Source organism: Anolis sagrei, chromosome 1 (genome assembly GCF_037176765.1).
Source record: "Anolis sagrei isolate rAnoSag1 chromosome 1, rAnoSag1.mat, whole genome shotgun sequence".
NCBI lineage: Eukaryota > Metazoa > Chordata > Lepidosauria > Squamata > Dactyloidae > Anolis > Anolis sagrei.
In genome coordinates, this window is record NC_090021.1 from 239351899 (window position 1) to 239640256 (window position 288358).

The window sequence follows — 288358 nt, forward strand, 5'->3', positions numbered from 1 at the left end:
AATGATGCAGTGTCTGATTATACAGGGTGTCTGTAAGGTCTCTTTACTATTTAAAAATGGTAAATGTTATAAATGGTAAAGAAACTTTATGGACATCCTGTACATCTGCCTCGTTCGTTGTAGGTTTTTGATTCTGTGCGCACTTCTGAAATGACCAGTATACCTCCAAGAGTTCAATGGCCTTCCTTCTGTATCGATAATATCCTCTTCATCCTCATCCACTTCCTTTATATTTGTTGGATGCTTCATTTCTAAAACTGAATCCTCAAGACATCTTAGTAAATAAAAATGTAAAAACTGAAATTAATAAAAGTAGCCTAGAATATAAAGGACCACAAGGAAGGCTGAGTGAAGGAACTCTTTTGAGCTGTGGTGCTGGAGGAAAATTCTGAGTGTGCCTCGGTCCACAAGAAGATCCAACCAGTCCAGGAAATAAAGCCCAATTGCTAATTGAAGGGAAGGATATTAGAGGTAAAGATGAAGTACTTTGGCCACATAATGAGTAGATAGGAAAACTTGGAGAAGATAATGATGCTGGGGAAAATGGAAGGAAAAAGGAAGAGGGCCGACCAAAGGCAAGATGGATGGATGTTATCCTTGAAGTGACTGGCTTGATCTTGAAGGGGCTGGGGGTGGCCACGGCTGACAGGGAGCTCTGGCATGGGCTGGTCCATGAGGTCACAAAGAGTCGGAAACGACTGAACGAATAAACAACAACAGAATGTAAAAAGTCCATCTCAAGAATAAATTAGAGCTCAAGCCACTATTTCAAATTAACTGCCCCCCAGCAAATGTGTGGGAATGGGGGAGGAATGGTGCCAAAAGGATGACAGTGCTACAGTAATGACAAAACAATTTACTGATCAAGGATGGGAGTCGCACTCTCAAAAAGTCACTCTCCTTTTTTTTTTTTCATCATCCATGTCCCCCTTGGAAGATGGTATGATTATGCCAAGATTTTATGAAACTACCAAAAAAGCCTCTTCCAGATGTAACAGGACAGTAGCATGAACCTGAACATAGTATTATAATTGCTCATGCAAAATGCATGGACCAAGTTTAATGGAAAAGAGGTGAGCCTTTTTTTTAAAAAAATAAGTCTCCAGCAGTGGTCTTCAACCTGTGGGTCCCCTGGTGTTTTGGTCTACAACACCCAGAAAATCCAGCCAGTTTACCAGCTGTTAGGATTTCCGGGAGTTGAAGGCCAAAACCTCTGGGGACCCACAAGTTGAAAACCCCTGCTCTGCAGTGCCATAGCATAAGCCAGAATTCATTTCATAGCATTAGGCAGCCAGCTTTTTGTTTGTACCCTTTTATTTGAAAAAATTTTCCCCAGGGAGAAAAACACACTCTCAACAATACTTGATTTTTAAAAAATCATTTATGCCGGGCAGTGTCAAACATTTTTTCCAAGGTTTTAATTACAAAACAAAATTGACAAAATCTATAAATACAAAATGCAAAGAGTTAACTTTACAAGTATTTTATACACAAAGCCAGTAACGTCAAACAGAAATCTAGCAGTGTTATGGAACGATCTATAGGTTGCAATGTCAAGAGCTTATTGTGTACAATTCATTAAAAAAGTTACAATCCTAGCCAAAGACAGGCACTTTCATGTCTAATGGAATCACGTGAGGAAAGATAAGCATATTTTTCTCTGGTTAGAACCAACAGGATCTATAGGTGCTTATGCCTGAGTTGGCCATGTTTTGTTTGCTGTCAAACGGCTTGTATAAAAGTTTGCAGTGTGTATTTGTAGGGTAAAGGGTATTTCCACCAGTTCTTTCTATATGTTGAATGGCATCCTTTAAATCAGGAGTGGGAATGGCACAGCTTCTAAATATAGTTGTAATGCAAGCTGCAGTAGCTCTAGTCAGCATAGCCAACGCAGACCAATGCTTGGAGTAGCTTTCTGGCATCTAAAGGGCTGCATTCTCCCCACTCCTGCTCTAAAGAGTAACTGTAATAACTCCTCTGCTCGTGATACATCACCTGGAATTTCATGGTTTAAATTTTCAATAGTTTTGTGCATACCAAACCTTGAAACAATGTTACTCTAATGGTGCATTTTATAAAAGTATTGTTACCACTATTTTACACTGATAATGTAACATGTAAAATATGAAATAAGACGAAAGAAGGTATGTTGTTTGGTTGGAAGCTCCCTTTTGAATATCGTCATTTCTGAGCAGGATACTTGGAAATATTTGCTCAAAAATCACATCAACTCTCTAAGTCAATATTTAGAGATGTCTGCATTAAGGATGTATAAATAAGCTTTGTTCCACCATCCCATGAATGCCTTTGTTTGGAATGAATTGAGCACATTAATACATTTTAGCAACACAATGTTTGGTGAGAAATTAACCAGCGGAGTACATTGAAGAAAAGGCTATTTGCTTTTTAAGGCTTTGTTATCATCTGCCCAAGTCAATATGATAGGGTGTTTAAAAATACCAAAGGCACTTTTTTCTGTGTTATGACAAATAGAGTCTACAAAAAGGATAAGAGTATAAAGCTAGAATATTTAGGGTGTTTGCAGAATACATTTCACAATATAAATACAAAACAGATCGGTGTGAGTTTATTATAACAATTCTCGGCAATATTGGTATATGTTCATATAAATTTACATTAGCAGCAATTGCAAAATATTTTGATACAACACAGAAAGCAGCCTGGTTTTAGGATGCTGTTGTTTAGAATGCCCTCTTAATTTCATATGTAACAGCAAAGCACTTCCCCACCTTTAGGTATTTTTTTCAGTTGCCAAGTGCCAACCAAGACATCCATCTTTGTACGTTGAAAGGTCTCATTGAAATTGGGTGATGTGGCAGCTGCTCCACTTCCCCTTGGTTTTGCCATCTACATGTCTCACCTGTCCAGCTCAAACTGCTATAACAAGAAGTGTACTGTACAGCAAGCAGGACAAATGCTAGGCAACAAGTCCAATGGGAAGCAAGACAGGAGAAGTGGCTGGCTGCTCTGCCTCATAACATAGCAGGCAGGGTCAAGACCAAAGGAAGAATCTTGAGATTGGAAACTGGCAATTCTAATTTTGCTTCTTTTTGTTCCAAGCAAATAGGTGCTTTTTTTAAAATCAACCAACTATTCTGTTTCTAATTGCCAATATTTCAATTACATTGCATACAATGAATTTTCCACAAATACTATTTTACAATTTCAGCCTGACATTACACCTTTCTGTCCACAACACCCATGCAAACACACATACACTCCCACACACATACACACACACACGCTGAAAAGGAAAAGATAACCACAGGGGACTGCTTTATTTTTTAAAGATTTTCAAATGAGCTTTTTGTAAACTTTATTATTTGTTTAAATCCACCATGGCTCTCCAAAACAGTATTCTGGCATCTGTTGTTGCTATTTGTCACTAAGGGTGATTTTATGAATGAGAGAAAAGCGCCAGCGCTGCTCAGATCATGCAAATTCAGAGCTGTGGAATCCTTTATTACACAGCTGGTTTGATGATCAAATTCGATTTCTGATCTCCCTTGGTGCTTCCTTGGGGCTACTGATGGCATTTGATGGTAAACATCATGCCAGATGGGGGTGCAGCAGTCCAATGTTCCTTGGGCACAATATAGCCCCCAATCCCTGATAGATACTCATGGCTGCTCTAATCGGATCCAGATCAACAAGAGCTACAGAGGACCCGGCAAAAGATTTGAGACTTTTTAAACACTCAATATCTATTTGGTTAGAAAAAAGGTCTTCAAAATGAGCTTCCACCAATCTGATCCAAAGAGGTAAAAAATTCAAGCAAGTCATGTGCTGGCCAATTATAAGGAAATATTACAAGAAAGTGAAAATAAGCAAACCGGATTACAAGTTTTGAAAATGACCTGATGCATCTTACTTTCTAATAGATACATTTGTCAGCTTACTGTGAAATCCAGGTGCATGGATGACTTAACCTGCTAACACAATGGAAGTATTAAAAATGAGGGCTTGAACTCAAAGTACCATTTCTATGAGCCAATTATTTTGCCATCACCAAAGTCGTGTTTCAGTGGTTGACCTTCCAATCTACTTAAAATACTTTCAGTCTGTATCCTTTAATTGACAAGCCACATCTTCCCATTACTACAAGTTGACAAAAAAAGGGAATGAATTGTACCACAGCTATAGTGCTGCCTGGGATCACACATAATACTGAAAATCCAGGGCAGCCACAATTTCTCTGCAATTTCGCTTTCTGGAAATGTACTTCCTGGCAATCAATAAAGCAGGGATGTTTTATCCTGGGTTAACTACTCTAAGTTATTCAAAGACAGGGATTCTCACTAGGCACAAAATAAAATGTTCTTCATTCAAGACATATTATGTGGAATTCAGTGATAAAGGTTGTAAAAACTAGTTTAGTCAAAAAGATTTAGTTGTAACACGTTATTTGGGAACTGGAACCAGAAGAGATAATACTTTTATGGTTATTTGTTTAGCCACGAGGCCTTGCAGAATTGATGCCCTCATAATCTGTAGCATTTTAATTCTCTGCATGGGTTTATGCTGCTTTGTAGAAAACGCTCCTGCATTTCAACAAAATTCAGAAACTACAATTCAGTAAGTGTTCAATGATTTCCTGGAAATCAGTGGAACTTCCTTCAATTAAATGCAACTTTTGTCAAGAAAAAAAAGCGTATGAGGAATGCTGGCAGCTTCTGTCTAACTGCATCTAGAGATTCCCAGCTCCATTTTAAAAGCTATGGATTGCATAAAAAGTGATTTATGCCTTGCATTGCTAAAATGCTGTAGGGGAAAAATGAAATGAAATGTGAAGGTTCAATTTTGTTCCTTCAAAAGCATATGAAAATGTTTGCACAAGCTAACACATGAGAAATGCAACCTGACTACTATAACCTTAAATTCATTCTGCAGAACAACAGTAGCTCATTATGGAAGAGGGCTCTCAACCAGAAAAGAAGGTAAGCACCGCTAATAATGTGAATTTATTATTTTGTTTTGCTTTAGAGAACTCAATAGCTCAGAGAAATCTGTCTTTTAATGTTCGGTGTCACTTGTAAGACAACTGGAAATTGCCATGCATATGTAATCAAGATCTGTAATGTTAAGAGCTAAATAGCGCAGCTGCTTTACAAATGCCACACAAAATACTGAACACCGTTATGCCAAAGCCAAACAACTGACTGACAATATGTCCATTGTAAAATGTATGTGCATGCTGTATTTATCAGTAAGATATGAGACCATAGGATAGAACCAGACTCTCATGCCTTATAACACTATCATTATGTATAAGAAATCTGTCGAGAATAGATAGCAACTAGAAACATTATTAAGATTGCATTGCATTGCGAAGAGCAGTGCCACCATATCACGGCATTCTAAAATTTAAATAATGAAAGGAATTTTTTGCAGTATCCATGGGCACAGACGTGACTAAATTTACAGATCTTTCCCCTTAATATTGAAGCTTGTTAGAGGAGTGAAAGATGTGTCTTTGCAATATGCTGACTTTGAAGAAATTGATACTTATTCTGACACCCCACCCAGGGTCTCAGTAACTTTTCTGAAATTAAGCAGCGAGTTCGAAAGGCTAAGGGAAAACAGATAGATGTAAAGAATGGCACGGCAAAAGAAATTAGAAGTCAAAGCTTCACTCTAAAAAGATAAGAAATATCTGACAAGGATAGTTGTATATCAAATTGTAATGTTTCATTTGTTAAAAGTCCACCTATGAGTTTTAAAAGAAACATTTCCCATCTTTTCACTGGCTAAAATTGTCAAAAGCCCACGGCAGCTGTGAAAACAGACTGCTTTTGGTTCTTTCCCCCTCCTTTTGCACTGTAGCTTTTAGAGATCTTGGCTTCCAACCATTCTGCAGAAAGCAATAAGAGCATGCAAAAAATGCAAATATACAGGTAAGGTAGAGCAAATAGTACTGCTGTTTCTCTCAAGAAACTCCCCTGAAAAGGAGTATCACCAAGCAAAAGGCCTGAGCTTTGACCAGCACTCTCTTCTTGCCTGTCTTGCTGCTCTACACAAGTAGTCCCCGAGTTACAAACAATTGATTTACAAATGACTCATAGTTAAGAATAGGGGTGAGACAACAGGAAGTGAGAGGAAATCTATCCCTCAGAAGGGAAATTGACTCATGAAAGAGTTATCGGGGGAAAGGTGTCTCAACTGAAGCTCTCGCATCAATCCTTGTGTCCACAGCAAACCACATTTTTTTAAATTCCAATTTGTCAGATGGACAGAAAATGAGGTGAAATCTGAACAGGAGCACACGCAGCAAAACAAACACCACAGCTATATACACTTAAAAATGTATCTGTTTTGACTTTAAACAAATTAAACTTTAGAATAAACCTACAGAACCTATCCTGTTTGTAACTTGGGGACTGCCTGTATGCTGGTTCCCCATGGTATGAAGAGGGAGATCATCCCATAGTCATAAAATAGGGAATAATCCCATCCTCAGGCCACACGCTGCTGGAGAGTATATATGAACAGGACTTCATTGCTCAGTTCCAAGGTGAAAATGGCTCTGCATATAACAAAAATAGACCCCCACAAGCTGAACGGTTCATATGTGCATCAAGAAGTATCAGCTGGGAGTCACTGTGCCCTGATAAGCAGAAGCCAGGTGTTGGAGAGTGAAACTCATTAATAGACTGACCTTTAAACCTGATGTATCACTATTAGGACGGGAGACGCCTACAGTTGTGCCTGCAACACAAACCATAGAACCAGTACCAAAACAGTATTGCTGGAATGTTACACTAGTACCACAAGCTGCTATTGAGGCCCCAGGGTCATGCATAACTTTGACAGGCTGCTCCTAAGCTACAGATGTCTTAGTTAATGGTATAACTGTTATCTGAGAAGAGATTTCATATTACAGTCTACAAAAGACAGGGATGACACTCGGAAAAAGGGCAAATACTTGTTTCAATGGTGTATGTTCCAGGAATATGAGGGAAAAAATCTACTGAAAAATAGAAGTAATTTCAGAACATTTACTTTCAGTTTCCATCACAACCAATGAAATAGCCAGGGATAGGCATTCTGGATATTCATATCTAATATGCTTTAGCCATAAGCTCTGGATTTGGTGCATCTAGCACAGAGGTGCTTTCCTCTACCTCTGTGATTATGAGGCAATTTCATCCCTTCTAGGTGGAGTTAATGCAAATATTCTTTTCATCAATTTCATGAAAAATAAGCCAAATCTGTCAAACCTTCGGAGTTTTAAATCCAATTTGAAGTTTGTCAACTTTCAGTCAGCAGTAGGAGCCACGGTGGTGCAATGGGTTAAACCCTTGTGCCAGCTAAACTGCTGATCTGAAGGTCAGTGGTTTGTATCTGCGAGATGGAGTGAGCTCCCACCTGTCAATCCCAGCTTCCCATATGGGCACATGACAGAATCCTCCCACAAGGATGACAAAACATCAAAAAACATCCAGGCGTTCCCTGAGCACCGTCCTTGCAGACGGCTATTTCTCTCATTCCAAAAGCGACTTGCAGTTTCTCAACATAGGAAAAAAGTCAGCAGAAATCCTAAAAGAAGCATTCCTTCCTGAAAGAGAAGGAAGAATGATTCTTCTAAGCAGGTACCTGCTATATCCAATTTGTAAACAATTATATAAATGTCCTTCTCAATGAACTAGGGACACAATTTTAGCCAAAACATTTTTATTCAGCTGTCCCATTTTTTGTAAATAAAATTATAAACTCTGAATTTTCACACAATGGTTCCTGGGGCTAGAAATGAGGGACGGAGTGCCGTGAGCAACTGGCACTCACAGATCAGGGGGACTAATTCGTCTCAGGGCGAGAGTGACTTTTCAGAAAAGCACAACAATGAATAGTGGTACCTTTTCCCAATTTCTCTATTTCTATTTGAATCACGAGTCCCATGACTGCATACCTCTTGACAACTGCTAAACTGAATGTATGGGCTTCCGCAAAAAGTTGAAGCTTCATCGGCTTTTCCAATTAAATATTACATTGAGATTGTCAGAATCCTAAAGGGAGTTTTTGTGTAAAGATTGCCCAGTGGAGTTGCATGCTCATTTCGTCCTATTAAGAGTGGTTTGTATTAAATGATAAAGTGAGTGCAAGCTTTCTTAGGCACTGATTCTTTTGGAAAGCAAAATGGCGATGGAATAAATACAACAGGAGGGGCCTCTTTTTGCATTCAGCGTTCCAAAAGAAAGTGCATATTTGTGGTTAACTACCTATGATCAAGTATCCCTTAAAGCAAACATTTTGAATTTCCTGTGCGTGTATTTAAACACCACTCCCTTTCATTCACACAGTATTACTTACTCCTCTTTTTGATATTTAAACAAAACAAAACAAAAGCCAAAAAATCAACCACCCCACATTCCCCTTTACTGAATCAAAATGGTGATTTCAAAAAGCTCTCAGTATATATTCCCCACTTACTGCCTCCTTTGGAGGTCAATTTAAATTGTGTGACTTCAATGCAAAGGCAAAATATGGCACAAAAGAATGAATATTAAGTTAAAAAACACATCTTATAAATATTCTTTTGCTGTACAATTTTCACAGCCCTGGCCCACCCATTTTTATTCACATTATTAAAAGTTCCCACCCCATTTTAGATCATAAAATATATATTTAAAAATCTTTGTTCATATTTAAAATATATTTACAGGAGAAATAAAAGAAAAGTTCCTTCTGCTGAAATCATGAAGAGTCTGTACAAGGGGATGGGGGAGGAGGGTAGAGGTGGAAGTAACTTCGCTCCGTGGCCGGAGACGGCGGGCAGCTCTCTTCTGCTGACATGTACTGGCTGCGGGGAGTAGGAGGCGGGGGGTAGGGGTCTGAGTCTGAATTGAGATCAATATAGTATTTATTGGCTTTCCACCGGCTTGTTGTGTAGTCACTGTCACATACATCGGTGCTGCAGGGAGTGGTTGGTGGAGCTATCCCTCGGATCAGGTACGGCCTGAAAAATGATTTAAAAATAAATGTTAAAAGGCATTCTTCTTAACAGAGAAAGGTGAGGTGTACAAACACGACCATTTCTTTTTATCTGTCTCAAGGATGACAATGATTAAGAGGAAGCTAGGACACCAAGGTTGCCTATTGGGGATTCATGCTAGCACATCCTTTATCCTCTATCAGCCTGCCTATGTTCTGAGGCCAACATTAATACCTTCTTGGCAAAGATGTTTTTGCCCTCTTAAGACTTTAACAGTTAAGTAGGTTTTTGCTGCTGATGATTTTTGTTTTAATTGTATTTTAGGGACAATATCTATCTTTTACATTGTTTTTGTTTTCCAGTGCCAGACCATTCTGGGAGCATAGCCAATGGGTGGTTTGCGATTTCCTAAAACAACACATTCTTGAATTTTAAAATAAATCTTAAAATACATACATGGCATGTGTACTTATATTGGCTATTTGTAGTGGAGGTGCTAAAGTCAAGTCCACTGGCACCAGTGCTATGTCAGCTACATTTTACTCTGCATCAGGAGTGAGGAATCTTTGACCTTCCAGATATTTTGGACTGAAATTCATACAGCCCCTTTGCAACTGAGCATACTGGATGGGACATCTTTGAATTCAAGTCCAAAAACAGTTTATATTAAACAGGTTCTCTATCTTTCCTCTAGACCAGGGGCCCTCAAACTGTTGGGAGGGCCAGATTATAATTTGAAAAAAGCATGAATGAATTCCTATGCACACTGCACATATCTTATTCGTAGTGCAAAAAAACAATTTTAACAAATATAAACTTACTAGTATTTCAATGGGAAGTGTGGGCCTACTTTTGGCTAATGAGATAGGCTTGTTGTTGTTGTTGTTGTTGTGTGCTTTCAAGTAATTTGAAACTTAGGTTGACCCTGAGCAAGGGCTGGGTAAATGACCTTGGAGGGCTGTATTTGGCCCTCGGGCCTTAGTTTGAGGACCCCTGCTCTAGACTGGTATGTTAAAAACAGAGAGAATCAAAATAGAACAAAAGGTGGTTTTTTAAAGTTTAATTTAATTTTTTACACCATTGGTATCAACATTATATGATAAACGCTTACCTGTAAGATCTTGTTGTTGATGGAATGTTTGAGGAATAGAACATTTCTGTGTTATAAAGGGAACGGTCGGTGGCTGGTGAAGGTGGTGGATTCAGGATCTGTGGAGGCATAAAGTAGGAATCATGGGTTCATAGCTAATATCTCTGGGTGGAGCAAAAGCCCTGAAAATCATTCTGGCTTTTGTATGGAGGAGTTCGTAAACAAAATTTCAAGAAGAGACTTTTTGCATGTCCTTGGGATGACCAGATAACAAGAGGAACCAATTATGAATTTGACAAAAAGACAAAGCATGGTAGAAATTCCATCAGAAGTGTTCAATATTTGTTGTTGTTCTTGTTGTGCACTTTCAAGTCATTTCTGATCTATGGAGATTCTATCACAAGATTTTCTTGGCAAAATTTGCTTAGAAGATTTTGCCATTGACTTGGAAGCTGAGAGAGTATGACTCAACCAAAGTATTCCCCCTCCTTTTCTTCTTCTTTCCTTTTGGGTTGTTGTAGGTTTTTCGGGCTATATGGCCATGTTCTAGAAGCATTCTCTCCTGATGTTTCACCTGCATCTATGCCTGCCATAGATGCAGGCGAAATGTCAGGATAGAATGCTTATAGAACATGGCCATATAGCTCAAAAAACCTACAACAATCCAGTGATTCCGGCCATGAAAGCCTTTGACAATACCTTTCCTTTTGTTTTTGTTAATAAATTTACCAGGATCCTATTGGAAACAGCAACCTTCTACAAGCTTCCTGTACTAGTTATTTGTTGTGTATATGGTTGAGACTGCTTACTATATAGTATGTATATATTGGCATGCAGTTTTTCCTTAACTCTATAATGTTATTTGAAGTTGTGGTCGGGGCTACAGACAGTGTGGCCCAGATTTGAGAATATTCAGAGTGAGACTGCATTTTAGAATCCATTTGAATCAGAAGTCAGCTGGAACTCGGTTAAGTCCGTTGATGTCAGTTATAGTCTGAGACTGTTTGCATGAGAAGTATAGTTGATGTTTGCATCAGAAGTATAGTACAGTATGCTCCAATGAGTAGTCAGTTTATATTAAGTCTGTATGAGTCAGTTAAGATGAAACCAATGTGCCTGTACGCTAATACATGAAGTTTGTAAGTAAATCAACTATGTTAACTTTTAACAAAGACTACTTGTTATTGGTCTCTTGAGAGCATGATTTGAAAGCAATATATTTTATGGGAGAATAGATATCTTGGGGTAATTGAAATAACACTTCTGAAGATCTGCTACATATATATTTTATGCATTGGCATATTTTTGTTCCTCACAGTTCAAAGAGATAACCAGAGATATCAGTCTAACCGTTGAGAAACCTAAATTGCCCGGCATGAATACTAGTGGATATTATTTACCACTAAGGAGAAGACTGACTAAAGCAAGTTTTTAACTCTTCTCAGGAAGATTGTACTTTCCAAAAGGTTATGATTTCTAACAAGGTCATGCCTTTCCAAAAGGTTATGATTATTCCAGATAGTGTGAATGCCAATTAATCTCCAAAAGAATCACACTTCCAAAAGGCTATGGAGATTCCTGGTTTTCCAAAAGATCCTAAATACTCATCTTTTTGAACAGTGGCATCTCTAAAAAATATTATCATTTTAATAACTGATATCTTTAAAAACAGGCATTTAATCACTTCTTATATTTAAAGGGGACTGTTGTGAAATAATGAATAGTTGTAATCACATATTTTCTACTGCTTTTGCTATGTAGGTTTTTTTTAAAAAAAAATCTACCATAACTTTGACATAAATGGCTTGGATTTACTTGCTTAACACAGCTCAGAATAATGTGTCCTAATTGTTTTCCCACCTTCTGCTTTTCTTTACTGCTTTGTTTTTGTTTATGGGAAAACAGTTCAGGGAATTTCGATTGGCTCATGCTGATCCAAGACAAAATCAATGTAAATAAACAACTGATGGAATGTTTAGCTTTTGAGGCCCTCCACCATCTCTGACGGAGCATCTCCCTTTGTTTTCTCACTCTGGCTTACGCTTCTGGGACTGCCTAGTACCAAGTGTCTGAATAGGTCAGCAACATCAAAAAGTGTGGCAAACACAGAATGATTACACATTGCGAGGGGGAGAAAGATATAGGAATGCAAACACTCAGGAATGTTCTCAAAGGTTTTAACAAAAGCATGCACTACTAAACTGATCACTGTTTACTCATTAGTAGCCTCCCTGGTTGGACTAAACGCTTTGGGATTGTTCTCAAGGGAGCTGTTTCATTACTGTTTAGCAAAGTGAATGAGGCAACACCTTCAACAACTTAAAGGCTGAAAGAAGACCCGTGAAAAGTTACTTTTTGTAACTACAACTTCTGGAATCCTAGTAGTACTCATGCTGCTTGGGGGATTCTAGGAACTGTAGTCCTGAACTGTAGCTTTTCCAAGTTCTGTCTACATCTTTTGAGTATAACCTTCACTGACTGACATTTTATTTCATGTTTACTGCACAATTATAAATAGAGGAAGGGTGACTTTTCATATTTTCCAAACTTACCTGTGGATAGAAAGTGGCTTTAGTACTAGATGAACTACTAGATGAGGCCCCGGTTACATGGTTTCTATCATAAAGAGGTGCACCACTACTTCCTCCCATAAGGCTCATGGAGCTAATCATAGATTTTCCACAGGAGATGCCTACATGGATATAAGAGATGAAAATGGACTGAAGTTTAGCCAAGAACTGGCACACATACATAATGACGCACACTATGAAATCAATCCAGGCAATGATTATGGTTGCATACATTTCTGTATTCTGAAAATATCTTTTATCAAAAAGCTACTTTACCACCTTTACACAGTGGACCTCAATCCAATTGTTACTCCCACCTGAAAAAATGGACTGATCCAATGGTAAGTTCATCAATATGCACTTACATAAATTCAATTGATTCAGTTGGACTACACCAGTGGTTCTCAACCTGTGGGTCCCCAGGTGTTTTGGCCTAGAACTCCCAGAAATCTCATCAGGTTTACCAGTTGTTAGGATTTCTGGAAGTTGAAGGCCAAAACATCCGGTGACCCACAGGTTGAGAACCACTGGTCTACATTGTCCGAGACAAAACTCTAGACTGAGGCCAATGGCTCTTAAGCTACCAAATAAAACAATTTCTTGTTCCAGGGATTTCTGTCCATTCTTAATTACTAGAACTTGATGGGAACCGGTACACAAGGCAAACAGATTGACAAACATTATAGAGAGAGATAAAAATAAAGTACTGATTTGAATCTAGATCTCTAAAATCTCCTCTTTTGAACATGTTACAATATTAAATTGCCATGACAGCAGAAATGCAGTGACAATCATATTTTTAACCAAGATGCTATTTGAGAGATTTTGAAGGCTTAAAAATATACAAGGAATATATCATTAAAATTGTATCATATTCTTCTATTCTTACCTGTAAAAGTGCCATGCTGAGAACTCCCTGGAGCAATAAAATTTAAAGGAACATGAGGTGTACCACTGACATATTCATGTGGGAAAGGTCCGTTGGGCCCAGCATAACGTTGACATACTACTCGCTGGCAAACAAAGTACATCCCTCCCAAGATAAAAATGGAAAGGATGATACCAATAACAGGCCAAATAGCACTACTGTGAGGCTGAGATTCATCTAAGGATGGTTTAATTTTTGCTATAAAAACAAAACAAAATAAATTAGAATTATTTTGATACCCTGTCCAAGAGACACTGTTCTGACGATTAGCTTCAGCAAACAGCTTCTAGAATATAGTCAAATTTCCATTAGCAATTTCTACTTTTGTTAAAGGCACATAGCAAGCCAAGTATTGATGAATAACACTCTATAGCAAACTACTGATTACATATCAAGCATGAAGTAACAATATGATAAAACAGCGCGAATATACCCAGCATGAGTAATGGCCAAGGGGAGCACTTCTGTTTGCTTACCAATGAGTAACCTCCCTTACTCTGAGCAGCCCAGAGGGAAAAGCACAACTCAGAGATTTTGATATTCGAGGATGTTTTTGGGGGTGACACTATATTATTGCACTTTTTCATGGCAGGAGCAACTTGAGAAACTAAAAGTCACTTCTGGTGTGAGAGAATTGGCCATCTGCATGGACGTTGTCCAGGGGATGCTCAGATGTTTGATGTTTTACCATCCTTGGGGGAGGGAGGCTTCTCTCATGTACCTGCAATGGGAGCTGGAGCTGACAGAGGGAGCTCAACCTGCTCTCCCCGGATGCTGACCGAAAAGGGTTTAACCCATTGCACCACCGGGGGCTCCACTGGGATCATTATTATTGCACTGGGATGACACCATCCCTAATGACACCAATGCCTGGGTAGAAAAATGGCAGTGATAGCTCTTTTGCTCATCTCCTCATAGAAGTGTGGAGATGGGGTCGGGAGTGTTTCTTTTAGGTTTCCCCAGATTAGACTCTCACCACTCGACTCATAAAAGAGGATGGTTCCCTTTTTGATATGTGTTAATACTGTAATAACCTTTATCAAAAATGAAAGCTCCTTTTTAGAATGTCTGGGCACAAAAATGGTAGTATTTACAGTGCCCAACATAGCTAATGCTGAAGGATTATTGCAGCTCTAGGCCAAATACAACTAAACCATTAACCATCCCTGCTTTTAACATGAATTGCTCCTTCCCTAACCTGTGCTTTTCAGATGTGTAGGGGTAGAGATCTACCGTTCCCAAACAGCATGTGGACAATGGTGTGAACTGCAATCCAAAATCTAGACGGTGTCACGTTGGGAAAGGTTCTGTAGTATTTCCTCATATGGACCCAATTTTACTTTATATAGATTGCTTCTACTGCAGTTTAATGTTATTGCTTATAGGTACAGAATTGAGTTTTTAGTTGTGTGCTTTCAAAGAGTTCCCAACTTACGGTGACCCTAAGGCAAACCTATCATGGGGTTTTCTTGGCAAGATTTGCTCAGAGTGGGTTTGTCTTTTCCTTCCTCTAAGGCTGAGAAAGTGGGTTTCCATGGCTGAGTGGGAATCCAAACACTGGTCTACAGATTCATAGTACAAACATTCAAACCAATGCACCACCTTTTACTCTCCCTATTTAATTCCTACTCCAAGCTTTCTGAGATTATCTCAGAGCTTTCTTCTCTAGGTTTCCCCCCATGTATAGGTCCTAGCGCTGAGAGAATAGTACTACTACTATTATCCAAAACTCTTCTCTAAGTATTTATGGTTAATACAAACCACACAGGACTGAAGCCAATTTTAGCCACCACCAAAGGCTCAGACAAAAATAATTGCATCCGCTTTGGCCTTTTGAAAATTGCTGTTGGGCTACTTCTTGTTGGGGGCCTGATTGCAGCACAGCAATTCCTCGACAGGATGTGGACTGGGTTAGGTTTTTATAAACCACTGATTTCTTTAACACTACAGAACAGTATTAAAGGACGTTGCATTTTACATGCACACAGAAAGAAAGAAAGAAAGAAAGAAAGAAAGAAAGAAAGAAAGAGAGGGAGAAACAGACAAGACAGATCGACAGCCAAATGTGAAAAGTATCTTTTTGGATCTCCACAGTCCTTTAAAAAAGAGATCCCCCTCTTTCAACCCATGTTTAATTTCTCACAGAAACATTCAGAAATAAACAATATCATCCAGAATCTAGAAATAAAGCAGCAAAATGAATTTCCTTACCACATGCAAGTTCATTAGAGCCATCAATGCAGTCTGAAAAAGAGTCGCATTGCTGTTTCATAAGAACACACTGGCCACTGGCACATCGAAACTCATTTGGGTGACAAATTGCTGAAAAGGAAAGGACAAAAGAACAAGCTGTTATCATTCTCAGCCAAATCAAATGATAAATAGATTGTTATGCTAAAATTAAATAATATTTGTAAAAGCCTCCAGAGTGTACAAACACTTCACTTTTATCTACGTGCAAATTAAATATATGCTTCACTGTTTAATTAGGAGACCCCAGTGGAGCAATAAGTTAAACCCTTGTGCCAGCAGGACTGCTGACCGATAGGTCAGTGGTTCAAATCTGGGGAGAGAGGGTTGAGCTCCCTCTGTCAGCTCCAGCTTCCCACGCAGGGATATGGGAGAAGCCTCCCACAAGAATGGTAAAACATCAAATATCCGGGTGTCCCTTGGGCAACGTCCTTGCAGACAGCCAATTCTCCCACACCAGAAGTGACTTGCAGTTTCTCAAGTCGCTCCTGACAATGCCAAATCCTGCAGAGAAAAAGCAATTAACACCGCCTAAAGAGTTCCTAGTCTATATGGCAATATATGAGTGATATGGGTTATAACAGCCATTCAGCTTAGCAGCCACAGCCCTTCTAGTAATCCAACAGAGGAAGACAAGGAAGGGGGAAACTGCTACTGTGACAAACATAGATGGCATCTGTAAGGAGTCAAGGATTGCTTTTATGTTGCCTTAATTTGTACTTGTTTGGCACAATATCATGGCTAACCTGAGAAATGGCCTACTTTGGATAAGAACTTGGGGAGAAAAAAGCTCATGGTGGCTAGAGGACCGTGGACACTGTAATCTAAAATAACTTTTCTATGCCTTATCTCTGAAAAAAATTAGCAGATCAATAAAGAGGACATGTCTTACTTTCGCAGTCAGTTTCATCGGATTTATCTTGGCAATCAATTTCTCCATTACACCTCAAACGTCTGTCGATACATTGCCCTTTCTGACACTGAAACTGGTCTGCTGAGCAGACTGGACAGTTAGCTTCATCACTCTTATCATCACATTCAGAGAATCCATCACAGCGCCACGCCATTGGGATGCAGTCTATTTCCCCTGTTGCACACGTGAACTGATCTGGAGAACATGTTGGAGGCTCTGGGGAAGAAATGTACACTTACTTTAAAGTCTTTTAAAGCATTAAACTATTTTGGATGAAAAAGAAAACCAGAAAAATTAAACATAAATGAAAAAAGAGAATATCTTCATACTATAGTCCGTAATAATATCAATTCCTGTAGAAGGACAAAAAGTTAGTGCCCAGGACAGAGTGATTCTTTCTCCATCAAGGGTCAGAAAGGTGCACTTCTCCAAACTTCATGAGCCCTTATTACTGGGAATGGCCGATATATCTGATAGAGGCTGCAGTCTAACAACAAATGACTAAACATTTCCCATTCCTATCCACAGGATGTGTATGTCCACCATGGATAAATTGCCATGAAAATGCAAATGATAAAAAAAAAAACAAAAAACAAAACAAAACATATATTTTTTTAAAAAATGTTGGTTGATATTGTGATTACTGTGAAGTACTTGGCTTTCATTTCATATTACTATAGTCAAGACACACAAAAGTAGGAGGCTAAAAGAATGGGAGAGCTGGCATGGAGGACAGGACATTATTTTGGAGCTACAGCAGAATGCAACAAAGCAGTAGGATGAACGAGTCTAACACTGGAGATCTTTTACTAACTGAGAAACACGAGCCAATAAACTCTTTTTCATTTTCTCCAGAACAGATATGAAAATGCCAAGACCACGAAGCATGTTGTGGTCTTGAGGCAGAAACTGTTTATAAGGGAAATTACTCTCTCTGGGGAGCTCATAGTCCAGCAAACAAACCATTTAAGAGAAACAAGTATTTCCAAAGTAAACCCGAGAAGAGAAACAGTAAGATGAACTGTTGGAGAATGCTTCTTCCTTACAAGATGAAATATTTTGGATTCTCCAGAAAATATATCTGCAAATATTTGATTAAATGTTTTTAGCCATAACAGAGAAGTAATATATATGCTGAAATAAGACACTCCCCCCCCCCCCCCACATAAATAGACACTAGAGCTGGATGATTTTTTTAAAAGCCCGAAGTATCTTGTAAGTTTGTGGGAACAAGAGTCTCAGTCCTAAAGCAGAAAGGTCCCTTTGCTCCTCAAAAGGCAGACTATAAATTTAATTCTGAAAATTAAAAAACCCAACTCATATGAACAGTTCAGGCAACTGCACTGTGGTTTTGCATGAGGGGAAACTCTTTCGACCAGAGCTTGGAATCTGACTTTTAAAAAGTAATTAGTTATAACCACAATTTCAAGGACATATTCCAAAGGGCATTTTTGGTACCATTTTAGTACAATGTGAAAGTAAACTTTGACTTTTACATTCTACAAAAGTAACAGAATGATTATTTTGTGTAATATTACAAACCACTGGCTCATGGCGCCTTTCATACGTAAGTGGTTAGGCCACACCTTTGTAATTATATAAGTGACTAAAATAGTTGTACCTGAAAAGGACTGAGGTACTCCCTTATTATGTCAGGATCCTAAATAAATTTAAATATCTTGCAATTATGGGCAGGGAAAAGACTTAATTCCAGATCACTTGTTATTTGTTACTAGTTATTTCTGGGTTATGATGACTCCTCCTTGTCTTATTCCCAGCAAGAAAAGGACTTGGAAGCAAAATCAAAACCATCCAACACCCAAGCCAGTATGATTTGGACAGAGAGTAAGTATGCCAGCAAAACTAAGTCAAAAGCAAATTCAAAAGCTAAGCGGATGCCAAACTACCAGGATCCTTTCAGATGAGAGTGATCCAATAAGTCAGTCAGAGAAAAATATATGGTGACTGCAATCTTCCAGTGTCAACTGCCCAATGTCTTTGGAGGGGAGGTTGAGGTGTACTCCAATTTATAATCTGATTAATGGCCCACCGATTCCTAGATACAATCCACAGTTGATTTACATCACAAGGGTGATCAGAAAATAGAGAGTACTGTGACCAGCTTCAACTGGCAGAAGATCTCAATAGACATAACTCTTACAAAGTGAAGGGAAAGCAGATGTGTATTTTTTCCCATGCTAGTTTCCTACTATATCTTGTGGAGACATGGTGTTTAAAAAACTAATTTATCAGGAGACAGTTTTGTGATGATATTTCCTTCCTTTGTCCTCATATTGATGGACAAAGAACCGGAAAAGTATCCAAGTGTAAATGTTTACAATCTGCCACACAATCCTCACTACCTCTGAGGAAGCTTGCCATAGATGCAGGCGAAACGTCAGGAGAAATGCCTCTAGAACATGGCTCTATAGCCCGAAAAAACCCCCAAGAACCTAGTGATTCCAGCCATGAAAGCCTTCGACAATACATTGCCACACAATTGTTGACCTGTAATGCACAATACATTCTGATAATCATTTCCTCCATAAGGTATTAAAAGTATCTGAGATTTAATATCATAGGTCAAATGAGATGAATGTTTGTGCAAACTCTGCTTCATCTTTTTTTTAGTTTGCAACAGAATCGTGTTTGTAATGTAAGTATTGATTGTCAATCACAAGAAAACCAACATAAGATTGCCCCCAGGAGCATAAAAACTTGTAAGATCTACTAAAACCAAACACTGATTTTTTTCTTTTGGATCACCTACCTCCACATGTTAACAGGTTCTGTAGAAGCACCAAGTGAACTGGGCACGAGCAACGAGGAGTTCCATCTCCTTTGGCTATACAGATGTGCGAACATCCACCGTTGTCCCGGGAGCAAGGATGGGCAGCTTAATAAATAAAGAAAAAATGAAAAAGCTATTGGTTTATTTGTAGCTGTTGGAGAAGTTGTATGAAGAACAACTAAAGCAATACATGGGAAACTATGTTCTCCAAGCTAAATGCAGACTTCAACCCCTTATCTGAAGTTTGCATGGAACCCCTCAAAGCTTATGCAATGGACAACATAGTCAAAAACACTTGGCCAAAATTATCCTGAAAGAGTACAAATCTTTTTTCTATAGAATTACAAAAGTGGCAGAGTTCATCCTTCCCCTTAGATTCTCTAGCACATTTCTCTTACTCACCCACCCAAAAATAGAAACTCAAATGACAAAACTTTCCCCCTGTTTCCACTGCAATTATCCATCATTAGCATTAGAGACTGGAGCCATTTCATAAAGGTGTGTGTGAGAACGCACGTGTTATGGGATGGAACAAAGATGTGTGTTTGTTTTTGTAAATAATAGGGGTTGGTGCTCATCTCAATTTCTAAGCCAAAGAGCCAGTGCTGTTCGTAGACACCTCCAAGGTCATGTGGCCAGCATGACTGCGGAGCGATACCTATTGATCTACTCACATTTGCAATTTTTTCAAACTGCTAGGTTGGCAGAAGCTGGGCCTAACCGTGGGAGCTCACCCTGCTCCCCGGATTCAAACTACCAACCTTCCGGCCAGCAATTTCAGCAGGTCAGCAGTTTAACCCACTGCGCCACTGGGGGCTCCAAATTCATGGGAGCTAATTTCAAGTCAATATGCACTGGATTTAAGCACAAAAGCTGAAGGTTCCTAAATAACTAGTGCTATTGACTGATATTTTTTCTTGGACTTGGGTGTTACTCATGATCAAAAGGCAGATAAATTAATGGATATATGGAGCAGGGGTGGGGGGATTTTACTGAAGGAGGAAACTCACTAATAAAAAATAGGTATGTTTTTGATGTCCACCGGCTGATTCAGGTATGAAACCTAGGACACTCTACTATTGGTTTGGTCTTTGCTTCTAAATAGTCCCAATTCAACTCATAGGTTCATAATACTATTACATACAGTGATATATGAGCTCTATGAAAAAGAAATGGCAATGATGATGTGAAATCTACAGGCATACAGAGGGGTGGGAAATTAGCCAGGCTGGTTGGAGAGTTAAACTATCTGATTAAACTACTATCTTATTGAAGTTAGATGCCTGATGCTTGGAAAAGTTGCTCATAATGCTTGTAGTCGGTCAGCAAGAACCAGAAAAGTATCTCCCTATTTCTATATCCACCACTGAATCTATTGCAAGAAAAACCTTTCCTAAATTGAATAATCTGCTGAAAACAAGTTGTTGGGTAACTTGCATGTCTTTCCCCCCACATTTTATTAGTACTTCCAGGAGACATCCCAATCTGATGAGCAAGAGAAGCTGTGTGAATTCCATGTGGTTTGTACTGTGACTACACAGAACCAAAAAGTGAGTGATGATGGTAAAGATTAGTTTGGTGATGACCCGAACTTAGCTCCCAATTGGATTTAAAGGATGTAACCTGACTCTTGAATAAATAAGGAGCTGCTCAACATGTCCAGTCTTGTTTATTTTTTTAAATTTTAAAATAAAAAACAGCCAAAAATACACTTAAAACTAACATTTGTGGAATAACAAGTACACACTGTTATGTAATCCTGTTAACACATTCGTTTTAAGCAAAGGACACCAAAGAATCATAGACTGGCACCCAGAACAAATATTGTGCTGTTTCTCTACAGTGAATAATGGAAATACTCTAATACAGGATTCCAGATGGCCTTTTCCAGGAGCCCTCTAGCATTCAGCACCAAGGGAGACGGATCTCCCCAAAATGTTATGTTTTAAAATACTAAGGGGGCCAGGCACACATGGGAAGAAGGCTTATGGAATATGGGAATAAGGCAGCAGCATTTTTAGTTTTTCCAGTGTTGAAAACTTTACTTCTCTTTGAAATTCCCTATCTAGTACATCAAGGTTGTGGAGAGTTTTTTTTAAAAAAGCCTGTGACTACTTTGGAAAAAGGCAGAAGAAATCTGAGGCACTCTTGTTTACTTGACGGATTTGGAACGATTCTGGAACAAGATGATAATGGTACAAAGCATATGAAATGAAATGGGCTTGATGCATTCTCTTTTGCTTCATTTGAAACATTTTAAAAACATCTCTAAAATTCTCTATACATGTTAGGCGGGGTATAGTTTTGTGATACACAGCTCCAGTTTTTTACCAGCAAAATACTTTCCTAGGACTTTTCAACTGAAGAATTTTGGGAAAGAGCAATAATGAAGAAATGTAAAAGAAGTTGTTTAATGTTCAGAATGTAATAATGTGTGAATGTAAACAGTGTGTATTTCATCCATAATCATCATCATCATCATCATCATCATCATCATCTTTATTTGTATACCACCCTATCTCCTGAAAGGGTCTCAGGGCGGTTTCCAACATGTAAGGCAAAATATTCAGTTGCCAGAAAGATACCATACAGACAATTACATCAAAATAAACACATTCGGTAGGACTTTTAAATTAAACTTAACTCATGAAGAAAGAACACCTGAACATCATCAATACAAAATATTCTGCTAAAACACATTAAAGACAAAAATATTAAAAACCCATTTAATTGTAGCTTCATCAGAAGAGGTTCAACAAAACTAATGGCCAGAGTTACTCTTAGGAGCAGCAGAACTGAAAGAGCTTGTAGTGTGCCATTGATGGTGATGCATTTTGTTTCATGACCTCTTTTTACTCTAAAAGAGAGCATACAAACTAAATTAAACAGCTTTTGAAATGTGACTTATTAAATATAGCCTGGAAATTGAGGTATGCTTAATGTTTCAAGCAGCACTGTCTTCCTTCGTTTCTGGCACTTTATCAAATTCTAAGAAATTGTCAAGGACTCACTGGTGAAATCCACCTAGGTTCTGCATAATATGTCTCTTCTAAATCTGTCAAATGCTGGCTCTAATCTACTAATTTATGCCCCCAAAATAATTGAGCAGCAGCCATTTTTTTCTGGGTAGAACTAGGTCATTTTTGACTAACAATAGTTTTTTGTGACCTATAGGAAAACATCTTTAAAATAGTGAAAGTATCACATATTAGCACCCATTAAACTTGAATGAAACAAAACACCAGAGAAAAGTATGTAATTAATAATAAACTTACAGAATTCTGCCATATCGATCTCTTCAACTGCATGAATGCCTGAAAGATGAGCAATTCGACCTTGTATTCTGGCCCGCTTGTACCCATTCGTTTTCTCAATTCTTTCTATCATCTGCTGCTGGCGGTCAATCCAATATAGATGATTTCCTAACACTGTCAGACCCATTGGTTGAAGAATGTTGGAATCTTGTAATGTCACACGGTTAGCTCCTGAAAGCAAAATGTAACTTTGATGATTACATAAATACTTCTTTAAAACTATTTTACACAGGCACACTTATATAATATAACAATAAAACTTTATTTCTATTCTACACTCTCTCCCCACATGGGGATTCAGGTAAGAAAGTTTCTATCAAAGAAACTCCTCTCTACGGAGTATTTTTGTGCTCATCGATCCTCTCCTTTTTTTTCTTTTTGTCTTTGGTCTAACTGGAAGGTCTTCTAAACAGCCCTGGAAATGAATGGTGGTGGTGAAGACCTGGAGAAACACATAATTTCAATTGCCAGGTTGCAGTAAAATGTGTACAGTAAGTAAACAGTTCAATAAAACTTGAGCTGGAAAGGAATGAGATCCTCCTCATTTGCTCCTATACTCGTTATGTTACCTGCCTACAATAGTTGCCTCTAGAATCCCTCACTGAGCATGTGTGAAGAGCAAAACAAAAGGAAATGGGGAAATGAATTAACCTGATTCACCAGCTATTTTTAGCATGCTAAAAAGCATGGATTTACAAGTCTGGGCACCAAAATGGAAATCATAAGAAAAGTGGAGGCTTGTGAAATATTCACTTTGAAGAAGTTTTCAAGTGACCTGTAGAAGGTTCAAATTATTTTTTCTCATTTTTATGTTTTAACTGACCTGGTTGTTTCATTGTTTCCATTAGTTCTGAATGAATACATATTAAACCAATCTTTTTTGTCTGAGATTTGAAACCTATCCCTGCTTGTTCCATATTAGTTTTATCTCTTTTTGTTAAAGAAATAATTTCCAGGTAGACATCTACTTTGCTGAGAAAGCATTGTTGCTGAGTCAATGCTGAAAACACCTGGATGAACTATATATATAAAACAGTAAATCTTGTACACTCCATCTGTGGACAGCAAGTAGTGTATTTTCAATAAATTTAAACCACATTTAATTTTAGTTAGTTGCAGAATTACATTATAGTGAGCTTTTGGTATCTGCAGAGATCTGGTGCCAGGACCCCCAGTAGATACCAAAAGTGTCCATTCTCCAGTCTCAATTTAAAATGGCAATGGGCAGGAGCTGAGGCCTCAAAATGTAGAATGTGTATTTTTGTCCAGCTTTTGATTTTGTCGGTACAGCGTTTCTGTCCTTTACATATAATATTAAAGGTTACACCCTACCGATACCATTCCTGACTCAATGTACGACAGAATTAAGTCAAAGGAGTCATCTCAGGGAGGTTTGATATGTAGAGGTGGGAGAAAGATCACTTCTGAAGTTGAAAGAGCCTTGAGATTGTGAAAAACCTAACACTATTTCTGACAGTCATTAATTAATGTTTTAATCTTAATGAAATAATGCAGAATATGGTTTGACCCCCTACTTATTTTATATAGTTGGATCAAAAAACACCACTTTGGAATGGCTTCATTACATGGTATTTTCTCCATTGGGCCATTCTTTAGGAAGAGGAATGATATCACCAGGAGGCTTTGACTGAAGCATCGCTGCTGAATGAAGGAAGCAGCAACAGCTTTTTTTGGTTGAAGAAAAGGGGTATAAAAAGAGTGTAGTTGACCCACTATAATCTCCTATTAAATAAAAGTATGCCCCCTATCCCCCAAGAAAATTAGCAATCCCCCCTCCCCAAAAGCGTCCTTTGGGGACAGAAGTATTGGGAAGGGAGGGCTAATTTGACCTGCCCCACATCTATGTTTTTCTCGTTTTCTCCACAGTGCATTTTTTTAATTAGTACCACATGTCAATACTTCCATGTGGATTATCTCTGATACCTCTGTGAAAACATTGTATATCAAATCTATTTCTTCTACTCTGATTTTTAATGGTCACAGAATAAAATTACGCTGTAGATACACAGCGCACAAAATGCTAATAAGTAAGCAACTCGGCTAATTTACTGACTAAAATTAGTTGAGCTCAGCCAGGCATGCAAACGTAGCTTTTTATTCTCGCTGCTGCTATTAAATTGATTCAGAAGAATACAGTATACAAAGGCTTGTATTTTACAGCCCACCACAAAAGGAGAATTGCATGGCATACAAATTAAATTCAAAGGTGGAAAATGTATTAGGCAAGACATTTTCAACAATGCTTCTTGCTATTTTCTCTGGAATTTCCAAACGCATTACTCATCTAGAGCTTGGAGACAAGACATTTAAATTACAATAACTAGGAAGAATTACTTTCGGTATGCTTAAGCACTAGGCATAACTTCTTAGGATTTATAGCAATATAGTTATTTTAAAATTCCAAAAGCAATTTGCCCTATGACAAGTGCATCTACTATTGAAGCAGCTTATGTTCATAACATATAAAAGCAATACAAATATATCACTGGTCACAACACATGAGGCAGAATTAGGGCAGAAAGAGACAGGATAAAACTTTCCTAATTGTGGGCAGGGTTGATATTTATCAGATACTGAGCCAAGGTGGAATCTGGTGAGTCAAAGTGGAACCACAGTAGTAGCTGAAATATTAGCAGGATGTGGCATAATCTAGGACTTACTAAATGTTTTCCCCCCAAGGTTATAATACATATTTTTCCTGTTCAGGTCAGATCAGTATTCTGACTGTCTGGCAATTCCTCCATAAATGCCAAGAACGGAAATACTAGAACAAAGCAAGGTGGTTTGTAGAATGAATCTATTCCTTTGTAGAATTACTTAAAAACATGTGCTTCAAAATCATTAGTTTCTCATGGTTCAAAGTATGCATATTTGTGTTGATCAACATGGTTTAACTTAGAACTTCAGACAACTAATCAACATATAAAACAAAAAATTAGTGTAAAAACAATCTACAATTTTGTCTTCTGTGTTCACAACATGAAACATCCTATTTAAGTGCAATATTTTTAATTTTTGCACAGAAGGGTAGGTGCATTAAAGGTGCATTAAAAATGAGGTGCATTAAAATGGACTCAGTGAAATCAAAGAATCACAATATGTGATGCATGTTGCCTAGCTGATAAGCATTAGAGTTCCCTTTTATCCTAATACCTTTCTTCTTCTCATTATATCAACAAGGCTTTGTTTTCTGTTCTCATCAAACACATTTTTGTAATAAATCAGGACTTTTAAGTACTTCCAAGCAAGATCATGTTTACAGGTGAATCAATAACCATATCATGTTAGCTTTCACTTCATTTTTACATTATACTAATAAATTGCATTTCATTTCTGTTGTGCACAGAAAGTCAGTTCTTGGCTAAAAGTGGAAGTCTCTTTGAACCCTTTCAGAGTATAGTCTAGTAATTTTTAAATTAGGAATGGAAAAATGAGAAAATACAGGCAATAAAAAGGAACACTACTGTCTAACAATTGAACTAATTAAGTGTGAGTTAATTGTGTAAAGGGGAAAGTACATATAGTTTAGTATTTTGTCATGTGTAAGAGCGTGATCTCTTTCGTGTTGATTTTCATTATGCTTAATACACAGAGAAGTCCAATTTTAAATATTCTCTGTTCAAAGTTGCTGCCAACAAATATGCCAGATTCTACTTTCCAGGTGATGATAGGAAGCAAACTAATATATTTGGGAACATAGGTAAAGGTTTCCCTTTGATATTAAGTCTAGTTGTGTCCGACTCTGGGAGGTGGTGATCATCTCCATTTCTAAGCCAAAGAGCCAGCGTTGTCTGTAGACGCCTCTAAGATCATGTGGCCAGCATGACTGCATGGAGCACCGTTAACTTCCAGCTGAAGCAGTACCTATTGATCTACTCACATTTGTAGGTTTTCGAACTGCTAGGTTGTCATTAGCTAGGCCTAACAGCGGGAGATCACCCTACACCTGGATTCGAACTGCCAACTTTCCAGTCAGCAGCTCAGTGATTTAACCCGCTGTGCCACCAGGGGCTCCTTTACCTTTTTTTTTTTTTTCAAAGGAGTCATGTGTAACCCACTGGGTGACTCTGGGCAAGTCACATTATTTCAGCTTCAGAGGGACACAAAAGACCCCTTCTGAATGAATCTAGCCATAACAGTTTCACCCTAAGGTTGCTATAAGTCTTGAACAACAACAAAAAACCCCTTGATATTCTGCAGTATTACTCACTCTAAGCTATCCAAAACCATGTGACCTCCACACTTTCCTCCAGCAACTAAATTCAAATATGGAGAAGACCGAAATGTAGATAATTGTCAAGAAAAATGAGACTGGGCCAGTAGTGGCTTATTTTGGGAGAATGCACATTATCATTTTTGTTGGCATGAATACAGCACTACATTATGATAACATCGTATCCTAGAAAATACACCTGTCACTTGCCAATTTTTTTGCAGTACCCTAAAAAATACAACAGAGAAGGAAAGAAAAATCTCAGGACATTTTGCAAAAAGGAAGACAGCGACTTTCTTTAAATTATAAGTGATTTCAATGGAGCAGAACCCACCTGATAAATCACAGCTTTCGATTCGTTTGAGATCTGCATCCACCCAAAAAAGCTTCCCAAGTTTGTTGTCAATCACTAGTGCAACAGGCCGGAGCAAGCCAGTAGTGAAAAGCACTTCTCGTTCTGTGCCATCCAAGGCTGCACGTTCAATCTTTGGGGCTCGTTCTTGCATATTGGTGAAATACATGTATCTGATAAAAAGTACATACACAAATATTACTGGTCACAACACAAGAGGCAGAATGAGACAGGATAAAACTTTGCTAATTGTGTGCAGCCACCCATATAGTGGGTGGCTAAGTGAACAAGCCACCCACTATATGGCTATCAGCCTCCTGCCAGTAGACTTAAATCGAGGAAAAGTTTCATGAGAACCACCACTCCTCTAAATGTTCCTCCACCAACAGCAAAAACATATCTGTGGACAGCAAAATTGGGCAATTCCAGCTGGATGCCCCCTGCAAGGGTCTTCCTCCAGGGGCAAACCAAGACTGGGCAACTTGGAAGTCCCTGAACAGACTCAGAAACGGAGTAGGCAGATCAAAAGATAACCTGGCAAAATGGCACTACCTCGAAGAATCCTCCACCTTCTGTGACTGGAGCAGAACAAACAACTCTGCATCTGTATGTTTGCCTACAATACCCTGCCTCACGTATAGAGGAAGAATTACTTAAAGCTACAGACAATGTGGTCACTGTTGTCTGGTTTTGATCTAAAACTATCTAGCAGCTTGTGATCCCTTTATTTTATTAGCTTAGATAAACTATTTTATCAGTTTTTAACACGAAATAAATAAATACATAAAGTGAACAAGCATTGTGGGATGAATGTATCTATCACCATATTCCCATTCTGGATTCTTACATCGATATATCCAAGTATCACTTTGGTGTTCAGGTTTAGCTAATTAGCTAATACTTTGTACTTTCAAGAGCTCTCTGGGGAATGGAATTCTCACAAACAGCAAAAAGAACCTTGCCTACTAATTAAAATAAACAGCTGGCTAAGAACAGTTCGGATGCTTTCCTTCATTTCTTTTAGAATCACAGATATTCTGTGGACGATAGTGTGTGCTTATAAAATAAGACCTTTAATTTATATAAGATGTTTTTAAAACAAGAAACACATCTTTTTAGGGAGTAGGATTTCATATATCCCAGCAAATGGTCTGTAGGCTGATACGTTCTACACCAGTGGTTCCCAGCCTTTGATCGTGCAGATGTTTTAGATGACAACTCCCAGAATTCCTGACCAATGGCCAAGTTGGCTAGGGCTTCTGGGAGCTCAATTACAAAACACGTGGCGGATCAAAACCTGGGAAACATTTAGTAGCTTACATAGGTAGTCCAAGGCTGAAAACACATTTGGCTTTAGGCTAAATGTCAACAGGCCAGAGATGGAAGAGTGTCCATGCAAACTACTTTGAGGTTCCCAAGGTAAAAAAGCATGATAAAATACAAACTGCATACAATTTTCTATGCATTCCACGTGCTCCCGCCAATCATCAATGTTTAAAAAATGAAATATGCTCACCCTCGCTCAGCATTTACTACTATGGCCCTTGGCTTGTCATGATCTCCTCGCAACACAATTCCAATTTGATCTCCATTAAGTCTATGGACATTGACAGTATTTGTGGCTTCACAGGTCCAGTACAAAGTGTGGCTGAAAATATCAATGCTGAGGTCATGTGGCTGCTTTTCTGGATTTTGGCTTTGGTTGGGGGTTCCCATGACTGTGAATGGCTGCAAAGAGAAAGGGGAGGGGTGACAAAATAAAACATTAATCAGAAAGTGTGACATAGAAAACAACAAGATCAAACCAAGACAAAACAAATGAGGATTAGTTATATTTTGTGAACAATCTAACAATTAAAGTCTGAACATGTCTGGTAGTCCAAAACAGAGTAAATCCACTGATTCAATTGCAGAAGAGAAGTTACATAAATTCCATTGATTCAATGGGTTTTACTCCAATTGGGACTATTAGTTGGATCTAGATGTAGAGGCATCACATGATAAAAGCCACATGAAGCATACTCTAGAGCAGTGATTCCCAACCTGTTGGTTCCCAAGTGTTTTGGGCTACAACTCCCAGAAATTCCAGCCAGTTTGCCAACTGTTAGGATTTTTGGGAGTTGAAGGCCAAAACATCTGGGGATCCACAGGTCAAGAACCACTGCTCTAGAAAGTTTGATCAGACTTACTCTCAAGTAAGTGGACATAGGGTGGCATACTTTAATGACTAATTTAGCCAAAAGTATAGTTCTGAAGAAAGAGAACACTCTCGTCCACATTTATATGCTGGAGCAGTCAATGTCTCAGGCAAGGAATTCCCAGCTATGACAGATAGAAAAGACAGTACCACTTTTAAAAGATTGTATTTATTTATTTATCTATCATGTCAGAAGTGAGTTGAGGGTACAGTTAAAATGCATTTAAAAACACAAAGTTTTAAAAAAACTTGGCATTATGCTCAATGTCCTTTGACCAGAAGCTGGCCATTTGGAGTGCCTCTGGTGTCGTTGTGAGAAGGTCCTCCATTGTGAACGTGGCAGGGCTCAGGTTGCATTGTAGTAGGTGGTTTGTGGTTTGTTCTTCTCTGCACTCACATGTCATAGACTCCAATTTGTAGCCCCATTTCTTAAGGTTATCTCTGCACCTTGTGATGCCAGAGTGCAGCCTGTTCGGTGCCTTCCAGCTCATCCACTCTTCTGTGTGCCCAGGAGGGAGTTTCTCATCCGGTCTCAGCCACTGATTGAGGTTTATGGATTTTTAGCCTGCCACTTTTGGACTCTTGATTGCTGAGGTATTCTTGCAAGTATTTCTGTAGATCTTAGGAAGCTGTTTCTTGATTTAAGGAGTTGGCATGCTCGTTGATATGCGAACAGAGGATGGGGCGAAGATGTCAATGCCTTGGTCTTTTCATTGCTGGCTGTTACTTCCCTGCGGATGTCAGGTGGTGCGATACCAGCTAAACAGTGTAATTTCTCCACATGAAGTCCACTATCGGCTGTTTTTGTAATTTCATTGGGGAAAAAACACCTTGTTATCTAATAAAGAAGCAAAGCATAGCAAATTGTAACCAGTGGAAATATCTAATGTGTGTACATAAATATTCCGAGCACACATGTTGTTAATTTCTTGATCAGCAGATTGTTTAGATTTTCTGATCTGTTCAAAGATCGAAATGTTTTGGTGCAAGCAAAGAAGAAGTATACAGCAGCATTTTTAAAAGAGGCTTTTTCCTCTTCCCTTCATTTTGGGAAAAGAACAGAAGCAGCAAAAAATTAATGCTTGTTGATTAATACAAATGTTCAAAAAACCACTAATTAACACGTGGAATCTGTAGTCCCAATAATCACCATACAACTAAACCTGCAAATTTGGGTACTGAAATGGCCCAAAGGGGTACTTCTTTAAACTGCTTGGCCTAGACAACAATCTAGTCATAGCAAGCCGTCCTCGATGTAATTTACACCCAGAAAAGGCTTCTAATGGGAAGTCATTTGGCAATTAACGCCTATCAGGCATCGCTCAAAGAATAGGCCAGACACTACAAGGCACTCCCTTACTACAAACAATAATTCATTATCTAGCAAGAAAATACTACAGACAATTAATCACATCAGTCCAGATGGCATTTGTTAAAAAAACACACACATTTTTTCTGTTTATAAGATATAGAGCTCTTTGCAATATATTCCTGGATATACTGAGGGGGGGACGGGGACGGACAGGAAACATGCTTGTGTCTGTGTGTGTGTCACTTTCCAAATAAGAAGAGATATGGTAGTGCAAGGTTATTTAGCCCAAGGCAACCTGGGAGAAAGTAAGGAGAACTACTTCACTGAAACATCAAACGGCTGCTACTTTGATACCGCAAAAATAATGACAGGGTTGTAATAACTACAATTATAACCCTCACAGGGCAGAACACAAGATTGTGTGCTGTATTTCTTAGACCTTCCCAAGAGCTTGGATACAAGGGTGGCCTCAAGTGCGACACACACACACCCCCAAACAAGGTGCTCTCATCCTCCCATTGCTCCCTGCTCATTTCTGGATTTGTGCCATTACTTTAAGAAAGAGTACTTTTCACATAGACAAATGGATCAACATATTATTATCTGGCTACGGTTCTGGTTTTGTGGCTTCCCCATTAAAAATGGCACTACATTTTGCTACCAATGCTGAGCCTGACCACTTGGAATTATAAATTGCTTTGCAACAAGAAGCAGTTCCTCATTTTGTCCAATACAGAAAACCGTCTTGGTTCCCATATTGCTTTATTTGGACAAAATGTGGAAACTTAATTTTGTTGCAAACTGCAAGCAGGAGCAAACAAGGGTGATTGAAAGTTGCTCTCTAGCTCCAGACCGTAACAATGGTGGTCATACAGGCTAAAAATGATGGAGACCTTATGAGTGTCCAAACTTACAGAATATAGGTGGCAGTTATAAAGAAGGTAAGTTCAGTAGGTTTGTGCTTAAGTTGAATTTGTTTGTAAGTCAGAATAGATTATGAAAGTGTAACTCCATTCAAATTATTTATATCTATATCTATATCTATTTATCTATAGAGAGAGAGTGAGAGAGCGCTTTGGATAGCATGGGGAATTGTTTACACCCCTGTTGTATTTGTTTTGCTGTCTGTGCCTTTGTTCAGAAAATTTCATGTCACTTTCTGCTGCTATAATAATTGGATCTTGAAAAAATTGGCTCATTGTGGAAACAAGGATTGGTGATAAAGATTCAGTGGAGACCCCTTTTCCCCATGATAAGGTTTTCAGGATTGAATTTCCCTTCCGAGAGGTAGGTTTCTCTCACTTCCTATTGTCTCAGCCCCATTCTTAACTATGAATCATTTGTAAGTCAGGTGTTTGCAACTTGGGGAGTAACTGTACTTCTATCTTCCGGGAAAAAAGCCAAGGATGGAAGAGAGAGAAAAAAATATTTGCTTCTTTTTCTCTCAAACTCATAACCACCCAAGATACCTGATCAGCACTATGGATATTGGTTTCAAATTATGAATATGAACACTCCTCTTGGAGTCAGAGATCAACCACTGTCATGTTTAGCAGGTCTTATTTGTGTACCATGTATTTAACAAAATACATACTATTTATATAATAAGTTTTATAGAGTAATTTTTCAAAATAAAACCTTACCTGAGTGCCATCATCTTTGGCTCTTTTAATAATATTTTGACGTCCATCAACCCAGTATATCAATTTATCCAAGGGATCATAATCTATAGCCTTGACATTTCTTAGACCATGAATGGGAAGGATAATGTCTGGACTCTGCTGGTCGTCTGGTATCATCCGACTTATTGCAGACTTCTGACTGAATAGTAGAAAGCTGCTGGGTGCTAGAAGAACACAAAGAGCATGACACATCAAAAAACGACAAATACAAGGATCCGGGAAAAATGAATTTATCATGCAAACTTATACAGGTATTTTAATCTAGAGCAGGCATGGGCAAACTATGGCCCTCCAAATATTTTGGACTTCAACCCCCACAATTCCTAACAGCTGTTAGGAATCGTGGCAGTAGAAATCCAAAATACCTAGAGGGCTGAAGTTTGCCCATGCATGATCTAGAAGCCTATGAATATCAATTAGTCTACAGCAGAAAGGGCAAAAATATTCAGAAATATGACTATTTGTTTTAAAAACTCTTCTTCTAATTCCCCTCAACTGTGCATCTAAGGAATACATACACATAGCATAAAGCTATTTTAAATTGCAGATATTTATTAATTTATTTCAATATTATTTTTCAAACAAAATCCTAGTGTAATTAAAACAACTTATGTCAAACATATCATGTTTTCAGGTAAAAACCTGAAACACAGTGGCATTATTCAATATCTTAAAAAAATCAGTGGAGACATATCCCCAGTTTTGACAGAAAGCAGTAGACAGAGATTGGATTGTTTATGGTCTGAACAGTGAGGATCCATACAGTTCTAGAACTCAGCAGTTGATAAATTATGCCAACCACTAGTAACAGTCCAATGTACCAAACAGCTGTGTAGATTTATTTTTAAAAGCATTTCCTATGCTTTCCAGAGCATTTTAAGGTTTTTTGCTATGTCAAAATGTAGAAGGAATTGTTCTCTGTCGATAAATATTCCATTAATAAAAACAGTATTAAAACTTGCCACTTTTACTTTCATCAGAGAAGTCCCTAAAATATAATATCTGTGTTCAAATTCTGGTAAATTAAAATCAATACAACTTTATTTTCTCTTTTTTCTGTGGTTTAACACCTTCTTATTGTTAAAAAAAGAAGTTACAATTATTACATATTTAAAATCAGGTTTTCAAAATAGTTGTGACAAATTTATTTATTTATTTATTTCATTCACTTATACCCCGCCCTTCTCACCCCTAGGGGGACTCAGGGCGGCTTACAGGGAGGGCACAATTAGATGCCCAACAGCTTCTTTACCACAGACTTGTTTAATGTTACAACACAATTGATTCTTGGTGGTCTTTCAGATGTTGTTGGATTGCAACTCTTTCACCATTTGTGTCTTGTGTTGAAGTTATAGTATAACATCTGGAGGACTCCTCTCTTTCCCCCCTAAATAATACAACTATAACAAAACCCTGCATGTAGAACTTTATATCCTTTGTTCCCTACTTTTGGTAGATGCATATATAGTCTTATTCCTATGCAAATTGTTTTGCTCTGTATGTACTGGACCAGATGGAAGGGGCTGAAATGAAAATAGGAAATAGAGCACACTCCCAAGGTACTTTGCTTGTGATAGCAATAGCTATGGACCATTTTCAAATTTCTATCATTCTCTCCAATGTGCACAAACAGATACTGTATACTAATCTAGCCATGAAACAAGCAAAGAAAAAAAACTTTAAGTAAAGATGAAGACATACAACTGCAGTTCCGGCTGTTGGGCTCCAAGGTGTAGTGAGATGCACAGCCACATGTGTAACCATTTGGTATAGCTAGGCACAACTGTCCACAGTGGCCATTGCTTTGCACACATTCATTGAAGCCGTCTTGTCGTGATGAATGAAAAACCAATATATCCATCACAAAATCCAGACGCCCCTGGATTAGTGTCCGGTTCCTCCCGCTTATCTTGTCAGCTCTTTCAATGCTGTGAAGGTTCCAATCTGTCCAGTATATGAAGTCGCTGTACTGAGTTAGTCCAAAAGGGTGAGGTAGATCATCAGCTATTATTTCCCTCTCTTGCCCTGAAACACACATGGCCATAAGTTCTTAATAAAGACAGTGAGTGACTAAATAGTAAACACAGCTATTTAATAAAACATTAATTGCAGATGACAAAATAACATTCTTTGCTTTCAAAACACAGCAAGTTTAATTTGTTCACACAAGAATTCAGAATTGTTACTAAAAAAATTAATTGGTATGGATGCTTGTTACCCATTACTGCTATTTTGCAGTCCTGTCTCACCCTCTGTTTTTGGAGGAAGGTTCCAATTCTTGTTGGATCTCCCTGCTAATTAGAGCATTGGAATAAGCTGGAAGCACATAGCATATACTCATCAAATATAACAACGATTATTTCTTGAGTATATTTCCTTGACTGAAAAAAAGAAGATTACCTCCACCTGGAACACAAGGCCTAATTCCCAGGTGTCTACAGTTTCAACAAAAATGAGAGCCAAAGCTTGGAATTCTTGGGAGAAAATATACACCATCTTACTGCGCTGTATTCAGACAGAATGAATTTATATACCACATCTGATAAATTCTCAGGCACGTTACCTAGCATATTAGATGATACAATCATGCTTGTGTCCAGATCAGTCCAATAAAGTCTTTGATCTTCATAATCTATTGTAAGATCGTTAGCACGTCCCACTTTATCTACGAGGGTGATGCTGTTTGAACCATCCATGTATGCCCGAATAATTTTTGGTTTGCCTCCCCATTCTGTCCAATACATGTACCTGCAATTCAAAATAAAACAAAACGGAGAATAAATAGTGATTTTCTGCTTAACCCACACCAATCCAATATGATTGACTCTTTATTTACATGAACCCAGTTGAACAAAACCATGTTGGCATAGTGGATTATTTTTCTTTTCTTTTGTTTATTCCCCCTCCCCCTGCCCTTTTTGGCATTTTCTGTAGCCCTGAGAGAGAATCCCAGATCCACCAAAATTGCCCACTTCTGCTCTAGAGCTAGGTTAGAAGAACCGTCTAATCACTGTGACACAAAACAGCAGACATTCTATTCCATTCCATTTCTATTCAAGTCATCATACTATGTCATTTCATTTCATATCCTTTCATGTGTCTAGAACAGTGTTTCTCAACCTGTGGGTCCACGTTTGGCCTACAACTCCCAGAAATCCCAGCCAGCTTACCAGCTGTTGGGATTTCTGAGAGTTGAAGACCAAAGCATCTGGCAACCCGCAGGCTGAGAACCACTTGTCTAGAACCTACCCCACTTAAGGATTTTTTACCCCATTATTTGTGTTTATTATTACATACAAGTTTAAAATCTCATCTAGACAAAAAGTTATACAGAAAACATACATTACCCAATCTTTTGAAGCTGATATACATAAAAATTATATGCAACTGAAAATCTAAGGACAAATTTCTTCCCTATGCCCCTCCCTGAAATGTTAAGATATTTCTCCAAGGCCTTTTCTGTAAACAATAGAAGTGAAGAAAAGCAGGGAGGGAACCTTTTCATTGGTGGTGCCCACTGGTGGAATTCCCTCTTCAGGGAAGCCTTTTAATGCCATGTGAAAACTTTCTCCATTTGCCCTGCCTTTTAAGATGTTCTTTAATTATGATTTTATATTGTAGATACTCACGTATAAGTCTAGAAATGTTAGTTTAAAATGATCCAATAAAACTGGGTTGACTTTCCATTGTCAGTGTAAGTATTGTATCATAATTCTTATTTTAAAAAGCAACCATTTCTGACTATAGCAGTGAAAAAAGAGAGTTTAGTGCAACTTGGAAGAACCTAAAAGAAGCACTGACTCCCTCTTCTCTCTCTGCCATGATGTCACTTGTGCTCTTTGAGTATTTGGTGGGGAAATGATGGTGCCGGCCAGGATCCGCTGGTCCCTAAGCTCTTTCCCCTCTCTGTGGAGTGATCCATAGTTACCGCCGCCCACATCCCAAAGTTGCCCTTGACATTCTTGTAACATCAACTTATATACTAGTATCAATGGTATTTTCAACTTGACATTCTTGACATCAACTTATACACTAGTATCAATGGTATTTTCATTTTACTGTACAATTTACCTGATTTTAAATTGTGTTCTAAGCTATTGTAAAAATACTTTTTGGGTTGATGAGAAGCTACAGAAATAAATGAGCATATATAGGGAATGTTAATTCAGCATCATTGGATTCTGTCGTAAGTAAATAAAAACAAACAAGGAAGCTATTATACTACAGTGGCAGGGAAGAAAAACTCTATTTATACTGAAGGATAGCAACAAGTCAAATGAAACATAGAATAGGTTTTACACAAATTAAATGTATGAATTGACGCACAAAATATGGGTTGGATATTAGCCGCAGGGCTAGACATTACTACTGGTAAAAGGATCTGGAAGTGTTTCTCCTTCTCCTTTTTTCACATATACAACACACACAGAGACATGCGGATTATCTGTCAAACAGTCAAACAAAGAGCTCATTCAAAAAGCGCATTCAAAAGCTCATTCTAAAAGTCTAGGATGTATGAGAGTGTAATATTTATAAACCACTTCCATATTCCCTGATGAGATTACGCTAGGAAGTTACATAGTTTAACTAAATAAGGAATGTAAACAGTTTGGAATGATGCATCTACTAAGATATACAGAATTGCTGACAGGAAGGCTAGCTTTCAGCAGACGCTTGGCGTGTTTTGGCTCCAGTGAAGTTGAAAGAGGAAACTTGCATTACTAACTTTGCACATTTTGGTGGGGATTGAACACAGGGAGTTTTACACAACTTTGGGGAAAGCCTTGCCCTGCCAAAAACAGATATTGGGTCTAATACTTTATTTCTTATAAAAATTATTGCTTCTCAACCCACCAGGGCTCCCAAGACAATACATAATAGATAAAAACATTTAAATTAAAGAATACATAACGGATATGCTTCTGGTGCCAATCCAAGGTGCAAACCCTAAATGGGTAGAGACCTCAATACTTGACACACCCCACCACCACTGCCATTCCCCTTCCTTGTGTGTTGTGCCTTTTTAGTTTGTAAGCCTGAGGACAAGGAACTGTCATATTAAACAATTATAAACTTCAGTGGGTCCAAAATGCTATGGCTAGGCTATTGACCAGGGCTGGTTACCAGTATCATGGTGAAGCAGAGTCATTGGCCTATTTCCACACACAATTCAAGGTGCTGGTTTGTACTCTTAAAGTCCCACACAACCTGGGTCCAGATTGTCTGAAAAGCTATCTCCTCATACAAGCCAGTGCAAGCTTTACAATCTGGAGGAGAATGCTTTGCCTCAGTCCTATCACCTTCACAGGTGGGATTGGAGGGCAGATGGCAGATGGTAAGGAGTTGAACTGGAAGACATTGATTACTTTAGTTTTAATTGGTTTATATTGATTTTTATTATATGATTTTGAATGTTTTTAATTGATATGTTATGTATGTTGTGGCATCTAATTGTTGCCAATCCGTACGCTGCCCAGAGTCGCCTTCGGGCTAAAAAGAGCGGGATAAAAATGCTGTAAATAAATAAATAAAAATCTTCACAAACAAAGATATAAAACCAAACATCATGTTTTTAAAGTCAATTTCATGCCTCCAGAGATTCAATCATTTTGGGCATGACATCAAGCAATTGGTTATTCCTAGTGGCGTGACAACTCATATCTGCTATATAACATTTGCCTGGAACGGGTAAACTCAATCATTGCCAGATGAGTAAAAATAAATGGAATTGGCACATTTAACCCTTAACTTCAAATTGTGTTGTTAATAGACATTGAAAAGTTGTGTTTTGGTAGTGTTATCTGGGTGGGGGTTCTGGGAGTTGTAATTCAGGAAGTACTGTGTTTGAAATCTGATTTCCAGCATATCCTTTGTACTGAACCCGCTGTGTGTCATTCATATAATGAAACTTTGCTGTAATGAGAAAAATAATCTTCCTTACCCTTTAGATGGATCAAGAGCTAAAGACCTTGGGTTGTCCAAATCTTTCCACACAAGAACTTGCCGATATAAACCATCTAGGCGTGCCACTTCAATTCTATTGGTTCCAGTATCTGCCCAATAAAGGTTTTTCCCCATCCAGTCTACAGCCATTCCTTCAGGGTAATCCAACCCAAATTCAATCACGTGCTCTACTGTACTTCCATTCATGAAAGCTCGGCTTATGGTCTACAAAACAGTTTTGTTGAAATGTTATAGCATTTCAGGAATACAGACAGTTTATAAGATTTAAAGAATATTATAAGACTTCAGGACAAAACTTCCATGTTTTTTCCCTGTGGGGTATGAATGAGTAAACCACTCATGACTTAATTTTAACAGTGATTCACTCATTATTATGCATCCCCGAAAGCAGGCATTTAAAGGATAAAATCTGTAGGACTACTAAACATATGCACACTTACTATTCAAACAGACATTGTCAGAAGAAACCATACAAACAAATAGTATTTATACTTATCTGCATTTATCCCTTTTGATTTCAGTATATTAATGAAGCAAATTTATTCTGTTACCAAATACAATTCATTTTAGGCAGCAAATCCATCACCAAACTAATGCCTAGAAAGGAGTACATCACAACTAAATGAGTATAGCAGCTCAGGAGAACAGTTAATGTGCAATGAGTACCTTTAGACTAATATCTGTCCAATAAATTCTGTTGTCAGATACGTCAAAATCTAGTGCAGAGGCTTCCTTGACGCCAGTAAGAGGAATAGCTACATCATTATTATTTGTTTCCAGAGAAATCCTATGAATGGCAGCTCTGCTAGTAAAAACAAGAAAGGCTTCTGGAATGATACAGGTCTTCATATCGCTAAGTAACTCCAGGCCGATAGGACAGGCACATCTGCACTCTTGTGGTGTGAAGAAACAGAGGTGGCTGCAACCTCCATTATTCTCAGCACATGGATTTGTTCCTGGAAAGCAAAGAGATCATGTGAAGGAGAGAGAAACATGGCTGGGGTGTAACTGCATCTGACATGGTTATAAACACCAGTGCCATGGGAACGGTTATATTTGAAAGATCCTATCCAAGTGTACAAGTCTGCCTTCTATAATCATTCTAATTAGGGAAAAACTGGCTCCACCCTCCCTGTTTATTTCATTCATGAAAAAGAGTTGAATGCCACATCGCTCAAAAGTTTACCTCAACCATGAAACACAAGTCACTACTTTCAGGTTCAGCTCTTTATGTGAATTACTGAATCTACACCTTACACGTTTGCCACATATATTGCTAAAATAATGTATGTAAATGCCTATGACAGAACTCGACAGAACAATGGCCACCAGACCGGCTTTCTTTTTTAGTAGATTTTATTGTATTAACCTAATGTTTTTAACTATTTATAATTATTGTTTTGATGTGTGTTTTGTTGTATTGCTTGTAGGCATTGAATATGTGCCGACTGGAAGCTGCCCTAAGGGCCCCCCATCCCGGGGTTGAGAAGGGTGGGGTACAAATACTCTAAATAAATAAATAAATAAATAAATATGATTGTGATTTGTGTAATCCAATAAAACTCTTACCTGAAACTTAACCAACAGCATAAAGAAGGGGCAAGATATGCACTACTTCATACATGATTATTTTCCCCTTCCACAAAGATGGTTCGTGACTGTATGTAGAAGGCACATGTGCTCTAAATCTACCACATTTTAAATCATAGTCTTCACTTAATTCTTACACTGCAGCATTTAGCATTTGTTGAACTTAATGCTCAGCCATCCCCCTTTCCTTATGTTCTTTGTCCTTTTGAACTCAGGAGTATTATTTATTTATTTATTTGCCGCATTTTTATCCCGTCCTTTTTAGCCCGAAGGTGACTCAGGGTGGCGTACAAATTGGCAAAATTACATGCCACAACGTATGTATAAGTCAGTGAGCAGGGAATTTTCATGTTAATTTTTTTAAGTTGCCCTGGAAGCCTTTTTGGCTGAATGGTGGGATATAATTGCTCTAAATAAATAAGAAAACAAAATAATTCCAGGTATATGTTCAGCAACAAAACTGCACTTGCAGGTTAGATCATCTAAAACTAATCCATCTGTTGAAGGGCAACTGATTCCAGGATCCAAAAAAAGATGAACCTGTCTTTAGAGAAAGACAGGTTATTAATATGAATCTACTTGACCTTTCTACACTTAGCAAATACAGTACAGTACATTGTGTCTAGCAACTGAGAAATAGAAGGCCAGGACCCCGAAGAAATTATAATATAGGCAGAATCAAATAGTAAGGTGGCAGGAACAGTGTAAAAAACTCTGAAGGGGACCTTGGAAAAAGGGGGATGGAATATCTCCTTGGAAGCTAACATAAGTTAATGAAATTGATTGAAAAGGTCTTTACAGAGGACAAAAATCTGACCATATAATGATAAACAATGTCTCTGTTGCCATTTCCAAGCTGTTAAAAGTGATGCTAAAAATCAAACTAAACATGCATGATTTTATAGAACATTGGCATGTATCACTAAATAAAAAAGAAAGAGAAAATTCTAAAACAATTATAGTCTCGATTTTGAGTTGCATAGTATGAATTTAAATTGTTCCATGGTGGTAAGATAGTGTAATTGATATACATTTTTCGTATTTAACAATAATATCTTATTCTTTGTACTCATTTTGCTTATCTATCGCTGCCCCCTCCCAATGTGCTTTGCTCCTCCCCATCTGCTTACTGCCCAGAGACAGACAGATTGAGTCACCATGGATAAAGGAAGAGTGACAGTGACCCATAAGGAAAAGGTTGGTGTAGCATGCAGGTTAAAAACAGGGTTAGTTTCTATAGAGGAGATGCAAAGTGAATAGAGAGGAAACTGTGCGAACTGCTTAAAACCTCACTTAGAGGGAAGGGTTGTGCTTTTACAGGTGCAGGAACTGGGAAACATATGCTCAGTCATGTCAAATCAGAGGGCAAGCTTTCATCTATGTTAAACATGGCTCTTTCAATAGACATGAAGGACATGAATGGTTGCTCTTTTCAGATATCATAATTAAATTGAAAGCCTCACTAGACACAAAATAGGTCAAAAGAACATAATGAGATCTGCAGCTAATAATGCTTTTCTTTTACATTAAGGGTTTTCAAGGTACTACAAGTGAAGAGAGTATGTACTGTAGCTTTTTCAATGCATCTCTAAAAATCACACTTGTTTCTCATTTGCAAAAACGCAACACAAATTACTAAAAATTACAAAAAAATTCTACAGCACAAAAAAGATAAAATAGGGATGCATCAACACTATTTTGACTGTCTGCAAGAAAACCAGGGGAGTAATATTCTATTAAAACTACCACTTTGTGTGATTATTTGGAAACATTGCACCAGATGGCTCTTTCCTCTCTGGTTATCTATAAATAGCTTACTTTTAGAATTTTTATAGAATTTTTGGAAAATGGGAATTGAGTTGTGTAGACAGATATTTAAAAAAAACTTTTGGAGAATGTATTTCACAGAATCCCCCAGCTAGCATGGTTGCTAGCCGGCTTGGCTTGGGAATTCCAGGAGCAATAGTCCAAAACAGTAACATTTCAAATATTCCACTTTGCAGCTCCTTAAACAATCCAGACATGGCTACTGTCATTATAGGAGACTGATGGAAAAAATATCATTCTGGAGCACAACATGGTAACTTCATATTGTTTTCACTTACCAACAGCTTTGGTGACACTTGCTGCTTTAAGGCCCATCAGATCTGGCAACTGATCAATAATGATGTCCCTACTTGCCCTTATCTTGTGAACTCTTTCAATGCTTCGTCTCTGCCAATCGGTCCAGTAGATATAATCTCCCAGCAATGTAAATCCAAATATATGGGGAAGCTTATCTTCGATGAGAGTTTTTCTCATGGTTCCATCCAGGTTTATTACCTGAAAAAAGTGATAAGAAAATACAAAATAGTTCAGTAACAATAAATAGTTTGGTCAATTTATATTTTAAAAATTACTTGTAGGATCTGACCAAATCTGGTTCAGTTTCTGGCTTCCAATTACCGCCAGCCAAATTTCATTTTGAAGCATAAAAACAGGACATGAAGAGATTTCTTCACAACATGTGATATTGAAAGAAATAGTGCCTTTGTTCATTAATGTACTATTTAACTAAGAATGGATGATACACATGCAATCCCTAAAATGTTTAAGAATTGTATAAACTTCTGTCCTGCTTATCTTTTGGCAGGGGAATGGCTAAGAAGGTTATCCAATACAATGAAAACATTAGTCCAATAGCTGATTAGTACTATTGCTTTGAGGCATTTCATCCAACTATTGTTTCATCTCCTCTTAGGCTTTTTGTGCTCACAATTTCTAGAAACTGCACATCTCTATGTTTATGACTAGTACATAAATGTCTCAGCAGCTGAGCTGTTTCCATAGAGCAAAGGCCAGTCTCTTCAATAACGTGAAGGCCACCATTTTAAAAAAATGCAGACTGTGTTTATTTCAAGCTCCAACTCCTTGTCTACTTTAGAATAAATTCACAACAATTTTTCTCCTTCAAATTTACTTTCCTGTTCTTCAGTCTGATACTTCTTTTGATGCTCTGGACCATGTCTATAATTATATCCGTAAAAGACTATCCAATGGTGGCTTTGCCTTGGAAAATAATTTATATATCTATTACCAATAAGGAGGTATTTGTAAGATAATTCCTAACTATACCATCAGCTGCTGTCAGCGCTACATAATATGCATGTGTTGGATTACTTGTAAAACTGCATGTTAAAACAGGATCAAGGATCAAGTAGCCAGCAGTAGAGCTTTCAGCAAATAAGATATATTGAATTTGTAAATGGCACCTGCAAACCCATGTGTCACAGCAGTGATATATGAGAAGAGTTGGATCTTATCAGCAATTCCTATGTATCAATATTGTATTTCATTCTCACATGGGGCACTTATTTAAGGTGCATCAAATTAAAGCAGTATGAAAAAAATGCTGCTAAAATGTTCTAACCCAAAGCATGGATAAGGAATGTATGGCTATGCAAATGTGGTTGAACTAGAAATCCTGTCATCCTTTGTTACTTACTATGCTGGCTAGGGCTGATGCCACCCATAGTCCAGCAACATTTGAAGGTTACACTACTGACACAAATTAATCACTGTCCCTAAAGTAGGAGTACACCTTGGGTTGATGAACTTAAGGTAAAGTCCATCTATCAAGTAATACTGTCATCCGACTGTCCTGGATGAGTAACAATTCCCTTTGTGTGAAAGAGTTTGACAGTCCCATCACTTAAATTGCCCTGTGGTACATTATGTGCTGTAGATACACAAACACTGTGGTCTGGCAAATGTCTCAAGCTCATCATCCAAGCAAACCATTGCATTTATTTTCATATGAGGAAAAATATAGTGTTTTTAAAAAGTCATCTGGAAATTTATTTTGCAAAGGATGTTTCATGTGTCACTGGAAAATACTGAAGGACTACTGCTGGTGAGATGTTCTTTCCCATGGTAGTTACGTTATGCTGTTGCATGAGGATTTTTTGGTTCTCCACGCTGTTCCAATTTCACTCGAATCTACATGAAGGCAAGTAACTTGTAGCCTTCAAGTTATTGTTGAACTAGCTCTGCCAGCACTTCCAATGATGGTGGGAGTTGCACCCACAACATCTGGAGGACCACAAGTTGCCCAATTGCTAAGAGAGATAATTGGAGCATGTCAGCCTGCACTTTCCATCCACCATTACTATTGACTGACTTGAACATCTAGAAGACCCTTTCTCAACCCGGGGATCACAAGGGGGTGTCAGAGGGGTTGCCAACATCCACAAAACGCTTCCAGTATTTTCTGTTGGTCATGGGAGTTCTATGTGCCAAGTCTGATTCAGTTCCATCACTGGTGGAGTTCAGAATGCTCTTTGATTGTAGGTTAATTATAAATCCCAGCAACTACAACTCCCAAATGACAAACTCAAACCCCTCCTCCAACCCCACTAGTATTCAAATTTGGGTATATTGGGTATTTGTGCCAAATGTGGTCCAGTGAATGAAAATATATCCTGCATATCAGATATTTACATTACAATTCATAACAGTAGCAAAATTACAGTTATGAAGTAGCAATGAAAATAATTTTATGGTTGGAGTACACAACAACATGAGAAACTGTAGTAAGGGGTCACGGCATGAGGAAAGTTGAGAACCTCTGATCTAGAAGATCAGTACAAACAATATAAAAGGGATGTGGTTGAGTGGTTCATCTGGACTCAGAGGGGAGGGTCAAGCTATTCTACATAGTTCTACAATTACTCTAAAAACTAGTCTCAATCTGGAAGCGCTAGCAGAACTAAGCACATGGCTCTGTTTCACAACCTTTCTACAATTAAGTATGGCTAATGTGTCATTTAATACGACTCCAGCAAAGAGATTACCTATGCAGTGGTAAAATCTTGTTTGGACTATTAGGTTTTACTGACCATTTTCAAATATATTTAGCCTCTCTAAAACAATCTACTGATTACATCTACCCCACCTTTCCAGGAAACTCAAAATCAAGTGCTCCAGTTGACCTACCAAGTCAATCATCAACAATAATACAAACATATACGGTGAACACATTTTTAAAAAGCATCACAAGGCTAGCCTTGCTATCTAGTTTAGAATTCTGTATTACAAGTGGGCCAACCAGATGCCTTCTGGAATCAAAACATCTGGAAGACACAAGGCTACTTACCCTTTATCCAGTGCCACCTTTATTTTATTTTCAGCACCAGATGAACCCACCCCTCCACTTGATGAAGACTTAATCTGTTTTAAGTTTCTACTCAGCCTGTCCTCAGACCCCTTTCCACCCATGGACTCGGCTTCCAACTGTACTGGTTAGATATGCTTGCCAATGATAAGGACTAAATCCATCAACCAATGAAACACTGTAAAACCAGAACAGCTAACTGGATAAGCTTGTGGTGAGATTATTAACAGACTATTTTTGTTGTTCTTTCATTCTATTAACTTATAAATTCTTTGAACAACACAGTAAGTGTATACTCATGAAGTTCAACAGCACAGCGTTCACAACTGGATGGCAATCTGAATGGTTATACAATTTTAATGCCTCATCTTTGCAACACCATCACAGCATACTCTAAGGCAGGCATCCGCAAACTACAGCCCTCCAACTGTTTGGGCCTCCAACTCCCAGAAGCCCTAACAATCTTGTTCAATTGTCAAGACTTCTGGGAGTTGAAGACCCAAACAGCTGGAGGGCCACAGTTTGAGGATGCCCGATCTAAGAACTATCAGCACAAATGCAGTTTTATTTATACATAGACTCCTCATACATTACAGGCCTTCTATAAAATGTGATACATGTGATCTCTGCAGTTCAGCCAACTTCTCCTGCCAATGCCATGGTCCTTCAGCCAAAATTAAATTGTCTCTGAATGTTCATTTGAAGTTCACATGCAAAGTATGGCCCCTGCTGTTCTATCAGTCCTTTTATGTATGAATTTTCAGGGGAAAGAAAAAAAGAAGCAGAGCAGCATTTTCACTGCCAGTATTTACGCTCCCCTCTTGTGCCCTGTAAATTCCTGCACAATCTGGTCTTCAGCACATATGGATCACATTGTGAACAGACATTTCACATCACTGTGATGGCAATGAGAGCCACAACATTATTACAGAACAAGAAACTTCAAATCCTCTTTTGGAATAATTATGCTAATAAGATACAAGCACAAACATAATTAACATCTACTATGCATATTTATTTTTATGTGAAAGAATTAGTTGAAGAGAAATCTTAGCAGAACCTTCACTAAAACTATGATAAGGGAGACACACTTGGTCTGTTGCAACTTATAACAAATCCTGAAATTAAGCAACAATTGTTCTAGGAGTAGCTTCCCAACTATTCTAAATAGATTTCAATTCTAGAGACCTCTTCTAATCATGCTTCAATGTATAGAAAAAGGTTTTTTTTCCTGTTGGATTATTATAATACAGTATGTTTAGGAATGTGATGCTTGACATTTCTCTGTGTCACTCAAGGCTCTGGTTTGCAAACATGAGGCAGTTTTAGAACTGGCTACACAGCAGTTGTGCATTACCCCTTTTTTTTGGCTAGAGATTTTTTAAATTAAAAAACCCCATGACAGATCATAGACAAAAAAAGTTTCATCTAAAGATGGATATCCCAGCAAATATCAAAATGTGATAAACAGCAAAGAACCTTCTTGGGAACATGTAATGAATTCAATATGCAGAGCTTATCTGTATGTTTTATTTACACATAAATGTGATTTTGATTTTAGTTTCTTTGCCTTACTCTGCGTGTGGAGTCCGCTCATCAGATTATATTGAAGAGTCAAAAGTGGAAAGATTCCCCAAGAAAGAGGATAGGGAGGATGTCTGTCCCAATTCTTGTAGTTTCTATATCTAAAAAGATGTTCCTTCACATATGTCAATACTGTAGATTGCACTCTTCTGAATCTATGTGATGTACTGGTAAATATCTGGGGAAGATGCCGAATTTTTACATATAACAACCATGGGCCACAGTTCTGTTAAACCAGCGGTTCTCAACCTGTGGGTCCCCAAGTGTTCTGACCTACAACTCCCAGAAATCCCAGCCAGTTTACCAGTTGTTATGATTTCTAGGAATTGAAGACCCACAGGTTGAGAACCACGATTTTAAACCTATGTAGAATCAGTAGAGACAGAGATTTGAAAATAGGTAATACTTTTTTGGATGCCTTTTTGCTTTGTAATTACCGACATATTTAGCACATGTGGGGCTCCCAGTGGCGCAGCGGGTTAAACCACTGAGCTGCTGAACTTGCTGACCAAAAGGTCATTGGTTTGAATTCAGGGAAGCTCCTGCTGTTAGCCCCAGCTCCTGCCAACCCAGAAGTTCGAAAACATGCAAATGTGAGTAGATTGATAGATACCGCTCCAATGGGAAGACAATGGCGCTCCATGCAGTCGTGCCAGCCACATGACCTTGGAGGAATCTATGAACAACATCGGCTCCTTGGCTTAGAAATGGAGATGAACACCAACCCCCAGAGTCTGACACGACTGGACTTAATGTCAGGGGAAGACCTTTACCTTACCTTTAGCATATGGCAATGTGAAAATGTGTCCTGAATTATTAATGCAATATCAAGAACCTGTAAATTCTAGTTATTGAAGATTTTATTTAAGACAGATTTACAGGTTTACTTGCCTTATCCATCTCCCCTTGTTATTGAAGTCATGATTGAGCAATCTGTGGTCCTTCAGGTGTTATTGGATGATGAGGAACGACAGGGCATGAAGTCCAACGACACATGAGGGACCACAAGTTACCATATGGGGCAGAAAGTATAACCCATGGGCCAAATGCATCCTCACAACACCAGAATCCCCTTTCCTGAATGTGAAGAGTCAGCAAATATTTGATTTTCACTCCCAAAATGTCCAATAGCTAGGGTGGCCATATTCGACTCCCTCAAATCCAGGTATTATACACATTGTTTCATTTCTCCATACAACGCTTCAGATATTGTACCATGTTTCACAACTGCAAGTGGTCCGAGCAAATCCATATAGAGTAATGTTTAAAATGAAAATATTGAAACAGGAAGAGCCAAAATTCAAATCTCTGCTTGGTCACAGAATTAATCATGTGATGATGGGCCACTATCTCTCAATAAACATGCATTACAGGATTGCTGTGCAGATTGATCATATGAAGTACACACAAAAGAGTAACAATAATAGTAATCTTTTGTCATGCACTAACACTTCCAGTAGTATTCTCATCTCTCTCTCTCTCTCTCTCTCTCTCGTTCTCTCTCTCTCTCTCTCTTTCATTATCATTTTTTCACTGATGACAAAAAACAAGCTCCATGAAAATACAACACGAATCGCCTAAGAATGACTGTCACCTGATTCCAAGGGAAAAGGTGGTGGAAAGTAGGAACAAATAGCAGAAACTGAATGGGAAATGAGGTAATTTGATATCTTTCAGATCTATAGATCTATTTCATTGTGTTTAGGAAGCTGTTTTAACATATTTAACTTTTCTTCATAATGTATTGTACATAAGCAGGTCATCCAGACTAGTATACCTATGTTCCCATGCAATTATTGTTTGATAATGCCAGTTGACATAATAATGCTTATACTTGTCTTAATTTATGTTCCCTCTTGCTTTACTGATTGCATCCTCACATGAAACTGAGGGAAATGTGCAAAAGTCTGCAAAAGTTTATGCCAAATAAACCTTTGTTAGTCTTTAGTTGCACTGTTGGGAAGATAAGGGTAAATAAATATTAGGATTAGTTGGCTTATGGACCCTCTTCCCTGATTTTGGAATATCTGTATTTGCATATATGTGAATTGCGAGATGTCTTAGAGACCCAAGGCTAAGCACAAAAATAATTTATGCTTCACACACTCCTTATACACATAGCCTGAAGGTTATGTGTTAACTGTAGATTTTTCAATATAATTAATGGGTTTGGTTAAATTGAAGAAGTGTGTGAATAGTAATTATAGTTGGATAAGGTATTTTACATAGTAAGATATAACCATTATCAGGAAAGTCAGGGGTGAAATGTACGTTTCTTTATTTCTGATCTTTGTTGTGGTGTCTTTCTTTCTATTAGTCTTTCTTTTTTCTTTCTTTATATATTGCTACTGTTTCTTACTGTATTTTACTGTATTGAAAATTATCTAATAATAATATATTTTTTAAAAAATCAACATTTCTGAAATTTTTCTGAGAATGTATCCTTTTTGGAGGCTACTTCCTGACAGTTCTCATACCAAAATAGTAGTAGTGCTGGCAGAACTGCCAACCAAAAGGTCGCAAGTTCGAATCTGGGGAGCAGGGTGAGTCAGCTCCAGCTTCCCATGTGGAGACATGAGAGAAGCCTCCCACAGGATGGTAAAACATCTGGGCGTCCCCTGGGCAACATCCTTGCAGATGGCCAATTCCTCTCATACCAGAAGCGACTTGCAGTTTCTCAAGTCACTCCTGGCACGAAAAAAAAGTAGTAGTAGTAAAGGATATGACTAAGATTTTTTTTTAAATGAACAGCTCATTTTCTTTTTTTAACTATGGGTAACCCCCATGATTTTTAAAGCTACAGTAAAGAAACACATTAATAAATTCTTTCCAATGTATTTTACAAGTGTTAAAGAGAAAATTCACAAAGAAAAATTCATGTTAGAGAACAGTCTTCGAAATAAACTTCAAAGGTTTACTCTTAAGCAACTTCACCACTGATATTCCTATTCACATCAGAACAAGAGTGAATTCAGGACTGTGGGGAAAACGATACAAAAAGTCCTTGCTTATTTTCATTTCTAAAAATCATGAAGCGTCGTGCTTAAGAACACTGTGAGAACATTCCTTCTGATGTGTCTGCATTTTACAAATAGGGCACAATAACCCCTATTGTTGAACAGCACTTTTAAAAAGACATGCTTCACCTGGTACGTGTACAATTCCTTTCATGTGTTCAAAGACACTCAAATGTTTACTTGGTTTAAAACCATGGCACAAAGAATCCGGTTTATTTTAGCAGAATTGGATTTCGGACTTTTAAAGTTTCCACTGCTGCAATAATTCATTGTACCGTAGATGTATTCTGCTTCTGGAATAACCTTGCAGGTGTGCAGCTTTTATTGATTTCTTCTACATATTCTTCAAGGAATGAATCCAGAGTGTAGCTTTGTACTGAAGTATGAAAATCTGCCAAACACGTGTGGCTTTTACTCTCAAAGTTTACCTGAAGACAAGCCGCTGCCAAATCAACAGGCAGCAGAGATGAGTTCCAATGGTTTCATAGATATAGGTCAAATGTATCGCAACCACACTTTTCTATCTTCCATCATTGTAGTTGAAGACTACAATTGAAGACTATAGTTTTCTGAAAGCAAAAACCTTTCCTTAAGTATCAAAATGGCACTTTAATAACAAGTAGCTCTTTTTTTTACATCTTTACCACCGCAAGACCATAGGAAAATAAAACAAATGCTACTGTAATACACACAGTACAAAATTCCCACTAACAAAACCAAAGCAAGACACACTGAGATTTAATGGCATATAACTGACTGAAATTTAATGACATAGTAAATTATTAGTAGGAGGATGAATTACGCATCCCACTCTCTCCCCCTCCCACCCTCCCCTCAGGCAACACACACTTCCATCAATACCTAAAAAGATTCTGTAAACTATGTTTCATTGACGAATTAAAGATCAATGCATGTTGCTCTCCCCTCTTTTAATTAATATGTTTTAGGGAATTTCATTGCCTATAGCTACAAAAGTACAATTATGTTTGCCAAATATTTGGGAAATATATTAAGCAATGGCCTTCTTTAAACTCAAGACCTATAGCTCATAAACATGGAAATACCAATATTTGTTTAAATCCATCTAATAAGTATCATTAGATCAGACCAATGTGGTTTTTGGTTTCCAATGAAAAGAAGAGTTTATCTTTTTTATTGACTTGGATTCATTTGGATCTGGTTGGTTTGTTATTTGTACTTATATTTATGAATTTACTATGGCATCGAATGTTTGACATTTTTTGTTGAAATCTGCCCTGAGTCCCATTGGGGAGATAGCGAAGAATACAAATAAAGTTTATTTATGTGTTTATTATTTATTTGATGATCGATTCAAGGTAATAAGCATTTTGTGGCCACGTAAGATGGTGAGTCACCCTTTTCCCCCTTCCCAACCCCAATCGCTCTGGAAATCCATCCCAAACATCCTCTTTTTTGTGGTGGAGGGAACTACAGCTGAAAGACCTTGTTCTGCAAGCAAAAAATTAAAATATAACAGGTTGGCTATTAAGGGGGCAAAAAAACCAGTATGTGTAATTTAAATAGTGAATCCTGAATACACCATTAACCTTCCCACTAAAATCTAGCTTTCTAAATGAGGCTGTCATCTAGCATTTCCCTTTATACATTCCATAGCTGGTCAGGGGTATTTATCAGTCTTGTTTATTTGCAACTACAGTGAGTCATGGGAATTGGTTGCAGGACTTCCCATGGATACTAACATTTGTGGATGTTCATGTCCTATTATATACCGTACAATGGCATAGTAAGGATTGCATTGAGTAGACACATGAAGGGTTATTAAATGTGCATAGCATAAGGGAGCCAAAGAATAGATATTCAAATGGCTTTTGCAGATCCAGTGAAACCTCGACTTACAAGCAACTCAACTTACGATTTTTTCAGCTTCGAGTTACAAGTTAGCTCCAAGTTATGAACTAGCTCCCAAGAGGGAAGCTGCGGGAGGCCCATGGTAGCAGCAGTGCCACCACCTTATCCTTCGCCTGCAAAGCAACATGGCAGCCAACCCAGGGCTTCTCAAGGGGTGGGGGGCAGGGCTTCCTCTCCCCTCAACTTTCCCGATGCGAGGAGGTCTTTGTGTGGGCCTTAAAAGAATGTGCGCACATCACCCTCCTTTTTTCATCAGCCTTTGCAACCATATATGGCATATTGACTTCATGATAGCATTTAAATTGTGATGACCAAGTTTCAAAACAGAAATCATAGTCAAAGGCTATCAAAGTGGCAAGATTTAGATCCAGAGAAAGAAACTGGCACTGAAGGGAAATAATGGCATATTTAGGTTAACGTGGGGTAAGAAAATTTGCATATCTATTCTTGTGCAGTCAGTCTTTCCTTGTAAATATCCACCTCTTGCTTTAATCTAGTGATAATTACTAAAGAGGAACTGGTAATCCAAACAATTCTAATTGTAGAAGTCACCAGAAACAATCCTGTTAGTAATTTTGCAAGAGGTTTGTCATTTCAGAAATATTTAAAGCAGTTGGTGTGTAACACTGCGGACAAACAGACTATTAACATTTAAAAACTCTACCTTGCTATAACTTGGTAAACAAAACTAGAAGTAACAATTCTGATCAAAATGTATAATAATTGTTGAATGACGTTACAATGCTTATTAATGTCATTCATACAGATGGTTTTATTGTTATATGTTTGTTGCTTGTACTGTTTTAAAATGTTGTGAGTTGCTTTGGATCCCATTCAAGGAGAAATATGGGATATAAATAATAATAATAATTATTATTATTATTTTTATTATGCAAAATCATGTTGCCAGTATTCTATCTTAGCACATACAGCCAGGACGTAAAATCTTTAATAGATTATTGTAAATTTAATACATTTATATAGTAGAATGTGCTGGATAAATAAACATATTAATAACAGTAATGTATGTTTAAAGAATTCAGACATTTTAGATCTTGAAAGTTTTCTAATTATTCCTATGCTCTCAAACAATAATTTATGGTATGTTAAGGTATTTTAAATGAAGACAATTATTTTCATACATAGAAGATTCACAAAAACAAAATTTGCAAATATAACTGCAGTAAAGGGGAAATTAAATCAGGATATAGGTATGGATAGGATTATATATTTGAATAAAACATCTATTAGATATATAGGTTAATCTTTCTATATAAGATATATACATTTATGGAGATATCTGATTATAGCAACGCTATCAACAAAATGAAGCTATGAGCAACTGGGGAGAACTTTTTCATCTATCAACAGCAGACAGAAAGCATTTACAAAACCCTTGTAAAACTGGAGTAAATCTTAGCCAAAGTCACCAGAGACAAAGCAAGATGAAAACTGACAAAGAATTCAATGTCTTCAATGGTGCACAACAGGGTCCCAAGGGAAAGTTAGAAAGGGGAAAGGCAGCAGGAGAACCTAGAGGAATTGCCAATGCAAAGGGCAGAGGGGGGCGCCTTACGCCGAAGGAAGTCTTACAAAAGGTGACAAGAAAAACATATGGGGCATCACACCAAACTCAGCATGTAAACATAACGCTGTCTACAATCATAAAAACTGAGAGACAGCCAAGATTACAGTGAAAAAATAATTCAAAAACAAGCATAGCACTTCATATTGTCTGCCTATGCCAATTTTCCAGAAACAGGGAGGAAGAATTTGAAGTTAAAAATAACTCAAATCCAACAGGGAACCTCTCATAGTTTAATTTGGGAGCCATCATTTTATTTTTTTTCCATTGTCTTCTCCAGCAGCTGAAGTACTATTGTTTTTCTATTCTAAATCAACTCCTTCTAGAAAATTATGGCAGACCTTGAGCATTGTTTATTTACTTTTTAAAAATATACCCTTAAGAGTGTAGAAAGAATAAACTAGTTTTCAATGGAATTCACTTGTCAGTTTTCATAGTAACAAAACCAAGGAATGCTGAAATACTAGAAGGCAAATTCAAAAAAAATATCATACAGCAAGACCAGTAAAAGATAAGAATAAATTAAACCAACAATTTTAACCATAAAGTACTACAGTTTTCAATGTGAATATTGCAGAAAACTTCAAAGTTACGTAGGAATTTGCACTCTCACGATTCCTAAACAATTGTGCTGTGAGACAGTTTTAAAAATTGCCTGCCCAGGCAGATAATTTATTAACCACCCTCACCCATGTATTCCTATCAAAGCGAATGGAAGTGTACCAGTCAAAAGCAACCCCTCATTCCATCCCTTCATCATCTCCTGGTTTCTTTTTAGAAACCTAAAAGGGGAGGAGAAAGGAGTCTGACACTGCATTTGCATAAGTGCACAACACCAGGGATTTCTCAGCATTCATAACGGCCAAATCAACCAAACAAATTGCCCGAAGACTTGCAACAGTAAGCTATTGGGGTTCTTATGTCGGCAACTTCAGAAGTTCAATGGGAGAATACAATCTTTTATAAAATAAAATAAGAAAACTCTCCCAATCACAATTCTTGTTCTGTCTTTCAAAACCTGAAGAAGAAAAAAACCTGTGCAGGGCTAATTTAGCCTCCTGACTAAAGAATGAATGCAAGATAAAAAGGAGCCGACCGCTGGAAGAGCGCCAATAGCGAGCTTTGGGGAACAAAGTGCAAAGAGAACCGTGTTTGTTCTGCATTCAGAATTGTGCAGGGGACTCCGCAGATGAGATGGCATATCTGGCTACAGGTCCAAGCACACACATTTATTACGCACAATGCGGCTGTTAAAAATAAATTGGAGATTAATGCCTTCTAACCAAAAGTGCAAGAAGAAGAATTCCTGACCAATTCAATTCCCACAAGGAAGGAACAAAGTTTTCTTTCAAAAGTCACCCTTTGCTGGGAAGGGTGCTTCAATGCCGGGAGCCCCAGTGGAGGAGGAATAAGACAGCTCCTGGCTTTCTATTTATAATCATTCAGGCAGTGAATAGTTTCATTCCAAATGCCACAAGGCATACATGCAACCTTTCATTCCAAGGGCCTGGTTTGTGCTTCATTTCATAAAGTCCAGGGCTAAGAAGACAAAAAGAAATTTTTAACAAGTGTGCAACAGAAACTGGGGGAGTGGGGCACTGGTTTAGCTTCTTTATCAAACTAGACTTTCAGACATTGACATGAAGGGTGGGATGGGGGCTCTAAAAAAAGCCCTTTCCTTTAGAGTGTTGCTTTTTAAAAGAAATGCAAGCCCAAAACTGCGTAAGTTTTTGTGTGCATTTTCCCCCTTGCTCATTAACAGTGAATACTAGTGTCCTGCTATTCAGGCAAATCTTGGGGTGGGGTGGGGGGTAGAAGACAAGGAAATGGAATGGAGGGGTGCAAGCATTTCAATTAGTTGGCTTTGAAGGGCCCTTCTGAATGAGAAAGACAGAACACACTTGTCAAATGCAAGTTCAAGTGAAAGCCACTTCTGCCAATGAAGTGTGCAGATGGCTGTGGGGGTTCTGCTAAACCTTAGCTGGGCCCCCATTATGTCTTTATTGCTCACAAAAAAGGCAAGGGTCACCTACAGTTTAGAGCAAGTTAGCTTCCTTTCCCACAGGATGACTCTAGTCAATCAAAGTGGCGAGGAAAGCCTTCCCTTTTGAGTGACTGCTGTCTCGTCAGGGCACTGAACACTTGCACAAAAAAAAATACGAGGGGGAGGGCATAAAAATATTCCCACAATTTCAGACAACGGTTGCATAGAAGTGGCTTAAGTATTCCTATAAAGCAAACTATACTTTTTCTTCAACAGATTTCCCAACTGGACAATATAGCATGGAGCTGAAATGACAGATGCCCTCCATAATTCAGGCTGCAGAGTAATTCAAGCTCAACTATGAATTTGCCAAAATGAAATGGAAAAATCACAGAAGGACAGACAAATATGCCTGTATTGAGTTAATAGATGAGAAAGAAGAAAGAATCTCCCTGTACTGAAAAATTAAAAGAAGATGGTTATAAAACATGAACAAAACTACTGCATGCATACACATTGCAGATTGGATTTCTTTGCAACTTATACCAATGTAGAAATGAATTGTAAATTCTTATATGAGCAAATACAACACAATATAATTACTTTTGGACATCACTTGAATTAATTTACACAATATCCAGAAGTGCAGTATCTGATGTGCACATATGCACATGTGGATTGGAAGGAGGTAGGTGGAGATTTTCAACTATGGAAGGCATGAATGGACCTACAAATAGGCCAACCTTTCCTGTGCTATTCAGCGGTGTGCAACAAGAACATTTCTTACAAAAGAAAATATGGATGGGGATAAAAAAAATGCTCAATGATCTGAATATTCTCAGGAATATGGTAACTATGGTGAAGAAAATGATATTTTCTGCTTTTTGATTGCAAACCAAACTCAAACTACAAAGCAATATAGCACCATATTCTCTATGGCATTTTATTTAACTGCCTACATAAAAGAGATTTATCAGTATTACTTCATCTCAGAGCAGAGAATGCAATACCCAGATTGTATGAAAAACTCAATGAAAGATGTCTGAAAATGTACTTAGTCCAGAAGTAGACAGACTTCAGCCTTGCTAACTTAAAACAAGAAAACAAACAAAAATCCTTAGGGTCTACCAACCAAAACTGAGCAATAAACAGGAGGAAGATTTAATTACTGCCAATCTGGTTGAGCCCAGTGTATGCCGATTGTTTCCAGAGCTGTTTTTACCTTTCACACACCACAGTTCCACCTGCCAAGACTAAAGTCCTAAACCTACAAGCAACGTAGACTGAGTCACCTCATGGGACTTCTGTTACGTGTTATTTGATAAGTTCTGAATTCACAGTAGTTCTCACTGTTCTTTTTCCTCTTGGCAGCCACCTAAAATTTCCAGAAGCTTCTTTGGAGGGTCAGGGGACCCTTTCCTGAACAATATCAGATAGATTGGATTGGAGTTGTAAGGAAAATAATGGAATCAGCAACCTTCCTTTGTTTTTGTTTTTGTTCATGTGGCTTAGAGTCCAAGTGAGTCTCCTTGACGGGTGGCCAGGGCTGCTGGGTGAAGTCACCAAAGACTGAAGTGCTGCTGATGGTGGCTTCTGTCCCATCACCATTACTAGAATGTAATTGCCTGGGGATAGTATACATGATCAACAGTTTCAATCATGAGTTCATCTGTGTCATCCCCTTTCTCTGAAAAATTATGAGAGTTGAGTTTCTCTTTTCTCTGACATTAAAACAAAGAGTATGGTCAAAAGTGGATTTTCAGTGCTTTTGCCATGACCAGTGAAGAACTAATGTATAGCAATTGGAAGTTCAATCCATTCACAAGCTATTAATCTCCTGACCAACTACTTATTCACAAGTAGGATCTCCTCTATGTGCTGTGAACTTTTGTCAATCTGTGATCCCAATTTTAATATACATGTGGAAAACGTCTGTGCACACAGAAGCTACTCCTTTATGAATGAAGATGCATGCATCAGTTATTTCCTCTTCTGCATCAAATTAACATCTGAAGAAAGCAAGTGAGTTAAATAAAGGCAAGGATTTCCTCACTGCAAAATAGTTCACCTCCTTGTTTAAAACTGATTACTAGAAAATAAATTTACTTGATCATCACCAGCATCTGGAACATAAATATGACCCATAGTCATATGAATGTTGTAATATGTAGATCCTTCAAAAAATTCTGCCCTCTTTAATTCAGTATTTCTCTTATTATATGAACAGAACAAGGCAAGGCTGTTAATTGATCAGTTTGTCCAACCTGAATAAGATTTAAACCAGGAACTTTTTGCTCAACAACCCAAAAGTTGCTACTACAGAACCATCCAACATTATTAAACTTGGAGGTCAAATCTCAGTAGGTACAGAATCTTTTCTGAACTCTGTATTTGTCGCCTTGTGCACCATTTACACTTTTTACCTTATTTCTTTCTTTAGGAGGCACTCTTATCTGATCCAGCATACCAAAGTACACATTTTCTGGACATGAATCAATCAGCATTGCATTGTGACATTGCATGTATGTCTCCTGGGACATACATCGGAGAGATTTATAGCAAGGCTGATGCTGATGTCATTCTTCCACTTCCTAAATGAAATTCTGAAAACCACTGTAATTCTAAATGTACAAAACAGTTCCTCCAGGAAAGCAGCAATGCTTGGTTTTCTTTCTAAACCTGCAGGAAAACACATGCTGATGCTACATGGGTAAAAATAACCTTTAACCGGAAGCAGTATTTAAGCATTGCAGAACTTGTATTAGCTCTTTAGCTTTTTAATTTAGTGACTTCTCGGGATTTCCTTTTGATAAGGTTACTATATTTAACAGGGCAGACACAATTCAAATAAAAAACTTGGCAAGAATCCAACACCCCTACCCCCATGTACCAGAAAAAGCATGAACACGCAGACACTTCCACTCACATGAGGCAAGGAGAACAGTCCCACCCACTCACATATGTAGTCCTTTGGATTTTCTACAAAACCATAGTAAAAGATCAAGGGACCCTTCACAGCAGCACATTTTGCAGCACTGATCTGCAGCTAGGGGACAGAGTGGAAGTGGATGACACTGGAAACATACATAGCCAGAGTTTTTGCTCACAGAGTAAAGTTTGCATGCAATGCCTGTGCTTGAGGGTTCCCATTTAAAAGCACAAACCACGCACCAAATGCATAGGAAGTGATTGAAAGTCAGCATTCTGTTTCAATCAAAGGACCTAAACGATTCATTATCTGGGTTTCAGACATGGGTAGAAACTATACTGTTGCTGTGCACAGTGGCCTTTAGTTGTTCCCTGGAGGTCAGTCAACTCAGTAGTGCTCATGATGATCAATGCCCGTTTCTCCTTTGAGTGTGGGAAGGCAATTGCTTTACTTCTGACACAGCCTCCTCACAGTTCAAAAGGTCAGATTCCTCCTATTCAGGGGTTCCAATGGGCTCCTCCGCCCAGTCCCATTTTTTGAAATAAAAGTTCATTTTGACATAGGTTAAAGAACACACAATTAATTGTAAGTCTTAAAAAAATACAGCTTGTCTAATAACTTTTAAAAACTTGGCTAACTATGATCAGCTTGTATAAGTACAAATGAGGTAACCTTCCATTCCAAAGATGAATTGAAAAAGTTTCAATAAGTAAAAAAGAAAAATCGCAGACTAGAAACTTTAGAATTTGGAGACAAAGGGAAGTCTTACTCAAATTCTTTGTTCCTTCTCATACTATGGGTCCCCTGTAACAAGGACATTTTAGTTTGGGTGTTGGGTGGGAAAGGTTATGCCAATTTGCCCTGCAACGAATATGTTGAATCAGACTTTGATTGCATTCTGATTTTATTTATTTATTAGTTCTTCCCATTTTTAGAGTTTTGCCACAAAACTATGCACAAAGCAAATATATATGCATTTTTATGAACAGATGTTAGGATGAATTCCAAGACAGTGGGTTCATTTGCACTCTTTTAAAGTAACACCCAGTAAAAATAATAGTTCTGCTTTCTTTTATCTTCATGTACACCAGTAATTCTCAACCATCCTAATGCCGCGACCCCTTTATTACAATTCCTCATGTTGTGGGTGACCCCAACCATAACATTATTGCAGTTGCTACTTCATAACTGTAATTTTGCTACTGTTATTAATCGTAAGGTAAATATATACATGATGTATTTTCATTCACTGAACCAAATTTGGCACAAATACTCAATACGCCCAAATTTGAATACTGGTGGGGTTTGCGGGGGGGGGGGGGATTGATTTTGTTATTTGGGAGTTATAATTGCTGGGATTTATAGTTCACCTACCATCAAAGAGCATTCTGAACCCCATCAACAATGGAACTGAAACAACTTGGCCCACAGAACTCCCATGACCAACAGAAAATACTGGAAGGGTTTGGTGGGCACTGACCTTGAGTTTCGGAGTTGAAGTTCACCTACATCCAGAAAGCACTATGGACTCAAACAATGATGGATCTGGACCAAACTTAGTACAAATACTCAATATGTCCGATATGCTACTGGTGTATTTTGAGGGGAAAGACCCTCAAATAGCATTCTGAACACCAATAAGGGAATCGGGCCAAATTTCCCATACAGAACCCCCATGGCTAACAGAAAATACTGTTTTATGATGGTCTTTGGCAACCCCCCTGATATCCCCTCGTGATCCCCCCCCGGGGGCCCCTACCTCAGGTTGAGAAACATTGATGTACACTAAGCCGTACTAAAACTATTATTTAAAGTATTAGCTTTAATATATTTTAAATTGCCGAAAAAAATGATTGCTAGATAGAATTCAACAATATGACAAACTTTCATTATCACAAAAAATACCACCACCACCTCACCAAAAACCATTCTTTGTTCTAAGCTTACATAAATATTTTCACAATATTTTCACATTTTTTGAGCGTGACAAAAGGGAGCAAGCTAGGGAAAATCAAGCCTGAAGCCATATCAGCTGAACTTATGTGAGTCTGCAGATGGAAGCTTATGCAGATGGAAGCAACAGACTTGTACCTCACACTAATGACCTCTGTCACGCTTCACAGACACTTTTCAGCTGGCCACAATACTTCACATAATGTCTTGATTCAAAGTCTGCATCCTTCATGAAAATAGCTACACCGTTTTTTGAAATTCTGAATTTTAAAATTAGGAGGTACTCAAATTTAAGAATCCTCTATGTGACATTTTACCCCTAATTTCAGCCTCAAAGTGGTTTAAATTAGAAACATGTCTAATAATAGCTGAATACTTCAACAATGTTTAATTAAGCCCCAGGATCATTCAAGCCAAGGCTGAAGAAGATAATAGCAAATGACAAAACTGATTTTTAGAAAGAATTAGGGACTTCTACACGTGGGTGCCATGGCTCTTTGCTTCATTCTCCGCTGGAACCTTGTAATCCGTATTAATCTGTTTGTCCCTAAAAAAATACCATTTTCTGACAAGGTCCTAAATTTAGTTTCAATTCATTTATGCCGTTTACTTTGTGGCAGCACAGTCTGTTGACACAGATATATTATTTCCACATCTACTATGTGAAATCTCCTACAGTCCTTGTCTCTTTCCCTGCTCGGCTCCCACCCTTCTGCACATACTGCCAAACTAACTTAGCAAAAAGTTTAAAAAGCTGGGAACAATGTTACCACAGGGTGCCAAATTTGCAGTGAAAGCCCCAAAGGCTGTTGTCACGCAAGGTTTGACAAGGCTTGCCAAATGGTTTCTTCAGGATATAAACTGCTTGTGAAGTGACTGAGTCCTTTGTATTTACAGCTGAATGCTGCAGATGGGAAGGTCTCTGCCAAGAAAGAATAACTGCTGTTCCTGCCATGTGAAGTTTTACACACATAAATAAGGGCACGCCCCCTCCTACGTCCATGGCGGTATTTTCCTGCTTTGGAGGACGATGGGGGCTTTCATCTCAAGAAACAGGGTAGGAAGGGAGCAAGAAGACATGAGAGCACATAAATATAAATATCAATTCAAATAAAAAGCCATGTTGTTTGCCTTTAAAACATTTATGGCAGAGACGTAGTGAAGCATCCAATAAGTTTTGTGAAATTGCAAAGAACGGGCAGAAGTGTTCATTAAATATCACTGGCCACGGATCTTGCCAAACAGCCACAAACTTTTATTCTTACTAAAAAGAAGAGCATGGAAATTATATTTTTAAGCAATTGCTTCTAGACTCCTCTAGCAAGAGTCTAAGAACAAAAAGCATAACCATCCTAAGTCTTTGAGTGCACAGCCTTCTGACTATCCTAAATATTTTATAGGGTACAACCCAAATATTCAGAGATGTAAAGGAATTTTAATGAAAGAATGAGAAATCAAAATAACTCATGGATTTATTTACTTCAGGAAAAGGAAAAGCGTATGAATGGGAAACAGATATCAAAAACACCTCCTTACACCTCTCTATATTTCTTTCACCTTTCAAGAAAGTGAACAAGATATCAAAAACACCTCTTTACATCTTCCAAGAAAGTGAACAAATGGCACACCAACTTTATTCATAGCACAGAAATGCATATTTGATACTTTATTGCTCAGTTAGCAATACAAGAATCTCAGATACCAGGAATCCATTTCTTAAGGGAAATGCCCATAAGGTCAGTTGTAGGACATGTGCTTTTCCAGTCAGAATAGGGCCAGATGGACCAATGAACTGATTTATTTATTTATTTATTTATTTACCATGTTTGTATCCCACCCTTCTCAACCTCAAAGGGGACTCAGGTCTGCCTTACAGAGCCAACAATTTGATGTCACATGTACTCATATATCAATTAATAAACGAAAACATTAAAAAGCAACCAATTAAAACATAACATTAAAGCAACAATTAAAATCACACAATCCAGGTCATATTCCAGGGCCAGTCTGAGTTGTCCTTATGTTAATTTATAGTCTCTTATTGCAGTGCTCCTATTATTGACCAAAAACCTGATCCCAGAGTTACTGCTACTGCTCTGGAAGAGAGAGAAGAAGAGGAGGCGCAGCTCTGCCTTGTCTTGCCCCAAAAGCAGGTGAAAGCCCCTCTTCATTCAACTGCCACTGCCTTGGCCTCAGGGGGATCTGCAGTATCTGCTGGACTTAATCCCTTCTCCCCTCCATCCCCTTTTCCTTTTGTGTCATGTCTTAATTAGGGTTGTAAGCCTGAGAGTAGGGAATTGTTCTATTGTTCTTTTACTTGTAAAGAATCATGTACAGTGATGGCACTGTATGAGATCTTAGCTATAAGATCTTAAATCATTTAATTTGACCTTAATATCCAAAGTAGTATTTTAAAAAAATTAGGCAAATAGAGAGATAATTAAAATCATACACTTTTTAATCCAGCTATATAAGCATGAGCACACTTTTTCCTGTTGTAAAGTAACTTCTTAATGGTTTTATTTTCCCTTTATAGTCTAAAAGGCATTTTATCGTAAGTGCTTTAGAAAGAGATGTGTCATTCGAACATCTTATATTTAAGCATTATTACTTCCAGTCTAAGAATTACAAATAGCAGCAGACTTTCCCAACCTGCCACCATCCAAATGTATAACTTCTGTCACCTTGGACTTTGATGGCTAGGTGTCAGGGAAAGCATAAATCCAACACCTCTAGAGAGCATCAAGGTTGGGCTGGATTATAAAGTAATTTTTACCAGAAGGATTGATATATACTATTTGTTTGTTGTTCATTCGTTCAGTCGTTTCCGACTCTTCGTGACCTCATGGACCAGCCCACGCCAGAGCTCCCTGTCGGCTGTCACCATTCCCAGCTCCTTCAAGGTCAATCCAGTCACTTCAAGAATGCCACCCATCCATCTTGCCCTTGGTTGGCCCCTCTTCCTTTTTCCTTCCACTTTCCCCAGCATCATTGTCTTCTCTAAGCTTTCCTTTCTTATCATGATGTGGCCAAAGTACTTCATCTAATATCCTTCCCTACAGTGAGTAGTCAGGCTTTAATTCCTGAAGTATGGACTGGTTGGAGCTTCTGGCGGTCCAAGGCACTCTCAGAACTTTCCTCTAACGCCACAGTTCAAAAGCATCTATCTTCCTTTGCTCAGCCTTCCCTAGGGTCCAGCTCTCACATCTGTAGGTCACTATGGGGAATACCATAGCTTTAACTATGCAGATCTTCATTGCCAGTGTGATGTCTCTACTCTTCACTATTTTGTCAAGATTGGACATTGCTCTCCTCCCAAGAAGTAAGCGTCTCCTGATTTCCTACTAGTATTTGGCATATATTGAAATCACAAAATACTTTATTTAGAATGAATGAGAAATACCAAATAAACTACATGTTAGAATACAATTTTCTTATGAGAAAACTTAGAACAATATTGGTTTTAGAAAACATCTCTAAAGTTTCTGACTATCTGATAATTAATTCCAGATTAAGTCAGAACTTAAATTCATTCTAATAGTACAGTTCCAGCACTTCATGCTTCTGACAGTACCATCCAAAGCATGTCTACAAAGAATAAGTCCTACTGAATTCAATGGGATTTATTCTCAGAGTAGAAATAGGACTGCAAAAAAACCCATAAGTGAATTTGGAGGCTATAAAACAACTACAGAACCCTCATTTCCACCCCACCTCTTATTTACAAACCCATGTTGTGCTTGAAAAAAAGTATTCATCATAAAATCATTTCAAGAAAACAATTGTACAAATCCTAATATTCAGAATAGCTCAGTTATTATCACATCAATCTGAAAAACACATGCTTTTCTACTTACCTCAATTTTGTCAATCTTTGCATCTCCCCAATAAAGTTTGCTTTCTTCAAGATCCAAAGCCAAACCATTAGGCCATCCTAAAGAAGTGTTCACAAGGACTTTCCTCTCAGAGCCATCCAAATAAGCACACTCAATTTTTGGATTTTCACCCCAGTCTGTCCAGTACATATACCTGTTGAGAATCAGAAAAGGGCATGTTTCACATCTGCATTTGTGATATCACTGCAACTTCAAGTTGTGATGCTCGCAATTAATTGATATAGGGATAAATTCTTCTATATTCGTCCATCATTTGAAAAAAAAAAGTGTATCCTTATGCTACAAAGTGTATCCTTATGCTGCACTGTTCTATATTTGCAGTTTCTAATAAGGGGGAAGGAGAAATGAAATGCATTTCCATAAATCATTGAAGACTTTGGTACCTGGAAGGCTTTGAGGGCTAACAATACCACATTCATTTGAAAACTAAGCATTGGGATATATAAACAGGCTGCACCAAGAAAATGTAATACATGTGAGGTTACAAATTATCTGTTTGCTTCATCTGTTTGTTGTTATTCCATCTGCACTATGATTTTAAACACATTCCTGTTTATGCAAATGCAAATTCTTGATCGTAAAGCTACCTATTTAGTTATATTATCTAACAGGAACCAAACCAAGACCCTAATTAAGATTTTCAAACTGATCCATCTAGTAATTTGTGTCCCTTATGAAAAAACCTTATTTTTATTTTCTTGTTTATGCTATAAAATATACATTTCTTATGATGAAACTTGATATTTGCACTTAGGTTGACATTCCCCTTGACAAATAGATGTGATTTGACATTTCTGTGCAAATTCCAGTGATAGGCAACTTTCATTTTTCAGGGGGGGAAAAACTATTGTTTTTGATTAATTTTGTATTGGATTTGACGTGAAACAAAATTTAAGTTTGTTGTTTATTCGTTCAGTCGCTTCCGACTCTTCATGACCTCATGGACCAGCCCATGCCAGAGCTTCCTGTCAGCCATCACCATCCCCATCTCCTTCAAGGTCAATAATATCAATCTAATCAATGCCAAGAAAATTTCCCAGTACTCTATAAAACAAAGACAAAGCTAAAATTTCATTTTTAAAAAACTGATTAAAACCCTATAACACTCACCCCATCACAGGATTGAGCACTATTGCTCTGGGTTCATCTAGGTTTTCTGAAATGAGGATTTTTCTTGATGTCCCATTCAACCGTGTGACTTCAATGCGATCTGTACCAGTGTCTGTCCAGTATAAGTTCCTGGCCACCCAGTCCACTGCTATACCATCCGGATGGTCTATTTCTGTTGATACAATTGTCTGAGCTCCTGTTCCATCGAGGAAGGCCCGACGAATGGCTCTGACGTCATCGTCGGTCCAATATATGTAACCATCAACCGGATCGTAGTCTATGGCAATAGCATGCCTGATATTGTCTATCTGCAGGATAATGTCAGTGAAATCTGGCATGTCCAATGAAATTCTTCGTAAATCTGTTCTTCTGGCAAGCAAGAGTACTTCCTCAGCACCTGGGGGGGGGGGGGGGGGAAGGATCACCAGTAATCAACAACTGCCACTGTGCATTTATTATTCAGAAGGCAATGACTTGATAAGCCTGTTCAAATTTGTTCACTTAGGGTCACGGAAGAATGAACCTGGCTGCTAAGAGCTTCAGCTGATTTGCAGCATGAAGACAAAATATTCACTTCTGAACCTCAATGCTTTTATTTTCTGCCAAATCTTTAACATTTCTATGTAAGGAAGAGGAAAAATCAATCCAAACTATTGCACTCAAAAGTGAAAGGATTTCATCAAGAATATAGCTGCTTTGCTGACAACTATTTAGAGATGTAAGGAGACAACAGAACATTTGGGTGATATCCACAAAGCTAGAATGCTATTTTCTCCATGAAACAGCTTGCTGTATGAAACTATTCTGTTTTTTATTTTGTTTTAAAAAATATAAATGTTGAGCAAAATAAAAAAAATACCTAAATGCAAAATGTTAGTTATCGAGACTGACCAACAATAATAAAAAATGAAAGTGAAGAGTTGTACCTAAATTTAATTTTCTTTCACTGAAAAAAGGCCACACATTTTATAATAAGCTTTATATACCATATTCACAAAGTAAAAAAAAAATCAAAACAGAATTATACAAGCAAAGGATGTGATTTCAGTTTGCTAATACAATGAAATCACATCCTTTGCTTGTGTAATTTTGTTTTGGAGGAAGAGGGAAAAATGTCTAGACTCCAAATCCCACGAAGCTGTCAACTCAGCCAACAGTTGTTTCCTGAAGGCACAGCATTAAATTCAGTTTCCATATTCAGCACTCTTTAATATGCAATATGATTTGAAGAGAGGCCAAAGTTATATGAAGCACACTGTGGAACGAAGATCACTTGCAGCCTGCTTCCTTTCAGGTAACTAAGGATTGCAGAAATAATAATTAATATTTAAGATTTGAAAAAGTCTATTAACTGAACACATTTCAATGAGGAATGTGCTTAATAAAATTCTACAAATTAGATAGTATTTAAATTTGCTGTATTATATTTTTAAAAAATCTCCCAACATCTTAATATATGAGCAAAATCATAGTAAGGAAGATATAAATATGCGATAAATATTGATCTCAGAGCAACTTGCCATTAAACTACTGTAGCACAGTATCAAAAGCTACAACACATACAATGAAAAACAATCATAGTCTCCTACAAAGCAAAATGAACATGATGGGGGAACCTTCCACCAACATACTTTTACATAATAAAGGAAGAACTATACTCCTAAAAGCCATCATTTAATTTCAGACCATACCATATATCTCCACAGGTACTGTTTGCAGATGAAGAAAAAGGAGAATCAGAAGTGCACTTTTAGCCACCTCTGGTTTCACTTACAGTGGTTAAGAATTCATCTCCAGACCATTCATAGTTGCTGTAAACTGAGGCTACTGAATGAAACTATACAACATACATAGGTAGCAAGTGTTATGTTCTTCATCTGCATTTTCTCCTCCTATACTACATGTGGGCCTAATTTTCTCTATCAAATGAAGCTGATTCCACAAAAAGAAAGAGAAGTAATAGCTAATAAGTCATATGATTAGGATAGAAAGGGGTATCCAAGACAGAACAATCCAAACAATCCAGATGTGAAGGACCACCAATGTCCCGGTATCCATTGGGGGGACGGGGACTCTTCTACCTCTTTGGGTCTCTCTCTACATCTTGAGACCCTATCTCTATCTCTCCCTTCATTATAGAAAAAGATCTAACCTCGAATATCACCCAAACTTTGCAGTTTTAGGATGTTAGTGACAGAAGTTTTGATTAAGAAGACAGAATAGAAATACATGCCAAAGCCATTCACAAGGGAGCAATGTCATGATAGAGCCCCTGGGTCCCAAATGACTTTAGCAAATCTTTATTTTCATTTTTTTCAACATAATTTCCCAAGCTCTGTTGTTGAATCTCTTGTTAAAGATCCAAGATCTCCTGGTCACTGAGTGTTGTAGCAGTGGCCAGAGTTGCTTTCCTCCTCACTCACGTGTCCATAGGCACCAGAACAATGGTAGCACATAGCTGAGCTGTTCACTCTGAAAGCTACACCCTTTCTATCAAGTGGAGAACAAATTTGGCCTGATTTATATGACTGTGCTTCCCACATAGTTAGTAAGCAAGTAATGTATGACCCCCCCCCCCCCTGCTTATTCATGGAACTGATATATTCATTTTTCACATATTCATGTAAAACCTCCTAAACAAACTGCACTCTCTCTCTCTAGGTACGTTTATCAATCATTCCCCCTGAAAATAATAGGATGGCTACTATCCATGGATCTGTGTATATATGGCTTCTTCCACACAGCTGTATAAAATCTACACTGAACTGGATTATATGGCAGTGTGGACAGATAATCCAGTTCAAAGAAGATGTGGATTATCTGCCTTGATATTGTGGGTTATATGGCTGTGTGGAAGGGCCCTCAGTAGATATGGGAGTCACACTATAAGCATTTTCTTGCTCACTGTCAACTCATGATAACCACAAAGAAAGAAAAATGGATGAGTGCAAGGTAGTTAGGATTAGAAGGAGAGGGGCCGTGTGGACACAGCTTATTCTTTCAGTGACAAGGAATAAGCTGTGCCACAAATAGAAGCCCCTTCCCCATGGCTGCTCATATCTTGCCTCAGTGTCCCCTGATGGGTACTATACTAAGGAAACATTGCAAAGAATAGAAGTCCCAGTTACTGGCCAAGAAATGTATACAGCAATCTGCTATAATGCAATGCAGGGATGAGTAATTTATAGCCCACATACCAGATGCAGGCCGCCAAGTCCCTTTTACAGACCCAGGGCTTGACGGGAGCCATCACTCTGTGTGCTGCCTGAAATATTCCCTGCAGGGCATGGCAGCTGACTGTGGCATTGCCACCTAAGCTCTGCAAAGTTGCGCATAATCTCATAACTTTGAGAAAAGTACAGGTGGCTCAACCAAATTGACAACAGGCACCGCTGTTGCCATGACAGAGAGACATCAAGGCCTCAGAATGGGAAACAAAACTGCCTTGAGCAGCCTAATGGAATATTGAAAAATAGCTTCTCTATAAAACAAGTTATATAATGCCATGCCTCATGCGGTAAGCTTCAAAGAATGTGCAAGCCCCACTCCCCTCCAAAACCAATCTAGTATGGGGAGAATATTTATTCAAATGCAAGCACTAAATGCAAGAATGTATGGGTATCTGTTTACGTTCACTGTGGACTAGACAGGTGGTGCTTAATTTAATGGATGAGAGTAAGCAGAGTCACTGCTGCCAGACTGGCTCAACTGGAGAACTAGACGGGTAAACACATGGCGATGCATTAAGGCATACCTATGCAAAGAAGCAGGGAACTGCTATCAACTGCTGATGGGCTTAAATGGCAGAACAGGAAAGCCACAGAGAAAGACCACAGACAGAAAGATTTTGATGTTAGCCATCCAAGGGGCTTTGTATTAGGCAAGACCTTTATCCTGTTCATTCACATAATTTTGCATGTGTGTTTCCAAGTCTATGTCCAAACATTGCACTCCTGCTTTTATAAACTTCTTAGGCTTTTGCACCACTTTCCCCCTTCTTTTTTTCTTACCAAGAAGTTTCTATGAAAAAGGGAAAGAGAGACCAGGTACACAATGGCTTTTCATTGGTGATGTTCTTCACCAAGGAGCATATACAGTTTCAAGATTGCACGTAAGGGATATTTTCAAATACATTTTCACGTGTCCATGGACACCAGAACAGTAGTAGCACACATCTGAGCTGTTCACTCTGAAGGCTATACTCTTTGTACCAAATGGAGACCAAAGCTGGCCTGATTTATATGACTGTGCTTTCCACATAGCTAGTGTATTGTTAAAACCTGGTCACCATGACCCATATATGCAGCATTAGTAGGTCTGGGTTCAGTGATCATGCTTGCTCAGTTTTTCTATGTGTGCTTAAAATTAGCCCTTTTGAGGATCCAAGGCTTGCAAGTAATAAAATGGTAAGACATCAAGTCACTTGGCAAAATGCTGCTAGAAAACATGTGTTTCTGGGGAATTACTTAAAATAGGATTGCACTGATGTTTTTATTTTATGTTATGTTATTTTGTGGTTGTAAAATCAGATTAGTTTTTCCCATATCTTAAATTCTTCTTGGGAAATATATTTTTCTTTAAATTAGGTCATCTTTAAGTTATATAGAACATATTCATCCTTGAAAATAAATGAATCTATTTACAAAATGGACAGATTGTTATAGAGACTTGTCCACTTGCATCTATAATGGCTCTATTCTACGCCTTGCCCAACCTTGTCATAAAATTGAAATAAATAACAACTCTTTTGTAGTAGGCAAGTGTGCCATGACTGATCTCAATATGGAAATCCTCTTCTCTCATGTGGCACCAAGGGTTCTGAACCCAAGCACTGTGTGATCCAAGCCCACTCAATTTATACTTGTTCAACTCTCTCCCAAAACAGCAACATAATCTATCAGGGTGTGTCGATATAGTAGTGCAAGAGTGAGAATTATAATGACTAATGGGGTCCTTTTGTGCAGTCCTCAGGGTCCCCACCAATCACTAATAAAAAACCAACGAAGAGAACAATTGTGCCTCTAGAAGCCTCCAGGGGGCACAATTGTCCATTTAAATTCTATGTCTCAATTCCAGCAACTCATTTATCCAATAAATAAAACCTGGGGTGGGGGATTCTTAAAATATTAACTTGCTGTTTCATAGACATGGGTAACGATAAAATTGTGGAGATCTAAAAGTACAGGCAGAAATGGGAGGATGTTCTCCTTGGATACTCTTGGTTCCACATCCCTGTACTAAAACCAGGGAACAGTAACATAATTTTAGCCATTGCTCAGCTTTTTCTTTCTTTCCTTTCTTTCCTAGAAACCCAGTGTGACCAATGGCTCACAGACCATGGACTCTGAGTGGTCGTAGATGGCTGACAAAGCCAGAATGGAAAAAAAGAGAAAGATGGTATTTCTTATTGTAATGAAACATACATACACACAGATTTCTACAAAATTTCCAGCTTCCTTCCCACTATGGAGATAGTTGGAAAGAAGCATATAATTAATTTATTCTTTGAAAGTTTTAAGCAAGGAAAGCAGCTTCAGATCCTACTTTTTTAACGTCAATATCCACAACGGCATATAAATTAAAGACACGTGGACATACCCTTTTCATATTGTTCCTCGCTTCTGCCTCACCCTCAGAATGCTCTCTCTCTCTCTCTCTCTCTCTATATATATATATATATATACATATATATATATATATATATAGAGAGAGAGAGAGAGAGAGAGAGAGTCCCTACTTCACGGATTTTCACTTTTTGCGGGTGGTCCTGGAACTTAACACCAGCAATAAGCAAGGAAACACTGTACACACAAAAATATTAGAAGTTTCAGAAAACCCAAAGTAATGCAAAAACCCTCCTGAAAGGAGTAATTTCTGCTGTAGAGACAGTTCAATGCACACAATCAAGGAGGCTTTCTCAGCATACAGAGTTAGCATGCAGTGAAGCACATTTTAGCTGAAGTTTCCCAGTGTTGTTTAAAAGACTATAAAAGGCTAAGAAACTGAAGAATGAAGCTGGACAGCTGCTTTCATGTGTATGTTTTTCAAATTAATGACCTAATAACTTCTGTTTGAGATGAGACATATAGAGATAGGACACTTACAAGAATACATTTGTCAACTACAGCTCCAATTAGCACTGTGACCTGGGGAAAATGAATGTCTCCAAAGGTCTTAGTAAAGCAGAGCTTGAATATGAAAGCAATCAAGATTCGCTACCATGAACACTGTCTGTGCTAGCACTGGTGTTGGGGGCAGGTCTCCATATCCCATTGCTGCCCAAGAGAGACTTTGTGATTCAGACATTTAGAAGTTATAAAACGTTTATGGGGTGCAGAAAGAGCACCATAACATTTCAGACCAACTCCTTCTGCTCCACTTTCAGACTTAATTTGGACAAAGTATGTTATGGACAAATAATTCAAATACAGAGCAAAACCCACTCCAAATAGAGACATATTTCTGACACACAGAGTGTGTCCAGGCCAGAATGCAAACACAGAAGGATGGGGGATTTGTTATCACAGAAGAACTCATCCCAGAAGTACACATCTGCAGCTCATTGAATTCCAAAGCCAGACAGCTGGGCCTAGCTGTTACTGCTCTGAACTATGTCCTCTAGGGCAGTCAACACTGAACCCATGCTGTCTCCAGCAATGTTCGTACAAGGAGCATAACATGCTTGGGGCAAGTGATACTGCAAAAAGTGGATATTGTTTTCTTCCTCAAGAATGTATTGACATTGCTTTCTCTGGAAAACAAAACATCGTCTATATAGACTTCAAGTCTCAGTTACTTGTCATCCTACTATCCAAACCACCATTTATACCCATTAGTGAATCCCAAACTATCACCTGGCACAAATATTCCTAGTCCTGAAGCTCTTCTCATTTTCAAATTTGAGATCAACCCAATTAAACATGTTGCAAAGTGATTTTTATTTAATCAAAAAAGTGTTTATCCATTAGCCAGGAGTGTAGTTCACTGTGAAAATTTGCAGTAGCAATCACACCAATTCTTAGTGATGCTGTGTAAGGTGGAGGTTGGAATCAAAAGTTGAGGCACCTGAGACCTTTCCATGTCTGGTAGTAGAGTTTATCTAGGTAAAATCCCCCACATATAAAATAGGACATAAAATATTAGCTTGAGCTTTTTCCAGATGCTTACTTCAAGTAAAGAATACAACCTCACATGCTATACAGGAATAAGAAAAAATCCCCTAAAGTCTAAGTCTATCACCCTGATGCTGGAAAGTTCATTCCTTAGCCAAAATGGGAATCCAAGGTATTATTTAATGCAATACACATGCCCTCAATGTTTTTAAAAGTCTGTGTCTACATCAATCAACAACTATCTGCCAGAAAAAACAGGAGGAAAGAATGTGCATATAGCACCGTATGATTCACTTAATTAAGAAGAAAAACTGCACAAATTCCTTATGTCTAAAAGAGGAAAGCAAGTAACCTGGGCTTTCTTTAGATTTCTCACACTGAAGTAGTTAGATTGCTATTTTATTTTTCAATTCTTCTCCTCTGGTACCAATACTCCACCATTATATCATGTAATGTATTTTATATTACCACAAGCGTCACAGATATATAGCTAGCCAATCAGTACTGTACAATCCATTCTAATAAGATGCCTTAGGAAAACATAGTAATGTTTGTTGAAACTGAAACCTCGCAAAACAGAAATATTTATCCAATCCCTAAACACCATAGTCTCAGTTTGTAGCTACCAAAAGGCAGTCAGAAAACAGACACAACAGCCTAGAGGTTATGTGATTGTTTCTGCAGCCATGGCAAAGCAGTGGGTCCTCAGTATCCACTGGGGTTTGGTTCCCGACTCTTCTGTGGATATCAAAATCCATGGATGCTCAAGACCCAATGTATACAATGGTGTAGTAAAATGGTATTGCTTATGTAAAATGGCAAACAACTCAGATGAGTGCTGGGCAGATCCTGAAGATCTGTGAAATGGAGGATATAGCAGGATATATTTACACATCAACAAGGCAAGATCCAGGTTTGATTTTGGATTTTTGTTGTTAATATTTTCATTTTGTAGTGGCTTGAATGTGTGAGTACAGAACTGTGGATATGGAGGGCCGTCTGCATTTAATCATTAGTTTTAAATTCAAAACATGAACACTAGTGTAACACTTTTGGAGACTGTTGCGTTGTGCTGCAGTTTTGTTTTTTTAAAATTTACGTTTCAGTTCTGGAAATGGCAGCTGTATTCTATTTACAGAATTAACTCCAATCAGAGCTGACAGCAGCAAAGCAGCCCATCTCCCCAGCTAAACAAGAGCTGTTTGCCAGTCTCCTCTTGGCCCACTTCACATCTGACAAGTGACAAGGCATCTACAATACAGTAACAAATGCTCCAATTTATCCACCCAAGCTAAACAAATGTAGACAGCACTGGTTGCCTTTGCTAATCCACACCATAGAATGTCATGCTATTTCTTTCCCATTTGTCTGTCTACTAATCAGACAAGAACAATGCTCCATTGTAGGTCATTCTTTAGCCCCTTTTCCCTTCCCCACAAGCCTTCTCCCCACAACTACTACGACAAAAGTTGCTAAATTTTTGCAGTCACCATTTTGCTGGGAATGACTTAGGGAAAAGACGAGGATTTGCAAATTCCAAAACATTGGCTGGTCAACCATACATCTTTGGAAAACAGCAACAATATAGTTTGACTGTAAACTATATTGTGCCAGATCCTTAAATACAGAATACACCCTTTCAATTAAATCCAAATGAATTCTTTGTAAAGCCATATATACATAGATGAGATAAATACAGATCTATTAAGTTACTATACAAGATTAAACTATTCGGAATGTTTTTTTTTTCCTGCACAAAATAAGAGAGGACATTGTTGTAGCAGTTCGTGAGAGTATTTGGGGTGTGTGTGTGTGGGGAAGGGGTGGTGGTGGTGAGAAAACATTATCATTCTAGTTAATGCTCTTGCCAGCTTTCAAAACAATTCAGGGAAGGATGTTTCACAGTTTTACACAGCAAAATAACGGGGCTACTGCAGGGTGTTTTATTTTACTTAAGTGAACTATTTTGATATATGGACTATTGTATATATAAGAAGGGCATTAAATATTTGAGAACTGTTTTATATTTACTCTGAAACAATTACTTTGCATTGTCCCACTGCAGAACGCTGTGTTGTTAACAAGACTCTTTGAGGGGGAAACTGCATTTACAATCCAATGAACAGCTAAGCAGCTGCTATAAATATGGACCTTCTTTAAAGGAGGAAAACTGTAGCAATTTTCTAAAGAGATGGTTTCAGTAAGATTATGAAACTCAAAGAAATATGAGCTTCCATGTCTTTCTGCAAAACAATTCCTTCTAGTTTGAAAAATAGACATATGTTGCATGAACTAATTGCTCCGCATTCATCAATGAAAGACTCTCCCTGAACGAAAAACCATGTGCTGGGTGTGTGCAAGCCGCTACTCCTGTGCAGAGGGGCGACCAATAAACGCTTCAAGCTTGAAGCAAGTTTCAATTTGTTGGATTTTTGTGTGGAGAACTATAACCCACCTGATCAAGCTGGTTAGTTCACGTCTCATAGCACTATGTTCAAAAAAGTGATGTAAAGGAAAAAAAATGTACATAACAGCAATGAAGGACAAGAACTGGGACTATATCTATGATGGGACTTGACAGCAGTTAACTACAAAAAACCTGTGCTATGGTTTCTTCCATAGGGTTGTAATTTTAAATTAGAGAAATAGGCAGTAAGAAAGGATTAACACTCTTTATGGCCCAGTCTAACCAGTTGATCAGTTACTCTTCATTAAAAAGACACGCACATCCAGTAAGTGCTGATTGCCAATCTCCTGCATTACAAGTAGCTGCATCCTAAATCAAGGTGAGTAAAAGCACTCTCAGGAACTAGACAAACCGATCTATGGAGGTTGTAAAACTATGAACTTAAATCAGAAAGTCAAAAATATCCTTTCATTTTGGCGAATGGTTTAATGCTGCCTATAGACACCAAGGAGTTAATTAATAAGACCAGGAATCAATTCATGTGGATGTTGGCATAAGAGAGAGAACCACAAAAGATCCAGAGCTTGGGAAAGAAATAATCCATAAAACTGAACCAAAAAGCTACATTCTTATGCAAAACCAGACTTCCTGTTCCCATCCCACTTTCTCCCCTTTTGACAGAAAGCCCTTTAAAGAATGTCTGGCCCAACAATAGAAAGGTGCTAACGCCATATAAACAGTCACTCATTCCTGTGCCCTTCGCCAAAGAGCTAGATGCCCAGTGGGCTGTTTCCCATTGCCAGAAACACAAAGTCAATATGAATGTTTTGAAAGGATTGTTCTGACCATTCAGCTAAGTTTTCTAAAGCTGTGAAAGAAGGTGTTTTTCAAGGGGAAACAAAAACCTTCGTTCAGTACCTTAGAAAGCATGTCAATAACACAGCTAAAGCAGGAGGAGTAAATAAAAGTGGGGCCTGCTTTCCAGTAGACAGAAGTTCCATTTGAAGCACACAAGGCCACACAAAGCCTCTGCAAAAAGTGGAGGGAGAGGAAGGGGCTGCAGGAAAATGCAGTGGGTAGCCACCCCATTCTCATGATTTTTGGACAACAACTACCAAAATCCCCCAGTCAGCATGACCATGTTTCTAGGCCCCAGTATGCGAGTACCCAGGCAACTACATTGGCTACGTTGTTATTAATCCTATTCCACAGAATCTGAACACGCAAAGTCCTGCAGTCAACATTCTTAAAACCCTAAAAGAAATATACTGGCTTGTAATTGTAATACTTCCCTAAACTATCTTTTCATAGTGTGAGTTCCTAAGTCATAGAACATACTACAAATAAGTCTTGAAATTACATTATTGAAATTGCCTCCCTTAGGTAAAGGCTTTCCCCTGACATTAAGTCCAGTCATGTCCGACACTGGGGGTTGGTGCTCATCTCAATTTCTCAGCCAAAGAGCCGGCACTGTCCACAGACACCTCCAAGGACATGTGGCCAGCATGACTGCATGGAGCACCGTTATCTTCCCGCCGGAGCAGTTCCCTACCAGTGGCGCAGTGGGTTAAACCCCTGTGCCAGCAGAACTGAAGACCAACAGGTCGCAGGTTCGAATCCGGGGAAAGGCGGATGAGCTCCCTCTATCAGCTCCAGCTCCTTGTGCAGGGACATGAGAAGCACCTCCCACAAGGATGATAAAAAAAATCAAATCATCCGGGCATTTCCTGGACAACGTCCTTGCAGACGGCCAATTCTCTCATACCAGAAGCGACTTGCAGTTTCCCAAGTCGCTCCTGACACGATAAAAAAAAGTACCTATTTGCATGTTTTCAAACTGCTAAGTTGGCAGAAGGTGGGGCTGACAGCAGAAGCTCACACCGCTCCCTGGATTCAAACCTGCGACCTTTCGGTCAACACGTTTAGCAGCTCAGCGGTTTAACCCACTGTGCCACCAGGGGTTCCTTGGCTCCCCTTAGAATCGTAGAAAAATAGAGTTGGAAGAGACCACATGGGCTATCTAGTCCAACCCCCCCCCCCCCTTGAAGTCTGCCTTTGAGTTTTCAGTATTAGCAGCTGGTGGGACTAGCTATTTTTGAAGTCCCTTACAGCTCTATGGTTCTGGAAGATGGTGTAAGAAACTAATCAACACAAAGGTCTTTGTTGAAAGGAACGAGGATGCATATTATAGCTCCTCTACTTCTAGCTGCTGCCTTATTACTGGAAAAATCTTAAAGGAAAATATGAGTACAGGTGAATGAATGTAGTGACAGAGTCCGGTATTATGGAGGGCAGGATTTCCAGTCTTTGAAAACTTTGTAACTGCATTTGGATGTGATATAACCCAATCCAAATGCTCAGTTTGACAAAGTTACATTTCTCTGGCTAGAGGGCAGGATATATACATTTTGTGATTAATAAATGATAAATCAAAGTATTTTCTAGTATTCCTAATAAACATGAGAACTCTATGGGTTGAGCCAAGGTTGCATATCCCCGTTCCTAAAGTTTTTTTTCCATTATTTGGAAATACAACCTGAATTAAAACAAACAAACAAATGAATCATTAATTTCAGCAATAACAATTAACTGGCCTCTGTTGCTGAACTGATCCCCCATCCTCAAGTTTGCGTTTTCCAGGGTGAGGTTAATAACTATATTACCAGGATAATTATACAAACATTAGCATTTCAGTAAGAAGGCAATCATGAAAGTACAGTGATATGCAACAGGGGTTCCTACAAAGAAGTGCTTGTCACTTCATTCAAATACTAATTGGTTATATACATTTGTGTTTCTTAGTACATTTTTTTTCTTTTCACAGTTTAAGAAGTCCTCTGAAGAAAAATGTATTGCCTTTACTAGTATGCTGTAGTATACTAATGAAACTTTAGTGAAGATGTTTTTGTGTTATGCAATTTTCCCAATACAGTAAATACAAATCTGCATTTCTTCCAGTTTTTACAATGTTTTTGCTATGTACAAGACCTTTTACTGATTGTTGCATAAAGAAACAGGTAGACAACAGTCTCATGCCAGATCCAGGAGAGCCAGATTAGCAAGTCTCCTGGATTTAATTTAGTCTTCCTTTTAAAATGTGATGGCAATGCAAACCAGGCCTTTGAGAAGTTCCCTACTCTTATGTATACATTTCCTAGCACCTTCTCACCTACAAACACAAAGAGAGGCTCGATTAAATTTGTTAAAATCCAGGTTTGATATATCTATATATGGACTATTCTCTTTTTACCTGACTGAATCCTGGAACTTCATTAAACATGAAATGTAAGACATTGTGCACTACAAGATTCAGCAAATATTCCTGGCAAATATCTCTCTCATGCAATATTAAATGTCATTATGATTTTTAAAAGAGCCGGATCTTTGCTGAAAAGGTTTATAAGGTCCTGACTGACCTGTGAATGCTATCACTACATTCAAGACTGCACTCTAACATAGGCTTTAAGATTATTCTAAAAATTCAAAGTAAACAGTCACAAAATGGACAAAGAAGCACACATCTTTGTAATGCATGAATAGTTAAATGAGGCACAGGTCAAGCTCATAAATCTACACTCCCAAGTTGTGCATCTGCCTCCAGTTTCTGTCCCCTGCATATGAGAGGGAACTGATGCAATAGAAGCAGAATGTGCTGTTCCTGAACACATCAATTTCTCTCTTTCACATCAGTTGGCTGGGCTGTTTGAGCTAACTCTGAACCATAAATGTGTAGGCATTTTATATGTAGGCTTGGGGTCCTGAGCTCCTGTCAAGCGAATTTAACTGCAACAGATTTCATATGGACAAAAGACCCTGTAATTTGAGGGGCAGTGGGGTGGAGAGTGATTAGGCAGAAAAGGTTGAAAGAGCAAAACCAACAGATCATTTCTCCTGGCCGTAGAGAGTGCACACAAATGCTCAACTTGCACAATGTTCTCTTTCAACACATAGGGCATTCCTGTGCGTTCTTGAGCAACACTTTATCTGGTCCAGGGGCATCACAGATCAAAGTTCCTTACCTGCTTTGCATGTCTTGCCATCTTCCTGAAGCTGGACTCCAGTGGGACAGTTACAGCTGTAAAAGGGATCTCTTGGAGACAACAGGCACAAATGGGAGCAGCCACCATTATTATCTTCACAGGGTGTATGAACTTCAGAAAACAAAGGAGACAGAAAAGCAAGTAATTTTTAGAATAAAATCCAAAACAAACTCAATTATCTGTAGAAAATGGAAAAGTCTTATCCAACCACAACCACTACTACTACCACCCCAATTCAGGCAGAAAACCTGTTCCACATATCCCTGAAAATAATTTAAATAATTATATGTTATATCCTCTTAGTTATTATATTTTGTAGAATAACTTGTATCTCCCAAAAGGCATTTTTAAAATAAAAGAGTGAACAGGACATACCAAGATTGTTCATTAATGCAACATACCAAGACTGACAGCATTCTTCATGTGCACAAACTGTTTTTATCCCCCCAACAACATTCCTATGATTCCCATCCCTTATATTTTAATAAAAGTGAAATATTTAAAAAGTAGTGTGGAGACTTGCTACAAAAACATTTAGGGGGAAATTCTTGCTTGGCTTGACAGCTTTGTTTTACAGACCCCACACAGCAGATTTTCAAGTCTGAATCAGCACCCAAACATTTTCAAGCAGCTTGAACTGCAACAGGATATTTAAGATAACATGAACATGGGTCAAAATTCTGGAAAACTAATTTGAGGTGGCGCCACTCAAGATTTTGACCAACATATTCTTTTAAAAGGTTCTCAGGGGTTCTCAAACTTTTTAAACAGAGGGTCAGATCAGTCCCTCAAACTGTTGGAGGGCCGGATTATAATTTGGGGGAAAAAAACATGAATGAATTCCTATGGACACTGCACATATATTATTTGCAGTGCAAAAAAACTTAAAAACAATACACTAATTAAAATGAAGAACAATTTTAACAAATATAAACTTATTGACATTTCAATGGGAAGTGTGGGCCTGTTTTTGGCTGATGAGATAGGATTGTTGTTGTTGTGTGCTTAAGTCATTTCAGACTTAGGTTGATCCTGAGTGAGGGCCGGGTAAGTGACCTTTGAGGGCTGCATTCAGCCCACAGGCCTTAGTTTGAGGACCCCTGTCTTAGATGGAAAAGACCTTGAGCCATGAATTGAGGCGAGTAATAAATAATAATTGGTTGTTGTTGCTATTGTTGTATTTTGTGTGACTCAAGATACAATGACAACTTAGTGCAAGATGCTAGGGATGTGAGGAATACCCTTGTCTCCAGCCCAAATATTATTTTTTGCTGTCAGGCTATTGGAAACTAATAGTGGTGGATTTTTAATGTTCCGTAGTGCTGTTTTTAAGGGGTGTATGTTGTATTTTAAAGAACTTTAACATTTTTATTGTTTAATATTTTTAACCTTATTGATTGCTTGTTCTTAAATTATTACATTTATATTTTTATTGAAACTTTTGAAAAGTCTTAATTTGTACTGTTCTTAAATATATCTTTAGCCACTTTGAACCTCAATATTGCGAGAAAGGCAGACTATAAGTGACTAAAATAATAATAGTACTATATGCACACCCCTATTGTGGCTATGGACACAAATAGCAACTCTCACACTCTTGAATGAACAGTTTAAGTAGCATTTTGGCTGGGTTTAAGGTCCCTGGAAAGGGTCTGGCCAGATTATGGCTTGTAAAAGAAACTGCATTCAACGACACAGAAAAGGATATTAATTCAGGAATGCCCGGCAAACTAGAAGTTAATATTCTATGCTCTCCTTGGCTGTCATCTTATACAAGGGCCATAATCAGCCCACCAATATACAAAAACATCTTGGGGAGAGACGGAATCCAAATCCAATCCTAGTCGGGAGACAGTGGTATCTGAGCTATTTCCAGCAGATTGTATTTCCCTGTGCACCAGGTTTTCCTCGCTACTGTCCAGAAATACTGTGACCCAAGGGTGGGACATTCCCTCAGCTGAGAGAAATGCCAGGAATTCAGAGAGCACCACACAACTCCATCTGGAACGCAAGGGCAAACTGTAGCAGTGCAGAGCCAGTGCCTTCGACTGAAGGACTGCACCTGTTTCTCGGCTAGAGCGGATCCTAAATTCCTTTGTTTACTGTTTACTGTCAACTATTTTCCCCTTTCCAAGTACAACCTGCCACATGCAGAGACCAAATCTTTTGGGTTGGTTAAATTATAATGTCTTCTAAATGAAGCAAATTTTTAAATTTGGATTATTAGCTTTCCAACATTTAGCACCCAAAAGAGACATCTTCTTAAACAATTCAAAGGCTGCAAATGAGATCAGGCTGTATTCTTTGCTCTAGCTTTTTCCACAAAATTTCCACCTGTTGATAAAGATGGACATTCAAATACATATGAAATAAGAGCAGAAAATAATTTCTTAGTAATTAAATGTGCAAATATACTCTTTTTGTTGTTATTTTGAGAAATTATAGTAAGAGAAAAAAACAAAATAGGATGAAAAAATGATCCCATCGAATTATTCATTTAAAGCTACTTTTAGTTTGAAGGGGCTGCAGATATTCAATATGTACCTACACCCTTAATTCTTGATGGTGCCTGTTTAAATGAAGACCTCTGATTGAAGGAACTTCATTGTCTCTGTAGGACTCGTTCAGCTTACACTTGGAATCACATTCATCAATAGTAACTGACAATCTAAGCTAAAGTTTTGGAAATGAGTACAGTGCATCTACACTGTACAATTAATGTAGAGTGACCCCACTTTAACTGCCATGGCTCAGTTTTATTGGATTCTGAGAAGTGTAGTTTGACAATGCACTGGCACTCTCTGACAGAGGTTAAAGACTTGGTAAAAGTACCACTTCTGTGATGCCGTATTATTGAACCATAGCAAGATGGTATTAAATTCCATTAATTCTACAGTATAAATGAGCCCAAAGTTCTGTTCCAATACTTTTTAAAGAGTTCATGGTATCCAAACAATACTGCATGATTGTATTTAAGAAAAGGTAATTTAAAGGTTTATAGAATTTAGAATATATGATTCCCACCATTACCCAATTATTATGCAGGTAGTCCCCAAGTTATGAACAAGGTTCTGTAGGCTTGTTCTTAAGTTGAATTTGTATGCAAGTTGGAACAGGTACATTTTAAGTGAATCTCCAGCTTACATGCGGGGGGGGGGGGGGGGGGGGGCTTTGGATAGCATAGGAAAGAGCTAACACCTCTGTTGTGTTTGTTTGGCTGTCTGTGTCCCTGCTCAGAAGATTTTACCTCACTTTCTGTCCCTGTGATAACTGGATTGTTGTGGAAACAAAGATTGGGGCTAAAACTTCAACGGAGACACCTTTTCCCCATTATAACTTTTTCAGAAATGAATTGTCCTTCAGAGGAACAGATTTCTCTCACTTACTGTTGTTTCAGCCCCATTCTTAACTATGAGTCATTTGGAAGTTGGATGTTTGTAACTTGGGGACTGCCTGTACTGCTCTAGCACATCTGAAGTCTATGATATCAAGGAAAGCAAGCCAATAATAGAAACACTGTAGGTCTTCCACCTGCACAACTCCACCAAATAATTCCAGATCCACCAATCACTTTAAGAGGAAGAGCGTAGACTAAGGAAAACATTACTATACAAGTGAACAAATCAAATGAAGAGCTTTCAACTGCAGGAATTATTCTACTTATTCCCCAACGGTCTGAACATGTGGGTTGTGAAAATTGTAGTACTGTGTGATCATGAGAGCAGCAAAACCATTACAGCATCATTTTAAAAAAGGACTGCCAAGTCCAGAACACAAGGGCATAGTATTTTAAGCTGACATAGGCGCATACATTTCAGTCTAACCTGACATGCATATTAACTAGTGCAATAATAGGAACAAATTGTTGTCATTTTGTTATATCTATATGCTTTATTCCAAGAGCCCATAATCCCATGCGCACATAAAAATTGAGAAGGAACAAATCAATATATAAAACGTACAATATGGTTGCCTTTCAGGGCTCAAAACCTGGATGTCCATCGGTGAGTAGAGCGAACTTAGTATTTCTCTCCTTTTCTCTCCTGTCCTTTTGTTACAGGCATGAATGGAGCGGGTTTGCCAGTCTGTCCAGTAAAGGGTATCTCCGGCCAGCGTCAAAGCAAATGGATGAGTGAGACTACCTTCCACGACTTTTTCCCTAAAAGGCAGGAGAAGTGTTTTGAAAAATTATTGCACTGCAAGTTTTTGTGAGGTAAGACATTAATCCAAGAAATGAGGTCATTTAAAAATTAATAAAAGAATGCTAATTTCTATAAATAGTGGAATTCCAGTCTATCCAGAACCATCATTCCCATTTCATTCTTTTCTGTTTTATTTTCCAACATGTAACCATTTGCCTCTTCCTACATCTTCAACTTCCATGTGCTAAATTTTATTTTATTTATTTAATTTTATGCTATTGACTGCCATTTTTGGGTGATGTGCAGAATTTGCAAAGGACAGTAGTCTACAACAGGTCATCGGCATGTTTAACTCCCTTGTGCAGCAAACAATTGTGTTGTGCTATTTATGTCCTTATGTCCTTATATCCCTGACTACTTCCATGATTTAAAAAAATCTTATACTTTTGACACTGCAACTTATTCTGATAGGAATGGCTGCATGCTATAAAACTGATTTAACCACTGTATTGTTGAAGGCTTTCATGGCCAGAATCACTGGTTTGCTGTGAGTTTTCCGGGGCTGTATGGCCATGTTCCAAAAGCATTCTTTCCTGATGTTTCACCCTCATGCATGGCAGGCATCCTCAGAGGTTGTGAGGTCTGATAGAAATTGGGCAAGCGGAGTTAATATATCTGTGGAATAACCAGCGTGGGAGAAAGAACTCTTGTCTGTTTAAAGCAGGTGTGAATGTTTCAACTGGCCACCTTGATTAGCATTTAATGGCCTTGTAGCTTCAAGGTCTGACTGCTTACTGCCTGGGGAATCCTTTCTTGGTATGCGATTAACTGGCCCTGATTGTTTCTTGTCTGGAAATAATCTTTTTTTCTTTGTTTCTTTTCCAGACAAGAAACAAGTTGCAACATTCACAACTACCCCCAACACACAAGAGTTCTTTCTCCCACTCTGGACATTCCACAGATATATAAACTCCACTTGCCTAGTTTCATAACCTCTGAGGATGCCTGTTATAGATGTGGGCAAAATATCAAGAGAGAATGCTTCTGAAACATGGTCATACAGCCCGGAAAACTCACAACAACCCAGTGATTCAACCCCCTTTTCTTTCTATCTTTCACCCTGTAGTATGGGTAAGTATCGTGCTATGGGAAGAAAGTAGGCAGTATTTATTTATTTATTTATTTATTTATTTATTTATTTATTTATTTATCATATTTATATACCACCTTTCTCAGCCCTAAGGCAACTCAAGGCAGTAACACACTCAAGGCAGTTTACAAGGTTAGCTCTATTTTTAATATAAAAATATTTAAATTATATGCCGGCATTACTACTAAAGGATAATCAGACATGAAAAGAGTCTCTTTACAATTTCCATTTTTTTCTCCAAAATAACTTAAAATCATTGGTATGAGATATTAAACACACTTTCCAAATGGAAACAATTTTAGCTATTGGAATTTGTGTACAAAATAGGGAAATGCCTAGCACAATTTTGAATGATCAAGTCTAGGGCTTTCCTTACAGAGTTGACAGTCAAGATAAGCTAGCCTGACTATTTTATCCTAACTGAAAGTAACAAGAAGCTGACTGGAATTCTGGTCCTAACGTTTTTACATACCATACAGCAAATACCTTGCACTCCTTCTGGGAGTGGAGAAAGGTCTCTCAACATTAATTCTGCAACTTTCATTTTTTCACAAAACGACATTGCTATTTTGGACTATAGATTTCAGAATCCTAAGAAATACTGAGTGTTTCAGTCCAAACTAGCGACTTTTCTAAGCTCTGCAATTTCCCCATTGCCAGACCCTCCCCAACAACTACAATGTTTGCACTGGAGTGGGCAATACAGATATCTTCCCTCTCTCCCATGCCTCTGAGCCCTGCCTGAATGTGCATGTCAGAAGCAGTTTCCAGAAGTAATGGAGACGGGCAAGACAGACGTGATTTGCAGCTTCCCTAGTGACTGTAGCAGTAAACAGAAGCAGACACTAAAGCAGCCACTACACTCCTCCCAGTCTGCAAATGTCTGGCCACATTTTCAACATGCAAAGACCCTCACAAGCAAGGCAGCAATTCTCCATGGGGACTTTGTTGTTGTTAACTGCCGTCAAGAAGACTCTGATTTATGGCAACCCTATGAATGAGAGACCGGCAAGTCACCCTGTCATCAATACCCTGCTCAGGGCTTGCAAACTGAGCTTGGGGAAGCTCTTTGCTACAGTGTTCCCATTTGGCACTGTCCATGCAGCAAATCTGAGTGCCAGAGTTCCCAAAAGAGAGGTGTCACTTTTCTGGCCAGGTTCATTGCAGAGTGGTCACTACATATGGTTTTTTTGCATCAAAAATTTGGGTAATTTCCCAAAGTGGCCAAGTTCAAGGACAAAACAGTCCCTTTAGCCTCAATATAAAGTGTGGGGTTAGAGCGGAACATACACTACCTTATAAAGGGCACATCTACATAAAGGGCAGATTGTGGGATTGGTTGGGAATGGCCCCATGGAGCTATGTTGTGTGGGTGGCAGGATGGAGTCCAAGCTGTCCAGTGGGTCCAAAACTGGTTTAGCCTTGCTGGACTGCCACCCGTAACTATGCATGTCATTTTTTCCTTTGCTGTAGTGGCAGCCATGAAGCTCCACAGTGATCACGTGACTCAGGAAAGGAGGAAAGAGGAGTGCCATTCCTTTTCCCTCTCCAAATTTCACAGACACCTTTGCAAACATTAGCAAAGGTGCCGAGTAACAGTCAGGAGCCCTTTGGAGCTCTGTGGTTGCCTTCACAGTGATGAAAAAATGACATAGGTAAATGCTATACTGTTTTCCCCCTACCATAGAACAGGTGAAGCATGGGCTGGTGGCACTGGCCCACGTGAAGTGTGGGGCTGGTTAGCACCACTCAAAAGAGTGAGGTTGCTCTGAAGCTTCAGGAAAGTTTCAAAGCATTCCCTAACTTGACTGAACAAAGGGCAGAATTGTGTTAACTGGAAGTGCCCTGCGTTGGGAGTGAGATGATTTTGTGTCACGTAAATGACACAGAGTAATTTTTTTTTTGGTGGTGCAATGGGTTAAACCCTTTTGCCGGCAGGATTGCTGACCGACAGGTTGCAAGCTGAATCCGGGAAACGGGGTGAGCTCCAGTCTCAGCTCTAGCTTTCCATGTGGGGACATGAGAGAAGACTCCCACAGGATGGTAAAACATCAAACATCCCGGCGTCCCTCGGGCAACGTACTTGCAGATGGCCTATTCTCTAACATCACTAGTGACTTGCAATTTTTCAAGTAGCTCCTGACACGAAAAAAAAAGGTTTGGCTCAGAGTTCATGAGTTTGATAGAATTTAGGAAATAGTTGAAAGTACATGAAGCATGGAAGTGCTTTCCAAAAACAAACAGGAAAAATTAAGAAGATGATTTCTCATAACACATTTCAAAGATGTTCCTTATTTCTCTTTTAAAAACCTATGTCCCTACTCAATTAATTTAATTTAATTGACAAAAGAGCCAAAACAGATTTTTAAAGAGATCAACACTTTTTTTCGTAATGCAATTCTTTCTGAAAGTTTGTTCAGAACGAAGTCTTCTGGAACACCATCTGATTTCCACAATGAATGTAATATTTGGAAACAGCACAAAATTGGTGCTGTTTTAAAAAGGCACAAAAGGATCAAGGATAATTAGGTGAAATGTAAGAGCTTTTAGCAAGAGAAAGGGAGGAAATGCAGTGGGGAGAGTCGCTTGAGATCTGAGTGGTAGGAAATAGAAGGCACAAGGATGAATGACAAAGAAAGAAACCACGATGTTATATTACAGGATCATCTAACTGAAGCTGTGTTAATATTCCATTTCAGACACCAATACAGATTAGTTCATTAATATATATTGAGCAAGATCTATTGTTTTATTTATGAATTTAAAACTCAATCATGCTGGCAAAAGATACACTCAAGGTAGCCATTTCTGATAAAACAAACATAAAAAAACCTTAATTGAAACATCACATGAAAACAAATAAGGAACATGAACTCAACAATAATAAAAGGCAGGGCCAAAATCTTTTCAGCCAGAGACCATGTGCCAAAACCCTGCCTGAACAAAGGCAATCAATATGGCTGTGAGAGAGTTCATGAGTACAAAAAAATAAATAAAAATGAAATCTAGCACTTCAGCAATTTAGCATTTATTTGACATACAAACATACCTGAAAGAGCCATCCAGATTTGCTCTGTGAATGAAACTCAGCTTTGCATCTGCCCAATAAAGCTTTTGTTCTTCCAAATCGATGGTGAGTCCATTAGGCCAATAAATGTCAGCATCCACAATTATTTTCCGAACGCTACTGTCCATTCCAGCCCGCTCTATTCTAGGTGTCTCACCCCAGTCTGTCCAATACATGTATCTGGAAATTGAAAATACAAGTGTTATGGCAAGGGAATAGAAACCACTCTGAAGATACTCCCCCCTTCCCATCATTCAAAGGTAAAAGGAAAAAAATTAGGACATCAAAGAATTTTTTGTCTTCAAAATTGAGGAAGAGTTTCCTTTTTTTCCCCTCTAAATGCAATATGCTACATTTGGAAGGACCCCCAGTGGCATAGTGGGTTAAACCACTGAGCTGCAGAACTTGTTTACCAAAAGGTTGCAGGTTCAAATCCGGGGAGCGCCATGAGCTCCCACTGTTAGCCCCAGCTTCTGCCAACCTAGCAGTTCCAAAACCTGCAAAATGTGAGATCAAATGGTACTGCTCTAGTGGGATGGTAAAGGCATTCCATGCAGTCATGCTGGCCACATGACCTTAGAGGTGTCTACGGACAACGCTGGCTCTTCGGCTTAGAAATAGAGATGAGCACCAACCCCTAGAGTCGGACATGACTGGACTTAATGTCAGGGGAAAACCTTTACCTTTACATTCACATTCAGAAATCAGGTCTAACGCTAAACACCAATAAACAACAGCTTCTCTGAAACCACTAAGATCTGAAACCCAAGCAAATTTCTCTGTGAAGTATGTTTCACAGAATAGCTATTACCACCAATGAAAAGGTCTTATTCATTTTTAGTCTCCTACCCTGTCTCATTTGGTATCTGGAGGAGTATTTTGGGCACTAAGTCCAGGGTCCAGGTAGGTAGTTAAATGTGGAAGGAGACAACTGTCAACACAACCTGACCCAAGTCATTTAGGATTTTAAAAGTTACAAGAAGACTTTTGAACTGGGCCAAGAAAGTACATTGCAGCCAGCACTTTAATATTATTTTCAGTTTGGTGATTCATGGCAACCAAATTAATGACTGATATAATCATATTATGGTAGTGCTACCAAAGCACTACCATAATATGATTATATCAGTCATTAATTTGGTTGCCATGAATCACCAAACTGAAAATAATATTAAAGTACTGACTGAACAGCCTTATATGTGTAGAAGAATACAGACACAAGACATTTATGAGTTACAGGCACTATTACTTACATATCATATCTGGTTTCAGTAACTGCAAATTACCTGTTAGTAGGCAGCCTGCTCGCATTACTGCCACGAAGACAGCTGTCTGATACTGTATATTAACGATAAATGCACTACTATAAAAGCAGCAATCGCACACCAAGAACGATTTCACACCCTCTCCCCTAAATTTAAGACTTCACAACAATCCAGCAGGTGACAACATAAAACCCCTTTCATAATCTTCTCTATATATAAAAGTCAGAATATGTATGTATGTTGGTTGGTTTGTCCATTTGTACCACAAAGGCTCCTACATGGCTTGATGGATTTGGACCAAACTTGGCACCTTTCATTATCCAACGTTAAATAATTGAGGGATTTGAACTAAAAGGACCATGCTTTTCAGGTCCAGAGCTGTAGAAGTGGGGAGGGGGGATGAAGTGGATTGCCCGTGGCTAGGTGAAGTGGCCATCTGTGATGTCATTGGGAAAGAAAGGGAGTAAAGTGGTTTGGCTGCTTCTAGGTAACGTATGTATGAAGGGGAGGGGAGACGGAAGGAAAGAAAGAGAAGGAAAAAGAGAAAAAGAAATGAGGAAAGGAAAGGAGAAGGAAGGGGAGAGAAAGAAAAGCAGGGAGGGAGGGAAGAGAAAAGAAAGAAGGAAAGATGGGGGGAAGGCAAGGAAGGAAGGAAAGAAATGAACGTACGAAGGAAGGACTGAACCACAAAGAGACACTGCCCAAAGAGAGATGCCAGAGTGTTCAATGGAGACATTATGAGACAGGCCTTCTCAAAGCTGAAGAAAGGAGAAAGTGGTGGGGGGCAGCGGCCCACTTGACACCCAGGCAACACTGGGTAGACAGTCCTCCATTTTTATCTACATAATATATTTCTAAATGAAATGTCTTAACACACAAACACAACTGATGAAAGGGTCTTTATTCCAATGTGGACTTCCAGTCAAAGTAATTTGGGGGGAGTTCCTCTTCTCTAAAGTCCACATGACCAGTTGTGTAATGGTAAATTTTGAAGTACAGGGTTTCACCAGGACATCCTTCATAACTGGGGGGAAGAGGCAAGATGCAGACCCCCAAAAACAATGTATGTCCCCAAGTCCCACCAGAGAACAAAAAAAAAATCACTCTAGAATCCTTCCAAATGCACTCAAGGGGGGCATGGAGGGCATTTCCACCATGTTTGGAGGACCTCTACCTCCCTCGGGTAAAAAACATTTTGTACAAAATGTTTCAAATCAAAAATATTTCCCTGGAATGTTTCAAGATGTCCAATAGGTGCTGTGGGTGCATTTCCAATTTAGGCCCAGAAGAGGACTTTTCTAAAATCAAATACATGGCTAATGAGGATAATAATGTCCCCAAGCCATTCACGCCCCGCTCTATAATAACAACCCAAATTGCAGTTATAAAACTATTTCCAGCAGTTTTTATTTTTGTTAGGATTCCATCCTTTGTAAAACCATACACAAGCAGTTTGGTTTATGATGGGCACATACAAAAAATACAGAATTGCTCAGAAAATCCTTTTCCTATCCAATAACTACAGGGATTACAGATAAATGCAGGGGAGACAATATAATCCTAAGTGGGAGGATGGGACGAGATGATGCTATAGCCTCTGTGATAACCAAATCCTGAGACTTCAACCCTGTGAATCCTGCCTTCACTACACCACTGCCCATGGCACCCCACATTGTTCCAAAGGTTATCCAAACTTCCCACTGAACATGGTTTAGAGCAAGGGTCCTCAAACTAAGGCCTGGGGGCCAGATATGGCCCTCCAAGGTCATATACCCGGCCCTCCTTCAGGGTCAACCTAAGTCTGAAATGGCTTGAAAGCACACAATAACAATAACTATCCTATCTCATCAGCCAAAAGCAGGCCCACACTTCCCATTGAAGTACTAATAAGCTTATATTCATTAAAATTGTTCTTCATTTTAATTATTGTATTGTTTTAAAGTGCTTTTTGCACTACAAATAAGGTATGTGCAGTGTTCATAGGAATTCATTCATTTTTTTCAAATTATAATCCGGCTCTCCAGCAGTTTGAGGGACTGTGACCTATTTAAAAAGTTTGAGGATCCCTGGTTTAGAGGGAAAGGTGGGGCCCTGCTCCCTCCCTATGTTCTGTTGGTGAAAGACTCTACTGCTGGAATAGGGATCATGCAACCTAGAATCTAGAGGTTCTTGAACTGCAACTCTCGGCAGCCCTATGGTAAAGTAACAGAAGCTTACCAACATCTGGAAGGCCATATAATTCCCACCCTTCCTCCACCAGATCAGACAGCCATCCTTCAGAGAAGGATGCTGACTGGATTCACGACATTGCATATTGAATATTGCAAAGAGCAATCTCCAGAAAAACCCAATGATTATGTCAGTTTTCCTGATGAAACCAGCTAAAGAAGGTAGTGTTTTAAAGTGACCTACAATGGGATGCTTGAAAACATACCAGGGTGTTCCTAATGAAGGTCAAACATTCCCAGCATGTGTGTGAACAGCAAAATAAAGTACTCTATCCATGTAACAATCTTCCCCACTCCAGTGTCCTGTATGTACAACCCCTACTCTTTCTTGTTAGTATGCATCCTACTATGTTTCAAATTCATTGATTCCAAGTGCACTAATTTAAAATGCTCTGAATCCTGCTATTCCCAGTCATCATGAACACACTGCCAGGGAGTTACAGTTCAAAACCTCTAGGGTACAAGGTTTAGCAAAGGCTGCCCTATGCAATTTATGCAGCTATTATAGTCCAACTTATAGAAAATTCAAGCTAAATTGAAAAACTCAAACGTGTGTTGGGATGATAATTTATTATGGAAACACTGACATAATAAATGCACTGAGAGGAAGTAATTGCAAATGTCATTGTGCCAACAATGCTTTTTTTAAAAAAAAATTATCAGAGGAGCCTACATATTATGATCAGAACAGGTCTGTGAAACAATATCAGAAAACAAGGTTATCCTACAAGACTGACATGCTCACAAATTTAGTTAAGCAGTATGGAAGAAACACTGAGAGGGCCCTTTATAAGCAAAGCTGCTGTTAGCTAATGAATTGTGCCACAGAAAGGGGGAGGAGGGCTGAAGAAGAAAGGAAGATAAAGGAGTGCAGAGTTTTATGTAAATGCTTGAAATCCATGACGTCTCAGCACAAACAACCTTTCCATCAACCCAAAATGCAAGAGGCAGACAAACACAACAAGAGGAGCATGAACAATTTATAATCCAATTAACTCTTGTCATAAACTGGGCCTGAAAATACTCAAAATGGCCAAAGTGTCAGAAGAACATTCAAACAGCAGTACTTTGAAACTCAAAAGAGGAGTTAAGTAAAGATACATTTGCAGAGTTGAAGTAATCAGAAAGAACTAACTAGCTTTTATGCAGGCAATTGCCATTTCCAAAACTACAGGTCACCACAGCAACTATCTATATAGCTGTAGCCCCTTTCCCTACAACTCAGCAAATACAAGCCAGGCTAATAGGAATGGCCAACAGAGGTGTTTTGAATGGGTGTTTAAAAGGAGGATTTTGGGGGAGACACCCAGTGTTCTGTTCCAGAGCCTACCTAAGACTGCTGAATATGGATGCACCAGCTGTGCTTTGTTTTGTTGTGTTCTTGTTGGAGAACAAGAAAGAAACTATACTTGCTGCAAGTATAAGTTGGTGAACCTGTTGGAAGAAAAAGTCCACCAATTTGAGGCCCATGTGTCTACTTTTCACCATATTAGAGAGCACGAAGCTTTCTTGGGGAGAGCAGAGACATGAATGAGAACCATGTCTCTGATGATGTCAATTCTCCAAAACAGGACGCAGACATTTGGAGAAATGTTACACATGCAAGTAGAAGGAACAAGAATCATTCTCCGTGTTTGGAGCTACAGAATTAATTCATTTTTCTCTCGCATTTAGTGATGATGAGGAAAAGGAACAAGAGCAACAGTGTCAGTCCTCAGAAGACTGCAGGTGAATTTGTAAGACCCAGCACTGAATGGCCCCTGCCAATCCCCAGGGGAGATGGATGGAGTAGGTGGGAGAGGATTCCTTGCTGTGAAAAACAGAAATTTGAGGGTGTGATAGGATGATTTGACAGCTATGCTGTCTCCATGGAGCAAAAACCTGTGATGTAATAGAAAGGCTGACAAAACTCGCCAAACCCACTGATCATTCCTGCTTCCTTTTGGGATCGTGTGGAAACTAATGACATTGTAAGGTACAGCCTTCAGGATAATTTAAGGAATTATGAGACTCTGGGTAGGAAACTGAAAGACCTTACTGCACAGGTTCACATTGTGTCTCTCTTCTCGGTTGAAGGACAAGGCCCACAAAGGTAGAGAGGGATGGCGGAGGTGAACAACACACTCCACAAATTGTGCTACTAAGAACAATTTGATGTTCTGGACCATTGTCTGCGGTTTCATGAAAACAGGACTTCTGGCAAGTGACAGTTGCCTCTCAGCAGTTAGCATGAATGTTTTTGTTAAAACCACTTTTAAACAGTTGTATGGGGGAGAATAACATTATTCTTGAGAGCTAGAGTTCAACAAGTGCTGGAGATACTATCCCTACAATTATCGAGAGAACTGAGCGAATACACAAATGTGGGAGGGAAAAAACTTCAGATAAGCAGCTTGATGGAATTGTCCATCATCTACACTAATGCACAGAGTATGGGAATAAACAAAATTCACTTGAGCTCTTGACAGAGCAAAGTAAATATGATATTTGCACCACTGAAGCCTGTAATGTAGTAAAAGAGAGGTATCCTCTACTTCAGAAAAATAGACCAAATGAAAAAGGAGGATTGCGCATTCCTGTATTGTGGGGGTTGGACTGAATAGACATTGTGGTATCTTCCAATTCTATTATTCATTAATCTATGTTCAGTCTCATGAAACAGCCTGGCACATTGGAAAAGTGCAGCAGGGATACTATTCTGCTTCATACTAGTTCCATCAACTACCAGAACTGTGGAACAGAAACCAAGGATAGTTCTGATTGAATTTGGTACTCGAGGAAAAACAGCTGGGTGTGTGAAAAACCATATTACTGTTTACCAAAACATAGATATTTTCTTGCACAGCTCCATAAAAAGTGTGTGAGTTCCATGCAGAAGATATCTGTAGGTCTAGATTCTTTTGTTGTCCAACACCGCCAAAGCCTTCTCCACCAGTAAAATCACAATCACAATTTCTATAGAATGGATAATGTGCAAAGAAAGCAGCAAATGTAATATAAAGTGATCCTCTGGAATTTATTACACTTTTTACTGATCTCTAGGTTTTAAAGTTTGGAAACAACTATGTTGCCTTAGGGAGGTTATTTTGTATTAATCCTGATGTTGTTTGTTACTTTGTAAGGCATTGAATGTTTGCCTGTTTTTCTGCTGTAAACCACTCTCTTTCGGGAGAGAGGTGCAGCCTTGAAATAAAGTTTTGTTTTTTTAATTGTTTGTTTGTATGTTTATTATTATTATTATTATTATTTTACTGACAGAAAAACACAGTATGACACAGCAAATGAGATCTATATGCTGGATTTCGTATCACAAAATCACGTTGAACACTTCCCAAGCATTTAGGACGGTGTGACATATTTTCAAATGATAAGCGCAGATCCAAGTAAGGTGGCCTTTTGCAGTTGAAAATTGTGATTTTGTCAATGTTTATTGTTTTCAAATGCCGGCTGAGATCTTTTGGCACGGTACCCAGTGTGCTGATTACCACTGGGACCACCTGTACTGGTTTATGCCACAGCCTTTGCAGTTCGATTTTGAGGTCCTGATAATGGCTGAGTTTTTCCTGGGTTTTTTTCAATTCGACTGTCACCTGGTATGGCGACATCAATAATTTTTTTTCTTTTCCACAATCGTGATGTCTGGTGTATTGTGTTCCAAAACTTTGTCAGTCTGGATTCAGAAGTTGTTGTTGTTGCTTCTGCTGCTGCTATTATTATTATTATTATTATTATTAGTAGTAGTAGTAGTAGTAGGGATTCTAGAAATTGGACAACAACCTACCATAGTATACATTTTCCAATAGCAAATTATACCAACTATATCTGAAGAACAGCAATTATCTAAAGACCCTACATATTTTCTTCTTGTGTAGCTTCAAGTTATTTTTGATTTATGGTGACCATAAGGCCTTTTCTTGGCAAGATTTCTCCATAACAAATTTTATATTACCTTCTTCTGGGCTGAGAGGGCATGGCTTGGCTGAGATCACTCAGTGGGTTCTATGGCTGAGCGGGCTTTGAACCCAAACACTACTCTGTCTTCATATCCTCTAACAGGACTCATAGAATAGGGATGTATGCAAGGAGTTGTGCTTGTTTCTTTACAGACCCCTGACAAGGTCTGATGAATTTAAAATTCTATAATATTGATTGAGAAAGAATGGAGTGAGACAAAATGTAGTGAGAGGGAATGTGCAGCTTGGTGGGAGACGTTTTGTCTCAGAACAAAAGAGTTCCTCATAGTTGGTACCTATCAAAACTACCTGAAGGACCAATGCACTTTGAATGTTAGAAATGTTTCAAAGAGGGCAAAACACTTTTGAAACAAATAACCAACAATAATAATAGCTTAAGAATTGTTGAATACATGTCACTCACAGAAGTGATCCTACAAGTTTGAATGTTATTCTCCCCTCTATCGGAGAACCTTTTTGCAGAGGCAGCTCTGGGGGACCAATTGCTAAATGATTCTTCAATTTAACTGGAGAGTTGCAGCAAATGGAAACATGCTTCATGCATCATAGAATCGCAACTTAATGTCTGAGACATGCTTCAATGTTCAGTCTTAAAGCTGTGTCTAAACACCAATTCTGCCAATACATATTTCCCCCTCCTTCCCTCTATGTGTATTTGTGATTTCTATCCAAAATGAAGAATTCTAGATAGCTTAGAAGCTTGCATGCTATTTTGTATCATTTCAGCTATACTAATCAAGATAATGACCTAAAACAGGTGTCATTTTCAATAAGGTTTTCTCTCCCCCATCGCAACTGATTATTAGGCATTTTAGAAAGAAATATTTACTTCAAATTGTGGATGAAATGAAAAAATAGTTGATTGTAAAATGTAAATTACAATTGAGAAATCTTAGTAACCAACCACTATGCTATGCCTGCACAGACAGTATCTATTTACAAATGGATGATTTTTAGAGTAAATAATTTCAGTTGAGACATAGTCATATTTATCTTTCATGTTTATAATTAATATCTTCACATATGTGTATGCACAAACATAGGTTCTACAGTAACTACTAGAGATAACCATGAAAAACTCATTTTTCCTGGAGGAATTCTAATTATTCCATTTCATATTAAACTTAGTATTTAAAATTTAAGATGAGCAATAGAGGTGGAAATCAGGCATAGAATGAAACCACACCAATATGTTTGGGGTATCAAAGTAAAAGAAATGGATCCTCAAAAGGTTCCACCAAGATCTTAGTGCATTCTGTCCCCACTATCATCCTGAATCTAGGCTAGTTCATAAAAGGCTCTCTCTCAGCGCAACAACATCACAGAGATACATGAACTACTTTAAACTGGAAACCTATAGACAGTTGCATGTTACATGATTCTAGTTTCTGACCAGAATACTGTATGAAATCTACCATCTGCACCAAGTCTTGTGATGCAACTGCATCTTTTCAGCACCATCACAGAGAAATTCACAATTCAAAGACTTAAATAAAGTATTTTCCCCACAAAATCGCCAAATAAAGTGGGGAGGAAAACAACTCACAGGCTCATGGATTCTAGCTTATCACAAGACAAATCCAGAAGAGAAAACAGAACACCATTTGTTGCTCACCCATCGTCCCCAGAGAAAGGATTCAAAATTATCATCAGTAACCAACACTGTGTCTGGAACAATGACAACCCATTCATGTGTATTACAGGTATGAGGTGATGGGTCTGCACTTGCTTGTTCTTTTTTAGTGCTTAAATGGTATACTACATAATTTAATTGCATTTGGATGATAATCTGTTACATTTTTAAACAGTATGTAGGTTAATTTGTATGTCAACTATTGTACTGGTTTGCGGTGGAAGCAAAAGATAAAAAATTGAATGGGATGACATTGGTGGTGGTCTTAATCCTCTCCAGCATCAGCAGACATAATAAAAAGATACAGATACATCACAGCAAATCCTGTGACAGACCAATGTCAACCCTGACCACATCATCACAGAACTTAATACTGTCCTCCACAATATCAGGGACTGATCTCATGTACTTGCTTATTCTCTAACGTTGCACCTGACATTATCAGCCAGCAGTGCCTTGGTCCATTTCACATAGGACAGAATAATAAATGGACAGAATTCTGGCTTCAGAAATATGTTTTAGATGGGGAGAGAGAGCACGTGTACTTCTCAAGCCACTCTCTCTGACCACAAGGTCTGCCTCTTTCCAGGCTTTTTGCTCTAGGCATTTGTCAACTAGGCATTTTCTAGGTCCTCCAGTGCAGTTCTGGAGAGACTGCATTTCAGTAACATTTCATGTGCCAGGCACAGCTTTTGCCTTAAATATTTAACATCCTGCTACCTTAGCCAATGTCATTATCTTCTGGTGGAGGGAGCCCAAAGTGTCCTGATTCAAAGCAGTTAGAGGGCAGATGCCATATTTACACTGCGATGTATAATGCAGTTCAATGCAGGAAAACTGCATTGTATGAGTCCACACTTATTTCAAACTGCATAATATGGTAGTATAGGTGGGCCTGAAACAGCATACATCACAGCCTTATATGATCTATCTGATCAAATGGCACTAAACTAACATATAATAAAGTTCCCCTATAAATCAGGGTCAAATCTTCAACAGGCTTAGAGATTCATGAAACTTCAGTAGATTAAACCAAGTCAATGGGTATACAGTCAGCCCTACACATTGTAGTGATTTGATTTCATGGGGCAGAGGACCTTCATGAAACTGAAAAACCACAAATTGCTATTTTTTAAACTGAGAGAACACCTCTCTGGGAATTTCTAGGTCCATCAGCATGACTCTGTGGTTGATCCTTACTGGCAGCTGAACACAGAATCACATTGGAAGATGCAGAGATTCCTCTCTAGAAATCTGTAGGTTCCCCAGAGGAAACTGATCAAAGAGTCACACTGGAGAACGTAGAGATTTCTAAACATTTTGTAAAACAAAATTCATTAATAATCAAATGTAAAAAAACTCAAACCTCTTTAAAAAATCACAGCATTCAATATACAGTATACATAAAGTGGATAAATATTGGAATAGAATTTGTAAAAAGTATTCAGGATCATACAATTTCAATCCAAATCCCATATTTTCTTTATTTTAAAATGGTATTTGTTGTTGCTGTATCCCTTCATGCTGTCTCTGACTTACAGCAATCCCAAGCTCAACCAGTAAATTTCCCTGGACAAGCAGAAAAATGCAAACCCTGGTCCTAGTTCAACACTCAAACCATCACACCACACTGGCTCTTTTCAATGAAACAACTGGTTTTAACACATTTGTTTCAACACCACACACATGCAGAATCTTGCCTTGTTGGGAAAAACAGTCTCTCCACAATACTATTAGGGAAATCCAGATGCTGAAAATATGTACAAGGAAGAGATTAAGAACGGTTTTCACATCTGGAACTAATTACTTTTTTTTACCAAGGTTCTAGGTCACTGGTTCCCAGCCTCTGGATCACGAGTAATTTTAGACTTCAGCTTAACAGCTGTTAGGAATTGTGGGAGCTGAAGTTCGAAACATCTGGGGGACCAAAAGTTGGGAACCACTGTCTACGTCCTTCTTGCTCATGTCCTGCACCATTTCTTTACTGAATATTTATGAAGTAAATATGCTTTATGAAGGAAGGTGTGTGATGACAAAGCTTTAGATGGAGAAGCAAAATTGTTGGCCCTCATTCAGCACATGAATGGCCCAAGTTCACCTTAAGAAGATCTAGGGCAGTGGCTTTTAACTTGTGTGTCCCCAGGTGTTTTGGCCTACAACTACCAGAAATCCCAGCCAGTTTACCAGCTGATAGGATTTCTGGAAGTTGAAGGCCAAAACATCTGGGGACTCACAGGTTGAGAACCACTGGTCCAGGGGATTTCCTCCCCAGCACCTGTTCCTCCCTAACTCTCTCTTGTAAAGATTCATCTCCCTTCCAACTGGGAACAAAACAGGGAGGGGGAAACAGCTTATCTCTAACTAGAAATCAAAGATAACAGCAGGGATTCCCCCTAACTGTACATGTTGCTCTCTCTTCCAACTGGAAAAGCCTGTTGTGTACAATGTAATCCCTACCAATTTGAGACAACAGCAAAGAGTACTTCCTGTTCCACGCAAAACCCTCATGGGGAAATGGTTAAGATGGGCGATGTGTTTCTCCATTGAAACACAAACAACAGTTTCAGGAATAATCCTCAGCCAGAACTGGCTTTGACTGTCTTATGTTCTTCCCAGTTAGGAAGGCTAAATACACGCAGCCTCTGAACAGGGTCTCTTACATTTTGTACAAATTCCAGAAATTCTAGTAAAACGTTATTAATATATTTCCTTCACTGCTTGGCAAAATCATTACATTTGACAGCAAGGTTCATGTTACAAGTGTCCTGCGTTCAGTCATTTCCGTGCATCTCAAACCTTGCTGGAGAAACAGTGTGGTGCAGTGGTTTGAGTGCTGGACTAGGACTCTGTGAGACCAGGATTCAGATCACTGCTCAGCCATGGAAACCTACTAGATGACTTTGGGCAAATCCACACTCTCAATCTCTGAGATTGGCAAAAGCAAACACTCTCTAAACAAATTGTGCCTACCAAATCCCAAGATAGCTTGCTTTAGGATCATCATAAGTCAGAAATGACTTAAAAGCACATAGTTACAACTAACTATGGGGTTCCGCAATAGTGCATCTGCCTCCTTTCTGACATCTTTTGTCACTGTTCTAAATAAATACAGTTCATGTCTGAAGCACTCGCCTACATTCAAATTCCACAATTCCAACTCTATCTGATATAAATTTTATCAGTACTTAAAATGAGATTCCCAGAAAGAAAAAGCATATTAAAAACAAGATTCAGATATAATCGCCTCAGCCCCTTATTGCTTATAAAGCATTTTGCTATGTCTCTGACAGATGGCCAGTCCTTCCCTGCAGTCCTATAATCTTTACAAACCTCACAGACAATAAGGAAAGAAGTGTCATCAGAAAAGCAACAATTTTGCTTGGGGAAAAAAGCTCAAAAATATAACATTGAAAATCTAGTAATATGAAAGGAAATTTTTAAAATGTCAAGTACTATAGCAAAATGAAAAAAAATGATGGGTTTTGAATAATTTCTTACAGCGATACTGAGTAGATGCCAACCAAACATCCAAGGAAAATCAATTCCTCACTATAAGTGCAGAGCCGCAGTGGCGCAATGGGTTAAACCTTTTTGCCAGCTGAACTGTTGATCTGAAAGTCAGTGGTTCGAATTCAGGGAGTGGGGTGAGCTCCTGTCAGCTCCAGCTTCTCATGCAGGGACATGAGAGAAGCCTCCCACAGGATGGTAAAACATCTGGGCGTCCCCTGGGCAATGTCCTTGCAGATAGCCAATTGTCCCACACAGAAGCAACTTGCAGTTTCTCAAGTTGCTTCTGACATTATTTTAAAAAAAAAACCTATAAGTGACCATTAGAAAAAAAACAGTGGGCCAATAATACAATGTATGTAGAAGTTTATGAGCAAGACTAATGCTTATTAATTATGAACAAAAAGACCAGCAGAGAAAGCAACCAAGACAGATCAAACTTTATTTGAAACAAGAAGGGAAACCACAGAACAGAGACAGCATGAACATTTAAAATATAAAATGAAACATCTGTGTCAGAAGGGCTGATGAACAAAACACAACAGTAATCAACGTGAAATAGAATAAATATTTGAAGAACCTCTATATCCTCTTCACTAGAAACCTAGAATTCAGATAGTAGGAAATCAGACATATCAGTGAGGACTAGCAGCTAAAGGTAAAGGTTTCCCCTGACATTAAGTCTAGTCCTGTCCGACTCTGGAGAGTGGTGCTAATCTCCATTTCTCAACCAAAGAACCAGCGTTGTCCATAGACACCTCTAAGTTCATGTGGCCAGCATCACTACATGGAGTGCCGTTACCTTCCCACAGAAGTGATACCTATTGATCTACTCATATTTGCATATTTTTGAACTGCTAGGTTGGCAGAAGCTGAGCCTAACAGCTGGAGTTCACCCTGCTCCCTGGATTCAAACCACCGACCTTTCGGTCAGCAAGTTCAGCAGCTCAGCAGTTTAACTCGCTGCACCACCAGGGGGCCAAGCACCTATGTAGGCTTCCCAAACTGAGTTTGCAAACATTATTTATACTCAAAATCATCACAATTAACATTCCCATTTATTAACTGAAGGGAGAAGTTTGAAAGCCTTCTTCTCTCAGGCCCACTTCCATCTCAAGCTCGGTTGATGGGAACCAGAAAGCGGGCCTTCGTTCTCGGTGGCTGTGCCCCTTCCCTGCTGTCCTTCCAGGGACAGGCTAAAACATTTTTATTCACACAGACTTTTAAAGCTGCAGGTGTTTAAGATCAATTCTCGGGTGGTGCTGTGGTTTATCTACTTGGGATTTGTTTTAATAGTTAACTGGCAATTTTTAAAATCCTGTTTACATTTAATCCTGTGCTAATGTTCGTATGTTTGTATATTTCAAACGGTTATGCTAATGCTTTTATGTGAAGCCACTTCGAGTCCCCTTCGGGGGAGATAAAGCGGGGTAAGAATATAATGATAATAATAATAAAGTAGTGGAAAATGAGCACGCAAAAATACTCATAGAATCATAGAATCAAAGAGTTGGAAGAGACCTCATGGGCCATCCAGTCCAACCCCCTGCCAAGAAGCAGGAATATTGCATTCAAATCACCCCTGACAGATGGCCATCCAGCCTCTGTCTAAAAGCTTCCAAAGAAGGAGCCTCCACCACACTCTGGGGCAGAGAGTTCCACTGCTGAACGGCTCTCACAGTCAGGAAGTCCTTCCTCATGTTCAGATGGAATCTCCTCTCTTGTAGTTTGAAGCCATTGTTCCGCGTCCTAGTCTCCAAAGAAGCAGAAAACAAGCTTGCTCCCTCCTCCCTGTGGCTTCCTCTCACATATTTATACTGTGGGACTTTCGAATCCAGACTGACCAAGTTTTAGAACACAATACACCAGACATCATGATTGTGGAAAAGAAAAAAGTTCGGATTATTGATGTCGCTATACCAAGTGACAGTTGCATTGAGGAAAAACAACAGGAAAAACTCAGCTGTTATCAGGACCTCAAAATCGAATTGCAAAGACTCTGCCAAACACCAGTACAGGTGGTCCCAGTGGTAATCGACACACTGGGTGTCGTGCCAAAAGATCTCAGCCAGCATTTGGAAACAATAAACATAAACAAAATCACAATCTGTCAATTGCAAAAGACCACCTTACTTGGATCTGCACGCATCATTCGAAAATACATCACACAGTCCTATACGCTTGGGAAGTGTTCGACTTTGTGATACGAAATAAAATAATAATAATAATAATAATAATAATAATGTAAATATAATAATAATAATAAGGTACACAAAGATTACTCTTTCAGAAGTGTGACAATTATTTCTGTCCCACACTTACAAAAATCATTTTTGAAACTAGTTGTTGGTGTAACAAAATCCTATACTCTACACAGATATCTATAAGTACAAAGTAAATACACAAATGTCCTGTTGCTATAAACTGCAGCAAAAGTATTGATACAATTAATCATGAGAATACTTAATTAATTCGTATAGTACACAAGCATAGGGCACAAATGCGATGGGATTATTTACAATGATGTAACAAACATAATACTCATGTTTGTAGTGTTCCCAGGACTTTTTATCTCATCTTGAACTCACATGGGACTATTTTGGATATGTTAAAGTTTGTCTGCATGACTTTTGGAAGATCGGACTAATTATGTGGAAAACATAATTATTATGTTTGTTACACCATTGCAAATAGTCCCATCGCATTTGTGCCCTATGCTTGTGTACTATACGAATTAATTAAGCATTCTCATGATTAATTGTATTGACACTTTTGCTGAAGTTTATAGCAACAGGACATTTGTGTATTTACTTTGTAACAAAATCCTACTCAGTATTATGGTTTTTCTGAAAAGTGTTAACTGACTTGGGTTTTTTTAAAAAGGAACAAAATGCCGTAAAATCACTTGGTGCCATTAAAAAAATGTTCTAGAAGCATTCTCCCCTGATGTTTCGCCTGCATCAATGGCAGCTATCCTCACAACCTCTGAGGATGCCTGCCATAGATGCAGGCAAAATGTCAGGAGAGAATGCTTCTAGAACATGGCCATACAGCCCGAAAAACCTACAACAACCCAAATATAAGTAACCCTGGGATGGGGGGGAGAGGATCTAGGAAGAATATTCTACCAAGGGAAGGGAGAGTGAAGGGAGACACTGACAATCAATGTCCAAGAACTGGGGCTGGGGAGGAGAAGACCACCTGCTCTGGACTTGGCTAAGCAGAAGGACAATGCATTGGCAGAACAAATCTTACATTCATCGTCCAGGATGTCAGGCCAAAGTTTGATTAAAACCAGACGTTTGAAATAGATGGTACTGCAGATTTTGAAAGCATAATAATAACAAAAAAGTACAGGGAAGGAAAAGGATTTTTTTTCCTTTTGTAAGTGGGTGGTAGAATGTTGCATGGTACTGATCCAACTCCAAATTACTAGCAAACATTATGCCAACAGAGGATTTCTGCATGTTCTGCATTTGCACTTGGAAAAGAATCAGCTTTCATGGAAAGATTTCCCTCCAATAAGCAACAGCATTTTGTTTATGCTGAAAACAATGTTCTTTTCTGCAATAAAAGCAACATTTTAAAATGCCACCAATATATTATAGTTATAATTCATCAATATGAATATCTAGAAATGGGGAAGTGAACTTAGCAAATTCATATATTTTGTGGGTGTTTCCTCCTGAGTTCAGAATAACTCTAGTGCTTTTGTAAGGTAAAAAATATCTTGCCTGTCCCAATATTGAAGCCATCTATCAAAAAGAACGCTGAACCACAATAATTAAATCTCTTGCACTAAATAGTCAATAAAAGTGTCAGATATTAACTCTCAGAGGCATCTAGCTGGAAGATAAAACAGTGTCATAACAGAGCTTTTCCAAGGGAGCATTTGTAAACATGCCTTTTGTAATACAAAAGTTCTCTCCTGTAAATTAGAATTTATGTCTGGAGGGGACGGTGATGGAACTATTTTGGAAAGTTCACGCTTCTGAAGCCCATCTCCTTCTCCTGACCCCTCACTGCTTGGCCAAGACATCTGTGTTTCAGCAGGCTTTTGGCCTACTTAACTGAGGTTTTTTATTTACTTGCTGTGTTTAAAATGATTTTATTTGCTATGGTCTGTGTCACTGGTTCTATTGCTGGTTTTTATTATCTGTTTTGTGAACTGCTTTAATATGATGCAAACTGCCCTCAGCATCATTGTTACAACAGAAGGCCAGGACAGAAATGTTTTACATAGAAACAAACAAAATGTGTCATTCCACCGAGACTTCTAGAACTGGGATTGTGAAGATCCCTCAAGCAAAAGATCCCAGATTTTTACAATCTTATCTATAAACGCTACTGGTTCTGCTGCCTAGCTGCTGAAAGATTCTCATACACTCCAGGTTTGGGTGTAGATCTGAAAAAGAGATTAATCCAGAGATTAACCCAAAAGAAGAACTCTGTACATATTTTCTGCTTCAGTTATGAGGGAACCTGTCCATCAAAAACAGTGGTTCTTAACCTGTGGGCCGCAGACCACCAATGGGCTGAAAGGATGAAAATCTGGTCTGTGGGCCTCCTTCCTCTTTATTTATTTATTTTAATTTATTTTGTTTCCACTCCTTTTGTGCCACCTGCCACACCTTCCCTGTCGCTGACCATGGCATATCTCCTGTATCAGAAACTAGAGCTGATGTGGTATATCCAATGCAATTTTCTGAATCAGCATCCCAAACCGAATCTAAATTTGACCAAAAACTGATTCGTAACCCTTTTGGTACTAATGTTGGACAGAGTTCCCTGGTCAAAATAAGGTTGGAAAGCACTGATCTAAACTAAAAGAACCCACGTTCCACAACAAGATATTATATATATTACAGGCCTTGAAGAAATTTTTGTAAAAATTATCTTTAATTCCTGACATTATGTCCTATATTGATGAGATTTAAAAAGTGGCAAAATAATTGTGAGAGGAGCATGTGCGCTAAAATTATGGCACAAAGGACAAATTGTTTTCAAATTACATCAGATTAAGAGGATCACATAAGGGGGCATTTTGTTGCTATCCCCCCTGAAAGTTAAGTCTAAAATATTTTCCACTGGTAAAGGCAACAGAGGAAAAAAAGATGGGGGGTTATTTAGGAATTTATACTCCTAGATGGCAGTACAGCTACATTTATTAAGAGTGGTCAACTAGAATACAGAAACTCTGACAACCATCAGCATATTTCCATAAACAGGATCTGTAATACATATTAGATATGTATAAGACATGTCCCTTTAAAGATTATTCAAATAGAATAATCAAATAGATCTCTGGAAAATCAATTAATGTTCCATCATTGCTGTCTAAAGAAAGGTAAGACAAGAAAAAAAAAACTTCTCAGAACATCTTTTTTATCACAGTCACCATACTTCAAAAATCTGCACAAGATAAATATTTATGATGGACGCCAAACTATAGGAATTACACTACAAAACTATGGCAGGAATTCTTCTAAAACCGTGTGCTGGCGGTGGCGCAATGAGTGAAACCTTTGTGCCAGCAGGACTGCTGACCAAAAGGTTCAAATCAGGGAGCGAGGTGAACTGTCAGCTCCAGCTTCTCATGAAGGGACATGAGAGAAGCCTCCCACCGGATGGTAAAACATCCATGTGTCCCCTGGGCAATGTCCTTGCAGATGGGCAATTATTGCACACCAGAAGTGGCTTACAGTTTCTCAAGTTGCTCCTGGCATGAAAAAAATGTATAATATTTATTTTAACCTGTTTCTAAACAAGTCAGTGTATGAATCATAATATTAGGGTAAAATACAAAGGGAAAAATTAAGTAAATTCAACTTTGTTACAGTTCAATCTGCCTCATGCCTGTTCCAGGGCCCTCTTTACTTATCATACATCTTATAATATTTTTTTTCTTCTTACAAACTACATTGCACTTGACACAACAATGTTTGCTAGTGCAATGATCTGTAACAGGTTTTCCAAGTACACATTTGACACAAAACAAAAAGTCTATTCCAGGTCAGTCAAAACTCCATGTCTCTGAGCAAATTCCTAGTCTGCATATTCTCTTTTTCTCTCCACTGTAATGATTGTTTAGACTGGAAACATCTCAAAGGTACAATAACTGCAGAGTGTTTTCTTACCTGTCAGTATTTATAATGCAGTGTACATCTCCAGACACGTATCCTTCTTTCCACAGCACAAAATATGAAAACTTGTTATGAGTAAGATTTATGCAACTGAACCTATTACTCATGAAAACACAAAACTTCCTTAAACTGCTTTAACTGGCCATGTTAATTGCTGATTAATAACACTATCTAACACGATTCTTGTTCCTGGGTTATAAATGTCATTTCCTAATTGGTTCCATCATTAAAATATGGGGCAAGTTTACTGAACTGCACAAACGTTGGTTTTGTGGGACAACTTGCAGAACATTTTGCTATAGTTTTCAATGAATATCTTATAAAGACTCTACCAATTCAACATAGTTTGTGGCAGGAACAAAAATGACGTTTCTGGAGTATAACAACTACTTTCAAAGTAAGTACCACACAATTAAACAGGAATAACACTTTCAAACATGGAACAGAATTTTTTTCAAATGTTGTTAAATAGTGCAATTTATAAAGTTAGATTTCTGACAAACCTAAGCTGGAAAAACAAGATGGATGAAATGTTTTCTTTGGCAGTCTAAATCAGGGTGCTCTTACATAGCTTGTCATCTCTTCCCATGTTTTCTTTAAACATATCTTCAGAGAAAAAAATACTCAAGAAAACAGATTTTGAAATAAGCAATTATATTTTGCGTAGCAGGGCAAAAAATCCTAACTAAACAACTAAGATCCTTCAAGCCAATGCAAACAAATTAAAAGAAAGGCATTTACCCGTGAGCTGGATCCAGGGCTATTGCTCTTGGCTGGTCAAGGTCTTGCCAAAAGAGAACCTTCCTAGATGTTCCGTTGAGATTAGCAACTTCTATCCTGTTCGTTTCAGAGTCTGTCCAATACAATTTTTTACCAATCCAGTCACATGCCAGACCATCTGGGGAAACCAGACCTGAAACGATGACATTCTGCACCAGATTCCCAGTTTGGTTAAAGTAAGTCTGTTTGATGGCTTCTTCGCTCACATCTGTCCAGTAAATAACACTTTGAGAGTACAGGAAGTCAACTGCAGCAGCATCTTCCAAGCCACTGACAACGATTGTTGACTCCGCCTTCACTCCTCCGGCATCCACCAGTCTAACATCTCGTCGGTTAGCAAAAAGCAAGAGCGGAGATGCTGTAGAAGGGGGAAAATATAAAATATTATAAGAATATATTAAAATCTTCACTATTCCATTAATTCTCAATAAAATCAAGCAGTGATGTCCAACCACCGTAAACCATCCAGGATTTGCCATGTAAGCAAGGAATGTGATGTTTGATATTCTAAAGATTTTAAACACAACTAAAATATGTCTTCGACTTTTTCAAGCACTCGACAAAAGAAGTTCTAGCCCTTGCACTTTACTACAGTTCTCTGCCTACAGATATGGTGTTCTACTTCATATTGCCCGTCTACTCCTAATCCGTCATTTGGCTTTTGCACTTTATCCATCAGCCCTGTCCTTGTAAGTGATTTGTACCAGCCCACCACCTGAGCTCAGAAATTGTTTACTATGTCAGGCCATTTTTTGTTCAATGGTTGTTTTATACTGTTTTCTGATACTGTTTTATGATTTTTATTGTGTTATATTTTAAACTATGTTGATCGGGCTTGTCCCCATGTAAGTCGCCCCAAGTCCCTCCAGGGAGATGGTGGCAAGATGCAAAAATAAAGTTATTATTATTATTATTATTATTATTATTATTATCAGTAGTAGTAGTAGTAGTAGTAGTATTCATGTTTTGACAATTCTTCTTTAATGATATCAGCTAAATTCTACAATAAACCTGAAAGCTTATTACATTAATGTATTGAAAATCCATAAGATCATTGGTTCTCCTCTAAATTCATTCCTACATAAAGATATACTTCATCCTTCAATTGTAGAGAAATACTTTTCTTTATATGATCTCACTCAAAAAAGGCCTTCATTTTTTATTTGCCCTCCTGATGATACTAATACATATCTAGTATAGGGACTTCTCTATTACATTCCTAAAGATGGGATGTATCAGAGACCCTATAATTTTTTTCTCAACTCCCAAAAGAGACCTATCAATTTTTCAGTCCTTGAAAGCATTAGAAGGCAGTTATTAGAGAGCTTTACTTTTCTAGTCACTACTTTTAAGTATGGACATGATTCACTGCTAGGACCAGGGCTACCAGGAATCATGGTAAGTTTTGTGGTTGAAGTAGTGAATCAGAAAATAGGGTTCCAGTGTCCACTCAAAAATATGCCCATCACCACTGCTGCATAAGAAAAATGCACCAGGTTTATTGTCCTCACCAAATATAACTTGAGAAGATAGAAGAAAATGAGCCAAATGGGAAGAAAATGTACACATCTGAAATGTAGTGCTGGAGAAGTCTATTGATCCCAGTAAATGAGTCTTGGAGAAAATCTGACTCTTTCTAGAAGTGAGTCTGTTGCATGTTGGACATATCATGAGATGATGTAACTTGTCAGAAAACTTAATACTTGATAAAGTAGAAGACTGTAGGAAAGGAGGGTGGGTGATGGCAACAACTGCTGGAAGTCTCTCATCCATACAATTACTGTAAATTGATGGGAAAGAACAACAACAAATGCACCCCAAAAGACTGAGCTGCAAATAGCCAAATTTCACTTGGGATTTGCCCAGCCAAACAGCTTTTCAGCCTAAACTAACACAGAAATTACTCTGCCAAATTATTTGTCACTTCAAGCCCTCTGTAGCAGTTACACAAGTTCCAGCAACAACTGTTTGAAGCTTTTACTAATCAATTGTTGGCTTCCCTACAAGAAATGTTTAGCTCCAGCTGATATTTTAGACTCCTAAATGCACAGAGACCCAAACACTTGTCAGTCAGTTCCAAGAAGAACATGTAGACTAGGCCAGCACTGACAGATATATTAGTACAGAGTCTTCAATCCAGAATTTCCAGTTCACATACAACAGTAAAAATACCGCAACATCTAAAACAGGTTTCCTTGCAATACCACATTTCAAATTTCTCTTGTCTAGGTTCTGCCACACAGGTTTTATTCCATTCTATATTGCTATAAAAATTTATATGTGTGATTCATTAAAACATGTGACAGCAATGTTCCGGATTTGAGCAAGAACTATCCGCTTGCCTCACTTTCAGCCCAATATATTTACTGTATCGGTCACTGTTGGGTGTGTTATATGTACTTTCAAGTCACCTGTTGACTTATGGTGACCCCATGAATTTCACAGGGCTTTCTTAAGCAAGGCATGCTTAGCCAGATGTGGTTTCCCAATTCCATCCTCTGAAATATAATCTAGAGCACCTGGCATCAGTTAGTGTTCTCTCATCCAAAATCTAACCAGGATGAGTCTGCTTAGTTTCCAAGATCAGATAATCTGGTGACTTTATAGTATTTCGGCCTCTATTTGTCACTGTTAGTTTTCTATTTCTTAACTACAACTTCATCCCCATTTGTAAAACTTACTACTTCATCACCCTAGAGCAGTGGTTCTCAACCTGTGGGTCCCCAGGTGTTTTGGCCTACAACTCCCAGAAATCCCAGCCATTTTACTAGCTGCTTGGATTTCTGGGAGTTGAATACCAAAACATCTGAGGACCCACAGGTTGAGAACCACTGCCATAGAGAATGAATCCACATTAAATCTGTTTTGTGCCTCCTGCAGAATTCTGGGGTTTGTAGTTTAGTGAGGCCTTAAAGGCTCCTCCCTAAACTACAAACCCCAGAATTCTGCAGGAGGCAGCAACTGGATTTAACGTGGATTCATTCCCTAGTGTGATGAGGCCCTTGGTCTGGAATGATGCCCATGTTCTATGCCAGCATGGGCGATGGCAGGAAAAGGAGCAGCAGTCGTGAGCTACTAGATGTGAGCCACTGGAGATACAGCCAACAGATTATGTCTATCATTCCTCACTTTGCCTTCTTGGAAAAAGTCCATCTGCTAGCATAGTGCACCAACTCAATTCTGTCATGATTTCCTTAATTCATGTTATGCACTGAATATTCTTACTCCTGCCTCAAAGAACCTATTCACAAAATACAAGAAATATGAGAGTTCACAAAAAAGCCACAAAAAGTTGAGGATTGGGGGATATTTCTTTTAGAATGATTAATAAAATATTACCTTACGTACACTGATTCCTCCTACCACATTATTTCTAAAAAGCTATGTAGCAGGTAAATGTTTATGTAAGACTATGCAGAGCATACTACATAATTGAAATTCCTGGTCTTGTTTTTCTCTTCTCAATTCCTTTTATGGGAAGGAAGCCTTTATGTTTGCCTTACACTATGAAGACTAGAGAAGACAAAATATGTTTTGTCTTAGTAATGCTGATGCTTTCTTCTGTTTTTATTGTGGGTTTTCCCCTGCTTCTCATAAACTGCCACAACCCAAGTAAGTCCCTTATCGTTCAGGTGTTTGTTATGCATTTGAAAGAAAAAAATTAAATGTAGATTAATTTTCTATTTATTATCTGAATAAACCACAGTTTTATAGTTTATAAAGTAGGATAAAAGGAGGAGGAGGAAGTAGCAGAAGTGCTGAGTAGTGTTTATGTATTTTAATAGGTTTTTAATTATTTTAATTGCTACAATTATTTCTTTTAATAGTCCTTTGGTTTAATTCAATTTTGATATTTATATGTTTTAGGTCTTAAATGGGACATTTTTTTAGCACTGTTAGCTGCTCTGAGTTTCTTTTAAGAGAAAAAGCGAGATAACAACCACCATGTTAGACTACACAGAGAAGTCACTGAAACCCACAAGCATGTGGATAATTTCAATAGAAAGGATGAAACCATGAAAATGAACAAAATCTGGCTACCAGTATTTTTTTTAAATACTCCAGAATCAAGACAGTAAATAAAGAACACCACTCAAAAAACAGGGGAATTCCAGAGGAGTAACTATCAGGGCCAGTTAACGTCTTCCAACAAAGGATGCCTCCAGGCAGAAAGCAGCCAGGCTTTGAAGCTGCAAGACTATTCAATGCTAATCAAGGTGGCCAATTGCAACATTCACATTTACCTCCAACAAACAAGAGTTCTTTCTCCCACCTGGACATTCCACAGATATATAAACCTCACTTGCCTAGTTCCCAACAGACCTCACAACCTCTGAGGGTGTCTGCCATAGATGTGGGCAAAATGTCAGGAGAAAATGCTTCTGGAACATGGTCATACAGCCCGGAAAACTCACATCAACCCAACAACAACAACGTTTAAGATATCAAACATGATAATTTTATTCCAGACCAAGTTACACATTCTGCATTTTATATTCCCTAACTAACAAAGTGACTCTGGAAAAAGTGCTAATATTGTATTTTCCCATTTTTTCCAATTTTCTATTTTTTTCCTGAAAAAAACTGACAAAATGTTCTTCCCCTCCATAGTTTCAAAATTCCTGGAAGTTTTGTATCTCTAAATGTAACTAATTTGTCTTTCACAAGAGGGGTGCCGACCACCTCACACAGAATTCCCATCACTCTACAGCTCTCTTCACCTGGTACATGTTTACTCAAAAGTTCAATGAAGTATGCAGAGATTTTCTTAAGAAAATAAACACAACTGTTTTACTGCTTTACCATACATATTTTGCCATACCAGAAAAATATATTTTGCTGACATTCCATACCTGTCCTTGTTCAACATGCTCACTAAGACTGAAAAAACACTGCCCACATGTTCTTTTCTGCAAGAGAAATGTTTTGGTAGCAAACAAAACCTACAAAGAAAACATCTGAGCTTTTTCAGAGAAAGGTTTCCCTTGCAGCAAAAGCCCAGCCTTGAGGAACAACATCTAACTTAATGGCCACTGCCTAATCAGTGGTTAACACCTCTCAAATGTCTTTGACAGACAGATGTCTGGCTGGAGAGAAGGGACACGGGGCTATGGCAGGAATGTACTTCAAGGAGGAGAGAAATCTCCAGTCAAAATGAATCCACACTCACTCTCTTTGGAAAATGAAGCTGAGACCTAGAATAGCATGGAAACCTGTGTGTTGCCCAAAGAAAAATAGCAATACTAAATTGCATACTATTATACCTTGGGAGTAATCATGACAGCATGCTAAAACCTATTACTTGACGATTCAGATCATATCTACATTTGCAAAGAGATCCAAACCCACATTTCTACTTAAAGCTGCCATCAAGGGGTTGGGAAGAGAACTGGCGACTGGGCATTAAAACAGTGTAATATGATGGCTAAATAAGCCAATTCTGCATTGATAGTATAGTGTCTTGATCGAGGGAAGTAATACAGGTTGAGCATCCCTTATAAGGAAAATGCTCCAAAACAGTGGTTCTCAACCTGTGGGTCCCCAGATGTTTCAGCCTTCAACTCCCAGATATCCCAACAGCTAGTAAACTGGCTGGGATGTCTGGGAGTTGTAGGCCAAAACACCTGGGGACCCACAGGTCGAGAACCACTGCTCCAAAATCATCCACATGGGTGGCTGAGACAGTCACACCTTTGATTTCTGATGGATCAATTTACATAAACTTTGCTTGTGCATACAATTTATAAAAATATTATACAAAATTACCTCCAGGCTATCAGTATAGGTTGTATATCTGACATAAATGAATGTCATGTTCAGACTTGTGTCCCGATATCTCAAAGATATCTCATTATGCACACATATGCAAATAGAGGTATTCCAAATTCCAAAAAAGAACAAAGTCCAAGAGGCTTCCAGCCCCAAGAAATTGGTCAGGTCTCACCTGTGGCCAATTCTGGGTACCACAGTTCACAAAAGGTATTTGCAAGTTGGAGCATGTTCAGAGGTGGGTGACCAAAATAAATATGGTTTAGAAACTAAATGTTATGAAGAGTGGCTTAGGGAGTGAAGTAAGTTTAGTGTTAAGAGGGAGCATGATAGCCATGTTTAAATAGATGGAAAGATGTCTTACTGAAGATGGATCCAGTTTGCTTTCTGCTGCTCAAGAGACTAGGAAACAGAGTAATGAATTCAAACTACAAGAAAAGAGATTCAACCTAAATAGTAGGAAGAAATTATTATTGACAGTAAGCACTGTCGACAGAGGAATAGGTGGCCTTGGAGTGCAGTTGGAGTCTCCTTATTTGGAGATTTTAAAACAGAAGTTGGATGGCCATCTGTCAGGAGTGCTTTGATTGGGTATTTCTGCACGGCGGAATGGGGGAAGAACCTTGTGGTCTCTTTCAATTCTATGATTATATGATAAGCTTAACCTCTAGTAAAAGTCACATGCAAGTGAAATATGCCTGGATTTGGAGAGGAGTCCAGGAGTGAAGTTTTAAAACTGGAACAGCCATGCATTTCTCAAACGACATTAAATCACGAATGTCATTTGAAGGATAAGGAAAGAATTGTGCCTGAGGATGAGGACAGAAATTTATGACAGGATTTGGGAACAGTAGGGAAGATATTCTGACAACACATGGGGAAGGGAAAGAAGAAGTCAACAAAGATGCACAAGTAGATACTCTCCACTAACATAGGAACAGAGCGATATGGTATATTGGACAAGCATCTCATTGATTTCAGTGGGGTTTGCTTCCAGGAAAGCATGCAGAGGATTGCAGCTGTAGCCGGCTACAGAACAAGAAGGGAGAAAAGAAATGTCTTTTACTATTTAGAATGATTATCTGACACAAACATCTTTTAACTGCTCTGCCTTTTTCACCCAGCCCATTTCATTGGCAACTACTACAGTAGAACACCTGAAATCCATTGATCACCAACTTCAAAAGATAAGATTAAATGTTAATTTTCATGCAATGTTCCTTCGTATTCAACCCGAGTTTAAACATGTTGAATGTAGCCCTGTAAAGAATGGAAGACTTTTCCTTTCATCTTAGAATAGTGTATATACTTGTGTGTACAATAAAGAGGGCTCACTTTATACAAGTACAATAATAGCATAGTAAAGTGTTTTCTTTAACAACAAAACGTAAGTGGAAAATCAACCCACACACCAAGCTAGGAGACCTCTAGTCCTTGGTGGATGGATTACAACTGCAACCTGTGTAAATAGGAATCACATTCGTAGAAATAAACAAACCCACAAAGCCTCAACTTGAGCAAAAGAGTTCAGGAACCCTTACTACAAGTTAAGAGAATGTTGGAAATTTAAAATGTTATCACAAAGTCTAAAGATGATGCCTCTTGAAAGATTCCCTCAACTCCACCACTATCTGTTATGTGCCATCTCTTCTGCATCTGCAAAGCCCATTATTACAGCTTTGGCAAGGAACACACTATATAAATCATAAATGGTGTAATTATAATACCTACTTCAATGGTGCCATTAACGTTTAATAGCCTGCGAAATTCATAACTCACCTTTAAATGGCCAAAGAGAAGTATGTCTGTTGCTAAAGGAGGACATTTCATTTGCCTTTTTTAAAAATTCTGTATGTAAGCAATGTTTGTAATTTGGGGGAGTAGAAATAAAAATCTATTTTTAACTTTGTAAGAATAATTTATGCATAAAATATGCCACAGATGGCAGAGTATGGTTTTTCACCCCTATTTAAACTTTAACAGCCTATACTTTAAGCTGGTCACTATGCACAACCAACTCCTGTTGAGCAATCTCATCCAAACCTAAATCTCAAAATATGAATTATTTTTAGTGTCAACTTCATGTGTACTAAACGTTGTAGTGGATTATCGTACTTGCAAAGAGAAAATGCAGTCTGAGCCTTCAATGTTTCAAAAGAACATAGCTCAAGAAAGAAAGATATTGCTAGGAGCATAAGCAGACTATCTCCACTGACAATTTCCATGCAACTCACTCTAGATATGCATATAAATCTGCCAATGAGGTTAAAACTTCATGCATCTGTTTTTTGGTTTTATTTTTTCAGGAGCAACTTGAAAAACTGCAAGTTGTTTCTGGTGTGAGAGAATTGGCCGTCTGCAAGGACATCACCCAGGGGACGCCTGGATGTTTTGATGTTTTACCATCCTTGTGGGAGGCTTCTCTCATGTCCCTGCATGGGGAGCTGGAGCTGACAGAGGGAGCTCATCTGCGCTCTCCCCAGATTCAAACCTCTGGCCTGTTGGTCTCCAGTCCTGCCTGCACAAGGGTTTAACTCATTGTGCCACGGGGGCTCCATGAATCTGTTGAAATGGGCAGTTTAGAAAACCTCATGCCATAATAAACCCACTAATCTCTTAAGACACCACTCATAGACATCAAACTTAAGAACTGTTTCCAATACTTGATTCTAGTGCTCCTTTGCATAGAATGTTTAATGCTTCCTAATTTGTAAAGTATATCACTTGCAACCTAAGCTAAAAAGAAATCTAACTCATAGTATAGTTTGCAGACATTTCTTGCAAATTAAACATTTTAGCAACATTGTGAGATGGGTAATTTTAATTTCTTATTAGAAAGTTGTTCAAGAGCGCCACAGTAAGTCTACGGCTGAAGCAATGTTTCAACTCATAACCTCCCATACCCCCACTTTAAAAACCTCAACAAATTCTCAGGGCATGCAGGGTGGGAGAGAGAAACCATTCCTTCTCCTAATTCTTCTGGTGAAAGTAGTCCTAATTCACTAGATTTCACCCTAAGTTCTTTGTACTCTTAGGTGTGCCTCACATTTTCCAAGAATGTAAACATCAAGGGTCCCAAATGAAACATGATGTCCTATAAAAAAAAAGAGAATTTGCTTGAGAAAGGGAAGCTGAATAACTGGATTTTGGGAGGGTTTTTTGGTTCCTGTTCCAGGGATTTTCCATGATATAAAGTGCCCCAACGTGTTAGTTATCATGTGCCAGAAAACCCCAGAACTGTACTTATCTACCCTGCCTGCATCCTTGATTCACAAACAAGCATCACCCTGTCCTACATTAGACAATTTGGCCAGCTCGCCTTGGGTATTTGTTTCGCACAAGCAAGCACTGCACATTTTCAGGATCTTGTAAAAGATACATTTTTGGTACAGTGTAGGTTAAGTTTTTGCACTAATTATAGGGTTTCAGAAACCAGAGAGATTTATTTCAGAATCCTGGTTTTACTTGGCAGCCTACAGTTTGTTACTACTAACATTATTATTTACAACGAAATATAGCCCTCTGATTATATACTATTTCGTTTCATTTGGACATAGTTACTTTATTTCCCTGGAGAGACTAATGTCAAAAAAACATCATCCAAAACAATAACAAACAAAAAAAAAGCCCTTATATTGGGGCAAAATAGACAAAAGTACATTTGTAAAAGTACCAAAACCAATAAGAAAAGAGTCTCAGCTTTACTATATTCCTGGAACACGCAAAAGAGTGTAAAAATGTCACCCACAATATCAACAGGACCTCCATGACTGTGACTTACAGAACTTAAACAAACCTCTTCCAGCCAATGTGCCTTAGCACCTTCTCTTCCTAACCATACACATAAAAATATGCACATGCTCCCCTCTTCTCCCAAGTCATTAATTTTATTTCCATATCCACTCTGCATTCTGTCTCTATGTTTGTACTCCTTTAGCTACATTTACGAGATAACACGATTTGTTCTTCTTGTCCCTGACTGCCCAACATCCTTTTCTGCTCCTCTTTCCCCACCCACATCATTGGGAAATCATCATGCATACAATAGCCACTATACACCTACCCAAATTCCAACTTTTATAAATTTATAAAAGTGGTGGGAGCTCAACTGGATCTACTACTCATATTTTTTTTGAATCTTCCAAAATGAGAAATTGGAGAAAACTGTCCAGACCAGACCAAACCAAACAAAGCATCTGCAAGCTTTGGTCCAAAACTGAGACAGCATTTTGGGGAGTTAAGGCAGAGAGCCAGCTTCGTGCAGTTCTTGAAGCTTTTGTGTACAACTCTGGAGACATCTTGGCCATGGAAGCCCACTGAGTGACCTCAGGCAAGTCCCACTCTCTCAGCCTCAGGGAAAGGCAAACATGCTCTGAACAAATCTTGCCAAGAAAATTCTGTGCTGGATTCACTTTAGGGTTTCAGTAAGTCAGAACTCACTTGCAAGCACATGACAAAAACATTGAGGTGGGTTAGAGAGTGAATGTTGTGAGTGGCAATGCCTTTTTTAATTTCTAGCTCATCTTTATCCAGGCACAGATCCCAAAGTGACTTATATGCTCATCTGCCCACCTTATGCACCACATGCTTGCACCTATATACCTGCAACATCCAAGCAATTTTTTCCAGACCTGAAAACAATTGTGTCTAAAATCATAATCAAGAAAACAATTAGCGCAATTCTGTTTCTTTCTATTTCCATCTACTGATTGGGTTAAAAGCAAAAAATGCAAACAAAAAGTAAGACTAAAAAGCAGGAACCTATTTTGAAGAATATAATTTTCAAAAGAAAATTATACAGTTTACATAAAAAATATTTTCATGGAAACCTATTGTTTCCGGCCCTTCTACTGTGTTGTATACTCATATACTGAAGAAAAATGTTTTGCTTGCTAACTCTGCTGCCTTTCACTGCCAGTTGTGATGCACTGAAGACTTTCCATCACATTGGACTCTTTATATTAAAGCACTAGTATTAAGTATTACTATAATTGTAAATTTAACCTACTTCCCAAGCATATGGTGGGAGCTCAACTAGAGTAGAATGCTTGATTGCCGTATACAGTATGCTTTGCTTTTTACTGCCTAGAGGGGTTTGGCATGCCTGTGCATTTAAAATTACCATGGCGCAAAAATTGAGCAGACATCTTACAAACCACTTTCTGAAGACTTTTTTTTAATCCTAGATTTTTACTTCCTTTTCGATAATGGTGAAACAACAATTCCTTTTTAAGAAGTTGTAGATATGCCCAGAGGCTCCAGTTTGCTAAGCACTTTTCAGAAAGGAATTATATAGAAAAATATACTTGAGATGGGACATGGCTTTCCAGCCTTCCCCTGCACTGGTATAATTAGTTATTCCCAAAGAAGTAAGTACAGGAGGAATTCAGTAAGCACACAAAAACAGGGCCATCCTTTCCTTAACAGCAACTCTGCGAGTTTATTTAACACATTTGATGGTACTGTAGGACAAGGATTGTTGTAGGTTTTTTGGGCTATATGGCTATGTTCTAGAACAGTGGTTCTCGACCTGTGGGTCCCCAGATGTTTTGGCCTTCAACTCCCAGAAATCCTAACAGCTGGTAAAGTGGCTAGGGTTTCTGGGAGTTGTAGGCCAAAAGCCCTAGGTTGGGAACCACTGTTCTAGAACGTGGTCATATAGCCTGAAAAACCTACAACAACCCAGTGATTCCAGCCATGAAAGCCTTCGACAATACATTGAACAATTAGATTTTTGTTCATTTTTTTAAAAAAATCATTATTATTACAGTAGGCCCTTGATATCTGTAGGCTCAGGATCTGCAGACTTAACAAATCACCAACTGAAAATGCAGAGACGTGCACAAAATCTAGTGCAACGAGGCCAAAGAGCAGGATATGGAGTGTTTTTCCCCAAATATTGTTGAATCAGTGAATGCTAAAGTCTTGGATACATGGGGCTGATTTTTTTTTTGTCATGTCAGGAGCAACCGCTCCTGTTGTGATGGTACTGTAGGACAAGGATTGGGAAAGAGAAGAAATTCAAAACAGCAGATAGGCTATAGCCCAGGCGTGGGCAAACTTTGGCTCTCCATGTGTATTGGACTTCAATTTCCACAATTCCTAACAGCCTCAGGCCTTTCCTTTTCCCTTTCCCTTTTTCCTTTCTGCTTAAGCAGCTGAGGGAAGAAAAGCAAAGGGGCTGAGGCTGTTAGGAATTGTGGAAGTCCAAAACACCTGGACGGCTGAAATTTACCCATGCCTACTATAGCCACTAATGAGTTCAAGGCAAAGAAGATTTGAAATCCAGACACTATGTATCACCATGTCTGACTCTTTAGTGTCAAATGGTAAGGAGGCATGGAAAGCTCAAGAAACATGTACAATCCAGGAACCATGGCTAACAAAAGGCAGGAATCTACATGCCCACCTCTTGAAACTGCATTGACTAGACAGACTTAAATCAGTACTGAAAGCACACAGCCTCATTCAAATTCTTGACTGCATAAATTATCACCAGGATTCATTTAAAACGCATTTGGGGAAACATTACATAATATAGAGGAGCCAGTTTGTATTTTATGACAGCTAATTTCAGTTAATTTACTACTTTTCATTAAAATATTATATATAAATAAATCTGAGCTGACATGACAGAAGCAATCCACTTTTTGCAGCCTTTCCTGGTTTCTGAATTGAAATCTCTGGGAGCAATACAACATTCTTCCAACTGACTTTGGTAAATTTTCCTAGAGATATCAGACTGCCTTGCTCTTAGCTGTCCCATCATCAGATAAATGCTTTTCTGGTCCAACAAGCTTTTGCGAACTGACTTTTTAGAGAATGGTTTTCAACTGATTTTTATTATTTTAATGTATACATTTTAAGTGGTCTTAGTTCCAGAGATAGTATAACTGCATTGTAGTAATAACTATGTAGTACTAACTACGACTCATAGTTCTGTGAATAATAACAAGAACCAAAAACTCTCACAAGCAAACCAGAATATGTGACACCATCAAAACCACTAGAATAGGCATCCTCAAACTGCAGCCCTCTAACTGTTTGGGCCTCCAACTCCCAGAAGGCTTAACGAGCTTGTACAATTATCAGGAATTCTGGGAGTTGAAGTCCCAAACAGCTAGAGGACCACAGTTTGAGGATGCCTGCACTAGAAGGTTTACATTGTGAAGAATTATGTAGAAAATATACAATTTAGCAGTGTATTTCACATACAATATATTTCACATACAATTTTATATAAAGTAAGACAAATACTTCAAAGGCACCGCTCGGTGGTGCAGTGGGTTAAACTCTTTTGCTGGCAGGACTAAAAACTGACAGGTCAGAGGTTCAAATCCAGGGAGAGCATGGATGAGCTCCCTCTGTCAGCTCCCCATGCGAGGACATGAGAGAAGTCTCCCACAAGGATGGTAAAACATCAAAACACCCTGGTCAACGTCCTTGCAGACGGCCAATTCTCTCACACCAGAAGTGACTTGCAGTTTCTCAAGTCACTCCTGACATGGGGAAAAAACCAACCTGTTATTAAACTTAATCGCTACATGCCTGTATTTTGTCTGGTGCTTTCTCATTACTTCTGAATATATTTTTTTCTAAAATAACGCACTTATAAATAAGCAGAACATTGCAAAGCTTTTTCTTTACATAAAGCTAACATTCAAATGTCACGTGTGAGTTCTTCAGTCAGTCCACATGCCTTGGATTTTGCCACATGCCTTCATTATACAAAGAAAATGGTTCTAGGTTGTTCCAGAGTAGTCTGAGCAGGAATTTAATCAGAAGAGTCTTCTATCTGTTTCATCTGCTGATTTTTTCAGCCAAACAGAAATCAAACGGCCTGAAAATAAGCTTGTAGTGCCCAATCCTCCTGGATACATGGCTATAAGACTTTTCAAACTTCACAGTACAAATCCACAGGGGCTAGGTTTTATAGTAGTGAAAACAGAGATGATATGACTCAAAGTGACAGTCTACACTACAAAAAATGCCAAACAATGAGGTTGTGGTGGGAGGAGAAAAGGAGGAGACTTGGTGATATGTACCCTTGCATTGCTTTATTATCAGTTCTAGTTATGTTCATCTTTAACAAACAAGTTTGTGCAATAATACAAGAGAAATCACTGGTATGTCTGTCCACACCAACACCTGACTGTGCTGCATGTGTCTAAATAAAGAATACTTGCCCCAGAAACTCTCCAGTTACTGTCTTTATAGTATCAAAATCAGCACTTGGGACTTTGTAAACAATAGAATAGGACATTCGAGAATCTTCCTTCATCTAGTTCCAGAATCACAAAGCAGACCTGGCCATAAGAAAGTGCCATAAGGAATGAACTGACCTCTACCAGATTTCCCGACTAAAGCAAAAGGATCTCCTAGAGCAGTGGTTTTCAACTTGTGAGTCCCCAGATGTTTTGGCCTTCAACTCCCAGAAATCCTAACAGCTGGTAAACTGGCTGGGATGTCTGGGAGTTGTAGGCCAAAACACCTGGGGACCCACAGGTTGAGAACCACTGTCCTATAGAGATCTGCAAAATGTTTGGGTGGAAAAGCAAATGTATACACATGCATACCTGTAGAATGAAAGACAACATTTTAAAACAAATACTACTTTTTAAAAAATCTCTTTTTAAATAAATGCCAAACTAATAATAATTAATTTCTATCCATTTTTATTCAATGATATTGTGCATTATATTGTTCAATATTTTAATATGTAATTCAGCCCAGGTTTTCTATACATGTCTCACTAAAGAATGAAAACAAAGAGGAAAATATAAAGTGTAGGATTAGAAAACACAAAATTGGGTATGAGGGAAAGCAAGCAAAATCCTATGAAATGCATTATATTTTAGAGTGGGTAAAATGCCTTTAAGGCAATGTTTCAGTACTTCAAAATATACAATATGACCATTGTTGTATCTTTTTATGTAAGACAGATTTCACTAAAGATCATGGTTGGTCCTGAAAAGGTCCATTGGTTGTTTTGCTTGCTTGCTTGTTTGCATGCTGCAAGTCGCTTCCGGTCAGTTCTGGAGTGAGAGAATCAGCCGTCTATGAAGATGTTGCCCAGGGGACGCCCGGATGTCTTGCTTTTCATCTCAAGAACAGACAAGCATCCCGAGCTCTGAGGATTACCTGGGAAGGAATCCCACTGGAGCATTGCAACACACCCAAATACCTACGAGTCACTCTGGACCGTGCCCTGACCTACAAGAAGCACTGCCTGAATATCAAGCAAAAAGTGGGCGCTAAAAATAATATCATACAAAAGCTGACTGGCACAACCTGGGGATCACAACCAGACACAGTGAAGACATCTGCCCTTGCACTATGCTACTCTGCTGCTGAGTATGCATGCCCAGTGTGGAACACATCTCACCACGCTAAAACAGATGTGGCTCTTAATGAAACATGCTGCATCATCGCAGGGTGTCTGCGCCCTGCACCACTGGAGAAATTACACTGTTTAGCCGGTATTGCACCACCTGACATCCGCCGGGAAGTAGCAATCAATAGTGAAAGGACCAAGGCAGTGACATCTCCAGCTCATCTCCTTTTTGGATATCAGCCAGCATGTCAATTACTTAAATCAAGAAATAGTTTTCTAAAATCTACAGAGACACTCGCTGGAACACCTCAGCAAGCGAGAGTCCAAAAGTGACAGGCTCAAACCCAGAACCTCGATCAATGGCTGATGCCAAATGAGAGACTCCCCCCTGGGCACACAGAAAACTGGGTGACTTGGAAGGTGCTGAACAGACTACACTCTGGGCACCACGAGATGCAGAGCCAACCGTAAGAAATGGGACTACAAAGTGGAATCCACAACATGCAAGTGTGGAGAAGAGCAAACTACAGACCACCTGCTGCAATGCAACCTGAGCCCTGCCACATGCACAATGGAGGACTTTCTTGCAGCAACACCAGAGGCACTCCAAGTGGCCAGATACTGGTCAAAGGACATTTAATCAACTACCAAGCTTGCAAACTTTGTGTTTTTGCTTGTCTGTCTGTCTGTTTGTTTGTTAAAAAATGCAATGCAACTGTTTGGTCTGCCCCTGACACGATAAATAAATACTAAAGATCATTACATTCTTTGGTAGTATTATTGCGTATTGTGATAGAATAACTGTGATGTGATATACTGAATATTAGGACACATCTATTCTGCCTAAATAGGTAGAGCAGTGTTATTCATAGTATTCTTGATTCCATTTTCCATTTGTTTATATACAAGTGTATGTACACACCATTCACGTTGTAGCAATTCCATTCCCTTCTCTCCTCTCACTCCAGCTCTAGAGGATTTTGCACATGTACAGAATGGAACACAGATCACTACAAATACCTTCTGATTTAGCAGAATGCAGCGGTTTACCTTGTAAGGCAGAAGGAATTACAAAGCAAACTGTTGCATTCTGCTACACTTTCTGAAAACCATACAAGGATATACCTCCCTCGTAAAAACTTGAAGTCTGGATACTCAGAACTTACTTCCCATGTTTTGTCTTGACTAATCCAGTCATGTCCTCTTGAGTTCTAAGCAGACAGGCCAAAATTGGATGCCGTACTGTGCTGTTGCTGCTATTACTTTTGAAATGAGGGAATAATGGAAATGGAAAGGAATGGTTGTCGTAATGTTTATGCAAAGAGGCCTGTTTCTGTCACTGTCCCATATACAGTTGCAGATCAGGGCAAAGGGGACTCAAAGGAGTTGGTTTCTCATTGCTCTATAGGCCAGAAAAAGGAACCAACCATCTGATTTGCACTTTTATAGTAAAACATTTACTTTGCTCCACTTTCCCTTTTCATGTGATGTGTTGTTGTTCTAAATTATGTAGGGTCCAGTTATTGTATCCAGACTCAAAATCTCTATTGCCACTATAATCTCGTACTTCTCCTTGTGTTCTGCCTTGCTTCTGGATTACATAAAAATACTGTTTTCCTTTATTTTATGGAGCGAATTTCTTCCACCCACTGCTTTATAGGCATGTGACTCAACTTCCACTTGTGCAATGGCTTCCTGATTCTCTTTTCCATGTTATGTGTTACAGCAACCAGAGAAATATGTCCACAGAGAAGTGGTTCCACTTAGGGATCAGGCCTAATTTTCCCTTTCTGCCAGCCTGGTTTCTTTCTATTGGCTTCTCTGTTTAAAAGTTGTCTTAGGCATTTATTAACATTTTTAAAACCTAAATCACTGTAAAATTTGCTTCTTGCAGCATTCCAGGAAGTGTGTGTACGCCTTTTCCAATATAAAAAACTCCTAATTTCCATCTTCACTGCACCCTGAACTTCCAACAACTGGATGACATACCTTCCATTCCATTTCAACAACTTCAAATCTTGCAGGTTTTTTTTCCTTTTCCACATTTAAAATTAGTTTTATTGGCAATTCTGAACTTTTGAAAATGTTATACTTTGTGCTATTTTTGAGATTCATTATCATAATGTTATGTTAGTTCCACTGGCTGCCAGTCTGATACTGAGCACAATTCAAAGTGTTGGCTTTAGCCTATAAAGTCCTAAATGGTTCTGGCCCAGCTTACCTGTCCGAAAGTACCTTCCGTCTGAATCATCTTGGAGATTAAGATCATCCGGGGAGGCCCTGCTCTCGGTCCCGCCTTGCAGGCGCGACTGGTGGGAATGAGAGACAGGGCCTTCTCAGTGATGGGCCCTCAGCTGTGGAACTTCCTCCCCATATCAGTCTTCTCCTCCCAAATGTGGTTCTGGGATCAAGCCTTTGGAGAAGACCAATAGTGCAATAGACAGATTAGAATTATGTGCAATGACTACTGGAATGACCTGGATTATGACTGTGGATAGCGTGGTTTTATAGTGACTATAATGCTTTTAAAAAATTTAATTGTACATTGTTATTAAGGCATTGAGTTGTTGCCTATCTGTAAACCCTTGGGGTTGAGAAAGGCAGAATATAAATACAGTAAATAAACAAATAAATAAATAATCCTTATTAATATCACTTAAAGTCTTGCTGCATGCAAAGGTTTATTCCCATTCCTTTTGCACTACCCTGCAATGCAAAAGGCTTTGCTATGTTTAAACTCTTTTCTCTACATCTAAACTTTTCGTTCAAAAAGTGGTGAGTGTAACTGGAAGATCAGAGGGTGGCCAAGACCAAGCCCCAGCTTCATCAGAGAGCAAAGACTGACAACACCTATATTTTCTATACTAAAATACTACACAATCTTTTTATTGTTTATTATTATACATTCCTTCACACCTTGCCAAAAAAGAATGAGAACACAACAAACCAAGCTGGCTCCATATTTGTTTACTCCTTGTTTCCCGTCATAACCAACTCCAGTGGATATCACTGTTACCTTCTTTTGATACTGCAAAATCTGCGACTTCTATTTTCAACCCACTGTCCCATTTTCAGATGTCAGAAGCTAAAATATATATGGCTTAGAAAGCCATACCACACAGATTTTGCATACCAATTTAACTAGTTAAAAACTAAGTTATACTTCATTATTTACCCGCTTCATTCACAAAGGATACTAACAAATTAGATGTGTAGGCCACAAAAACACATCAAAATTTGAGGTTGGAATCTCTTTATTTTGAGGCACTGTGGAAATATGTTGGAACAAGACACTCAACTTCCAAGCATGAAACTTCTTGGCTTATGTGGGTTTATGAGCAATGTTGTATATTTCAGATTAATTTTAGATTAATTTTACTTCCAAGTATGTGCACTATATATTCAGTACAGATGGTAAAGGCAACATATCTTTCCAAGTTTCCTGAAACCTAGTCAGAAGTTTGGAGTCAGCAGAACCAACATCTGGAACTAGAAGCAAGAGCGATCAGAAACAAGCATACCTTTGTGAAACTTTTTATTTACTGACGTCTTACTGTATTTTTTCAAGTCAAGTTTTCCATTATAACAAAACCATCATTTAATTTACTTGCCATTAAAAATCTTCCCTGCCACAAAGTCTACTCTTGGCTAAGCTGCTGTCCAAACCAAAACAAGTAAAAAAATCCCACTCTAAAATCTAAATAGGAGCCCAGGGAGCACTTTTTATTGCATATGGCACCTGGAACGTTTTAAAATAAGGAATTGTTTGAAGTTGTTCCTATACAAACTGAGTAAATGCAAATAAAATATTTAACCCTTTATGACTGGAGGATAGAACAGCACACAAGCACGAGAGATGTGGCAGGCATCATTTCAAGCCAGGGAAATAAAAGAGTAGGGGAACAGGCTTCGCCCTGCTTTCGGACAAGTATAGCTATAGAAGAGGCAAAATGAGGGCTCTGTCCCCCAAATAAGAATTCAGCTCCCCAAAGAAGCTTTCATTCATTCCCACATTTCTGCATCACAGTAACTTCAATGAAGACACTTAGTCATCCAAAGGAAAGGGGCAGGCAAAGATACTGAGAAAATGTGAATATGGAAAATATTATAGATGTGAACAATTTTCAGTGCCTCTTAAATCTGAAGAATGAAAGAAAATATCACAGGAGAGAATTGTTATTTGGAAGAGAAATATTCCCATTTCCCCAACATATTACTATTCCCCTGGAACAAGCTCATGTGACCTCACTACCACATACACATCGTCTCAAATACTTGTGAAAATCTGATAAGCGTCTAATTTGGAGACATCAAAATTGACTTATGGAAAATGAAGAAACAATACAGGCAGTCCCCGAGTTACAAATATCTCCCTTACTAACAACTAATAGTTAAGAACGGGGGTGAGACAACAGGAAGTGAGAGAAATCTACTCATAGTAAGGGAAAATCACTCCTGAAAGACTTATCACAGGGAAAAGGTCTCACCACTGAAGCTTACTCACCAATCTTTGTTTCCACAACAAGCAAATGTGTTCAAAATCCAATTATCACAGGGACAGAAAGTGAAGTGAAATCTTCTGAACAGGGGCACAGTCAGCAAAACAAACTTCATAGGGGGGCTTAACCCTTCCCTATGCTATCCAAACCATGTGTGCATCTCTCTCCCTCCCTCCCTCCCTTTCTCCCTCCCTCCCTCCCTCCCTCCCCTTCTCTCTCTCTATCTGGAGTTACACTTGTAAAATGTATCTGTTCAGCTTATTAACAAATTTCACTTAAGAACAAACCTATAGAATTTATCTTGTTCGTAATTTGGGAACTGCCTATAAACTAAAAGATTAGCAGGAATAACATCTTATTTATAATTTCTGTCTGAAGTATTTTAGTGACTTAGTTCAAACATCTATAATGTGAATCATATTTGCTTAGTATTAGTTCAGTATGGACCAGGGATTAGTCATCCAACACATGAAATAAGCTAATGCACTCCTCCTTCCTCTCCCTAAACCCACACATTTCAAATGCATTCTTAATTTTATGGTTTGCAATCGTTGTAACCTGTTGCACATTTCCAATATAGGTGGACAGTGATATTTGAAACTGACCCGACCCTTCAAAATGAATATTTCTGTTTTTGTTTGAACTGGTCAGGTACTCCTACAAGTGAGAAGGCATTGAGTACCACTTCACCTTGCCAAACCGTTATTAAAGCAAACAAAGAAAACTTTTGCCACATTCCTGTTTTCTCACTCCTTTTTTCTTATATTATAACTCACTATAGCCAACTCATATCCTCCAGCTTTCAGAAGACATACCCTTATAAAGGAACGTTCTAAAATGCTTGGTAACAAAAATCTGAATTCAAAGCATTCATTCAACATTCTGTGCAACTCAGTGCATAAAGTAAACACAGTGTTCCCTCACTTATCCAGAACCACCCGCAATAAGTGAAAAACTGTGAAGTAGGGACGCCCCCTCCATTCCCCTCCTCACTTTCTTTACCTTCCCCTTCCTCCTCGTTGCTGCCTGGGCCTCTTGCCACCGCTTGGGCCCTGTGACTGAGGAGGCGGCAGAGGTGTCGTGGGGCCCAAGCAGCGGCAAGAGGCCCAGGTGGTGAGTAGGAAGAAGAGGAAGGTAAAGAGGGTGAGGGGGCGGGTCTTCTTCCTTCCTCGCTACAGTGTTCCTACTTAATTTTTTTTTTAAATGCAAAATAGCGAGTCCACGGTAAGTAGCACAGGTTGTTTTTTTACACAGCTTTGCTTCAAGTGGATGAAGGGGTGGATGAAGGAGTCAAAGTTATACATAAGACATAGGACTGCTTTTTTATTAGTTACCAAAGGTTTAAAAGCTAGCAATTAAATCTTATTTGGCCAAGTTAAATAAGTGGTCAACTCATTATTTCTATGAAAAAATGCACCTGCTGAAATATCCAAGCCCCCACCACTCCCAACAGGCGGGACAAGGCATTCAGGTTCTGATTGTTAAAGCAGTAGAAGGTGGGCTGAGGACTGCTTAAGGTATCTATGGCCTTCTCACATCTGCTAATGCTGTTTAACAGGTTTGACCTCAGATTTGCCTGTGTGGTTATTTTAATTAACTGGGTTGCAACCACTCCCCAACACCACAACCAGGCTCACAACAGATTTAAAAACTTCCAAAAGAGGGATTGGGTCAAGTCTTCTTCCTGAGGTCCTAGCTTGGGACATCCAGGGTGGCTGGCTGTTTCAATGTGGATAAACATGCACACACCATCCTTTGCAAATTCCTACATGCATTGCAAGGAAATACAAATCCATGAGAATTGTAGCCAAGCCCTTTGTAAACATTCAAATCAGATTCAGCTCTTGTGGATTTACAACTCTCACCTTTTGAGATTAAGAAAGTATTCTGTTGTTGAATCCTGGAGCTCTTATTTAACCCATAGGCGTGGTACAGAGGCTGATAAAAATACCACTGAGTATGCATTCTGATTTTTTAAGTAGAAAACCCCAAGAGCCTTCAACATCTTACTCGAAGTCCTTTCTATCATTTGCAATGACTAAAGCATGGATTAATCGCATTGTTTATTATTGCACACAATTAAGCTAGATGTGTAGCATTCAACCATCTTTCTGATTTACTTGGAGACAGCGCAAAATCTAAATCCCTTGAGGAATGTGGTACTGTGGTACATTGATTGCAACATTACGTTGTTTCCTTTAGAGGACTTACACATTATATTTACACAGTCAGTGTGGCAATGGTGAGTAAACACTTGACATCTTAATTACTAGTTATTTTTGTGAGACTTAAGTCAAAGCTTTTAGGGAATTAAAAAAACTCTAGTAAAAGCTTCAGGGTCACTCCTCTTACAGTTACCACTCATAAATACTTCAGTATAACACAGAAAATACAAATCACGACATAATCCCCAACGTTAACTGTTTACAGAGATTGTTAACGGCTTTGAGGTGAGGCACACAAAAAGAAATGCAAGCAACAGATATTTCAGTAAATAGAACAAAAGAAGGTGGATAGACTGAAATCAATGCGAACAATATAATACTTGAGCAACAAATGTTTTAAAATAACTGCTTTTGGAAAAGAGAAGTCCTTTCCTAAGACAGCCAAGTTATTACTCCAAGAATTACCAAGAAAGACAGCTTATTTTAATGTTAATGAGTTTGAAACCCCAGGAAAGCAGTATCATGTAATTAAAGCTATTAAGTCTTTGAAACCTGACATTATTACGCTTCAGGAAATGTATGTAGAAAAAATACACAGAAAGTACAGTCATCCTTTCACAATTGTGGGTTTAACTTTCACAGATTTCATTATTTGCAGATGATTTGCTGCTGCTCTGCACCATCAATAACACCTTCAATATCACTGGTGTCAGTCTTGAACTATGCTCAGTCAAGTCAGGTTTAGTCAGTGGTCAATTTTTATTTTATTTTAGTTGCTGGAAGGACATCAGTCTGATGGAGATGGCTGAGCCTGGCTACAGGTGCAGTCCCTCGCTCATACAATCATTTGCTGGGTGAGAGAAAGGGGAATAGGATGTGGGGTAGGAGGAGGAAGGGACTCACTCACTCATCTTGCCTGACACTCCTATTTACTTTCTTAGGTAAGTGGGGAGAAGGGGATGGAATGGGAGGAGGAATAGTAGGGCAGGTATGTGGTGCATGGTCTCCAGGTGAAAAGAGTGCTGTCAATCGTCATAAGAGCAGCTTCAGGAAACCATTCCCACTGCCCTTGCCCTTCTTCCACTACAACCACCCCACTCACCTACTCCACCTTTTTCCCATCCCCTCCCTCACCCTTCTTCTTTTGTCTGCACACTAACCACCCCTCGTTTTCCTCTCTGATCCTTTTCCACTTGCCTGAGTGAGTGTACAAGGGAATCTGTGTACCCTCCTATCCCATCGCCTGCCTGAGTTAATATGCAAGAGAAGGCATGCACCTCCCTTTTCAAGCAAGGAAATGAGCACCCTCTCCCTCCTCCTACCCCTTCCTATCTCCTTCTCCCCACTTGCCCATTCCTTTCCCTAGTAAGTGCACAAGGAAATAACCATGTAGAGAGGCCCAAGCATACTGCCAGTAAAGGTCCTTTTGTGTATGTGTTAAATATTGTTTAGGGACCTAGATATTAATTTTTCCCCACTTTTGTAGAGGTCTTGCAGGCATAACCCCTGTAAAAGTTGAGGGCTGACTGCATTATCAAATCCTCTTTTTGAAGAACAATATAAAGCAGTGGAGACACCTAAATCACAGTGGGTTACAGTAATAGCTCCCAAAACATGTTAAAATTAGGCCACTTGTTGTTTACATGACCACAAAAACAAAACTGGTGATTAGAAATGAACCCTTGGGACTTCGAACACACCAAACTCTGGACAAGCTATTTTTATGATTAATAGTCAGGGATAAATTTTACATGGTACTTATTCTGGAATAGATCATATCCTGCTTCTTAAATAGTCTTAATTTGAAATGATAACAACTTTGCCCCAATTCAGAGTCAAGACATTCCATAAAACAAGTCAAACGGTTAGCATTCTGAAATTCCAATCTGGAAGCTGAAAATGGATGCTTTATTTAATGAATTAATATAGGAAGACACAGTGTCACTTCTGTTTTCCATTGAGATTCTCTAAAAACTGTTCTTAAATAATATTTAATTTTTTAAAAAGATTCCTTCTTGGGGAAAAAGGAGTAGCTTAAAATAAAGTTACAGGGGAAAATACAAGAATTATTGGTACAACGCAACGAAAAAGAAAGTGTGAAGGTTTGCTGGAGTGGAGCACAGAAATAGAAGTCCTAGAACTGGATTGGGTTAGAAATGTCCTTAGAAATGTCCTTATTTATAGGCAAAGGTTCTATTATTAACCTGGTAACAAAAATTCTAAGCAGCTGGTTATGGTGGTGAAACAAAAGTCCTAAAAGCGTTCAATTAACATTTTTAAGGATGAGAGGGGGATTTTGCCATTCTTTCTGAGGGTAATCTCTGAAGCAGTGGTTTCCCAACCTTTTTGACTTGTTGAGTCCTTTTGATAATCAGTTTGTATGATGGAGCCCCTTAGGATGACCCTATGCTTTACAAGTTAATGTTGTCTGGAAATGTTGTTACGGGGGAGGAAGAGGTCATAGATACTAACGGAATGTAAAAGTAAAGAGATATCTCAACAATTGTGCAATGCCCATGCAATGAAATTGTACTCTAAAAACTTTGAAATTTACCCTAATATCTCAATGTATTTATTTTTATTTATTTTATTTTCCTGGAGTGGCTGCAGGGTACAGATTAGGAACCATTGCTCTAAAGTATTTCAGGAATATTATAGTGAGCTTTATACAGCTGAGCCTTACAAAATGTAAATTAAATATTCAGAATTATGGACATATTTCCAATTATAATTTAGGATTATAATTGAAAGTATTGAAAGGAGCCCCCGGTAGCGCAGTGGGTTAAAGCACTAAGCTGCTGAGCTTGTTGATCGAAAGGTCGCAGGTTCGATTCCGGGGAGCAGCATGAGCTTCCGCTGTCAGCCCTAGCTTCTGCCAACCTAGCAGTTCGAAAACATGCAAATGTGAGTAGATCAATAGGTACCGCTCCGGCGGGAAGTTAACGGCGCTCCATGCAGTCATGCCGGCCACATGACCTTGGAGGTGTCTACGGACAGCGCTGGCTCTTCGGCTTAGAAATGGAGATGAGCACCACACCCCAGAGTCAGACAGGACTGGACTTAATGTCAGGGGACTACCTTTACCTTTACCTTTACCTAATTGAAAGTATATTTGAAACTCGCTTATAATAGTTAAAAATATATTAGCCCATTAAAAATGAAAGAATGATAGTTATATTGCCAATGTTTATGCCAAGTTTAGTTTGGAACTACGTTCCACACGAAAATAAGTTATAAAATGACATTATCAAGCAAAATACAATCCCAAAGCTTTGGAACATGTTTGTATTGTAGCCAAATAATTGAGATCCAGCAATGTCCTGTAGACTGATTACACTGTCAAAAATTGTAATACTGTAATCACGAATATGCTTAACATTTTTTTACAGATAAATTTACACAATTTGATCAATTTGGCTTTATCCTCAGAAGAAATCTGGTTTTTAAAAATAATGTATTGGGGAGATGGGGAAGAGAAATACCTCAACTTGCACTGTTAGCCTTAAATGCACTTAAACCCCTTGATTGTCTGAATTGGCAATGCATAATTGAACTCCACAGGCAGAAGACATAGGGCAAAAGAATGTACTTCAGAAACTATAGAGGTTCACTATCCGGAGTGATTATTAATAGCTTTGACTTCCAAAGATTCTTGTTGTCCCATGGGGACTGGGTAAGGATGCCCTCTTTTACCACTGTTGTCTGTCTTAGCTGAGCTTATTTCTAGGGGTCCAAACATCAAAGATGGGGTGATAAAAAGAAATAAGAACACAAGATTAATCTTTACAAAGGCAACACCCTCCTTTTTCTTTCTGAAGCTAAAAAGAGTATTCTAAAACTTAAGGTAATTATGGAGGGCTTTTGTAAACACTCTGGGCTGAAAATGAATTATGAGAAATGTAAATTGTTTTATATTAGCACCTTGGTAGAGAACCAGAAACAAATCCAAGTTCATGTCTTAATTACTCTTATGTCTTATACTGAGTTGTTCATCAAACCACAAATAATCAGTCCAGCTATATTCATATGTCAAACAGAACTAAAGTTTTCTATTAAACAGCATAAGTACACATTAATGTTTTGCCTGTGTTTCTATCTTCATTTCAGACTATTCCTTTCAACCATGGAGGGAAGCCTTTGAAAAAATGGCAAAAGTGTGGTGTGTTGTGGCATGAAAAAAGTAAGATTTGTTAAAGGGAGGAAACATAATCAAGTTAAAATGACAGGGCTTGAATTTTAGAAAAAAATATTATTTGCCATTTCAACTGGTGTAGCTCACTAAATTTATTAAATCAAACGGAACAGCATCACAAGTACAGATGGAAAATGATGATAGTCCAGGCACAGCCAATGCTTTTATCTTTCGTCCAGCTTTCACGAAAAAAGTGAACCCTTCTGCGCCTGAGATGCTTGCGAAATGGTTTTAAAAATTCATTAAATTATTTCAGGCACTTTTATGCTCATTTTAAATAGAGCTTAGTTTTCAACAGGATAAATTCAAACAGTCTGCCTCTTGGAAAGAAAATACAGGCTAAAACATCTGTTTATGATAGTTTTATATCAGAATGGCATTAGTAGAAAAATTATGAGATTACACCTTCAGATGGTGAAACAAGATGATAGTCATTAAATTTGTCTCCCTATACATAGGTTCTGGGCCTGCATATTCAACCAAATATAAATCAAAAATAGTATTTAAGTAAAGGTTAGGTAAAGGTTTCCCCCTGACATTAAGTCTAGTTGTGTCTTCCTCTGGGGTGGTGGTGCTCATCTCCACTTCTAAGCCAAAGAGCCAGTGTTGTCTATAGACGCCTCCTAGGTCATGTGGCTACCTTCCTCCCAAAATGGTACCTATTGATCTACTCACATTTGCATGTTTTCGAACTGCAAGGTTGGCAGAAGCTGGGGCTAACAGTGGGGGCTCATCCCATCCCCCGGATTCAAATCGGCAACCTTTCAGTCAGCAAGTTCAGCAGCTCAGCAGTTTAACCTGCTGCGCCACCAGGGGCATTTAAAATAAAAATACAAAAACAGTATTTCTAAAAACTCAGAAAAGCTGTGTAGGATGTCTCATCCCTTTGCCATGCACATCTAGAGGCTCTTTATGTGCACATGACATGTGCATACCAACATAGATTTGGGTACATTTATATCAGGAGGGAGATTCATGCAACCCTTATGATAATGCTAAAACACATCTTCCATTTAAGGCTGCTGAGAGCTGCAACCCAACAATAACCGGAGGTATTGTCCAATTCCGACTCTTAATTTATGTATTCATACAAAGCTAGTTTTCAACATTCATTTACTCCTGATTGATACCACAACATATGCTTTCTCTTGCGACCCAGTATCACATCTCAATGCTTAATGATTCTGTATCTCAAAGATCTGGTCCTTTTACTTATGTCCATCTTACCGTCTGACACTTGATTTACTTATTACTTCCTCCTCCTGGTGACCATGGAAAACATGACACAATTCCACCAAAAACTCCTACATTTCTGCTATGTTCATAAGCATCTGGGCAATAAGATTATCTATTTCAGGTGACTGAACCATACATTTGATGTGTCTTTTAACAATCTGCATGGTCTAATGTAGATCCCAATATTTCATAGTCTCTTGAAGGGCTTGAAGTTTTGTTTCCACTTTAGTTTTAGTCTATTTTTATGCTTTGGTCCTAGAGTAATGTTTCCCTCCTTTCTCTGTATACTTTTACTTTTTGTATAGTCAAGGTATCTCTCTAATTTTGGTCAAACTAAACGAGATATATTTACCCCAATCTATGCCCTACTTTCCATGAACCTACTCTGTTTCATTGTGGCATGAAAGTGATCCTATGCTCTCAAATTCTGTGCCAAAGGTCCCCATTTGGAAGGTTCTCTCAAGCTGGTGCACAATCCGGATGGCAGACTCCATGTCTGCAGCCAATAACACAGTCTAACTAAGTATAGAAAGAATCTTCAACAAAAGGTTGACTACTAGCTGATGGAACTGCCCACAACAACTTTTAGCACAATGAACGTGTGAAATAGTTGTTGTGTACATTGGCGGAAGGACTGTCCACACCCATGAAATAATGGCGCTTCTAGGAATTAAAGGGTGCATTTGGGTGTGCACACACATATACCCATTTATATCGCCTACAGTACTTTCCAGCAGCCAGTTTCGAATCTTCTCTTTGTCATGATTTCAGTACTATCATTCCAGACTGCAAAGAAGAAACTAAGGCCAGACAAATGGCTTGACAAGCTGGAGGTAAAGAACATAAAACATAAGACACTGAATAAAGCAACCTTCACATCCAGATTATTAGCTGCTGATGCCCTATTATTAGCTGCTGATGGTGCAGTGGGTTAAAACCTTGTGCCGATAGGACTGAAGACCGACAGGTCAGAGGTTCGAATCTGGGGAGAGCGCGGATGAGTTCCTGCTGTCAGCTTCAGCTCCCCATCTGGGCACATGAGAGAAGCCTCCCACAAGGATGGTCAAACATCAAAACATCTGGGCATTCCCTGGGCGAAACATCTGGGTGTCCCCTGGGCAATGTCCTTGCAGACAGCCAATTCTCTCACACCAGAAGCAACTTGCAGTTTCTCAAGTTGCTCCTGACACGAAAAAAGCTGCTGACTAATTCAATTCCTGTTTTAAAAAGATAAATGAACTATCTTTACTCTCTGAAGATTATCAGCTTGTCTTTGTAAGGAATGCAAAATCCAGAGTTAGTTTCAATGTTTCAAGACTTCAGATATTTCTGCTATTAAGTTACAACACAGTGGACATCTCTTTTTAGAAAGAGATTCTTATTTGTACTATCTCATAGAACAAAGCCCACATGGTGGCAATACCTGTCTTAGGACAACTAAAGGCACTATTTTGTATCTAGAAAAAATATCACCACAATATGAACTTTGGCTTTTGTTTTACGGATACACAGCTACCCCCACAATTTCCCCATGTGTCAAAATAATTAGATGAATTACTATAGCTTTAGGTAAAGGTAGTCCCCTGACATTAAGTCCAGTCATGTCTGACTCTGAGGTGTGGTGCTCATCTCCATTTCTAAGCCGAAGAGCCAGCGCTGTCCGTAGACACCTCCAAGGTCATGTGGCCGGCATGACTGCATGGAGCGCCGTTACCTTCCCGCCAGAGCGGTACCTATTGATCTACTCACATTTGCATGTTTTCGAACTGCTAGGTTGGCAGAAGCTAGGGCTGACAGCGGAAGCTCACGCCGCTCCCCGGAATCGAACCTGCGACCTTTCGATCAACAAGCTCAGCAGCTCAGTGCTTTAACCCACTGCGCCACCGGGAGACAAAAGCAAAACCTCTATTTCGAACTTATACAGTATTCAAATTTGCCACAGGGTTTTAAAAATGTAAAAGGATAAGCAGTTTTCTAAATGGCTGTCATCGACTGTGGTTTGGTTTTATAACTCTTGTGAGACCAATCAGTTTAGCAAATTGTGGGGCTGGCTGAGCTTGTTCAAGGGGGGAAAAGGGAGAAGACAGACTCACGGTGAATTCTAGGAATCGCATGGGGGTAGCATTCAAGTAATGGAAATTTAACTTATTACTTTTGCACTAGTTTTGGATCTATTTCTTCAACTCTGCTTAAGTCTCAATTTATGCAGCTTAGCTAACTAGATCCAGATGCACCTCGAAGACTAATGTTTATTGTGGTACGAGCTTCCATAGACAACAGCCTTCCTCATTCAAAGCATGAAGTGGACTGGAAATATGGTTTTCCTCTGTGTACCTCAACCCACATGGGGTGTGTACACCATGTATCTGATGAGGACAGCTCTTGCTTAATAAACTGCATGCCTTAAGAAACCAGTAAGGCTTTAAACACCATAGGACACCGGATAAGATCCAAAGGTGCTTTTGCAGAAAGCTTCTTTTGCTCACAGAAGTAATGTTTCTGTCAAACAGTAAACAAAGAGAAAGGGGATCTCAGATCTAAAGATGATATTTTATGAGTGCAAGCTCTTTTCAAAGTCTTGAAGGGTTGCCAGAGTTTGTATGCCAAAGCATCCTTTCCCAATTTGGCGTCCTTCAGAAGTGCTAGCCATATTGTTTGGGAACGATGTGACACATACATTGCCTAAAGTACTTTGAACCCCTCCTAGTAGCAGCGGCCAACACATTTCTAATTGTCTGTTTCCAGACTCAAGCTTCCTACTGAAAAGGACAGAATAAGCTAATTTTCTTTCATAATTGATATATTTGAATGCATTATTTGATTATGGTTTAATGTTACAAAAACAATATAGCCACTCTTGAAATATGCACATTATCATGTTACCAGGAGCCCCCGGTGGTGCAATGGGTTAAACCCTTGTGCCGGCAAAACTGAAGACCGACAAGCCGGAGCTTCAAATTCGGGGAGAGGGCAGATGAGCTCCCTCTGTCAGCTCCAGCTCCCCATGCGGGGACACGAGAGATAGTAAAACACCTCTCGTGTTTTACTATCCACAAGGATAGTAAAACATCAAAGCAGCCAGGCATTCCCTGGGCAATGTCCTTGCAGACGGCCAATTCTCTCATACCAGAAGCAACTTGCAGTTCCTCAAGTCACTCCTGACATGAAAAAAAAATCCTGTTACCAAACCTATAAAACTGTGGTTAATCGTAACTAGAGATTGAGACATATAAGTTATGATTTGAAGTTGGTTTGTTTCTACTAACCATAATTAACAGTAATTTGAATTCAGCTGGTCAACAAAAACATGGAAGAAAAAAACCTCCCACTTCTTACTTGCAGCTGCCTTGGGGAAAGGTATAAACATGCCCATAGAGGGGCAAAAAGCTCATGTCAACCCAACTTATTTATTACCTACACCAAGAAATGAATGTTGCCAATTCATCTTAGATTACTGCTTTACCAAACAAAATAAGCAGAAGTCACAACTTAAGTATAAACGTTCAAATCTTCCTTATTCTATGATATCAACGTCTATGGTATCATCCAGTTTTTCATAAACTGGATGATACCATAGACGTTGATACCATAGAATAAGGAGGATTTGAACAGTACGTATATTATAACTCATAAGCTCCTATGAATTTGTGATTCATTAAATACTAAAACCAAACATGGAATGACTATTTTATTTTCTATCAAGACAGCTAAACACGTAATACAAGGGGAGGGGGGAGTACAATACGTTTTTTAAAAAATACCTAGAAACACCAAATCCTCTAGCCCAATACATAACTGAAGAGTGACATACATCATATTAAAGATAATGTGAAAGACATTTTTTTAAAAAAAAATACACTGAAATTACTAGAGAATGTTATCAATACTCTAAATAATACTGAATTTCAGCCTTGAATACCTTAAATAGAATTAAATATCTAAGGAAGAGAAGGACCCCAGGACTCACCCTGATATGTGTGAGGTGCTTCTCATTGCTCAAACCATGTCTCACGCTTATATATTTCACTTGTAAATTTCCTTCTGAGACCGTATATTTGGAGGATTAGGGCAAAACCCTCATCACTAAATATAATCTTAGAGAGGCCCAGAATGTAGCCTTAGACAAGCACTTAAGCATAACCTTTCTAATCAATCTTGAGAAATTTTCAAAAGGGTTTTCTCTGAGTGGCCCTTTCATATGCGATGTTGGAAGGCTTGGGTGTGGACAGAGCCTTTTCCGTAATGGTGTCCCAGCTGCGAATTCCCTCTACAGAGGAGCCCATCTGGCATCTACTTTCATGTCATTTCAGTATAAGGTAGAAACCTTTTAATTTGCACAAGCCTTTGCTTCAGCTTGGCTTAAAGCTATTACTACTTTCCATGATTTGTATTTTATCCAGTATTGTGCTTTTATTACTACTAAATGCACGTCTTGTTGTGAGCTGCTCAGAAGTCTTATAGGATGTCATATAAATGGTGTAAATAAATAACTACATGCCTAATAAATCTATTTCTATTAATTCATAGAAAAACAAAGCATTCAAGGACAGCAAAAATCAACAGGGAGGCTTCAACGCATACAGTTCACTCCCACAGTGGTGTTGTGCCCTTGACTTCTTTTCTGTGACAAAGAGTCAATGTTAAACTCAAGCTAAGATTTTTGGCATAATCAGTTAAGTCCATATGTTATTTTAGTGTTTGTGTTTTAGAAGTAGCAACAAACAAGTAACTGCGTTCATCAACAGGTCAAAGCAAGAACTGGTAGACAGCAGTGAAATTTGCTTATTTGCGTTATGTGTCATTTTTAACATGTACTTATTGAGCAACCTGTAACTGCAAATTTACCTTAGCCATGTCCCAACAACACAACAAACTATAGACTCACTTTAGAAGAAACGAGAAGCTGAAGTAGAAATGCACTGCTGAAAGTATCTGAATTTATTAGAACCCAATGCCCTTTAGAAATATGGTAAGGTAAAGGTCTCCCTTGACATTAAGTCTAGTCATGTCCAACTCTGGGGGGTGGTGATCATTTGTAAGTTGAAGAGCCAGAGTTGTCTGTAGACACCTCCTAGGTCATGTGACCAGCATGACGCGCCGTTAACTACCCACCAAAGCAGTGCCTATTGATCTACTCGCATTTGCATTTTTTCGAATTGCTAGGTTAGCAGAAGCTGGGGATAACAGTGGGAGCTCACCCTGCTCCCCGAATTCAAACAGCTGCCCTTCCAGTCAGCAAGTTTCAGCAGCTCAGCAGTTTAACCCACTGTACCAACAGGGGGCCCTAGAAATATAGTACAATTCCCTTTTTCAGAGGTAATCAGAATAAGTATGTCTTCTCAATTCCAACATATTTCTGAATAGAGCCAGTACAGTAGAATAAAAAAGAAATAGAATAGTGTTTTATAGTAAGATATTAATTTGAAATCCAAAGTTTTATAGCAAGAACCACAGGATATTAAAATGTATGTGCATGCAGACTCCACTGGGTCATTTGACATGATCACTGATCTATGTAGACCAGTACTGTGAACTCTAACTGGAAATGGCTCTTCATGTATTTGACCCAAAAAAATCCTAACACTTTCTGAAGATCCCTGATGGTCTTTCCCACCCAAGTACAAACCAGGCATATTAGTTTCTGAAATAAGGAATGATTGCGAGTGTTCAGGTTGGGGTGGGGGTACATAGATATTGCTTTCAGCATGTGGGCTGTACAAAACCCTTTTGCTGAACTACAATAAAGACATTTTCCTTAAAATCAACATTATACCAGTCGGCTACAGTTTAAAGAAGGGAAAAAAACCAGGCAGTTTTCAGAAATAACAAGTTTCAACAGTAAATTCTGTTGACATTTATAGAATAACCAATCAAAGATCAACTCACAGTTAAACCACTCATTTTAAAAAGAGTTAAGCAGAAAACAGCAACATAATATGGTTTTAAAATGAAATCTCGACTGAATTCACAAACATTAAAACAGTCTCCACACTAGCTCATGACCCTCCACTAGACACACTCGCTCAGCTTTTGCAAATCCTACCTCCCAATCATGGTTTGGAGACAAGGAACACCCTTCAGGCTCATACACTTTCTCTTTTCTCTCTCACATACACTTTCTCTTCCCTACATTCTGCCTGGTCTAACCATAGTTAACTATTACAGCCATAATAACAAAGTACAGCAACCAATATAGTTACCACTATCCAAGAATGGAGGAAGAAGTGTGACGTAGGGAAGAGCAAGAAGGCACCAAGAGGCTACATCTGATCTCCAAAAAAAGATCGGGAAATTTTATTTTGTGAGACTTAAACTGGGACATCAGATTAAAAGGCTGTTTTGCCATTTATTCAGTATTTGATGTTTGCATTGCACGGTCAAACCTAACACACTAGACTATGTGCTCTGCTTTTTGTTATAGACCTGGTGCAGACTTCTGCATTTATAGTTATATCCAACAGCATTCAGCCACTGAAGAAAAGCTGTTTGTTCTAGGATAGTCTTCCATCAGAAGAATTGGGGTGAATTTTGATTCCCTTTATTCACTGCAGTCTCCTGTAACTCCAAAATAACTGCTCCAGCGTATTGGGGGATCCTTAAAAACAGAATTGAAGCTGGAATTAAGGGCCCTTCCACACAGCCATATAATCCAGTATATCAAGGCATAAAATCCCACAATATCTGCTTTGAACTGGGTTATCTGAGTCCACACTGCCATATATTACAGTTCAAAGCAGATATTGTGGGATTTTATTCATCTGTATGGAAGGAGACTGTGTACAAGGAGAAAAAACAAAAAAACACTTCAAGTTAATCATAATCCTACACATTGCATTTCTGAAAGCCTCTATAGTTTTTTTAATTGATTACTCCATTTAACCTCAACCAATCTCAATTTTTCAAAACCAGATAGTTCTTCACACTAAAAAATGAATCTACTTTAAATCCAGCTTCTGCCTCCTGCAGAATTATGGGATTTGTAGTTTAGTGGGGCTGTTAACAGCTCCTCACTAAGCTACAAACCCCAGAATTCTGCAGGAGGCAGAAACTGGATTTAAAGTGGATTCATTCTCTAGGGTGATGAGGTCCCAAAACTGGATTTCCAGTCACTTTCACCATTTGTCTGTTGGCCTTTTTTGACACTTCATGCAGGTTACCAGAGTCCTAGAGGCAGAAAGCTGGTCTGCAGACCAACTGTGTTGCCCACCCCAAACTGAAACTGGTAATATAGAGTGTGGGTATTTTTCCATTGGCAATCTGAACAATGATAATTGTTGCCTTGATTGAAATTCAGGCATCCTGATTGAGAATTGCTAAGACCACAATTGTACAACATTTAACTTAAAACTGGCAGAAAAACCTCCACGGAGTTTTATTCAATAGAGTTTTTTTGGCGTGTCAGGAACGACTTGAGAAACTGCGTGGTGTGACAGAATTGGCTGTCTGCAAGGATGTTGCCCAGGGGATGCCCGGATGTTTTGATGTTTTACCATCCTTCTCTCATGTCCCCGCATGAGGAGCTGGAGCTGATTCGAACCTGTTGGTCTTCAGTCCTGCCAGCACAAGTGTTTAACCCACTGCACCACTGGGGGCTCCATTCAATAGAATGAAAACAAAATAGAATGAAAAAAGTCATTGCTATTCAGTCTCTGGACCTGTCCTTGAGACATTGCCTGCTGGACATTGACAAGTTTACCAGAAAGGACCACTGAGGAACAATTACTGTATAGTGTCAATCTCTGGCACAGCATAAAACAATAAAAGCCAGTTCCCCACGTCATATTGGTTGAGTGGCACTGGTTTAAGTTGAACACTGGTGCCATTAACTACAACATCTGTACTTAGAAAAACAAGGAATATTTTCTTATTTGGTTCACATATGACTATACTCAGGCTGTCAATGGAAAGCATCATGGCATCAGTCCAGTTTAGTGTGTGACCAGAAAGATGAACAGTTTTCATAAGTTTCTGGCACTGTGCATAATTTATGAATGGAAAACAGGAAGCTGAAACAAAAAACAGAAATGTGTGACGCCAATGTGCTTTTCAGAGGACAATGCCCTTTTGGAAGACATCTGGAGACCATGGTTTGAATCCCTACTTGGTCATGGAAACTCACTAGGTGACTTTGGGCAGATCATACTCTCTCAGTCCAGGGAAAGACAACGGCAACCTCCCCAAACAAATCTTGTCAAGAAAGCTCCATGGTAGAGTCACCATATGTTGGAAATGACTTGAAGGCACACAAAAGCAACAAGCCTTTTTGGAAATTCTACTTAACATTTGTTTCATATTCTAGAGCAAAGCATTAGCACTTTTGTTTCAACATACTGTGTAGGGGAAGGCTGTAGTGGGGGATAAATAAGAATGGGGAAATATTTCAGTGTAGTGTAGCCAGACCAAATGGCCGACAATCAACAATGTGGGAAAAATATTATTGGAAAAGTAGTATCTTCCTAGGGTCCTTCTACACAGCCATATAACCCAGAATATCAAAGCACACAATCCACAATATATGATTTTAACTGACCTTTCCACATAGCTGAATAAAATCCCACATTTTCCACTTTAAACTGGAATATATGGCAGCGTAGACTCAGATAAACCAGTTCAAAGTAGATATCCTGGAATTTTCTACCTTGATATTCTGGGTTATATGACTGTGGGGGAGGGCCCTGTGTTATCTGAGTCCACACTGCATTTAATTCAGTTCAATGTGGATTTTATGCAGAAGTGGAAGGGTCCCTAGAGAGATAGCTTGTTGTAGTGGTTTTGACATTGGACTAGAACCCCGTACACAAGGGTTTCAATCCCCTCTTGGCCATGGAAAACCACTGGGTGATCTTGGGCAAGTCACACACCCACAATAAGGTTGCCATCAGCTGGAAATGATTTGGAGATGCACAATAGCAAAATCAACAGTATTTTCCTCCTCCCATGACCATTAGCTAGATTTGCAGATCCAAATGCAGTCCAAACTATACTCTTCTCGAGGGTCTAGACACATTCACTGGTAAGGAAGTACAAACAAACCACTGCCCTAACAATTGCCTCCCCTGAGAAATTACAGTCTGTAACTAGAAATTAGCTATGGTCAACCAATTGTCAGTTTCAAAGACAAAGGACAGAAACAGCCCAAGCATGCAAAACTGCACAGAATGTTGTTTTAATCTCTTAAAAAGACAATTGTGATTTCAATTTCCCAAACTGTTTATTAGTTAAAAGCCATGCTAAACTCCAGGCATTAATTGGAATTATTTGAAAATGTATGGATTTGGGTTTTTTAGTTTGTGGAAATTTTTTGATTAGTCAGAAAACAGATCAACTAAATGGCAACCAAAGTAACTTGCTCATCTCTTTTGTATATAGCAGTGGTTCCCAAAATGTGGTACATGGACCATCAGTGGTCCCCAAGAACTAAAATGTGGTCCACAGCCTCACCATTACTATACCGTTGCAACAAGAGCGACAGGTCTCATAAAACTCTCTTATAGTGGCGAGGCTTATTAAATATGGTTTTCTGTGGGCGAGGAGATGGCGACTACTGGATGGCATATGTTCTGTATCAGAAACTAGAGCTGATATGGCAATTTTCAGAATCAGCACCCCAAATATCCAAACTGAATCTAAAGTTGACCAAAAACTGATTCGTAACCCTTTTGATACTAATGTTGGAGAGTGGTCCCTGGTCAGAAAAGGGTTGGGAACCATTGGTATATAGACCCTGTTGCAGAAAAAGAACTTTGTTTCATGTAGCATGTACAGAACAATGGTCTGAAAGCATTTAGATGCGGCATATAGACACATGTATCATGGATATATGGTTTCAGAGAACATCTCCTTTGGAGGCATGATTTTTCATCTGTCCCATTCACAATGTCATAATGTCTGAGCGACTTATGCCACTATAGAAACCAAAATCAACACTAATATGTATTATTTTATTTCCGTGCTTCAAGAAACTTCTGAAACAATGTAGCCCAGATTCTATACTACATCTCACTCAGATGTTTTATCAGAAAAGCTGCAACTTTTTGCACATGGAATTTAATACACAACCACAGTTAACCCAGTCTACAAAGCAAACTACAATAGTTATGGGGAGAAGTGGTCAGAGCGCCTATACTAATTGACAATTCTGGTAACTGCACAGGATTTCAAAAGTGGGTGGCCTGGTAAGAATTACCCAGAGGGAATATTCTACCGAGTGTTGGCCACATTACTCTATTTTTTCAAGTACTTGGGAAATTACAACAATTAACATTCATTACTGAATCAAAACTTCCATTTGCTGCTGACTGCTCAAGACAAGAGAAGCAGATCCAGCTTTCCTAAGGGCTCTTCCACACAGTCATATAACTCAGAATATCAAGGAAGAATAACCCACAATATCTGCTTTGAACTGGAATATCTGAGTCCACACTGCCATATATCCCAGTTCAAAGAAGATAATGTGGGATTTTATTCCCCTGTGTAGAAGGGACCTAAGAGCCTTCCAGACAGGCCCTATATCCCAGGATATGATCCCAGGTTTTCTGTTTATCCCAGATTATCTGGCAGTGTGGACTCATATAATCTAGTTTAAAGTAGAAAACCGGGAATCAGATCCTGGAATATAGGGCCTGTCTGGAAGGGCCCTAAGACTCTTGGAAATGCAAGTTGAAACTTTTCTGTAGGCAATGACAAAATCACAGCTCTGGAACTTCTTTTCGATGGCCGTTGTTGGATTATTTTATAATGATCACCCCCCACTACTATTTTGACAGGAGAAGTGTGATAAAGGATTTCTGGAAGTCAAGAAGGCAAGTGCTCAGACAAGGGACATTTAGGGTACATCTACTCCAGGTATGAGCAAAATTGGGCCCTCTGGATGTTTTGGACCTCAACTTCCACAATTCCTAACAGCCTCAGGCCTCTTCCATTTCCCCCTCAGCCACTTAAGTGGAAAAGGAAAGGGAGGGGCCTGAGGCTATTAGGAATTGTGGGAGTTGAACTCCAAAACACCCAGAGGGCCACAGTTGGCCCATGCCGGCTATAGACTGAATTCAGCTTGACACCATTTTAACAGCCATGGCTTCATACTATGGCATCTTGGAAGCTATTACTATTTATACCCTGCTTTTTCTATTTAGTATGTCTATACCCTACTCGAAGCAGCTTACAGTAAAAACCAAATGAAGTAAAATTCAAAACCTAAAAATATACAAGCATTATATACAAATATACAAAAAGGGTAATATTAAAAAGTAAACAGTTAAAATCCTTAAAGGCTGGTTTAAAAATGTACTGAAGGCTATGTAGTTTGACAAGGGGCCTCATCGCAATAGAGAATGAATCCACTTTAGATCCAGTTTCTGCCTCCTGCAGAGTTCTGGGGTTTATGGTGAGGCTGTTAAAGGCTCCTCCCTAAATTACAAACCCCAGAATTCTGCAGGAGGGAGAAACTGGATCTAAAGTGGATTCATTCTCTATTGCGATGAAGGAGAAGGTCTTGAGCAGGGGTCCTCAAACTAAGGCCCAGGGGCCGGATGCGGCCCTCCAAGGTCATTTGCCTGGCCCTCGCTCAGGGTCAACCTAAGTCTGAAACAACTTTAAAGCACACAACAACAATCCTATCTCATCAGCCTAAAGCAGGCCCACACTTCCCATTGAAATACTAAAAAGTTTATATTTGTTAAATTTGTTCTTCATTTTAATTATTGCATTGTTTTTAAGTGTTTTTTTTTTTGCACCACAAATAAGATATGTACAGTGTCCATAGGAATTCATTCATGCTTTTTTCAAATTATAATCTGGCCTTTCAACAGTTTGAGGGACGGTGACCTGGTCCTCTGTTTAAAAAGTTTGAGGACCCCTGCACTAACGAATGAATCCACTTTAGATCCAGTTTCTACCTCCTGCAGAATTCTGGGACTTGTAGTTTAGTGAGGTTGTTAAAGGCTCCTTCCTAAACTACAAACCCCAGAATTCTGCAGGAGGCAGAAACCAGATTTAAAGTGGATTCATTCTCTACTGTAATGAAGGAGAAGATATTAAGTCTTCTGTGCCCAAGGATGCTGGAGCCTCAGCAAACTACAACTCCCGCCTTGGCAGTTAAAACCGGGGCCAAACTGCATTAATGCTACAATATAGATGAGGAAACACGTGCTTGGTGCAGGAAGGAGGGGAAGGTTATAAAACACAGGCAGAGAAGTCCTGACATGGAAGGGAAAGACAACACAGGGAAAACACAGCTCCCTCCTCAGTGTGGAAACAACACAAGGGGAAACACAACTCTCTCCTCAGTGTAGGAAGGTTCCCAGCCAGAACTAACACATTGTGAAAGCGAAGGAGCCCTTCCCAAACGCGACAATTCATGTAATTCGATACAGAAACGTCGGTGATTGTCTGAAGCCAGGGCACAGAACAAATGTTCACTGTCGTGGAAGCCAGACAGACAGACCCAACTTCTCCCTCTCTCTCTCTCTTTCCTCCTCCTCTGTTTTGCCAAGTGTTACGTTTCACAAGTCAGGCGAGTCTCTCTCTCTCTCTCTCTCTCTCCTTCCTCCCCCTTCCAAACTCTTTCTCTTTTTGTCTCCGCCTCCCGACTTTTAAAATAAAGGGAAAGACCAGCGTCTCTCTTCCTCTTTCCCCTTTAGCGCCCCCCCCCCCCCTCTGAGGAGACGATGCCAAAAGTTTGATTCCGGCCGGGATCTCGACACCCGACACCAACAGCGCCTCCAAAACTCCAGGGAAATCTCTGCGTCGAGGGCCGCAAAAAAGGAGGAGGAGGAGGAGGAGGAGAAAGAGGGAGAGAGGAAACTTTTGTCTGGCTCCGGAGGCGCAAAAGGGCGCTCGGAAAAGCCCCCCGCGCCTAGGCAGGAAACGGGGTGTGGTGGGAGGGGGAGTGGGGGGGAGCCCCTCAAGGCCGGTGCTTTTCGGGGTTCAGGGAAAACGCCTCCCCCCCCCCCCTCCGAGGGAAACTTTGCTTCCTCTGCCATCTGGAGCGGGGCTCCCCGCGCCTCCCCTTCCCTCCCACGGCAGCCCCTCGGTGAGGAGGTCTCTTTGGGGAGTTGCCCCGAACTCGTTCCCTTCTTTCCTTCCCCCCCCCCCCCCCGAGTCTGCGGAGCGGCTCACTCACCCGCGACGGCGCCCACGGGGCAGCGGAGGAGCAGCGGCCAGGCGGCCAGGAGCAGAGCCCGGAGCCAGAGCGGCAGAGCCCGCAGCCGCCGCCGCCGCCTCCTCCTCTCCGCCGCCGCCTCCATGTTGTTGAGTGTGCCGCCGAGGCAGCAGCAGCGCCTGCCCACGGGCTCCTCAGGCGGGCTCCATGCTCGCTCGCTCGCTCCTGCCTCCCTGCGCGCCGCCGCCGCCGCCGCGCTGGGCCAGCAGGGAAGGGGAAGGACGAGGAGGGGAGGAGGGGCGGCGCTCCCAGAAACGCCCCCTGACTCTCCTCCGGCGGGAAGGAGGAGGAGGAGGGAGGAGAGGGAGAAAAAAGAGGGAAGCCCCACGCGCCAAGCCCCGCCCCTCCTTCCTTCCCTCCCTCCCTCCCTCCTTCCCAAGCTCCGGGCCCTTGCCTCTAGGGCTGCTGCTGCGGCTGCTGCTACTGCTGGGAAGAGAGCGCCAGGTGGTGGTGGAGGAGGAGGAGGAAGAAGAGGAGGAGGAGGCGGAGGAGGCGGCTCCCTCAGGTGGGGCCCCTGGCAAAGTCAACACCGGGCTGGCTGGCTCGCGCTCTCATATCTATATACATACACACACACACAGAGGACACAGCTCTCTCTCACTCTCTCTCTCACACACATATACACACACTTTAAACACATTTCTCCCATATAAATATATCCACATATACACACAAACAATCAACAAATTTTTTCTAGGATGCTTCAAAACAAGGCTTTGGGGTAAAAAAATGAGGGTTGCTGGAACACAAATGGGAAAGGCCTCCAGTTGTGTAGAAGAAGTGTTGCTTGTTGCACAAGAAGCAAAACCTGCCAAAATACAGGAGGTGTTCCTAGTTTTCAGCCTGGTAACTCTATAAAAACAAATGAATCCACAGAAGACTTTGCAATTTCTGAAGAGCGAGAAGTTGTCACTGATTTCTTTGTTACTGAAAATGATGCACCAGGACAACAAAATGGCTCTAAGGCCAGGCAAACCCATCAGCAGAAATTCCCCAGATTTCAAGCACCTCTGCATTAAATTTGAGCCAGGAAATAGCATGTTGTCATAAGACAGTGATTACACAGTTTGTTGCCTTTATTTGTGTTCAAAGGAATTTGAAAATGTCAAACTGATTCTGTTCAATGAATTATCATGGACCAAGAGGTCACTGGGAATTAGAGGGTGGTGGTTGCTAGCCTTGTTTGCCTGTTGCAGCAAAAACAACAGAAATTCCTGTGACACCTTCAAGATTAAGACTTTTCTGTATCATAAGCTTTCATGGATTGTAGGCCCACTTGGTTGGATGCATACTATTGCCTTAGCTGGCATGTTATTATAGAGAGAGAGGTATGCTAGGGTGAGGGATCACTGAAGAGTGGTGGATCATTAATATATCACTGGCTTTTAACAAACTGTACTTGGGTGGTTGTACATGACTATTGTGGGAACAATTAGAACAAATCATTCTTCTCTTTCTAAAGGCTTTCATATTTAAAATAATGCCACATCTTTTTTATGGCAATGATATTCAAAATGGGAATCTACATGCCATCGTATGCCAGTCCCTTGAGTGTTTTCCTGAGAGGAAGAAGCAATAGGAACCAGGAGGGACAAACAAAGTATTAATCCCTGGCACACTCCGAGAAAAATTGATGATGGATTGTTGTAAGTTTTTCGGGCTGTATGGCCATGTTCCAGAAGCGTTCTCTCCTGACATTTCGCCTGCATCTATGGTAGGCATTCTCAGAGATTGTGAGGATATTGTTTATACTTCTGTGACCACAGAATCAAAATTCAAAGGTGTCTCTTTCCCTGTCATCAAAGTTTTGTTGTTGTGTGCCTTCAAGCTATTCGCAATTTATGGGAATTCTAAGGTTCGCAGCTTGGGAGTTCTCCTGGACTCATCGCTGAGCCTGGAACCCCAGGTTTTGGCGGTGGCCAGGGGAGTTTTTGCACAATTAAAACTTGTGCACCAGTTGGGCCTGTTCCTTGGGAAGTCAAACTTGGCCACGGTGATCCACATTCTCGTTATATTGAGAATAGATTACTGCAACATGCTCTACATGGGGTTGCCTTTGAGGGAAGCTGTCCAATGGGCAGCAGCCAGATTGCTCACCAGAGCGGTGTACAGGGAGCACACAACTCCCGTTACATCAGCTCCACTGGCTGCCAGTATGCTTTTGAGTACAATTCAAAATGCTGGTTTTAGCCTATAAAGCCCCAAATGATTCCGGCCCAGCTTACCTATCCGAACATATCTCCCTCTATGACCCACCTCGGAGATTAAGATCATCGGGGGAGGCCCTGCTCGTGGTCCCACCTACCTCGCAAGCAGGACTGGTGGGGGTGAGAGACAGGGCCTTCTTGATGGTGGTCCCTTGCCTATGGAACTCCCTCCCCAATGAAATTGGATTTACCCCATCCCTCCTGACCTTCAGGTTACAAGCTTTCAGCCAGTCATGGGAGTAGTGAAATATGAGACTAAATATATATATATAATGACCAGCCCTGGAGTACAATTTGGATCATGTGATTTTAATTGATGTTTTAATGCTATGTTTTTAAATGGGTTTGGTTTCAACTTTTTTTTATTTACCGATGTATTAATATATGGCATTGAATTGTTGCCTTTATGACAATTTATGATCTGCTCTTATCCCAACCCCAATACTTTTAATATTAAAGCATGGCATGCTGATGATTAACAACCCTTCAGATGTACCCTTGAAAACCTGTGATAAAAAATTATATATATGGAATTGTTGCCTTTGTAAGGCCTCCCTGAGTCCCCTTCGGGGTTGAGAAGGGCGGGATATAAATGTGGTAAATAAATAAAGAAATAAATTTAGGGGGTTGAGAGTATATGATTTGCCTAAGGACAACCATGGCAGAGTGGGGTGTTTGAATCCTGTTCTTCAAAGTTGTAGTTCAACTCTCAAACAACTAAGCCACACAGTCTCAATGTTTACTACATTTTAATGTAAAATCCAGGGTCTTTCTAATTACTGGCTTCAGCTACACTGTGGAGAACCAGGCCAAATCTCCATTCAGCCATGCAGATCACTCAGTGATACTGAATGAAATTACAATTGTGTGAATCACTTGTAACGTCACAGTATTGTTGTGAGGATACAGATGGAATGGGGCTATCTATGCCACCTCGAGCTACTTTGGAGAAAAGAAAAATGTTAGTGTTGCATATACAATGGAACCTTGACTTAAGAGCATCCCAACTTGCAAGCCTTTTAAGTTAAGAGCCATCGCTTGGCCTGGGGTTCGCTTTTACATAAGAGCAGCATTTTGAGTGAACAGCTAGCCCTGGAAGTAGCACTAGCGTGAGAGTACAGGGCTTTAGGGTTTCAAGAGAGCAGCCTACGTGCCTCTGTGCCTCACTCCTGGTGCTCTTGACCTTTTTGGGAGATTGCTGTCTGTTTTGCTCCTGTTCGCTTTGGGAGATTGCTGTCCTCTTTGCTCTTGTCCACTTTGAGGAACTTTGGGTTAGTTGATTTTGTGTGGTTTTTATTCCTGGTACATTTGGTTTCATGAAGAGAGAGGGAGAGAGGGCAAGAGAGGGAGGGAGGCTGGAATGAGTACAGTATGAAGAAAATGATGCTTTTGTCTCTTCACTTTGTGTTTTGTGCTTCCTTGCCACAATTTTGTGCTTCTACCATTTAATGTTGATATACATTTTATTTTAAAACTCATAACAAAACATTGGGGGGGGGGAGAACAATTAATAGCATTTCAGTGCATTTCAATGGGAAAATTCACTTTGAGATAAGAGCTATTTGAGTTAACAGCTCAGCCACTGAACTAATTAAACTCTTTAGTCAATCTATCATTGTAACCACAATTGGATAGATGGTCTCAGATAAACTTAAAGGTAGTTTCCATTTTGCCTGTTTTCTCTGTAGGATTAATAAGTAATTCAATAGAATCCAAATTGTGTTGTGACTAGAGTGTTCCCTGTTTTCTTCTAAAATTTTGGTCCTGCAGAGATGGTTCTGATTTTGTATTCTGAGAAGGCATTTTAAGCTACTAGAAGGATGGGAAGATTTTACCATCCTTCTGCAAAGGAAATATCAAGACTATTATCTCTCTATCACTTCTTCAGGAATAAGACATTGAACAAAATGGTGACCCTGTTACTATGCTTGCACATGCACATAGGTTTGTTCACAACTGATCCACACATCTAATTGAAATTAATGAAACTGAATCCGTACATCTATTCAGAAATAAGTTAAGTGCTGAGTTAAATAACCATCATTTCCGGGATTGTCTGCCCTGGATTATGTTTATAGCCATTGTTTGGTTGTTGTCCTGTTTACCTAAGGTTTTTTTTTAAATCACACCCAAAATGTTTTGAATTCTTATATAAAGCAATAGGAAAATATTTGGAAAGGTTTTAAAAATTCCTTCTTTACTTGACCTTTGCATTCATGTGAGAATTGTTGGGCTTGCTTTTAGAATTGTTACAAAAATGTTGTTCGGTTTCTTTGGAAGAAAATGTGGAAGTTAAACCTATTTTAAATTAGATTGCAAGTTTAAACCTCTGTTGCTTTTATACAGAAAATGACTTTAGGTAGTATGTAAGACCATAAACAGCAAAGCTTTGGCATAAAGAACTTGCAATAATACATAGATCCTGGTAACTCTTGAGCAAACAATCTTATAGCCCTACCCTTTTAAATATAAGACCTAGCTGTAGCTTATTTTGTTTGTTTAGGTATAGATAAAAGCAGTCCAAACAGTGTTCAAAAGCAGCAGTGTTGATCAGGTGTTGCAACAATTTATTGCATCAAAGTAACCTAGGATTAGTCATTTTATCTAGAATCGTGAAAGAAGGACAGCAGTACAAAGTACTAAATCACAAATTGAAGTGTGGACACTTTAGTCCCCTATTGGATAGAGAAGCTGTGTAAGTGCCCATCCCTAATTTATTGGCCTCAAGGTATTCAGGACCACAAGTAGGACCTTAGCATTAGGTAGAGAGAAGTAGATGTTTTTGGGCAGCAAATTTAAATAAGCAGCAATTTATTAATTATTTGGTTTGCTATTTTGGAGACCTGATCTACTCCTCCTTAGAACAGCAATTTCCAAAAATGGTATTGAGGTTACTCAGGGTCTAGTTTTCTTCTTCATTGTAATTTAACACATTAGTGCTTTCTGTTAATGGTTCATTGCATTAGTGATATGCTGTTTAAAGAGATAAACATGTTAGTTTGTTTCCAACATGAAAACATATATAGGAATCCTATAGCACCTTCAGTGTATGTGTGTGTCCCATTTCACACAGAGATTTAATTGGGCTGGTCCTGTGCAAGACTGATTCTACAAAAAAAAAGTTTTAAATTATAGCTATTTGCATTTGAGTACTCTAACTTCATATTTATTCAGCTATGCCTGACATAGAACTATATGAACAGAAGTGCATTAATTGGGTTGCACAAAATGAAAATCAAAGGAAAACTGGCTAGACTTTGAACTGCAACAAACAGTAGATCCCCAAGCACTGGCCAATTTGCCCTTTAACATCACCTGACAAAAGCGTAATATGAAATGATTATTTAAAAAAATAAATATAATAATTTCATAGCAGTTTTGCCTTTGATTTAAGACTCTCGAGTTCTGTTTAACTCTTGCTGAGGTACCAATTCAGTCTGAGAGGCATTTGTGGTGGGCATGACTTTAAACATTACAGCCATGCCCTGAGAATGTAGGGAGGATGAACCCATGGAAAGCAGGTTCCCAAGATATTATGGTGACATGCACCAAAGTTTGTCTCAAAATGTTTAACCTACTCAAAGATCCTAGGCAAAGATCCAAACATACCTCGAGGCACTTTGATGATAAGAAAAAGAATAGTAGGGATGATATTCATAACCCTCTTACCAAAATGGGGGCCTAACTTGTGCCCACAAATGCTGTACTGTCAGGGTTAGTCATATTATTAGGCAGAATAAAACATCTTCCTAAGACAGCACATTTATGGTGGAGAACATGTGCAAGGAAGAGAAATGGAATCCTATCTGTATCTGCACCTTCCCTTCTAAAACTTTTTTTCTGTACAGTCTTCTGGTACAGTATAAAATACGAATAGATTATGTCACAGGGAGAACCACACTTGTCTCTCCCCAACCTGCAGTTTAAATGTTTCCCTAACCCTCTTGGTTGGGATACATTGGCAACTGCACCAGACAGATAACCATAGGTTCCTATCATGCCACATTTGGCTCTATGTTTCGGTTATATATAAAAGGAGCAGGTATTGCAATTTCCAGCAGCATAATTAGGGAACTGCAGTTGAACAACATCTGGAGGGCCACATAATTCTTGTGGTTCATGTTTTACATCATGAACTACAAGATGTAGAACAATATAATGTAAGTAAAAGGAGGAGCAGAAACATCAACAACAGGTAAAACTAAGCACCTTCGTGGGTGTCCTCAAAGCATTTTAATTTATTAAAAGGTTAGAATGTTCTAAGCTATACTAGGGTCCTATCTATACTGACTGTTCAGTGCAGTTTCAAAGCTAGCCTCATACTGTAGTTCGCCAGACAATAAACCTCCACAAAAGCACATGAAAGAAAGCCCTTCTTTCAGTTCGTACACAAGTCAAAGCCCACGCTTTTGCTGCTGGGTGTCTAGATGCCCTTCCAGAACCTTCCAGGAGGACAGGGAGACACTCACACCCCCTCCACAAGCCTCCTTAAGAACAGGGAAAAAATAAAATAACTTATCCGGCTGCCACTAAACTGCTGCTGGCCCTCTTCTGGCACACAGAAATGACACGCCAGGAGAAGGGGGGACCAGGAGGGATTTTCCTCCTCCCTCTCCCTCTTTAGGCATGTATTTTCTATGCTTCAGCCTGGAAAACATGAGAGGGTTGTGCAGACAGCCCCGTCAGGAGTCCGAGAACTTCTGAGGGAGCAGTCAAGACAGGCTCCGTACTGGGTTGGACCTGGATCTTTCCAGTATCAAATTACTTTGGGACAAAGCCGGGTTTTCCAGCTTTGTCCCAAAGGAATTTGTTTTTACCTGAAGCATCATTTGGATGCCCCATGCAAAAATCCAGGAGGACACGCATTTTCCACCCTGTGCAGATGCGCCCTGTGGTTTGTCTAGTCATCATCCAGATCTAAAACTGGTTCCAGGATGTCCTGTATAAGCACATTATTCAACACTGGTTTGAAACTGCATTAAATTGTCAGTATAGATGGAGTTTAAATTCCTAAAATCTGCTTTTAAGATGTCCAGGCTGAATGCCAAATAAGTGGCCATTTAAGGGGAAATTAAATATACCTGACACATATAGTTCAATAGGAAGTACATACCTATAACTGATTTTCTTTAGCCATCTTTGGGAATATCTACACCACACAATTTTATCAGTTTCATACCATTTTAATTGTTCTGGCTAAATTATAAAGGAATACTGGGATTTGTAGTTTTGTGCCATACTTAGAATTCTCTACCAAGGAATTCTAATGCTGGATTTCAAGAGACCATACTAGAGAATTGTAAGTCCTTCTCCAGACTACAAATCCTAGTGTTCCAGAGGATGGAGCCATAGCAGTTAAAATGCTATAGTAGTTAGACAATGTGGATTTACCCAACAACTGAGGATGAGCAACTTGGTTGAGATTTTCATCCTCCCACTCCCTATTCCTCTCATCATTGCATCTGAATTGTTTTCCTTGCTCCTGCACTACTATGCATGTTCTTCACCAGCAAATGAGTTCACATTCATATGTTTCAGTTTTATTTGTTTTACTGATTTTTTTGTCCAGATTCTCTTTACTTATTTTTCTGAACCACCCAAAGTATTCCAGAAATCTTAGTTAAAAGTCCCTTCAATAATTTCTACTTTTTCATTATAGGTGTTTGAAGTGGGTTAATTGTTAATTTTTAGGGTATGGAAAATCTATTTTAGAGTAAAACTGCCAAAACAAAATAAAAAAATCCATCAACTTTCAGGGCAATGTTTTCTGAACTATTTCTAAGAAAGGAAGGGACACCTCTGGGGACACCAGATGACATGTTTTAATTGTTTATGTATAATCAAATATGAGATTTAAGATATTTAAAGTTTGTACATAACCTTTAAATGAATTTTAATATTAATAATATTTTAACTTTATAAATTGTTTGTTTTTAAATCTTATATTTATATAAATTGTATAAACAATTGTTTTTAATCCTATGTGAAGTGTTTTGTATTGCTTTTAATTTGTATTGCTTTAAATATATTGTTCCATTGAGTCCCATTATAGTAAGAAAGGTGGGATATGAAGGAACAAATGGTTAAATGATAAATAAACTCCTACCAGCATTTTTGAGCATCAACACTAAGAAAGTATTGTGGAAGGTGTAGTCCACAGGACCGGGAAGGCCAGTGGTTCTTAACTTTTGTATTAAAATTTGCAATCCCTGTATAATAATCTCATGTTATTGCACTTAACACACAGTGAGGATGTAGCAGAGAGATTTGCCCTGTAGGTGGCAGCAATGAGTCCCATTATCATTACTCAAAGTGAAAAGAGTTTACGGATTATATTAACATTCAGAAGATGTATGAACTTTTTCTGTCAATATAGTTAACTTGTTTTTAACACATTTCATTTAAGAAGCCTTTGCATCAATTTGATAGTGGCAACTTTTGCTCAGGCAAATCAATTTGACCATATCGTTTACTTTCAGTGCTGACAAAATCCAAAGAACTACACAACTAGCTTAATATGCCTTTGGCAATGTTCTGTTTGCAATAGTTGAGTATATTCCTTGTCCCTCTTGACATGCTCTTCTAAAAGGCAATGCTTAAAAGATGCCACATGATACGTCATAACAAGGAAGGAAAGAAACAAAACCTTCAAAATGCGACAGGTACACAGAAGCCCCAAAGTTGGCTTTTTGAATCCTGTTTGCTGTCTACTATAAAAAATATAAGGGTCTACAGACAAAACTAGAGGTCTCAATGTATTATGCACTGTACCTAACTCAAGTAAGAAACCTGGCCATGTTGTAATGTATATCTAGATGACCATGAGATATGCAGTACATCTCAAGCTATATGATGTGGAGAGACTGGACATTTTTCACTTCAGTGTGTCAGGAACTGGCATCATATTTGTGCCCATTGGCTTACAGTCATTTCTTGCTTTCCTGGGAACTTGCTAGAGACGAGCAGCCAAAGGTTCAGAGACTAGAGCCAGCCCACAGACGACCACTTTGAGTAGCATTACAATGCTACTCAAGAGCTCATAAGCCATGAAAAACAGCCTCTCTAAGCCCCTTCCCAGAAAGATGATTCAGAGGATACCATGGTCAATGTTCAATGGTCACAAAAGTCACGAAAAGTTCCAAGAGAACCAACAGGGACGGACTCCCTCTGTTCAGTTCTCTGCGTAGGTCATCCACCTTTCTAGTTTTTTCTTCCATTCCAGAAAGGAAAGAGTTGCATTGTACCGTCATACACTAAAAAATGCTCCAATAATTGCTGAATTTTGGCTGCAATTACAGCAGCAGTAGAAATCTTGGCAACCAACAAATTTCAATAGTAGCATTGAACCCCCCAGTGGGTTGGGGGTGGAGATTATTCTTGCTCTAGGATGAAGGCTGCCTTTATGTACCTCTCTTCTGTAGGGCTCCTGCGTCACATAGCCCCATGATGCCTGTAATTTCAGTTTCTAATCATTCTTTCCATTGCACTGTTCAAGGTCTTCTCACTGGTAGCACACCATTTATAGATTTCCCTTTCTATCTGGCACTAACATTAAGCACCAAATATATCTTTGTTTTCCAAGTATTTTGAATGATTTAATGTATCTTTTATTTAACTCATTACTATTTATTTAAACAGGGTTGGGCATTAAGATCTCCCATATTTTAAGAAGGCACTGTGTGGTCTGTAGTGGGGATCAAGAGGTAGGGTAGGCCTAATTTGGAAGGTTAGGCTCTGCCATTTTCAGTAGCAATCATGAGTTGTACCAGCAAACAGCAGGGCTTTGTTGTTCAAGTGTATTACAAGAACAACCGTTCTGTGATTACAATGCAGAGAGTGTTCTGTACACACATTGCATTCAGTTGAAATGTATCTGTACAATTTTTGCTATGGATTTCTAATCCTTAGCCAACTGGATCCACACTGAAAAGAAAATTCCTGGCAGACCTAGAACCATTAGAACGCCAGAAAATGTGGAAGCAGTAAGAGCATCCACTTAGCAATCGCCAGAGCGATCAGCTCATAAACATGCCATGGTCCTGGGAATATCAGATTGGAATTGGAGGTGGATTCTGCATGCAGATTTAAAACTGCATCCTTACAAAATGATGTCTCTGATCTGATTTTTAACAACCATTAAAACAAAAGTGTCTTATGTACTTTTCAGAAATATATACATTTTTTTCTAGATAGCTTCATTCATTTTTATACCCCTTCAAAATGTAGGCGATTTTTATACCCCAACCTATATTTTATTTACACATTTTATGTTGTTTTTGCAAACTGTTACTATGACAATTTTGGGCAAGGTTACATACATGTACAGTAGCTATAAAATCTACTTAAACAGATACCCACCACCTTTCAAACTTTGACCTGGTTACAGAGATCTTTTTTCTCTTTATTAAGTAATTTATAAATATTGCAAAAGGATCAATATTCATTGATTTCAACATCAAATACATGTTAACTAGACCTCCTAACACTTGCATACGTGAGAGGTTCAGGTCCTGATTTCAGAGTACTTGTCGTATCTTTCTCTTATATTTAACTTTATACTGATATGGTTATCTAGGCATTGCTCCTTTTGAATAAGAATTCTCCCCCCCCCCCCCCCAATGTCAGCTATGAACATATTTTAGGCATCCAAAGAAAATAGGAAGAGGTTCCCAAGGGGATGTGAACATAACAAATACAAGACTTCTAGGTGTGAATGAGTCTTATGTCTCACTCTTTACATTAGAAAATTTTTGCAAGGGGGGGGATTCCTATTCAATATGATAGTCAGTGGCCATTGGTCTGACGAATCATAACCACCATATTTTGACATGGGACAACTACACTTTCCCCAAGTCTTAATTGCTCTGCTCAGTTTCGGTCTTTCTTTTCAATGCTCAAAATCTGTTATAAAAAACCTCACAGATATTCTACACCTGGCACAATTATAGCCACTGCTCCAAATAAATAGCGAACTAATTAAATAATGTTCAATTTTCCCAGGAAGTGATGATGTTACACTAGTCATGGTGCAAATATTGACCTTGGCTCTGGAATAATCTCTGGCACTGGGAACTGAAAAACAACCCAGGCAGTTTCAAGAAACACCAGCTATAAGGCAAGACCCACGGTGTATAGGAATCCAAACACTCCTTTCCAGAAGTCATCTAAATTCTGATATTTCTGAAATCACATCTGACCCATTTGACCATCCCTGCCAATATACTACCTCTGGTGCTACTATCTAATTTTTGGCTAATGCTCAAGTTGGCAGAGACCAAATGGTACCTCTGAACTCTAAGCCAAGAGAATTTCACAGAATAATCCAGCTGCAAGAAATGGAACAGTTACATACTTACTAACTCCAGAAACTCTGCAGTTAATAATAATAGTGGCCAAAGTCCTGAGGCATGTGGGAATCATTTAAGCATTCTCAGTCAAACAAACATACCCCATATCACACCAGAATTGCTTTTGAATGTCCCTGCACTTGAAAAGAGACTTACCACTTGGCACAGAAGGGCTATAGAAGACAAATACAAGTCCACCCATCCCATTGGCAGGTAGAACGAAGGGCACATCTGCACTGACCATTTAAGTCGGTTTCAAAGCATTATTGAAGAAAGTGCTTTCACTGTGCAGATAGGAAATCCTGGAACATGTTTGAGGCCCAGGAAACAGAAGATTGGTTTTCCTATGGTTTTTGTATGTACTGCAGAAGATCACATTCCCACTTGCTTAAGATGTTTTGTTCCCGTTTTCTAAAGAGTGTCACCCTTTGTCTTCTCAGTGCTCCTGTGGCTCAACTGTATCAGCACATACTCAGCAGGCATAGTTTATCAAAGAATAAGGATTAATGGAATGCTAATTGAAGAAAACAGACAAAAAGAGTTTCAAACTTACATTTTAGAAAAGGGGAAGTTATTAAGCCACAAACATACATATTCTGTCCAAAACACATCAATTGAGAAAGTGAATAATATTTTTAAGAAAGTTGCAAGCAATTATTTCATAACTACAAAAGATTAGCAGACCCAGATATAAAAATACATCTAAAGAGTTTATATCGCACTCTCTTAATGAAATCAAGTGAGTAATGTATCTTGCCATCCACTTCTATGATTGTGTTGTGTGAAGACCCCCAGGAGAAGCAATCTGAGATTTTTAAAGCCAGAAAAGGGGCAGCATTAGGATATGTGCACAGCCAGTGTGGTGTGGTGGTTTAACTACTGGAGTATAAGCCTGGAGACCAGAGAAAATCCCCACTCAGCCATGGAAATCCATGAGTGACCTTGGGAGAGTCACATTTTCTCATCCTCAGAGGAAGACAGTGGAAAATCCCTCTGAACAAATCTTGCTAAGACATCTTGCCCTATGATAGGTTTGTCTTAGAATCACCATAAGTCAGAAACAACTTGAAGGTACACCACCACCTAAAATAACAACAGCTGCAAAGATCTATCTTGGGGGCTGCCCATGGTCCCAGAGTACTTTGTCCACACCTGCATTAAATATTCTAAATTTTCTGGGAAATGAACACATATCCTGCCTCCTTTTCAATTAAATCTTTGGGATACACTTTCTGCAGGTATCCATGGCATATTAGAAAACAGCTGAGGCAGGCAAAGCTCTAACAGAATTCCTTACACATTCCTGATGAGACGGTCTCTTTACCACCAAACTCATGGGCTTTTGTTTGTTTGGGAAATTTCTATATCACCTTTCTCCAACGGACTCGAGGCGGTTTACAATAGCATTAAAACATACAATATAAAATAAACCATTAAAATTGACTCCAAATAGGATATATAATCATCCTTGTAGGGCATTAATTCAGTATTTATTTGCCATATTTATACCCCACCCTTCTTATCCTGAAGGGGACTCAGAGCACCATTAAAATTATGATAAAATGAGTCCCTTGGGGAGATGGTAGCGGGGTATAAATAAAGTGTTGTTATTATTATTATAAAAACATTCTAAAATTCCCCAAGGAGATAAAATATAATTATAAAATGCAAATTCTAGGCTTCTCTCACAATTTTCATCCTGGTGGCGCAGCAGGTCAAACCACTGAGCTGCTGAACTTGCTGATCGAAAGGTTGGTGGTTTGGATCTGGGGAGTGGGGTGAGCACCTGCTGATAGGTACAGCTTCTGCCAACCCAGCAGTTCAAAAACATGCAAATGGTAATAGATCAATGGGTACTGCTTCGGCCGGAAGGTAATGGTGTTCCATGCAGTCATGCCGGCCACATGACCTTGGAGGCATCTATGGACAACGCCAACGCTTCGGCTTAGAAATGGAGATGAGTACCACCCCCAGAGCCGGGCACAACTAGGCTTACTGTCAAGGGGGAACCTTTACCTTTACCTGAGGGAAAAGGGAGCCCTGGAGGCTTCCTCACTTGTGCAATTACATAACGAAAAGTAACTAAAATTTTGTTATATCATTACAGTTATGATACGGACCCCTTACAATATTTTAGAAACAATTTGTGCCTGCCTGCTAATTTAGTAATGAGTATCGAAACATTTTTTTCATTGATTGCACAGGCCTAGAGTTTTAAGTCCAAATGTACAAACCACCAACCACTATGCTATTCCTCAGCCATGTATGTGGTGAACCGCTAAAATCATCATAAATCTTCTATGTCTTTATTGTACTACACAATTATAGCGCTCGTATACTATTTTAAATGCCATGGCTGCATCCTATGGATCCTAGAATGTCTAGCTTAGGGAGGCAGTAGAGGAACTCTTTGATGAAGAGTTGTAAGTCCTTCATGAAACTACAAAAGGTATTACGAAAGTCACTGTTACCAAAGGGATAACTGGGTAGTGTGAAGGAGACCTACCTGTGTCCTACCTGGGTTGTAACATCTTGCTTCTCTCCAACTCTGTTCAGCTCTGAGCTCATTAGTAAACATATTAGGTGGTCTCAGAAAAACCAGTAGCTTCCAGTCTTGCAATTCACTGTGGACTTTATGCACTGCTCTTACTTTTGGGTTTTTGTGGGAATTGTTACAAAACCCCTGAAAAGCCTAGTTAACTGCATAGGATGCATGATAATTAAGGAATAGCACTTCATATTTACAAAGTGTTATTGTTAGAAGCATCAATGATCTGATTTAATTTAAAACAGCTTCTTCTACCAGAGGAGTTTTTTACTAGAACTACCAGAAAATTAACTTCTTCTAAAGCAGTAGTATGTTACCTCAATTCTGGGCCAACATCCTTGTTTCCTTGCCATTTTCTCTAGCCATTTCGTAAATGGACCTACAGATTGCAAGAGTGTAATGCATTATCTGACCATCCATTAATGATTTTGACAGCATTTCTCAACCTGGGAGTTGGGACCCTGGGGGGGGGGGGGTCATGAGGGGATGCCAGAGGGGTCACCAAAGACCACTAGAAAACACAGTATTTTATTTATTTATTTATTTATTTGCTTTATTTTTATACCGCATTTTTCAGCCTTTCGGCGACTCAATGCGGTTTACAATGCAATTTATTACAATAACAATTAGTTAAAAACACAGTATACACAATGGACAATACAAAACAACACAACAACACAACATAGTCATCAACGCCTCAGTAAGAATCAGATTCCGTTCTCGTAATCCTTCTACCATTCCTTGTTCATTTATACCGTCTTCATGAGTTCAATTGCCATGTTGACCAAACGCCTGTTCATAGAGCCACGTCTTGACCTTCCTCCGGAACTCCAGCAACGAAGGGGCCTGCCTGATGTCTACGGGTAGGGCATTCCATAGCCGAGGGGCCACCACCGAGAAGGCCCTGTCCCTCGTCCCCGCCAGTCGCGCCTGCGACGCAGGCGGGACCGAGAGCAGGGCCTCCCCGGACGATCTTAATGTCCTTGTCGGTTCATAGGTGGAGATGCGTTCGGAGAGGTAAGCAGGGCCGGAACCGTTTAGGGCTTTATAGGCTAAAGCCAGCACCTTGAATTGTGCCCGGTAGCGAATTGGCAGCCAGTGGAGTTGGCTCAGCAGAGGAATGGTATGCTCTCTGAGTGCCGCTCCCGTTAGTAACCTGGCCGCTGAGCGCTGGACCATCTGAAGCTTCCGGGCAGTCTTCAAGGGCAACCCCACGTAGAGCGCGTTGCAGTAATCAATCCGGGATGTAACCAGAGCGTGGACTACCGTGGCCAAGTCAGACTTCCCAAGGTACGGGCGCAACTGACGCACAAGTTTGAGTTGTGCAAATGCTCCCCTGGACACCGCCGAAACTTGGGGTTCCAAGCTTAGCGAGGAGTCCAGGGTCACACCCAAGCTGCGAACCTGTGTCTTCAGGGGGAGTGTAACCCCGTCTAACACAGGCTGTAACCCAATACCCTGTTCGGCCTTTCGACTGACCAGGAGTGCCTCTGTCTTATCTGGATTCAATTTCAATTTGTTAGCCCTCATCCAGTCCGACACAGCGGCCAAGCAGCGGTTCAGGACCTGAACAGCCTCCTTAGTAGCAGGTGGGAAGGAGTGACAGAGTTGGACGTCATCTGCGTACAGATAACACCGCACCCCGAAACTCCGGATGATCTCTCCCAACGGCTTCATGTAGATGTTAAATAACATGGGGGACAATATTGAGCCCTGCGGAACCCCACAAGACAATGGTTGTGAGGTAGAGCAGTTGTCCCCCAGCAACACCTTCTGAGTACGATCCTCTAGGAAGGACCTGAGCCACTGCAGAACAGTGCCACCAAGGCCCATTCCCGCGAGGCGTCTCAGAAGGATACCGTGGTCGACGGTATCGAAGGCCGCTGAGAGGTCCAGCAGAACTAACAGGGACACACTCCCCCTGTCTAGCTCCCTGCGCAGATCATCCACTAAGGCGACCAAGGCTGTCTCAGTACCGTGTCCCGGCCTGAAACCAGACTGTGCTGGATCTAGATAATCAGTGTCTACCAAGAATACCTGGAGTTGAGAGGCCACCACACGTTCCAGGACTTTGCCCAAAAAGGGAAGATTGGAAACAGGCCGATAGTTGACGAATTGAGTGGGGTCCAGTGATGGTTTTTTCAACAGCGGTTTTATCACAGCTTGTTTTAAGCTGGCTGGAATTTTGCCTTCCCGAAGGGAGGCCTTAACCACCACCGTCACCCACTCGGCCAATCCCCCTCTGGCCTCCTTTAGAAGCCAGGATGGGCAGGGGTCTAGGATGCATGTGGTTGCCCTCATTCCTCCAAGTATCTTGTCCACATCCTCAGGTTTCACCAATTGAAATGAATCCAACGAACTCGGATAAGCAGATGCTCGTGTTACATCCTCTGAGACTGCCGTTAACATGGTGTCCAGGTCAGAACGGATCAAAGCGACTTTGTCCGCAAAGAACCGAGCAAATGCTTCACAGCGGGCCGTCGAGTTGTCAGGGTTCCCATCCAAAGTGGTGGGATTTAATAGACCTCTGACAACTCGAAACAGCTCAGCCGGACGGTTCTTTGCGGACGCAATATTGGCCGCAAAGAAGGATTTCTTTGCCACCTTTATTGCCACGGCATATGCCCTTAAAAGGGCAACAAACCGTGTTCGGTTTAACTCGCTCGGGTCCGAACGCCACACGCGCTCTAGTCTCCTCTTCCTTCGCTTCATCGCTGCCAGCTCCTCAGTGAACCAAGGGGCTGGTTTAGCTCGGCTACTTGAGAGGGGACGTTTCGGAGCAATCGTGTCTATTGCCCTAGTCATTTCCCCATTCCAGAGAGACACCAGGGCATCAACAGGATCACCAACTGAGGTGGCGGGAAAATCCCCAAGAGCTGTCAGGAATCTGTTCAGATCCATAAGCCCCCTGTTGGTCATGGGGTTTTTGTGTGGAAGTTTGGCTCAATTTTATCGTTGTTGGGGTTCAGAATGCTCTTTGATTGTAGGTGAACTATAAATCCCAGCAACTACAACCCCTAGATGTCAATGTCAATTTCCCCCAAAGTCCACCAGTGTTCACATTTGGGTATATTGAATATTCATGCCAAGTTTGATCCACAGATCTATCATTGTTTGAGTCCACAACATGAGGAACTGTATTAAGGGGTTGTGGCATTAGGAAGGTTGGGAAACACTGGATTATGACAAAATCCACGTGCATCTGCAAAAGATTCAGTGGCAATTCCTGGCCTGCTTTATTCTCCTCACCTATGCCATATCTGCCATCTCTACTGTCCTCAAATCCAAATATCTCACACTGTCTTCAAAACCTTTTCTCTTTGTGCCATCACACACCCAGAACAAGTAAAGGGATAACATCTGTTTGGCCCATTATGTCTATGAATGGGTACTTGACATATTGCCTTTGACAAATGTTTTGTTTCTTAGACAGACATCTGAATAAAAATTAATTACTAACATTAATGGAGATTGTAATACTTTAGGTTGATGAAATTATCTGGCAGCCATCTCCTGTAAGACGCACACATGTACAAGAAATCAGACCAAGCCTGGGGTGGAGTACAGGTGTTTTTGCTTCTCTTTATTAAAAGAAATGATAGCAAAGCCTCCTGCTCTTCGAAGCCAAATTGGTTCTTACTAGACACATTTTTTCTGTCTCTCATATACCTTTGATTAATCAACCACCTCAGAGAAGCACCATGGGAGGTGGGGGGATAGGGTAGGAAATGTTTGTGTCTCCCCCGCCTTCACCACTTTAGGTGCCATGGATTTCTTCAGTATGGCTTTGCAAGACAGCCAATGCTCTAGTTTCTATCTGTTTTGGAACTGAGTAGTGATCATCACTGGTGGGGGAGGGGGGAATGCCTCAAGTTACAGGTATCAGGAAATGTCAAACAACATTTTTTTCCCCATTGGTGTGTTTTTTAACCTCTAAAACAGAACTTTCCAAACTGTGTGTCATCATACATTAGTGTATCGGCTGCAGTGTGTAGGTGTGTTGCACGAATGTAATGAGCTCCTATATCATCAACTCCGCTGGACTGGCCACATTGTCCAAATGCCCAATCACCATCTCCCAAAGCAGTTACTATACTCCCAACTCAAGAATGGGAAATGCAATGTTGGTGGACAGGGAAAAAGATTTAAAGATGGACTTAAAGCCAATCTTAAAAACCAAGAACTGGGAAGCCCTGGCCCTCGAGCGCTCTAACTGAAGTCAGCTGTGACCAGAAGTGCTGCAGAATTCAAAGAGGCATGAATGGAGGGTGAAAGGGGAAGAGGAAGGGGCAGCAAGAGGAAGGGGCAGCAAGCCAACCCTGACCAGGACCGCCTTCCATCTGGAAACCGATATCCTCACTGCGGGAGAACATGTGGATCAAGAATAGCTCTCCACAGCAACCTATGGACCCACCTCCAAGACACTACACTTGAAGGACCATCATCCTCGGGCTATGAGGGATCGCCTAACAATAAGACAATTGCTGTAGCTTTTGTATTGCTTATAAGGACTTGATTTCACTTCCAGTTTGAGTGTAAAAATGGTGTGTCGCCAATCTGGAAATTTCTGTTCTAAAAGATGGCAGATTATATTTATGGGATATTCTGCTTCATGTGCCAAAATAATTTCTATTGTTTTGGATACAATGTACCTTGACTTGGTTGAGAGTAGAACAGAGGAGATGCAATTTAGTGTTCTGTCTCAGGTAGCGGAATAATTAGGGACCATCCTTGTGAGAGGGCTTGTTGTTGTTTATTTGAAATTGAAATTGAATCCAGATAAGACAGAGGCACTCCTGGTCAGTCGGAAGGCCGAACAGGGTATAGGGTTACAGCCTGTGTTGGACGGGGTTACACTCCCCCTGAAGACGCAGGTTCGCAGCTTGGGTGTGATCCTGGACTCCTCGCTAAGCTTGGAACCCCAGGTTTCGGCGGTGTCCAGGGGAGCATTTGCACAACTCAAACTTGTGCGCCAGTTGCGCCCGTACCTTGGGAAGTCGGACTTGGCCACGGTGGTCCACGCTCTGGTCACATCCTGGATTGATTACTGCAACGCGCTCTACGTGGGGTTGCCCTTGAAGACAGCCCGGAAGCTTCAGATGGTCCAGCGCTCGGCAGCCAGGTTGCTAACAGGAGCGGCACTCAGGGAGCACACCACTCCCCTGCTGAGCCAGCTCCACTGGCTGCCAATCCGCTACCGGGCTCAATTCAAGGTGCTGGCCTTGGCCTATAAAGCCCTAAACGGTTCTGGCCCCGCTTACCTCTCCGAACGCATTTCCGCCTACGAACCGACTAGAACATTAAGATCGTCTGGGGAGGCCCTGCTCTCGATCCCGCCTGCATCACAGGTGCGCTTGGCGGGGACGAGAGACAGGGCCTTCTCAGTGGTGGCCCCTCGGCTATGGAATGCCTTGCCAGCAGACATCAGACAGGCACCTTCGTTGCTGGCGTTTCGGAGAATGGTCAAGACCTGGCTTTACGAACAAGCGTTTGGCTAAGCAATGCAACTAACTAAGGAAGACGGTAACTGAACATAGGAACGGCACAATGACTATGAGAATGGATCTGACTTTAACGGAGGCGTTATATATGTTGTTTGTTGATTTGTCTGTCTGATGCTAATTGTTGTGGAGCGACGTTGTCGTCCCGGTTGTTGTATTGCTGTGTTTTAATTGCACTGTTAACCGCATTGAGTCGCCTGTCAAGGGCTGAAATATGCGGTATAAAAGTGAAGCAAATAAATAAATAAATAAATAAATATTCAGTCATTTCCAACTCTTCGTGATCTCATGGACCAGCCCATGCCAGAGCTCCCTGTTGGCCATCACCACCCCCAGCTCCTTCAGAGTCAAGCCAGTCACTTCAAGGAGGCAACTGTATACTATTTATAAATGTATATAATTAAGTTCTGATTTTTAAATGAAGCCCATTCTTGAGATGATGCAGTTTTGAGCAGAGGAGCCATAAAGGAGGAGGCATTATTCTGTTCTTTGCTAACCATTCACCTTTTCAGATGCGTACTCCCATCCCTGTATCAGGCCAACTTGTGTTCTATCAGGCAAACTTTCAGAAACATGTACAAAAGAGTCTTTCATCACAGGTCCAAATTAGCTGCCAGTGCAAAATCCTGTTTAGGAGCTCATAGTTTGAGATTAGCAGCGACCTTTCTTATCAATTCAAAATTACAAAGAACAATGGAAGAGAAAAAAGATTTAATTAGATACAAGTAAACTTAAAATATCTGATTTTTATACTGCACTGCAAGATTTTACCTTATATAATATGTATCATGTGGAAATATATTTATTTTAAAGAATGTTTCAAAGTGAATGTGTGTTTTACAATGTTGTAACCCACTTCAAGCCGTGAGGAAAAGCGGACAAAAAATGAAAGTACATATCTAACCATAATGCAACAGTATTGTTTTGGCTGGTCTCATTTAAATCTTGCATTTGTTTATTATTGTATGTGAATATGTCAGGAGAGATGTGTATGCGAAAAAGACATATAATTAATAACTACAAAATAAACAGATATGGGAGATCCAGCTATAACAACAAACCTTTTCATCACCCCTCTCTCTGTAAATATATTGTAATTGTGGCAACTGTAAAAACTTATTTAATTCATAATTGCATTAATAAGAAATATCAGGAATTTGTATATGTGCCTGTTCAATTTCATGGGCACTCAATGTCGCGACCCACAGAACACAGATTGTCTTATCATGTCTCAATGGCATGATACCAATGAGATTATTAATTTTAAGGTTTGCAGAAGTACTGAAGTTAAAATAAATGCTGTTTAAGATAGTTCTACATTTCCATTGACTTTTCAAGAGTGGCAAAGATTGCCAATTCCTTTGAATACTGACAGTAGCAATGAGTTATGCTGAATTTATTATTTCAATTAAGCTGCAGCTGCTGTGGAGGGAACTGTGTGTTCCTGTTGCTTCCTTATTTCTATTGTAATGATGCAGCTCAACAACAGTTAGAAACCATACTGAAGGCAGATGTCAGATTATGTATTTATTTCTGGTCTGTGGGCTTGATCCGATGCCCACTGAAGTAGAGCAGCATTTCCCATTCATTCTTTTGAGCCACAATTCTAGTGACTTGCAGTTATCATTGGTTTTCCTTCCACCATGAGTTTTCTCTTGTGGTTCATTAGCCTGGCACGGCCTGAAGAATACATACAAGCTGTCAGGTGCTTTGCACCACTTCTGCTCTTATCCTGTCCCACATGTCAGATAGCCAAAGATGTGGTACAGTAGATAGCCAAGGATGTGGTACAGCAGTACTCTTGGGCACAGGATATTAAGTTCTCCACCAAATATAAATTCCAGGATTCCACAGAATGGCAATCATAATCATTTGAGTGGTATCTAATTGCTATAAAGGCGTTTTTAGAAAAGCATGACCTTTTAGAGATCATAACCTTTTAGAGAAGAGCCAAAAACCCATTTGAGTAGAATCTTATTAAGTGGTATACAACCAAATGTAATTATGCAACGTAATTGGCTTCTGTTGTTAGACTGAATAACATATTGTCTCTGATCTGTTAAGAAACAAGAGCAATTCATGAGTAGCGTTTTTCAGTGGCCAAAAATATATCTACTCACCCATAGAATAACTTGTTTATATTATGCACTCAAGAGACAAAATAAAGTAGACTTTGGTAAAAAAATAACATATTTGGTTCACTCACAACCTTCATGTATTCAGCATACAAAGGTACACAACTCAGTCAGTTACAGATATGTTTGAGATAATTTCTGTGTCATCCAGTTAGAACATCTCTCTTACAATAAACAGCAGGCAAGTGTTTGCGAGTTTGCAATCTGAGCAGTTCCAAAGTCTAAAAGAAGTCTGTGCTTTGTGATTGTCCCAGAGCCAATCATGTGGTCTGCATCCCCTCCCACAACTTCTCAGGAAAACATAGAGCAAGGAAAGAAAGCTGCATACCAGTGCATACAATAAGTAAGCAACAGGATTATAGATAAACAAATGTATTTATTTATTTATTTATTTATCTATCACATTTTTATCCTGCTCTTTTCAGCCCGAAGGCGACTCAGGGCGGCATACACACTGGCAACAATTAGATGCCACAATATATATACACACATATCAGTTAAAAAAATTAATATCACACAATAAAAAGTCATATAAAACCAGCTAAAATTACTTGAGGAAGCTTGAAGAAGGTTGTAATTTCCAACAGACGTATTGAAGGCACACTCTTAGAGACAATAAACTAATCTTAGTACCTTCATTCAGATTCTAAGGGTGGATTCAATGTCTATTAATTTCTGGCTTGAGCCAAATTGTCATCTTGTTTGCATTGGTGGTGTGTAGAGAGGTGATAGAAAGTTAGGGCTGTCTCCAATCATTGAGGGTTTATTAGCCTGTGAGCATCAACATTGGCACTGACAATGATCTGGCTGGATTTCCTAAGAAATTAAATGTTTGATTTTTTCATCATGTTCTGCCTGATGCTGTAGGGCCATCCTAGAAAGCCTTGAATCCTTGAGGTTGCTAGGTAATTCTTCCAGCCTGCTTGCTGCATCCAGCCTTCTACCACCTTCCTACAAATAAACTGCTGGCACTATCTGCTTGTTCCACACATATAATGTATAACGTCTTCTGGATGTGGTTTTTAGCGTGCAATTACATTGCTGCATTCATAGAATGCGTGAGATGTTTAGGTGACGTTTTCTTCCAGTTGGAGCCTTCCTGTCACACTAGAACTTTATTTGGGACTCTAGCTTCCAAACTTTATGGGCAACATTGTAACTTTTCTAATCTTTTGCATTTTCCTATGTCTTCTTTCTTGTTTCTTGTTTCAGACGAGTCTGTTAAATAAAACAACAGAATAACTGGACAATGTCTGTAAATGGTAGGATAGCTCTGTTTGGAACCTTCCATTGTCGTTCCTACTTAGAATCATAGAGTCCTTGAGTTGGAAGAGAACTCATGGGCCATCCAATCCAACCCCCTACCATGAAGCAGGAAAATCGTATTCAAAGCACGCCCCAACAGATGGCCATCCAGCCTCTGTTTAAAAGCCTCCAAAGAAGGAGCCTCCACCACACTCCAGAGCAAAGAGTTCCACTGCTGAACAGTTCTTACAGTTAGGAAGTTCTTCCTCATGTTCAGGTGGAATCTCCTTTCCTGTGGTTTGAAGCCATTGTTCTGCATCCTGGTCTCCAGGGTAGCAGAAAACAAGCTTGCTCCCTCCTCCCTTAGGGTAGACCCATTAAATCAAGGGGACTTAGTGTTGATTTACCAAGTTCTCATTGATCTAATATGTTTAGTCTTCCTGGGGCTAGTGGTCAGATTTTAACCAATCTTCTTTTAAATATTTGGTTGGTAAGTGAGACAAATTATTCTAGAATCCCCCAGGCCACAAAATCTTCCTGATTTTACAACGTCAATGTATTTATTTTTAGACAACAGTCATCCAAACTGTAATTATTTCACAATGGCTTTGCATGATAATGTAATCCAATAAAATGGACTTGGTTCTTTATTCCCCTACTTCTTTCCTCAACTATTCTTCCCAGTCCCATTACCTGAATGACTTTTAAACTGATATTCCCGACTTAGACACTCATTCTGAATTTACCCACCACTTTGTCCTCTCTCTCTACTGTCCTCCATTCTTCCAGGTATTCTGTTGTTTCAATCTGTTTGAATTATTCATTTATTTGTTTGTTTATTTACAGTATTTCTATTCTGCCTGTCTCACCCTGAAGGGAACTCAGAGCGGATCACAGAACACATATACAGCAAACATTCAATGCTGTTAAACACTGATAAGACAGACAACTGTACATAGATGTAGGCTTTTCCCATCTTCAGCATCTTGGAGGCTGTTCTCCGTTCCGGCCACGGTGTGTTTGTGTGTGCTGTCCCTCCACTTTCCCTGCCAAGGGGCTTTGTTCATAAACTTTCTCCTTGATGGAATCACCAACGTTTTTTCTGACATTTCCTTATGGATGCCTAAATACCCTAAATACTTCTCCACTAATCAGTATCTATTTATCTATTCACATTGCTGTTTTTGAAATGGCTAGGTAGGTAGAAGCTGGGATAAAGGCCAGGAGCTCACCCTGACTCGGGCTTTGAAATGCCAACTTTTCAGTTGGCAAGATTTACTGCAACTTGCGGTTAACCTGCTGTGTGAAAGCTGTTCTCCCTCTCCCCTCAACTTAAACATATCAAATACGATAGCTGGTAAATTGCTGTGGTGGAGGTGCATCCCTTGCTCCTCTTTCCTCTGCTCAACATATCTGGTGTATCACATTGCTTTATCATTCTCCCATTGTCAGCACTTAAAGGAGGATTAGAGGTTTCTCAATACCAGTTATAACTCCTACATCATTCAACAGCTCTCTAGTCTGTATTTTAATGCTGACTCTCTTTTATATTCCTCCACACGCCAGCTATTTGTGGTGACTCTGGGAAGGATGTGGTTCACCAAAAGCAATATTCTTTTAACTTTGCCCCCAAATGCTCTATTAATCTCTCTTCATCTTAAACACCAGGAATCATTTTCCACCTTCTCTTCAGTATCTATTTTTAGCAAATAAAAGCTTTCCTTCTGCTTTGTTACCCATTTCCCTTTGTATTGCTGGGACATAAGAGATCTCCAAGTTGCAGCAAATCCTCTAATGACATCTAAATGGAAAAAGAGAAACTATCTGGAAAAAGAGAAATTGAATTCTGATAGGAAATTGGAGGAATAAACTACAAGCATTACTTTGCCATTCTCATAGTGACTGATAAGTGTTTGTTGTTTTTATGGCAATCTAATCAGGCATTTTTCTTGACAAAATTTCTTCAGAGCAGGTTTGCCAGTCTTGCTTGCCCACGGTCAACCAATGGGCTTTAATGGCTGGGCATAGATTTGAACATTGTCCCCCAGAATCGACTCCCATGCTCAAACCATTATACCATGCTGGCCTTCAGTGATGGATGTAAGTCTGTGTAAGTCATTTTGTGGACTTCATTGGGGTTACAATTTTTGTTCACATTGCACAATGACCAAACTCCAGGGTGAGAGAAAGAAAGAATGCTTGTCTGTTTTGGTGCTAAATTTGTAAATACAGTAATAACTACATAACGTTACCATGTATTGAACTGCTTTTTCTGTTGATTTTTTGTAAAACATGATGTTTTGGTGCTTAATTTCTAAAATCATAACATAATCATAATGTAATTTGATGTTTAATAGTTTTTTCCTTAATCCCTCCTTGTTTTCCAACATTTTCGCTTATCTAACATTCTGCCGACCTGTTTATGTTGTATAAACAAAACTCTACTGTATCTGGATTCACTAGAAGAGCAATATTTTTTCCTGGAAACTATGGAGTAAGAAGTGCTTTAAAGCCTAAAAGAGGGTCTTTTACTATTTAAATGATTGTAGTTGAGTATTATTGCAGCAACAGAATGGAAGTGAAGATGGATTTTCCCCCCGGTATAGACAATTCCTGGGAGAGTGTTGCAAACATCATTTCCCATCATTGACCTGTAGCACTTTGGAAATACTTCAACTGGAGTACTTCCAGGCTGTAAAGATGAGTTTTAGTGAAATGGCACATCAGTTGTATCTTTGATAGAAGAGCACCAGCATCATAGATATGTCTGATAATGCAGATTTTCAGTCAATGGCCATAATTACTATATAGCCCTACCCACATGGACAAATTGGATTTTTATTGTACTACTAGGGAAGCACCTGTTAGAGACATTTGTGGGATTTCCTGTTTTATTGGGTAAACTTACGTAAACACTTGGCTTTGGGCACTATACAGTTTCCTGGGTTGGGGGTAAGTAGGGACAGAATACCATTTTCTCCTCCAACTCAGGCAGCAAAATATCTGGTGCCTTGGCCCAATGACTGGAGCAGAGATGTGAAGAGTGGTTACTGAGTATACAAAGCTGGCCCTCTTTGTTTGTGAGAAAAAATTAGGGAAATCCTACCAAGGATCATATCATAGCATGTTTGAAATCCTGATTAGTTGCTATGCTATCAAATATGGAGGGCAAATGTGAACCAGTAACACTTGAACGACTGTGTGTCTGGTTGACTGAAACAGTGTGTCTGGCTGACTGAAACGGATATGACATTTAGATCTACACAAATAGATCCCAGTCACATCTGATGCATTCTGAGGAAGGCCATGCCACACTCTTAAACTAATGCATGCTGTGTATAAAATATGTTGCCTAAAGAACATTTATTGTTATTAGTATGAATGACTTCTATTAATGTTGCTTATTAAATTGGCAGGTTTTGAATTATCTTAAATTAATAAGAATGCAGTGAATTTGTCAGGGAACAGATCTCTTCCACGTCTTCTCTTAGAAAACACATGTTCTAGGACCTACATTTGTTGAGATTCCATGAATGTGGGGATTGAAAAACATTCCCTTATAGCAGTGGTTCTCAACCTTCCCAATGCCGTGACCCCTTAATACAGTTCCTCATGTTGTGGTGACCCCCAACCATAACATTATTTTTGTTGCTACTTCATATCTGTAATTTTGCTACTGTTATTAATTGTAAAATAAATATCTGATATACGGGATATTGTCATTTGGGAGTTGTAGTTTCTGGTATTTATAGTTCACCTATAATCAAAGAGCATTCTGAACTCCACCAATAATGGAATTGGACCAGTCTTGGAACACAGAACTCCCATGACCAACAGAAAATACTGGAAGAGCTTGGTGGACATTGACCTTGAGTTTTGGAGTTGTAGTACACCTACATCCAGAGAGCACTGTGCACTGAAAAAAATTATGTATCTGGACCAAACTTGGCATGAATACTCAATATGCCCAAATGTGAACACTGGTGGAGTCTCGGGGAAAATAGACCTTTCTGCAAATGGTCTTCTGGTCAGATTTCCCCCAGCTAAGGGTCCTTTCACCCTGCACATATAGCACTATGGTTCCACTTCAGTGGCCTTAGCTGCATCTTAAGGAATCCTGGGATTCTTAGTTTTGGGAGAATATGTAGTTTTCTCTGCCAGTGTACTCTGTAAACCTCAAGATTCCATAGGATGCAACCAAGACATTTGAATCATAGCACTATAATTGTATAAGGTGAAAGGATCCCTGAGTTCATCTGTTTGGAATGTGAAATTATGGTATTTTAAACAACTTGCTTAGAGCCTTTTCAGGCAATAATCAGCCTGGAGACAAGAAGGCAAGTGGTTAAGCAGATTTGTCTGCTTTTTTATTCTTCCCAGCAAATGTCCCCAGCATTACTGCCATGCAAGAAAACAGAGAGATGAGGACCCTATGTTCTTTTTATAAGATTTAGCTTTGCCCTTAGAAACATTAAGTACTAAGTAGCCTCTAAGTTTAGAGCCTAACTTTTGAAAATCAAAGAACATTGTGGTTTATTTTGGAAAGACTACCATGGAGAGGAAACTGCTTACCTGTAGGAAAATAATAAAGTTTGATGAAAAAGGCTGAAATGTTAATGATTTCTTAGTAATTTATTGAGAAAGGCAAGAGATGAAAACAAACTGAGCTAATTAAGCATGCTTGTGCTGTTCAGATATAATAGGATCAGCAAGTATAAAAGCATCAAAACAGAGATTTGGAGGCAATAAGAACTCAAAAGAGAGGCAAGAAAGACTCCCTCAACACCTTCATGGCATGAAGTGTGACTGTGGACAACGAAGTTTACCTGGCTGCTTCTGCCTTCTCGGTAACAACATAGGATGAATAAGTATATTGTGGAAATAAGGAATTTTTGGGGGGCATCATATTATCTCCCACCATGGCCAGAATTCACAGAGGGACGTATGCTTAGACAAGTCATATTACATAAGCAGGAACAAAAAGTCACCATGGTGCATTGGACATCAGAAGGGGAGTTGTTGTTGTTCATTCGTTCAGTCGTCTCCGACTCTTCGTGACCTCATGGACCAGCCCACGCCAGAGCTCCCTGTTGGCCGTCACCACCCCCAGCTCCTTCAAGGTCAGTCCAGTCACTTCAAGGATGCCATCCATCCATCTTGCCCTTGGTCGGCCCCTCTTCCTTTTGCCTTCCACTTTCCCCAGCATAATTGTCTTCTCTAGGCTTTCCTGTCTCCTCATGATGTGGCCAAAGTACTTCAACTTTGTCTCTAGTATCTTTCCCTCCAGTGAGCAGTCGGGCTTTATTTCCTGGAGGATGGACTGGTTGGATCTTCTCGCAGTCCAACGCACTCTCAGCACTTTCCTCCAGCACCACAGCTCAAAAGCATCGATCTTCCTTCGCTCAGCCTTCCCTAAGGTCCAGCTCTCACATCCGTAGGTGACTACAGGGAATACCATGGCTTTGACTAGGCGGATCTTTGTTGCCAGTCTGATGTCTCTGCTCTTTACTATTTTATCGAGACTGGACATTGCTCTCCTCCCAAGAAGTAAGCGTCTTCTGATTTCCTGGCCACAGTCTGCATCTGCAGTAATCTTTGCACCTAGAAATACAAAGTCTGTCACGGCCTCCACGGTTTCTCCCTCTATTTTCCAGTTGTCAATCATTCTTGTTGCCATAATCTTGGTTTTTTTGACGTTTAGCTGCAACCCAGCTATTGCGCTTTCTTCTTTCACCTTGATTAGAAGGCTCCTCAGCTCCTCCTCGCTTTCGGCCATCAGAGTGGTGTCATCTGCATATCTGAGGTTGTTAATGTTTCTTCCAGCAATTTTCACCCCAGCTTTGCATTCATCAAGCCCCGCACATCGCATGATGTGTTCTGCATACAAGTTAAAAAGGTTGGGTGAGAGGATGCAGCCTTGCCGTACGCCTTTCCCAATCTTGAACCAGTCTGTTGTTCCGTGGTCAGTTCTTACTGTTGCTTCTTGGTCCTTGTACAGATTCCTCAGGAGAGAGACAAGGTGGCTTGGGATTCCCATCCCACTAAGAACTTGCCACAATTTATTATGATCCACACAGTCAAAGGCTTTAGAATAGTCAATGAAGCAGAAGTAGATGTTTTTCTGAAACTCCCTGCTTTTCTCCATTATCCAGCGGATATTGGCAATTTGGTCTCTCGTTCCTCTACCTTTTCTAAACCCAGCTTGAACATCTGGCAACTCTCGCTCCATGTATTGCTGGAGTCTTCCTTGCAGGATCTTGAGCATTACCTTACTGGCATGAGAAATAAGGGCCACTGTACGGAAGTTGGAGCAGTCTTTCGCATTTCCCTTTTTTGGTATGGGGATATAAGTTGATTTTTTCCAGTCTGATGGCCATTCTTGTGTTTTCCATATTTGCTGGCAAATGGAATGCATCACCTTGACAGCATCATCTTTTAAGATTTTAAACAGTTCAGCTGGGATCCCGTCGTCTCCTGCTGCCTTGTTGTTAGCAATGCTTCTTAAGGCCCATTCAACCTCACTCCTCAGGATGTCTGGTTCTAATTCATTCACCACACCGTCAAAACTATCCTCAATATTATTATCCTTCCTATACAGATCTTCTGTATAGTCTCGCCACCTTCTCTTGATCTCTTCAGCTTCTGTTAGGTCCCTGCCATCTTTGTTTCTTATCATGCCAATTTTTGCCTGAAATTTACCTCCAATGTTTCTAATTTTCTGGAAGAGGTCTCTTGTCCTTCCTATTCTGTTGTCTTCTTCCACTTCCATGCATTGCTTATTTAAAAATAGTTCCTTATCTCTTCTGGCTAACCTCTGGAATTGCGCATTTAACTGGGCATATCTCCCCTTATCCCTGTTTCCTTTTGCTTTCCTCCTTTCTTGGGCTACTTCCAGTGTCTCAGCAGACAACCATTTTGCCTTCTTGGTTTTCTTTTTCTTTGGGACGTACTTTGTTGCTGCCTCCTGAACAATGTCTCGGACTTCTGTCCATAGTTCTTCTGGGACTCTGTTTACTAAATCTAGTCCTTCAAATCTGTTCTTCACTTCCACTGTATATTCGCTAGGAATGTTAGTGAGATCATATCTAACTGGTCTGTGTATTTTCCCTGATCTCTTTAGTTTTATTCTAAATTGGGCAGTAAGAAGTTCGTGATCTGAACTACAGTCAGCCCCAGGTCTTGTTTTCACCGACTGGATGGATGTCCGCCACCTTTGGCTGCAAAGGATGTAGTCAATCTGATTTCGGTGTTGACCGTCTGGAGAGGTCCATGTGTAAAGCCGTCTTTTAGGTTGTTGGAAGAGAGTATTCGTTATACACAGCGAGTTTTCCTGGCAAAATTCTATCAGCCTGCGTCCCGCTTCATTTTGTTCTCCCAGACCATACTTGCCTGTGATCCCTGTTGTCATTTGACTTCCCACCTTGGCATTCCAGTCTCCTGTAATGAAAATAATGTCTCTTTTTGGTGTATTATCCAGTAGTTCCTGCAGATCCTCATAGAACTGATCTACTTCTGCTTCTTCAGCAGCTGTGGTTGGGGCATATATTTGGATCACTGTAATGTTGAAAGGCTTTCCTTGCACTCGAATTGAGATCATTCTGTCATTTTTTGGGTTGTATCCAAGCACCGCTTTAGCGAATTTCTTATTAATTATGAAGGCTACTCCATTTCTTCGATGTTCCTCTTGTCCGCAGTAGTAGATCTGGTGGTCATCTGATGTGAAGTGGCCCATTCCAGTCCATTTCAGTTCGCTGACCCCCAGAATGTCTATCTTTAGTCTTGACATCTCACCAATAACAACATCCAATTTGCCCTGGCTCATAGATCTTACATTCCAGGTTCCTATGGTGTGTTGATCTTTAGAGCATCGGATTCGTCGTTCACCTCCAGTACCGTCGGCCGCTAGCCTTCCTTTCGGCTTTGAGCTAGCTGCGTCATCACATCTGGGGCTAGTTGAACTTATCCTCTGCTCCTCCCCAGTAGCATTTTGGCCATCTTCCGACCTGGGAGTCCCATCTTCCAATGGCATACCGACATATCTCTGGTTGTACTGATCCATTTAGTTTTCTTGGCAAGGATACTGGAGTGGTTTGCCATTGCCTTCCCCAGGGATCACGCTTGGTCTGACCTCTCTGCCACAACCGTCCCGTCTTGGGTGTCCCTTCACGGTTTCGCTCATGACATCATTGAGGTGCTCAAGCTCCAGCGCCCCGACAAGGCGGCGATCCTTTGCTGGAGAAGGGGAGTTGAGTAGACAGCAAATATTGCATTCTATACTTTTGAAGAGCCATTGCGGCATAGTGGTTTGAGCTCTGGACCAGGGTTCAAAAACCCACTTGACCATGGAAATCCACTTTGATCAAATCACATTCACTCAGTCTCAGAGAAAGACAAATATTGCAAAAACACAAAAACAAAATGCCTTAAGGTCAGCATAAGTCAGAAAATCACTTGAGGGAACACAAAAATAATCACATCCTATACTTTGTGCTGCATTTGTGCATCATGCATTGCAGAATGATAGCCAGTCATGATGGGGACGAGGGACAGGGCCTTCTCGGTGGCGGCACCTCGGCTCTGGAACTCTCTCCCACTGGAGATTAGATCTGCCCCTTCTCTCCTGACTTTTAGAAAACTGGTGAAAACCTGGCTCTGGAATTTAGCATTTGATGAGTGAGTCAATAACTCCTGACCACACGGACGGATGGCGATGAATTGTGACTTCATTTTGACAACTTGGCATTATGTAATTATATGATCATATTTTAATGTTTTAGTGAATTATGGGATGTGATGTTTTAAACTATTGTTTATGAATCTTTATGTTTATGAACTGGACTGAGTCCCTCTGCGGAGGTTGAGAAGACCGGTATATAAAAGTTCTAAATAAATAAATAAATAGTAAATGGTCATGTGTTGCACAATGTAACTATTCTGCATAGGGTTGTGCTGCTCTGGTATATATCCACATTTGAGTATTTACACTACGTTGAGAGGATGCTGGACTAAGTCCATGGGGTCTAAAGCTTTCAGCCTTTAGTCTCACAACAATCCTGTGAAGTTGTTCAAGCTTAAAGATTTGTGGAAGATAGGACATAACTCAGTTATAGCTCACATACCGTGCTCCCAAAAAGGTCTAATCAATGACATCTCCTGCTGAAGAAATCAAATAGCCTATAGTGGGAAATACAGAGACACTGGAGTGCTGCTGCCAATAAAAGCTTCTTGAATAAAATGTACAGTGAGCCCTTAGCATTCACGGGGGTTTGATTCCAGGACCCCTGTGGATGCCAAACCCTGTGGAGACTCATGTCCCACTATATACATTGCTATAGCAAATGGTACACCTTATATAAAATGGGGGGGGGGGGATATCAAGGTTTATTATTTGGATCCCACCTGCCCTTTTCAAGCCACAATTGGTTGACTCTGTGAATACAGAATCTGTGGATAAAGAGGGACAACTGTATTTGGATGTATGTGATAAATATCTATGCTGGATAATTTAATCCTCTAAGAGTCATAGCTAGAGGGGTATGTTGCCCTTGGCATAACGTGGTTGTTCCAGTGTGCCTTCCCAGAATAATGAATCCTCAGCACTTTGTCCTCTAAAGCACTTTATATCGATTTAGGTATGTTCGTATGTCTTTACCACACCCACTTCCTTATCTCATCCATGACCAGCATCATTTTATATTTTTAATTACATTTGGCCCAGCCATAGATTTTAAAGTGTTTTGTATTATTGTCAATGCTTATGTTATTGTCTGTGTGATTTATTTTTAAATGCATGTATTGTTATTGTTATTGCTTGTATTGTTGTATTGTGGGCTCGGCCTCATGTAAGCCGCACCGAGTCCCTTGGGGAGATGGTAGCGGGATACAAATAAAGTATTATTATTATTATTATTATTATTATTATTATTATTGGCATAAGCTGCTAGGGCACATCTTGGAAACCTTTAATCCTATAGAAGTTTTTGGACAGTTGCTGTGAGTTTTCCGGGCTGTATGACCATGTTCCATAAACATTTTCTCTTGACTTTTCACCCACATCTATGGCAGGCATCCTCAGAAGCCTCACAACCTCTGAGGATGCCTGCTATAGATGTGGGTGAAACGTCAAGAGAGAATGCTTCTGGAACATGGCCATACAGCCCGGAAAACTCACAGCAACCCAGTGATTCTGGCCATGAAAGCCTTCGACAATATATTGGACAGTTGTTCCCAAGAACCCCAGTCAATCTGGCCAGTGGCTCAAAAATATCTGAAAGACTAGAAATTCTTCATCCCTGTGCTAGTTTTTGTTATGTTATGTGAAGTTAAACCCTTTTTTCCATTGCACTACTATGGGGTTTCAAACAATATTGTTAGAGTGCAAAGGGATAGTCAGACAACATTTGTTGCGGTAGGGCTGATTTGTAACATTAGATTGTGTTTACCTAGCTCGCAATGCATTCTGCCTTTCCACATCCTCTGTTTGCCATTTCCCAAAGTGTCCTAGCCACTGGAATTTCTACAACCAAGTACTATCTTTTCTTTTCTTAAGCAGTTTTGTGACTTCACTTCAATTTGTCCGATGTGAAATCAAAAGACATCTATATTTCTTGTTTGCCATAAATACTCTGATTCTATCATTATAAAATATATTTCTTGTTCTCCAGAAATACACTTGATTCTATTCACTGTAAAGTAACACCTGTTCCTTCTGTTGAAAGACTTCCAGAAGATCACTGTTTTTCCTCCAAACAGAACCCAGACGGGTTGTTGTGAGTTTTCGGTGTTGTATGGCTATGTTCCAGAAGCATCTCACCTGACGTTTTGCCTGCATCTATGGCAGGCGTCCTCAGAGATTGAGACCTCACAACCTCTGAGGATGCCTGCCATAGATGTGGGCAAAACGTCAGGAGAAAATGCTTCTAGAACATGGCCATACAGCTTGGAAAACTCACAGCAACCCAGTGATTCCGGCCATGAAAGCCTTCGACAATACATAGAACCCAGATGAATAGAGACTGAACACAGTCTCTGTGATCCTTCCAGTATAATTTAATTTTACACCTGGGATTACATAATTGCCAGTCCTTTGTATATTTCCTCGGAAGAAGGGGGCAATTCTGGAAAGGAGTAGTAGTTTAAAACAGTATTGAAACTACATGTTACAATGTGCTGTAATGAAGAGCAATCATGTAGCTAAGTGAGGCAGTCTTGCACAATATGGTATTTGTGTGAGAGATTATTTTAACAATAAATTAGGCTTGACTGTCTTGTTTGAAATAGTACTCTCCGTGCTGTAAATTGTTTTTCTATCTCTTTTTGAAACAAGTATAGGCCTTGCCCATTTTTGAGAGGGATAGCTAGCCCAAAGGAGACATCATGATTCTGTTTGATGGGATTCTAACCTCTTAGCAAAACGTTGGGCAGCAAGCACTTTCACAGAAGCTAATAACCTAAATCATGCTCACTGCTGTTGGATGTTTAATTAGGAATTTAATATGTGCAACTTAATTACCTCATGAACTTTATTACAGCCTGAAGCCATCTTCTCCCTCGGGCAGCAGTCTTGTCAGATTTCAGAAGCAGAGAAATGCTGAGGCCGAGCCACTGCTTGAATCAAAGGCATTGACGGAAAGCCTTCATGCTTCAAGAGGGGATTCAATAGATGGCATGCTTCCCAGACATGCTTATTTATATAATGCTACGAAGTGGCCTTGCACAGCGTGAGGATCTGCTTGGCTGCAGGAGGAGCCAAGTTTGGGCGGGTGAGATGGAAAGCTGAGATCCTCAGCCACTTGTGGCACTTCTCTCAGGAGTTGGGGGATTGAAATCTGACGTTTGGGCCAAATTCCACTGTAACCAATTCCAGTTCTTTTGCCTAGTTAAAATTCTGTTGAAATTCCAGCTGGAATCTGTTACTACTCTCTGCTTCCCAACACTATTGAGCAACATAATGCCAAGGTCTGTTTACACTACAGAACTTGGCATTCCCCGAACTGGCCCAAGCACCTGGAATCACATATGAAGTGCTTTGTGTTAGCAGCACACAAAGATGGTGCTAACCTTTCCCAGACTTTCTTTCTGCCTGAAATTATTAACATTATTATTCTAGTGTTATGGAGCCAATTAGACTCCACCCATCTCATGGTGCTTTACCTACTCTTCAAAATGGCACATGTACACACAAATATAAAGCCGCTCTGAGTTCCCCTCGGGATGAAAAGAGCATGGTAAAAATATAGTAAATAAATAAACAAAGCTTTCTTGTTCAACCATTTTTACAAAATCCTAACATTTATGGGCCTTTTTGCATTTAAAGGCCTCTAAAGCAGCAGTGAAGATCAGTTGTAAATGCAACAAAAAATTGAAAAGCCTCATCTAAACAATAGCACAGTCACCCACAAAGGCACCAACAAAATAGCAAAAATAGTTGACAAACATTAAGAGCCAACTGACATGAGTAAGGCATGACAGGTTTTCAAAAGTGTAGCAGGGAAAGGCTTAAGCAAACTACATGAGTGTAGGAGTTCCAAAGGCCAGGAGTCACTACTGAAGGGCTATGACATTGATCTTATTGATCCATCTACCACAGTGCTCTTCTGATCAGTAACCTTTTTTGCTCATTAGAAAAACAATGTTAGAGAAAGTTAAAGCAGAAATCAATGATGCTTTGTTGGAAAATGGTAAAATGAGGCAACTTGTACAAAAGTATGTTTTGTTGAAATCAACAAGACCTTCAAGTAAAGAGCTCTGGGAAAGAGGCACTCTAGACAGCTCCTATACCAGATATCACTGTATGAATATTGTCTTCTGGTGCTTCTGGTGTGAGAGAATTGGCCGTCTGCAAGGGCGTTGCCCAAGGGACACCCAGGTGATTGATGTTTACCATCCTTGTGGGAGGCTTCTTTCATGTCCCTGCATGGGGAGCTGGAACTGACAGAGGGAGCTCATCCATGCTCTCCCTGGATTCGAACCTCCGACCTGTCGGTCTTCAGTCCTGCCAGCACAAGAGTTTAACCCACTGCGCCACCGGGGGCTCCTATTGCTGCTCCTGAAGGTTCAATAGTTTATTTTTTAGATTTCAGAATCTCATTTAGTGTTTAACAAATGGAAAATATCAGTTTTTTAGACCCAGAAATTGAATTCCAGCTACTTCAGGGGAAGGGGGTTGTTTTTTTTGGGGGGGGGACAGCCCCCTGAAGTGTTCTGGGGGCTGTCCCCAGACCTTCCACAGTTGCCCATCCCATCTATGAGGCACCAACCATTGAGCTACAGATACTGTATCTTGGAAGGAAGAGCATCCCACGTATGGGACTATCCCACCAGGACAGGGAAGTGATGATCATAATTTCCACCTTCTACTAGCATCCTATTGTGTCATCATTGTAAATGGGGGGATTTGTTCTGGAGAGTTTGAAACAGTGTGGATGCCTATAGAAGGAATCACAGAAGTTGCCTCTCCCCATTTCTAGTGATGGGACCCTTTGCTTGATCCCGCCCCCGTCCCTGGAATATAAAGGGCCCTCTGGACTGGAAAAGCCCCACTCGAACCCAAGGCATGGAACATTCCAGAGAGACTCACAGGCAGATCCCATCCGAGCCCAGACCTGCTAAGCTTTGCAGATCTCTTCCTTTCAGAGTAGCCTGTAGCTGATTTAAAATCTGTTTAGTTATTCTGTCGTATTATTACATAAATAGCTGCTGGCGAGATGAGTCTGTCTTAAGTCAACAGATGGGAGAAACATTCTCACCGGAATGTCACTGCCCATTTTGCAATGTGCCAACTAGACAAAACCTGAGGAAGCAGACTGGCATTGACAAAGAATCACAGGATGTATTCCTGAGACATCATTAGGGGCCAAAGAGAAGTCGATGGGAAGCACACTCTGCAGCTGCCTCATAGTAACCACTGTGTGCCTTCTTTCAGATATTGACCAAGTAAAATAATTTGTTCACCACTGAAAGTCCAGATTTTCTAGCCTAACAAGTAAGGAGCATTGTATGGAAGGAAAAAGCAGGACTTTGTCATACAAAGGTAGTACACTGGCATAGAAGCAGAAATGTCACCTATGGTGTTGGATGCTAACGTACAACACTGTGTAAAAGCCATTCGGTCTGTCACCTCCCTGTGACAAACCTGTCTTTGCTCTTCAAAGACATCATCAATAGCCCCTGATTGCACTATGGTTTGGCAGCTTAACTTGTGAATGTCCATGATTTTTTTTCTGTGCTGGCAAGCTGGTACAAAAATGACGTCAGAGGGCAGAATTTTATTTTTCTGAGAGAGAGAGAGAGAGAGAGAGAGAGAGAGAGAGAGACCGACTGACCGACTTCAACATGGAAGCCTGACAGACAATTATGAACAGTATTTGTTGAATTCTTTCCCTTTCCTCCACTGAACAATTCAACTGCTCCACTGTAACAACAGAAGTCTATCAGTATCTTTAGTTTAAAACTAAGGCACCTTCTACACTGCGTTAGAATCCAGATTATCAAAACAGATATTGCAAATGATCTGTTTTTAACTGGATTATATGAGTCTACACTGCTATACAATCCAGTTCAAAGCAGACAATCTGGATTTTTATGGCAGTGTAGAAAGGGCCTACGAAAGACACAGATAAATGGTCCTGACAATCTGGAAGTGTATGCAATATCTGGACATTAGATAAAAATAAAAACAAAACCCAGTTCCCATTTTAGTTTCTGAAGGAAGGTTTCATCTGAGTGAAACTTTGGTAAACTCCTTGAGTTTTACCACTTGGGGGAACCATCCATGTTAAGAGCGAAAGGGCCCAGGTTCAGTCATCACTGGAATTTCCACGAAGGCTGGGAAAGATTCCTACCTTGAAATTCTGAAGTGCCATTAACATTCAGCACTAATCGTTTACACAATGTAAGTTTCCAAGTCTCTACTATGGGCTTTTTGGAATCAAAAAAATGGGTTCTTGTAGGTTTTTTCAGGCTATATGGCCATGGTCTAGAGGCATTCTCTCCTGTGTGAGTGGGTGAGCTGCCCAATCAAAAAATGTGTCATATCCAGGTACCACTTTGCACAAGACTTTTTCCTCAGACTACAAAATGAGATCAGATGAAGCTATGAGCCACTCTGCACCTCCCACAACACAAAGGGCCACTGAATGGCTGAGGGATGCAGTTAGGAGACCTGTGTTGTGCCATTGCTTTCCCACATCTCTCTCTTCTGGACCTCTACAAAACTACAGTGGTGGTGCTTTATGCTCAGCTATAAAGGAAAAGTTTTCCCCCGACATTAAGAGTAGTTGTGTCTGACTCTGGTGGGTGGTGCTCATTTCCATTTCTAAGCCCAAGAGTCAACGTTGTCTGCAGACAACTTCCAATGTCATGTGGCCGGCATGACTGTATGGAGTGGCGTTACCTTTCTGCAGAAGCGGTACCTATTGATCTACTCACATTTGCATGTTTTCGAACTGCTAGGTTGGCAGAAGCTGGACCTAACAGCGGGAGCTCACCCCACTCCCTGGATTCGAACCACCAACTTTTCGGTCAGCAAGTTCAGCAGCTCAGCGGTTTAACCCACTGCGCCACCAAACGTATGCCTTGCAGTATCATTGGTTCCTACATGAATCAACATGAGGGGAGGACGGTGATAGGGCTTGAGGAGCCTGGTGAGTATCACTCAGAGGCTCACCAGGCTCCTCAAGCCCTATCACCGTCCTCCCCTCATGTTGATTCATGTAGGAACCAATGATACTGCAAGGCATACGTTTCAAAAGATCACAAATTATTTTCGAGCTCTAGGAGCAAAGCTAAAAGAATGTAATGTACAGGTGGTCTTTTCATCCCTCCTCCCTGTTGTAAGACACGGACCCACAAGAGCCAGAAAAATAGTACAGGTCAATAACTGGCTTAGAAAATGGTGTCAGGAGGAACGCTTTGGCTTCCTCGACCATGGCCTGCTTTTCCAGGGGGATGGCCTACTGGCAAGGGATGGTGTGCATCTCACACAAGTAGGAAAACACCTTTTTGCTCACAGACTCGCAAACCTCATTAGACGCACTTTAAACTAGGTCCACCGGGGGAGGGGGACAACAGCCTTGCGAACACTACTTTACCCATAATGTCTGGGAATCGCCAGAAGGCTAAACGGAGGGCTGCACAAACACAACAAGGACCAAGTACCAAAAGCACAATAATCCCAATTAAACAGCTCAAGGGAAGATCTCAGGGGCTCACATGTCTTTACACTAATGCACAGAGCATGGGAAATAAACAAGACGAACTCCAACTTTTAGCACAACACCACAAATATGATATCATAGGGATCACTGAAACCTGGTGGGATGACTCCTATCGCTGGAATGTAGATATCGAGGGGTATAACCTCTTTCACAGAAACTGAACAAAGGGGAGAGGAGGCGGAGTAGCCTTATATGTCAAAAACTCTTATGCTGCAGAAGAGATTCAAGACAGCAATCTGGGAAACCAGCTTGAAATCATCTGGATAAGAATCAAGGGAACTGGGACTCAAAAAGATGTCGTTGTAGGCGTCTACTGCAGACCCCCAAGCCAGGAGGAAGAACTTGATGAAGTCTTCTGCCAACAGTTGACCAAACAGGCACAGAGAAGAGATGTAGTAGTCATGGGCGATTTCAACTATCCCGATATTTGCTGGAAAACAAACTCGGCCAAGAGCACAAGGTCCAACAAATTCCTCGCTTGCCTTGCAGACAATTTCATGGTCCAGAAGGTAGAAGAGGCAACAAGGGGATTGGCTACTCTTGATCTCATCCTAACAAATGCGGAGGACCTGATCGATGCGGTCGAAGTAGTAGGATCCTTAGGGGCAAGTGACCATGTGCTCCTGCAAATTGAGGTACAAAGGAAGGCTGAAACTAAGACAAGTCAAACCCGCATTTTGGACTTTAGGAGAGCTGATTTCCAAAAAATGAAGGAAACGCTGAGCAGCATTCCGTGGACACAGATACTAAAAGACAAGGGAGTTACAGATGGATGGGAATTTCTCAAGAGTGAAATACTCAAGGCACAATTGCAAACTGTGCCAACAAAGAGAAAAAATAGGACAAGTGCAAAGAAGCCAGAATGGATGTCCAAAGAACTTCTAACTGTGCTAAGACACAAAAGAGACATGAACAAGAAGTGGAAAAAGGGAGAAATCACTAAAGAATTCAAACAAATAGCCAACACCTGCAGGGAAAAGGTCCGCAAGGCTAAAGCAAAAAACGAGCTCAGACTTGCCAGGGACATTAAAAACAATAAAAAAGGCTTCTATTCTTATGTCAGTAGAAAAAGGAAAAACAAGGAGGTGATAGGACCTCTTCGAGGAGAAGATGGGGCAATGCTGACAGGGTATAGGGAAAAGGCAGAACTACTTAATGCCTTCTTTGCCTCGGTCTTCTCACAAAAAGAGAGTCTTCAACCTCAGCAAGATGGAGTGGATGAGGGATTGGAGGACATCCAACCCCAAATTGGGAAAGAAGTCGTCCAGGAATACCTGGCCGCTCTTAATGAGTTCAAGTCCCCAGGGCCAGATCAACTACACCCCAGAGTATTGAAGGAACTAGCGGAAGTCATTTCGGAACCATTGGCAACCATCTTTGAGAGTTCTTGGAGAACGGGAGAAGTTCCAGCAGATTGGAGGGCCAATGTGGTCCCAATCTTCAAGAAGGGAAAAAAGGATGACCCAAACAACTACCGTCCGATCAGCCTCACGTTGATACCGGGCAAGATTCTGGAAAAGATTGTTAAGGAAGTGGTCTGCAAACACTTAGAAACAAATGCAGTCATCGCTAATAGTCAACATGGATTTATCAAAAACAAGTCATGACAGACTAATCTGATCTCTTTCTTCGATAGAGCTACAAGCTGGGTAGATGCGGGGAATGCCGTGGATGTAGCATACCTGGATTTCAGTAAGGCCTTCGACAAGGTCCCCCATGACCTTCTGGCAAACAAACTAGTCCAATGTGGGCTAGGCAAAACTACGGTGAGGTGGATCTGTAATTGGTTAAATGGACGAACCCAGAGGGTGCTCACTAATGCTTCCTCTTCATCTTGGAAAGAAGTGACAAGTGGAGTGCCGCAGGGTTCCGTCCTGGGCCCGGTCCTGTTCAACATCTTTATTAATGACTTAGATGAAGGGCTAGAAGGCATGATCATCAAGTTTGCAGACGACACCAAACTGGGAGGGATAGCCAATAGTCCAGAGGACAGGAGCAGAATTCAAAACGATCTTGACAGATTAGAGAGATGGGCCAAAACTAACAAAATGAAGTTCAACAGTGACAAATGCAAGATACTCCACTTTGGCAGAAAAAATGAAATGCAAAGATACAGAATGGGTGATGCCTGGCTCAAGAGCAGTACGTGTGAAAAAGATCTTGGAGTCCTCGTGGACAACAAGTTAAACATGAGCCAACAACGTGATGTGGCGGCAAAAAAAGCCAATGGGATTTTGGCCTGCATCAATAGGAGCATAGTGTCTAGATCTAAGGAAGTAATGCTACCCCTCTATTCTGCTTTGGTTAGACCACATCTGGAATATTGTGTCCAATTCTGGGCACCACAATTCAAGAGAGATATTGACAAGCTGGAATGTGTCCAGAGGAGGGCGACTAAAATTATCAAGGGTCTGGAGAACAAGCCCTATGAGGAGCGGTTTAGGGAACTGGGCATGTTTAGCCTGGAGAAGGCTGAGAGGAGATATGATAGCCATGTATAAATATGTGAGAGGAAGCCACAGGGAGGAGGGAGCAAGCTTGTTTTCTGCTTCCTTGGAGACTAGGACGCGGAACAATGGCTTCAAACTACAAGAGAGGAGATTCCATTTGAACATTAGGAAGAATTGCCTGACTGTGAGAGCCGTTCAGCAGTGGAACTCTCTGCCCTGGAGTGTGGTGGAGGCTCCTTCTTTGGAAGCTTTTAAGCAGAGGCTGGATGGCCATTTGTCAGGGGTGATTTGAATGCAATATTCCTGCTTCTTGGCAGGGGGTTGGACTGGATGGCCCATGAGGTCTCTTCCAACTCTTTGATTCTATGATTCTATGATTCTAGGGCACTTATGCTCAGCTAACACTGATGATTATCTCAAAAGCTGGTGTCCTTTAAATATGGGTGGCAGAAGGGTTGTTCTTGCCCTGAATGGCAAGAAACTGTTAAGAAAACTTAAAGGTAGACCTTGGACTACTTCACATAATTTGGGCGAAGTATGAATTCCAAGGCAAATTGTGTTCCAATCCTGTACATTAATTTATGAACTGTGGATCAGGTGATTTTGTTCCCCAATTCAGTCTCCTGCCAAATTCTTCAGGCATCTTTAGGTGTGTGGGGGTGAGCTGCCCTAGTCACATGTGGAAAAAGTTAAATGGTGGGTGGGTAGGGGCAATACATGGAGGCTCACAGAGGTGTATTACTTCTGTGAATGTTTTAAATAAAGACAGGAGCGAACGATAGGACCACCCAGCAACCCACTTTCAAAGACAGAACATTGCAAGATATTATGTATGCTAAGTATTGTCAAAGGCTTTCATGCTAGAATCACTGGGTTTTTGTAAGTTTTTTGAACTGTATGACCATGTTCCAGAAGCATTCTGTCCTGACATTTCACCTGCATCTATGGCAGGCATCCTCACAACCTCTGAGGATGCCTGCCATAGATGCAGGTGAAACATCAGGAGAGAACGCTTCTGGAACATGGCCATACAGCCCAAAAAACTTACAACAACCCATTATGGGTGCTCTTTCTTCAGTCAAGGAGGACCTCCGCTGTAATTGGAAATGGAGCTGACTGCAGAAAGACCTCAATGCAAAGGGGTTCTTGACTGTGTGGGAACAACAAGTTTGTTTCTCTCCTTAAGGCGATCTCTCCTAGGGAATGATTCCTAGGATCTGTATGTAAGTAACAAGTACTCTTATTTAAGTTATCCAGCCTTTTTTCATGCTTCAGAGTCTTGAATCTTAAACAGTTGTGCAGAAGGATTTTATTTTTCATCCATTTTTAAATAGTAAAGGTTTAGCTTCTTGTTTCTTTGTCTTTCATCGAGGCTTCGAAAAGTATTACTCAAGTGGCTTCACTTAACACCACGGTTAAAATAATAACAGCTGTTGGCAGCAGGTTGGACTCCAACGGGTGATAATCATTAACCATTTGGCTTCTAGCTATAGTAAGGAAAAGTAAAATGGTCAAAGCCATGCACAAAGTTGTCCTGCCCAACCGATCTAAAGGCATGTTTATGGCAGTTAGCACATTACGTTTCCAACTAGTCCAAGAGTTCTGCTCAGTGGTCCAGTCACTCATGGCTGCAGCACAGAACACAACTGGTGTGGGGCACTCTTATTTGTGCTGTCTGTTTTTAAAGGTCCACTATGGGAGGAGTTTAGGGACTTAAACTAAATGTGCACCTTTCTTTTGCTATTTATTTGGGTGACTAGCTTGGGGACCCGGCGTTGCCCGGGTTATTTGAGAAAGGAATTGTGTATCAAGGTTGGTCTTTATCAGTTATTTATATGACTCGCAGTTGTCTCAGGAAGTTAGTGAAGGTACTGTGAGTCCCATTATCTGTGGTCCACCCTCCTCCAAACTGCTCCAGGATGGAGAGTGGGCCATGGGAGTTTTGTGTGCCAAGTTTGGTCTTGATTGGTCATTAGATGAGTGTTGCAGAGGTCTTGGGAAGTGAGTGGAGGTACTTGAAGTCTCATCATCCATAGTCTGTACTCCCCCAAACCTCACCAGAATGTTGAGTTGGCCATGGGGGCTCTCTGCTCAAAGTTTGGTCTATATTGGTTTTTGAATGAGTGTCGCTAATGTTTCAGGAAGTGAGTGAACGTACTGCAAGTCCTATAATCCATCGTTCATCCTTCAAACAGCACTGGGATGGAGGGTGGGTTATGGGGGCTGTGTGTGCCATGTTTGGTCTTAATTGGTCATTAGATGAGGGTTGCAGCAATCTTGGGAAAAGAGTGGAGGTACTTGAAGTCCCATCATCCATGGTTTATCCTCCAAACTGCACCAGGGTGTAGAGTGGGTCATTGGGGCTCCATGTGCCAAGTTTGGTCTTGATTAGTCATTGGCGAGGGTGTCAGTGGTCTCAGAAAGTGAATGAGGTTACTGCAAGTCCCATCATCCATCTCCATTTTTTCCAAACGACACCAGGACGTAAAGTGGGTCATGAGAGGTCTATGTGCCAAGTTTGGTCTTGATCAGTCATTGCATGAGGTTTGCAGAGGCCTCAGAATGTGAGTGCTGTAGGTTTGGAAAATGCCAATGTTCCTGAAATTTGTGAGGAAGGAACTTCTGTAGATTTGGAAAATGAAAGTACCAGTGTTCATGAGAATGTTTCAGAGGGAGACCTTGAACTTTCCCTCCCTTCTGCACCTGTTAACTGTAATGACAACAGAAGGGGCCAAATTTGGGAAGACAGAAGTAAATCACTCAGTTTGCGTCGATCCTCCCGAATTCAAGAATTAAAAACATTGGCTTCAAAACAGAAGGGCGGTTCACGGAACCAATTCTTGAGTTTTAATTGCAATACGCCGGGCTGATTGTCTCAGTTCAGGCATCGTTTCAGAATTGATGAAGACCTTGGCAGTTCTCCTGGTTCCCTGGCCATAGTTTGGGAAGATTTCTAGGATATCAAGTACGGTTAGTGGATTGCTAACAGATTCCAGTATTTCCCAGTGAGGCTTTTGGTTTTGCTTTGTCCATTTAAATTCATGTTTGCTGATTTTGCTTTTTTCCTTTATTTTGTAACCATTTTTCTTCAATAAAAAAGGATTGTTTTTCACAGCCAAGTGTGGTGGATAGTTATCTTAGGGCATCGTTCCCTGCTCTGGATTGCAACAGCTGTCTCTTCACCGTCTGTTTGTGACACTGATGAAGTACTTTCCTCATTCTTTGTATACTTCCTGGAGATTGTTTATGGCCTCATAAATTAGTTAAATTTGCCTCCCCACATAAGTTTCCTACTTGACAGATGCAACTGTCTTTCGGGCTGCAGAGGTCAACAACAAGCTACACAATTTTGGTCGGGGGATCACTCCAACCTGGGCTGGCTTCGAACTCATGACCTTTTGGTCATTAGTGATCTTAATGCAGCTGACTCCCAGCCAGCTGCGTCACAGTCCCGGTCACAATCTCTGTCCCATGTAATTGCTTAAAGCCCAGTTAATCTAAATTTAGCTGCTATTAAGGCTTTCCAGATTTAAAACAATATGGCATAGATTAATATACCATATTTTCTGGTGTATAAGGCAACTGGGCATATAAGACTACCTCCAATTTTTCCAGTTAAAATATAGAGTTTAGGAAATACTTGCTGTATAAGACTATCCCTCTTGCAACACACACCAATTTTTTTTTTAAAAAAACCATCAGATTTGATTTCAATATGGTAATTTTCCTATTACCGTACCTCCTCCTCTGCCTCTCAGATCTTGCACATGCACACCTGCGCTACTTCACTGCAGTCCTCAGGAGCGAGATCTGAGAGGCAGAGAAGGAGGTACAGTAATTGGATACAAGGGCAGGCCAGACAGGTGAAAGAGGTGTGTTTTTCTAGGCACAGCATCACTCTATCTCTTTTTTCCATTCCGCAGGCGTCCTGGATGCCTGCAGCTTGCTCCACCCTTCACTTACACCTTTCCAGTATGGCGCCCCCTCACCTCCTCATTGGGACTGCGTTAAGTCATTTCTTTCCACAAATCCACAGTGGATTTTTTTCTACGTACTTGTACAGTGCCACCCTTGCTGCTTGCATATGGTTGCCGCATAGGGCGGGGATGCAGCTGTAGCCATTTTGGAGCTCCCCCACCATATGTGACTGCACTCTCCAGTCCGGCTCGGAAGTTTCAGCACCCACCCTGTAAAATGACACCTGGCATATAAGACAAACCCTGACCTTTGAGAAGATTTTCCTGGGTTAAAAAGTAGTCTTATACACCAGAAAATACAGTATATATGAACTTCAGGCTAGTATGCTGTGTATTTCTCTTACACTGAACTATGTGCTACTGCTATTCCTAATGCAGTTTCATCCAAATTGAGTAAAATGCACAACCTTAGTTTGCCTGCTAAGCAGGATGATAAATGAGAACAATTCTGCCTTGTATGCAACTCATAATTGCTGAGTTCTCATAAAAAGGGAGGGTCTTTTGTGAGCAAATCTATTCAACTGAAGAGAAAGCGGAGAGATGTAATTGCCAGAAGACCACACTCATTATCCTAGACTAGTGGTTCTCAAATATAGGTCCTCCAGATGTTTGGACTGCCAGAAGCTTCTAAAGAGCTTGACCAGAGGTTGGAGGATTTGGGGAGATAAAGGCCAAAATGTATGAATGGCCAAAGCTTGAAAGCCACTGAGCTTAACTATGGTTTAGTGTTATGTCAGTATACACTCCTCATATCCTTCAAGAAATCCAAAGCATAAAACTAATGTATGCATTATGGAAAGGATTAGCTCCAGTGTTTTTGATGTTAACACAACTCTGTCTTAAAGCTTTTAAAATGCAAACTATATTGGATTATATGCTATTCAGAAAGTGGACTGAATTTTATAGACATTAATGATATCTAATGATACCTGGCCTCGCAAGCATGTTACACGGATATTTCACATTTTTAAAAGTACACTTTTTCTTGAGATGAATGTGTGTGTGTGTGCGTATTACTCATAGCAGAGAATGAGAGAGAATGGTTTTATTTAACAGACTATAGAGTAGATCATCTTTCTCCTCCACTTTTCCTGTATTGATCATCAAACAGATTCCTAAGCACCAAAATCTTGGCAATAGCAAGCACAAGTATTTCCCTCATTAGGTAATTGTTTCATAGCTGAAAACAATATGCGAAAATCATTGGTAAAATCTAGGTTTATAAATGGAAGATCCCAATTTCCCTTTCACAAAATTCTATCAATGCAGCAGGATTATTGTAGAATCCATACCTTTTTTGGAAACACAGTAATTAGAAATGACTTTTTTTAGATATTGTGGAACTGCAACTTCCCTCATAATTATTATTGCCTATGCCACCTAGGCTTGGAAGTTGTGCATGGAACCGTTTTCTTTCTTTTCACCCATTATTTTATTACTTTCATTACCTTTGGGAAGTACGAAAATCAGCTCGATATGAAAGCAAGCAGGAGCCAATCCTGGCTCCTCTCCTGCTTTTCATAACACATGGTGCTCCATGCCTCCTTGCCTTGGAAACAGGCCTGTAGCCAGGATTTTGTTTCGGGAGGGGGGGGGGCTGAGTTTGGTTCGGGGGGGGGGGGGCTGAGTCTGAGTGAAAGAGGGTCTACCCTAGCAAACCTTTTGTATCGTTACCCCAATACCTCCAGGCATATGGGATATATTGAGCATGGTGATGAGATCATGATATGAATAAACATAACAGTTTAAATAATGTACCAGTAAGGCCTTCTCGCGGACCACCATGAGAATTTTTGGGGGGGGGGCTGAAGCCCCCCAAGCCCCCCCCCCCCCCCGGCTACATGCCTGCTTGGAAATAAAGTGTATGTGCCTGCCTGCAGCCAAGTACCTCCTCTAGAGTAAGAATGAGAACTTGCCTCCTTGACTTGGAAAGAGTGTGTGTGGCGTCCAGAAAGCACCTGTGGTTGCCTGCAGTCAAGTGCCTCCTCTAGAGTAAGAAACAGCTAAGAAGCCTCCTTAATGCGTGAGCCTGCCTGCAGCTGAGCGTCTCTCCTCTAGAGTAAAACAGCTTAAATGCCTAAAATGACGAGAAGGAGAGTCTGGGAACCCCCCCCCCCCCCCAATATGGGTCAATAGGAAATGTATCTTTCGCCACTCCAGAGTGAAAACAGGTATCTGTCCTCCTGATTTCGGAGGCTTCCAAAAAAAAGGAACGGTGCCCCCACCAAAGGCCGGGACACGAAACACATCAAGGTTTACCCCAAATGCACAACCTTAATGAGTACCTCCAGTATCCCATGCCTGCTGTATTGATATCTTTTAGTTCACTTCTCTGGATGAGATGTTGAAAGAATAAAGCATGTCCTTACTGAGATCAGATTGACAGGTCCATCTGTAGCAAGAGAGCAGTGGAGGATCCAAGAGTAAGGCTGTGCTACTGTCTTTCATTTACTGCAACAGTTAATGGGTATTCCATAGCCCACTTTATTGCACCAGGCATAGCTGCTGGTGGGTTACGTAACTTCCTCAACCTGGTTTCCTGCTATCAGGATTTCTGGCTCACAGATGAGAATGGCATCCTTTCTCTGTGCTCCACATAGTCCCCCTCAGGCAAAGGAGGTGACAATGCGTTGGTGACACACTTGTTTGTGGTTCCGGATCGGAGGAAGAGAGCATACAGAAATGGGTGCATGCTTCCTCAGCTGATCCTTGCAGCTTTCAGTGAAGCTGTGGAGAGCAAGTGGGACACTCTTGGCAGGAAGACAAGAGTGTCATTATTGAAAACTGTCACAGATAAAGAAATCCATGAGTGAAGTTAATAAAGAGCAATTATGGGACTGGTTTGGATATGCTTTTCATGCTCCGTCAAGCTAGCAGTAGAGATTTCCCTCGATATTTTGTAAAGAACTGTATGTATGGAATAGGCTTGATTCCAGAATCGAATAACTGACCATTGATTTTGTCATCCACATTCTTTAGATGAGAAACAGTTTGTGCATCATTAAGCAGACCCACTAAATCAATCAACACATGGGCAAATTCTATTGATTCAATCAGTGTAATCTAGTAGGAAGGAACTACCATAGGGATTTAGGCCACCATGTTAGAGGCATATTAGTCCTGAGCTGTCACTGCTCTTGACATGTTTTCTCTGGCTACATCAGCTCTCCCCAGTCTTGTGTTTTTCTGAATGTGTTGGATTACAGTGCCCGTCTTCTCCAGGAAACATAGAACTGTCATTTGAGGGCACCAGAGGTGAAGCAATATGCAGAATGGACACCATTCTTTAGACCAGCCTGGCAAATATTCTGTCTTAGGTTCAGATTGATTAGCTTTTATAGAAACATTGCAATCTACAATGTAATGTAAAGAAAGACTGATGACATTAAGTGAAATGGAATTGTTGATTATTTTCCCCTTGTCTGTTATTGCTGCATCTCAACTACCAACCTTCTTTCCTCCAGTTAGTAGAGAGTGAAAAGGACATTCTCCTTTTGAATTGGTTGGTTGGTTCTACAAGCAGCAGGTATAGCAGTTGAAGTCAGCGTGAAGAACTGTAAAATAGTAACATGCCACAACACCTGTTAATTTTAACACCTCACCATTAATTTTAACATTAGATGCATTAAATGATACAAATAAAAAAATTGGCAACACAAATGTTGTCTGTAATAAGAAAACATTTTGGAAAGGATGTCTTAGGTGCAGCACTATCTGGAAATTAGTACAACTAGATGGTTGAAACCTTGCCATTTTAGTTGCCTGTGGTCACTACATATTATTTCTGGTATCCAGGATAGTATGCTCTTTAATGTTGGTTGCTAGGAACATGAGTAGTAACGTGCTTTATACACATGTCCTTCTTTCTGGGCTTCCTATAGCTCTCTGTCTGATCACTATGCACAGGGCTGGACCACATAGGATTTTGTCCGGGCCAAAATTGTACAAGCAAAAATCTGGTTCACCTGATAGAGCAGAACTGCTGTTTTCTTATTCAGAGGCCAAATCCTCTTCTGCCTTTTGTGAACTTCAAATAGTAGCTTCAAATAGTCCAATGAGAGGCAGCCAGGTTAATAACTGTGGCAGCATACAGGGAGCATACAACTCCCATGTTACTCAAGATGTCAGTTTGCTACCGGGCAAAATTCAAAGAGCTGGCTTTGGCCTATAAAGCCCAAATTGGCTCTAGCCCAATTTACCTGTCCGAATGCATCTTCCCCTATGAACCATCGCAGAGATTAAGATCCTCCGAGGATACCCTGCTCTCTGTCCCGCTATTGTCACAGGCACGATTGGTGGGGACGAGAGAGAGGGCCTTTGTGGTGATTGCCCCCCTCCTTTATGTCCTTTAGAAGGATGGTAAAAACTTGACTGTGGGACCAAGCTTTCGGGACAGTGCAATAAAGCAGCAATACCTTACCAGGCCAATTAGATTCGATGCAGATGAACAAGACGGTTTTAAACAGTGCATTTTAATATTGAGATAAATGTTTTTAATGTTTATGTATGCATAAAATGAATTCTTGTCCTGGCATTGAATGTTTGCCATATATATGCTGTGCTCTGCCCTGATTCCCCTTTGTGGTGAGAAGGGCGGATTATAAATGTTTTAAATAAATAAATAAACTTAGAGTCATAGTATTGGAAGAGATGACATGGTCCATCTAGTTCAACCCCTTGCCATGCAGGAAAAGCTCAACTTCCACATTAAGAACTTCTATCATCTTGACTGCACTCGTTGGTCACATGTGTCCTGGTTGTCTGTCACCTGTGAAATGTTGGAGAGGGTGAGCAGAGTATGGGTTTCTCCAGCCCCAGTGCACTGCCGTCAAAGCTGCTGCAACAAGGATACATCACCATGCTGGGGAGTGCTTCCTTCTCTGTTCATTCCAAAATACATAATGGGCCAAAGTGCATTTTTGACACACCAACATTGTATAGTCACAACATACTGAGGGCTGGCCCTTGCTCATTGTGCAAGAGCTCAGCTGTATTAAAGGGTTTGACAGTGGAAAGACCCTATAAGTCTGTAGCTCCAATAAAAGTAGATAAAAACCCCTGAAGAGAATGTTGTCCTCAGAAACTTCCTGCTGTTCAGGCAAATAGGATGAATCCCCTTTTTCTATCAGTATATTTCATGACTTATGTACATTGAAATGGGAGCTATTTCACAGGAGTGGAAATAAACATTCTTATCACGGCTTCTCTTTATCCAGAAATATATTTTATGTGTCAGGAAAATGGGCCCCTGGGAAATAAAATATCCAGAGTCAATCTGTTCAGCAGATCTCCCACATCCAAAGTCTGTGGGTGGGTGGCAAGCTAGCCTGGTCAAAGGTTGCATGTTGTGTGTGTGCATGTAAATCTGTAAAGAGGACTTGGCTGGTTAACAATATGAACTTAATGCCAAACTATTCATGATAATAATAAACAACTAGGGCATTATTTAATATATAATTTGAGCATAGTGGGTTTTAAAGGGGGTTTAATCAAAGTTAGCCTTGATATAGAAAAATAATCAATCAGGACTGCACTGATTTGCTAATATATGTAACTTTCACAAAGGATGAAACTAAGGCTTTTATAATAGATGGACATTTTCAAAAGGGATGTGATATTTTAATGTCATTTATTAATAGATGCATAAGGCAAATCATGTAGACTATCAGTGTTATGACAATATTGAATAAATAATAATAATAATAATAATAATAATAATAATTACTTTATTTCTTATTTGTCCTTGCATCTCTGTGCGGGCCACAACACAGTGCCTGGCCGCTGTAATGGTCTGGATGAGGGCGAACAAACTGAAATTAAATCCAGACAAGACAGAGGTACTCCTGGTCAGTCGCAAGGCCGAACAGGGTATAGGGTTACAGCCTGTGCTGGACGGGGTCGCACTCCCCTTGAAGGCGCAGGTTCGCAGCTTGGGTGTGACCCTGGACTCATCGCTGAGCCTGGAGCCCCAGGTTTCGGCGGTGACCAGGGGAGCATTTGCACAGCTTCGGCTCGTGCGCCAGCTGCGCCCGTATCTTGGGAAGTCTGACTTGGCCACGGTGGTACATGCTTTGGTCACATCCCGCCTCGACTACTGCAACGCTCTCTACGTGGGGCTGCCCTTGAAGACGGTCCGGAAGCTCCAGCTAGTCCAGCGCGCGGCAGCCATGTTGTTAACGGGAGCTGGACGCAGAGAGCATACAACGCCCCTGCTGTCCCAGCTCCACTGGCTGCCGATCTGCTACCGGGCCCAATTCAAGGTGCTGGTGCTCTCCTACAAAGCCCTAAACGGTTCCGGCCCAAAATACCTTGCAGACCGCATCTCGGCCTATGAGCCCACGAGGGCCTTGAGATCATCCGGGGAGGCCCTTCTCTCGGTCCCGCCTGCCTCACAGGCACGTCTGGCGGGGACGAGAGAGCGGGCCTTCTCGGTGGTGGCCCCTCGGCTATGGAACGCCCTCCCTGCTGAAGTTAGACAGGCGCCCTCCCTGATGGCATTTCGTAGGGGCCTGAAAACATGGCTCTTCGAGCAGGCCTTCAGTGGAGTGTAGTGAATGAATATGGAACGAACCAGGACTACGATTTTGCTTACGACCCCAGGACCTGACGAAGCGGATTTTTATTGTAGATGTGTGTTAGGTTGTATCTGTCTGATTAGTATTGTCTCGGTTCATTGTATTGTCTTTCTTTGTGGTTGTTCACCGCCCCGAGTCGCCTTCGGGCTGAGAGGGGCGGTCAATAAATGCAAAAAATAAATAAATAAATAATAGTTAAAACCCTTCATAAACATCATATAAAATACATATATTAAAATGTATTTCTATGAAACACATATATTAAAATACACAGAACAAAGTGAAATACAGTAAACACAGGACATGAGTATATAAAATTCATAGTTAAAGATTATACTTACAGGTGTAGCTAACAGTACATGTTCATAACAAATAGGACAACCGCTGAGCTTCTGATATTTCAGATTAATGGTGGGCCATTATAATTGTAGATAAATGCTCTGCTTTTGCTGTTGGAGCTTTGTTTTTGTATATCTGGTAAATAGAGGACAGCTGTCTGGAGTGCATCTCTTTCATATAAAGAATGAAAAGTAATGTTGTAACATGTTTGAGCTTAGATATTAACTATATAGGACAACCAGAGCTGTGGATGTTTGGGCCTGAAATCAGTCAAGATGACAAAGAGCAAAGCAAGTGATGTCAAGTTGGTGGAATGCATAGACTTAAGCATGGAAATATCCAATTTGGCTAGATTTGAGCATAATTATGTTGTCATTCTCATCAATGAAGATGGAATTAGAGGTCATTAAAAATCATTGCCCAGGAAGTAATGGACAAATAATGGAGCATTAATTATCTTTTTGTAACAGTTCTGCCGTTTGTAAGGCACTGGCCCTTGATAACTGCTGGGGTTTGTTTCCAGGACCCTACATAGATACCAAAATTTGCTGATGCTCAAGTCCCTTATATAAAATAGTAAAATTAAGGTTTGCTTTTGGAGTGGGAAGAGGAATATTTCTTAGCCATGGATGGTTGAATTCATGGATACAAAGCGCCAATTATGTGTATGGATTTTCTGAAAATTGTCAAACTCATTATTTTCTTTTCATTGTTCTAAACAAATGTACTTAAATTAATTTTGTTCTTCCAACTACATGTTACTGATACACGTGCATAGGTTGGGGGCACAACTGCTGCTCTTTAATGGTGCGGGGAGGATGGAGGTGAGAAGCAATTCAGACACTTAATCAATTACAGATCCCTGCATCACAGGATTGGACTGGATGGCCTACATGGTCTGTTCCATCTCTATGATTCTATTATTATGAAGATACATAGAGATGGAACAGACCATGTAGGCCATCCAGTCCAACCCCGTGATGCAGGAAAAGCACAGTCAAAGCATCCCTGATAGATGACTATCCAGCCTCTGGATTCAGTCACTTAATCAATTGCAGATCCACCTAATAGTAGTATTGCCTAGCCCACATTTGCCTAGTTTGCTTGCAAGAAGATCACTGGGGACTTTGTCGAAGGCCTTACTGAATTCAAGATATGCTACATCCTCAGCATTCCCTGCATCTACTAAGCTTGTAACTCTATCGAAAAAAGAGAGTCTGGCATGACCTGCTTTTGATAAATCACAGCATACCTTGCTAAGTGATTGCAGACTGCCTCCTTAATGATCTGCTCCAGAATCTTTCCTGGTATTAATGCCAGGCTGACTGGATGGTAATTGTTTGGGTCCTCTTTTTTCCCTTCTTGAAGATAGTGACATCATTTGCCCTCCTCCAGTCTGCTGGGACTTCTCATGTTCTCCAATAATTCTCAAAGATTATTGCCAATGGTTCTGAAACTACTTCTACTAGTTCCTACAATACTCTTGGATGTAGTTCATCTGGCCCTGGAGACATGAATTCACTTAGATGACTATTTTAATATCTTTTCAGAAACCAAGTAAAGCCCTTTTACATTTTGTATAATTTTGACCTGTTACAAATGTGTGGATTTTCCATCCCTTGTTTTGAATCAAGTTATTACAGCCATATTTCTTTTTTTTTCAGTTTTTGTTTTATGGTGGCTTGAGCTTTTGTAAGTATTTATTGGTCCAAAGTCGGCCCTCAATGCGGTTGTTAGTCCAACTAGAGCAGGCCCACAGAATCAGTGAGGATATATTAAGTCAATACCAATGTCAGTCTAGTCGATTCAATGGTCTGCCCTACTTGGGATTCACAATTTCATTTAAGCCTTTGCTGCATATTTTGTTTTTGGACTCTGACCTGGTGACCCATCTGCCTTTTCCATTGGCTGTCCGTGTCTGTTGCTCTCCCTTTGTGCACCAAAGATGGTCATCACTTCATTCAGAGGCTTGCTAAGCCATCTACAGTGGTGGGAATATTATTTTTCAAAGTGTCTATTTTTTGAGCAACAACATCAAAAAATAACCCACCTCACATCCTGATTCATTTACAGTTTACCTTCTTTGACATTACAGGTAATTACTAGATATATTGGCTAACTGTCTGCATTCTCCTGCCAGTGCACACTGTTCTGTCCTGCTGTGTTTTCAAAGTCCCACAAGGAGACGTGGTCCACTTATCCTGGTAGTCAGAAGTCTGATGTTCTCCAGAAGCCCCACAGGGCCTAGTTCTGTTTCTGTGATAAACATCTGAAGAGACCTTCCTCCAATCCCACACAAGTTGAAAAGGGTGTTGTGGTTAATGTCTCAAGAGAGACTCAAAATGTCCTATGGGATATAGGCTCCCATGTGGTTGCTGCGCTTTCCTTCCCACTTGGCTCCTACCTACATATTCTCAAATTGATCTTCCAAGGCATAAATCATCCTAGTCTATGCTGTGACCAGAAGTCTGAGCTGGCTGAATATGGACTAAAAATGCAGCAAGTGTAAATCAATCTTGCTAGTAACTATGCAGTAAAAGGCTGTGTATCATTACCTTGTAATGAATGATGATGTCTACATTAAACATCCCAAGATAATGTTTGGCTACAAAAGACCCTGTTGTCCAAACCCAGTTACAGGAAATCTGCTCCTCAAGCTCCCTTCCCTCCACCTCACATTTGCACCATGGTATTTCCCAAATCCCTTTACCATATTTGGGCATTTTTGACACACTAGAATTGCCAGCAGCCAGAATGTAGTTGGAAGGATGTTATCAAGAGTTGCCTCACTGTTATTTTTTTCCCTTCCTTGTCTTCTGCATGGAAAGGAAGAAGAGGAGGTACGTGTCCCTGCTACACAGCTGATGCTCTCCTAGCCAACTGTTTAAGCACAAACTCAATAATCCTGGAGTATTCCAAGGCTGCATCTGCATTGCAGAATTAATGCAGTTTGACACCATCAAAGGATTGCCATGGCACAAGGCTATGGAATCCTGGGAGCTGCAGTTTTAAAGGGTCTTCAGTCTTCTCTGCCAAAGAGTGCTGGTGCTCCAATAAATCACAGTTCCCGTGGTTCCATAGCATTGAGCCATGACAGTTAAAGTGGTGCCAACCTGCATTAATTCTACACGAGGGTGGCGTGGGCCATAGGCTACAAAGAATACCTGTTGGGGAGGTTGCACTTTGCCTGTCTTTGGTGTTGGGGCTGCAGGACAGATTAGAGAAGTGTTTCTCAACCTTCCTAATGCCGTAACCCCTTAATACAGTTCATCATGTTGTGTTGACCCCTAACCATAAAATTTATTTTCATTGCTACTTCATAACTGTCATTTTGCTCCTGTAATGAATCATAATGTAAATATCTCATATGTAGGATATATTTTCATTCACTGGACCAAATTTGGAATAAATAGCCGATATGCCCAAATTTGAATACTGGTGAGGTTGCGGGGGGGGGGGGGGGTTGATTTTGTCATTTGGGAGTTGTAGTTGTTGGGATTTATAGTTCACCTACAATCAAAGAGCTTTCTGAACTCCACCAGCGATGGAATTGAACCAAACTTGGCACACAGAACTGCAAACAGAAAACACTAGAAGGGTTTGGTGGGCATTAACCTTGAGTTTTGGAGTTGTAGTTCATCTACATCCAGAGAGCACAGTGGACTCAAGCAATGATGGATCTGGACCAAACCTGGCACAAATACTCAGTATGCCCAAATGTGAATGCTGGTGGAGTTTGGGAAAAATAGACCTTGATGTTTGGGAGTTGTGGTTGCTGGGATTTGTAGTTCACTGACAATGAAAAAGCATTCTGAACCCCACCAAGAAGAGCATTTGGTCAAATGTCCCATATAGAACCCCCATGATCAACAGAAAATTCTGATGGTCTTTGGCAACCCCTCTGACACCCCCTCACGACCCCCCCCCCCAGGAGTCCCAACCCCCAGGTTGAGAAATGCTGAATTAGAGGGAGAAGACTAGAGGACTCAGGAGGAGTATCTGGGGGTTTACCATTGGTGATTCCCTGCCAGCCTTCACTACCTGAGGCAGTTGCTTCATTCTGACTACTGTATTGACTTTGTCCAACAGCTGCTGATGCTAGCTTGCTTCAAACTTCTGTGTGCTAAACTTGCCGTGCAGCGATAATAAGCAAGCAACTCTGTACACCTTCCATCATTCCATTTTGCTGCTTGCAATTGGTTCAAGACATTCCAGTTTTGGACATGGAAAGCCCATAGAATAACTTGCCTTTCCCTGCCATTGTTTCTCCTCTCAGCTTCAGAAACAGAATAGGTATGTATTGTCGAAGGCTTTCATGGCCGGAATCCATGGGTTGTTGTAGGTTTTTCCGGGCTATATGGCCATGTTCTGGAGGCAATTTTTCTCCTGACGTTTTGTCTGCATCTATGGCAAGCATCCTCAGTCCGCTCTTATTTCTTCTCCTTCTTCCTCGGGGAGGCGATAAATTGCTGATTCGACATTGGCAATGATGTTTTCTACTGGGATCCTGGTGGCAGTTACAGCAAAATTTCCTCCTTTCGCTAGTATGGATATTTGGTCTTCAGAGAGTTGTCTGTCTGTCAGGTTGATGATGGTCCATGATGTATCCAGTTCTGGTTTCGGCTGTTGCTTTTGGCGTTTCTGGAATTTTTGTTTTTGTCTGTTAGTGTGGACAGCCATGTCTTTCTCCATTTTCCTGTAAGTGAGGTTGTCTATTTTGTCCCAGTCCTGGGAATTCATCTTCTGGCTGATGTTCATATGGAGTTGCAGCAGTTCCTTGTCTATGTTTGCGAGTTCTTTGCGGATGGTGTGAATTCTCTCTCATAAGAGGTTGCGTTCCAGGCGGTCATAGATCCGGTGAGCCTGTGGTGTTTTGAAAGTCCTTTTGGCTACAAGAAATTGTGGGATGGTATCTGTGTCTGTATCTGAGGATGCTTGCCATAGATGCAGGCGAAACGTCAGGAGAAAAATTGCCTCCAGAACATGGCCATATAGCCTGGAAAAACCTACAACAACCCAGAATAGGTATGATTTCGGCAAATATTCTCAAGCATGCTTTAGAAAAATTATAAAGTTTTAAAAATGCAGTTTCCCCCACAAAACTGAGGATGTAATATATTGCTAGATGCCAGTGTGTTGAAACAGGCTAGTCATGGGAAGCAATCTGACCATCTCTGGTAAGTCAAACTTGGTCAGACCTTGTTTTAGTTATGAAGACTTCACCCCAACTATTATTAATTAACTTCACCAATAGATAATACAAAGGGAAAACCACAACAGCGAAGTGTGCTTGTATTACAGTCTGTTGTACTGCAGCTCTCCGCCCTATCTACCTTAGCCTACTGTAAGAAATGCTGGGAAACAGTCCCTGGCAGCACCAGAAAGACTGTGTTTTCCTGGTTGCTGAACCAGATTATAGATTAATCTCAATTTGTGCAGAGGTCCTCCAACAAGAAGTGAAAGAAGTTTGTTTCTGAGATCACATGATTTTCAATACTTACATGTTTTACATTTAGTATGTCTTGCTTTGTGTCCTTAAAAGGTAAATATAAATGTAATTTGCAAATCTGATTTCTGAGACATGTAATCTCCGAGAAAATCCAGTTATGGCAAAAAAAAAAAAGTTTGGCTGCAGGGAATATCCCTTAATATGTAGTTTAGCCCTTATACAATTGTTCTAACAGCAAAGTTCAGTGTAAAAATATTCTAACATTTTTTCTACCTGAGGTAAAGAACGAGGTATGCCCAACCTCTATCTATACAGGGCTTGAGCATACCTTGCCTGGAATTTGAAATCTGAAATACTCCAAAATCGTGTCCATGGGTAACTGAGATAGAGATATCTCAGTCTACGTGGGGTTGCCTTTGAAGACTGTTTGGAAGCTCCAAATGGTCCAACAGGCGGCAGCCAGATTGCTCACTGGAGTGGCACACAAGGAGCATACCACCCCCCTGTTGCATCAGCTCCACTGGCTGCCAATCTGCTACCAAGCATAATTCAAAGTGCTGGCTTTAGCCTATAAAGCCCTAAATGGTTCCAGCCCAGCTTACCTGTCTGAGCATATCTCCCCCTATAAACCGTCTCAGAGACTCAGTCCCACCTTCTTCGCAGGCGTGGTTGGTGGGAACAAGAGACAGGGCCTTTTCAGTGGTGACTCCTCAGCTGTGGAACTCCCTCCCCAGTGATATTAGATCAGCCCCTTCCCTCCTGACCTTCAGAAAAAAAGGTGAAAACATGGCTTTGGGATCAAGCCTTTGGCAACTAATGAAGTGCAGTAGATGGACTTGCACTGTAACGATCACGACTTGCATGTGTAACGATCACAGGAATGGCCTAACCTTGATTGTGGATAATGTAATTTTATAGCTATTACTGGTAATCTTAATGTTTTAATTGCTTTTAACCTTGTTTAGATTTTTAATTGAATGTTTATTTAATTGTTGAATTAAGACATTAAATTTTGCCTCTGCTGTAAGCCACCTTGAGTCTCCTTTGGAGCCGAGAAGGGCGGGATATAAATATAGCAAATAAATAAATAAATATGTTTGCTTTATGGTGTTCAGTGCATACACACATTATGTCATGCACACATTTGTTTAAAATTGTTTAGAAAATTAACTTCAGGCTATGTGAATAAGGTGAATATAAAACAGAAATGAATTTTGAGTTTAGACTTGGATGCCATCTCCAAAATATTTCATTATGTACCTATACGAAAATACAGGTATTTTGAAATCCAACTCTCTTCAGACTCCAAAACATTGATGTTCTCAAGCATTTCAGTTAAGAGGTACTCAACCTTTACTGGATTGGCACTTCAATTTTACTTCAATATTATTGACGGAAAAGTGTCTTTCTACCACAATAGAAGTCTGAAGGGTATGTGCATGCCACACTCAGCTCTGTCTTTCCACTGAAAAGAATGGCAATAGTCATGTGTATCTCCACATTCAAGTAGTTTTGGGTTTTGACTTACTGCCAGTAGCCATAGAAGCTACTTGTCACAAAACTATAGATGGTTGTAGTGATTCAGCAGAAGGACTTCTTTCAACCAAGAACTTCCTGCTAGCCTTGAGGAGTTGTTGTGAAATGCCAGGTCAGTAAGCGGGAAAACCGCCATGCAAGATGTAATAGTTCAGCCAGGCAAAGTGGTTTTAAACCTCTTCCTGCCATCTGCTTAGTACAGCACTGACAAGATCTTAATGGGGAGACAAAGATGTGGGTTGCTGAGCTTTGTTACCATGTCATCCCTAGAATCTGAGTTGTGGGGAATGGGTGAGGGGTGGAATCTTGAAGGAAATTCACAAGCTCAAAAGTAGAGTATTCCTGTTCTGTTCTCTTTTAGAAAATTGTGCTCCCTTTATATTGTCGAAGGCTTTCATGGCCAGAATCACTGGGTTGTTGTAGGTTTTTCGGGCTGTATGGCCATGATCTAGAAGCATTCTCTCCTGATGTTTCGCCTGTATCTATGGCAGGCATCCTCAGAGGTCGTGAGGTCTGTTGGAAACTAGGAAAATTGGGTTTATATATCTGTTTAAACCAAGAAGGCAAAATGGTTGTCTGCTGAGACACTGGAAGTAGCACAAGAAAGGAGGAAAGCAAAAGGAAACAGTGATAAGGGGAGATATGCCCAGTTAAATGCGCAATTCCAGAGGTTAGCCAGAAGAGATAAGGAACTATTTTTAAATAAGCAATGCATGGAAGTGGAAGAAGACAACAGAATAGGAAGGACACGAGACCTCTTCCAGAAAATTAGAAACATTGGAGGTAAATTTCAGGCAAAAATTGGTATGATAAGAAACAAAGATGGCAGGGAACTAACAGAAGCTGAAGAGATCAACAGAAGGTGGCGAGACTATACAGAAGATCTGTATAGGAAGGATAATAATATCAAGGATAGTTTTGACGGTGTGGTGAATGAATTAGAACCAGACATCCTGAGGAGTGAGGTTGAATGGGCCTTAAGAAGCATTGCTAACAACAAGGCAGCAGGAGACGACGGGATCCCAGCTGAACTGTTTAAAATCTTAAAAGATGATGCTGTCAAGGTGATGCATGCCATTTGCCAGCAAATATGGAAAACACAAGAATGGCCATCAGACTGGAAAAAATCAACTTATATCCCCATACCAAAAAAGGGAAATGCGAAAGACTGCTCAAACTTCCGTACAGTGGCCCTTATTTCTCATGCCAGTAAGGTAATGCTCAAGATCCTGCAAGGAAGACTCCAATACATGGAGCGAGAGTTGCCAGATGTTCAAGTTGGGTTTAAAAAAGGCAGAGGAACGAGAGACCAGATTGCCAATATCCGCTGGATAATGGAGAAAGGCAGGGAGTTTCAGAAAAACATCTATTTCTGCTTCATTGACTACTCTAAAGCCTTTGACTGTGTGGATCATAATAAATTGTGGCAAGTTCTTAGTGGGATGGGCATCCCAAGCCAACTTGTCTCTCTCCTGAGGAATCTGTACAAGGACCAAGTAGCAACAGTAAGAACTGACCACGGAACAACAGACTGGTTCAAGATTGGGAAAGGCGTACGGCAAGGCTGCATACTCTCACCCAACCTTTTTAAGTTGTATGCAGAACACATCATGCGATGTGCGGGGCTTGATGAATGCAAAGCTGGGGTGAAAATTGCTGGAAGAAACATTAACAACCTCAGATATGCAGATGACACCACTCTGATGGCCGAAAGCGAGGAGGAGCTGAGGAGCCTTCTAATCAAGGTGAAAGAAGAAAGCGCAAAAGCCGGGTTGCAGCTAAACATCAAAAAAACCAAGATTATGGCAACAAGAATGATTGACAACTGGAAAATAGAGGGAGAAATCGTGGAGGCCGTGACAGACTTTGTATTTCTAGGTGCAAAGATTACTGCAGATGCAGACTGTAGCCAGGAAATCAGAAGACGCTTACTTCTTGGGAGGAGAGCAATGTCCAGTCTCGATAAAATAGTAAAGAGTAGAGACATCAGACTGGCAACAAAGATCCGCCTAGTCAAAGCCATGGTATTCCCTGTAGTAACCTACGGATGTGAGAGCTGGACCTTAGGGAAGGCTGAGCGAAGGAAGATGGATGCTTTTGAACTGTGGTGCTGGAGGAAAGTTCTTATTGTGCCTTGGACTGCGAGAAGATCCAACCAGTCCGTCCTCCAGGAAATAAAGCCTGGCTGCCCACTGGAGGGAAGGATACTAGAGACAAAGTTGAAGTACTTTGGCCACATCATGAGGAGACAGGAAAGCCTAGAGAAGACAATTATGCTGGGGAAAGTGGAAGGCAAAAGGAAGAGGGGCCGACCAAGGGCAAGATGGATGGATGGCATCCTTGAAGTGACTGGACTGACCTTGAAGGAGCTGGGGGTGGTGACGGCCGACAGGGAGCTCTGGCGTGGGCTGGTCCATGAGGTCACGAAGAGTCGGAGATGACTGAACGAATGAACAAAATCTGTTTAAATATAGCTTGGGTTAAGGTGCCTAGCACAGTGTTCCTTTTTCTAGCTACCCCAAATATATCATTATTTTCAGAATTTGTACCTTGTGATTGAGCCTTGAGACAACATAGTATACATATTTGGGGTGATATTAGTAGCTTAGTTCTCCAACTTATTGAACATGACACAGTTCAGGATTGCATGGCTTTCACAGAGGAACAGAGGGCTTCTCCAAATTATTTCTAGCCATGCACATATATGGCAGATCATATGCCTTGATGCAATACAGGGTAGGAAAATAACAATCTTTAGATGGCAAGAGATTTCTATAACTCCTTTGCCCCAGCGCTGCTTGGTGTGGTTTAGTCTTCCATGAATTTCTGATTAAGTTTCCACAATCCCTCCCTACCAGCTTGCCTGCTGACAAAGTCTTTGAGCATTTGCTGATCATCCAATTCATCCATTCCTGGGCAACATCATATCCACATAAATTTAATTACAAGGGACATCCTTTGGGCGACTTACATTGGAAGATGGATGGACAATGGGACAATCCATTTTTTTTGCAGCAGAAATGGGAAAATTTTCTTATGGTCTAATGTGGATGACCTATTTTTCTCATTTTGCTTCACCATTAGCCAGTCTGGTTAGACCTGAGGGGGAACCGTATGTTTCCCAGCTTTGTTCAAAGAGCTCTAGATAAGTAGCTCCCAAACATTGGGCCTTCAGATGTTTTTGTCTCATTTCCGCAAAGCCCTCACTACTACTCTAGGTGATTTATATGATAAAACGTTGGGATTGCCTTGCTGGGAGTGGAATAGCAGCATCATTTTTACACTGCCTTTGATGAGTAGTTTTGTTGAAGCTTCCGAGAGATGGCCTCTCCATGGCCTGGCCCTTGGGCATATGTGCCATGATGTCTCCCATGGAAACATCTTATTTAACAGCCACATAAAAACAATGGGAGAGGCAAACTGAGGACTTGAGGTTTTGCGTCATCACTGTGTTAATGCTATTTACTTCTGTTTCTCTTTTTCATCTGTTAGGGAGTGGCCTTTTGAGGCTTTGAACAGGTGTCTGGGATAAATCAGACTTAATGAGAGTGCAAACAGTGAAATTAATCCAGACAAGGATTTGAGGATAGTGTCTGACCTGTTCATGTTGAGGTTGCACTCTCTCCTGGGGTCAGGTTTGCAACTTTGCCTCTGCTCTCCAGCTTCTCTCTTCCTAAATGTTGAAGTGGCAGCTCTATCCTCTCAGAAGCAAGAAGGAAGCTGTGACATGCATCCCTGACTTGATATCTTTCACATGAGTTTGCCACAATGGTATGATTGGCATACCTTTGAACATTTGTTTGGGAAAGCTCAGTCTTTGAAAAGCATTCCAAAACTATATATTCTTGGGTCTGAAATTGCCCAAGGAAAAATATTACTCTTTGTTGTTCCACTGTGCTCACTTAGACTTAGCCCTTACTTTCAAAGCTCTAAAACTGACAATAATAGAAGTCTTATTGTTGTGCATTGGAGGGAGGGAGCACTTCTGCTTATGGGGAGAATTATCCTCTCCCTTTGGAAAACCATCACCGTATAGTGGCAGTCAGCTATGGAAACCCAAGTGGTGCTCTTAAGACCTGACAATCTTGCCTGACTAGGAGAAGCTGGGAGTTGTACTCCAACAAGGACACATTCCAAACCCTGCTCTTATTTTGCCAGGCAGCTTCGAGTGAAAAAGAACCACAAAATACAATATCCCGAAAGTTCTAGTAATGTTTTCTCAACCTGCATTTTAAACTGAAGAGATTTTTATTGGATCTCCTGTCAAATTCTGGGTTCATTTCTATGGCCAGATCTTAGCATTTAAGGCTCTTCATGCTTAAGGCTTGGAAAGTTAAAGGTTGCCTTTCACTTACTTAGTTTCCAACAGACCCCTCAATCGCTGAGGATGCCTCATCAGGAGAGAATGCTTCTGGAACATGGCCATACAGCCTAGAAAACTCACAGCAACCTAGATTGTCCTTCACTTAGATATCTAATCAGACCTTGACATTGTGGTCCTCCCACAGTTATCTTACCTGCAGATGGCTCCTAGTCATAAGGCCTTTTTAGTGGTGGTCCATCAATAATAGAAATACTCAGACCCAAGTGACTTCCCTGCCACCCATCTTTTTTTTTTTTTTTGCCCCCAAACTAAATGCTGTACATTTTTATTTCCCAGGGCCATTTGTTCTCACTTCTGCTTCCAACTAAGCCTCGTTATTTTAGTCTTTGCTCCAAATATTTTGCAACACATTGGTTTTTACTGTCAATGAACATTTCATTTCTCATTTAAATCTTCTTGGAGAATATTATTAGGTAATGAAATGTAATAAATCGAAACACATTATTTCTCTCTTTACCTTTGTTTCCTTTGTCCTCTTTTTCTCAAGCTGAATTTTGGATTGCAGGGTCCTTGGGGCAGAGACCTGGGCACATAAATGGAACCAAACACAAACCTGACTAAAATAATATGTTGCTGAATCCTGGGAAGGGAATCCAATAAATGGTTAAGTCTTGGCATGTATCACACTTATTGACTTCTGTCTGCCTGGGAGCTATGTGCTTTAGACACTGAATGAACTATGCACATAAATGTTTGCTGTTTATATTGTTTTAAAAGCTGTACATTCCTACCCAAATAGTTTCCATCTGTTTAATTGGGGTCAGCAGGATGTTGGGTCAGCTCAATGCAAAGTTGAATATCTCTAATTCAAACATAGTTCACTAGGGAGCTGGACAGAGGGAAGGAGGAGGAAAATCTTCAGACAAGGAAACAGGAGGAGGAGCACACCAGGGAAGGAAGGAAGCTCAAGTCCTGGAGGCATCGCTTGCTACCCAGAATCTCTGGAGCTGTTAGGAGCCCCATGTGCCTCCTGAGTGGCACAAGAGCACCCCCTATTGGCTCATCCCTACAAATGCATCTGACAAAGACAAATATACATTAACAAATGTGTAAACGGTGATGAAAACAAATAACCCAGTTTCTTTTTCTATAATGGAAGTCATTTGCAAAACAACAGTTTTGAGATACACATTTCTCAAAGGAGCAAATAAATATAATAGGTGATTAAAACATGAACATCCATTCATACAGCTCAGGGTAGGGGATGTTGAGCAGTCCAACCTCTGAACATATGTGTTTGAGCATATGTGAATGCAATGTGGATAGAATAAGATGAATGGGGAAGATGCTAAAGTCTAGCCCACACATCCCAGTAATGTCCCCCCCCCCTTTTTCTATGGCCTTCACAGGACTGAATATTGCTCTTGATTAGACATCTCCACAACCTTTAAATGCAGGCAGGTTTTCGTCAGAGATGTGTGTTTTGATATGCTGGGGTTTTTGAACTCTAACATGCTGTCAGTTTTTATATGTTCTTGCTTTTATCTGATTGTGTTTTAATCATGTGAGGTACCCTGAAACTCCGCTCTGAGAGAAATGCAAGCAATATATGCATACACATACATACACACACTGGTTATTGACAGAACAAGGACCTCAGGAAAGTTATTGATTTATTCAAAAGTTGGTCAACCACATCTAAGGGAAATAAGAGTTTATAGATAATCCAGCCCCATATTTTACAAAAACAGGGTAGGCATGATATTGAAAGTCTTTTCTGCTATATGGGCCCAGTGCAAGCTTTGTCAAATCCAAATTGTTTTTCTAAATACAGAATTTTCACAAAGGAGCCATGTGGACCGGCCATATTTTACCTCAACATGGAAGTTTTTAAAAAAATCTGCATGGTTTGGCTGTATGGCTTTACTGTCACTGAATTCACTATAATATATAAAGCAAGTGGTAGTTTTTCATAATATAGTGGTACTTTCTTTATCATGAGTTGGCATTTGTTAGCAGTTAAGCTTTGTTGGTCAGGAAATCTGCTTGGACATGCTTGAGTCTGTGGTCTAAATGCACATGGAATCATTCACTAAGATTGACTGTGACTAGAAAAAAGTAATGTAACAGCACTCCATGCTGGCCACATGATCTAGGAGGTGTCTATGGACAATGCCGCCACTTCTGCTTAGAAATGGAGATGAGCACCAACCCTGAGTCAGACATGACTAGACTTAAAGTCAGGGGAAAACCTTTAGCTTTACCTTAGCTAAGGAGAATGGTTTGGTCATACAGATAAGGTTGCTGCTCTTTACTGGAAGGAGGGGATTAGTGTGAGCATTGGAATACAACTCTGGAGACCAGGGTTCGATACCCCGCTCTGCCATGGAAATTCACTGGGTGACCTTGGGCAAGTCATACACTCAGCCCAGAAATCCCCATAGAAAGTTGGAAATGACTTGAAGCCACACAAAATTTATATGACCAAGTTTAGACAGTGCCCACAAAACAGAGATGCTTCCAGATAATCTCTGTTTTTGCAAAGCATGAAGTTGATCCTTAGCCTCACCCCAAGCCTCCTAACAGGGATGCTGCAGAATTGAGGGGTTGTTCCTTACTTGCTTACCTTGCTGATTTCTCCACTGACTCTTATCCTGGACTAGCTTCCTTTGGCCCATGAGGAATGGGTACAGTGAGTGCGTGTAAGAGACAATTCCCACTTAGGGAGTCTCACTGAAGGATAGGAGGAAAGTAAAGAACTTTCTTATTGCTGTTTGTGTTGGAAAGATATTGTGAAGCAAAAAGGAGCAAGAAAAGGTGGTGTGAGGCAGGAATGAAGATGGGCTCTACCATGAGCTGTTCTTACTAAAGTGCTCCTCAAAGGACTGTGTCATTCCTTCCTTTAAGGGGGGTGGTGCAATAGATTAAACCCTTGTGCCAGCAGGACTGAAGACCGACAGGTTGCAGGGGACATGAGAGAAGCCTCCCACAAGGATGATAAAACATCAAAACATCTGGGCATCCCCTGGACAACGTCCTTGCAGATGGCCAATTCTCTCACACCAGAAGCAACTTGCAGTTTCTCAAGTCGCTCTTCACACACACACACACACACACACACAAATTCCTTCCTTTCAGGGCAAGACTAAGATGTAACCCATTTCAGGAGCTTCTACCTTTTACTGTTGAGAAATGGTTAATTTGAGAGAGACAGCATTCAGCTTGTAAATTCATATTGTCAAAAGATTTCCGTGGCCTCAGAAATTGGGAAAGCAGGGCAAGAGGAATCAGGAGGTGAAAGATGCATCCAGGACACCTTTACAATGCCTTCCAGGCCTCATTTATTAAGTGAATGAGTACAAAAATAAAATTATATAAAGGTGCAAAGCCCCTCAAGGAAGAATCACCATGATTAGGAAACAGCACAGCATTAACAGAGTCTATTAAATAGATTTTTTTCAACAAGCCAAGAGGTCACTGAGACAAGATGACTGCTCCACCCCCACCCCCCTCCAAACAGGGAACAATAGGAATGCTTGGTAATTATAGAGGATTTTGATTCTTTCTAAACATGAGCAAGCACTGGCTCTTAGGCTGCATGTTGAGCCAACAGCTTCCTCCTGTGGGTCTTTTACTACTGTAGCTAGAAGGGAAGAGAAATGTACCATAACTAAAGAGATCACAAGTTACGCAAAGCCATGGTTTGTTGCGTTTGGCACGATTTGAGGTTAGGCTATCTGCAAGAACCTTATTCTTGGTCAGCTATTTGGATTACCAGAAGTCAACACGGTCCCTAAGAGTTATGCAAGTGTCAGGAATGCCACTACTATTTGTTGTTTTTGAAAAGGAGGAACACCTTTTTAAACCATTGATTCACAGAAGTAGGTAGGGCTTCAAGAGAATTTAGAAGGAAAAACGGTCCCCCTCAGTAGTTGCAGCCCTTGGCAATGGCAGCTAAAACAAGTACAATACAAGTGATGCTGCAGTTTGAGGAACGATATATCCATGGCAACCTGTAAGTGTATGTGTTAAAAAATACTTTAAGAAGTAGAATACATGGCATTTTTCCTACATTGCACCAAAAGTAATTTGGAAGCACTTTCAGTTGGTCTTAGAGGCTTAACAAGGAATGGAAAGACAAGCCACCTGGGGCTTTTCTACTTGCTTCAACAACGGCTGTATACCTTCAGCATCGTCCTTTCCATCTCAATTGCTTTCACATCTCTGAGTCTGCATACATTCCATTGATTAGATAGTCCACTTGAGTATAGTCTTTCTTCCTATAGCTCTCATAGGCCTGTATGGCAAATAGAACTACAATTGTTATAAAGAACAGGACTCCAAAGAGAAGAACTGCTAAGAGCAAGGTGAAATCTACTTCCCGGTATCTGTTCTCAATACTTATGTCCAGCTGATTTTTGCCATCTTCTACAGTTGTTGATTTAGATGGAGTTGGTGGACTTTTAGTTGTTAACAGTACCAAGGGATGTGTAGAAGGTGTTGCCTCCACCAGGTGATTGGAAGGCCCCATTTGCTGTGTAGTAGTGAATATTTCAGCACCCTTTGTGGTGACAACTGGAGTTACACTTACAGAAGTCTTTGTCTTATCTGTCACAACCATTGTGAATTCAGCTGACTTTACTGTTGATGCAAAGGTTGTTGCTTTGGCTGTTGTTCCTATAGTTGGCACTGCAGTTGTTATAGGTATGTTCATGGCAGTTAATGGTGGATTGTGGGTGACTGCACCTGTAGGCATGTTTTCTGGTGCAGAAGTGCTGGGTGTCACTATTTTGGGAGATGTGGACAGCACAAAATGTGCTGCTGTTGGGGGAAGAGGTGTAACAGCAGTAGTCCTTAGAAGAATATTGGCTGGCATTATTCTCTCAACTACTCCTGGAGTCAAGGTACTGTCATTCACCCCTTTTGTACTTTCAGCTTTCTTAACGTTATTAGTATTATTTCCTGAAAGCGAAGATGTGTTAGCTAATGTGGTGTTAGTGGAGATGCCAGGGCCTGGTTTCATATTTGTATTGTTGACACTTACATTCTGTGGCTCGGTGGTTTTGTTGTTAGTGCTATTGCTTATGGCTGTTGCTTCGACCCTATCTTGGGAAATGGTAGTTTTTACAGAACTGGCATTAGTAACTTTGTTTATAATAGATTTAGTTGTTGATGTTGTGTGGATTTTAGTGCCTTCTGTTGTTGACTTTGCCTGAGTTGCTGATAAAAGAGGCACTTCTATATTTTTCTCATTCAACTCTGTGCTATTCAGCCTCTCTTTGGAATTTACTGTATAATTCATATTATGGGATACATCATGGTCTCTTCTTTTACGGATCACGAATTCTGTAAAAAGCAAAAACAATGACATGAACCATAAAGCTATTAGATGCAAATCTCAAAAGCTGTACATTGAAGAGCAATTTATTTTGGAGCGCCTGTTGCCTCCAAGACAGATGAATGGCCACATTAACTAGTATCAACACATCTTTGATTTGGATCTTGCACACAATATGTGGTAGCTCCTGACCCCATATGTGTGTGTGTGTGTGTGTGTGTGTGTAAGGTAAAAGTTTCCTCTTGACATTAAGTCTAGTTGTGTCTGACTCTGTGGGGTGGTGCTCATCTCCATTTCTAAGCCAAAGAGCTGCCGTTGTCCATAGACACCTCTAAGGTTATGTGTCTGGCATGACTGCATGGAGTGTTGTGACCTTCTTGCAGGAGCTGTACCCATTGATCTGCTCACATTTGCATGTTTTCAAACTGTTAGGTTGGCAAAAGCTAGGCCTATCCCTGGATTTGAATTGCATACCTTTCGCTCAACAAGTTCAGCAGTTCAGCGGTTTAACCCACTGTGCCCCTGGGGGCTCCCCTCCCCCTCTATATAAAATCAAATATTTCCCATGTCACAAAATTTTGTGTTAGTGATATTTTAGAAATATTTATTCAGATGTGGTTTGCTATCACCTTTCTCTAAACTATATACAGGTTGATGATATTCCCAAATATAATTTCCAATCATGTCAAACTGGCAAAATGTTTATAAGCCTTTTTTTTTTACAGTGAGATATGAACGGGAAGTAACTACAGTAGCTTATATGCATCAACTTCCACATAAACCAAAGTACAAAAATATGGATCTTAAAACCCTACCTTTTCCAGTGTGAACAGCAAAAACAGGGATTGTCTCCCAAGAGACTGCACATGTCTGGTTGTTACCAACTATTTGTTAAAGAGGCCCAAACCTCTGTTGCTACTGGAGAAAGTGCTGCTGCTGTTGGGGTATTAAGATCTCAGTATCTCTCTTTATCTCTACAGGATGTGGTGACTGAGCTTATAACTGATGGGGGAAAAGAGTGCCCAGTGGATATACTAGGGCTGGACAATGGGCAGAAAGCCTGTGGCCCTTCAAATCTTGTGGGATTGCAGTCCTCACTGGCACTTGCCAGCCTGATGATGCCTGATGAGCATGGCAGTTCATCAATACCTGGAGAAGAGACATTTCCCTTGCTCTGGAGACTGAATTGCTTCAATTTGACTATGGGTTTTGTAATTTATCCTCAAAGTCTTTTTAAAGATTTCCTTACGCAATTTACTTAAACATTTGAATACCCCTTTTTTTAAAAAAAAGCATCAGCGGAAACAGAGAAAACACATTTCTCATTAGATCTACTCCCTCTTGTCTTATAAAAATCTATTCAACTAAACTTGGTTGCTAAATCCCTGAAAAGCCTTTTGTGGACCCGAAACAACCATGAAAAGTGGTCCTTTAAAAACATATGTACAGTAGAATTCATGCATCCACTTTACAAGCCTGTTTCCCTAGTCGCTAACGTGCTCCGTTTTGTATGGTGTCACTTTGAATTAGAACAAAAGGCACTCGGCTGCAGTTTAATCCAATGATAGCCACTAATGCTAAAACCGTTCTAATTACACACCCAGCCTCTAGTTTTTTACTTGACAGCCAACAGAATACGAATGCCAAGACTTCCTCTATGGCCCAGGAAATTACAGATGCAAGATGAACCATTCGCTGCAAAGGATGAATGGAAGTGGCATTGTAAAATGGGAACATCTCAAAGGATCCCCCGCCCCCCAAAATCATGTGATATAATTTCTGCAGAGTTTAATTTCCTTCTTTCCCTGAATGAAAATATTCTAGGGGCTTTGTGTTGATTAGGACTGCCTCCAACTTTTAGGTTGTGACTCCTAGTCAGATGCCTGTTGTTTCAGCTGCCATCCTCCCAGATCATAGAATCCTAGAGTTGGAAGAGACCTCATGGGCCATCCAGTCCAACCCCCTGCCAAGCAGGAAAATTGCATTCAAAGCACCCCCAACAGATGGCCATCCAGCCTCTGTTTAAAAGCCTCCAAAAGAAGGAGCCTCCACCACACTCCAGGGCAGAGATTTCCACTGCTGAAAAGCTCTCATAGTTAGGAAGTTCTTCCTCATTTTCAGGTGGAATCTCCTCTCCTGTAGTTTGAAGCCCTTGTTCCGTATCCTACTCTCCAGGCCAGTAGAAAAGAAGCCTGCTTCTTCTTTCCTATAACTTCCCCTCACATCTTCATACATGCCCATCATATCTCTTTAAGCTTCTCCTCATAGGGCTTATTCTCCAGACCCTATGAGGTTTCACGTGGTCTCAGGTTCAATTGACAGGCCACAGAGTTCCCATATATCCTTACTGGTGTGTGTTCTTGCCAGCTGCTGGTGTAGATAATAATATGAGGATCCCATCTTCTGGCCACTCAAACATCCTCAAATAAAAAGTTAGCCCCTACTTGGCCAGACTTGCCTACTGCCTGGTTAGTAGACCAGGAGCAATGGTTTTTAAGTGAAATGTCATCAACTGTATGGTCAAACTGTGGTGGCATTCATATTTAAAGCTCTAATTGGTTCTGGGACCAGAATATCTTGATAATTGGCATCTTTCTATATAAACTGGGTCAAGGCTCTTCCTTTTCAGTAAGCAATGAAAACTATATTAGTTTACCAGGCTTGGAGGGTTTTTTAAAGTTAATTCTCCTCTGATTTTTTTTCACTTTTTGGCTTTTATTGTTGTTGGTGTGGTTGTTTGGTTATGTTATTTTGTTACATTGTTTATCCTAAATCATCATAAATGGCTATTCTCTGTAAACTATCAGGTGGCATGTACCATATTTACTTGAGTATGATGCACCATCAATTGTAATGCGCACCTCAATTTTGAAGGTGCACATTGCAAAAAAAAAGAGCTAAGATTTGTTGCCGAATGTTATGCTGTTGGTTGTTCTGCTTTCTGCCTCAGAATGGCTGACAGGTAATGGAAGGCCATGTCCCTCCAACAAGCTGAGTGGCAGTTTCTCAACTAAAGCTTCATTGGCTGTGCCATTTAGTCAAAAAGGTGAGCATTAGATTTGAGTAAATTTGGTATTTTAATATAAACTATCCATCTATTTAAAAAAAAACCCTGAATCATAATCCATAAGGGCTATCACTTATCTATCTAAGTTTATGGCAATCTAACAGAGCACTTTGACAACATGGTAACCATCTGGAAGTTAAGAATTAGGCAAGGTGAGAATCATGTACTTATCCAAATGCCCTCAGCATTCCTCAACAGCAGCTATCCTACTTATAGTCTGCTGGGAGTTGCAGTTCAATCTTTGGAGGGTTCCCATCTCTTATGGGGCCGCGGTGGTACAATGGGTTAAACTCTTGTACTGCTGACCTAAAGGTTGGCAGTTCGAATCCATGAGATGGGATGAGCTTCCATCTGTCAGCTCCAGCTCCTGCCAACCTAGCAGTTTGAAAATATGCAAATTTGAGTAGATAAATAGGTACCACTTTGGTGAGAAAAGGCAAAGAGACGCTCCAAGTAATCTTGCCGGCCACACAACCAGGAGGTGACAACGCAGGCTCCTTGGCTTGAAAATGGAGAAAAGCACCTCCCCAGAGCCAGAAATTAGTACCGCCTCCAGAAGCCAGAAATGAAATGAGAAGCCTTTGCCTTTGTTTGTGTGTCTTCATTGTATATGACTGTAAAGTCATTGAATGTTTACCTATGTATGCAAATGCTGTAATCCACTCTAAGTCCCCTAGGGGAGAAGGGCAAAATTATTATTATTATTATTATTATTAATAATAATAATAATAATAATAACAAGATAACCAAATATTGCCTTGTAAGTCAAACCTATGGAGTCTTTTGGGGGTAGGTGGGTGGTTGTGGTGGATTGAACCCTTCCTTTAAGTTCACGTTACCTCCCATTAGTTCTTTGATATCCTGTGTGCTGGCATTCTGACATGCACTCAGCTGGGGACATCGTAGGAGGACACAGCGGCTCTGATAAATCACTGACCAGCAATAGCGATGACCTACAACATCACCAAATCAAATTAAATCATTTATTTGGGTCATAGACCAGAACAAGAAATAAAAGTCACAGTTTTGTACAAACTTGGTATTAAGATATTAATATAAATACTGAAGAACAGAAGGGTTGAGAGAGCGCAATAGGAAATAGGGTAAAAACATAAAATGCACAAGTCTATCAGCAAGGAAGATTATTACTGAATACAGAGTTAACTTTTGGGACCAGTCACCCCCTGATGGATTTTGTATGCTGCTGCACAAAACTTTGCAATATTGTAGGTTGTAGCTGAATTAGTATCTACAAGTAGCAGGGAGGTATAAAATTGTCCTGAATGGGTGCTTGTATACCAGAAGATAAGCCTGGCATGGATATCCCTGTAGAACGGGCACTGGAGGAGCACATGTTCTATTGTTTCTATATGGCCAGAACATCACCAGAAAAGCAGATCATATTTGGAATAAAATGAATATACTACACCTATACTTGATTCAGTACCCCATCATATTGCAGGAAAAGAAGACCCTTCAGTGCTGACCTATCTCTAACCTCTACTCAACCAATAACTAGGAGGATGGGAATTAAATTGGATACTAATCCTATATTTTGGGAAGGCTGAACTGATTTTGGGGGGTTTCTTTTTAATTTATTTGTTGACGTACTATTGCTTTGTTGGTATGTTTTGTCAATTTTGTGCAAAGCCTGGAGCACTGCAACTTCTTTAAGTCTTCAGCCAGCATGGCCACTGGATGGTGAATTCTGTGGATCTTTTGTTGTTCATTCGTTCAGTCGTCTCCGACTCTTCGTGACCTCATGGACCAGCCCACGCCAGAGCTCCCTGTCGGCCGTCACCACCCCAGCTCCTTCAAGGTCAGTCCAGTCACTTCAAGGATGCCATCCATCCATCTTGCCCTTGGTCGGCCCCTCTTCCTTTTGCCTTCCACTTTCCCCAGCATAATTGTCTTCTCTAGGCTTTCCTGTCTCCTCATGATGTGGCCAAAGTACTTCAACTTTGTCTCAAGTATCCTTCCCTACAGTGAGCAGCCGGGCTTTATTTCCTGGAGGATGGACTGGTTGGATCTTCTCGCAGTCCAAGGCACTCTCAGCACTTTCCTCCAACACCACAGCTCAAAAGCATCGATCTTCCTTCGCTCAGCCTTCCCTAAGGTCCAGCTCTCACATCCGTAGGTTACTACAGGGAATACCATGGCTTTGACTAGGCGGATCTTTGTTGCCAGTCTGATGTCTCTACTCTTTACTATTTTATCGAGACTGGACATTGCTCTCCTCCCAAGAAGTAAGCGTCTTCTGATTTCCTGGCCACAGTCTGCATCTGCAGTAATCTTTGCGCCTAGAAATACAAAGTCTGTCACGGCCTCCACGTTTTCTCCCTCTATTTCCCAGTTGTCAATCATTCTTGTTGCCATAATCTTGGTTTTTTTGATGTTTAGCTGGCTTTTGCGCTTTCTTCTTTCACCTTGATTAGAAGGCTCCTCAGCTCCTCCTCGCTTTCGGCCATCAGAGTGGTGTCATCTGCATATCTGAGGTTGTTAATGTTTCTTCCAGCAATTTTCACCCCAACCTTGCATTCATCAAGCCCCGCACATCGCATGATGTGTTCTGCATACAAGTTAAAAAGGTTGGGTGAGAGTATGCAGCCTTGCCGTACGCCTTTCCCAATCTTGAACCAGTCTGTTGTTCCGTGGTCAGTTCTGACTGTTGCTACTTGGTCCTTGTACAGATTCCTCAGGAGAGAGACAAGGTGGCTTGGTATGCCCATCCCACCAAGAACTTGCCACAATTTATTATGATCCACACAGTCAAAGGCTTTAGAATAGTCAATGAAGCAGAAGTAGATGTTTTTCTGAAACTCCCTGCCTTTCTCCATTATCCAGCGGATATTGGCAATCTGGTCTCTCGTTCCTCTGCCTTTTCTAAACCCAGCTTGAACATCTGGCAACTCTCGCTCCATGTATTGCTGGAGTCTTCCTTGTAGGATCTTGAGCATTACCTTACTAGCATGAGAAATAAGGGCCACTGTACGGATGTTTGAGCAGTCTTTCACATTTCCCTTTTTTGGTATGGGGATATAAGTTGATTTTTTCCAGTCTGATGGCCATTCTTGTGTTTTCCATATTTGCTGGCAAATGGCATGCATCACCTTGACAGCATCATCTTTTAAGATTTTAAACAGTTCAGCTGGAATCCCGTCATCTCCTGCTGCCTTGTTGTTAGCAATGCTTCTTAAGGCCCATTCAACCTCACTCCTCAGAATGTCTGGTTCTAATTCATTCACCACACTGTCAAAACTATCCTCGATATTATTATCCTTCCTATACAAATCTTCTGTATAGTCTCGCCACCTTCTCTTGATCTCTTCAGCTTCTGTTAGGTCCCTGCCATCTTTGTTTCTTATCATGCCAATTTTTGCCTGAAATTTACCTCCAATGTTTCTAATTTTCTGGAAGAGGTCTCTTGTCCTTCCTATTCTGTTGTCTTCTTCCACTTCCATGCATTGCTTATTTAAAAATAGTTCCTTATCTCTTCTGGCTAACCTCTGGAATTGCGCATTTAATTGGGCATATCTCCCCTTATCACTGTTTCCTTTTTTTTTTTTAATAATTTTTATTGAAGTGGTTTTTCCATAATTACACAATTACAAGCATTCAAATCAAGACTTGGTTACAGTAAGTTATTACTAATTGATCGTTCCTTACTCAGGGTGGGGGAGGATCAGCGGGGTAGGGAAAGGGGAGTGTGAGGGGGGTAGTGAGGGGGGAGAGAGAGTGAGAGTTTGACTCAAACATGCCTACATACATTTGGACTTCCCAACAATATTCCCAGGGGTATTATATCCTTGTTCATTCACTGTTATCAATCTTCTTGCAGTTGACAATATTCAAAAAAAAAAAACTCATACATGTAAATTTTTCTTTTCTTTAAGAAATCTTCTAAGTGGGTACCAGTCTATTTTTCTCTTTACACTAATATCATCTAACATATTAGATAGTGTGTCTAGCTCCATAAAATCCCTTATTTTAAATAACCATGCGTCTAATGATGGTAGTTCCTTCAATTTCCATTTACTCGCCATTGCCATTCGTGCTGCTGCCGAGAGATGAAATAGTAGACTTTCGTTGTTTTTTCCCATTTCAAAATCCAGTAAGTGTAATAGATAATATTCTACCTTCATTTCAAATTTTACTTGTAAGATCCCCTGTACATTTCGATGAACCTCCTTCCAGAATTCTTTTACCTTTTTACAATCCCACCAACAATGTAAAAACGTACCAACTTTAATGCCGCATTTCCAGCATAAGTTGCTTCCCCCATGGTGGAATTTTGCTACCCTTACCGGTGTTAGGTACCATCGTGTGTACATCTTGTACCAGCTTTCTTTAATAAGTACAGATTTTGTAAGTCTTATTTTTTCTTTCCAAATTACTTCCCAGTCCCTCAACAAGATGGTATGTTTCACATCCACTGCCCATGCAATCATATTTTCTTTTATAAGTTCCTTTTCCGTCCTCCATTCCAGCAATTTTTGGTACAGAGTTTTTATCACCTTCCTCTCCTTTTCCATTACTCTATCCCAGAAGGAGTCCATTGTTGCAAAACCTATTCTATTATCTTCCTTAAAGCTGTCCCTGACCTGATGATAATGAAACCAGGAGAAGTTGGTATCTAAGGACTTCATTTCTTCTCTTGACTTCATTCTATATTGGTTTTGTTCTTTTTCCAGTAATACTTTATATGTGTGCCAGCTACTGCTAGGTATTTCCCTTTTATGAAAGGCCTCCATAGGGGAGAACCATAGCGGGGTTTTAGTATAAAACATTGTTTTATATTTTTCCCATACCCTCAGAAGCGCGGCTCTGATAATATGGCTGGTAAAACTCTTTTCTATTTTGGCCTTTCCATGCCATAAATAGGCATGCCAGCCTCTCCTTAGCTCTGCGCCTTCTAAGTTCAGGAGTTTTTTCTTTTTGAGGGTCGCCCACTCCCTTACCCACACCAGTGCCGAAGCCTCAAAATATAATTGGAAATCTGGTAGCGTCAGGCCACCCCTCTCCCTTGCATCAATCTGCGTCGAGTATTTAATCCTACTGTTTTTTCCTTGCCAAATAAATTGCTGTATTTCCTTTTTCCATCTTACAAAGTAATGATTTGTTCTAAGTATCGGCAGCATTTGAAACATGTAGATCATCTTCGGTAGGATCTTCATCTTTATTAGTGCAATCCTCCCCAGTATACTTAATTTAAGTTGCTTCCATTTTTCCAATTTCCTAGAGATCTCTTTCCAGGTCTGCTCATAGTTATTCTTAACTAGCTGTATATTACTTGCCGTCAGAGTAATCCCTAGGTATTTCACTTTACTGGTTAAGGTAAAATGTGTAGTCCTCTCTAACTCTAGTAGTTTCGTTTTACTGACATTCTTCGTTAGGAGCTTAGTCTTTTGCTGATTTATTTTTAATCCTGCAACTTTTCCATACTCCTGGATCTTTGTTATCCAGTTTGCAATGTTCTCTGTTGGATTGGATATTATACATACAATATCGTCGGCATACGCCTTAACTTTAAACTCATCTTTTCTGATTTTAACGCCTGTCAAGTCTTCCTCGCTCCTAATGTCATCTAAAAGAATTTCCAAAGACCAAATAAATAGGAGGGGAGAGAGGGGACAGCCCTGTCTCGTACCTCTTTCGATCACTGTTTCCTTTTGCTTTCCTCCTTTCTTGGGCTACTTCCAGTGTCTCAGCAGACAACCATTTTGCCTTCTTGGTTTTCTTTTTCTTTGGGACGTACTTTGTTGCCGCCTCCTGAACAATGTCGCGGACTTCTGTCCATAGTTCTTCTGGGACTCTGTTTACTAAATCTAGTCCTTCAAATCTGTTCTTCACTTCCACTGTATATTCGCTAGGAATGTTAGTGAGATCATATCTAACTGGTCTGTGTATTTTCCCTGATCTCTTTAGTTTTATTTTAAATTGAGCAATAAGAAGTTCGGGATCTGAGCTACAGTCAGCCCCAGGTCTTGTTTTCACCGACTGGATGGATGTCCGCCACCTTTGGCTGCAAAGGATGTAGTCAATCTGATTTCAGTGCTGACCATCTGATGAAGTCCATGTGCAAAGCCGTCTTTTAGGTTGTTGGAAGAGAGTGTTTGTTATACACAGCGAGTTTTCCTGGCAAAATTCTATCAGCCTGCGTCCCGCTTCATTTTGTTCTCCCAGACCATGCTTGCCTGTGATTCCAGTTGTCATTTGACTTCCCACCTTGGCATTCCAGTCTCCTGTAATGAAAACAATGTCTCTTTTTGGTGTATTATCCAGTAGGTCCTGCAGATCTTCATAGAAGTGATCTACTTCTGCTTCTTCAGCAGCTGTGGTTGGGGCGTATATTTGGATCACTGTGATGTTGAAAGGCTTTCCTTGCACTCGAATTGAGATCATTCTGTCATTTTTGGGTTGTATCCAAGCACTGCTTTAGCAAATTTCTTATTAATTATGAAGGCTCCTCCATTTCTTCGATGTTCCTCTTGTCCGCAGTAGTAGATCTGGTGGTCATCTGATGTGAAGTGGCCCATTCCAGTCCATTTCAGTTTGCTGACCCCCAGAATGTCTATCTTTAGTCTTGACATCTCACCAATAACAACATCCAATTTGCCCTGGCTCATAGATCTTACATTCCAGGTTCCTATGGTGTGTTGATCTTTAGAGCACCGGATTCGTCGTTCACCTCCAGTACTGTCGGCCGCTAGCCTTCCTTTCGGCTTTGAGCTAGCTGCGTCATCACATCTGGGGCTAGTTGAACTTATCCTCTGTTCCTCCCCAGTAGCATTTTGGCCATCTTCCGACCTGGGAGTCCCATCTTCCAATGGCATACCGACATATCTCTGGTTGTACTGGTCCATTTAGTTTTCTTGGCAAGGATACTGGGGTGGTTTGCCGTTGCCTTCCCCAGGGATCACGCTTGGTCTGACCTCTCTGCCACGACCGTCCCGACTTGGGTGGCTCTTCACGGTTTCGCTCATGACATCATTGAGGTGCTCAAGCTCCAGCGCCACAACAAGGCGGTGATCCTTTGCTGTGGATCTTAATCCCCCCAAAATGACTTTCCCAAAGCTATGGGTTTATATCAATGGCAAAGTTAAACAAAAACACAACTGTTTCAATTTAAAGCCTTTAACAGCTTCCATTGTAACACCTCAGGAGCTCTTCTTTCCTAATCAGCCGACAGTGAAATTAAAATGGATGTTCCATAGGTACTTAACGGTGCAACCCACTTTCCCAGTAAACCCCCTGTATGAAGATGGTTTCAATTTAAAAGCTCCTCCCATCTATCTTGCCTGATATTTGTGATAAATAGCAATTTTGCCTTTTTTTTGTGAGTCTCTTTTCTAGGAGGCCTTAATTAATAGCCTGTAAGAAAACTAGTAATTAAAGCCGTGCCTCTCAAAACTAGCACTGAAGCAATTAAGGGAAGCTACAGATTCAGATGCTATTCACAACTAATTTACTGGCTGAAAACAAGACTAAATGACAAAAAACAGGAAGAATCAATCAACAAATTGTAAACTTGTAACTGATGCGTTGGAGCTAAGAAGGAACTATTATTTTACCCACCCAGACTGGGTTTCCTAGACAAATAAATATCCAATCTGAGAGAAAGATGGGATGATAGTGGACTGCAGTAAAATGACAATACTGTCTAAATTCCTTGGACACAGGGAATGAAGGAGGGACAAGGAAAGCTAGTCTGGTTGTGCATATAAGCCTTCAGAATTATAGTCAAAGTATTGTTAATAATATGCTGCTGTGCATATTATATGTTAATAGGGCAGAAAACATCCAAGCTCACAACCTGTCCTTTCAGAAAAGAAAAAGAGAACAAAGATTAAAACAGACCTGGATTTTCAATCACAAGGAAGAGGGCTGAAGTTCAGCTGCAGAGCATATGCTTGCCTGCACAACATCCCCCAAACTATCCCTAGTATCTTCAGCTGAAAGTATGTCAGGCAGCAGGACTGCATAAGGACTATGCCTGAGGCCACGGGGAATGGCTTCCAGTTGGGACTAGACAGGCAAACTGTCTGCATAAAGATTTGGAAACTCACATTGCACAATAAATGTGTGGTATGTTTTATTTAAGAGGTTTGGGAGACAGAGGTGTAAGGATCAATGAAGTCGCCACAAGGAAGTGAGATTGTATATCTGTGCTATAGCTGCCTGCCATTTTAACTACCTCAGTCTCATGTTATGGAATAATAGTATTTGGTAGATGGTGAGGTACTCAGAACTGCCTTGCACTAGGCTTCTGTGGCAGGGAATTCTAAGTCGCTCAGCAAACTAAATTCTTGGATTTCGTAAGGTAGAGTTGCATCAATTAAAATGTTATAGTTCTGCTACAATTTATTGTCAAAGACTTTCATGGCCGGAATCACTGGGTTATTGTAAGTTTTTCGGGCAATATGGCCATGTTCTAGCAGCATTCTCTCTTGACATTTCACCTGCATCTATGGCAGGCATCCGCAGAGGTTGTGAGGTCACAAGACCTGATAACCTCACAATCTCTGAGGATGCCTGCTATAGATGCAGGCAAAATGTCACAAGAGAATGCTTCTAGAACATGGTCATATAGCCTGAAAAACCTACATCATCAGGGTTGGCGCCTTCCCAACCCTAAGTGAGGCAACATGATCTTCTTCTTCTTCTGAGGTCAGAAAACTGAGAAGACTCCATTGGAGACAATGTACCTCTAGAACAGCCTCAAATTGTAAGAGGGCTGGCTCAAGTGACGGCTGAAATCCAGATCAAATTGAATTTGAAATACTTTTTAAGGCCTCCCAGCAATAAGGCAAGAAATATACACAGGAATGTGAAACATCACCAAATTTAGACATCTGGCTGTGCAGCAAGTTAAGTAATGTAACAGTTTCCAGGCTGGTGCTCTGTACAAAGACTCCTCTGTGCTTGCTGCACTGTAAAAGTCTGGCCAGGCCCTGCTCTGTTTTCAATTTAGCCGAAACTGTGAAGTCATTCAGCTGCTACATATAGAAGCCGTAATTACAAATGCTGCAAAAGAGGTCGGCTGAAGAACCCAACTCCCCACAAAAGAAAACATTTATGGTGAAGCAGGATAGACATACCTGAAGCCGTGAGGCCTTTACAAGCTTGTTCACAGTGCTTTGCACTAGTGAGATGTATGTGTTTTACTTTGGCCCCGCTCTTCCTTAAAACGGAGCTCCCATTTTCAGACACACACAGGGAAATTAGGAAGCAGGAAACAAGAGCCACCCACATCTTGAAGGGTTGTCTTGGAAGAAGATGAAGCTTCTCTGGATGGTGTTCTCCAGATTTACCAGTCAGTCAGGGCCTTAAGTGACACATCTGTCGAAGGAAAAAAAGCCAACATATACTTTCCAAGGTTTTGAGTGACATTTGTAGCCTCTGACCAGATGTTTGCTACAGCCCCCCCCCCCCCCCACAATCCCCTAAACTGGACTGTGCAAAAGCTTTAAAAAGAATTAGCAAGCTGTCAACACTGTCAATGCAAGATGCCACAACAGTAGTTTTCTTCATGGTGCTTTTTAGCTTCTCAGAAAACAGAATGGTCTTTGGCACAGATAGACATTTCATTCCCATAAGCTCTGATCGTAGCGTACAAAGGATGTCCAAGCCCTCCAATTTCCTCTCAATTCTGGGATTTGAGGGAGGGCAGGGAGGAAGATAGCCAGTTCTTATATTGACCTCCAGTGCAGTTAAATGACAATTCTCACAAATTAGTTTTTAATTCAATAACTCTGTCATCAACTAGGCTAAGATGTGAATTAGCGACGGGCACAAGTTCAACTGACACAAGTGAAATTGAGTCAAAGTATCTGACACAATTTCTCTGTCTTAATAAAGCATTCACTTGTGTTTTCATGGAACTGGATAAGTGCTTCTGAAAATAGCCACTGGTTTTACTTATCCTTCACTCACTAGTCATGGAAAACATTCTGGAAACCTTTCTGCATTTGCCCTTTTTCTCCAAGCTAGTGGTCAATCTGAATTCTTCCAGTATGCAACATTCGCTAATGTTCTGCATGCCCTCCAGCCCAAGAAAGCCAAATGTGTATTCCAGCATGTTTGTTTGAAAAAATGAAATGTAAAGATACAGAATGGGGGACGCCTGGCTCGACAGGAGTACGTGTGAAAGAGATCTTGGAGCCCTTGTGGACAACAAGTTAAACATGAGCCAACAATGTGATGCAGCAGCAAAAAAGCCAATGGGATTTTGGCCTGCATCAATAGGAGTAGAGGGTCTAGATCCAGGGAATTTATGTTATCCCTCTATTCCGCCTTGGTCGAACCACACTTGGAATCACACTGTGTCCAATTCTGGGCACTGCAATTTAAGGAAGATGTTGACAAGCTGGAATGTGTCCAGAGGAGGGGGACTAAAATGATCAAGGGTCTGGAGAACAAGCCCCATGAGGAGCAGCTTAAAGAGCTGGGCATGCTTAGCCTGCAAAAGAGAAGGCTGAGAAGAGACATGATGGCCATGTATAAATATGTGAGGGGAAATCAAAGGGAGGAGGAAACAAGCTTGTTTTCTGCTGCCGTGAAGACTAGAAGGCAGAACATGGCTTCAAACTACAGGAAAGGAGATTCCCCCTGCACATTAGGAAGAACTTCCTTATGTGAGAGCTGTTCAGCAGCAGAACTCTCTGCCCCAGGGTGTGGTGGAGGCTTCTTCTTTGGAGGCTGGATGGCCATGTGTTGGGAGTGCTTTGAATGCAATTTTCCTGCTTCTTGGCAAGAGGCCGGACTGGATGGCCCATGAGGTCTCTTCCAACTCTATGATTCTATGATTTACATAGTATCATATCTAGGCCAGAAATGGAAGATAAAATGTGCCTTTGAAAAGGCATTTTCACATTTTTGTTAACCTATATAAAACCTCACTAATAAAAGACTCCAATTACGTAGCTCCTTCACTATCTTGGTTGAAATACTGCAGGATCAATTTTGATGCTCGGCAGAATTACCTTGCTATGTGAAAAGTAACTTCAATATGGTCTCCTCCATCACGTTAGCAAACAGAAACAGCATCAAATGTGCTGTTATAGGAAAGCCTTTTTCTTTCCACTTCCCACAGTTTGGATACTTTTATGATTCCCTTTGTGGTTGTTCACACTGCTTGCTTGCATAACATTTTCTAAATAAACAAGCAAGCTGATCCAGGACTTAATATTAAAAACAGATTCTTTAAAACATGTAAAATGTAGATCTCCAAGTAGATGCCCATTTCATCATTTCAATACTTTTCACAGTAGATTTAGTTTTTTTGGAAACCATCATATCCATTAGCAATCCCAATAGGGAGTGTAATGAAAATGTTGCCATACATGCAACAAGGGGTTTGCGCTGCCAGAAAGCTTCTCTATGTCTCATCTTCTGGAATCCCTTTTCTGTATAAAGTATGGTGATCTTACCATATTGCAGCTTCTAAGTATTTTATTTGCTTCCTTCATATGAGAAAAAAACTTATTTGTACTAATATTGTTCATACAACTAAGAATGTTTGCTCTGTGCTTTAACAAACATGATGGAATACACATTTGGCTTTCTTGGCCTGGAGGAAGTACAGTACATTAAAAAGGAAGAATTAAATCATTGCACAAGAAAGATTTGTTATTCAGCTTCCAGAGGAATAACCATGTTAGCCCACTTTGAAAAAACGCAGACTTGTGGCACCTTGAAGATTAACACATTTATTATGGCATCAACTAATCCAGGGAGAGTGTGAATCATAATAAATATGGAAAATTTGAAATTCAAGTAGTTGGTATTTTGCCATGTTACAGTAACTTTGTGTTTGAAGCAATATTAGAGGAATCTCATTATGTATTGTTGAAGGCTTTCATGGCAGTTTCAAGGCAGTAAGAAGCCAGACACTGAAACTTCTAGGCCATTAAATGCTAATCAGGGTGGCCAATTGCAACATTCACACCTACCTCAAACAGACAAGAGTTCTTTCTCTCACCCTGGACATGCCACAGATATATAAACCTCATTTTCCTAGTTTCCAACAGAACTCACAACTTCTGAGAATGCTTGCCATAGATGAAGGTGAAACGTCAGGAGAGAATGCTTCTGGAACATGGCCAGACAGCCTGGACAACTCACAACAACCCAATCTCCTTATTATTCACTAGTAAGAAAACACCCACAGACACCACTATCATTAAGATTGAAAAAGATTCACAATATAGAATACACCTTTTGCAAATGCTCACATAAATAAAATAAAATGTTGCTTGCATGTATGTGCATTACATTGTACATACATTACGTTTCTGAGCAAAGGCATGGTGTCTTGTATGTCTATCGGCAAAATGTTTCAGCGTTTAAGATGGAATGGAACAAATCTTTGCAGACATAATTGGGTTACAACCTTGTCATGCAATGCAATTGTCTCCAAGTCCACAAAACATCCTAGTGAAAGCGGCCACAGGGGCTCCCTTTGGATGATTCAATATGGTTTAAGCCAGCGGTCCTCAAACTTTTTAAACAGAGGGCCAGGTCACAGTCCCTCAAACTCTTGGAGGGCCAGATGAATTCCTATGCACACTGTACATATCTTATTTGTAGTGCAAAAGACACTTAAAAACAATTAAAATGAAGAACAATTTTAACAAATATAAACTTATTAGTATTTCAATGGGAAGTGTGGGCCTGCTTTTGGCTGATGACATAGGATTGTTGTTGTTGTGTGTTTTCAAGTCATTTCAGGTTGATCCTGAGTGAGGGCCGGGTAAATGACCTTGGAGGGCCGCATCCGGCCCCTGGGCCATAGTTTGAGGACCCCTGGTTTAAGCAAACTGAGTCTCTCAAACTCAGTGAAATTCGCAGTATATGCTGAAACATTCTGCGAAGATAAAATTAGGTTTAACACCACTCTTCTGTTGAGAAACAGAGTTCATAGTGGCTGTGAACATTTTAGAATTGTAAAATATCGATGCCACAAATGCTTCAAACAGATGGTTAGAGGTTGAAAGGAACTATCATGCCACTGAAAGTGGGACACACTGGGAAAAAGAAATGTGTAGCAATACACACATGTAAGCAAAACTTACATGCGTATATATACCCAACAAGATGCCAGTTAATGTTTGCCAACAGTTAAGAACCATTTTCCAAGGTCATAAATTCAAACTGCTTGTGTTTTCAAGCTGTTAATTATTTATTTCTTTTTCAAAATAACTCTAAAGTTAACCTTGGCTCCGTTTCAGAATGTAACATATGGACAAGACTCTCAAAATAAAATGCATTCATTATGTCAAGATTACAGCTGTAATATTAAGGGAAACTCACAATGCATTTTAAAATAGAGAAGCAACTTCATTGTTTAGGAAAGGCATAGAACATGGCTTCAATCCGAGGAAGAGGAATCAATGTTTGCCCCAACAGGAGTAGGTGTTCTGTAAGATTTTAAACAGCAATAAAAGAGCCATAGAAGTATATAAGAATTTGGCTCAACACTGAAGACTCTATTAACAGTACAAAGTATTTCCAACTTCTGCATGGCATGTATCACGGCACCACAGCCAAAAGCCTCTATATGTAACACAATGATGTGGAAAATCTCTTGGAAAGATTTAAGTCTTGCACACCATAAATAGCCCTGAACAGCTTTCTGACATGTCCCAAACTAAACAGTAATCTTTTGGTCACATAACCCAGGCCTAGAAATACGAAGAACATCTGTCTGGGTTTCTGATGGATTATTTTAAAAATACATGCTTGACCTAGCTTTTTATGATCTGCATAGAGAAACACTTTTTCATGCTGGGGAAAGGCTCAGCTCATGCTTGCACAGTGGTCGGCAACAACCTCTTTATGGCTACAGTTGGGGACTGCTGGCCTCCAGTGTGGTCCTGGAAGACAAGACTTTTGCATCTGCCCCTCTTCTCAGGCTGCCCTGCCTCTCTCCTTCTCTTTGTGCCCACAATCCTACCTGCAAGCTACCCACTTCCTGCAAAGACTGCAAAAGTGAGGATGACAAGAGAATGGTTGATATGTTACAAGAAAGCACAAAAAGCCAGCCACAGAGTACAGAGGTAGAGTAGCACTGCATCCTTTCTTATTTACACTTGTAGATTTTCTCCATTTTCCAACTCCCTTTCCAATGGTTTCTGTTGTTCCCTCTTTCACCCCACTTCTTAGAACCTCGCAAAAGTGGCTTCCTCTTTGCAATGAAAGCTCCCTTCCTAGGATGCCACTAAAGTTCTTCTAGACACCACTCACCACCCCAAGCAAAATTTCCCATCAGCAAAAAACCCCACACAAAACCCTGCTCCACTTCTTGCTTGGCTTTACCTTCTGACGTTTTCCACACCAACCCTTCCCCCCACAACTTGCACCCTTCAGAAATTCACTCACGAGGGATTACTGAGAGTTCTTGTAAGCCACAACAATAGTTTTGACAATTAGAAAAAGTTACTTTCTGTTTTCTTCTGCCTTATTTAATTTATCATGATGACGGGTTAAATCAAGACATTTTACCCTGTGAATTAGCAAGAAGTTTTCAGCCAAGCACAAGTTGTTCCGATAGTATTCTGTTTTTTGGTTTATTTATTTTATGTTAAAAGCATTGCATACAACAAATTAGTATAAAACTGATAAAATAGAGGAAACGTATGTGGCTAAATAATTTTAGGCCAAAACAGGCAACTGCAACCACACTGTCTGTAGCTTTAAACAGTTCTTCCACTGTGCATGAGGCAGGGCATTGTGGGCAAGCATATAGATGCAGAGTTGTTTGTTCTGCTCCACAGTCGCACAAGGTGGAGAATTCTTCTAGGTAGTGCCATTTAGCCAGGTTTTCTTTTAATCTGCCAACCCCACTTCTGAGTCTGTTTAAGGACTTCCAAGTTGCCCATTCTTGGTTTGCCTCTGGAGGAAGAGCCGGGGGGGGGGGGGGAGCATCCAATTGGGATTTCCTGGTTTAGCTGCCCAGAGGAATACTTTTGCTGTTGCTGGGGGAACATTAAGAGGAGTGGTGATTCTCACAAAACTTTTCCTTGATTTCAGTCTACTAGGAGGAATCTGATAGCCATGCAGTCAACGGCTTTCACAGTGTTCAACCTTATTTCTGTCACAATTGGCAGCAACTTCCTGTCAAACACTGGGGGGGGGGGCAATGCCAGCTACCTTATATGGTCTATCAACAGATGTAAGATTGTGATTATTCTACATGTTTCATTCAGTGCTATGTTTACCTGCTTCGCATGGGCAGACTTGTGTCAAATAGGGCAGGCATATTCAGAAGTTGAATAAGACAAGACCAGGGCTGATGTTCTTATTAATTTTGAGTCTGTACCACATGTGCTACCAGTAAGTTTCCACAGGATTATTTATTTCGGACATTTGTATCCTGGCCTATCTCAACCTCTACAGAGGGATTCAGGGCATCTTTCCATTGCACAAATGGTTTAGCAACTAATCCACAAAGCTTCTAATGACCACTTTTACCCCCAAACTCTCCTCCAAACTCCACACAGTACTTCCAAAGTGCACCTTGTACATGAAATGAGTAGGCTACCTGGGAAATCTGTTGAACAGTTTGGGTTGAAAACTTAAATCCTCCTCTTTTCCACAGGAAATACATATCTTGGCAATGGAGTCCATGGATTTTACACCAATTCCATGGTCATCAGAATTCCACTTGGTCATCAGAAACAGTCTTGTTCATATAAAATCCAAAGTCTAACAATGACACAGCTTCTTGCCTTTGCTCCTGTTCTATGGTTTCTTTGACAGGACTTGAATGAAATGAACCAGTGGGAGATACCTCAGTTTCCACAGTTTCCTAAATTTTCACCTGTAACCCAAGTGTGCATGTTCTGGGGCCTTTATCAGTACCTACTGCCTTCTTGGTCTTAATATTTGGCTTCAGTTGCAACATTCAGTCGCTTTGATAGATGTTTAGGCATCTTCTGGAGTCAGGTGAATGAAAGGAAACACTAACAGCAACTAACAGGGCTTTAAGTCTCAGAACAGCAACTTAAGTTAGCAGACAATTGCACAGTAAGACAGCTGTGTTTGCAATGACCCACAGCTACTTTTATGCCTTCCTTTTATATCCGAGTGGGAGGAGCAAGAAGGCAGATGTGAGCAAGAGCATGGAAAGGGGAAAGAGCAAGAGAGCAGTGATGTGGCTACTTTATGATTTTTTAAATAATATTTCAGAAACTATTAAATATAATTACATGGGGTAAAAAATGAAACTACATAATAAAATCTCTAATTGTGTTCAAATTTCATCAAAAATGTTGATTAGAATCAGAGATACAGCATTTTGAAAGATCTCTTATACATATATTTTCACTTTAAATTTAAATATCTAAAAATCAAGATCTATGACCAACACAAATTATTTATCATTTTTATATTCCTGGAAACATTGTGAACCAGGTTTTTTAAAAACCTGAAACATTAAGTTATTGAGTAGGAGACAAATGGCTTCTCCTTGTGCCCAAGAGCAATGTTATCTATCTTCAAACCATTCCAGTAAACCAGAGTTCATTTTCAGGTTATCATATAACACAAAGAGACATCCAGGACAGGACAACCTCTCTAAAAGGCCATGGAAGAATTACATCCTTGGATTACAACCTGGAGAAATCCCAAACTAGTAGTCCAAAGAAGTAATTTTCTAACCTCTGCTTAAAAGATAGCAACACTGCATACCAACGTCTACTCCTATGAAGTGTAGCTCCTGAGAATATACAACATGTTCCAGATCATGTTGTCCAGTGGACCAAATAATAGGAAGCATTCTTCAACTCAGGAGCCCTATTCCAAATTGGGAAGTGTTTTGGGATCTGCATTCCTGAAGTGGGCAAGTCCGTATTTGCAAACAGGTTCAGTGCACACTGAACAATGCAAACATAATTCTTACCAACTTGACAATTCCCTACCAAACATAGGAAACCCAGCTCAATTTTACAGCCCTCCAAGTTGCAAAGTTCAAACAGCCTATTTCTTGTTATAAATTAGAGATCATATCAGAAGACACATCCAGGCCAGAAAGGGAACTCTATTACAGGCCTTATCTCTGGTAATCCCACAAGTTTTCCATCTCTGTTCTAAAGCATACTTTTAAATCCTCTATAATGGACTCGTTTTCTTTGCAAAACATTTTCAGCATTTGAATCCATACAAAAAAGACTGGACATTGAAATCCTGACCACGGAAACAAGAATGAGGATGATACAAAGTCACACAAATTGATTACAGGTGCATAACTGATCAAGAATGTGATCCAAACCTATCACCAAAATGGTGATACAGTGTTGCCTCCTGTAAACAAAAGTCTCCCTTGTATACATGTATATATGGGACTCCTGCCTGTGTTAGCAAAGAGGATGCGTGTAAAGCTTTAACTTTGCTCAGTTATTCTCCCTCACCTACAGTACATCTCGCCTGCCACTTTGTTTCCAGTATGTTCTATAGGCTGCTACGGTTGATTGCATTGCTCTTTGAAGGCTTTCCTATGAAAAATGACTAGGCTGCAATTCGTATTTATGACATGACACTGGGTTTGGTATATCTGAAACTATCCAGTTTAATAAAAAGAAAAATGAACTGCCAAACGCTCTGGTTATAAAAGCCAGCCCAGGAAAATCAATCTGTCAATGCAAACACCTCCAAGGAATAAAAATCTGCCTTGAAAGTGGACTGCTGCTTTCCAGGGCCTAATCATAACTGAAAGGCACAACCGAAATTGCAAATGCATAGCCTCCGTAAGGAAATGAAGGGTTTGTTACTTTTCACGTATGCTGCACATAATTAACATCACTCTGAAACTCAAAGCAACTCAAAGCCTACTTCCCCAGTGACTCCTGGGTGAAGTTTGCTTTTAGAAGGCCATAAACTCAGAGGACAAACTTCTAAGGATTTTCTTTTTCTTTGTGAGACTTAAAGAGAATCAGGATGGCTTAAACTTCGAGGAGGGGCAAAACATGTTAATGTATTAATGGCAAAAGTCATGAAAAGTCTTGTGGCACACCTGTGATTTTACTTTTCCATGTTGCTGGCTGAAAGATGCTCAGTGAAAATTATACTGTAGTGTTAACCAAGGGTGAGGAGCCTGGTGTTTCTGCTATGTTTTTGAATTACACCTCTCATTATGGTTGACTATTACTAACCACTATTACTAACTTTATGAGCTATGAGACATTAATACCAGTAATAGTAACTGATGAACATTTAGCAGAGATGTATGTACAGGTTAGGGGCCTCCTGGTGGTGCAGCAGGTTAAACCGCTGAGCCGCTGACTTGCTGACCAAAAGGTTGGCGGTTTGAATCCAGGGAGCCGGGTGAGCTCCTCCTGTTAGACCCAGTTTCTGCCAACCTAGAAGTTTGAAAACATGCAAATGTTGAGTAGATCAACAGGAACCGCTCCAGCAGGAAGATAACAGCACTCCATGTAGTCATGCTGGCCACATCACCTTGGAGGTGTCTACAGACAACACCTACACTTTGGCTTGGAAATGGGAGATGAGCACTCCCCCCCCCCCCCAGAGTCAGACACAACTAAACTTAATGTCAAGGGAAACCTTTACCTTTACAATGTACAAGTCAAGTATCCCTTATCTGAAATGCTTGGAACCAGAAATATTTTGAATTTATTAGGATTTTGAAATACCTGTATTTTCATGTACATGCATAATTAGATATTTTGCTAACAGGGCCCAAGTCTAAACATGAAAACCATTTATGTTTCATATATATACAGCCTGAAAGTGATTCTATACCCAGTATTTTTAATAATGCTGAGAGCTGGACTTCAACAACATCTGTAGTGCCATAGTTTGTCCAATCTATTTTGTGATTATATCACTTCACCCTGCATGGCATATTGGGTGGGTGGTGGTGGGGAGTCCTCATATGGATGAAGGCTCTTCCATAAAGATCTCACTTTAACTGTAGGCTGACAGGCATATCAGCAGGAAAGAAGGGTAGAACTCTTCTCTACTTCTAGATTTCCATAATTAAATTATGTGCATTCATGAATGTATAAAAGAGGATTCAGTCATATCAACTCCCAAATATAGTGTACAATAGCATATGTTTTTGCTGTCTCCAGAAGTAGTGGTGAACCAGACAGACCAGGTATTTGCCAACACCCAGAAGCACTATTTTGATGAGAGTCACAACACCCATCTTTAATTCGTGATTTCTTTCTTTTTTGTAAGTTGTACAGCTGTGCAACTGCCAAACAAATACCAGTTTTATTCATCTATTCTACTCCACCTTGACTGCATAAAGCATATTGTTTCCACAGATGCAGACACACAGAAGTAGATGACAGCCAAAGACACAGAAAATAGCTATTATGCTAATGAAACCTAGGGCAGCACAAACTATTACCTTCATGGAGGGTCACACTGTGAGGATATGGCTAAATTCCCCTACCTTCCTTCCAAAGATCACATTAAATCAGACCTACTGTGCTCCTTTTGCCATTAGGTGGCAATTTAATGGTACATAAGCAGTGAAAGGGAAGCTGAATTGGCAGGGGCTCCATTGCTAAACCTGTTCTACAGACATCCATCTCAGGAAGTATGTATGTTGCTGCCAGTCTCTGGTGAAACCTGGTGCCCAAGAATTTAATTCACTTCCCTAAGTGGCCTTATTTATTTATTTTATAATGACAAGCAGTAGAAGCATCATGAATCAAGGGACACATCCCAAACACAAGAAATAAATGGTTTTGAACATTCAAACCTTTATTTAAAGGATATGTCCTTTCCTTTGATAAGCACTAGCTCAACCTCAGACTAAATTTCACTGGGAATAATACCTTACTCAGGGACATGGCCTGCTCTGGAGTAACACCCCATTTATGAAATGCCGTCTCCTTAGAGACCCAGATAGTGCCAGCGTTTTTCTTCTTTTAGGGAACTAGATTTTTTTCCCATTTCAGGAGTGACTTGAGAAACTGCAAATCACTTCTGCTGTGAGAGAATTGGCTGTCTGCAAGGATGTTGCCAGGGGATGCCTGGATGTTTTACCATGATGTGGGAGGCTTCCCCCATGTTCCTCCATGGGAAGCTGGAGCTGACAAATGGGAGCTCACACTGCATCCCGGATTCGAACTGCCTACCTTTTGGTCAGCAGTCCTGCTGGCACAGGGATTTAACCCACTGCGCCACTGGGTGCTCCTAGGGATCTAGTTAACACATGACTTTTTAGTAATGTCTTATTACATTTCTTAAATGCCCCTTCTACACTGCCATATTAAATCCAGATTTTCTGCTTTGAACTGGATGATATGGCAGTATAGACTAATATAATCCAGTTCAAAGGAGATAATCTGGATTTTATATGGCAGTGTAGATAGGGCCAAAGTGTACACATACATGGGTTTAATCACTTTGGCCTTTCCTGTTGTTTCCATCTGCTGACTTATTTACTATTTTTAATCCTATGAAAATAATTGATTTTATCTGAAATAGCTTTAACTGTATGCTGCCTTAGGATCCCATGATAGATGGCAGGACAGAAATAAAGGAATAAGTTTAGGTTGCAGAAGACCTACACTTCAAACTGAAGCTTTAGTGCAGAGACGGGAAATTTCTACTCTCCAACTGTTGCTGGATTGCAGTTTCATCAGCCTCAGTCAGCATCACTAAATGGGATTTCAGTCCAACAGCATCTGGAAGTCAAACCATGTCTATCCCTGTTTTTGTGCTATTCTACAAAATTCCTATACCTAGATAGCCTTGGGATTGCTTTCAATGTGTTAAAATTTATCCACAGGGATTAAGCTCACAGTTGTTCATAAACACTCTTGAAATTAACGCATTGCCCTTTGTTGTGGCTCCAATGTAGTTTGAAAACAGTCTCCACAAAGCAGTTTAGGGCAATGTTATTTGTTTGATTATTGTATATATAATCTTCATTCTCTCTCACTGGAGCTCAGGGCAGTTGACAGCCCCCACGCTAGATTATCCCCTATTACAAGTATCTGAGAAAATACAACAAAGCCAACAACAAAACAGATAAAACTCTGGCTTATAATAGTGACAATCCTGCTTTAATACCACATACAGGCTGCAAAGTTAAGAATCACCATAGCTGTGCTGTGTTTTATAATCAACATTGTCATACAGACTGATTAAAGAAGACCAGAGGGAGGAGGCAAAGGAAACCACCCTCAAAGGCTTGCCCCTGTGATGCTCTGGCACAAAGAGTTTTGTACAATAAAGGTAAAGGTTTCCCCTGACATTAAGTCAAGTTGTGTCCGACTCTGGGAAGTGGTGCTCATCTCCATTTCTAAGGCGAAGAGTCGGCGTTGTCCGTAGACGCCTCCAAGGTCATGTGGCTGGCATGACTGCATGGAGCACCATTACCTTCCCGCTGGAGTGGTACCTATTGCATATTTTTGAACTGCTAGGTTGGCAGGAGCTGGGGCTAACAGCAGGAGCTCATAGACGCCTCCAAGGTCATGTGGCTGGCATGACTGCATGGAGCACCATTACCTTCCCGCTGGAGTGGTACCTATTGCATGTTTTTGAACTGCTAGGTTGGCAGGAGCTGGGGCTAACAGCAGGAGCTCACCCCACTTGCCGGATCTGAACCGCTGACCTTTTGATCAGCAACTTTAGCAGCTCAGTGGTTTAACCCGCTATGCCACTGGAGGCTCAATACTCAATACAATAATACAATACTCAACCACAAACTTAACAACTGTGGCGGCTGGTTGAACAGCAATAGCCCCTACCATGCAGGACTGCCATTGTAACAGCCTAAGGAAGGATGCTGATGTAATACTGTATCAGGAACACCGTACTCCTTAAATAATCTGCAGCAGCCCATTAGTCAATTATGATAAGCCGTGTGTGTGCCTGTAAAACATCACTTTGTGAATCAGTCCAAGCTGACCCATAAATGATTACATTTCCCCAAGTGCCTAATTATAAACAAGCACTTTCACATTACATAGATATACTATTATGACTCCATGGCTCCATTCTGAGATTCCATGATAGAAGCCTGTGATCTGAAGTTTAAAGAGTGGCGTTTCAGATTCTTAGGGACACTTGCCTAACTCCTGTGATCGTGCAATATGGGCCAAAATACAATTAACCCAGGTAATACCTATGATTAACATCAATCAGGCTAACACTGTGAAAGACAGAATTACCTGTGGTCCACTCAGGGATTCAAATAAAGCCTAGGCAAGCCTTCACAGGGTGGTAGACTCTAGAAAAGGATACAATTGACATAATTCAGAATCTTGAGGATAGAGCAGCGTTTACGTTTCAGAACAACAGGTCTTGAGTGAATAACTTTGTATTAAGATACATAATGACTTTCTTTAGCTCTTGGAGCTTTAAAAAGGAGACATCTAGCTCTTTATGTTTAATCTGGATATAACAGAAGGCCTAGTGAATGTTTCCATCTGAATCCTACGCTCTTGCTGCCCCAGGTAGGATAGCTTGATAGCGCACGTTATTTTTGCATGGCATTGTTATTGTCTATATTTACCTTTTTTGCAAGTTTTATGATTTGCATATGTGTTTGCATTTTAGGAAGTGCTAATTCCATCAGAATTTAGACAATGTGAAAAGCTCTCTAAAATGTACAATTTTATAAAAAGAGTTTACAAAGGAGTTCAATGTTCAGGTGAGGGAAAAACAAATTTAACATGAATTTCAGGGACTTTGGTTATTAGGGAGAGTTGCTAAAGTTCAGGAGGAGCTTGTGAAAACTGGGTATTCCCCATTTTAAGAAAAGCTATTCTGTAAAAGAGTGTTTTGAGATCCAGGAATCTAGGAAACTGACATTCCCATTGCATTTCCATGTTTGAATATATTATTAAAAATTATCACCAAAATGAATGAACAGTGAGAGTCTCATGGTACAATTAGCACTATAAATATATAATAGTTGAATGGGAGGGGGCTTTCTTCATGTAACTTCTAAATTATGGTGGGTTTAAGGTTAACATATCACAGGGTTTTCTTGGCAATATTTATTCAGAGTAGGTTTGCTGTTGCCTTTCTCTGAGGCTAAGAGTGTATGACCAAAATAGCCTTCCCCAAGCCCATGCCTCCAGATGGGCTGGGCTAGTGGTTCTCAACCTGTGGGTCCCCAGATGTTTTGGTCTTCAACTCCCAGAAATCCTAACAGCTGGTAAACTGGCTGGGATTTCTGGGAGTTATAGGCCAAAACACCTAGGGACCCATAGGCTAAGAACTTAGGTCTGGACTCTAAATCTCACCATCCCCACCCAGCACTGGCTAGAAATAGTGGGAGCTGGAATTCAACACATCTGCAGGTTGGAGGAAGCTAATCTAGGAGGAACAGGATAATTCTGTACATTTTAGAAAACATTTTAAAAAGGTTTCTAACTTTATGAGACTAAGTACTGGGTTGTTGTAGGTTTTTCAGGCTGTATGGCCATTTTCTAGAAGCATTATCTCCTGACATTTCGCCTGCATCTATGGTAGGCATCCTCAGAGGTTGTCTTCCATAGATGCAGGTAAAAGGTCAGGAGGTAATGCTTCTAGAACATGGCCATACAGCCTGAAAAACCTACAATAACCCAATGATTCCATCCATAAAAGCCTTTGACAATAGATTAAAAGTATTGCTGTCTCAAGCCATATGAAACAAATTTTAATCTAAACCAGTATTTGAGGAAACATGAGTATCAGGCAGCATTAATGGTAAATGTGATTTCCAAACCATTGTTATGTCGATACTAATCAGAGCTGTTCCTGCATTGAGGGGAACAAGAATGCAACTGCATTGATTTTTAATGAAAAACCTAAAAAAATTTAAAAGCCTGTCTGAGTTATCAGTATTGGCTGGTAAACAAAGAAAAGAAACACAATTTACATCTAAAGAAAACTTCCAGCGGAGTTGCACTTTGAACTCTGGCAATTGCATCTTAGCTTTATAGGTAGTTTAAACAGATCAAGAGTCATATGCATACTGTGGACTTTCACCACTTTTAATCCAGAAAGAAAATGTATGAAGTAGTCCAACTCATCATATTAATCCAGCTCTAGTCTCCTGGCATTGCAGTGACCCCTTTACACAGCTCCTGCATGCTTGAGTCTAAATAATTTCCAATTTGTAATAATAATAATAATAATAATAATAATAATAATAATAATACTTTATTTATAGGCTGCCCTATCTCCCCGAGGGGACTGTGTCACAGGGTTTTCCTGGCAAGATTTATTCAGAGGGGGGTTGTATTTGCCTTCCTCTGAGGCCAAGAATGACTTGCCCAAGGTCACCAAGTGGGTAGCCATGGCTGAGTGGGGATCCAGTCCATGGTCTCCAGAATCATAGTCCACGCTGGCTCTCTTAAACCAAAACTTCTGACTTACTGAGCCACAGTTACTCATGGTAAGGGTGCAGCATTAGGTATTCCTGACAAATCCCAGTTTCACTCCTGCAGCTGTCAAAGGTATTAGGACAATTTTCTTGCCAGACATTAGAGACATCATCACTAAGACTTAGCACCTGCAAGACAGCAAAGATCTGGAATGGGAGATTGGCAAGATGATGTGAACTACACCTTGGCAGCACAAGTAACATCTGTCCTAATGTTCTCTAGCTCACCCACAATGCAGTGTGTCCCTCTCCAACTCATGAAGTGGATGGAGCAGTTCTTCCTAGGACTTTCAATCCGATAAAGATCAATGAGTACAAGAAACCAGCAAGTTAACAAAAACTGGGCTGATATTCAGCTCACTCCATGCCCTATCCTTTACTGAATGACCACTTGCTATAAGCCAGCATCTCCAACAGTACCCAAGATCATTTAGGAGACCGCACCCACAACATGAGCACTTGCCTATCTAGTGCTCCTCTCTTCTTATGACATAGAACAGCGTTCTCTGCAGGTGTCACTGCATGGCAATTGCCAGAATTTATCACCATTGACAGCAGGGGATGCTTGGAGCTGCAATCTAATAAAATCTAAAGGGCTGTATGATTTTCACAACCCTGGCACAAAGGATTAGTATGAAAGTTTAACTTAAGTGCTACATATTCCCAGGCCACTGAAAAGGAGAGAAAATACTCAGCCCAAAAAAATCTTCAATTTCCTGTTGAAAACTATGGAAATATGGTCAAATGAAAGCCATGTACTTCATTCTGTTATAACCTAAACCAGTTACATCATCAAGATGAATAAGATATTGTATGGGATGTAGTCCAAAACCTCTGAACAGATTCTCAGCCTTGGAGCTAGAAACATGTACAGGAAACATTGGGCTATTGGTAATTACTGTCTGAACAAACTGTACTTTTCATACAACAAACATAATTTAGGCCAAACAAAATTATACATAATATGCTTTATAATTCCTAAAATAACAAAGTGATTTTCAATTTGCAAAGGATACCTTTTTCAATTGAAAAATCTCCCCATGAAAAGAAGAGAAAACATTTTCTAAAGCACAGTTTCAAGGCCTCCGAATGGTTACTTCTCTAGCAGGAACCATTACATCCTGCTTACACTTCTGTGCACTGCTGCTTTTTCTTGACTATGGAATACAACCCAATTCATTTAAGTATGATATCACAGCAACCGGATTCATCTAGGAAGAACACTGGGAAGCACATCTACGATAATTGGGAATCACCACCAATTATGACCTCAATTCCATGGTCAACAAGCTGGGTCACCAGTGAAGCAAAGTGCAGCCCCTCTCCAAGGGCATCAGGGATGGCTCTTTATCCATAATACTGCCTCCCCCACATCAGGTATGAGGAAGAGTCCTACTCACCAGAGAGTTTGGGGAAGTTCTGCCTTACCCCCAGAAATGTTACAAATATCCCAAGTATCTGCTTCCTCTTAAGGGGAATGTAAACTGAGCTTACGACAACTAGAAGCTAGGCACAGAATCGTACTAAAACCAACCACAGATACAAAACAACCCATGAATGTTTTGCCATGAAACTTGATCTCTTAATATATTGACATTGATTTGTTTGCAGGAGAGGTGTGCCGGTTATTAAGACTAATTTTTACTTGTCTTGTGTTCTCAGGAACAGTTTACTTAATACCTTGCTATACATCCTTCCTTAATGTTGGCTATTGACAAAAAAACCTCTTCTGTATCTCAATAAGAAGCTGCCTGCAATGTGTTCTTCCTCTCAAACCATTCCTTCTCCCCTTAACTAGATAAGACAGTCCTTGAGTAACATTCTATATTATCCAATGGAGTCTGCCCCCCCCCCGCCCAGCCCCCCCCCCCCCCCCCGCCCAGATCCACAGCTGTTTCATTACATTGTGATGTTTTGGTGCTAAATTCGTAAATACAGTAATTACTACATAACTTTACCATGTATTGAACTGCTTTTTCTGTCGATTTGTTGTAAAACATGATGTTTTGGTGCTTAATTTCTAAAATCATAATGTAATTTGATGTTCAATGGGCTTTTCCTTAATCCATCCTTATTATCCAACATTTTCGCTTATCCAACGTTCTGCCAGTCCGTTTATGTTGGGTAAGTGAGACTCTACTGTATATACAAATTCAACTTAAGAATAAACCTATAGAACCTGTTCCTAAATTGGGGACTGCCTGTATATGTTTTTTCTTTCCTGTGTCTGTACTCCAAGTTTGATTTCTAGCCAAAGCAGGTGTAGTGCAGCAGCCATACTAGGTTATTTCCCCTACTGCATGACAAGAGAACATTAATTCTTTCTTCTCTTGGTTATGCAAATAGATATCCACAAAGAGAGAAAGTTCCTTTCCTGCAAAACTATTTTACTTGACTCTCAGAGCACTGTTAGAACCACCTGTAAAAACTGTGACTTAAAAGCATGCAAACCACCTTGTGTTTATACTAGCTTTTACAAGTTCAAACACACAGTTTCTGTATTGTAGTGCCAGTACCCTAAAATGATAATACAAGAATGTCCTGACTTCTACAAAGTACCAGATGTGTGTGGGATGATAGAAGCTACTTTGAACAGAAATACATGGAAAAGCTATAATTCTCTAAGAGTAACAATAATGATGCTAATACATCATAAGCAACAGTAGTAATAGCAACCAATTGAAATGACTGTCCAAAGCCAAATGATTAAACTGAGGCAATCATACTTTGAACATGAGATTATTATTTATTATTATAGATTTATTTATTTCTGTCCTGATTTTCTCCCTGCAAGGTGACTCAAAGTGGCTTACAACCTATAAAATCTGACTGTTACAGACAAAATACAACACACAGACACACACACTACTGAGCCACAGATGACTGGATACACAGATGACTGTGGATACAGAAGGCTTACTGTGCTTCTACACCCAATACTACAAACACACCATGCAACAGGAAGGAGAGGTTCTTTTCCTTGTTTTCCCTCCCACACCCATCCCTCATCTTCACCTTCCAACGTGTAAGTTTCTCAGCTTAGAGCCATGTGTGTGGGAGAAGCATGTCTTCAAAAATTACACATTCCTCTTCTCGGCCCTCAAGGGTCTCACATTAGATCACAAGGAGGAAAAAGCACGCCACTAATTACAAGCAGGAACATGATTTTTCAAAGCCTGAAAGAACTCCCAAATACTTTGTAAAGCCAGAAAGAAAGAAAGAAAGATCATTAAGCCCATACATCTTTCCTGAAGAAATGGTGCACAATATAAATTTAGGGGATGGCTCTGTAACCTACATACATTTAGGCTTCTCAAACACAAAGAATATGGTTTCTTTACATCTTTTTTTAAAATGGCTAATTGTAATAGCCAACATATTCAGCATATCTGGTTTCAACACCAGGTCACTGTGTCTATTAAGGTCACCGTACAACAGTGTTGTCTATGCTGGTGATCCAAAAATGTGTTGGATGATAATGCTGATCATCTTCAAACAACATAGAGGAGTTTTAGTCCACCACATGGTTCGGGTGTAAGATAGATATCTGAGCAAACATTCTTGTCTTGCAGGTTTTTAGGAAATACATGAAAACAGATGACATCCGCTAGCTGCGAAACAGCAAACTGCCACTAAGACTGAACTACCAGAGACTTTGCCAATACCTTTCAAGAAGGCCTTTGGCCTCAGTTTAAAGATTCCTTGAGATAAGGAATCCCTTGGTCAGATATTCTTAGTATTAGCTGTCCTTAGTACAAACTGTTATTCTCAAACTAAAAGTACGAAGCTGAAAAAGAGCTAGAAAACTGTCATGCTTTGCTTCCTGCCAAAAGTCAGTGATTCATGTACTAATATCACACACTACTGGCATGAAATCCAGGCTGAGATTCATCGCAACTCCAAAATGAATGTTCTCTGGCATGTAATCTGCTCAGTGGGCCCCTGTCTTCAGAGACTCCAAGCAAGCAAGTCAAGGCTAAAGCTAAACGAAAGGCAAAACTCATCCTGTACAAAACAGGAGGTTGCCAACAGGACTTATGGGCATGTCACAAAAATGAAAGTGTCCGGGCTTTACATAAGAAGAAGAGACAAAACTTATGATAAAAGTAGCATCTTAGTATTTCAACTACAGACATTTTCCATTTTTGCACACATTAAATTGACACATGGACATGCAGCAAGTACAAAGGTCATTTTCTATTTGAACTCAAGATGTACCTCTGTGTCAGCAGCTGGGAGCAGTTCAAACAATATTTTTTTAACTCTACAAGCAACAATCATAACTGGCCATTTGCCAACTGCATACCCACACACTCCTGTACAGAAATGCACCCAATCACAGTGGTAGCCAGCAAGAACTTCCAACCAGAGAATTCCTTTTTCCAGTTGCCATAAATGGCATAACCAATGGCAGCTTTATGTACATTGCATGTACAAATTCCCATGGGTACCACCAATAATCACTATCAAAAAGAAAACTAGTGTGTTAACCAAATTGAATACAGCCCCTAAAGTAGCTCAAAACACATCAGTTATTTTTTGGGAATTTTCAATGGCATTCATCATCAGCATCAGCATCATCATCGGCAAACCAAGAATGGGAAACTGAACAGACTCAGAAGTGGTGTGGGCAGATCAAAAGACAACCTGGCAAAATGGTACTACCTAGAAGAATTCTCCACCTTGTGTGACTGTGGAGCAGAACAAGCAACTCCACGTCTGTATGCTTGTCCACAATGTCCTGCCTCATGTACACAGGAAGAATTGTTTAAAGCTACAGACAATGCGGTTGCTGTTGCCTGTTTTTGGTCAAAAAATAATTAGCCGCTTGTGCTCCTTCTATTTTTACTAGTTTTATGCTTATTTATGCAATGCTTTTGATACATAATAAATAAATAACCATCATGCCTAGGCCCAGAAGCAGGAGATGGGCCCTGCCTCCATCCCAAATGCTAATGTCTTTGCATCAGAGAGAGAAAAGAAGTGGTCTATCTGCAAGACTTAATCCCTTTGCACACTGGCCTCCCCTTTTTCTTCTGTGCCGTGTCTTCATTTGATTTTAAACCTGAGGACAGGGAACACTGTAGATCTTTTACTTGAAAAGTGCTGTGTATCGTGACATAACAACAACTCAGAATGAAGACCTATGCTGAGATGACCACTGTTCCTGAGCTAAGAATAAAAAGCCAGCAACATCTAGGTCAGGGACAGACAGCTATGGATCTTGAGAAGTTTTTGGACTCCTAGTCTCTTAATGCTTCAGCACTGACTGTAATAATAAGGTTATGGACCAAAAACACCTTGAGGACCATAATTGCTCACCTCAAACCAGGAAGGCTTGGAGCAAAGAAAAAAATCCGTCCCAGAGATAGTTCAGGTCTCTGGACCTTTCAGAACAACCCAGAAGGTGGTACTGGGTGTGGGGTTTGAATGACTTTTTAAGTTTAATGGTTTCAATAACATAAAAGGCTTAATAGTCTTTTAACCTTTTATTGGTCTTTTAATCTTTAATAAATAGTATTTAATCTTTATAGTAAAGGTAAAGATTTCCCCTTGACATTAAGTCTAGTCGTGTCTGACTCTGGGGGTGGTGCTCATCTCCATTTCTAAGCCAAAGAGCCAACATTGTCCATAGACATCTCCAAGGTTATGTGGCTTACATGATTGCATGGAGTGCCATTACCTTCCCACTGAAGTGGTACCTAATGATCTACTCACATTTGCATGTTTTCGAGCTGCTAGGTTGGCAGAAGCTGGAGCTAACAACGGGAGCTCACCCCATCCCACGGATTCGAACTGCTGACCTTACAGTCAGCAAGTTCTGCAGCTTAGCGGTTTAACCTGCTGTGCCATTGCAGCTCCTTAATCTTTGTATTTACATTTTAATGCATTTTTTTTGGTCTGCATTGTTTCATGTTTATCATCAGCTACCTTGAGTCCAGACACTGGGGAAAAAGCCAAGATGAAAATAAATTAATTAAATACATAATAATTAAACAGATAGAAAGAACTGGGGGAATCACCGCCCTGAGCTCCTCATCGACAAGAAGTCCTATGTTCAGTATTTCCTTGGTTTCACTCCCTCTTCTTGTTCAACCTGCATGTTTGCATACTGATCTAGCAGTTGAGGATGGCATTTCATTTAAATACTTTTGGTCTAGATACAATGGCAAGAGATTGAATCAAGAGACAATCACCTATGGATTCAATAGGGTCTCCTGTGGTTGGAGGATTTAGCCCATTGTCCTTATTGTTGTGATAGACATAGTTGCTCTCTCAGAGTACATCTATACCAGGCATGGGCAATCTTGGCTTTCCCTCCAGGTGTTTTGGACTTCAACTCCCACAATTCCTAACAGCCTCAGGCCCCTTCCTTTTCCCCCTCAGCCGCTTAAGCGGTGGAAGTAGTAGTAGTGCAGTTTGACAGCATTTTAACTGCTGAATGCTATGAAATTATAGGAGTGGTAGTCTGACAATGCCAAAAGAGTGCTGGTGCTTCACCAAACTACAAATCCCAAGATTCCATAGCATTCAGTCCTGGGAGTCAAAGCAGTGTCAAACTGCCTTGCAGATTCATCCTCAGAAACAGATTCAAGACAGACCTTTCATTAGGTTTCTTTGCAGAAAGTAGTCATGTAAACTTTCCAATCTAAGGGCCCTTCCACACAGCTCTATATCCTATTTTGCTGCTGTTGGACCAGGTGTAAGTGACTTGGGGCCCTTCCACACAGCCCTATATCCCAGAACATCTGCTTTTGCTCCTGTTGGACTAGGTTTAAGTGACCTGGGGCCCTTCCACACAACCCTATATCCAAGAACATCTGCTTTCACTTCTCTTGGCCCAGGTTTAAGTGATCTGGGGCCCTTCCACACAGCCCTATATCCCAGAATATCTGCTTTCACTCCTCTTGGCCCAGGTTTAAGTGATCTGGGGCCCTTCCACACAGCCCTATATCCCAGAATATCTGCTTTCGCTCCTCTTGGCCCAGGTTTAAGTGATCTGGGGCCCTTCCACACAGCCCTATATCCCAGAATATCTGCTTTTGGTCCAGTTGGATCAGGTTTAAGTGACCTGGGGCCCTTCCACGCAGCCCTATATCCCATAATATCCACTTTTGCTCCTGTTGGCCCAGGTTTAAGTGACCCGGGGCCCTTCCACACAACCCTATATCCCAGAACATCTGCTTTCACTCCTCTTGGCCCAGGTTTAAGTGATCTGGGGCCCTTCCACACAACCCTATATCCCAGAACATCTGCTTTCGCTCCTCTTGGCCCAGGTTTAAGTGACCCGGGGCCCTTCCACACAACCCTATATCCCAGAACATCTGCTTTCACTCCTCTTGGCCCAGGTTTAAGTGATCTGGGGCCCTTCCACACAACCCTATATCCCAGAACATCTGCTTTCGCTCCTCTTGGCCCAGGTTTAAGTGACCTGGGGCCCTTCCACACAGTCCTGTATCCCAGAATATCAAGGCAGAAAATCCCACAATATCTGCTTTGAACTATCTAGGTCGACACCCAGATAATGAGGGATTTTCTGCCTTGATTTTCTGGGATATAGGGCTGAGTGGAAGGGCCCCAGGTCACTTAAACCTGGTCAAACAGGAGCCAAAGTGCCTCCTTAGCATATAGCCCTCCTCCAAATACTATTTCCAGTCACAACAAGTGGGATGACAAAGTTGGCTGAGTTGGCACCCCAACACTTAACATCTCCATGTCTAAGCCAAAGAGCCGGCATTGTCCATAGACACCTCCAAGGTTATGTGGCCTGCATGATTGCCTGGCGTGCCATTACCTTCCCACCGAAGCAGTACCTATTGTGAACACCCCAACAGTTAACAACAGAACAGTCTCCTGCTTTCAGGTGCTGTTTTGGGAGTTTTGCAGGCAGTGACACACTTCCCCAAAACCTGCTCCATCAGCAAGTACCTGCCCAGGCCTAGGAAAGCAGCCCAGCCTCTCCCCTCCTCCCTTCTGGTGAAAACAGCCCTGCAACTAGATTTTAAAGCAAGGAGAGGCAGGGAGCAGGAAGGGCAGCAGCATCAGCAGGACTGATGGCAAATCTGCAACTCTAGGGGGCAGCTACACTGTAGAATGAATGCGGTTTGATACCGCTTGAACTGCCAAAGCTCTACGCGATGGAGTCTTGGGTTTGGTGTGGCTTCCCTCTGGCAAAGAAGCAAACTACAGCTCCCGGGATTCCGTCGCATTGAGCCAGGGCAGTTAAAGTGGTGCCGAACTGCGTTAATTCTAAAGCGTAGACGCACCCAAAGAAAACTCGGGCAAAGGCGCGCTTTGGGACACCCCTTCCCTCCCTCCCTCCCTCCCTCCCGCTCGCTCGCCTTCCCCTCCAAAGCCCATCCACAGGTTGCAAGGCCGGGGAGTGAGGAGGAGGCACCTGGAGAGAGAAGGCTGGGCGGCCCTGCCTCGGAGGAGCCGCATCCCACCTCCGTCCGGCGGCGAAGCTGGGCGAGGAGCGCCGCGGAAGAGAGACGGGGGCGGCGAGGAGGCAGAGCGGCCCCCACATGCCTCCTCCAAGCCACGCCCCTCGCCGCCCCGAGGCCACGCCCACGGCAGCACTCGGCAATGGAAGGGAAGACACGCCCCCTTCAGAGGACACGCCCCCTGGGAGGGGCGTGGGCGTGGCCTCCCCGCCTCTCTCCAGCCCAGCCCAGCCTTCCCAAACAAAACGTCACCGTCCCTCAGAAACCGGAAGTCCTGGCTTCTCCTTCGCTCTCCCCCCCCCCGCCTCCCTATTTCCCAGTCGCGCTTCGTGACATCATCAAATCGCGTTAGCCGAAGCCAGGGAATGCCCTCAAGCGAGAAGGGAGGGGCTCAGGGCAGGGAGTGGGAAGGCCTCTGTTCAGCTTCTCCCCATCACACTAGAATGAATCCACTTTAAATCTGCTGCTTCCTGCAGAATTCTGGGCTTTGTAGTTCAGGGAGGAGCCTTTAACAGTGTGTTGTGGAAGGCTTTCATGGCCGGAGTCACTGTTTTGCTGTAAGTTTTCCGGGCTGTATGGCCATGTTCCGGAAGCATTCTCTCCTGACGTTTCTGTGAGAGGTTGTAAATGTAAATAAACGGAAGCTTTACCACTGTTACTGAACCAAAATATACCCTACAATATAATAATGTATCACTCAGGTTTGTGTAAGGAGTAACAGTAACTTTACTTCAGTTCAAAAGGTCAAACAGAGCAACAATATATACAGCAGTCTCTCTGAATTCTAACAGTGAACAGAGAGTATAAACAGTCCTTTTAAACAGTCCTTAAAATATGCTTCATGCCTTAGAAATGTTCAGGCTTCAGAGAACTGGTAGGCATTTCCTTCCTGGCTGTTTCCAGTCAGCGCTCTCTTCACTCTCTGAGGTGAAAATGGTCGGTTAAAACTGTTTCTCTCAGCAGCAAGCTAAGTAGCCAATCGGAATTCTGACTCCTGGCAGGCTCAGCCAGTCAGCTGCCGACACATGCCTTTCAAGTCAACCCATTACATCACGGTGCCTTTTTTAAAATCCCCACAGTTTCGCCTGCATCTATGACAGACATCCTCAGAGGTTGTGAGGTCAGGAGAGAATGCTTCTGGAAAATGACCAAACAGTCAAAAAACTTACAGTAACTGAGCCTTTAAAAGTGTCAAACTACAAACCCCAGAATTCTGCAGGAGGCAGAAACTGGATTTAAAGTGGATTCATTCTCTAGTGTGATGAAATAATTTGAAACTGATTTCCTTTCTTCAGGGCCTTTGTATTACCTTAATTTGGAAGGATGAGGAAAACAGTCCCAACAATCCAACACTATTCATCCCAATATATGGGATTTAAAATCCAGATCCTGGCAAAATGAAATCTGCATTAGCGACTTCAAACTGGGGTTCCTTATATAAGGTTTATTTAAAGGCTGATCTAATACCCTTTTAGAAAGACATGGTTCTGGAGGATGGCCTGTATTCTGCTCTTACATAATTTGATGTTTTACAGGATTTGCTTTAAACTGTTAGGCTGATTTACTATGACTTTGACAATTTTCTCTGTGTGCAGAGCTTAGAAAAGTTATTTTTTGGACTGCAACTTCCAGAATCCCTTAGTCAGTATAACCCAGGCATGGGCAAACTTGGACCCTCCAGGTGTTTTGAACTTCAACTCCCACAATTCCTAGCCTTTCCCCCTCGTCCACTTAAGAACTTGCCTCAATTTATTATGATCCACACAGTCAAAGGCCTTAGAGTAGTCAACAAAACAGAAATAGATGTTATTTCTGAAACTCCCTGCCTTTCTCCATTATCCAGCAGATATTGGGAATTTGGTCCTTTGTTCCTCTGCCTTTTCTAAACTCAGCTTGTATATCTGGCAACTCTCACTCCATGTATTGCTGGAGTCTTCCTTTCAGGATCTTGAGCATTACCTTACTGGCATGAGAAATAAGGGCCACTGTATGGAAGTTTGAGCAGTCTTATAGCATTTCCCTTTTTTGGTATGGGGATATAAGTTGATTTTTTCCCAGTGTAATGACCATTATTGTGTTTTCCATATTTGCTGGCATATGGCATGCATCACCTTGACAGCATAATCTTTCAAGATTTTAAACAGTTCAGCTGGGTCCCGTTGTCTCCTGCTGCCTTGTTATTACCAATGCTTCTTAAGGCCTATTCAACCTCACTCCTCAGGATGTCTGGTTCAAATTCACTCACCACACTGTCAAAGCTATCCTCAATACAGATCTTCTATTATATAGTCTCGTCACCTTCTCTTGATCTCTTCAGCTTCTGTTAGGTCCCTGCCATCTTTGTTTTTGATCATATCCAGTTTTGCCTGAAATTTTCCTACAGTGTATCTAAAATTTTGGAAGAGTTTTTTTTTTTGTTCTTTCTATTTTATTGCCTTCTTCAACTTCCATGCATTGCATGTTTAAAAATAGCTCTTTATCTCTTCTGGCTAACCTCTGGAATTGTGCATTAAATTGGGTATATCTCCCCCTATCACTGTTTCCTTTTGCTTTCCTTCTTTCTTGGACTACTTCCAGTGTCTCAGCAGACAGCCATCTTGCCTTCTTAGTTTTCTTTTTCTTTGGGACGTACTTTGTTTCCGCCTCCTGAACAAAGTTACGGACTTCTGTCCATAGTTCTTCTGGTACTCTATTTATTACATCTAATCCCTTAAATCTATTCTTCACTCCCACTGCATATTCACTAGGAATGTTAGTAAGATCATATCTAACTGGTCTGTGGGTTTTCCCTAATCTTTCTCGGCTGACTCTAAATTGTGCAATAAGAAGTTCGTAATCGGAACTATAGTCAGCTCCAGGTTTTGTTTTCACCAACTGGATGGATGTCTGCCACCTTTGGCTGCGAAGGATTTTGGTGTTGACCATCTGGTGAAGTCCAAGTATAAAGCCATCTTTTAGGTTGTTGGAAGAGAGTGTTCATTACACACAGTGAGTTTTCCTGGCAAAATTCTATCAGCCTAAGTCCCACTTCATTTTGTTGACCCAGACCATGTTTGTCTGTGATCCTAGTTGTCATTTGACTACCCACCTTAGCATTCCAGTCTCCTGTAATGAAAATAATGTCTCTTTTTAATATGTTATCCAGTAAGTGCTGCAGATCCTCATAGGTTTGTAGGGTTTTCGGGTGTATGGCCATGTTTCAGAAGCATTCTCTCATAGAACTGATCTTCTTCTGCTTCTTCAGCAGCTGCGGTTGGGGCAAATATTTGGATCACTGTGATGTTAAATGGCTTGCCTTGAACTCAAATTGAGATTGTTCTGTCATTTTTTGGATTGTATCCAAGCACCACTTTAGCGACTTTATTATTAATTATGAAGGCTCCTCAATTTCTTCGATGTTCCTCTTGTCCACAGTAGTAGATCTGGTGATCATCTGTTGTGAAGAGACCCATTTCAGTCCATTTCAGTTTGCTGACCCCCAGAATGTTTATTTTTAGTCTTGACATCTCACCAGTGACAACATCCAGTTTGCCCTGGCTCATAAATCTTACATTCCAGGTTCCTTTAGTGTGTTGATCTTTAGAGCATCGGATTCGTTGTTCACTCCAGCATCATTGGCCACTAGCTTTCCTTTTGGCTTTGAGCTAGCTGTGTCATCACATCCGAGGCTAGTTGAACTTATCCTCTGCTCCTCCCCAATAGCATTTTGACCATTTGCTGACCTGGAAGTCACATCTTCCGATGGCGTACCAGCATATCTCTGGTTGTACTGATCCATTTAGTTTTCATGGCAAGAATACTGGGGTGAGTTACCGTTACCTTCCCAGGATTGCATTTAGTCTGACCTCTATACCATGACCTTCCCGTCTTGGATTGTCCCTTCATGGTTTTGCTCATGGCATCATTGAGGCTCCAGCACCGCAACAAAATGACGATCCTTTGCTAGAGCTAGTCTTGCTACACTCTGCTTAATATGGATATAACATATTCCTGCTCAAACCCACACCACAAATAACAGTTGCTCTTGAAAGCAGTTTTCCTTCTGTCTGTATCACTATAAAATGTAACAAAGTATACATTTAAACTTTCTTCCCTACCAGAATACAGCGAAAGTACCCTCATGAACTTTTATGCAACAAATGAAAGCAATAGAAATAGTCCATCCATTTGCTTTGCTAGGCACAGTAGCTCGTTGGTCCAGGGCAGAGGCCTCTGTTCCCCCTCCCGTCTTTTGATTGGTCAATTCTTCCAAAATAATCCATCCATTAGACATGCCCATATTTCGGACCCATTCAGTTGTCGCTTCTCATTCCCATTGAAGGTGTGTGCTTCTGTTCTTATATGAGCTGGCACAAACCACAGGATAATTCTAATATGATATCCAACTATTCAAATACTATTTTACATATTTTTCCATGCGGTGCCAGTTCTTGCCACCTCTGTGCCTGCTCATTTTTGGGTGGCGGGGGTGCTTGTAGGTTTTCTTAGATCTGCATTAGGATTTTTTGACGTGTTTTTTTAACCAGGTTTCCCGAGTGATCCCATGGTATGAAAGGCAAAGAGTTAAAATTCAAATGTACCATTTCTGTGATACAGTATAAAGATATCATTCTAAAAAAATAATTTTGGTTTTTGAAAGGAGCATGCCAGGTTAATTACTGTGCAAAGTGTCTGTGAATTCTCCATGCCACCACATGGGGGCAGCTGAGCGGATATATAATCACATTCAAAAACGTGGAGCTCTGAAATTAACTCCAAATGTATCCTGTCTCCTTGAGGTCCTCTCTGCCACACAGATTCATCCTTTTTTCTTTTGTTGGAGTGGGGGTGTTCCTGGTAGTGGAAGGGTAATGGATAATTATTTATTTTGAAGCATCTTTGAAATCTATCAAGGAACATCTATGTATGAGGAAATAGAAATGGAAGAATGTGCATGTGTATGAAAAAGAAAAAGTAGCAGCCCCAGCTCTTTGTAGATCTGTACATACAAAAGTGTTAACATTTTAAAGGTTGCACGTGTTTGTGCATGTTTCCTCAAGGTGACTGTTGAGTCGAATGAATTTCACAGGGTTTTCTTACAGCTTAATTTGTGGAGGCTGTGCTGCTGCTCTTAATCTCATTTATGCCAAATAACTGCATTATTGGACACTCTCAATTTGTCTCACGTCTTGTAGAATCATTTTATTCTTAACTTACAGCTTTACATTATGTAGCATTTCGTCTCCCTGCTGATTCACTATGTGAAGAGCGCAGATTTCCTTAGAAAAGAAAATATTGAAGATTTCACATGCAATTAATGCATGTGTGCACTCATTTCAGTACAAATGTGACCAGGTAACAAATGATAATTAAAGCTCCTGTTGAGCAACCTGAAGTTAATTACTCTGGAAGTCAGGTCACTCTTTAGTAAATTGCACTGGTTCTGACTAGCTTCCATGTTTTGTTCTTCATTGTTTTCAAGCACTCAATCTGCACATATCATTGTAATTTCCTTTTCACAGTTCTACAAAAATAGAAGTTGGACTTCTCTTAAGGGAAAAATGCCAATACTGATATACGTAGAATCATAAAATCATAGAGTTGGAAGAGACCTCATGGGCCATCTAGTCCAACCCCCTGCCAAGAAGCAGGAAAATTGCATTCAAAGCACCCCTGAGAGATGGCCATCCAGCCTCTGTTTAAAAGCTTCCAAAGAAGGAGCCTCCACCACACTCCAGGGCAGAAAGTTCCACTGCTGAACGGCTCTCACAGTCAGGAAGTTCTTCCTAATGTTCAGATGGAATTTCCTTTCTGTAACATTAACCTGTAACATTAGAGTTATTTATTTGATTTATAAGTCACACCCTCAGCCTGACATTTATTTGATCTAAACTTTTATGGACTGTGCCTCAATATATCTAAAAAAGTTGGCTGCAGTTTAATGAAGTTTAGCAAATAAAAAAAATATTTAAAATGCCACAAGCTATCCCACTAGAAATTTCTTGAGTTATTCCTTAAATTTCAGCCCATGTATCACCTGGGAGCCCATCCTCATTGTATGTTCTGGTAGAAGGATAGAGCTTTCAGTCTTTAGAAATCTACTTCTATTACACAAGCATCACTTATAAAAGTCAACTTAATGGCCAAGTATTGCAAGAAAACTAGTCATCAAAAGCCTTCTAGCAAAACATAGCCAGTGCCCCAGAGTAGTTCCAATTTTTTTGACAATTTTCTGTTTGATTCAACTTTTTTTTTTGCTGTATTAAGCATGAGCAGAAGTTGTAACTTGGCATCAGCAATAACCTATATAGAATTTACTTGGTGGTAATGCTAGCCTTTAGTTATTAGTTATTGCTTCTAGCACAGGAACTTTTCCACAGTGATGCAACAACTCATATGAGCCTGTTAAACCTGCTACACTTTCTCTTGCTTTAGAAAAATAGGGTCCATATGCACTACTGGAAATGTTTACACAAAATTTCTATTTAATTGGTTTTGTCTGGATCAGCCACATTTTCCCGTTTAAATAGCAAGACTGGTTATTTTAAACTGGCCTTGACACAACCTGCCAGATCCATTGGCTACGTCACCCTTTGATGTGGAAGCCACGAACTTACCCTGGAATAAGTTCCATTGAGCTCAATGGGGCTGTCTCCTCAGTTAGACAGCATGGCTGGGAACTCATTCTAGTGGTTATCCAAAAATAGCATTTGTACTTTTACGCATGTCAAGGCACCAGTGCAAAGTGCTGCTGCAGACCAGGGATGCTTAAAATATTTTGCTTCCTGAGACACCCTGTCTCAATCCAACAAGAAAGTCTACTCTTGCATCAACACAATGGAAATGAAATAATGTTTTCCACTCCAAATGAGGTGGCATACTGGTTTTATGAGGCCCAGGACCAGTTCTGTGGCAACTGTCTTTTCTGAGCTAGACTGAATAAAGAGAAATTCTGGGAAAGAAAACAGCAGAGGTTCCCTCCTTGTACTGACATATTTCAGTCTCCATACCGCTATCCTGGAAAGAAGAGTTCCTGGCACATTACCAGTTCTCCTGGCACAGTTTGAGTATGTTTAACTAGTCATCTGGTGCCTAACACATTACTTGGTGTAGCTTATCTCTGTCTGTAGGTCTGCGCAAACTACTGAATTTCTGTTCAGCTTGCATATCTAAAAGAGCAAAAGACACAAATAACTAGACTAGGAGGTGGTCAGTATTATGGTTGCCATGGGCTATACAACAAATCCCACTCATCTCAGTCAGAATGTCACGGAAAATAACTAGCCACCCAACATGGCAGATGAGGATGACTGTCTAGCATGCACCACTACCTTGAAGCCAAGGAGACGTACTGGGTGAAAGAAGCAGAAACAGAGGTTTATTCAACTGGCCAGAAGGATGTCAGAGCAGTGTAATTGCTCAAAGAACTGTCATAAACCATGCAGAGAAGTGCAGCATTTAACAGGTATTCAAACCTCCTACTCCCTCCCCTGGTTGGCCAGGAGCCATGCAGGATCCACCTTCTCGGTGGCCTCGGCTCCCTCCTGACATCACAGACTGAGATGGAGAATTCTGTGGCTGGAAGAGAGAATAGCTGGGATTAATCGAGTTTAAAAATTAAAGGCCCATTGATGTCCCTGCCTCTCAGAGGCACAGGCTCTATTGTCCAGGCTGGAAATAATGGGTATTTTGCACTAATGGATTTTGTGGGCTTGGAATAATCCCTCACATAGGATGTGACTTGGGAGAGTCGATCAAGTGGCTAAATAAAGTTCCTGATGAGTCTTGATTCCTGGAGGTTGCTGGCAATCAACCTCCCAGCAAAGAGTCACCTCACCTACTGGAAGAATCTGTGTCATTTCCCAAAACAGGCACATAGACCAAAGTCACATAACCACCACACATTATTAGCTATATTTGATAACCTTGGGTCCAGTGGATCTTGTGCTGGATCACTGTATTACAGGGTTCTAATTGTAGAGATAGAATGGTAACATATTTGAGCTTGTAGTTTGACTGTGCAATGATCTGTAACAGCGAAGAATTTAGTAGGGGAGGAAAGAAAGGAGACAGCCCAGGGACCTGGTGGGAGAAGTTGGGTCTGCTTGTTAGTTAAAGAAAAGTGTGATTTCTTATCTGTTATATTGGGGTTTCTTGGGGTGACAGGATTATAGGAAATTCATCTATTTTATTCCATTTTATTCATCCACTCATCTAGGGGCTGAGAGGAAAAGGCTCGAGGGTGAAGGGAAGGTCAACCCTGAGGTGTTGGAGTCACAGCCTGATTTTGGCTTCGGGGATTCCCTCAGAATCACAAAGAAGGGTTGATTTGATTAGTGTGTCCATATCTTCCTGCAAAGGGAGGAAAGCCTAGGGAGAGGGCTTGTTTAATACCTGGGAATGATTCTATTAGTTATTTAATATTTATAGTTGATATGGGATTGAATAGGGATTTTGCTTTGGGGAGGTTTGACTCTAGCTAAGGAATCTCCAGAAAGAAAGAGACAGTACTCAATAACCATAGAAACTATATGTATACAGAAATGAAGTTTTTAATTAGTTGTGACCAGTCTGGGTCAATGTAATAAAATACAAAAAAAAAAAAAAAAGGATGGGGGGGGGGTGGGCGGGGGGGAAGTGTCAATTTTTTTATAACAAGAAGTAACTCCGAGTTGGCAGGCCTAGAATTGTGCAACATCAATATTTATATCCTCTCCCTCTCCCAAACTCCTGACCCATTTGATGCACCAGGAGCTTTTGATGGAGAGGCCTGAGCATGCAGCCAGGCCCCTCAGATATGTTTAGGGAGGAAATGAGGGATTGGGGGCTGACCCCATGCCCTTCTGACCCAGGAGGGCATGTTGCCATCACCCCTCCCCACAGAAAGCCCAGAGTTTGGGATGGGATGGTAACTAAATCCCGGGAGGAACTGGGATATAATATCCGAGATTCTCCCAGGATTTAGCCATGTCTGGAAGGGCCCTGAGTCTCCAGCATCTCTCTGTTCTGGCTGACTGACAACTGCACAGCTGCCAGCATGCTACTCACCAATGGTCAGGAAAACAGGAAATAGCCTGCCTATTTATTTATTTATATTTATTTAGTGCATTTGTACCCTGTCCTTCTCACCCCAAGAGGGAGACTCAGGGCAGCCTTACAACAGGCAACCATTAGATGCCAAACACATACAATAAGAGCCCCCAGTGGTGCAGTGGGTTAAAGCACTGAGCTGCTGAATTTGCTGACCAAAAGGTTGCAAGTTCAAATCCGGGGAGCGGTGGGAGCTCCCTCTATTAGTCCCAGCTTCGGCCAACATAGAAGTTTGAAACATGCAAATGTGAGTACATCAATAGGCACCGCTCCGGCAGGAAGGTAACGGTGCTCCATGCAGTCATGCTGGCCACATGACCTTGGAGGTGTCTATGGATAACACTGGTTCTTCGGCTTAGAAATGGAGATGAGCATCAGTCCCCAGAGTTGAATACGACTGGACTTAATGTCAGGGGAAATCCTTTACCTTTACTTACATACAATAAAATACACAGATACAATTAAAACAACATTTATAAACATTCATTTAAAAGTTCTGCCAGTTCAGAATCAAAGTCCCAGGTCAGTCCATTGCCAGTCTCATAAAATCACTCTATTCCTAATTGCTACATCTACTGCTCAAATGCTTGATCCCATAGTCAGGTTTTAAGTTTTTTCCTAGTCTAGCAAAAGCAGCAGGGGAGGACCATGGTAGTGTGGTGGTAATAATAATAATAATAATAATAATAATAATAATAATAATTTATTTATTTCTAGACCATTCTCTCTCCCCAAAGAGACTCAGGGAAGTTTACATATATACAAAAAGACAAACATTCAAGGGAGCCCTGATATTTAATCTGAAGAGCACACAGTGGTAGCAGCAGCAACAGTATTATAGAGCAGTGCTACTCAGAGTGGTGGTCTATGAACTGCTGATGAACAGCCATTGACTGCTGGGACGGCTTCAACATTACTGGAGCTGCTCATGCTTCCTTGACACTTCATGCACACAGACACATACTCATAGTGTAGAAGACAGGCATTCAGAAATCCAGCAATACATTAATGGCAGCATTCTCTTTCTCCCTGCACGAGTATGAAGAAAGTGGTACCATCACTGCAGTAGAAACCAGACTATTTTATTCACCTTAGCCAGCAAACTGTCATGATCAGGCCTTGTATGGAAAGCCTAATGGCCCACCATTCTTGCTGAAGAGAGTATGGATACATCTCCACTGTAGAATTAATGCAGTTTAAAGTTTAACACCATTTTAACGGCCATGCTGATGCCTCACCAAACTACAAATCCCAGGATTCCAAAGCATTGAGCCATCCCAGTAAAAATGATGTCAAACTGCATTCATTCTATAATGCATCCCTATGTCTGTATGCTCAAAACTCTTCTGAAAATGAGGCATTAAATATAATTGTGGTCAAATGCCAAGTCTTCAAGAGAACTTTTGGTGAGGAATATAATATAAATTAAGATGCCATCTAAGATAAGATGCTCAGCTTTATGCTTGAGATCTTTAGAGATGGAATTAATCATAATTTGGAATAGTTACAAGCTGAAGCAAGAGCATAGCCAAAAATGTATGTGTGCCTACTCAGAATTCAATAGGAAGTACACTTAGTGCTTGAATACAGTATGTTAAGGTAAAGGTAGTCCCCTGACATTAAGTCCAGTCATGTCTGACTCTGGAGTGTGGTGCTCATCTCCATTTCTAAGCCGAAGAGCCAGCGTTGTCCATAGACACCTCCAAGGTCATGTGGCCGGCATGACTGCATGGAGCGCCGTTAGTTTGGTATGTTAGTTTGGTAAAAACAGTTAACCATTGGTGCTGTTGTTTTAAAATGTCTATGTTAGTTGCAATTTGGTGGGTGTCACAATGAGCTAAACCTTTGTGCCAACTGAACTGCAGGTTGGTGGTTCGAATCCGTGAGATGGGGTGAGCCCCTGTCTGTCAGCCCCAGTTTTCCATGTCGTGACATGAGAGAAGCCTCCCACAGGATGGCAACACATGCGAGTATCCCCTGGGTAACCTCTACAGATGGCCAATTTTCTCACACCAGAAGCGACTTGCAGTTTCTCAAGTCACTTCTGACATGATAAAAAACTATGCTCAGCCATGGAAACTCACTGGATAACCTTGGACAAGTCACACGCTCTCAGCCTCAATGGAAGAAAATGTCAAACCCTATCTGAATAAATCCTGTCAGGGGACTCCATGGCATGTTTACCTTAATGCAGTAGTTCTCAACCTATGGGTCCCCAGATGTTTTGGCTTTCAACTCCCAGAAATCATAAGAGCTGGTATATTGGCTGGGATTTCTGAGAGTTGTAGGCCAAAACAACTGGGGACCCACAGGTTGAGATCCACTGCCTTAGGGTGTCTATAAATTGGAAATGACTTGTTAGCTGCCAGAACCCACAATATATTAATGTTAATATTAAACCTTAAAAAGGATGCCATTACACCTTTTTATTGCAAAGGGTAATATAAATAACATGGCCAGTGGCAGTGAGTAGCTTCAGCATCAGTTGGGGGATGAATTAATTCTAGATTATAGTTTGAAGTTTAAAAGAGCTATCTACAACAATGAAAAAAAATGGGAGTAGGTGGGATTAAGCACTTTGGACAGAGACTTCGAAGTAGGGATTAGTAAAGTTTACTCCTTGAAGAAGACTTATTATCCCAATGACACAAAAGCTTCTGTCTGTCACTAGCACATCATTTCCAAGCTCAGCTAACATTTGAACCAATGTGCAGAAGACTGCCATAATTCAAAGCTGAGATAGGTGAGGTCCTCCAGGAATTGGACTGCAGGGCCATCAGCCCTATCCAACCTAGCTAATGGTGAGGGATCCTTGGAGTTGAAGCCCTATACCAGTGGTTCTCAACCTGTGGGGCCCCAGATGTTTTGGCCTTCAACTTCCAGAAACCTTAACAGCTGGTAAACTGGTTGGGAGCTGTAGGCCAAAACACCTGGGGATCCACAGGTTGAGAACCACTAGTATAGGGCTTCAACCCCAAGGATTAAGCACTTTGGACAGAGACTTCGAAGTAGGGATTAGTAAAGTTTATTCCTTGAAGAAGAGTTACTATCCCACTGACACAGAAGCTTCTGTCTGTCACTAACACATCATATCCAAGCCCAGCTAACATTTGAACCAATGCGAGAACCAGCACCCTATACATTCCCCATCCATGGTGTAGCTTTTTAGATTATATTTCTGGGCAAGTATTCCTTGACTAAGAAAATCCTGTGAAATTAATGAGGTTGCTATAAATCAACAGGGGTCATAAAGACACACACTCACACAAGATGCTGGAGACTAGAGACAACTGTTATTAGAAGCCAAACTATGGTAAAAGATCTCTTTGGTGCTAGGCTGGCTCCTTTTTTAAAAAGCCCAGATAGGTGTATAGAATTGAATGTTGATGACATCTAGTGGTTGAAGTCAGGAAATGTGTCATTTAAACAGGGGTGTGAAGACACAAAACACACAGGGATACTTTCAGCTGTAGGACAGGACTCTATTCTAGCTCAAGTGACAGGTGTTCATTATAGAAACTGTTATATAAATGAGAACAATGCTGACTCATTTTCTTAATTTTCTTTTTTTAAAAGCAAATAGCTTAGAGATTGCGAAGGGTTTTTTCCCCATCGTATCAGGAGCAACTTGAGAAACTGCAAATCGCTTCTTGTGTGAAAATTGGCCGTCTGCAAGGATGTTGGCCAGGGGACACCCGGATGTTTTGATGTTTTATCATCCATGTGGGAGGCTTCTCTGATATCCTAGGAATGCTTTGTTGGCTTCAGTTTCAGAGATAGCTGCTGTTGTTTTCTTCTGTGTTGGAGAGGAAATGCAGATCTTGGTTGGAAAGCAGTAAAAGCACTTCAGCTTCAATAAAAAAAACTCTCACTTGCCTTCCTCTGAAAACCTCAGGCCAAAAAGTCCAGGTAGGCAGGTAGGCGGGCAGGCATACAACCACTGTCCTTTAAACAACCTGTCTCTTCCACATAATATAATAGGAGCTGGCTGTTCCTCAGTTGCAGTTTGAGATCTGCCCACCTTTCCTTATGGCTTTGACTGTTGAAGCTAGAAATAACCCTAGACTAGCTGAAAAAGATAAATCTTTTTGTGCTCTAGATAATCCTGTAGTTATATTTAAAATTGGTCATGCGGGGGTGGGAACATGATATGGCTAATATCCACTACTGGAACATATGTTGATCCAGCAAGAGTAGAATTATTGAATACACCCACTGCAGACCCATATAAAATGAGGCTTATATGACTTACCATCAAACAATTGATCCAATTTCTCAAACCTAATTAGTACCAGAAACTTGGTTTGGGCTGTTATTCTCAGTAGTATTCTCTTTTCAACCCCCAAAATTGAGACTCAAGACACCTCACAAATTAAAATGATCACAATATGCAGTTGGACCTCTGTATCCACAGATTCTGCATCTGCAGATTCAACCACTGAAAATGTTTTTTGAAAACTCCAAAAACAAACTTTGACCATTTTATATAAGGGAGACCATTTTGCTAAACCATTTTATATAATGCAACTTTGATGGATTCTGGTATCCACAGGAGGTCCTGGAACGAAACCCCACTGGATACAGAGGGCTCACTGTAATTAAAACATATAGGAGGTCAACATTAAATTGGAATTAAACTAGTGACAATATTAAAATAATTGGAACATATACTTAAAAGGGAACAAAGAGCAGTACAATTTAAAACAGTATAACACCCTCTCAAAAGTTATTTTTCCTGAAAAGTTTGAATTCTAAAAGCCTATTGGAATACACAAATCTTTACAGCCATTCTAATTTCTCTAGGGAGAAGCCTTGGGGCAGCCACTGAAAAGGCCCTGGGACGGCTTTGGGCAGCATAATGATTTCTCCTAGGGCTCTTCCACACAGCCCTGTATCACAGTATATCAAGACAGAAAATACAATATCTGCTTTGAACTGGGCTATCTGAGTCCACACTGCCATATATTCCAGTTCAAAGCATATAATGTGGGATACTCAGCTGTGTGGAGAGGGCCTTAGTTCAAGCTTTGTGCAACAGATCATTCTTATTGTTCTCTTCACATGCAGTGGGGACAAAAACAGAAATTCCGTTACTTTAAAGAAGTTTGTTGTATTTCAAGGAATCAAAGGACCCTTCCACACAGCCCTATATCTCAGAATATCAAGATAGAAAACCCCACATTATCTGAGTGTGGACTCAGATAACCTAGTTCAAAGCAGATGTTGTAGGATTTTCTGCCTGTTCTGGGATATAGAGCTGTATGGAAGAGCCCATAGGATCCTGGAGGTGGAAGAGACCACAAGGGCTATCCAGTCCAACCCCCTGCCATGCAGGAATATACAATCAAAGCACTCATGACAGATGGCCATCCAGCCTTAGCTTAATTTCATATGAAAGTATTCAAAGTTGTAGAAAAAAGGCATAACCACATAAAGCAGCCTATATTACAAAACCGATCCTTAAAAATGCAAATAGAAATATATTACCAAAAGAAAAAAGTTCATATTTAAATGTTTATTAAATATTCCTCAACTAAAATTGATGAGAAGTCGTGAAAGGGGTGAAAGAAAAATAAAAGAGAGGTGCGAAGACCTCTCAAAATTATACTTAAATGTATGTAACAAGTGAAAAATATGAACTTTTATCATTTCCTGTTCACCAGCGTTTATTCCAGGAACAAATATCAGCCATTCAGAACAGCTAATTTATGTGGTTGCTCTTCCAGCATGACCGTGCGTAATTGCTCACAATCTATTCATAATTTCTACTCTGTGACTTTAATTATTTTTAATTATTATGATTAAAAGCAAATTAAAAACAATGAAACAAGTGAAACCATCATTATAATCATACACCACACATCCCTCAAATATAGATAAAACATACTTTACCTCATTTTCAGGAGCGTGACTGAGTGGGAAGTGATATCCTCAAGTAAGAGGATAATGGTGAGGCACTAAGGGCAGTATACTCCCCTTATTTGGAGGCCTTTGCACAGATATTGGATGACCAGCGGTTCAACTGTGCATTCCTGCAAGGTAAGAAATTGAACTTGATGACACTTGCATTCTATGATTCCTCCTGCAGAAGAGGCAACCAAGGCAAAAATTTAGCAGTTCTTCCAGATTTTTCAGGGACACAATGGTCTTTTTATTAGTTCATTTGTGTCTGGCTATAGCTTCTTCATCTTGCAGATTACATAGTATAATTTTTTTTAAAAAAAATCTTACCCACCTTTCCTTAAGGCTTGAGGTGGGTTACAACATTGCTAAAACACATAATCATCTAAAACATTCTAAAAAATACACATATTACAACATATTTCTACAAAATACATATTAAAACACCCCCAAAAAAGATTTAACATAAGACACAAGTTTAAAATTCATGATTAAACTGGCTGGGTAGACCTGTCAGAAGGGATAGGTCTTCAAATGTGTTTTAAATTGATCTAGCTGTCGAATCTCTTCCACAGTCTTGGGGCAGCTGATGAAAAGGTCCTCTGGGTGATGGTTCACAGTCGAGTTCTGGCTGGTTGGAGTAAATGCCCCCCCCCCCCCAAGTATTCTAAAGAACGGATTGTGCAGGAGAAGTCAACCTTGTAGGCAACTTTGACTTAAACCTTGCAAGGTTTTAAAGGTCAAAAACAACACTTTGTACTTTTCCCATAAACCAATTGGCAGCCAATGGAACAACTTTCGTATGGGTTTAATACGCTTACTCCTGGATATTCCTGTAACCAGTCTGCCTGCTGTGTTTTGAACTAATTCATGTTTCCAAACTTGGTACAAAGGTAGCCCAATGTAAAGTACATTGCAGAAGTCCAAGCTTGAAGTCAGCAGTGCATTAATTACCATCCTTAGATCCTCAGATTCTAGGAAGGAATCAGCTGACATATCAACCAAAGCTAGTAGTAAGCACTCCTGACCATCACATCTTCCTTGACTGACATTTAGAGAGATGGATCCAGGAGCACTCCCAAGCTACAAATACAGTATTTCACTGGGGGTGTAACCCCATCCAGAACTGGTTGACACACCTCCATCTCCAGATTAGGACCCTAGATGGCAGGCATTTCTCTTCTGGATTTAGTTTCAGTTTGTTTTTCTCATCCAGTCCATTACCTCTTCCAGAAATTCATGACACAACTCTATTCCAAATAAATTAATCATCCATGTAGGAAACTTGTTTTCTGGCAAAAGAAGCACTGCAATCTGCTCTTGGAACTGAAGATATCAGATTAAAGTCGGTTGCTAGTGGCAATTAAGTAGGCTCATTCAGTCAATTGGATTTGCATAAATGTTGGCTTACCATTTAATGTTGTGGAGCCCTTGGTGGTGCAGTGGGTTAAACCCTTGTGCTGGCAGGACTGCTGCCCGATAGGTCAGCGGTTCGAATCTGAGGAGAATGGGTTGAGCTCCCTTTGTCAGCTCCAGTTCCCATGCAGGGACATGAGAGAAGCCTCCCACAAGGATGGTAAAACATCAAACACGCCCTGGGCAACGTCCTTGCTGACAGGCAATTCTCTCACACCAGAAACAACTTTCAGTTTCTCAAATTGGTTCTGACATGAAAAAAAAATGTTGCTATTGGGAGTGCTGACATCCAAATCGACCATTGATTTAGTGGATCTAGCAATTGCCCATATTTACTTTTTCCAAAGAGCCTTGCATTTGCTAGAAGTAAATTATGAAAACTCCTTTTATGTCAGAAAAAATATAGTATCACACATCCATAGGCCTGGCACATACATTGGCTGGAATCATATTGTTTAGCCCCAGTTAAGGTAATAAATCTGTCTTTTCTGTTGCTGATAGAAGGCTCATTCGAAGAACCTGAGACTAGCAAGGACCAGCAACTCCCTCAGCCATATTCTGAAAAAATGACTACTCAGCCTGCTGCCCAAATACAAGTGACTTCTGCTGATGAGGAGGAGTTAACTGTTCCTGCATTTGTGGATTTAAGGAGAGAAGGGTCTTAGCTGAGAAAATTGTTGAGGCTAACTGATAAGTGGACCAGCAACAGGCAAAACCCATGAAGGTAGGATTTAAGAGATTGGAGTTTGTTACCTAATTGCTGGCTGCAACACCAGAGCTTGACCTAAGAACTTGGACCCTTGAACTCTCGTACTCTCAGGAATCTGGACTACTCTTGGACAACAGCTTTGGACTTGTGGACTTAACCAGACTCCTGACCTGGAATGTACATTTAGCTTTCCCTCTTGCTTATTCCTCTGAGTATTTGGCAGCTTTGTGGATTATTCGGCTAGACCTGGGACTGTTTGTACATACTTTGCCTATCTTTAGAGGCCTTGACAGCTTCAGCATCTAGAAGACCACAGCTCAAGGCTCCTATTTTGGAAATGGAACTAAGTATTGAAATGACTTGAGTCAGCCTTGAGAGGCATGTAGTAGTGCTCCTATAATGCTCACTAGCTTGCTGGAATGACATGACTACAACATGCCTGTACAGATTATCTCATGTTTTCCTCCCATCTGAAACATGAATCTTTCCATGCAAATTAAACAAAGCCTTTAGTTTTTGTTAGAGATTGCAGTGCAACTAAGTCTGGCACATGGGATTAGAAATCTGTTCCCTTACTCTGTCATCGTCTTTTTTATTATTGAGTTTACCAGGTGCAGCTTGCATGTTGAAACATTCGGGAAATTTTGTTTGGTTTGGAAGATAAATGGCCTTCATTTCATCTTCATTTACAATTAGTTAAATTATATATATTTTAAAGCTCTGTGGTCCATGAAGTGTACAAACTGAATCTTGATTCTATTATTTTCACAACATCCTGAAAAATGAATGCAAAATTATTTTTTGTTTTACACTTAAAATTAATTGGAAAACAACAGGGACAGAAAGTAAGGTGAAATCTTCTGAACAGGGGCACAGACCGCAAAACAAACACCACAGGGGAGTGTTACCCCTTCCCTGAGCTATACAAAGCATGCATGTGCATGTGCATGTATATGTGCGTGTGTGTGTGTATGTGTGTGTGTGTGTGTGTGTGTGTATATATATATATATATATATATATATATATACACACATATATACACACACTAGCCATCCCCTACCATGCGTTGCTGTGGCCCAGTCTGCATATATGTGTATATATGTGTGTCTGCATATATGTGTATGATTTTATTATTTTTTAATTTACATTATTTATATCTTGCCCATATCAGCCCGCAGGCGACTCAGGGTGGTATGTGTTGTAATGTAATGTTTGTTTTTGGCTTTTTAAGTCTCTTCTGCTGTGTTTTCCAATGTTTTTATGAGAGATGGTCACTTGTTGGCCTGATAGGTGTATTATGTCCAAATTTGGTGTCAATTCGTCCAGTGGTTTTTGAGTTATGTTAATCCCACAAATGAACACTACATTTTTATTTATATAGATGTATTTGTATATACGGCTGGAGTTATACTTAAAAATGTACTTGTTCTGACTTACATACAAATTCAACTTATGAACCAGCCTACAGAATGTATTTTGTTCATAGCTTGGAGACTGCCTGTATATGGCAGTGTAGACTCATATAATCCAGTTCAAAGCAAATGATCTGGGAACACATATTGGATTACATAGCAGTGTCAATCCAGCCAATGTGTGGGTGACAGTATTCCGAAATAACATGGCTTTACTTATCTGTGTGCATGCACACACGCACATTTTAAGGAAGCTGTGGCAAACAGATGCAAAAATAAACAGATTTAATGTTTTTTTTAAAGATCTGAGTCATTTTGGGTTGTTACATATCTTGAAGTAATGTCTGACTTATTATGGTCCTTAAGGACCTCATCACACTAGAGCATGGGTCCACTATCAATCCAGTTTCTGCCTCTTGCAGAATTCTGGGGCATGTAGTTTAGGGAGAGGCCTTTAAACTGCTCTGCCAGACAGGTCCTGGGCCTCACTAAATTACAAAACCCAGAATTCTGCAGGAGGCAGAAACTGAATTTAAAGTAGAGCCATGCTCTAGTGCAGTGGTTCTCAACCTGTGGGCCCCCAGATGTTTTGCCCTTCAACTCCCAGAAATCCTAACAGCTGGTAAACTGGCTTGGATTTTTGGGAGTTGTAGGCCAATAATAATAAATAATATAATACATCTTTATTTTATCCTGCTTTTCTTCCTCATGGGACCCAAAGCGGCTTACAACATATTAAAAGCATGTAAACAGCAATCAACATACATTGATAGTAAGTATAAAATGTCATAAAATAAGCAGTCAAAGACAACAATAATATACATTCACATTCTTGTCTGATTATATTGCACTTTCTTCCAGTCCATAACATTATAGTGTATCTTATGACTCCAGCTTAGTTTCCTTCACTGAAGGCCTGTTTAAACAGGAATGTTTTTAATTGGTTCTTGAAAAAAAAAAGAGAGGTAGCTGTTTTAATGTAGGCCAAAACACCCAGGGACCCAAAGGTTTAGAACAACTGCTAGTGTGATGAGGCTGCAAGTGACTCAATCACAGGGTTTGCTTATTAAGATTTGTTTAGAGAGGGTTTGCCATGGTTCTCCTCGGGCTGAGAGAGTGTGACTTGCCCAAGGTAATCCACTGTGTTTTCATGGTCATTCACGGCTATGAACCCTGGAGTCCTGGAGTCCTAATCCGGCATTCAGATAAATATACTGTATCATAATTTGTGTTATTTAAATGCAAAAAATAATTCTGTTTTGGAATGCAAAGAAAAATGCATGTGGAGGTTTTAGTAGATTTGCTATCAAAGATTTAATAGGATCTGATTTCATAATGATAATTTTTCATCAAACATCCATCAAACATTTTATACAGATTTTTTAAAAAAGATTTGCCCCTTTTCAGGTTAAATTGATCCAGCTGTTCATGTTACTTTTCAGAAAAATTCCCTTTGGTCCTGCAACATAGGATCTGCTCTTTGAATTGCCTTTATTTTCCCCATGCGAGAATTGTTAGGGAGATGTGTTGGGAATCAGGAGCTCTTAGGCTCCAAATAACCCTCTCAGGGGGTGATTCCACCAAAAATATAGCAGAGTGCTAGTTCATAAGCAGCAGAAACTTACATGTAATGAGCAAGGATTGGCTTCCATTCAACAGGATGGAACAGGATTGCAGATCCACAATGTCATAGGATCAAAATAATATGTTTATTAAAGACAAAAGAAATCCATTCTACACAGGAAAGGTTTTTGGAGCTGACTAGCTTCACTGTGTTATCTTCTAAGAAAAAAAAAAGGAAAAATGATAAAAGTAACTATATCTTTTACATCTTGCCTGGACAATGGCAAGATGCCTCCTCACTCTAGAGAAGACAAAAGGGAAAACAAGTCAATGTGGAGAACTCTTTGACCACATGGCTTTGCCACGGCAATAAAAATACCTATAAAGAGGAAGTTATGTTTTCCTTGAAGACATCACATTGCTAAGTATTCAAAGGGGGAGGAGATAATGGCATGCAAAGATAAGTAAGACAACCCCCCTTCTAAGCCCCTTCTTAAGATAAGCTTGCTAGAGGAAATTGGGGAAGGAATCCCTCACTCTAATTTATCTAGGCTAACTACTCATTGAGAGCTGGAGACTTGTGCAGTCAGGGATGAAACCCAACAAGACGAATAATCTTGTGTGATGATCCAGTGAATGTGCCACTCTTGGCATTGCCGCCCCTTTTCTGTCCTGTAAACTGACCACAGCAAGAACTTTTCCTTTGCTAGAAACTTCCTTCCCCCACCACCACCACCACTTTGCTTTCAGATGTCAAAGAAAGAGGGAGAAACAATGAAAAGCAGCATCTAGCATTCAGAGGCTTGCCCAGACCATGTTCCTAAGCCAAAGCAAACACAACAAAAACCAATCCCTAAACAAAACAGCGTCCTGTGGCATCCAGCTGAACTTGACCCAGTTGGCAATCCTGGAACCCATCAATTGGACAAAAGGGCATCCAGTGGAGAATGGCAATAAAGGGGTTGCATATTCATCCTCAAAGAATCCCTCCCCCACCACCCAAAAACAACCTGAATGTATTTCTTCCCATGGCAGAGAGCCTGCATACGAGGGCTCTTTTCCCATCACTCCTGTAGTGAATGCCTTCTCTCCCTCAATCAAAAAAGTACTGCTAGCCACAAAAACAGACTCCTACTACTAGACAAAAACAGAGCTTATTGTGCTCTAGAAAAGAATAGCAGAGCTATTTTTTCTCTAGGAAAATAAGGGAGAGAAGACAAAGGAAGAGATGCATCTTTTGCACCTTCCTCCTGTTAGAGTGCATTCGGTGGCTAGAAATGTTAATGGAAGGAGTAAACATGCCAGTGGCTTGGAGAAGGAAACTAAGCTTTATTATAGAAATTCCATTCTATGATAGGGAGGTTATTCAGGGTGCTGATCTAACGTAGCTATATCTTAGGTCAAGAAAGGATTCATAGGAAGAAGAAAAGGTAGAGGCTATTAGTTTGCATCACAGAGGGGCCAGGCTAGGTACTAGAGGGAGGGCACTCTATGTATCTAACCCTATTACTACCACTCACTGTAAGGTATTGTTGCATTTCCAACATCATCAAGTTATACATGCTTTTGTGAAGTTTGGCAAGAGATGTGAGTGCCCACCAAACAACTGCCAGCTCATCCATCATTTGACTTTCTGGGCACCAGAAGCTGGTCCACCCCTCACTACTTCTCAAGGAAAAAATAAAAGAAGATAGCAGAGATGTGGCACTGCATACACACTCGCCTTCATAGGAGGCCTTCATACTCTCCTTCAGTTTAAGTGACACAAAAGAAAACTCTGAAAAGTTCAATCATTCCAATCCCAAGAAGCTGTCAAACTGCAGAAGCCTCTTTGTGCTTCTATTGACAGAGAGGCAGGAGTCACTTAGACAGACACAAAAACCACCCTGCTTGCTGGGGAGTAAACAAGTGGAGAGTCAGACACTGGGAGACCAAGGTTCAGATCTGACTTATAGCAACCCATCACTGGGTTGACTTGGAAATATTTATTCAGATGGCCTTTCCCTGAGCATATGATGTGTCATATCACCAAGCGAGCATCCATGACTGAGAGAGAATTTGGACCCTGGTCTCCCAGAATCCTAGTTCAACATTCAAATCACAATTCTCTGCTGGCTTTCCATGGGTCTTTGCTTTGGAGAAACTGCATCATGGGATGTGTCTGGACTTTGCTTGCGTTGTTGGCTATCTTTCCATTTCACTGGTTCTGTATGGAGGGAAAAAACAGGGTGGGTTTGGCATACTTACCAAAACTTTCACCCCAGTATATTACCACTCTGATCAGTTCATCTTACTTTGCTAATTCATCAACCATTTAGAGTGAGTCACATCCATTTAGATGGAACCTTTTGGCCCTGTGACTCAATTCTACTTAGATTTGTGGTGTGGATAATGCCATGCAACTATCTCTTGCAGAGCTGTCTGATCCATGTGTTGTTACTTTTTGCTTCTATCTCATATTAATTCCTGTCAGCTGAGGATATTTCATGTGTGGGATGGAGTGAACTTTGGTCCACAGAGAGCTCATGTCACACCGCATGGCCTCATTTTTCAAGTGCCATAAGCTTGCTGGCAGAAAAAAACCCAAAAGAAATGTTAAAGTACTAGCTAATAAAAATGCTTCCCATGTCTTTTAAATATTCTGAATATAAAATACCTGTTTAACTTGCTTATAGTGTCAGAAACAGAGGTGAATGGGTCCCACAAGAATGATTTTTATTGATGAGGTAGGATACTCTCAGGAATTTAGACGGAACAAGTACTTTGCAGTGACCACAACATTTCGTATGGAAATTACTGTTCCATAACACAAAAACTCAAAGGGAATTTTAAAAATCACCATTCAGATGCATGTAATGCTTCCTCTATTATTTTTGCTGGAGGAGTCAACCAGCAGAGGGAGCGCAAGTGACAGTGTCTGGCCAGCTATGCGCTCGTTTTGCTTGGCTGACTCTGATGCCTGCAGAGAGATAAATCGCTACCATTCTATATACCCATACCTGGGAGTTCATGTTGTTAAACTCAAATGGATACAAAACACAAAGGTTTTGTGGGCTATTTTAAAAGCAAATCTGTTGAAATGCTACAACTGAAACCTGTAGTCGAAACAGTATTTAATTTAAAAGTAATTGTCGGGTTCAGTGTATGAGGTGACTGGTGCAATGTAGAAAAGTGTGGAGAATTTATATTTAATTTCATTTTTTAATTGGGGCACCCTGCCACTTCCCTTTTTTGAATACCAAAGTAGCCTTTACTTAATAGTAATTATTGAAAGGGCTTGGGGCTTTAATGTGTGCATTTGCTAATACCATGTAATTAGTCCCTCAGAGAACTCGGTAGGGAACTCCAGACTAAGGAAATGCCTTGCTTGAATTGCAGAATTATTCAGTTCATCATAGACTGTTAGAAATGTTCAAAGCTAACTGCCCGCACCATCATCTAACAACATGAAACAGCAGCCAATGCTGCAGTGCTGCAGAATATCTGCAGCCCCAAGTCCTGTCAATGGGAAGCTGTAAAAAAATTAGACCTTTACTGAGCAGTGGCGCTCACCTAAAAACCTTCACATTTCTGAGCCTTCTACTACCCATAACTTCCAGTTATGTTCATTTATCTTCTATCTCACACCACAACTCTTTTGCTGTTGTGTAAGTATCAAGGCCGCAGTAGTGTCATTTGGGTTGGTATCATCCAGTGCAGTAACTCATGGTGTCAGTCCCATGGACCACATCTTGTGCCAAACTATATCACAATACTGCAGCTAAATAGCAGATACATTGACAAAATCAGGTACTTTATTTTTTTTAAAAAAAAAAACCCAGCAGCAATGAAAATAACATCTTGTGCAGCCAAAGCCACATTATTCAAAGTGTCATTGTGCTTGGGTAATAAGGATAGCTCTGACTGGAATACATGTGTATTAGAAGGTTCAAAAAGTAAATGAGCATAGATTTCTAGCCTTGCAAGTATGTGTGAGCTGGCTTATGAAGAATGTTACTATGTTATCTCTAACTTCAGGAATGTTTTAATAAAAATATTAAATTTCCACCGCACACTACACCCAAATTGTATAGACAATAATGTTAGTGTCACCTTCTCAGTCCTTTTCATTGTTAAGTGGGCTTGCTTTAAATCTAATGGACCCCGTGGTTATTTAATATACTATAATATTTTATATACTGTGTGCACTGTTGCACCATATATCTGCAGAGCAGCTTTGACGTTATGGCCCCGTTTTCCCCTTGGTTTGGGTGATGATAGGCTGCCTCCGGGTGGCATGGCTACAGGAAAGACCTACATAAAGATCACTTAAACAAAAAGCCTTCATAATTTTTGTTACTTGGAAAACAGTATTTTCTATGCAAAGTATATTGCTTTTTCGGAAAACAAGCTTTTCTGTCATACCCCACCCCCAAAGAATTCTACAATGCGAAAAATCATTTTTAAAATATGTGGAAAACAGCTCTTGCAATTTTGTTCAATTGGAAGAAAACATTTGAAATTATTCTTCATTGTGAACATCAGACAAATGAAAATTGGTGTCCCTGCCTTCCAAGAATTGCCCATGCTACTTCTCCAAAGTGTCATTTATTCATGCATCTCCAGCCAATCCTTGACAAAATGAGGAGGGTTCAACTCTATTATTAACCTGTGCCTTGTGCTCTTCTTTGGTTTCTCTTTTGTAACAGGCAAACAGAAAAGCATGAATGGTCTCCCAGGCTGCCTGGTTTCCTGATGGCTCTGTGTTCCAAGTAGGGGAGAAAATCCTTGACTATTTTGTCTTTCAGGTGAGAAGAAATAGTTGTGGTAGTCTGTCTTCCCTCTGTCCCCCAATGTGGAAAAAGTGGAACATTTCTTTGCAATATTTTGAATGTCCTGAAATGTTGCAGAAAAATTATCATGTGGAAAAAAACATGCAGGTTTTTGTGCCTCTTCCCCATTTTTGCATAGAAAACAGTTTTCCTGCGTGGGAAAGTATTTTCAATGGAAGAAAAACATTATTGCCATCTTGTTCAGTATTTATAATGTCATTCAAAAGCCAGACTTACAATATCACATTTGTAGACATGGTACCATTACAACAATGCTATATGCCCTTAAAAATAACCCGTCCAGCCCCTTTTTACCAGCAAGGCATAGTGTCGAAAGCAGGAGCAGGGACTTCTGTGGGGTCCTGCTTCAACTGCTTTTTAAACCACACTTCGTTGGAGGGAAGGAGCTGAACAGAACCTGCTCTCAGAACTCCTTTAGCTGGTCTGACTGCCTGGCTTCTAAGATGGGTTTGGGGTGGGGAAGTCAAATTGAGAGGTGTTGTTTGTAAAATCAAAAGAGACCACAAGGACCATCTAATTCAAACCCCTGCCATGCAGGGACACACACTCAAAGCACTCCAACAGATGGTCATCCAGCCTCTGCTTAAATCCTTCCAGAGAAGGAGACTTCTCGTGCTCCAAGGCAGCATGTTCACGGCCAAACGACTCTTGCCATCAGGAAGTTCTTCCTAATGTTTAGGTGAAATCTCTTTTCCTGCAATTTGACTCCATTGCTCTATCTCTTAGTCCCAAGAGCTGTAGAAAACAAACTGACATCTTTTCAGATATTTAAATATGGTGCTCTTGTCTCCTTTCAGCCCTTTTTCTCTCCAAGTTAAACATCCCCAGCTTCCTCATCTGTTTCTCTTAGAGCTTGGCTTCCAAAACGTTTATCATTTTGCTCACCCTTTTCTGGACATGTTGTAGCTTGTCAAAATTCTTCTTGAATTATGGTGACCAGTTATGTAGGGCCATATAAGATCTTAGCCAATGTACTTTTCTCCACACAATAATTCAGCATGTTGAATACTGGGAGAAAATTGTTCAGAATTCATGCCTGTCTTTTATTCTTCTCAATACAGTTTCCCAACTGTTGAGAAACCTGTTTTTGACATATGAATGGTTACAAATATTCTCTCCATCCATTGTTTTGAAGGAACGCCACACTGTATTTACATTTCAAAGGACTCATGCCTATGTACATACTGAAATGGGGATCTGCTGTTTTAGATTCTAGGGGCAGTTGCAAGAGTAATGGATGAGAGACTTTCATCCTGATAAGGGCTACAAATTCTGCACAAATCATTTGCATATCTTTGTGGTGATGAAAAGAGAGAGAGAGAAGTCCCCACCTTGTTCCTGTACAATTACCTGACAAACTTTTTCATTGAGACAAAAGTACAATGTATGACGTATGAGCAGCATGATCAGCCTGTAGGAAAAGCAAGCCCAAAAGGCATCATTTGCTGTAGGTTGAATCCAAACCAGAAATGCCACAAGAGTCCAAAAATAGCCCATGTTGTCTGCCTCATCAACATGACTGAAGCAGCAAGACAGGAGACGACATACATAACAAGAAGCTTGTTTATCTGGTCAGGACCGGAAGGGAAGGCACATGGCCAAGAGAGGGAGCGGTGGCAGGAAAGGACTCTGCTGGCAAAAGGTCCCCATAAGTCCAGCCCTCTGTTGCTAACAATAGCCACTCAGAGATGCCTCTAAGGAAGAAGGGGGTGGAAGCTGCCCTCCCCTGTTTTGGGGTGGGGTTTTGTGTTTTGTTTTGGTCTGCACTGCCGTCAATGTTTAGAGTTCTGATACTTTCAGATATGGAGGAAAGCCACAAACATACATCCCAGCACTTTATGCATGGTGATAATTCATCCCTCGTGTAAACCACTGGGAGGCATAGAGATATCTACTCAAGCACATTTTGTAAAATAATAATAATAATAATGGAAAGGATTCAAGTTGTTATCCTTTCCAACCAAACCCTGGCTGAGACACCCAAACTGAATCATATGATGGGATTTCTTTGATGAGTTAGCTATTATTTATTCCAACGAGGGAAAAACAGACCATTGTTATTTATTTCATGGGATATGGACTAGCACTTTGTGTCATGTTAATGTACAATATGAAGCAATATAGGATGAGCCACCTCTTTTCCATTTGTTCATGCTTGAACCAGCTACTTCTTCAGCACCATTTTTAGCAGATATCCTCTGAACTTGGCTCTGGCTCAGGTCAGAACAATACATTCAATGTGATGGCATTGGGACATTGCAAAATTCTAATGTGGCTCATCAGATTTGACAGGGGAACAAACAAATCACTATGGAGTGAGGGCAATGCTTCCTGAATGGACAGTAACACGTTTTGAATGCTGCCACATTGTTAATCTGGTCCTGATGATGTCCCAAAGCTAAATTAGAGTGAGGATTATCCTCTCTCTGAACAAGCAAACTCTTCCATGCATGTTTAAATTCCTCTTTCAAAGGAAAAGGGTGCTTTCCCCAACTTTTGAAAAAAAGTTCTTCCCTCAGTTTGCAAAACATTCTTCCCTTGATTTTAGATCATGCTTAACAAATGTGGCCTTTTTCTAGATGAGTATGGAGTTTTTCCCTCAGCATTTATGATACTTTAAGGTGAAGCAAATGCTAGAGCATCATTTATAATCATACTGAAGTGTTTTTTTTTAAAGTAGCAACCACAGGTCAAGATCCAACAGAAGCATTGGTAATGCCAGTTCTACTGCACTGAGTTTCATGATCCTCAACTGCATAATGCAGCATTATGATGTCTAGGTGTACCTCCACAATCATTTAGTGGCTGAAGGGAAAGGGTAGTGCCCAGATACCACTCAGCTGCATTTGAGGAGCTTGGGAAGAGGAGAGCCACTGCTCCCTTGAACTTCCAATATGTATTATGTTGGATGCATTATGTTGGAGAACCTGGAAGATGACAACTGTCCCCTTTTCAATTCTGCCCTGCTGTCTTGGCTTCTCATTAGCTATGGAACTACACCCTGATACCTTCTAGCAGCATTGCATTGGGAGGAAAAGCATTGCCTAAGGAGGCAGTAGATCCCTCCCTGTGCAACTTCTATTCAGGTACAGTAGAGTCTCATTTAGTCAACCTTCACTCACCAAACGTTCTGTATTATGCATGCAGTCTGCCTCCCATCCAGATCCACAACTGTTTCAATACATTGAGATATTTTGTTGCTAAATTCGTAAATACAGTAATTACTACATAACGTTGCATAACTGCTTTTTCTATCAATTTGTTGTAAAGCATTATGTTTTGGTGCTTAATTTGTAAAATCATAAAGTAATTTGACGTTTAATAGGCTTTTCCTTAATCCCTCTTTATTATCCAAATATTTTTGCTTATCTGACATTCTGCCAGCCCGTTTATGTTGGATAAGTGAGACTCCACTGTATGTATACTTATGTAACTGAAGATATATTGGCATATGTCACCAAAAGGATGCTAGCCAGCTCACTGAGCTTAGCTGCAGGTTCTAGCTGTGTGAGCAGAAGCTATTCTTAACAAAAAGTTCTAGCTTGTCGATGTAATATAAAATCAAACAAAATCTAAAATGGATATTTGTTTTTGCTGGCTATGAAATTCCTTTCTATGAGAAGTACACTCCCCACTTGCTTGCTTTTTGTGAGAGACGGGTGCCCCATGCTTTTAATGTGGTGTCCTATGCTCTAATCTTTTAATATGTTTTTAAATTGTTTTATTTCATGCTTTTAGTAGATTTGTTTCAGATTGTTATTAGCCACATTGGATCCTATACTAGAAGAAAAGTGAGATCTAAATTTTAAATTATGTGTGCATTTATTTATCACAGAATCATAGATTTGGAAGAGACCTCATGGGCCATCCAGTCCAACCCCTCCCTGCCAAGAAACAGGAAAATTTCATTCAAAGCACCCCAACAGATGGCCATCCAGCCTCTGCTTGAAAGCCTCCAAAGAAGGATCCTCTACCACACTCCGGGGCAGAGAGTTCCACTGCTGAACAGCTCTCACAGTCAGGAAGTTCTTCCTAATGTTCAGATGGAATCTCCTTTCTTGTAGTTTGAAACAATTGCTCCACATCCTAGTCTTCAGGGCCGCAGAAAACAAGCTTGCTCCCTACTCCCTATGACTTCCACTCACATATTTATACATGGCTACCATGTCTCCTCTCAGCCTTCTCTTCTTCAGGTAAACATGCCCAACTCTTTAAGCCACTTCTCATAGGGCTTGTTCTTCAGACCCTTGATCATTTTAGTCGCCCTCCTCTGGACACATTCCAGCTTGTCAACATCTCTCTTCAATTGTGGTGCCCAGAATTGGACACAGTATTCCAGATGTGCTCTAACCAAGGCAGAATAGAGGGGTAGCATGACTTCCCTGGATCTAGACACTATACTCCTATTGATGCAGGCTAAAATCCCATTGGCTTTTTTTTTTTTTTGCTGCCACATCACATTGTTGACTCATGTGTAACTTGTTATCCATGAGGACTCCAAGATCCTTTTCAAAACCAGAGCATGCCCCAAATCTCAGAATGACAGTTTTTTTCTTGACACTATCTTATTTATTTTATTTACGACATTTATATGACATTTATATTTATATCTTAGAGAAATCATGTTAAAAATAAAAGTACTATATACTGAGGAGTATTCACTGTGAAGTAACCCTGATTGGGTGGGGTAGGGGTACAACAGCAGGAGGAGCTGGTTCTGCAGGATTTCCTCATCCATTTAGTTTTTCACATCCTGGAAGCTGAGAAGGTGAGACCAGCCGTGTTTCTTCTCGTAAACTCCATTCTTGGCAATTGACTTTGGAACAGCAAATACTGATAATCTGCAAATCCTTATGCTCTCCAGTCTGACTACAGTTAGTCCAGAAGACAGGTCTGTCATTGCCCCAAACCATCAATGGACACAACTAAGAAAGTTCCTTTATACTGAGATACCTTCTGTTACTCTGACTCATTAATGTATGTAGCGTTCATACATTCATGAACCATGGAATATTACTGCTCTCGTCGTTTATCTTCAGTGTGTGCTTTTTACTTTTAGAAAAAAAAGAAGATTCTGTATCTGTCCAAAAACCTAGTCAAAGAGGCATGCTACCAAAAAAATTTCTATGATGAGGAATTAATGTAGTCAAAACCACTTTTTCACACTCTCTCCTTTAAGGACTTTCTTCTTTAAGCAATGCTTGCAGGTACTGTTAACTGTCCAAGAATTGGGACAGTTTTAGCAGTAGTATAATTGTTTTAAAACTCTGTCCTGAATGCTGTTACAGTGGAATTGGTGCAAAATTATCTGGGCCACATTCAGTTGTGGGCTTAATTTAAGCATTGGATTATGCTTCATGAGCAAAAGTGAAAACGTGCATTTACTCCTAAGTCTAGCAGGTTGTTTAGCTGATCTCAATTAATCTATTGTCTCACTTTTTCAGCTGTTTTAAAAATATCCCAGTTTCTCTCTCCTTCTCCCACTTTTCCCCTCTTGTCTTCAGTTTACTTCAGTTGCTGTAAGTCAAGTTCAGGTGCAAAAGTAGTTTGCGGGAATGGAAAGGAGGAGGCAGAATACTGCCCTTCTCAGGAGCTAAGGCTAAAGCAAACTGCTGCAGCATTTCCACAGTTTGTATGCTCTTCACTGCTTATAAATGTTTCCATTTTGAACATACTATGATGTTGATTTCCTCTGTGAAATGTTGGTGGATATGTTGTAGTACAAGTGAAGAGTTCCAGTGCTCTGGATTGGTGTCAGATTTTGTTTCACAGTTGTATAAAATCCACATTATCTGCTTTGAACTGGATAATATGGCAGTGTAGACTAAGATAATCCAGTTCAAATCAGATAATGTGGATTTTCTGCTTTGATAACCTGGATTACCTGGTAATGTAGAAGGGGCCTCAGATGAATGGTTCCAGACCTTGTTTGCTTGGCTGTCATGCCTTTTGACATAGAAACCCTCCTACTCATAATTCTGGAGTAGGCAATTACGGTGTTGAGGTTCTCAAGGACAAGAGAAAGGCACTTGTATGCTCCAAGGCAGATTCTTATTAGTTTACCTGTTAAAGGGCTCAGCATCTGAATGGAAAACCATTTCTAGGGCTATGGTCTGAGGAGTGATGGTGGATTTATTGTCACTCTCTCTCTTGATGTCCTTTATTTCAAGTTAGAGAGCAGCTTCTCCATCTTGTAAAAGCTAAGATGATTTAGTTCCAAGGAGTGCATATATACATGATTTAAAATGCAAGTCTTGCATATACCAAAACTCTATACAGGTTCATGCAACATGCTCCAAAGCCTTTTGGAGATAGTAATATGTCAGCATCTTGTGATATAAATAACCTCATTCTGGTGAAGTTCCCTGGTGAAGGAAGGACCCAACATCTCAAAGATCTCAACATCTAATACTACCATCCCATCAATCTTTTATCTCTGATTTTAGTGCATCATTGGGTGACTTCCATAGTTTGGGGCTTTGGGAGTCATGTATGGCTCACAGGCTGCACTTTGCTCAGGTCTAACTTAGTATGGGCTGGTAGGTAGGATAGATAAATGGATTGGGTTCTGAGATGCCAGTTGTCAAACTTGGTCCCATTCACACAACACACTTTGGCACCAGTTCAACTTCAGCAGATGTTGCCATTAGTCTGCGTCTGGCAATTTGAACATAGCCAGCTGGATCCCCATTCCCCTCCACTGGCAATTGAAAGACCACAGGAAGTGACTATTGCAGTGATATTGTGAATCCAGATGTGGCTGTTTTCACTGTGGAAGGAGGGCAGAAATGCCAACCTCTGCAACAACCAAAATATACATATGCACATTTAAAGGGGAATTACGCTTGCATATGTCACTAACAGAATGTCATTTTGGAAGCTGGGCAATGATCAGTCCAATTTTAGCCTGATTTGCTCAAGAATTGAGTATTCAGCTGGACAGGTGAGAAGCTGCTAACACACACCACTGGTGAAAATCAGGCCCATAATCCAGAATTTGAGGCCCCTTCCACACAACTGAATAAACACATCCACACATTTTCTGCTTTGAACTGGAATATATGGTACTGTGGGTTCAGATAACCCAGTTCAAAGCAGATATTGTGGGATTCTCTGCCTTGATATTCTGGGTTACATGGCTGTGTGAAAGGACCCTGAGCCATACTCCAGAATCAAAATCACCCACTCAAGTGTCTAGTCCTAGTGGCTGCAGATACCAATGTGGACACTTGGTGCCTTATGTAGAGTAGACAAATATTAGTGAAATGTGGAATACGAGTTAACAATCTGTCAACAACTGTAGATACAACTGTAGATAAAACATAAAGCAAGTGTGTATGTGTGTGTGTCTCTCTCCGGGGCTGAAAATGGATGGAAAAACGTTTGGCAGTTTTCATCTTACAGTTTGTCTTTATTTATTTTATTTTGCCTCTGCACCAAACAGCTTGCTATTACTTATGCTTAATCATGCTGATGAGAGATCGTATCAAGTGTGCTGGGAGGATGGCAGGCAAGCTGTTCCCAGGCTGGGTGTTGCAATCAACACAGAATCCTGGCTCCAGCCCTCCTCCCCTTAAGGCACTTAGTGCATGCAGCCATTGCAGCAGCCACTCACAAGAGCCCGTTTACGATGGCGGAGAAGCCCCCCACCGCTGTCTCTCGGCTACAATGAATCTTAGCTGGGTTACTGATCCCATCCCAGTATATTCACCTTGCAAAGGAAGTGTTCAGGTAGCTTTACAAAAGAGTAATTTAACTGGACTACTACTCCTACTATTACTACTACTACAGCTTTTATTGGCATACACTAGCAAAATCACAGTACAGACATGTATAGCAAAAAGAAGTCACAGAATAATTAAAAATTACTAATCTCAAGAACAGAATTTAAACAGTCCTGAAAAATAATGCATCAGAGTTGTCCAGGAGGTCTGGAATTTTCTAACACTCTTGCCATTGAGAACACTGCACAAATAGAATTCCTGTAATTTCATCATATTTGGGGAATACAAAGAAAGAATGGTCAAGTTTTTTTGACAGAAACCAAGTCACAAGAACAGAACTACAAAAGAGTAAAGAATGTGTAGCTCTCCAATGTTGTTGCACTGGAGTTCCCATCATTCTATATGTCTGGATGGCTGGGATTGATGGGACTTGCAGCCCAGAACCTACAAGTTATAGAATCATAGCGTCAGAAGAGATCTTGTGGCCCATCCAGTCCAACCCCCTGCCAAGAAGCAGGAAAATTGCATTCAAGCACCCCCGACAGATGGCCATCTAGCCTGTTTAAATGTCTACAAAGAAGGAGCCTCCACCACCCTCTGGGGCAGAGAGTTCCACTGCTGAACAGCTCTCACAGTCAGGAAGTTCTTCCTAATGTTCACATGGAATCTCCTTTCTTGTAGTTTGAAGCCATTGTTCCACGTCTTAGTCTCCAGGGCAACAGAAAACAAACTTGCTTCCTCCTCCCTCCTCCCTATGATTTCCTCTCACATATTTATACATGGCTATCATGTCTCCTCTCAGCCTTCTCTTCTTCAGGCTAAACATGTCCAGATCTTTAAGCTGCTCCTCATAGGGCTTGTTCTCCAGACCCTTGATCATTTTAATCACCCTCCTATATACATTCAGGAAGAATCAATGTGCAGTTACTGAATCTACACAGAAAAATGGATTTTGCTCAGTTTCCCATTCTCTACCATCATAAAGTTCCCAGTAACCTATCCTTGGATAAGAATATGGACCTTTTCACATCATTCAGTTATAACTCTATAACTCCACTTTAAGTAGCTTTAAAGAGAGGCATTTAGACTTCTCTAATCCCTTCCCTCCAAAACTACAAACTCCACAATATCATAGGATCCAGCCATGGCAGTTCAAGTGAAATCATAGCACTGTCCCTGTGATCTATAAATGGGCCCTTAATCTCTGCACCATTTTGCAGTTTGGCCATGCAGATAATCTTGAATGCACAATGACATAAGTAAGTACATGGCCCTTTCCCCCTTTGTTAATACTCATATCAGCAATCAGAGATAAATTCTCACACTGAGATTCAAACACTATAACACATCTGGCAGGGCTTCCAATAAAATAATGTTAAGGTGTAGAATGGGCTCCTTTGGTGCATTTGGTTCCACCAAACAATAAAGGGTCTGGGAGAAAGGCAGGTGGGAACAACTCATTCCCAGAATGGCATCAACCGGAGTCTATGTGCAAATTGTTCTGAAATCCTGTCTATTGAGGCAAGTGTCAAGAACTTGATACGGCTGTAAAACCTGAATTTGAGTCAAGACAGGGCAGGGCAGACTGAAGCAGAGCAGCAGATAACACCCAGTTACTTCAAGGGACCATGACACCCAAAGGTAGCCAAGTTATTTTGGGAAATAATGCAGGAGGTGCTACAAGTATATCTCTAGAGCCCTGGCAGTGAAATGCTGACCTTTCATGTAATCCCAAACAAGCTAAAGGTGGTGTCTGCTTTACTCTGACTATTGATAAGATTGGTCTGCAGCCAGGGATTCAGTTTGCATTGTACTATTTAGTTTGTATTGTACTAGATCCCTGTATTAAGAAGTGTCCAAAGGAGGAAGCTACAAGATGACCAGACCATCTGAAGAAGCCTCTTTGACATAAACAGCAGAGAACTACCCATTGTAGAAGCACTGTGGTAATTTGGGCTATTTGTTTTGTTTTGCTTTTTTGCTTGAGTTAGATGGTCTCTAACTTTTTAGTCTGGCAACTTTCTCATAAATAATACCCCAAACTGTCCAGAGGCAGTAGTGACTAGGTTGGTGGGGATAGCAGAGAGATAAATTTTTGGAAGCCACTCTGAGACCCCTCTGAGGTTGAGATACAGCGGGCTAAAAAATACAGTAAATAAATAATAAATGGCACATGCAAACTCAGTTAAAAACTAGTAAAGCAAGAGTGGCTGGACACATGCATAACAGTTAAGCCAAGATGTGACTGAATTTTGGTGTCTTTTTGTGACACAACCTGTCCCATAAGTAGATAATTCTTTTTTAATCACACATAAATTATACTTTAAACCAATGGCTTGTTGATGGCTTATAAACTCTGGCTAATTTAAAATGTATCTTGTTATGACCTCTGAATCCAGAAGCAGGCATTATTTTTTCCCTCTACCTCCTTTCGGCAATGTTTATATAAGTAAGTAAATGTACCCCTGGTTCTTCAGTGGGTTAAACCGCTGAGCTGAACTTGCTGACTGAAGGGCCTGCGGTTCGAATTCAGGGAGCAGAGTGAGCTCCCACTGTTAGCTCCAGCTCCTACCAACCTAGTATTTTGAAAATATGCAAATGTGAGTAGATCAATAGGTACTACTCTGGCAGAAAGGTAATGGCATTCCATGCAGTCATGCCAGACATATGACCTTGGAGGTGTCTACAGACAACGCCAGCCCTTTAGCTTAGAAATGGAGATGAGAACCATTCCCTAGAGTCAGACATAACTAGACTTAATTTCAGGGGGAAATCTTTACCTCTACTTTACTGGAGAAGAACAGAGGGCAAAAGTGACATTGTAGAACCAGCTGAATAACATATTAGGAATTAAACAAATGTGGAGAAAATTTCAAGCCTTTGCCCTGTGCTCTTGCCTGGTGAAACATATTGAGGAGTTTGGTTCTGCAGAATTGTCTGCATTGACATAAATTAAACCAACCTTTCCTTTCCCTGCCTCAGGTCAGTGGTCTGGCCTGATGCTGGCTGAACTGAAGGCAATTAATCACAATATATTTCCTAGAGGTAAAATCCCTTCAGCTCCCCTTCAACCTCTGGCAGTCAATTGCTTGTGGTAATTATTAGCAATGGATGATCTGTCACAAATCATTTTGATGCCGCACTATTTGTGGCAGAGGTATGGGGGACATCTAGTTAATACGCGATCCAGACACTGTCCTTGTTATCCCTGGCTCTTTTTAAATTTATGATTCACTCTGTGCATGAATGTTTGAGTTGGTGGGGTTGGGCACATACATCTGTACACTCTCAAGGGGAGTCAGACTTTATCGGCATGAAAATGGACCCTTTCATATTCACCAGGGTTGACTTATGAAGTCACACCGTCTAGTGGATTTATTGCATCCCTTACTGCCCTGTCTGCCCAGCTTTAGGTAATGCTTTATAAAAATAGTGAAACACATTTTTGCCATGCATGCAACATCTGCTTAGATCAGTCATAACTTGAGTATGTAATGGCTGAGAAAATGCTATATTCAAGCAGACCAATTTATCTTTGATGTTCCAAGGTAAGTCTTTATTGCAGATATGGGCAAACCCAGGTTTGGAGAATGGATGCAGCCCTTTGGGCTCCTTTCTCAGCCCCTCCTCTC

General features: G+C 40.2%; 2 protein-coding genes across 3 annotated transcripts; both read right to left on the minus strand.

Annotated features, from left to right (window-relative positions):
- Positions 1–7675: 7675 nt before the first annotated feature.
- Positions 7676–147258, minus strand: LRP5 (LDL receptor related protein 5). The gene is made up of 23 exons (XM_060769762.2): positions 147001–147258; positions 106647–107043; positions 87138–87335; positions 82759–82955; positions 78776–78907; positions 65238–65634; positions 64089–64260; positions 42243–42459; positions 39214–39503; positions 38525–38751; positions 35147–35331; positions 34285–34608; positions 32545–32747; positions 28909–29120; positions 27375–27565; positions 22768–22977; positions 19472–19597; positions 16681–16917; positions 15750–15860; positions 13500–13736; positions 12593–12732; positions 10062–10159; positions 7676–8974 (listed from the first exon to the last, which is right to left on the minus strand). The coding sequence occupies exons 1-23, from the start codon at positions 147122–147124 to the stop codon at positions 8713–8715; spliced, it is 4887 nt and encodes a 1628-aa protein (XP_060625745.2). The 5' UTR covers positions 147125–147258; the 3' UTR covers positions 7676–8712.
- A 66955-nt stretch (positions 147259–214213) lies between these two features.
- On the minus strand, positions 214214–252202 carry C1H11orf24 (chromosome 1 C11orf24 homolog). 2 transcript variants are annotated; one of them, XM_060769740.2, is made up of 5 exons: positions 252054–252202; positions 241449–241507; positions 228393–228633; positions 220134–220247; positions 214214–216235 (listed from the first exon to the last, which is right to left on the minus strand). In XM_060769740.2, exons 3-5 carry the CDS (start codon positions 228544–228546, stop codon positions 215106–215108), a joined length of 1398 nt encoding a protein of 465 aa, XP_060625723.2. In that variant the 5' UTR covers positions 228547–228633; positions 241449–241507; positions 252054–252202; the 3' UTR covers positions 214214–215105. The 2 variants fall into 2 exon arrangements, with proteins under 2 accessions (XP_060625723.2, XP_060625715.2); XM_060769732.2 differs by lacking the exon at positions 241449–241507.
- Between the last annotated feature and the right edge of the window lie 36156 nt (positions 252203–288358).

Bases quoted from the DNA above. Each gene is read 5' to 3' on its own strand.
- LRP5 (XM_060769762.2), bottom strand. From the start codon at position 147,124: ATGGAGGCGGCGGCGGAGAGGAGGAGGCGGCGGCGGCGGCTGCGGGCT. The intron at 27,566-28,908 runs GTGAGCATATTT...ACTTTTTATCAG, and splicing joins GTAGTAAATGCTGAGCGAGG to ATACATGTATTTCACCAATA. The intron at 8,975-10,061 runs GTAAGCGTTTAT...ATCATTTTTCAG, and splicing joins TCAACAACAAGATCTTACAG to GCCGTACCTGATCCGAGGGA.
- C1H11orf24 (XM_060769732.2), bottom strand. From the start codon at position 228,546: ATGTGGGTGGCTCTTGTTTCCTGCTTCCTAATTTCCCTGTGTGTGTCT. The intron at 220,248-228,392 runs GTATGTCTATCC...GTGATGTTGTAG, and splicing joins TAAAGGCCTCACGGCTTCAG to GTCATCGCTATTGCTGGTCA. The intron at 216,236-220,133 runs GTAACGTGAACT...TGCTTTTTACAG, and splicing joins TATCAAAGAACTAATGGGAG to AATTCGTGATCCGTAAAAGA.